Source organism: Gobio gobio (genome assembly GCF_949357685.1).
Source record: "Gobio gobio genome assembly, chromosome: 18".
Classification (NCBI taxonomy): Eukaryota; Metazoa; Chordata; class Actinopteri; order Cypriniformes; family Gobionidae; genus Gobio; species Gobio gobio.
The window spans coordinates 42,896,539-43,164,070 of record NC_137111.1 but is presented as its reverse complement, the minus strand read 5'-3'; the positions used below and the strand labels follow the sequence as shown (position 1 = coordinate 43,164,070).

Genomic DNA, 267,532 nt, shown 5'->3' with positions numbered 1-267,532 from the left:
TCTTCTCCCGGAAGGGCGCGCGCACGACCAGAGCGAGAGAGCAAACACACGCCCATTAACACGCTTTGCTCTGCTTTAGGGAAGCCGGCTGCGCTGCAGTCACAGGACTTCACGAAATCAACAATGTCACCAAAGAAGTGTGTTTTTGGTTGTCAGGGCAAGACAGCCTGTACAGCTTCCCAAAGAACCCAGCGTTAATGGGACAGTGGATGGAGTTTGTTTTTCCGGATCAGCAACAGAGTTGTGCAAGTGTTTTTGTTTGTTCCCTGAATTTCGGCAACGATCATTTAATAAACAAGGCCCGGTTCAACTCCGGATTTGTAGCTCGTCTAATGCTGAAAGATGGAGCGGTTCCAGCGATTAAGGTTCACAGTCGTATGTTGGAAGCAGGCGGGGAGTAAAACTGCTTCAAATGTCTTTGTGTTGTTAGCTATCGTTAGTGTATGTTAGTAAGTGCACCTCAAGTAAACAACATGACGTGCAAAACCGTTCCGCTTGCTACTACTAACTTTAAGTCCTTATAAACCTGGTTTATGTCCTCATAAACCACGAGTAAACACACACAAATGTTGTAAAACTCACGCATGACAAGCCGCTAAGCAAATATATACAGTTACAGGACATACCACATAGAGACGTCCTGCTGTAGTTGTTGCTGCTGCTGCTCCTGTTCAATTTCAGCCTCCGGATCAGATTCTGGATCATATATGTGTGGTTGAATCTGATTGATTGTCATTGTTTATTTAGGATAACGTTTTCTTTTCCACGTTTAAGGATGTCACAGCTGTCAGACGCTGTTTAGCTCCGCCCACACGACACGCCTCCAGCCACTCAGGGGTTTTTTTTCCGGTAAGACTCGGTACAGCCTATCTTTCTTTTATAAATATGATAAAACTAAAGATTTTTCGGAGATATGAAGGATGCAATACTACTCTATAGGTACTCAAGATTTACACGAGATTGACTGAAACTGAGTGTTTCATCCCCCCTTTAATGTTTCTAGGCAACCCCCGAATCAGCTGTGCTGTCAGTCTAATCAAGATAACCATCACCACAACGGAAAGCCCGTCTCTCCATTTATTCGATTGGACAATGGGGAAAAAACACAATGACGTCGGCCACTTTTCTGCTCAGAGTTAATTTTTCATTTTTTTATCAGGCGCTCAGAGCGTTCCTTCAAAAATGCGAGGCGCCCGGGGGGCACAAACAGCGCGCATAAGGCTCTCTGCCAACAGAAATCTATTCAAAAAAGGCGCCTCTCGCTGCAAAAACACGTTCTGGGTGATCGGGGCCTAACGCTGCATTCGTGCAGGAGTCAGCCAATCAGATCGCCTAGTGTGAATGCGGCATAACTTCTCTGATTTTCAGCTGCTAGAATATTTAAACGAACAATGTTTAGGCTACTTGTTCTCTGTGTTACCTGCACCGAGAAGTTCTTTAGTTGTCAGCAAAACGGACAGCTCCAGAGCTTTCATGAAAATGGCCATTTCTTTCTGTTTTGTCCCCTCCGTTTGGCCTAAAACACTGGTCATCATCATCCAGTTTGAAATGTTGACTACAAAGTTTTTCAGATTTTCCATCGCAGCGTTCTCTCCATATTTATGATTATTTGCAGCCTTTAGCCGCTGCCTACAACGCACTGGATCCTTCACTGGAAACCGAAAGCAACTCACTCCCGCCAAACATTTACTCTTTGAATTCGGGAACAGTACAAGTCGACACCATTATGACTAAAAGTTTGCTAAGAAGTATTTTCTACTACATGCCCAGTAGCCTGACAAGCCAGACCCACATCAAGGTTGTCTTTCAAATTCCTTCTGCACGCAATAGGATAGCACTACAACCAACCAGAGCAACGAAGAAGGTGAAGCGGAGCTAGTTGATAGATTAAAGCTGCACTATGTAACTTTTCTGTCCACTAGAGTTTGCCTATTCAAAACAAAGACGTAGTTTGATGATGCCAAGTTTGAGCGCAGAATCTTGGGACATGTGGTCTTCACCTCACAGCAAGAATCGGTGGAAAAGAATCGGGATAGGACTCGGGCAGAAATCATGTTCATGGATGTGATTATTAACATTACTGTAGTATGAAGCAGAAGCAGGAGCGATTGTTAATAAGATGAAGGCAACACAAACCTCGCAAGCAGCAGGACTGTTATTATGGCATAGTCGCCGGAGGGACTTTTATTATGACACTGTCACCGGCTCTGTTTATGTGCGTTCTCTCGTCAGCTGCTATGACACTTTTTCACACTGCAGTGAGAGTAAAGCGTTTCTGCAAAATAAAACCAGAAACTGAGGGTAACGCTGATATGACGCAATTGACAGGCGACTCCCTCACACGTCCCGGTTCCTTGGTTAAAATAGCAATTTTCTCATGATTTACAAATAGTAGGAAACATTTGGGATATTGTAAGTACTCAACGGAAAACAATTTATATATAACACTGGGGTAGTGGGTTTTGTATATTTTACAGAATTTTTTTTTACATAGTGCACCTTTAAAGTTTTGCCATATCCGAACACATCTTCCTTTTTTAAGAATGACTTCAGTGCCGTTCTTTGTTCTTTTCTCAAAGAAAAGCTTAACTCCAAGTCTTCCAGAGTTGCGGCCAAAGCCGATTCGAAAGACCGCTGTTCGCCAGCTTCTTTGTTTACGAGTAGCACGCAGAACCTCCGCAACTCTGCCGTCATTATGTTAAGCCCGCCCACCGACTCTATACACGATGTGATTGGCTTGACCAGAGTTTGTTTTTTCCAGCTCGCAAGCCAACGGAGAGTTGCTAGACGCCCTGACTGCCACTAGGGTGCGTCTAGATTTCTAGGCTACATGCCCAGTGCATTATGGGTGTTGAAGTTTTCCTACCTTTTTGGCAAAGGTAAAACAACAGCCTTTTTGCTCAGTTTTCTCTAGTCAAGAAATGTTTTCGCCTTTCTACTGTGTAGGCAGCCAAGTTTCATTGAAAGCCCATTTGCCAGCGGTGAAGTATCCCTTTAAGTTTAAAGGTTTACCATATTTTTAGCCCCTCAAAAACAGCTTTTAAAGTCCTCATGAAATCAAAATCGATCTTATTTACTTTGTTAGCCCACATTACAGATCTTAGGGTGAACAATTAATCTGTGCAAGTTAATACACATAAAAAAAATTGTTTGCCGTGGTAATCTTTAATCAAAATCTGAAAAGTAACTTCCGGTCTTGAATGGCGTACCCTTTCCGATGACGACTATGCGACGGCTTGGGTTTGAATATCCTTAACCACTCCCCTCCAACCGTTAGTCTGCTATGTGCGTGAGATGGAGAGGAGGAGCGCTGAAGTGAAACCCTGCCCTCTATTTAATATACCGTTTCACTTGGAAATACGTCACAGCACTGAAATAAAATCAGTTGCAACTTCCGGTTCACTGGGACTTTAACAATTGTTTAAAATAATGCACTCTAACATAGCCTAGGAAAACGTGTTTATTAGCATGCATAGTACTAGGACATTGGCTGTTTATTAGCACTTATAAAGCACGTATTAATGCCTTATTCTGCATGACCATCTACATCCCATAATCCTACCCAATACCTAAACTTAACAACCACCTTACTAACTATTAATAAGCAGTCATTAGGAGTTTATTGAGGCAAAAGTCAAAGATAATAGTGAGAATTGGACCAAAACTTTACGCAAAGGATTCCTAATACTTAAATAATAATTAAAAAAGATTAATTAAGTCATATACACTACCATTCAAAAGTTTGGGGTCGGAAAGAGTTTTTTAATGTGATTTTGATATGAGTCTCTCCTGCTCACCAAGGCTGCATTTATTTATTCAAAAATACAGTAAAAACAGTAACATTGTGAAATATTTGTAACATTTAAAATACCTGTTTTCTATTTGAATATATTTTAAAATGTAATTCATTTAATGGCATTTATTAGAAATAGAACATCTTTTGTAACATTATGTCTTTACTGTCACTTTTAATCAAGTTAATGCATCTTTGATGAATAAAACAAGTACAAAAATACTGACCAGCGTAATTGGCCTAGAAAAATCTGTTTTATAAATCATACATAATGTATGAAACCTGCTAAACGACTAAATGCATTATAAACATAGCAGAGGAAATACTCTTATTTAACTGTCAAGCTCAACATCTCATGCGTCTAACCTTCAAACGTGAAGGATTGTTTTCAAGCCAACATTCAAAGTTTGTCTTGACAAACCGTTTTCTAATTGAATCTGAGTCTGTTTATGTGTGGATGTGCTTGCTGTCGCTTCAGAGGAAGCTCGCACTAACATCTTCACACTTCACACAATCATAGCTGAGCTCAGTTTCACGCCTTCCACCGGACAAAAAGCAGCAGCTCTGTCTCTACACAGAACGTGAAAGATGTGTGAAGATTCACATGCCTGATAGTTCCACCGCCTCCGTTCATCAGATTGAACTGTCTTCTGCTGCTCAGACGGTGTTCAAATGTAATGCGAATGTAAACACGGCCGCTCTTCCAGACCTGGCATGCAGTCGACAGGCATTACTGTCAGTCCAGGTCATTATTTGAAAACACTTAATTGGATGCGGTGACTTGCATCAGCTCAGCGACTGTAAATACAGCCGGTGAATTCACCGAATGACTCGTGTTCAGTGAATGAGATGGGCTTGATGGGTGTGTGCTGTATTTCAACATAAAGACTCTACTGTCATGGTTTGGGCTCTTGAGGGAACATGCACAAGTGTGTTATTGTACAAACTTGAGTTTAGTAGTCATGGGCTTTTTTATTATTATTTTAATATAACACTTAGAGCTTCATCCACTAAACATGCATATCTATCTATCTATCTATCTATCTATCTATCTATCTATCTATCTATCTATCTATCTATCTATCTATCTATCTATCTATCTATCTATCTATCCATCCATCCATCCATCCATCCATCCATCCACCGATCGTTCTATCTATCTATCTATCTATCTATCTATCTATCTATCTATCTATCTATCTATCTATCTATCTATCTATCTATCTATCTATCTATCTATCTATCTATCTATCTATCTATCCATCTATCTATCCATCCATCCATCCATCCATCCATCCATCCATCCATCCATCCATCCATCCATCCATCCATCCATCCATCCACCGATCGTTCTATCTATCTATCTATCTATCTATCTATCTATCTATCTATCTATCTATCTATCTATCTATCTATCTATCTATCTATCTATCTATCTATCTATCCATCCATCCATCCATCCATCCATCCATCCATCCATCCATCCATCCATCCATCCATCCATCCATCCATCCATCCATCCATCCATCCATCCACCGATCGTTCTATCCATCCATCCATCCATCCATCCACCGATCGTTCTATCTATCTATCTATCTATCTATCTATCTATCTATCTATCTATCTATCTATCTATCTATCTATCTATCTATCTATCTATCTATCTATCTATCTATCTATCTATCTATCTATCTATCTATCTATCTATCTATCTATCTATCTATCTATCTATCTATCTATCTATCTATCTATCTATCTACACTCATAAAAATAATTTGTTGAATGTACTTAAAGGGTTAGTTCACCCAAAAATGAAAATTCTGTCATTAATTACTTACCCTCATGTCGTTCGACACCCGTAAGACCTCCGTTCATCTTCGGAACACAAAGGAAGATATTTTAGTTGAAATCTGATGGCTCTGAAAGGCCTCCATTGGCTCAATGGCACTTTACACTCTCAAGACCCTTAAAAGGTACTAAAGACGTCGTTACAAAGTCCATCTCACTACAGTGGTTCTACAATAACTTTATAAAGCGACGAGAATAGTTTTTGTGTGCAAAAAAAACCTAAATAACGACTTGCATAGTGATGACCGATTTCAAAATAATGCATCATGAAGCTTCGAAGCGTTATGAATCAGTGAGTCGAATCATGATTCGGATCGCGTATCAAACCGCCAAACTGCTGAAATCAGTTGACTTTGGCGATTCAAACCGCTGAATCGACTCACTGATTCATAACGCTTCGAAGCTTCATGATGCCGTGTTTTGAAATCGGTCATCATGATAAAAGTCGTTATTTAGGGTTTTTTTGCGCACAAAAACTATTCTCGTCACTTTATAAAGTTATTGTAGAACCACTGTAGTGAGATGGACTTTGTAACGACGTCTTTAGTACCTTTTATGGGTCTTGAGAGTGTAAAGTTTAAATTGTTGGTTACACCTTAGTGTATGTGTGAGTTTGATTGTAAGAGACTGGACAAGATTCACATTTACGCTTTTACTGTTTGTACTGTAATTTGTTGACAGACCATGTCATTGCGATATAGAGAGAAAAAGACGGCACTGCATAGCACAAAGGAAAAAAAAACTGAAAAACTAAATTAGAAATATGAACGTCAAATGGAAATGTATAGAAATATGCTTGACATATTATGACAACTTGTTCTACCATTTTGCATGTACAGACTTATGCTATGAACTAATGCCTAAATGTTGTGGGGGGTGAGACTATTCAACAGAGACCCAATATAATACATTTTGATCAACATGACATAAGCAACTGATAATGTAGGAAACAGCAGAAAATTGTACATAACCATTTGCATGAATGTACACAAGCATTTGCAACTTGTTCAAAGAAATGAGAAACTGCTTTTTTGATGTGCACAAGTGACACAATGATGTGAAGATTGAACAGGTAGTTTTGAGAATTTCAATTCTGATCTGAGAAATGTACCAAAGCGACTGAGAAAAACTGTAATTAACTAAAGCTCAAGGGAAAATTTGAGAACAACTGATGTGCAAGAAAGTTTCTTGCTTTCTTGCAAACTTTATTAATACGCGGGGTTATCGGAAAATCTTTTTCAAGCCTGGTCAGCGGTCAGAGCTTACACAGCAGAGAACGTCACAGGACAAGCCTCTTTCTCTGATAAACATCTGAAGTATAAGATGGAAACACAAGATGTTTCATCATGACATTTTAATAAAAGTTTGAGAAATTATTGCTGTAGTTTAAACTGCGTGGGTTCATTAAGATTTTTTGTCCTTTCATTTATTCAGCAAGGATGCCTTAAACTGATCAAAAGTGTCAGTAAAGACAAAAAAAATTATTTAAAATAATTTAATATTAGAATGATTTCTGAAGGATCGTGTGACGCTGAAAATTCAGCTTTGAATCACAGGAATAGATTACATTTTAAAATATATTAAAAAAGAAAACAGTTATTTTAAACTGTTTTAATATTTTACAATATTACTGTTGTTTTTGAGTATAAGGGACTTTCAAAAACAAACAAAAAACACAAATAAATCTTACTATCCCCTACCGACTCCCCTCTGAAAAACAACTTCATCTTTATGAACTGTGGACATGTGGACAAAGACAAACAAGAGCTGATGTATTTTGGAAAAACAGGGGACTGTCAAAAGAGGCTTTGGTTTCTCATGGAAACCACTTCCTGGGTCACGGGGGAGCCCTTTGGTACCTGCATCCATACGAAACCCATTAGAACAGTTCTGACCTCTCTTTTCCCAGCCTCCGTGAGAAGAGGGAGCAAGCGGGCTGGAACCGGTTTGCTTCGGGAGCCCGTGAGCGCAGGACTATTTTTTAACTGGACCGGAGAAAAACAGACTGGGATGGGAAAGAGAAACTGTGTCCAAAATCATGATTCCCACACAGAGACCGTGAAACAAGGACCACAGGGACCAAAAAAATAATGATTGTTTTCACATTCCCACTCACAAGGGGAGAGAGGAACCAAAATGACTTCTTAAGAAGATGTAATGGAGAATAATGATGACAATGGTTGATTAAAATCTCATCAAGTACACTCACCTTCAATATGTGAACAGCAGCACATATGAGAGAAAACTCACAAGTTTAGCTCAACTGTTGCTTCTAGACATGACACGGAGATCAACTAGAAAATGTTGCTTTAGTCTCCTTGTCAGATTTTTCTGGTGATCTCACATGTCATTTATGTCTCAAAATGTGCTCCGATTTGACCAGATATCAACGTCAACAAAACTCACAAGATCTCAACAACCTCAAATGCTTCCAAAACTAAAGCCGCGTTAATTTTATAGCAGTGCTGTATCTGACTGAAGATCATTCTTTCATCTGCTTGTGTGACAATCATCCAAACATCAATGTCCACCTTCAAGGCTAAAAGCACAAAAAAGAGGCCCAGTTCCCATCATGCATCATGAGAACTGATGCAACAGGCTGGTTTTCTCACATAAAAATGACATGCGATCAAACTCCAACAAGAATAGATATTGTTTCCTGCAGAACCCGGGAAATCAGGAGGAGGTGCACGAAGGGCTTGAGACAATATCTTATAAGGGATCTTGGCTCATTAGATGATTTTGGGAGAAACAGAGAATGGGGGGGTTAAACCCTCTCACACCATCTCCCTGTAGACACAGATCACGGGAACAGCACTCCTCGTGAAGATCTGGGAAATGATCTCCGCTTGTTATGACATTTTCATTGGTTCACTTCTAAAAGCACCAAGATTAAACACATGGATGGATAAATGGACAGATAGATAGATAGATAGATAGATAGATAGATAGATAGATAGATAGATAGATAGATAGATAGATAGATAGATAGATAGATAGATAGATAGATAGATGGATGGATGGATGGATGGATGGATGGATGGATGGATGGATGGATGGATGGATGGATGGATGGATGGATGGATGGATGGATGGATGGATGGATGGATGGATGGATGGATGGATGGATGGATGGATGGATGGATGGATAGATAGATAGATAGATAGATAGATAGATAGATAGATAGATAGATAGATAGATAGATAGATAGATAGATAGATAGATAGATAGATAGATAGATAGATAGATAGATAGATAGATAGATAGATAGATAGATGGGTGGATGGGTGGGCACAGATAGATGGATGGATAGAATGACAGACAGAAGGATGGATGGGTGGATGGATGGATGGATGGATGGATTTAGAAAGTAAACCGGGGCCCATTGTGATTTAACTTTAATCTGTGTTTAATAAAACAGCATCTTTAATCATGTTCCTCAGGCTGTCTTTGAAATGGTGTAGAGTTACAGTGAGCAACAGCAGCAGACTGTGTGTGTGTGTGTGTGTGCGTGCGTGCGTGCGTGCGTGTGTGTGTGTGTGTGTGTGTGTGTGTGTGTGTGTGTGTGGGTATGTGTGAGAGAGAGGGAGAGCAATTATGGTAATTATAACAGTAAAATAGGTCAGCAATGAAGCAGTCTGAGTCTGGCGATGATCAAGACAAACTCACTGGTCCGCTGGGGGTCCGATGATCGTCACTCTTCTGTTCTGGGACTCGTGATTCAGAGACTGTAATCCAGAGCATATTTATTTTGACACTCATCGAAAAATACACTGAAATACATTTATACCGTATGAGCAAGAGGGATTGAGCCATAGGGAGGCTAACCCTAATTCGGGGAAAATAAACAGATTGATCGCTAAATTGTAGTCCCATTTAGCTACTTGTTAGAAATCACCTTCTTCAAGACACGTAACAGCTTCAAAAAATCATGAGTAGGGTAATACAGATTTTATGTTGTAGAATAAAATATGAAAATGGCTTGAGCTTGTGTTCACCACAGACCTTATTTCAGGCATTTAACCAAAACCCCATTCAAAAATCCCATTGGCTGCGTCCGAAAACCTGGAAAATCTTGCCTTCGGAGGACACATTTCAAGGCAGGAAGGCACCAAGGCACGTCCAAAACTAATGTTAGCTTCACTTCCTGTCTCCTGAGAGACCTTCATCTGATCGATTTTTGAAGGCAGCATAGACGTATCCTTCGCTGCCTTTGATATCCCACAATCCTGTGCTTTCCATTCTGTGACAGTTGAGCTGGAAAAAAAAGATGGCGTCCGAAAGTTGCGTTTCCTGGTCAGTTTGTGTTTAAATGTACGTTTTGCGTACATTTTTGTACTCTGCCTGCAGAGTCATTGTCTGGTAAGGCAGCGAGGCAACAAGTCAGCTGCCTAGGTTTTCGGACACAGCCATTGACTTTGAGACGAGGGAACTGGAAGTGCTAATGGGTTTTTGTCGAGGGAACCAGGACAATGATGATGATGATAACTTCCAAGTTGGACTATTTCATTTGGAAAAATAAAAATAAATGCAAATGAGCTGTAAACATCCTATTGAAATCTCTTACTTTGATTGTAGACTTGGCATTGCTGAGATGTCTTCTAAAACCTCTCAAGGAGCTGCATGTGAAGTTAATGGGGTCTTTGTCCCTCAGATCTCCATTTAATCATATTGCAAAATCATTGCAATATTGAAGATTGTGATTTTATCTCCCACACGATTAGACTTCTCAACCAAACATCAGTGTGTGTTCATATTCTCAGAAATCGAACACCTTCACATCTGCTCCCCTGAGGCTGAAACAGAGCCATCTCTTCTCAATAGCTCCATCCGTCTGGAGGAATTCACATTTAGACATAATTACGGAGATAAAACACAAGGAACGAGAGGAGAAACAAAGCTCACACTCTTTTTTTAGGCCTGGAAAGAAAGAGTCATGTTGATGAGGGGGCTTTCCTCGGAGATGACAGAGCGGAGGTGGATCACACGGAGCGTTTCAAATGTGTTAATGCTCCAGATTACCTCACCAAACGGAGCGTGTGTGTGTGTGTCTATGTCTATTCTTTGATCGTCTCTGCTGCAGATCCTCCACAGTGCTTTGCTTTCATCCAGGACTCTCCTACAGGAAAACCCAAGACTAGATTCAGCCTTCCTGGCATCCCGTCTCATTTGCAGTGTGCGTGTGCGTGCTGTAATGGGGCATAGCGTAGTCTGTTGTTTCATATCAGGCTTCATTAGCCAAACTGCTTTTGAGCAGCACTGAAAACTAAGTGAAATTTTGGACAGGAATAAAACACTCTAAAAACAGACATTGGTCACGAATAAAAACATGATTAAAGCGCCACCGATTTTGAAACCTTTCTGTACTGCTAACATATGTTTTATGTGTTTTTTGGTAATGTGCATTATAAAACAGATCTTTTCAGGAAAATCGATTTAGTTTTTATTTTAAAGTTGCTGTGTGTAGTGTTTATGAGGATCTATTGACAGAAATGCAATATAATATACATAACTATGTTTTGAGGGGAGTATAAAGACCTTACATAATGAACCATTATGTTTTTATTGGCTTATAAAATGAGCCGTTTCTATCTCCATACACTGCGGGTCCTCTTACAGTGAAGTCACCATTTTGCGCCGCCATGTTTCTACAGGAGCCCTAAACGGACAAACTGCTGTACAGTGCGCTACCTACTCTCTTCTCTCTCCGCCAACGACATCTTTGTCCTGTGTCGGCCACCGTAGCTTCTCTATGTGCTTCAAAAGGGAGGGGTGAGCGGTTGCAATTCGCAACATCTCCACTCGATGCCGCCAAAATTTATTCACTTAACCTTTAAAGGGGTGGTTGCATGCGATTGCACTTTTTTAACTTTAGTTAGTGTGTAATGTTGCTGCTTGAGCATAAACAGTATCTGCAAAGTTACAGCGCTGAAAGTTCAATGCAAATGGAGATATTGTCTTTTAAAGTTATGGCAGTTTATTGCCTACAAAAACAGCCGGTTTGGACTACAACAAGCTTCTTCCCGGGTTGGTGACATCATAAACCCTTGCTATTAACATAAACACTGCCCCCGTGAACACGCAACAAAGTGGGCGAGGCCAGGTCGCAGTCATTACGAAAGAGAGAGAGCTGTTGCAGAACTACAAACTACATTTGGCCATCTAACCAATCTAAGACCCTTGCGTTTTTCGGAGGGATGGGCTTTACAGAAGCAGGAAGCAAACGAGCCATTCAAAGGACAGTGGAGACAGCGGTGTGGAATAAAGGTAAAATATAAGAAAAATATGGCGTTTTTAAAAAAAAGTATTTAGACATGTTATACTGCGCCCCATAAACACAACCAAGCCTAGAGAAAAACCCCTTTAAAGGGTTAGTTCACTTTGTTAAAATGTCCTGATAATTTACTCGCCCCCATCTCATCCAAGATGTCCGTGTCTTTCTTTCTTCAGTCGAAAAAGCAATTAAGTTTTATAGGAAAACATTACAGCATTTTTCATAATGTACTTCAATGGCAACCAACGGGTTGAAGGTCCAAATCAATGCAGTTTAAAAGGGATTCAAAGGGCTTCAGAAGCTCTGCACGATCCAAGATGAGGCGAAACCATCGGTCATTTTCAAGAAAAAAAAACATTTATATACTTTTTAACCTAAATTTCTCATCTTGCGCTGCTCTATGGCGCGCAACGGATTGCGCAATCCCGTCAGAAAGGTCGCGCTAGACGTAGGCGGAAGTACCGCTCCAAGCGAACGTGCGAAGACTAATACAAACGTCCTTTACAAAAAAAACTTCAAAATCGTCTGACATCGTTGTTTAACCATTTTTTGCTCAATTATGTTTATATTAGTCTTCGCATGAGCGCTTTGTAAACACGGGGGCGGTTCTTCCGCTTATGTCTATCGTGACCTTTCCGACGTGATTGCGCAATCTGTGTCGCAGAGCAGCGCAAGATCAGCAATTTAGGTTAAAAAGTATATAGATATTGGGTTTTTTTTAGAAAATGACAGAAGGTTTCGTAGATAAGACCCTTTTCCTCGGCTGGGATCGTGCAGAGCCTCTGAAGCCCTTCGAAGCCTTTGAAACTGCATTGATTTGGACCTTCAACATTTTGGTTGCCATTGAAGTCCATTATATTGAGAAAAATCCTGAAATGTTTTCCTCAAAAAACGCAATTTCTTTTTCACTGAAGAAAGAAAGACATGAACATCTTGGATGGCATGGGAATGAGTAAATTATCAGGACATTTTCATTTTGAAGTGAACTAATCCTTTAAGGCATAATTTTTGCCATATGCCTTTAGGTGGCAGATTTTAAAGCTGGTATGAAACGGAAGTTGCGATAGTCTTTTCTTCCCTGTTGTGACATACCTGAGTGAAACTTGATTTTGACTATGGGGAATTGATTGGATGGTTGTTGTTTGCTATTGGTGGATCTCATGTGAGTGACAGGTTGCCCCGCCCTCTCGTCAGTAAACGCATCATCAGAGATGTCGAAGTTACTTTGGTTAGGACACAATTAAAATAAATAATGATGTGAATAGATACATTAATTGTAATAAATACTTCAATATTCCATAAAAAATATTTTGATTTCATGATGACTTCAAGCAAAGTCCCATTGAGAATCATTTCAGTCGGCGGCCATCTTTGAAACACCTCTTGGGCATGCAAGTGCAGCTCCTATCACTTTAAATGGGGAAACATCCAATTCCCCAAAACTGTTCGCCAAGTTTCTCCCATTCACAAGTAATCAGAGAGCACCATCTTCCTATAAAGTCTTTGTTTTAAGGCAGCATCATATATATCCTTTATGGTGAAATTAGCACAATGGCTTAGATGGCTAACAAAACGAAAAGAAATATGTGGATTTGATTATAAATATCCTTATAATTAATTCAAAGTATCCCATTTAATGCTTAGCAGAGTATCATATTTTTAGCAACACTTTAACACCAGACTCTATTGAAATCACATGTGAGGGAATCTCTTGTGCTTCTTGTGATTCAGACACAGAAAATGGACAATAGTCACAGATGCTGTCAAATGGCATGTTCAACACAAATGGATCTTTTCCAGCATGTGTGTGAACCAGTGAGTGTTAAATCTAGCATGTATATGTATTTTTATATAAGTTTGTCTTTGGGGTCTACTTTTAATTTTATTTGCTTTTTTAACCAAAACTGTCATAATTTAGTTTTTATCCCCATTTTCACCCTCCATTTCTATTTTTGTTTTGTTTTTTGACATTAAAAAGAAAGAAAGAAAGAAAGAAAGAAAGAAAGAAAGAAAGAAAGAAAGAAAGAAAGCACTGTGAGTAAAGCGTGTGTGTGTGTTATTGATGGTTAAAGCAGTCAGCGCTGTTATGCTACTTAATGCCACTGGCTTGAGCTAATGGAGCTATTAGACTAAAGCCCTTAAACCCCACAGAGAAACACAGACAGAGATGCTGAGGGAAGATCAAGGGTCTGGTGTTCTTTACTTATGGCTTCTTTACTCAGTTAGATATGCATTCAGTGATGCTATATGACGATAAGGGTGAATTCAAAGAAAAAGATCCAGGTCACATTTCACCATAAAATCTAAAAAAGAGAAAACATTATATTTTTCTCTGCCTTTGCAATTTGGAGGCCCATTTCAGTCATGGCGCATAATGAATTCGGGGTAGGCAAGGCCGCAGAGGATCCATCTGTTGTATCCTTCATTTCACAGGAAAACGAAGGACGCATTAGGAGGAGCCTTCGAATTGGGACAGCCTTCGTTGTGCCCTTCGAAGGGTGCAGCCTCTGAATTGGGACGCAGCGGTAGAGTCATTCATTAGAATGATTCGTTCGAAAATGTGAATTCATTCGGTAACAAAACTGAAACTGTTTTGATCGAAGACATACAATGGCTCTGCTGTTTGGAACTATTTACATTGGTAAAAATAGAGGGAAAAAAGACAATATTGTGTCTAAAATATAAGTAACCTAATATTAACTGTTGTATAAAATTTGTAAAAGTGCTGATATTTGGGAAAACACCACTGCTCGTGTGTTATTGCTTATAAATATTAAAAACAAGAGCTTATACAAAGTATGTTTTTTTTGGAAGCATTTTTATTCATTTTGGTCCAAGCTACTGTTCATTTCCACCCCTGGGGCTGTTTTTTGAGCACAGTGCCCCATGTGGCCTCAATTGGAACTGGTGTGTATTGCAGAGGCCACAGGGTTAAACACGTTTTGTCCTAATTTGATAACACACCTCAACCATCCTAAGCTCCATAAAAAGTGTTTTATCAATTACGTTTAGCGTCTCAGAGACCCCAGGTGAACAAATGCATTGCATTTCCTTGTTTATTGATTTCTTTTATTGTATCAATCGTATTCTTATTTCTCAGTGCTCTGTGGAGATTCTCATTAAATTGATTTTTTTTTGTGTGTGTGTTTGGAAAAGATATAGACAAAAGACAGAAGGATAGAAATCAGCTTTACCACTTCAAAGTACTATACCTACTACGGTATATCCTCTTTTTCTGCAATGGCATCTGAGTCATTAATAATGATTAATGATTATTGCATTACTCCACTGCACAAATGACATTAGATCTCAGTTTTAACAGCACATCAGATGCCGTTAAATTCGGCTATTTCTGGATTTTGTAATATCGTCTGTCTTTAGCCCACACACACGGTTTAAACTTTAAAGCATTAATGCAATTGGTATCTTTGACATTGGCGTCCCCTAGTGACCAGAGAAAACAATAAAATCAATTGAATGAGTTACAGTAGTGTTTTACTGTTGATTAATTATTGATTAAGATTTGGCTTAATATTTGAAAGCTCTAATACAGAACATTCAATATTTTAATGTTCTTAATTGCCATCAATGTGTTATTTAACATTTGGATATGTCTTTTTATTTTTTATTTGCATGAGCCACTACAATGAAAACAGTTACATCTGTATAGCTTATTATGACAGAGAAGCACCCAGGAAAAAAATTAAATAGGCTCAATACAATTTAAAATCCAACAGGCTATGACTTAAATTATATGTGATTTACACTCACACACAATGTTTTTTTTAAATGCAAAGTTTGCACTGCAGTGTGTGTCTGTGTTAGTGTGTGTTAGTGTGTGTGTGTGTGTGTGTGTGTGTGTGTGTGTGTGTGTGTGTGTGTGTGTGTGTGTGTGTGTGTGTGTGTGTGTGTGTGTGTGTGTGTGTGTGTGTGTGTGTGTGTGTGTGTGTGGACTGGTAATCATCACGTTATGGGGACAAAATGTCCCCACAAAGATAGCAATATCCGAAATCCTCATCCTTGTGGGGACATTTTTAGGTCCCCATGAGGAAAACATCTTATAAATCAGACTAAGTGATGTTTTTTGAAAATGTAAAATTGCAGAATGTCTCCTGTGAGGGTTAGGTTTAGGGGCAGGGGCAGTGTAGGGGGATAGAATATACGGTATGTACGGTATAAAAACCATTACGCCTATGGAAAGTCCCCATAAAACATGAAAACCCAACATGTGTGTGTGTGTGTGTGTGTGTGTGTGTGTGTGTGTGTGTGTGTGTGTGTGTGTGTGTGTGTGTGTTTACTACTTACTTAACCATATTTTGGGAACAAAGTTGTACCGAGAAGTGAGTAAAACCTTGACAAAATCTCCAAAAACCTTCCTTTTGGGGACGTCCTCGTTTGTAAATCTGTAAATATAAAAATAAAGTAATTTAAGTTTTTTTCAAATGTAAAAATGCAGAAAGTGTTCTGTTCTGTGGTGTGTGTGTGTGTGTGTGTGTGTGTGTGTGTGTGTGTGTGTGTGTGTGTGTGTGTGTGTGTGTGTGTGTGTGTGTGTGTGTGTGTGTGTGTGTGTGTGTGCGTGCGTGCGTGCGTGCGTGCGTGCGTGTGTGTGTGTGTGTTGCTTCAATATATGTAGCTACATGTACATATTTTGCTGTCATTTTCCATGAAGTGCAAAGTGGAGTTTGTACTGCCAAGCTCGAAAAAGAGCACAAAAAAGCACAGTAAAAGTCTCAAATTTCATTCACGCTTGTGTTCAATTAAAACTTGAGACTTTAGCTGTGTTGTGCCTAATTTGACATCAATCATTGATTTGAAATGTCACGTGGCCATGAAATGAGATTCGAAAGAGAAGGGAAATCTATCCTAGCGTCAACTTTTATTTAGTGCTACAGTTATGGGCTACTTTTATTATATTTTATGGTGTTTTGGAGGCCTTACTGGTAACCATCCACATTAAATGTTTCTCTTGTATTTCACTGAATAAAATACCAATGTGTGGTTAGAAATGACGCGAAACGCAGGACAAGAATGTATCTATTGAAGCATTTGACTTTAACTGGAAATGACAGCAGCGTCTCTCTTCTTTATTACTACTCCTGTGTGCTTCAATAGTGCTCTTCAGAACTCTAGAAGTGTGTTTCCATCCATATTGACTGACTGTTTGTGAGGAGAAAGTATCATTTTGCAAATGTCTCTGTGTTCACACACAACTCCTGTTCTGTAAAAGTGCCATAATACATTCATACACAGAAGATATCCGCTTTCCTGAACCCACTGCGGGCTTCACGTCACTCCAAGGGCTCTTGGTTGGAGCGGAAGATCTCGCACAGATAAAGTTGCTGGAACCCATTAGAGCATCTGTAGGTTTGCAGGGCTGGAGAAACGCTCTTGCCCTCGAGACGTCCAAGAACAACAACCGCGTGGCCTGGCAGCGGTGCAGGCAGCGGGCGTTTCCCTGTCCCGCGTGAGTAGCTGCGTGCGAGAGTATGCCGGGTAGATTCAGGCTCCAGCCGAGGGTTGAATACGGTAAGCTTTGTATTACAAGTCATGCAACCACTCAACTCAGAATATTTCTTGGCAGGAGCAGACATTTGCTCTTTTATTGAGCCTGAGGTGCCCTACATGCCCTAAAATCTGTTTATTTTTAGGAATGGAAAGCCACCTGTCCCAATAAAAGTGTTGCGGGTTCATTATTTGGAATCATCTAAACTAAACCCTCGCTGAGCTTTTTGTATTCCTGGTTTAGGCTAATGCATTTGTTTAAGGCACAATATGTAGTTTTTCGCCACTAGAGGTCGGCTATTCAAAACAAATGCGTAGCTTGATGACGCCGAGATTGAGCTTGGATTCATGGGAGATGTCTTCCTCACAGCCGGTGGAAAAGAATCGGGACGGGACTCGGGCAGAAATAATATTCATGGATGAGATTATTAACGTTACTGTAGTAAGAAGCGGAGCAGGGCCGTGTGTTGTGGGAGCACAACGTAGTCGCTGGAGCGATTGCTAATTGGAGACGAGTGCGGCACGAGGCTCAAGAGCAGCGGAGCTTTAATTATGCCCGAATCCTGCTTCCGCTTCTTGCTGCCAAGCGAATGTGGGGTGAGGCAGTACTGTTTTATCAGATACATTTGAGCGTGTTGAAAATTACGTACTAACGTTACTCTGTGCATTCGCTCAGTGGCTATAAGACACTCCCTCATGAAAAAATACTATAGTATATTATAGTAAAATTACAGTAGAATTACTCTAGTAAATACTATAGTGTTTTTGAACCATACTATAGTAAAGATACTACAGTAAATATTATAGTATTTACTACACTTTGTTAATTTACTGTAGTATATTTACTATAGTACGGTTCAAAAACACTATAGTATTTACTAGAGTAATTTTACTCTAATATGCTATAGCATTTTTTCATGTGGGCTTGTTCACACTGCAGTGAGATAGATCAATATTAAGGCCCTTTCACACCGGACGCGTAACGAAAAAGCGAAGCGGAAAAAGCGAATATTTCGTGTGCGAATAGTTCGCGTCAAAACCATTCACACCAGCCGCGACGCGAGTTTGCGACGTTTCAGAACTCCAACATTCCAAAACATTTGCGCCGACAGCTGAGAAACACGGACACGTAATCATTCAGTGGAGACGAGCTTTTAATTTTCTTTAAAAGACAGAGAAGAAGGTTTTGGGTGCACCTAGTATTAAAGAACAGAGAGTCTGAAGGGGAGTTTGCTAACCTTCTACAGGAGCTAAAACTTTATCATGGCCGGTTCCGCACGCACTTTCAAATGTCCGTGGGACAATTTGAGGAGCTCCTCCAGACAGAGACGGTAGCAGCGCATCTGACGAGACACACACACACACACACACACACACACTCTAAAGGAACGGCTCGATCCGGAGCTGCTGTGTTTCCAGTTGAGTCACAATGTAAACATTTAAGTGCCACAGTCGTACTGACGGAAACACATTCACTTTCCATAGTCACGGACGCAATTAGATTAAAAAAAAAATCAATTTATTGATTATAATATCGTAATCTGTAGCCTATAGTGGGCAAACACAGCTGCATCTGTACAGCTGTAAACACAACTACAGCTGTAATCTCGTGAGAAATGCCATACCTGGCAAAGGTTAATGTTGATTGAATGGCTAGTGACATCAACTGGACATTTCGTCACCTTTGTTTCCTTGTATGTGATTGGTTTAAGCCTTTTCTGTCGCTGCGAGTGTTAAAAAAATCGACATCGAAACGAAAAAAATAAACATCGTTTTTTCGCCGCAGCACATTCGCATTCGGTGTGAAAGCACTCATTACACAAACAGCTGATCAAAAAATTATTCGCGTGTCAAAATCGCGTCCAGTGTGAAAGGACCTTTAGGCATGTTAAAACATGGTACTCGCTGTAAATCAAGAAAACCAGATTTAAACAATAAAACTTAACGTGTTGTGCTATATAACAATGATTCGTTTTCTGTCTATAAATGTATCCAAACAGTTCCCTTGTCTAATAAAACATATAATATATTAAAGTGTCTCTGGTGTTTCCATGGTTTCTACAAAATAAAACCTGAAACCGATGGTAACGCAGGTATGATGTATGACACAGTCCGTGTCCTGGTTTAAATTGCTAATTTCTCTGCATTTAAACATTCTTGGAAATATTTGGGATAAGTACACAAGTCAACAAAATATATAACACTGTTCTAGTGGTTTTTGGATATTTTAATCAAAAAATCTTACATATTGTGCCTTTAACCAGTGCCAGCGCTAGGCTACCTTATAAGCGGTTGCATAGGGCCCTCGTTGCCACCAGGGGGCCCCACGCCAGGCGTTAAGACAGTAATGCATGGTAATAAGTTTGATAAAGTTTGCTTGTGCCAGTTGTGTGCGTTAATGTTTGAAAATGAAGAGGCGGCGAAACTATCAACCTGGTGCAGAGAAGAGGAAAATAAGGAAAAAAGTGAACAAGAAAAGAGTGTTACATTTAAAAAAGATAAAATGGTGGTTGCTGCATCATGTCTAATTGGTTTAATTCGGCATTCACAAGCGCTTTGAAGACCTCAGTGTCGTACATGGCATTGTTATCATGGGCACTTCAAAATCAGTGACGTCCCCCATAGGATTCTGAAGAGCAGTTTTGAAGTGTAAAGTAGGGTCGAGCTGGCCGTTGCCATCTTGGCAGCACGTCATTGCGCGTCACTCCCGGATAATAGAAAATGGGCAAAGAGGCGGGACGTGGCTGGAAGTGAGGTGACGTGATGACTAACAGACAGCAGACAAATGGCAATCCACCTGTCAATCCAGTGGCCATGCCCTTAATTATGCAGAAATGCAAGGCTTTATAATGTAAACGAATGAGTTAAAAAAAAAGTCACCCCCCTCACAGTTGTGAAGGGCAAAATTAGATACATAGACCAAAACCACAATTTGTACCAGAACATTTTAACATTGAGCTCAATGAGATTCTGCTCTCTTCTGGAGCCTGTCTCTAGCGGCCAGTCAATGAATTGCAGTTTAAGTCACTTCTGTATCGGCTTCAAGAGAAACTGCGGGAGGTTGCCGCTTGAAGCAGAATAGGTGGTTACCATGGTTACCCCTGTACACAAAGCAGCGCTAACAGAGGAAAAGAAGGCAACCAGTTTTCAAACAGCCATTCAGATTTTTTTATTCGCTTTAGTGTTTATCAAACAACTGCAAATATTTAAAGGAACTGTATGTAAGAAATGTATTTCAATTAATCATAAAATGTCCCTGATATGTCACTAGACATTAAGAAATCATGTTAATTTCAAATACTTATATCACTGACAACAGTTGTCCGGCCAAGATATTGTCATTTTAAAAGTGAAGTTGCAGCCCTCAACTGATGTTGATGTTGACATGTTGTGTCATGCCTGAAGCGCCACCCTCCACCTATCTACCAATCACGAAGTCAGTAGTGTTTCTGCATTCGGGTTGCCAGCTCTGCTCTAGTTAACACAGCTGCAGCTATAAACTTTTTGGATAAACAATGTCTAACTTTACGAAACCTAAACGACCTCGTTATGAATAAGAAAAACGTTGTGACAGTGTCCGAAATAAAACAAGGATTTGTATAAGAGATGCCTTTGAAAGATGTAGACGGCTGAAAACGGAGAATAATTTGAAGACTGATGCCAACGTTGCTAATTTTCTCCTGGACAGGTAAGGTTCATATGTTTGGCTAACTTGTACTTAATGTAAATGGACATTTCAAATATTCATGACAGTCGAACAAAGTTATGCATGTTCGTGCAAGGTAACGTTAGGTTAGCGCAGATGGAGGAGGTGGGTCATTGAATTGAAAAGGTAACGTTAAGGAATTGTTTGGTAAATAAAAACGGCGAGTCGTCATTGCTAACATTAGTAATGCATTATCAGAGCCCGTTTCTCTGTCATTATGCTGGGACGCTGAGGAAAACAACATTAGCACGCCTATTATGGCAATGTGAAAACGTATTTGAGACAGTAGTCTAACGTTACCTCGGTAAAAATTATTCCTCATTCGTTCTTCGCATATGTAGTGGACAAAACATGCTGCAAGTTGACCTGTATGACCATTGCTAATGTTATTTAGCTTTGCTGTAATTTTACTATAATATACTATAGTATTTTTTCATGTGGGAATGTCACATACGAGCGTTCATATTTACGATTATATTTGCCTAATCGCCATTAGTAAATGTTTGCCATTCATAATTACTTCATAAAACATCGCTCTTGAAGCATAAACATAATTAACAGAAAGAAAAAAAACTAACTGTGTACGACTCGTCACTTGCCATTGAAAGCTCCGTGTAGCAGCCTACGTTCCTGCTGCATCCTGCAGCCTATCTGGCAGCCTCGAGTCAGGGGGAGGGGGAGAGGGGATACACCGCTCAACAGTAATTTGAAAGTGATTGCAGTACCAGTTTTGGCCACAGTCCTACATACAGCTCCTTTAAATAGGCCTGCTTAAATAATTTTCAAACATGTGTTTTTTTACACTTATAAAGTGTTTTGCATTTTAATCTGGACTAAACCATACCAGCTCAGAACAGTATTTATTCTCTATTATTATAATTTGTATTACAGTTTTTCTCAGTCGCTTTGGTACATTTCTCAGATCAGAATTGAAATTGTCAAAACTACCTGTTCAATTCTCACATCATTGTGTCACTTGTGCACATCAAAAAAGCAGTTTCTCATTTCTTTGAGCAAGTTGCAAATGCTTGTGTACATCCATGCAAATGATTATGTACAATTTTCTGCTGTTTCCTACATTATCAGTTGCTTATGTCATGTTGATCAAAATGTATTATATTGGGTCTCTGTTGAATAGTCTCACCCCCCACAACATTTAGGCATTAGTTCATAGCATAAGTCTGTACATGCAAAATGGTTGAACAAGTTGTCATAATATGTCAAGCATATTTCTATACATTTCCGTTAGACGCTCACATTTCTACTTTTGTTTTTCTGTTTTTTTTCTCTTTGTGCTATGCAGTGCTGTCTTTTTCTCTCTATATCGCAATGACATGGTCTGTCAACAAATTACAGTACAAACAGTAAAAGCGTAAATGTGAATCTTGTCCAGTCTCTTACAATCAAATTCCAACATACACTAAGGTATAACCAACAATTTACAATAATTGTCATCAAAACTTTAGCCATAGTTTACATCAGAACATCCGTCCAGAGTACAGTTATATTGACAACATGACTAAGCAATTTGACTGTCTTATCCGTACACAATGACACAAGGTCATTCTGATGGCACTGACATGTTCATTGACACAGATATTTACTTTTGAGAGACGAACTAAGGATTTTGAGCAAGAGACTGGCTTTTGCAGGTAATCCATGGTGTTTTGCTATTTGTACGAATTGTTTTGAGAAATGCACTTACTGTTTTGCAAATGTCGAGGATGATTCGAGAAATGTACCAAAGCGACTGAGAAAAACTGTAATATAGCCGACTATTCTCTATTGTCATGTAAAAATCCATTGTCAGGTGTTTTTTCTTTGTTAAAGCATTAATTCACTAAATGTTGATACATTTATCTAAAAGCAATCGTTAAAATCGTCAAGAAGTGTGCATAAGTAAAGATATCTTCATATCTTGAAAGATAAATATATTAAGTAGACAATTTGGTCAAACTTTACAGTAAGGTGTGAGTGTATGATGTGTACGTTGGAGTGGGCTGGGGGTGGTTAGGTGAAGTTTCTTTCTTCTGCTGAACACAAAATATGTTTTTTTTTTAAGAATCTTGATAACCAAACAGTTAATGGACTTTATTGAGTTGCATAGTATTTTTTCCATATGTAAGTCAATGGGGCCAATCAACTTTTTGGCTATCCATATTCTTCAAAATATCTACTTTTGTGTTCAGCACAAGAAAGAAATTCAGATGTGAGTAAATGATGACAGAATTTCATTTTTTGGGGTAAACTAATGTTGGTTAATTAAAAATTGTTCATGTTTGTTCACAGTGTATTAACCATAGTGTTAACAGATTTTAAATATTTAATTTGTATCAGGAATTAACATTAACTAAGATTAATACATGCAGTAAGTATTGTTTAACGCTAGTTCAACTGAGTTAACTATTGTATGAAGTGTTATGTAACTTCACAAACCAGGATATAAATATTCACTCTTAAAAATAAAGGCTCCAAAAGGTAGTTTGCATAGGGATGCCAAGAACAATTTTGAACCTTAAAGTCAACAATTCTTAAACTAACCTTTTTTTCTTATAGTGTGAAGAACATTTTAATATTTTTTCCACTTTACAAAACCTTTAGTGCAATGGAAAGATTGCATGTTGTAAGACACATTGTGCAGCTTATGTAAGTGGTTATGGTCCTCAAAACCAGGATTGTGATTGGCTACCTGAAATATAGAACGTGTATGAGAATTTATCCCTCACACACAAATAGTGCCAAGAACTCTTAAAGCTCTTAAATCTGCAGCATCCAGGGGGTCTTTCGTTGAGCTGGGAGTCCATGTGTGGGCAAGTAACCAGCGTCAATGTTTACCCAGCTGTATGAGACATGCAAAGAGTGTTTGGCAGACCCCGAAACTCAGGATCTCTGCCCATTTACTCTCAAATATTTGGAAATAATAATAATAACTCTTTCGTGCTAAATGTTCGGTGACCCCACCTCGAATAATAATAAGAATAATAATAATAGAGCTGCCACCATTATTATAACACATCACACCAAACCTCCAAATTGAAAATAGTAATAGTTTATATATAAACTATATATTATTTATTTAGTTTTTATATATAGGCCATGTTTTATGTTGTTGCAGTATGTTATCTTAAAGCTGACTGTTCAACACTTTGGTCTACATGTAGTTTAAAGTGCTGAATGAATGATGTAAAATAATAACAATAATGATAATAATAATAAAAATACAAGTTGCTTCTGATTTATATCTAATTTATTCCAGCTAAGTATTCCTGGTTTATATAGGGAAGTTTTCCTCATATACATAAATATTGCCAAAAGTTTGGGACGCCTGCCTTTACATGTACACAAACTTTAATGACATCCCATTCTTATATGTATTATTATTATTCTAACATTTACATTCAATCATTTAGTAGACACTTTTAGCGACTTACAAATGAGGAGAACAATAGAAGCAACAATAGAAGTAAGTGCTGTGACTCCCAGTCTAGCACAGTACACATAACAAGTTATATATATATATATGAAAAAAATAGAAATAGAAAGTGTTAGTAAGGGATGTTAGAGGCTCTTCTCTCTTCATGCAGTAGATGGCAGCATTGTCACGCAAACCTCTATTATTCCTCCAGTGGGCGCTGTTTTGCCGGATTGTTATTCTAAAAAAGTGTAATCGCTTAAATATGTTATTGCATTTACATTCAAATTTAAATCTGCCATAGAAATCTCCATTCATTACTTTATCATCTAATAATATTTCAGTATTCACACATGGCTGTGATTTGTCCGTCCTACAATCGTTGTGTAAGGTAACAAGTACCACGTGACCACCGTCTCATTTGATAACGATTTTTTAAGAGAATTTCCTCTGGTCACAAAGTAATCAATATTTACCCAGCTGTACAAAAGCGTGTATTATTCTAAACCCATTTATTCTCACATATTTAGTTATAATTATAACTCTATCGTGCTAAATCTTCAGTTATTTCACGTGTCCTCGAATACAATGATAATAATAGAGGTCGCACCAAAACATCACACCAAATCTTCAAAATACAAATAGTAATACATTTTATATCATTTATATATGTTATATATAAATATTTATACATTTTAGCCTATATAATTTTTTTAAAATAAATGATATAATGTATTACTTTTTTATTTTATCAGCACTTTGAACTAGGCCTACATGTAGCCTATTGGAAAGTGCTGAATGAATGAATAAATAAATGTAAAATAATAACAATAATAAAAGTATTTTCTGGTTTATATCTCATTTATTCCATCTTTTTATTTCTGGTTTATATATTCTTCTGGTTATAGGCTAGTTATTGCTCTCTGATATTTATTCACAGAAGTAAACAAACAAACAAAGCATTGCAATTAATTTCTTATTTCTAAGCCAAATTTATTTGTATGAGTTCAAAAAAAAAAAAATTGAATATAATTTTACTTTGGCTTGAGTGAATGTTGGGTGCTGCACTAACCATGAAATATTTGTATTATTTTTATTGTATTTGTATTTATTTTTACATGAAATAGCTTCAATCATACAGACCAAACAATTTGTAGGGGGGTATATGGCATATGGCAACGCTGTACCACAATGGAAAATGGTCAAACAAGTAGTTTTTCTATAAAATTATGATTTTGTTTTCTATTTAAATGCCAGGGGCGAACAGTAGTGAAGTATTTTTACTTTCCAAGTAATTTTATTTTTCAAGTATATGCACTTTATCAGTGTTCTTCTTTGGAAAACTTTTACTTCTCAACATTCCAAAACATAATATTTCTGCACTACGTTTCATATTGAATATCATGTAATACTTGATTACATTAAAAATGTAGTAATTTCTTACTTTTACTCGAGTAAAAGTAATTCAATGTTTTACTTACAAGTAAGAAAGTACTACATTTTTAATGTAATTAAGTATTAAAGGGAAAAAACCTTTAATTTACGAAATGGAGTGCAGTAAAAAGTACTATGGTATAAAAAGTATTATGCTTTGGAATGTTGTAAAGTGAAAGTTTTCTAAAGAAAAACACTGATAGAGTAGGCTGCATACTGTAAAAAAAAAAAAAGTTGAGAAAACTTAAAAGTTTAAGGCAACCAGCTACAGAACATTTTGAGTTTTCTCAACTTAGGGTCAGTTAGTTGTATAGACTTTTTTTCATGTTAAATAGTTGAATAAACTTTAAAAGCTTAATTTGTCATACAAAACATAAGTTGGATTTTTTACAGTGTACTTGAAATATGTACTTGAGTAGAAGGTAAGAATACTTCACTATACTTTCCGCCTCGGTTAAATGCAAGCACATTTCTTTTAGAAATTGTATATAATTGGGACTCATGGAAACCAAAAATAAGTAGATCCCTATCTTTTAATCCCTATCGTTCCCTATAATTTGGCTAACTCATCCTCACTCTCATCACATGGAAGAGCTAACTCTGCTCTCTTCCTATTGCCCTTTCCGTAAAATATTGCTTTATTTGTTTTCTGAAAAGAAGAAATAATTGTGTTACTTATACATAAACACAACTTTACTACAATAAACACTTTAAATAACTGCAAATATATTGTTGATGCTACTATGTATAAATAATCCCAATGGGGAAACACATGACTGCAATTCCAATGTGGTACAGCGTTGCCATATGGCAACATTGATATTTTCTCAATTTACAGTAAAACTATATTAGAAAAAGTTGATTTGTGATTAAAAATATCTAATTTACTTATCAAAGATGCTGCAAAAAAACAACAACCTTGAGACGAGATGTTTAGAAATTAGGTTAATCGAGCAATTTCTGGAGCACTTCAACAGGCGTCTTCCGTGTGGGGGTGACCATTCAAATGTCATTTGACTTAAAAACAGCACATCATTGCCTACCTTAAGGCCTGCCCTTTTAATTCCCATAGTGCAATTTATTGGGGTTTTTTTTGAATAATAAGGAAATGAGTAGAAATTAATTGTTAGCATACACTGTAAAAAATCCAACTCACAAAAATGTAGGCTACTAATTATGTTTGAGTTAACTGGACAATTAAATGCAAAAAAGTTGGCTTAACCAGTGAAAAGAAGTTGGTTCAACAATTGTTGGACCAACCTAGTATTAATTGTAAATTTGATTTGTAATTGCAAGTTAACATACAAGTTGCAACAAGTTAACAATGCATTCTGGGTGCATCATGCAAAACTCATCCATGGTTCCCAGCATGCATTGCGGCATGAAGCATGTCACCATTGTTGAGATTCATAGGCTGATTATGTCTGTGGGAGTAAATCTTACAGGAGGCCAAAGTGCAACAATTGGTTTTAAACCTTATTCAGCTTTTCCGATTAAAACCGTGCTGGATCTTTACTAGAATCACAATTAAACAAATTTAATAGTATATTGCTCATATTAAACTCATAAAAATCAGTGAAATCAAAGTCATAAAATCAGTGAAATAAACCACTACACAATTATATTCTTATTCAGATGTTAGAGAAACACTAACATTAAAAAGTCGTCAAACTGCCCAACTAAAGAAAACACTGATCACCATTATGGTGACATAAAAAATAAACAATTTTCAACACAAAAAGATAAAAACTCAATCAGCTGAACAAAAGATCTTAAATGTGACCTTACTCAGTTAATTGAGTTGAGTGAACTACTTTGTGTAAAAGTTGAGTAAACTCAAAAAGCTGTGCAGCAAGTTGCCTTACAATTTTAAGTTATGTCAACTTTTCTTTTTTTACAGTGTATGGCAACGCTGTACCATAAAGGGCACACTTAACATGAAGCATAATTGCTATTATGAAATATGTTTCTTTTGATTGGTGTTTAATCTGTTGGTCAGTCCTGTGATCTATATGTCCCATGTCCTCAACAGACTATCACTTTCCATCCTGTTAGTCCTTCCCTAAACGTCAGCTGACATCATCCTCGAGGAAGTGACATCATTTTTGTTGGGAAAACAACACCATAGTGCTAGTAGAACACACTGACTGGGAATTACCCATGATACAGTATTGCTCCAACAGGGGAAGGTGAAATACATATCCTTCACATTTTTCTGCACCATCATATTTTCGTCGTTTTCTTGTTGTTTTCTTATATTTGTAGGTTTGGTGTGAGGTATTTTAATGTAGTTTGTGTTATGTTTGATGTTGCATGAAGACAAAACATTTTTTTTTTCAATATTCTTTATGTTAAAGCTCATTGTTCAGCACTGCTGAATGAATAAATACATGTAAAAGAATAATAATAGCCTAATGACAATAAAAAGTTATCTGATTTATATCAAAATATTTTTATTTTTTTGGGTTTATGCAACAAATGTGGCCTGTATTATTAATTGCAAGCAAATGGACTGACTTTTCATCTGAGAGCTTTATAAAACTCTGTTTAGCGTTGAGTGAGTAAGCTCGAGCTTTTTGTGACAATGTGTATAAAATGTGTATCAGTATTTGTTACTATAAAGGGTTATACTTTATTTTAAGGTGACTGTGTTACTGTGTAATTATATATTTAAGTAATGAGTATTATATAAATAATATTATACATATAATATTAACAACATGTACTTACTATAGGGTTAGGGTTGGATTAGGCTTTGGTTGAAGGTTTTTGCGTGTATTATACACAATTTATTGATATTATAAGTATGTAACAAGGACACTGTAAAATAAAGTGTTTCCCAATAAAGTATAAAAACAGTGTAATGAACAAGCCTTGTAAGGCCTGAGCAATGAACTTTAACTCTGTTTCCATCATGTTCTTTCTTTGTTCTCTCAATAGTTAATAGTTTACGCATCTGAGCTTGACTAGAGCATTTCTGATGCCATTTAATAGGCTAGAAATGTTGTTACTTTATTTTATACTTTATTCAACATAGCCTGTACTACTGTAATAATATGAATACTTTATTTTATTGATTTTTACAACAAAAGCAAATTTATTTTAACCCACATACACTGTAAAAAAAAAAAGTTGCGCCCTTAAAATTTTACAAGTACAATCAACTTGGATGTTTAAGTTATTTCAACTTAAATCACATTAAACCGAATTAAAAAAAATATATAACTTGAAAAAAAGTTGAAAATTAAACTTTTTTTTGAAAATAGGCTCATTTTACAAGTCCCCTAGAGTTAAATAGTTGAGTTTTACCGTTTTTGAATCCATTCAGCCGATCTTTGTATCTGGCGGTAGCACTTTTAGCATGCTTTCAATATTTTTCCTATTTAAAACTTGACTCTTCTACAGTTACATCGTGTGCTAAGACCAACTGAAAATGAAAAGTTGCGATTTTCTACACCTATATGGCTAGGAACTACTTTCTCATTCCTGCGTAATAGTCGCGGATCTTCGCGGCCGTACCATGGCTGCAGCGGCGCAATGATTTGTTGGTATTCTGTGAAGCATGGTGGTAGTTTACACCTTCGACTTACTATCACAGCCCTTTACAACACACAGAGCCATGGCTAATCACACAGGTAAATCCACAACACAATTTGTCGGCTGCAAGCCTGTAACTCTCTCTGCAACTACACAAACTTTGATCACATTGAAAGTTACCTAGCTGGGGGCTACTTTCAGGCGCTGTAATATCATTGCGCTGCTGCAGCCATGGTACGCCCGCGAAGATCCGCGACTATTACGCAGGAATGAGAAAGTAGTTCCTAGCCATATAGGTGTAGAAAATCGCAACTTTTCATTTTCAGTTGGTCTTAGCACACGATGTGAAGAGTCACGTTTTAAATAGGAAAAATATTGAAAGTGTCTTTGGTCAGTTTTTGAATGAGATGCTAATGGACTGATCAGAATCAATGATGTATGCTAAGCTATGCTAAAAGTGCTACCGCCAGATACAAAGATCGGCTGAATGGATTAAAAAACGGTAAAACTCAACTATTTAACTCTAGGGGACTTGTAAAATGAGCCTATTTTCAAAAAAAGTGGAGAGTTCCTTTAGCTAATTTTTATGAGTTAAAGCAATGTAGAAACATATGTTGTCATAACTCACTGATCATATTTTTTTTTACAGTGTAGTTTTAAGGTATCAATTGTAATCGGAGAATGTTTTAGTCTTCATACGTATGGATTTGTCTTTTGAATAGGTTTCTATATAACTCTTCAGTTCTTTTGTGCTGATCTCATGTGGTGCATGCCGTATTTTCTGAAATGGCATTCCCATTTCATTGTCACTCTACCCGCTTTATTCTATTTCTAGGAATTATTTTGCACACGCCTGGCCCTTTAAATCCCGCCCACTTGACAGACAACCGCACCAGCCAATCATAGCGCGTTATTCTACAGGCGTGGCCACGACGCACACAAACACCGAATCGGCATTTGCTGACGTCACGGAGAGCCACTCCGACTCTGCCTTTAGCTTAGCCTCTTAAACTCTACCCCTTTTCTACTGGATTTGATTTGGATCGCGCCTGATCCCGTTGTAATTAAGAAGCAAGCGCGTAATTACGCCGGACAGAGAGTCGCGGAGGCTGACTGTTCACCGGACAGCTTTCTACAGCTCTGAGTTTAGTGATAAGGAGTGAATTTCATGTGCTAGCTCGAGCTGATCTTCAGTAGAAACAGCAGTCATGGGCTCCAGAGCTTCATCATTACTCAGAGAAGAGGACATTGAAGAAATCAAGAAAGAAACTGGATGTGAGTATTAGCTTTGTGTGTATTATCCGTGTTTATATAGACATGGCTGGAGAGTTCTGATGGTGAAGATGACACATGATTTGATGTAATAGGTCAATGGGTAACAGTTAGTTGACTTCTCATACTTTTGGGAAGTATTTAATGTCTTGTGGTGTAATATATAGCTATACCTTTTAGTTCTGCAGTATGCTAAATGTATTTTAAAACTAGAAAGTCTACAGGGGGACCTAATATTATAATTTTTACACAAAATATTTGTTTTGGTGAAGAAAACTGTCTCACAACATGTTATGCTTCAACTACCTGTATATCAAACCTAATTCAAGTCATCAGCCTAGTAGAGGTTTCATGAGCAGAAGCACTGAATTAAACTGACTGGGTGACCCCTGCTCTTCTATGGGCCAGATGATCTGGTGTGTGTGTCTGTCGTGATATGAGTGGGGTGTGTGTGTGCATATAGAGGGGCAACAGATGAATATCTCTCATTTTCAGAAGCTGCTGGTGTGTTTGTGTCAAATACTGCAGTACATGTATACACTACCTGGCCAAAAAAATCGCTGTTTGGATTTAAATAGGCAAATGCTTAAGAGACTGTGATTGGATCTTTATTGCCGTGATGGAAATAAATGTTGTGTTGTTATTTCCATTAAGAAATAACTTCAATGTTTGGTCAATATCTTGTATTGACAATGCAAGAGTCCAGCACTCTGTAAAGTTTCCAGCACATCCCCATTCTTCACTGCATAAATTATAAATTAAGTGTTGAATAATCCGGATAGTTCACCCAAAAATGAACATTAGCCCATTATTTACTCACCCTCAAGTCATCCTAGGTGCGCCGCTAAGGGGGGGGGAAAGTTAGGACGATTCTAAGGGCCCACACACTTTTGGGGCCCCCAGAGATCGGTTTTATTAGTAGTAACAGCACTAGTAGTAATGTATTATAAATGTATAATCTACCAAAGAGTTACAAATATAAAAAAATTATGGCATTTCCGGCAAAATCCAGCAAAACGCTCCACTCATGAACCGCTCACAACAAAACAACGTTCACTCAAATCCCACTCCGACATGAAAATTCTCTGTGCTATAATTGTTGCAGCCATTAATGTATTTATTTTTATATTTATGTTTAAATATAATGTTGTTTTTTTATGTCTATGTTGTCAATCTGTCAATCTATGTCGATTATGAAAAGTGAACAGCATGAGATGAATGGAGTTGATCAGACATGATTGTGACCACTTCATTAAGTCTTGTTTTGTATAAATTGTATCTTAATTTTAATCAATGTTTCATCAGCCAATTGGGGCATTCTGGGTTGAGCGAGCGGAGCTTAATTGGTCAGTATTATTAAATTGCAGACAAAAACATTGGATAGCTAGGTTGGTGTGGTAGAGGGCCCAACATCATATTCTTTCATAGGGCCCAAAATTGCTAGCGGCGCCCCTGTGTATATGACATTCTTCTTTCAGATGAATAAAATCAGAGTTATATTAAAAAAGTCCAGGCTAATCCAAGCTTTATAATGGCAGTAATTGTTGCTCTGTTTTTGAAGTCCATAAAAAATGCATCTGTCAGTCGAATAACGTGCTCCACGTGGCTCCGGGGGGGTTAATAAAGGCCTTCTGAAGCGAGTCGATGCGTTTGTGTAAGAAAAATATTCATATTTAAAACTTTATAAAGTAAAGTTTCGGCCGATCGCCTTCCGACTGCAGGGGCACTTTCAACACTTTTTCCATAAATTGAATACGGAAGGCGATCGGCCGAAACTTTACTTTATAAAGTTCTAATTTTCATTTTTGCCTAATGGAGAAAAATAAACCTTGGGAGAAAACAGGCTCAGTCATGGTGCCAGTTCCCTTCTGGAGACCAGACATCAGGAAGAAGTGACGTCTGGATCAGGGTTTAATCTGCACTGACCTGATGCAAATATTTAGATTTTACTAACACTGTTTACACCTGTGCAGCTGCAAAATGTTATGTGATCGTTGGTGTGATTTGCTTGGCCAGGAAAAGTAGCGTTTTCTGATCTCTGCCGTCTCGGTGCTTCGGCCTTCGGTACGGATGAACCACAGGGAGAGACGTCCACCCCCACAAGATCTAGAAATAGTCTGGGGATATGGTTTATACGTTAGTGGAGAGCTATATATGAGAGCTTTATGTTTATTTTGCAGACCACACAAACCAAACTCAAAGGGTCTGCAGGCTTTTTAAATGTTTCCAAAGGCCATTAAAACTATGAAATATTAACAGCCATTTGTATGTGTTTTTACTACATTCCTGTAAAGCCACATGAAGGACTCTCCTTGTTATTGTCTGTTTTCCCGCTCTCTTCCTCTGCTGTCAAAGCCTAAAGGGAAGAATCCAGCATTTCACACTGGTTCTCTTTATGTGATTGAGTTTTAACTCTTGGCTGAACTTGTGCTTCTGTATCCTGTGTGATTTCACTCATCATGTGGGGTTGTTCTGCATTCATTTACTTCATTGATCAAAGGGTTGTTGTGAAAGATGTTCCACTGATGTGGTCAGAAAGCGGCTTTACCGTCTTAACAACAGTTTATTTGTGTAGTGATTTCCAGCTACCAATCCAAAGCTGCTTTATTCTGGTGAACAGATGTCCAAGTTTATGTATGAATTGAATATCTTTACAAACTTTTTAGTTGTTGTTGCTAAATGTATTAGTTTTTAAGTGAAGGAAATACACCCAATAAGTGTCTAATATATAAAACCTCATGAAGTTGGTTGAGATAATGAACAGTATGTAGAGCTGGTATTTAAAGTAATTTTTACGGTCCCTTTTTTTGGATTAATTTACCAGTTTTGATGAATGAGATAAATTTTTAGTTGAAGAAAAAGTTCACTTCAGTACATCAAAAATCAAACTATATGCAAATTACAAAATCTGTAATATCCTGTAAACAAATTTATTTTATTTATTAGATTGCAAGACATTAGATATTTTGTCATTTTTATTTATATAAAAGGTTTCTGTGTGTTTTAAAGTCTTCCCTTACACAAATGAAATCAGAGCAAAAAGTCTTAAATCATAGTTTTGGCATTTAAATGTTGCATGCAAAAAAATGAAGGACGCCTTCAGTATTTTTGCCGTTTTTCGGTACAGATAGTCTATCTAAACATATTTGATGCATTTACTTAAGATGCAATTGGAAAATGGAAAATTAACAAAATGAGTTAATGCTCTGTCAATAAGTTAGGAAAACTTCCCTTTGAATTAACACAAAAATTGGCAATAATTTGTTCTTGTTTGAATCATAAACTCCCTTCATTTTCATCAATATCACTGAAAACAAGACTTCATATTTTATGTCATTTGTAACTCCAGTAAATGTATCTTGCTTAAGAATATTTAGACAATTACACTGGCAAACAAGGCAAATACTGAGAAAGAACGCGATTTGAAGATACAGTAAAGGTTATGTTAGTGGTTGAGAGCTGAGGTATTCAGTAAAATGCATTAAAAGTACTGGATATCTGTTGGAAGTTGTGTTTTCAAACTCTGAAGCATTGGTAATACAGCTTCTTATGTTTCTCTCTAGGCATTTCCATTTAGAGAATATATTGTGTGTTGGGTTCCCTTCAATATATTCCTTAAATTGAAGTCTTTAATTTTCCCCTGTGACCTGTCTAGATTGATCTCAAGTTGTTGATAACTTCCCTGAGATATAAGACGCTCATTATGTTGTCTAGTTTGATAAATCTCTAGTATGTTAGGCCATTCAGATAAGCCTTAAACCGTACTGTCAGTCTGATGATCACATCTGTGACTTGAATGTTCACTGTTCTTAACAGACTTCATTTGTGTGTTACAGTCTCCCACAGTCAGATCACTCGCCTCTACAGCCGCTTCCACAGTCTCGATAAAGGAGAGAACGGAGCGCTCAGGTACGAGACGCATGAATTACATGAGTAATACTGAACTTTAACCATGTGATGTTGCAACACCTTAGGCCCATGAGGAAACCGGTATTACACAAGCAGTTCTGATATATATGCTCACTCGCTTTTAATTTAACGTTCACTCCAGCCTCGGGCTCTGCAAGTTAATATGTTAAGGAATGTCTCTGTTTGAGTTTTGACTATGAGGAAAGACTTTTCCTATTACACTGCTAAAAATATGACTTTTCTTGTAAATATTCCTTGTTAAAGAGCGAGGTCAAGGACAGTAATGAAGCACACATTTCCTTGCGTGACATTGCCGTAGTCGTTTGCATAATGTCCTATGTGTCCGGAGTGACCTCTGTACACACTATGATTATTATCAGTGAAAGGTTATAAGGAAGATGAGACGGTATAGAAAGCAAGCTGTTGAGCTGGTTGTGTACTGGTAAATATAGCAGTAATAGTGCATTTATAGCACAAAGTATTGCAGTATGTTTTATTGTTATGTGTTTGACAAATGAACATTACTAAAAAATGAATTGGTACCATTTCTAATTAACCCTCTGGTGCTTTTCGGTCATTTTCGATACGTTTAGTTTTTTATTTTTATTTTTACTTCATCGGAATTTTACATAATTTGGTAAATGTTTGGGCACTTGCTATGTGATTGTGAATGCAAAAAAACAAGACATGGACATGGACATGATTTGAAAAGGTTAAATGGTCCTGGGAGAAAAAAGTCAAAAATGACCGCATTGAAAATGAATGGGAAGCGAATTTCATCTAGTTGAAGCACTGGGTACTGCGCCCAAACAAAATCTTACAGAAAAGCTCATTTTTTGACATATCATCCTCAAATTTGGGATACAACTTGTTTTGATTTTCTCACAGTTTTAGAGTAAAGCATGTTTTGGAATATATATATATATATATAATTCCAATTATTCATAATTGGCATTTATTCATATAATGCATTTATATTCATAATACATTTAAACTTCTAACTTTTTAAAATTTCAATTTTGATTAACAATTCCATAAATATAATATATCATGTAATATAAGTACCATAAAATCCCCTAAAATACAAAACAATTAATAAAACATCAAACTAAAATATAGTTCTGAATATAATTTATCAATTTTGACCGTCACCAGAGGGTTAAAGTGTAATATGTACAATTATATTCAAATTGACAAAATAACAAAATATGACCCTGGACCACAAAAACAGTTATAAGTCACACAGGTATATTTGTGGCAATAGCCAACAATACATTGTATACAATGTTCCCTCTAAGCCGCGCACTTGTGATGCCGCGCAGGAAGAATAAAATGCCGTGCAGACGACAGACACAGACGCGAAATGTGGGGAGAAATCCATTTGATTGTAGTTTCAAAGAGAAATAATTGCAAACTCTAAACACCAAAGTAACACACATCAGTTTAAATAGATGTGTGTGGTTTGGGTTTCAGTGATGTTTAGATAACTATAGAAGAGTTTACATGTTCCCTTGAACATATTTAGCTATTAGATCTATTTAATTACTTCAGTTAGTTTTTTTTAATAAATTGAAGCTTTTAAACTGATATAATATACTATAAATACTTCCATTAGTTTTTATATTATATTATAGGCTATTATAATTGTATTATAGTGCAAGTGTAATAAAGAATTGATCTCACAAGGGGATTGTTTAGGGATCCTTCCCATTAAAACGTTTGAAAACCCCTGATATAGAAAATCTTGGAAATTCATAAACAATGAACAAACATTTAATATAGATGGTTTAATGCTGCCTGGTGCCAATAAATGACTGTACAAAAACACATTAAGAACCATCTCAGTGCAACCGCTTAATTATTTTCATATTATATTATATTCTATTATAAAGAATTGAACTGTCCTGGGGGAGATTTTATTAGTATTTCTTGGTAAAGAAGACTACAGTTAACAGCACTGTAAAATGTGCTTAATTTAGTTACTTCTGAATTAACTTATTTTTTTATTTAATATATCACTAAGTTACATCAATGGTTAAATAAAATAGAAATAGCACATTCAAGTTAAAAGTTATAACTGCATCCATTTTTTTTGTGAGTTTACATATGCTGTACAGGTAAAGAATGTTTTTGCTCAGGTGACCAAAATGTCCGCCCAATAGAGAAAAGTTTTGCTCAGCGAGAAAAGAAATTAGAGGGAACATTGATTGTATGGGTCAAAATTATAATCAAAATTATTCTTTTATGCCAAAAATCATTAGGATATTAAGTAAAGATCATGTTCCATGAAGATATTTTGCAAAATTCCTACCGTAAATATATATAAAATGTATTATTAGTACTAGTAATGTGCATTGCTAAGAACTTCATTTGGACATCTTTTAAAGACGATTTTCTCAATATTTAGAATTTCTTTTGCACCCTCAGATTCCAGATTTTCAAATAGCTGCATCTCAGCCAAATATTGTCCTATCCTAACAGACATTGACCCTTATGACTGTTTTTGGGGTCACAAATAAAAACCAAAGTACACTACCGTTCAAACGTTTGGGGTCAGTAAGTTTTTTTTTTTTTTTAAAGAAATTCAGTAAGGAATGGATAAATACTTTAGAAGTGACAGTAAAGGCATTTATAATGTTCTTTCGAAACTTTCTATCTATCAAAGATTCCTGCACAACTGTTTTCAACATTGATAATAATAATGTTTCTTGAGCAGCAAATCCGCATATTAGAATGATTTCTGAAGGATCATGTGACACTGAAGACGGGAGTAAAATTCAGCTTTGTATCACAAGAATAAATTACAAATAGAAAATATACACACTATTACTGTTTTTACTGTATTTTTGATCAAATAAATGCAACTTTGGTGAACACGAAACTTCTTTCAGAAACATTAACACAATCATACTGGCCCCAAGCTTTTGAACGGTGTTGTATAATAAGCCAAATTCAACTTTTCCTTTGAAAACTGACACTTGTGACGCATTTGAATGATTTTGGTGACATGCCGTAAGAAACGAAACTCATTCTGTTGACCAAATATACTGAAGTCACAGGTTGTTCTTGTTAAAATTGTTTGTTTTAAATGGCAACATCCTCTGTGGTTTAAAACCTGCTGACATGATGGTTACTTCAACAAACATTAGTATAAAAAAAATCCCAAGAGCAGCACACAACCATGTTGATGACCTGCTGTATTTGTTGTCACCCCAAACATCCGTCAGACTGAGATTAGAGGAACGGACACTTGTGTTTGAACAATAAATAGCCTCTGAAATCAGGGCGGTGAGGTGTGTGTGTCCTGTGAGTGTGGAGGTCACCGCCGCGGCCACTTTCCTTATGCCCGAGAAGGTTACTCCCACAAATGATATGTTACTAAACTGTTTTTTCATAATTTGTAATGGGATTACGGTTTTAATTACGCTGACTGACTCTGCACAGTAATCGCATTATTATTACTCGTATCAGGTGAACAATAAAAGGGTAGACGTCAAAGTATCCTTTTAACGAGTCCCATTTTCACAGAATTAGGGTTGGGCTGTCCTGTGAAGTACAGCTTTATACACATTACTTGGTCCAATGTCAACCCAAGAGCACAGAGACATGTTCGTGCTGAATAATACTCACTGGCTCAAAATAACAAGCCTGAAAACAATCAAGCCATATCAAATGTTTCAGCAGATTTACTCTTCACCAGGAGAAAAAATGCTTAAAAACAGCCGTTGTTATAGCAAATCTGTTCAAGTAATGACATTTTCAGAAGAACTGTCATTTTATTATTAAAAAAAGGATGGTTTCTCATGTTATTTCATTACAGGAAAACTTCTGAATACAGTAACGTTACACCCGACTCGTTTCCATCAGTTTGTAAAACCTGAAACTCACCCGAAGCGCATTTACACGCTACAGTGGTGTAAAGCATTTGAGTAAATTTAATTAGTTGATGTATTTAAGTGTCTTTTTAAGTATATATAATGTACTCCAATACATTAGTAATAAGTAATGCAATTACTTTGCTGCATCCGAAAGCTACTTCTTTCGGAGGATACATTCCAAGGTGTCAGTGCACATCCGAAACCAATAGCTTCACTTCTTGTCTCCTGAGAGACCTTCATCTGATCGATTTTTAAAGGCAGCATATGTGCTGCCTTTGATATCTCACAATCCTGTGCTTTCAATTCTGTGACAGTTGAGCTAAAAAATACAGATGGCGTCTGAAAGTTTCCACTTCTGATGTCATTTCTAGTGGTAAATGTATTGTAGTATTTAAATTTTTGCTTGGTTATCACCAAAGCTCTCTCTGTTTTGCTGTAGATCATTAAATCAAGCTCAAACGCTGCCTACAAAGTCATTGCCTGATAAGGCAGTGAGGCAACGTTTTTGGACGCAGCCCTTGTTATATATTGTATAGCACACATAGCCTGTAAAAAAAGATGGAGGTAGTGTCCATGACAGCACCCGTAGGTTTCCGAAGAGCGGTGCCGGCTTTTGCCATTATGGCAGCACGTCACTCCTGGATAACTGAAAATGGGCAAAGAGGCGGGACATTGGTGGAGCTGAGGTGCCTGAAACCACGCCCGCCTAGCTCGACCATAGTGGCAATCTACCTGTCACTCAAGTGGCCACACCCTTAATTATGCAGAATTTTAAGGTTTAATATAATTTAAAAGGATGAGTTATAAATAAAAAAAATCACCCCCCTCACAGTTGTCATGAAGGACAAAATTAGCCGTATAGACTAAAACCACTTTTTGTACCAGGCTGTAAACATGTTTTTTTTCTGCTGTAAAGTTGGGAATTTTAACATGGGGGAGATACAAATTTGACTCCCTTTTGGAGCCTGTCTCTAGCGGCCAGTCGATGAATTGCAGTCACTTCCATGTTGGCTTCAAGACAGGTTGCCGCTTGATAGCATAGATATACATAATAAAGGCTAGATGTCTCGTCCGCGCTGCTGGCCAATGGAGTTCGACGTCCGCACCTGGCGGCCATTTTGTCACAGTCAGCTCGCTCACTCGTAACATTGTGTTTTAATGGCGCATGTACTTTTTAAATAACCATAACTTGCTCAATTTTCTATCGATTTTCAAACTGTTTTGTTTGTTATAAACATCTGAGATGTAGTTATGACACTGCATACTTATTAATAATTATTCATCATTTGTTCAAGCATCCAGAATTATAGCCACGTTAATAATGTTTGTAAGAAACTAAACCATTTGTAAGTTCGTCAAGATTTCAGCGAGATAAGAGTGTTCGTACAGGTCACTCACCTTACATCAGCTACCACAGAGCCCGCCAGAAAGCTTGCCTGTGCAAGGCCCGGCCCTGGCCCGAGACGCTGAGGCCCTAGCCCGGCCCTGGCCCGAGACACTGAGGCCCTAGCCCGGCCCTGGCCAGAGGCGCTGAGGCCCTAGCCCGGCCCTGGCCCGAGGCGCTGAGGCCCTAGCCCGGCCCTGGCCCGAGGCGCTGAGGCCCTAGCCCGGCCCTGGCCCGAGGCGCTGAGGCCCTAGCCCGGCCCTGGCCCGAGACGCTGAGGCCCTAGCCCGGCCCTGGCCCGAGACGCTGAGGCCCTAGCCTGGCCCGTGTCCGACAGCTCATCAAAATGATCAGCCCGAGTCCGACTGGAGCCTGTGGTTTTTTTTTTATTTTTATCCTCCCTCTTACACATTAGTTGCAGCCATTAAAATAGTTCAGTAAAGCTACACTGTGTGATATTTTCCCCCATCTAGCGGTTAAAAGGTATATGACCATCCAGAGAATATTAGTTTCTGTTCTTCTCAATTACGATTTGGTTTTAACTCCTACGGTGGCCGATTTAGTCCAAGATTAACATGGCTTCCAGTTCGACCTCGTCCACATTCGTGTCGACATCACCACACCACATTGGGTGCCATCGAGTGTTAAAACGCGAAAAGGTATGTCCCTCTTTGGCTAATGTACTTTCAAGATGGAGGGGCAACATGGCGACCCGCATTCGAACCCCTCACCCGTATGTATTTTCAATGGCATATTATAAACTTACGAGAATACTTTATTACTTAAAAGAAGTAAATATACATTAATGAGCACATATATTTTTGAAAGAACTGTGTTTTTAGCTAAGAATAAACTAAAAAAGTTACAGTGTAGCTTTAATGTCAAAGTAGTTCTATTTTGTTTTGTTTCTTTATTAAGTTAATTTAGAAATTTTTTTGAAGCATTTTTTTTTTTTGTTAAATTAAAGTTTTTGTTCTTTAAAGTGACGACCAAGCGGCCAGCGGCCGACAGTGAGTTAACCCAACGCTTTAGCCTCTCAAATCAACACTTTACTTGTCTTGCTTATAAAATCCATATAAAACACTTAAAGCATCGTTTAAACGTTTAGCCTACTATCACCACCATCACAGTAAAAAGGCATTTTTGACAAGATGAGGCAGGCAGATTGCAACGGCGTGAGCAAACGAAATGGGCTACACAATCTAAACAAATAAAAATGTAAAAAAAATTTAATGCTGGTTGTCTTACCTTACACCTCTCCGCCAAATGAATATAAATCCGATCTTCATTTCCCGCGCTATATGCACATTTAACAGAGTTCATGTCAACGAAAGCAACCGCTTTGAGCATTTTATTCATCAGCTCATTTCAACATCAAAGACCGCATTATGAGAACGAGCGACCTAAACACTGGTAAGAGTTTTAGTCTCATTAGTTTTAATGAAGATGGTTGTGTTTTTGAGCATCTAAGACTTAGCTTATTTTCAGTTTCACTTGTGGCAGTTTGCGTGTTGGCTTGCTTTTTTGGCGATGTGTGTTGCATAGCGCCGTCCTCTAAACACTGTGCGAGTCAGTCTTGACAGTTGCGGACTCGCGATATCATGGTCTCATGTTTTTTCCACCAGCGCAGCACATCTCATTGTTTCTTTCAATTATTGAATGTCTAAAATATAAAATGAAGGAGAAGCCTAAAAAGGCCCGAAGCCCAGCCCGCGTTTGAGGTATGACGGGAAAATATGCCGGGAGAAATGCAGGGCTCTATTAGAGACTCCGCCGTAAGACATCTAGCCTTTATTATGTATATCTATGCTTGATAGCACCTAACTTTTTCTGCAGCAGTTTCTTTTTGTTACAAAAGAAACAATATCGCCATCTGGTGGACATTGAAAGTAGTGCGTTTTGCCCTTACTCACCCAAACCTGTTGAAAAGGCTACTTTACACAAATGTGAGTGCATTAGCAGGTAGTTGCTGAATCCCAGGTGTTTCATATGAGATGAGGACGTGATGAGGCCGAAACCAGCATGTCCAGTGCAAGCAGACTTTCTATGACTATTTAATTTTATTTACCTGTTATTTTGAAGAGGCCTTTTTTAAGGGATACTGGTTTACTTATGCCCTTTTTGAGCATTTGAGCTTGATCCGATTGTCCAAAACGCATCTTAATACCATGTGTAAACAGGGCCTAAAAGTGTTGAGGACTATATACTTTATATATATATATATATATAGTGCATCTTTGAGCCTACATTCAGTACGAGTAAAATACTGTTAAAATCAGATACTTTAGACTTAACTCGAGTGATATTGGACCTGGTGACTTGTAACTTGTAATAGAATAATTTCCGCTTCAAGGTATCTATACTTTTACTTAAGCGTGGTTTTCAGATACTCTTTACACCTCTGACACACAATAACTCTCTCTCTCGCTCTCTCTCTCTCTCTCTCTCTCTCAGCCGAGAAGACTTCCAGAGGATTCCCGAGTTGGCCATAAATCCTCTTGGTGATAGGATAATTAATGCCTTCTTCCCAGAGGGGTAAGTAACATCTCAGAAGACATTTTGAAATATAAGATAGACCTGTTATTGCAATAGTATAGTATACTTTGTATTTGTTAATGCTTTTTCAAAGAACAACAAGGTATATAAGTCAAAGAAAACAACCAAATATAAGTAAATGGAAAAGAAAGATAATATGGGTAATATAAAAGTGAATAAAGGGTGTCCACATTTCACTTAAAGTGAAATGATTAATTGTTTAAATTATTTAAAAAAAAATTGCATTGATATTTTTATGACAAAGGAGTTTTAATTATATATGATATGTATGTGTATATATACATATATATGTAAATACATTTCATTCATTTGATCAAAAATACAGTAAAGACAGAAATACTGTGAAATATTATTACAATTTAAAATAACCGTTTTCTATTTGAATATATTTTAAAATGTAATTTATTCCTCTGATGCAAAGCTGAATTTTCAGCATCATTATTCCAGTCTTCAGTTGTACTACTTAATATTTTTGTGGAAACCTACGTTTTTAAGGATACTTTAAAGAACTGAAAGTTAAAAAGTATGATGTGTATATATATTTTCTAGTTTGGCTTTGAGGGTAAATTCTTGACCAGTTTCATCTCATTCATTTGGATTTCTCAGAGGATATAATTTCCATATTAGTTTATCAGTGTTTTTGTTAGATTATGTTACTGTGTGATACAACATGTTTAGTAAACTTCTTCAAACTATAGCTGCGTTTCCACCGAAATTACCCGGAACAATTTGTACCAGGGACTTTTTTTACAGGAACTTTTTTCCCCCAGATCTGCTACTGTCTGCGTTTCCACAGCGGTCTAATGTACTGGGAGGATTAGGCAAATTAGTCCGGTGATGTAGGACTGCGCGCGGCTGTTCCTCCCAGTCAGCAATGGACAGGAATCATTTTTGCGCGATACTGTCCTCAACAATAACAAGGAGCAGCGTTGCTTTTGGTAGTTATGTATTGGTTTAATAAAGAGGTAATTAACAAAACGGCGGAAAAGAGGAGAAGAGACGAGCACTGATACTAAAGCGTATTCTGAAAGCTCGTAAAGCTAGATTTAATGTTATTATCAGGTATGGACATTGACCGTGAGATTGCTGACACGAACGTGCGTCATCTGACAGAAAGAGCAAGACTGATATTTACTGAACGCCGAACGAACCTCGCAAGACTTTTAAAAATGCCGGTTGAAATAAAATGCTGCGTGAGCTCAACCGATCAGCATGTTCAGCGCCCAAGTCCCATCCTCGAAAGTTCCCGAACTTTGAAAAAGTACCACCTCGGGAGCAGGGCCGTTTGGAGGGGGAAATATTTACCCCGAACTTAATTTAGACCCTGGTTCCTGCGTTCGAAACACAAAGAGTACCACCCCAAAGTTCCTAGTTCCTGTGGTGGAAACACGGCTTATGTCATTGCTCTCTCAAAACACACAGCATGTGGGTGGTGTCCCATGGGTTGTTGGTTTCTTCATGGTTTATGTGGTTTCGAGTGTTTGATTCTTACCATGGACTCAAATTCCTTGAAGCATGAAGAAACTTTCTTGTGGGAATGTCTGTAAAAACCATTTTAAAGCACGAGTCTAAATTAGGACCACAGTTTTCATGGCATCAGGGAACTTGTCTGGAGCAACGTCTGGCCCTATAGAGATTCAGATATCAGTCGCCTAGAGTGGATCTTAGTAAACTAAATATAAGTTTTAATGTTGTGTGTGTGTGTCTCTCTCTCTCTCAGTGAGGATCAGGTGAACTTTAGAGGCTTCATGAGGACTCTGGCTCACTTCCGTCCCGTGGAGGACAACGAGAAGAACAAAGACCATACTGGAGAACCGCTCAACAGCAGGACCAACAAACTCCTCTGTAAGTTCAACCCAAACATCTCTCATATCTTGGAACGCTACTAGCTGGAAGGACCTTGTGAAGTAATCCCAGAAGGTGCTCTTTGGTTGGGTTTCAAGCATATACTTTAGAAAAGAGTCCAAGGCACTTCTTCCGGTACAAAAAAAGCCTTTATTTACATCATGGCTAATCACAACAGAACGTTAAAATTAGTTTAAAAACACTGCATACTGATGCATTTCAGCCTTCTGCTTTATTCAGAGTGTGTAAGGTACAAAATGAGTTGCAGGTGTAGATGTAATTACTTGCACTGTAGAGTTGGGAAAAACCCAGGCTGTATCTGAAATCGCCCCCTAAACCTTCATTCACTATTCCCTATGTTAGTCCACTATTACAGTTCACTTGAAGGAGTGAATGAAAATGAGTGGGTGAATTCGGCAGCCGTTGTGTGTACATCGGCTGTACACTCGTTATTGCGGTGCATTGTGGGATCAATAACGTCCACTATGATTTCAGACACCACTACGAATGGCTGTCCCTTCAAATAATTCCCTTATTTGGGGGCATTTCGGATTCAGCCCAAGGGTGCGTCTCAATTAGTTCACTAGCTCTCGAGCTTGTGAATCAGTATATCGTGTACACGAATTCGGGCACTGGTAAGGACAGTAAAAGACGCTGGCTCACTACACATTGGGACGCTGATGACTCGGTTTCTGGTGACGACAACGTCCTCATGGTACAACATCATTACTGGTATTTATGAATGACAGCAGAGCTGATATCTTTCTGACATTACTCCAGTTAATGTTATTTAAAGCACATTAATATAAATATTAGCTTTTTATATATACATGCAACATTTCAGCCTTAAATAAAATTATAAATGTTAGCTAGATTGTCTTCAATACCTGCCTAGCGATGGGTTTATGCTGAAATATAATAACATAATGCTTTCTATTTTTAAAAACATACATGGTTTGTAGTTATGTGTGGTGAGTTGGCTCACGTGATTTAAGTTTTACGCTTCAGAACTTCCATTAAGGGAACATAGTGAGCATTTATTCACCCTGGTTTTTGCGGTGCATTGTGGGACTTTTTAGGGAGCTAACGTTTCAGTGCACTGGAAGGATTCTGCGATTAAGACCTTAAAATGGCCGACTCCCTGATCAGTGCCCTGACTACTGAACCAGGGAGCTGAGCGAGACGCACCCCAAAAGAACCATTACAGGAGACCTATCATATTGTTTACCAGTAATAATCAGAAATGTTATTATCATAAATTTAAGAATGATTTATGAAGGATCATGTGACACTGAAGACTGGAATAATGATGCTGAAAATACAGCTTTGACCACAGGAATAAATTACATTTTAAAATATATTCAAATAGAAAAGTTATTTTAAATTGTAAAAATATTTCACAATATTTACCAATTGTACAGTATTTTTGATCAAATAAATGCAGCTTTCTTCTTTCTAATCCATTTTTTAAAAATCTCACAGACTCCAAACGTACGAGAAACGTTCGCAGGGCCTCCATTTACTTTTTTTAAAATGCTTTGAGTGATGTACTGTACACACACCGCTGAATCAGGTAGCAGAATAATTTAATTAAAATGATTCTCAAAAATAAGTTGAACTTACCATCTCAAATGCTGTTTTTGCTGTAAGGTTTAAAAAGTCACAACATAAGGAATGATTGCAAAACTTATCTAATTCCCTTTTGTGAAACATAATATAAAAGAAGCATTAAAATTCGTTTTTGAAAATACAAATTCAGACCGGAAAAATCCGTCCTACTTCTTCAGTATCTTCAAAGCATTTATAGGCAGGCAAAATGGCATTTCCCCCGAAAGAAAACAAAGGGCTTGAACTGATCCTGGTCTTAAACCTAATTACAGTTTTTAACGATGCTCTGAACCCGGTTTTAGTTCACAGCTACTCTTTATCTCTGCCACCTTCCCTTGCGTGTGTTCATGTAGACCATATTGTGTTGCAATTTTATTGCTTTTCATAATATTTCCATTTTTCTCTTATTTCTTCACAGTCGCTTTCCGGTTATACGACCTCGACAGAGACGACAAGATTTCTAGAGACGAGCTTCTACAGGTAAGAGAATCTTGCTTAATGACGTACAACAGAAAGCCTCTGCACTCGGCTCTGACATGGGAAACAAAAGAACGTTCTGTACCGTCTGAACAATGAAGCTCTGACTCACATGCCCTTGTCACCTGAAACCAGCTATTCATATTCTCGGAAGATGCTCTGTTTGACAGGGAAAACTCTTAGTCATTCCAGCTGGATTTCAAAGGGTCATTCGGGTGCGGTTCAGGGGGCTAAATTAATTTTTTTAACTTCTATTATCAAAGATGAAAAGTAGAACTTGAGAAAATAAAACTAACATAAATTAGTTTTTTCTACTCTTATATTTTAACCTGGATTTCGCCATGAAAATCTGAAAGAAACAAAAACCTGCGGGATGTGGTTTGTGATGTGTTCCAAAATGCAATGCTTAAAAATGCATAAAACTTTGTGCAAGCACTGAACACTTTAATGTTAATTTAGCTAAGAAATGCTTCTTAATTATTATTAGCATGTGTAATGCACAAGCACATGCATCCTATTCTATTGCTTTCTGTTTAAGGGAATATTTATTTATTTAAATAATTGGTAACACTTTACAATAAGGTTAATTAGTTATCATGAACTAATAATGAACTGCACTTATAAAGCATTTATTTATCTTTGTTAATGTTAATTTCAACATTTACTAATGTTTTATTAAAATCTTGTTAACATTAGTTAATGCACTGTGAACTAACATCAACAAACCATGAACAGTTGGATTTTTATGAACTAACGTTAACAAAGATGAACTAATGCTGAACAGCGGTGTTGTTCATGTTAACTAACGGATTAACTAATGTTAACTAATACAACCTTATTTTAAAGTGTTACCAAATAAAAAAAAATGTTAACCTTCACTCTATTTGACACTCTATTTTATCATAACTTTTTCCACTCTCAGACCAGTAGTCTTCACCCTATTGCGGACCAATCATAAAGCTAAATTTGCCATTTTGTCCATCAAACAAACCAGACAAGAGAGTTTTTATTAGATTAACATCAGTGGACTTGAACTTGAAAATGTTGTGTATCGACATTTTTCCACGGTTGAAACAACATGCCTTCTGATCTGTTCATTCATGTTTATTTTGTGCTATAACTAGTATGAAGAGATGATCTGTTCACGTACCACTACACATTAAAGAGCCACAAAACTGCATTCATTGTTTGAATTTCTTAAAAAATGACACCATTTAAAAGCTGAGACTTATTTCACACCAAACATAACCTGCTCTGTTGTGCATTGTCAGTGTCCTGCTCCGTGATGTAGAACTGGGGTTTGAACCAGGGGTCCCCAGAAAGTTCTAAGGGGTCCCCAGAAAATTTCAGAGAATTAAAAGACAAAGCAAAAATGGATAAAGTCTACCATTTTGTTACCACAGTTATCTGCGTGCTTCCTCAGCGATGAAGTTCCACATTTGCGTCTATCTTTTCTTAAACAGTTCTAAATGTTTCTCTCCTTTCTTGCTGTATACATACTTCCCAGAATTGTATATGTTTGCTTTGTATCTTTCTAGTGAGTTTTTCTCACTATATATACTGGAAAAAAAAAGGTTCTATATGGCACCAAAAATGGTTCTTGGCTCGTAATCATAGGGGAACCTTTTTTAGTGCTATATAGAACCAATTTTGGTGCTTCAGTGGTTCTTCAGCGGTTCTTCAGAGGTGCTATATAGCACCTTAGTCAAAGAACCGGTGAAGAACCGCTGAAGCACCAAAATTGGTTCTATATAGCACTAAAAAAGGTTCCCCTATGATTACGAGCCAAGAACCATTTTTGGTGCCATATAGAACCTTTTTTTTTTTTTTAGAGTGTAGTCCACTTTATCACTGGGGTTGTAATGTAGTATTCTCAATGCAGTACGTAAGCAGCTTGCATACATTTATGGTGAATACAAATTAGGGCTGCACATTTATATAGGAATTCTCAAAATATCGCAAATGTACATATCGCGATATGCATTATGCAACGGCACGCACTATCTGAATGATTTTAATAGGCTACTTAAAAAGTGTACGTTTTAGGTCGACGCATATAGTAGAGAGAATACACTGGGCACGACTGTTACTTATGTGACTTGCTTGACGTTAAAAAGAGTTATTAAACTCAATAACTTGCGAAAAAACAACTCCTTGCAGTCTCTGACACACAACGAAACGTGCGCACAAGCCCTTCAGTTCTGTGTTGTGTCTTGTTACACACTCAAACTGTCAAATACACACAGTTATGTCAAAAATGGCTGTCTTGATGAGTATTCATGTAAACACTGTTGGTTATGCTTTAAGTGAACAATATCAGTTGGGGAAAGAAACCTGCTAATACAGTTAATACAGTAAACCTGCTAATACAGTAAATACAGTAAACCTGCTAATACAGTAAATACAGTAAACCTGCTAATACAGTAAACCTGCTAATACAGTAAACCTGCTAATACAGTAAACCTGCTAATACAGTAAATACAGTAAACCTGCTAATACAGTAAACCTGCTAATACAGTAAACCTGCTAATACAGTAAATACAGTAAACCTCCTAATACAGTAAACCTGTTAATACAGTAAATACAGTAAACCTGCTAATACAGTAAATACAGTAAACCTGCTAATACAGTAAACCTGCCGCTGTCTGTCAAACAACAAAAGAAAAGAAAATCACTCAGTGCTCTTGGCTGAATAACCTTTGTAGCTTTCTTATGTATCAGTGTATATTTAATTAATGTGAAGACTACTGTTTTTAGTTCTTATTTTTAATAACAAAGATAAATTAAAATAACAAAAATAATCGTCCACCCCTAGTTCAGGTGTCTTTGTTTACCTGGAAGTTCTTGATGTTAAGTTTTAGGTTGATGTTACTATATATTACCAAGTCAAGCAAAGAGTTTTTGGTATTTAAATATTGGCATTAATTTTTTTGTTTGCTTACATTGATGTTAAAATAATATTTGTGACATACATTTTTGCCAAAACACTGCTGGTCACTTTCAGAAGTTGTAGCGATCCTTTCTTTTCCCAGAAAGAATGTGAAACGCATAAATGGTATAATTCTCAGTTTTTAAATATAATTTAAATAGATTTTACACACTTAAAGCAATATCGAATCGCATATAAAATATTGCATTATTTAACAAGGTATTGCATATCGCATTTTTCCTCAATATCGCACAGCCCTAATACAAATTATTTTTAATTGAAAATGTTCTTCTTCAGGTTTATACATCCAACATTAAGTATAGGCAATTTAAGTTTGGAAACAATATGTTGTATTTATAATGTCAACACTTCCTGTTTTTTCCATACATAAAAATATATAGATGGATTTTAGGAAGGGGGTCCCTCATAAAAGGTTCTTCATATTTGTGGTCCTTGGCACATATAGTTTGAAAACCCCTGATGTAGAGCATGATGTGTGGCGTAAGAGTGCCATGGCTTGTCGGACAGACCCACCCCCTTTAGTTAATGTTGCTATCAACAGTAACTAAGGGCAATGTTCCCTCTAATTTCTTTTCTCGCTGAGCAAAACTTTTCTCTATTGGGCGGACATTTTGGTCACCTGAGCAAAAACATTTACCTGTAACTCAAAAAAAGTGGTTTCATCATGCAGTTATAACTTTTAACTTTAATGTGCCATTTCTATTTTATTTAACCATTGATTTAACTTAGTGATATATTAAATAAAAAACGGTTAATTCAGAAGTAACTAAATTAAGCACATTTTACAGTGCTGTTAACTGTAGTCTTCTTTACCAAGAAATACTATTAAAATCTCCCCCAGGACAGTTCAATTCTTTATAATAGAATATAATATAATATGAAAATAATTAAGCGGTTGCACTGAGATGGTTCTTAATGTGTTTTTGTACAGTCAATTTTAATAGAATTATAATAGCCTATAATATAAAAACCACTGGAAGTATTTATAGTATATTATATCATTTTAAATGCTTCAATTTGTTAAAACTGAAGTAATTAAATAGATATAATAGCTAAATATGTTCAAGGGAACATGTGAACTTTTCTATAGTTATCTAAACATCACTGAAACCCAAACCACACACATCTATTTAAACCTATGTGTGTTAATTTGGTGTTTAGAGTTTGCACGCTACACTTGTGGTGGGTGTAACTGTAAATGTCTGTTTTGTTACCGTGCTGTGTCCATCATCTGTTATTTCCACCACTTAATCAAGCCACTCTTCTTTAAAACATGAGGTTATTCCACGTCTTTGCTTTTCTCGTTGCCTCTCATTATGAGCTATTTGGACCGCAAACACGACTCACTGCTGCGCTCACACGTGACATCTTTGTCTTTCTATGAAACCTGTAAACCGCATCCTCCGGTTCTAACACGATAGCGATACTAACTCTATAGCAGTGGAACAGAGCAGTGCAATTATTTCTCATTGAAACTACAATCAAATGGATTTCTCCCCACATTTTGCGTCTGTGTCTGTCGTCTGCACGGCATTTTATTCTTTATGCGCGGCCGCGCACGCGCGCAGCTTAGAGGGAACATTGCTTTCCACTCCCATTAGTGCTTTTTTGTTTTTGCTCTCTCTCATTAATTTGTCCTATTTAGTAAATCTGTCCCTAAATGTCATATCCTTCATTACAATGTGACAAAAACAAACCACACTAAAATGTGATGCACAAACAGTTAAGATCAAGCTAAAAATGCTGGAGATCTTCGTGACCAATTTAAAGGGGTCCTATAATGCCCCTTTTTAAATTTTTTTAAATATTTCTCTGTTGTCCCCAGATTGTTCATGTGAAGTTTTAGCTCAAAATACCCCACAGATCATTTTTTATAGTATGTTAAAATTTTTGAGGGTGAGCAAAAACGTGTCGTTTTGTGTGTCCCTTTAAATGCAAATGAGCTGCTGCTCCCGGCCCCCTTTCAAGAAGAGGGCGGAGCTCAGAGTCCTGCACGGGTGCGGGTACCCGACGGGTGACCCGCGAATATTGCTGAAACGGGTGAAAAACATCCTAGTATGTCGGATACGGGTGCGGGTCGGGTCGGAGAAGGGAGAAACACGGGTCTAAACAGGTTTTAAACAGTCACGTGCAAACGAATATAGGCCTATATATAAACAATATATGCATGTATATTGTAGATGTGTTCCTAAAAATATGCATATACAAAATTATGCCTTGCCTGTATTCCAAGTTGATAAAAATTTCAAATCCATATCAGTTTATCTGTGGCCGCGCGGCGCGCGCGTGCCCTCACAGAAGACACACAGAATGCAGTCGTCGAGATGGATCATGAGGAGTTTAAGAAAAGATAGACGCAAATGTGGAACTTCATCGCTGAGGAAGCACGCAGATAACTGTGGTAACAAACCAAGCACAAGCAGTTCTATCGAACAGTATTTGTGTTATGTTTCCAGAGTTTGGTCTCTTAATAACACTGTCTTAGTACATTAAGCCACGTTAAGTGTTTTTTTTATAATGGTTTTCTACGGTAGGAAAACGTTTAACGTGTAATTATACGCGTTGCGTTCATATTCTGGGCTCATCTGATTTTTTGTACATAGTATACGTTATTAGTATTATGTTTACTGAGTTTGGTCTCTTAATAACAGTACATTAAGCCACGTTAAGCTCCCGGCAGAAGTTGTCCTTGTGTTAATGGTCGTGTAATAACTTCTGTATGCTGGCAATAAACATTTTTGTAAGTGTGTCTATAATGTGACATGCTAAACTGATTTTATTGCGGGTGCGGGTCGGGTGTCGGTTCTATTTTAAGCGGGTCGGGTGCGATTTTAATTTAGTGCTGCTGTCGGAAAACGGGTCAGATGCGGGTTTAAGCACTGCGGGTACGGGCGGGTGCGGGTTTTTAAAATCGGACCCGTGCAGGACTCTGGCGGAGCTTCAAGAGCTCGTAGCAACTCCGATTACCTCACACAGACACACACTGATAATGTCCGAAACTGTTCAGCCTTTTATGTTCAAACTGGAGTCGGACAATGACGGAGAGACTTCAAAAAGAAGTGACAACATGTAGAATGCAACAGGACGTTTATGAATGTTAGTTGAGGAATTTATGTAGCTGATGTGGAGTTACTATCTTCAAGTCATTGATTAGCATATTCTGTCATGATAATCTATAAATCGCTCGTGTGGGAACTGTTGTAAGATATGTTGTCATCTTGCTTTTATGACATGCTATTGCATTTGTGCTACGTACTGTATTGGAATAAATGTGAAAAGACGGATGGGACTCCAATGTGCTCTTCTACAACTCTTCCTCTTCTCAACATAGCCTTTGTTGCGTGTTCACCGGGGCAGGGTTTATATACATTTTAGGGTTTGTGATGTCACGAAGCTCGTTGTAGTCCCTACCAGCCGTTTGTTGTAGTCCTTAAAAAGCTATTTGTGTCAAAGTAAATATCTCCTATTGCATTGCACTTTGAGCATTGTAAGTTTGCAGATATTGTTTATGCTCAAACAGCAACATTACACACTAACTACAGTTAAAAAAGTGAAATCATAATCAACCACCCCTTTAATATGTAGTATTCATCCTGCTTGTATTACTTTAATGTAACTGCCTATTCAACTCTGAATAGGCATGTAAATGTCATGATTTGTATTTGAATTATTCCGGTTTCTGACATTAGAAATCCAAGGGATTCAGTATGAACCTTTTTTTATTCCTTCCTTATTTTATAGCCATTTGGAAAATGAACTGCAGTCTGCTTTTCAGCCTCTAGAGGACGCCACATAACAAACCAAATAAGACTCAAACTTGTTTTTTCAGGTGCTGAGAATGATGGTGGGGGTGAATATTTCTGATGAGCAGCTGGGAAGCATTGCAGACAGAACCATCCAGGAGGCTGACACTAATGGAGACATGTGTATCTCATTCAATGAGTTCACGAAGGTAATTCCTGAAAAGGAAAAAGCATTCAAAGTATTTGTGCACCTTCTAAAGGGATAGTCCACCCTAGAGTTTTCCTTTTGTGTTCCACGGATGAAAGAAAACAATACAGAATCAGAATAGCACGATGAAGGTGATTTTTAAATGATGCCAAAATTTCTTTTGAACTGTTCCTTTTAAAAGGCCTCTTTTTGTTCCTCAGGTGTTGGAAAAAGTGGACGTCGAACAAAAGATGAGCATCCGCTTCCTTCACTAAAGACCAAATGCGCTCCGAACTCTTGAGTGGAGATGATACGTGTCAATATAGATAAGACATGCCCCCGATTTTTATTTATGTGGGCCGATTTGTGCTTGATAAACATGATTGCGTTACTTTTGTTCCAATCATCTGTGACTCTTGGGTTGCTGTTGCACTTGACGGACGGCGTGTCCTGGTGCCTTCACTGTTCTCAAAAGTCACTGTGGCTTTTCTCTCATGTAATAATTATATTTATTCCAGCTGTGGGAAGCAACTGTTTAAAACTTTCCAGATTGGGAATATTGATATTGACATTAATGGATGCTATTCATCACGATCTTCAAGGCCAAATCTGATGCTTCTGTAATAAAGAAATGAGTTTGAGATTTGACATGAGAAACTTCCCCCATGAAAATCACATTTAGCTCACTGGTTTTCATTTGCAGTCAGAAATACCTGGCTTTTTTTTTAGTAAGGGTGGATGTGAATAATTTCTTGTGGTGGATAATGATTGCAAGTCTGCACTTAATGGGGAGTGAGAGAGCCTCCTTTACCTTAGAAAATTTCTTTTCCAGTAAATTTTCTGTGGGTTTTTGAATAAGTTGAATCACAGTCACAGTTTATTATTTATAATAGTGAGTGATTCTGTGCTCCTATTTATTTTGAAATCGCATGCTTGTGTAGTTAGATCTCAAAGTTCAGGAAAAGTGTGTAATTTCTGTGCCGCTTCAGTACACTGCCAAAAATGCTTTTTGCTTGATTCCAGTCCAGATATCTAAAAATTCTTAAATCAAGATTAAAAATGAAAAAAAAAAAAAATGGAGTTGAAGTAAGAAAAATAATTTAAAAAAAAAAAAAGACAAAACAAGGTAAAAAAATGTTTACCCCAATTGGCGGATAATTCAGCTTGTTTTAAGCAAAAACTCACTTCATTTTGAAAAACAAGAAAAAAACTATCTTGTCATTTTACTTATCTAGTAAAAGCATTGATTTTACGATTTTAAAAAATACTAAATAAGAAAAGCATTTGTTTGAAGTGTACCAAATGAAACCGAGATCTTTTTGTTTTTGGCCACCAAAATTTAACATGACAACATTTTCCAAAATTCTAACCCTAAGCAAGGCCGTAACCATGCCTTGTACATTATGGGGGCGGGACAATTTTAATAATTATCCATCAAATAATTAAAGTATTAAAATATATTTAAGGGATTATATAAGTTCTAGGTCTAATTGTAGGCATGAACCAATCAATTTTAACCATTTGCAAATGATATTTTATTTAAAAATATGCACAAATGCAATCTTATTCGTATCACTAATCTCGTCACTTTCAGTTATACACAAATAATGTCCATGATACCATGTTTTAGTTCAAAACGACAAAACTTGATAAAGTTCAGTAGTTTGCATCACTGGATATTACTGTGGGTTGTTTAACATTACAATCATGAAACAGTTGTCAAATATTAAATGTGTAGCTACTTACATCTTACCATAGCATGACAAGCCATCAAGATGTTGGGTCTGGGAACACACCATTGGCAGGGCTCAATCCGAGGGGCGGGATAAACGGTTGTCTTTTAAATTCCCTCTGCACGCAATAGGATAGCGCTACAACCAGCCAGAGCAGCGAAGAAGGTGAAGCGGAGCTAGTTGTTAGATTAAACTTTTGCCGTATCCGGTCGGCAAAACTCCGAACACATCTTCCTTTCTTAGAGAATGACTTCAGTGCCGTTCTTTGTTCTTTCCTCAAAGAAAAGCTTAACTCCAAGTCTTCCAGAGTAACGGCCAAATCCGATTCGAAAGACCGTTGTTTGCCAGCTCCTTTGTTTTCAAGTAGTACGTGGAAACGCCGCAACTCTGCCGTCATTATGTTAAGCCCGCCCACCGACTTTAAACACGATGTGATTGGCTTGACCAGAGTTTTGTTTTTCCAGCTCGCAAGCCAACGGAGAGTTGCTAGACTACCCTGGCTGCATATTAGATTTGGGTGGGTCTAGATTTCTAGGCTAATCTTACCACGCACTCTCCATTGGAACTAAAAGCATTGTGCATTCTGCACACGTCTTCAGTGAACAGTAAACCCCACCTTCTTTAATTTGATTGGCCATCTCAATCATTCTCACAGTGATGTGCACTGTTAGACCGCTGAGGCAGATCAGACTAAGAATATAACTTCTATAACTTGTTGTCATCCCAACAATAAATACAGAGGTGTGTGATCAGAGCAGCAGCAAGAATATCAAATATTGGGGAGACAATTTGGCCATTTCCAATTATGGGGGCCTGTCCCCTTCAGGTCAGGTTAGATGCCATATTGAATCTAACACGGATGAAAACGAGGCTGTGAGGGATAGACTTATGTTGTGTCCCAATTTGCCTACATGTGTGTATATATGCCCTAAAGTACATACTTTTGAGTGTGTATCAGAAGCTTTGGGGCATACTACTTTGTCATAACCGTGTCAAAATGGACCGTTCTTTTGCTCGGTTACGTGCATCTGGTCACCGTTTAAATTGCCCGGTCAATTATCTTGTCACAGTAAAAATCCTCCACATTCAGTTTAATTTGATTTCCTATCATTTCAGAGAGAAATGCAGTAGCACTGCCAGTTGTTGTTCTTTCATTCTGAGACTCTCCCCATCTGTTTGCAATTTGAATAATGATGCATTTAAAAGTTGACCAAATATTTAAAAAACGAGTGATGGAAACAAAAAAAATCCCTTAATTCGCTAAAACGTTTTTACGCTCACTTGAGGTGGTTTTTGACTTGTGTGGAAAATAGTTCATGCGAATAATGGGAGATGGAAACGCATTTGCCCAATAAATTCTGACGTAGCGAACATTAAACCTACGTGACTAATCGTCTGTTTCCCCTGATGGGGACATTCTAAAACACTTATTGTATTAAGAAAGTGATATTTAAAGACCAAATTCAGAAAACAATACTAATAAAGCATACTATGTGCAGAAAAGCAGATGAGGCCAGAATATGACAAAAGAATGCAAATGTGTGTTCTCCCTCTGTGTTTATGACAATATAAGTGTGAGTACAGATTTGGTTTTTGAAAATCACTAAGCCTGCCTGTGTTTTATTAATAATGTATAATGTCTTTTTTTTAACTGTTGGTCCATTTAAGCCTCATTATAAGCATTTACTTGGTTTTAAATGTGGGAGTTAAATGCATAACGTGTAATTAAAAGCGTTACGTTCATATTCTGGGCTCATCTGCTTTTCTGTTCGTATATGCTTTATTAGTTTGGTGTTTACAGAGTTTGGTCTTTTTTAATAGCACTTTCTTAAGCCACATTAAGGTAAAGCTGAGGGAGTTTTATTCACTGTTGGTTACTAGGTTACCAATACCACCATCATTCGCTCAAACAACTTGATGGAAACGCACCTAATTCGCATTTGTTTGTTTTTTTCTTTTTTGCGAACTTTGAAAAGATTCGCTTCACGTTTGGATGGAAACCCCTTTATCTAAACCTCACTTCCTAACCGTCGCACATCCGCCATGTTTGTAGTTTTTTTTAACACTTTTTGTTCACATGCGTAGTTCTAATCAAATCCTCATCCAATGCACAATGGGTTGTGGGCAATATAAGCCGTTAGAGTGTGCACGGATCTGCACTTCAGATTCAGGTACTTTTGGAATACTCATTTCAACATACTACGATTTGGGGGACACTAATTCTAATTTAAAATACTATTTAGGACGGATAATATGCAAATTGAGACGCAGCATTAGTCTTTACAATGACATGCAACTTGCAACAGTTGAAAGTGGGTTTTGTTTTAATGTTTTGTCAGCTAAACAATCGATATGTTATTAAACTACAGTACAATCCATTGTGGTGCACCAAAGTTTGTTAGAAAGTGAATTGTGCAACTTGAGCAAAGTAGGTTTTACTTTTCTTAGTGATCAATTCGATTTCGAATTACAATTGTTCACCTTCCCAAAAAAATATGCTATATTTGCGTTTGAAGAATGGACTTGAATTATAGAGGGACCATACTATAAAAGAGATGTGCATGGGCTCTTTTAATTTAGACCATCTAGAATGCCTTGGCAACATTGGGAACATACGCTTAGAACTCATTAGCAACCCCATAATAACACCATGGCACCCGCCAACAATGCCTTATCAGTTTTGCACAGTCAAACTCCACTCACTTTCTTCTGAAAATGTTAAAATCTACTTTTTTACAGTGCTGTTTAGTCATGCAGAATATACTCCCTTCACCTTCAAGCTCACGTTCATTTGGTCCAGTCAATTTCATGAAACTAAACGGTGGTTTTAGTGTTATGTGTGTGATTTGTCCAATTTATTTGTCTTTTATCATTGTGTATAAGACTTCTACTCTGAGCTAAAGCATCGCTCCCCGACTACATCACCTCGCTGTTAACTCTCAATTATTTAAACTGCTGAGCGAACACTTAAGTTGATCATGGTGGGAACAACAGCCATTAAACATTTTAATGCTTGTTGTCTTTGCTTCAAAATACAAACACTGATTATTTGATTATCAATGCTACGATTAAATCCATGTATCACTCACAGGTACTTGAAGTTCTGCAGCGCGTCTTGCAGATTCTTGCTTTATGTAAAGATAAATAAGTTTGAGTTGGACTTTGAAATGTTTTCCAGAGCCTTTCAAGAGAACAAAAAATGAAATTAACTCATTCAATGTAGTGTAATAATTATGATGTACATTTAAGATGTGGACTCTAAATAAAAGTGCCATGATTCCCTGGTGTTTTATGATTTAACGGTCCGGTCTGCAGTGCTTCAGACTTTAGATATGCAAAGAAGTTTTTTTTTTTTTTTACAATCGACAAGACACATTTTGTAATACTTAGGTCACTAAGTGAGCTCAACATCAGTCTATGTGAGCTGGATTTGCTTTTGGCACTAAATGCATTCAATGACTACATTGTTTAAATTACGTAAATGCATTTATCACTTCGACACAAATTCCAACCAAACTATATACCTACAGGCCAATTTTATGATTTATATTCATAAAATGTGTAATTATAGATATTTAATGTTATATTAAAATGCTGACATAATTAATAATACAAACAGACAATTATAATACAATATCCTATTGATCAGAGAGCAGATGACATTGTATATTGTGGGTTTGCTGGATTATGGTTAATATTAAGCTAAATTAAACAGATTAAGCTAACAATATGCAATATATTTGGTCACATATATATACAATAAATTTGTTGTGGGTTCATATATTATTATAATCAGTACACTCAAAAATAGCCTTTTTTAAGAAAATTAAGAAATGTACAAATTGATTGGATGAATGGGCCATGCATATAGTTTATGTGATTCAGATTCATACATGTAACAAAAAAAAGAAAGAAAATAAAATGTTTAAATTCATGAATACAAATCACATAAACTAAATGGTCCATTCCATTTCTTTTCCTTTTTTTTTCTTATTTAAAAAAAAGGGACAATGTACAATATTTGGTAACAAATATACAATACATTTGTTGTGGGTTCATATATTATTGTTAGTACACTCACATTTTTTGTGCCTTTTTTAAGATTTACAAATTGATGGGAGGAATGGGCCATTTAGAGGGAAAAAAGTATGTTTAAATTTATGAATATAAATCACATCAACCAAATGGTCAATTTCCTTTTTATTAAAATGTATACAAAATGTTTTAAGCTTTTTTTTTTTTACTCATTAAAAAGTGTTAATTCATAATATGAATGTGTACAATTATTCAATTAAATTTGATGGAATTTTACTATTCAATCGAAATTCGTAAAATCTTTTTTAAAGGCTTTTTGGAGTGTAATAGTTGTTTTAACTGGTTTTAAAACAATTAAAATGAGCAGAAAGTCTAAAATTCATAAAGCCATGGCATTAAAAATATTGCAAAAGTGTAAGTTTTGTGTCCTGTTTTCCAATACAGATATCTAAAACATATTTAAATCAAGACACATTTACTTGGGATGCAAATGTAAAATTAAGGCTTGAAAAAAATGAACAAAATGAAGCGAGTTTATCCTTAAAATAAAATCAAATATCTGTCAACGAGTTATGAAAACTTCCTTTTGATTTCTGAGCCCATTGGCAGATATTTGTTTTTGTTTTAATCATAAACTCACTTTATTTTCACAGAAAACAAGACGTATGTCATTTGTATCTCCAGTACATGCATCTTACTTAAGAATCTTTAGACAATTTCACAGGAAAACAGGAAGGACGCGGTCAGAAGATACAGTAAAGGTTATGTTCGTATTGAAAGCAGTGATTCAAACTACTTTTTTTGGGGTAAAATTAATGAAACATCTGTTGGAAGTTTTCAAACTTGCTAATACAACTCCTTGTGATTCTCCCTAGGCATTTACAGTTAGAGAATATATTGTGTTCCCTTCAACTTATTCCTTAAATTTGCTTTACTAGGTCTTGAAAAGGTCTACATTTACCTTCATAAAAACTGCAGAAACACATTTTCTAATTGTAATTAATATTTTCATTTTAAATAAACTCTGAATATACTAAATACAGTAATTGCAACTATTTACTAGAATGTAACCTTTGGAAACAAAGTCTAATACATATTGGCTTTCAAGCAAAAAGGAAGTTCACAGGTCATACTCAGTTCTGGTATGAATTTCTCTCATTTCCTGACTATATTCATGAGACAAAGCAGACTCCTGCAGCTCTACGCCCAGTCCCACGCACCCATTCACCCATTGTCCTATATGCTAGACATGCTGCAAACGGCACCATTTATGTTTCTTTGTCCTCGCCCTGCTCACATTCACACTCTTACCCTGTGTGAAACACAGCAATATGACCTAATCAATATTCCTTTGTCTCCTGTCTTCACATTTACATGTTAAAAACAATCTGCCCCATCAACATCAACCTCCATTCTACATCTACTCCTCTTTGCCCTTGTAATGTCAATCTATAAACATCACAAAGAGTATTTTTTTCACCCAGTCTTTTGTGAATTCTCTTTATAGAATGAAACTGATTATAAAATATTTAGGACTTAATGTGGTTATTATGGGTCACTGACTCACTTTGCTTAAATACTAAATAGGGGAGACCGGGGGTGGTTGTAATACGTTTTTTGAGCTTCAGTAACTCAGTGGTTTGATCTCTAATTTTGATACATTGCATATTTGTCTGCTATAAACATTACACACTTGGATATGTACTACAAACATTATGAGAGTTAATGTCAAATACAAAGAGTTGTTTTGTTAAAACCTACCCTACTGGGTCGTAACACTGAGAAGTAATTTGTTGAAATAACACCCACACTATCCAATTTGCCATAAACATCACTGAAGCTTTGAACAACGTGAACAATTTAAACTGCAAAAAAACATACTGTATTTTTTTAGATCATTAAATGTAGTGCTAAAAAATTACTGTGCATGTTTGTGTAAGTGTACTGTATTCCTGTCACATAAGGGTTCAGTCACTGGCTATGTTTCCAAGATCCATCTGTTTATATGTGAATTTTGAGATAGTGCATACAAAAACAATTTTAATTCTAATAATCAGAATCAGAAAGAGCTTTATTGCCAAGTGTGCTTGCACACACAAGGATTTTTTCTTGGTGCTGTACCATTCCAGTGCACATATACAATACAAATACAACAAGAACATAGTAATACAAATTCTATGAATACAAATATGAAAAATAGTAGACAAAATATAAGGTCACAGTTATGTTTAGTCAGAATAAACATTTACAGATTATGAACATATTTACAGTATTTGAGTAGTATGAATAAATACAAATAATCTCCTGAGTTAAGAAGATACCTTTTACCTAGTAGGCCTACACTCTAAAATATGCTGAGTTAAAAATAACCCAAGTTGGGTTGAAAATGGACTAACCCAGCATTTGGGTTGTTTTAACCTTGCGGTTGGGTTAAATGTTTGCTTAAAACAACCCAATTGCTGGGTTAAAACAACCCAATCGCTGGGTTGAAACAACCCAATTGCTGGGTTAGTCCATTTTCAACCCAACTTGGGTTATTTTTAACCCAGCATTTTTTAGAGTGTAAGAAAACATGCACACATAAACTATGATGGAGACATATTTACTGAATAAATCCCTCAATACGCAACAAAAAACCTCATGTGACTGTCTCAACAGAGGATGTGATTGATAACTGGTCTCATTGGAATCATCAGGGGTTGGTTGTAACGTTTTTACTTAACTGTTAAGTACCACACCGTACCCTAACACAAACAGCCATAACTAGGCTAACTGTTTTAGCATGTGGTTTTGAAGTTAACATAAGCATCAAATTAAACTAGAGAAATAGCTCCTTCGGGTCTAAATAATTGTACAAAATCAATGATTATAGGCAAAAAATTTTACTTTCTTACCTGAAAATCAGTTATTTGGTCATAAAATCTACACATTTGCTCACAGTCACATGCAATTTCTCATGTGAGCTCAAAAAGAAGATGTGAGTGTATGATATTGGTTACCACAGCTCTTTTCTGACCTGTCAAACATGCAGTGTACAACACTCCCTGGTCTCCCCTATTCTGAATTATAAGTCATGGTAAAAATATTTATTTTCTCCACATCTTTGAATTAGATTATCTCATTTCTATTTTATGTTAAGCTCAACATCCAGATTAGGTTTTGGTGACAGGATTTCTAATTCAGTGGTCAAAATATCATTGAAATCTCACTTGTTATTATCCATGAAAAAAAACGATTGATTTTTGAATGTTTGTTTGTTTTTATTTGTTGTGTCCAATCCATATGATCTGCAATCATTATTATAACTAGTAATTATTATGTTTTTTTCCCGGTCAAACTTACTCTAACTGGTTTTAATACAACAAAAAAATTGTAAATATTAGGGGAGAGTGGGGTAAAGTGAGACCTTTTTTACATTTGCTCCCCTCTAAGTGAGCTAAAATGATATATCAGTAAAATTGACACATTTCCCATTAATTCAGGATGTTTCCTAGCAATGGAAATGATAAGAATGTATTCAGGACGAAGGTCGGTGAAAATATGATTGTTTTAAAAACAGTCGTCTTGTGTTTCACTTTACCCCAGCTTAGGGGTAAACTGAGACAGACCAGAGAAATCAAGAGGGTAAAGTGAACTACTTACTTTTTCCACTCTGAAACTACCATAACAACACATGTTGTAACAGTCAGAATTAGTCCAGAACAGTCCAGAACTAATGTCGGACTAGTAACAGAATCATGTGGATTGGTCAATTAAGCAAAACAAAATTTCTAAACACTTGAAAGTAACTCTGAACAAAATCAAATAACATAATATAATATATGGGAAAGATGAGGAGTTGCTCTCTCCGTGTGGTTCCTCCAGGGCCCGTATTCATAAAGATTCTAACCCCCGGTTTCACAGACAATGCTTAAGCTAGTCCTAGACTAAAATGCATGTTTGAGCTGTTTTAACTGAAAGAATCTTGCACTGACAAATCTTAAAATATGTCAGTGGCATTGTTTTGTCTCAAGATGCACACCAGTAATGTTTTTTTCTTGGGCACGTTTATAAAAGTTACTTAAATGTCCTAATTGAACTAAGGCCTAATCCTGGCTTAGTCTAAGCCCTGTCTGTGAAACCGGGCCTAAGAGTCCTCTCAGAAAACTCCTAATTTAGCTTAAAAACTTTTACGTAGGAGTCTTAGCTTAAGAGCTATTCGGGACCGATCTGATTGCAACTCTGAGCAAGGAAAATACAAAAACTTTTGAAGACTGTGTTTGGTTGGTTGTCCAAAAAGGGGAAAAAAGGAGTGCTTTTAAGTATAGGGTCTATTCTAAGCCTTCACTTTGAATTTACAAGCACAAATTGTCCTATTTTACCGTTCTCTCTCACTCACACACACACACACACACACACACACACACACACACACACACACACACACACACACACACACACATTATGTACACTGAAAAATTAAATTAAGCATAATTAATTTGTGCTCGTTTAAATAATTTAAATTTAGTTTTTTGATTTTAATTTTAAAAAATGAATTGGTTTTATGGGAATTGCATGTGTTTTTGTTTAAATTGAGATCAAATAAATTGATTGCGACCACTTACGATACATTTTTTTAGTAAACTCAACAAATCATTTTTTTCAGTGTATATAAATCCTTTTATTATTTACCATGCTGTTAATTTCCTATAAGGTATTTGATTGGCTTAGAATTATAAACATTGTTCCACTCTTTTCATTTACACTGATTGCTGGCATGTCTATTTAATTGGTGGTTTGAAAGTTGGGTTTAATGCAACAAGCATGATCCCTGCACGATCTAATCTATAGCGTCTTATTAAGTCACTGTCATCCATTGTCTGCAACATATTTCTTCTTTCTCTTTCTGCCATTTTCTCCACTGCTAAAGAAACTCTTTAAAGTCTCTTAAAAGTCCTCTTCCGTGCTCCTAACAAATTTGACCTTAAGACCACTTTTAAAGTCCTCATGAAATCAAAATCGATCTTATTTACTTTGTTAGCCCAAATTACAGATCTTAGGGTGAACAATTAATCTGTGCAAGTTAATACACATAAAAAAATTGTTTGCCGTGGTAATCTTTAATCAAAATCTGAAGAGTAACTTCGGTCTTGAATGGCGTACCCTTTCCGATGACGACTATGCGACGGCTTGGGTTTGAATATCCTTAACCACTCCCCTCCAACCGTTAGTCTGCTATGAGCGTGAGATGGAGAGGAGGAGCGCTGAAGTGAAACCCTGCCCTCTATTTAATATACTGTTTCACTTGGAAATACGTCACAGCACTGAAATAAAATCAGTTGCAACTTCTGGTTCACTGGGACTTTAAGGGTTATGATGCTTTCTGAAGTACTTTTTTCTTTACTAGGATTTTTTTAGCTAATTTTAAGAGTAAAGAATTCAAAGAATTTTCTTAGAATTTTGTCACTAGGAGCTACTCTTTGCATTAAGATTCTTTATGAATACGGGCCCAGGTGTATTGCCTTGGCATGATGGCTTTTCTACAATGTTTATGACTTTAAAAATAAAACGTATGTAATGTAAATTACATTAAAATATGTCTAAGACTAAACTTAACTTGTGCCTCATGTCTCACTTTACCCCACCGCCACATTTTAAGAAAAAACAATCTCTCTTAGCAATTCAGGCTAATCTTCAGCTAGCATCATCACATGGTGTTATATGTTGGTAGTTCATCAACATGTGTGATATACGTTTTTCTACCTGAATCAATTTGATTTGGCATAACAGTTGATGAAGTTGACAGCAAGAAAATGCACTTTTACCAAAAAAAAAACATGCTTGCCACAGCACCATGTGGTCCTCTCCTTCATGGCCAAGGGGAAATTGGAAGGGCTTGAAAACATAATGGTCATATGACCCACAAATGTGTTCAGTTGACTAGAAACAGGGGGTGTCTCACATTACCCCGTTCTCAGTTCTCCCCTAAACATTGTACACAGCAAACAGATCAAAACAGCATTGAGATCATATGATAAAACTGTATTTATTTACATTTTCTAATTCAATTTCACAAACTCTAGGTAGGCCATACACTAATACACCTTTTTACAAATATAATCTTTAAAAGTGCTCAATCATAGTTTTAACTCAGAGCCGATCAGTGTATAGTGATTGGTTTTCTTGTATTTTACACCTCTAAAAAGGCATAATCAAGTTGTAATTATTACAAGTTAGGCTCGCGAATGGGCCTAAGCTAATTTCTAAACGTGACATCTGTTACGTTTCACAGCGCTGAAAGGACAGTCCAATCACAGTCGGTTGTTTTCAGAGGTCGTCCCGCCCCCTGGCTCATCCGACGCTTAAAATGGAAGCAGAGTTCGCCTCCTGACATCACTTCCTTCCGCGCCATTAGCCGCAGCAGCTTCCTTTGTCTGGAGCGGTAGAAGAGCCAGCACGCGCTTTCGCCATCAGCATTGACTTGAATTATCATCTGAAGCCACGATGGACGCGAACAACAAGAGAAAGAGCAGCACCGGCGACAGCAAATATCTGCCGGAGTTATTGGCAGAAAAGGACAGCCTGGACTCGTCTTTTACGCACGCCATGAAACTCCTGAGTGCAGGTCAGTACGCCTTGATGTTCATTATTAAACAATTCACGCAGAAATCCTAAATGCGACTTATGTAGTTATTAAATAATGTACTCGGGATGTTAAAGAGTGGAAAAGTGTATGTCGGCCTGAGTAAATTTCACGTGCATCGATGAAATGCGTGTTTGTAGGCCCGAGGCGGGATTTGCTCCGGTAGGCCGCACCGCGTTTTTCAACACCTCCAAAATTACACGACGCTGCACGTTGCGTTTTATGATATTGAGTTATATTGCGCTTTTTAATGTTGGGAATATGTGAAAAGTAACAGTTTCTGCTGAGGTTTTTGCTATTAAATCATAATTTCTTTGTTACCTGTTATATGAATATATTCAGTACAGTGCACGTTATACGTAACGTTAGGTGGTTGCGTTTTATCCTGCACAATTTGATTAATTTAGTTTTACCTTGAGAATTAGGTCAAATTTGAACCACGTTGAAAACTATGAATTCTTAATTCGGCCACCAGTGATAATTTATTCGAAGGATAAAATTGAGAAACGCGTTTAAAATGTGCATGCAACTTCAGTTAAATCTGTATTCGCTACAATTGGCCTAAAAATGTACTTTGTGTTCGTTGAAACACTGAATTTGGTTCAGTGAATCTAATCTCAAAGCAGCATCACGTGCTTTTCCTTTGTGGGGAAGGACCCCATTAATTCCCATAGGAACCCTGAGATTGCAGACAAAAGAGAAATGGATATTTAAACTAGTTATTTTTATAACACTTAATGCATTTTAGACTATTAAAGTGCGCCGTTGAAGTTATTTTGCAAACATATTTTCGTCTCTAGTTGCGTTTATCTGAGTGAAACCGCTTCTCGGTCACTACGAAAGTAGGGCGGGACTTTAGTTAATGGAGGACTGAATGAATCCGTGTCGATTGCTGTGATTGACGGGGTTTCCCGCCCTCGCGGGAATTTCACAATACAAAGAATACAACGTGAGGAAAGATCTAAACCTAGACTTTGCATTTGCTTAATAAAATGTAAGTTTTGTTGTGCGATACCACTTTGAAATTGAGTTAAATTTGTCCCCACCACTGCACATTTTGAATGTCTCCCTCATCAGACACTCACTTCGGGTCTTGCAGTCTCTACTAATGAGCTGATTTGGATCAGGTTTGTCTGAGGGAAACATGGTAAATGTGCAGTGGTGGGGGTCCCAAGGACAGGGTTGAGAACCACTGGTTTATGTACTTTTCTAGTGATCCTGAAGACCTTGATTGGCTTGTTCAGGTGTTTGATTGGGTTTAGTGCAAAACTCTGCAGGAAAGGGGATATTTAGGCCCAGAGCTGAGTTTAATGAGACGTGCTTTTGAAAACATGCTCTAATTAGCCCTGAACTCTGGGGAAAGTTATGGTATCAATTTAACTTTAATTTTAACTTCAACTCTTTAGTAATTATACCCGTTTAAGTCACAGTACATGCAACAAGTTAACAGTTGGTGTTTTTGTATATTTGCAACTTCCTGAATTGATTTGGCAATGCAAAATTAAAATATTTCGTCTTTTGCAGAGATTGAGAGGGTCCAGAAAGGAGAACCAAAAAAGGAGGCCGAGACGTACCTGGATCTCTTCACCGCAAAGAACGTGCGTGTTAAGGAGAGGGTTTTGATTCCAGTTAAGCAGTATCCCCGGGTAAGTCATCAGTCATTACACACTGAGTTTTGTCTCCCCAATGCAAGGACTTTTTGTTGAACTTAATTTCTCATTTCTTTTGTCAGTTTAACTTCGTGGGCAAGATCCTTGGGCCACAGGGCAGCACAATTAAACGTCTCCAAGAGGACACCGGTGCTAAAATATCAGTTTTGGGTAAAGGATCCATGAGGGATAAGAACAAGGTAATGAACCCTTCTTCGCACTGCTAATGAGTTTACTGTTAAATGACCTGGTTACTAAAGCTTAAATTGTGAAACCTTCAGGAAGAAGAGCTGAGGAAAGGTGGGGATCCCAAGTATGCGCACTTGGCAATGGAGTTGCACGTCCACATTGAGGTCTTCGCACCAATTCCAGATTGTTACCTGCGTATGGCGCATGCCATGGATGAGGTGAAAAAGTTCCTGATGCCTGTAAGTGCAAACTTTTTGACTTTCTCTTATTTGGTATTTTTCATCACTCATGTTTGAATCTAGGGGTGGGTTTGGGCAATAATGATCACAGAACAAAAATTCATGATAAATAGAAGGCTTGAAATTGACACGTGGCTTGTTAGCTATTCTTAATGTGTTTAACATCTAAAGAGCTGAGAAAATATAATGAATTTAACCCTTTATTTATTGGCAAGCAACCTGTGCAACATTCTGTTCCCTCGATTAGGGACCGCTGGGAGCTTAACACAAATAGCATTCCTGTGAAATAAACAAAAATATCAACAAAGCAAATGTAAAACCACTGCATTCCTTCTAAAGAGCAGGTTTTTTAAATTTACATTGAAACAGATGGCAGCATGTTATTGGACTGTCACTTTAAGACACTGCTCAGATCCAAAATACTGTTGCACATGCAACTCATTTCCCAACTGTTTGTTCCTTATGTAACTCAGACAAACATCTAAGTGAAAGCTCGCCAAGTCAGACTTTTTGGCAGTTCTGTGTGGATTTAGGCGTGAGCCAAGTATACTTTTTCCACTTCATTCCTTGGTTGGTTTTTTTCCCCCCCATGTCCTGCCGCATTGTAAGAATCTTTTTATTTTATTGGGAAATCCCTGATTTGGATGCCAAGTTTTGGCTTCTAGGGAGGAAAGACTTTATGAAGCAATTTTAGCTGCACATGAAAATTGACAACTGACCACTGGGCAAACTCTATAAAGCCGTTATTGGCCAATCATGATCGGCGCACCCCCCTCAATCAGAGCACCCTTAATATTCAATTAATAAAACATTTGAACATGAATGCTCATTCCTGTTTTTACATGGAGCTTTACACAAAAAATCAGTATTTTTTAACTTCAATTTATTAACCCTTAATTCTTTAGTAAATATAAATGTGTACATTAATTTGAAATATTAATAACAGTAGTCTTTTAAAATTGGGTATTGGCCTTTTTTTCATATCCTCCATAATTTAATCGTGCATCCCTGTTTTGTTGTATAATGGAATTGTGAGAATTTAAATTGCAACATTTTTAAAACTCCAACAATTGTATCTTGATCAGTCTGACTTATCCTTTTTCTCATGTGTCAGGTGGAGGGCCTTGATGAGATGCATCCGGATGCATTCATGGATCCAGGTTTTTTGAACGGCTCCCAGGACATGTCTGGCCTTGGAAGAGGGCATGGCCCTCCTGGCAGAGGCCGTGGTGGCCCACCACCCCCTAGGTGAGAACTTCTAATAGATGCATATCGCAAAACATGGGTTTTTTGCATGTAGAATATAAGTTATCTGAACAATTGGAGTGGGTGTATATATAATGTTTATTATCATAGGGGTCGTGGGATGCCCCCTCGCGGTGCACCAAGAGGAGGAGCTCCAAGAGGAGGACCTGGCCGTGGAGCCTCAGCACGTGGAGCCCCCAGCGGACGTGGTGGTCCTCCACCCTCCACACCAACCAGAGGAGGAGGTGCCTCTCGTTCAAGACCACCAGCGCAGGCTCAAAGGATGGCACCAGCATCTGCTCTCTCTCACCAACAGCACTCAGCCAAACCTGAAGCGTACGGCGAATATGTAAGTCAATATCCACAACACCAGCAACTCCGGTTTTAACATTGAAAAGTTTGGGGGCAAATGAGATTTAGTTGACAGAAGTGAATGCTTTCATTCAGCAAGAATGCATTTATATTACAATATATGTATAATGTTCAAATAAATGCTTTTCTTTTGACCATTTTAATCAAAGACTCTTGGGGGGGGTCATGGTTTTGCACAAATATTAAACAGCAAAAAGGTCTAGAATTATTTCTGAAGGATGAAAATGTCTCTATGATGCTATATTTAGATTTACCAGCACAGGATTATACATCTAAAAATGTTATTGATCTCCTAAATGCATCCTTGGTGAATAAAAGATTGTTCCAAGACTCTTTGAAGATGTTTTTAAAATGTTTTTTATTGCAATACTAGTTTGTGAAATGCATATCCTTCATTTGAGAACGCATACTTATTCAGTCACAAGTAACCATTCTGTTGGATTGTGCCAGTATTGTTACTTAAAAGGCTTTGCAAGTCTTTATAAATGTTTAGCGTGGCCCATCTTCACTGTCTCCTGTGTTTTCTCAGGCATACGAAGAACCATACGCAGAGGCTTCATATGAAGGATACGAGAGCTACTATAGCCAACCTGCTCCACAGCCGTGAGTGCCTTTTTTTTCTTTTTTCCCTTTGGTTTAGTGGAGACTTTCTCCTTTTAATTCCCCAAAAAGTCAGACTCAATGTAATTCTGTAACTTACTGGCAAGTCCTGCCATGATTTAAAAATGGTCTTTTAAAAACTTTTTTCTTTTCTTTCTACAGAGACACAGAGTATTATGACTACGGTCACGGTGAGGCACAGGAGACTTACGAGTCTTACAGTAAGACATGCTCTCGACTATGCAATGCATGGAATAGTTAAATGCTCTGTTAGATGTTCCTTGCATTAGGCACGTGTCTGTAGCATGCTAAACATTTATGTATGATGCAGTGTTATCCTTCAACGAATTGTTATGTTTAATGTGCATTTGTGTGTTTAGCAGAAGACGACTGGGAAGCCGCTGCTTGGGGTGGCGCTGGGGGGAAAGCACCAACTGCCCGTCCGGGCAAGTCATTCAGAGAACACCCATATGGCAGATACTAAGAGCTTTCCGTCACTGCCGTTGTTTGGGCAACCGCATCCCCCTCGTAACCTCTTGTAACCACCTAAAGTAATTCTAGCCGTTTTTGTATCTGTTTGGTTAACACTCCTTTTTAATATGAATCTACTCTTTACGTAGGCCGATGACCATTGACCATTCATAAGTTCATGACACGTTTTAGATTTGAGTATATGCTGTGCTTATATTCTCTTTGCATTTTGTTTTACAAATTGTTTTCTTTGTTTTATTTTAATGGTTAAGTGTTTCTTCTGAGAAAATGATACCTGAATGCTAGATAATTAGCTGATGTCCATGTGTAAAGTGACTTGATAAAAAAAGAGAAAATTGCCTGTTAATATCACTTAGATTTATTCCAAACGCGCTTTTGTAAGGCATAACAAAAAAATTGAGGGACGCTCAAAAAAAGTTCCTGTACAAACCAACTTGTTACTTATTTTTCAAAGAACAAATTCCATTTTGGTTTGAGGCTATTTATTGTTTGTAAGTCTCGTGAAATCCAAAATTCGCATTGCTGATTCGTTGTTAAATGAGCAAAACAAATATCGCAAAGGTTCGAGTTTACTTCTAGACAGGTAAAAGTACAGCCCTCTCAAACCTTTGTACATACAATACTCAAATATTAGACTTGTTCTTTGGTGTTTGTTTTTCTTTTCTTTTTAGTTGCCGAAATATTAGCGAACTTGTGTGCATTGCCTAACTAGGGAACTAAATATGTCCAAAATGTGTCCCTATCAGTTTGTCAATAAAGCATAGTTTTCTTTTACAGCCTTCAAAAAGTTTGTTTTTGACTTATTAAAGTTGTAATAGTCATCCCATATAAAACTGTCAACTGTTGCACACTGTCAAAATTCTGCATGCATTTTATAATATCACAATATTTAGTTAGACTTGTTTTGCTGTTCAAAATATATTGTGTATAAACCGTTGATAAATAGTCTGCAATTAGCGTGGAGTTATTTGTATCAAGTAGATCGTGAAAAAGCTGCACATTATGTCTTGTACAGGAACAATTGACCTCAATAACATTAAAGACAAATTTCCAAAATCTGTTACTTTTGTCCCCAACAAGCTTTTGTATTTATGAAATTAAAGAGGTCATATCTTAAATCAATTATACTTTTTGATTTGTCGTTGTACTACGAAAACATGCTATAACATTCGGAACTCAAACCTTTCAAATAATGCATTAACTAAAGCTACAACACCTATTCGGTAAGTCAACTGGGACAAACAACAATGAAGTGTCTGCCTGTTTTTGGTGCAAAAACAAGTGGATTGATATGACCTCTTTAACCAGATAATAGACAATCTATTCAACATTAACAATGATTTATACACAATAAGGAAATCCTGGAATTTTAATGTGTTTATACCTGTTTTAAAAGCCATAACCCTGTTGCAACCTTGCATCAGAGTCACTAAATCCCTCTGATGTCACAGACTCTACATGTTTGTCTTCTATTGAAAAGGATCTTGAGGTAAGACCTGCAGAGTCACCTCTAAAAGCACAGATAGATTCCCTTTTTTAAAAGGTAAAGTATACATGCACAAAACAATTTAGATGTTTGGTGCTCCTATGGTAATTTTGCGTGCAAAACAACAAAAAAGCAAAAGAACGGCATGAGATGTATTGTCCAACCAGATCACTCAACACAAAGGCTTTTGTAGCCCAGGGTGAAAGTTTTGACCGTGAAGATGATTCAAATGTTCAGTCTTACCTGACTTTCGCCGGCTTAAACGACAAAATTGGGAAAGATGGCGTAAAGTGTAATGCAAGCTTCAAAAAGGTAATATCAACCCTAAACTTCTCTCTTAGCACAACTGTTCATTCACTCATTTGTACACAATCATTGCAAATTCAAATTCCGTTGTTTGCCAATTCAAAAGTCAATATTCCTAAACCTGGCTAACACATCATAAAACATTCAACTTTCTAAAAACAAGCTTAGTCTGTCATTTTTATATGCAACTCTTGTGTTAAAAACAAATAGATTATAGTTTTGTCAAAAATTACACTGTTATTAAAAAGTTTTCTTGTAGCTGTACAAAATAGACAAAAATATCCTCAAATTTTACAAGCATTAGATATTTGTGTAGAGCTAAACTTGTCTTTGTGAAATTGTCGATTTGTGAGGTCTTGTGTACTAACTCCTCTCTTGTGTTGCTCAGTGACTGATGGCGAGAGCTTCTCTCCAGACTGGCTTTACCAGGCAGCTGCTACAGGTGAAGTGTGTAAATATTTAATGAACTGTCAGTATTAGTTAAATGTGCAAAAATTGTGCACATTGTTTTTATGAAACTAGTCAATTGAATCTGGTGGATCCACTTTATATCAGGTTTTTAACTGTACTATTAATCATTTGATTAACCCTTAATCGCCCCTCAAGTAGGGTTTACGTTTGAGTCCCTTGGGGTCAGATAGACCCCAAGCTTTTACAAAGCGATTGCATAAGGAAATATAATTTTTTTACATGGAAAACTATATATCATTTTTTTTATTTACTTCTCAACTATACATTTATGTGTTTTTGTGGGTATTTGGTAGTTTTTTACCTATTTACTGCACAAATACTTAACTATGTCATAAATTGGCTCATTAAAAATCATTTTTTTATGAAAAAATCACTTGAATGATGATCTTAAATAAATATAAATAGTTTTTGGACATTGCTCTATGTGTTAGGGATAGAATACCGCCATCTGTAGGTTTGTGGAAAAACATTAGGAATTATAGTTAAAGAGAGAGTGCAATGACCACATTATCCACTAGAGGTCCATAGGGAAGTTATGCAAAAGTTAAGCTGCCGTTCATCTTTCTTTTATTTGCCCTTTTCCCTCTCTCTCATGATTGTTCCATGTTGCATTTGTGCTCTAGTATTTGTCCTTCATTTATGTATGGAATTTTTTTAGATTTATGCCAGTTTTGTTGATTTTATTTGCCAGTTTCTATAAAAATGCTCTCTGTTGCAGTCACACATGTGTGTGTTTGTGTGCGTGTGTGTATGAGACAAAGTTCGTTCCACTTTGTGATTATGCTCTAGGACCAGATCTTGATATAAATGTAGACATTTTCAGATTTATACTGGATTTAGTTGATTTTTTTTTACAAACAAAGTGAAAAAAAAGCATTTTTTACATTTTCCCATTCATTGCCAAAATCCAAAAAAATGCTCCAGACACCGGTGTTTGTGTTTGTTTGTGTGTGCGTGTCAGTGAACATGCTTGTTCCATATTGCATTTGTGCTCTAGTATTAGTACTTCATTTATGTATGAAAATATTTCAGATTTATGCCAGTTTTGTTGATTTTATTTGCCAGTTTCTATAAAAATGCTCTCTGTTGCAGTCACACACGTGTGTGTTTGTGTGTGTATGTGCGTGTGTGTATGAGACAGAAAGTTCGTTCCACTTTGTGTTTATGCTCTAGGACCAGACCTTGATATAAATGTGGAAATTTTCAGATTTATATTGGATTTAGTAAAAAAAAAATTGAATGGGAAAGTGTAAAAAATACATTTCTCACTTTTTTTGTCATTTTCAATGTGGGGTCAATCTGACCCCGAGGGACTTAAACGGTAAATTTTTTTTACACACCTTTAGAACAACCAAATCAAGCCCAGATTTTTTGTGCATGTTTAGATAGATTATGTAGGAAAAGTCACCGAGTCTCATGGCCCTGAGATGAAGGGAACACTTTTAAAAAATGGAGGAAAAGTCCAGTGGGGTCAGCTGGACCCCAAGGGACGATTAAGGGTTAAAGTGCTCTAATTTTGTACTTGTTTTAAAGGCGCCTGCATCTTAATTTGATTCAGTGACATTTTTAGTTTTAGTTATTAAATTGATAGGGTTGTTTTTGTCGAAAGTTAGTAACTTTATATATCCAGTTAAATTTTAGTGCTTTTAATTTATACTTGAGTTTATTGCCAAGTAACATTTTAGGGTTAGGAAAAATGTGTATGCTATTTGGATCCTTTACACACCTGCAGCGTCAAATGCAACCCTTTTAAAACTGGTTTCAAAGTGCAAGTTTATGAAATTAGTTTTGTGTCAAGTACAAAAACGTGAATTTGTGATAACCGTAATGTCATGTGTATTGCATGTAGGGCTGCAACAACTAGATTAAAATCGATAATGATAATTGACACTTCTCATCAATTAGTCGGGTCTGCACAAAGCTTCGTCGCACCAAATTACGGTACTGAATATCACTTTTCTATGGACAAAATGCTTCTAGAATGGAGTGAAACCGAGTGAGCTGATGTAGGAAAGTATTTGATCATAACCCAAAACAATACTTTTTTTCAAGCTAATGCATTAGCGTTTAACATGCCGTCATGCACATTGACAGATGCGTGTGCGTCCCCAGCACAAAGCATTCATTTTGCAGGTTATATCATTCTCTGTGAATGTCACTAATTCACGCAAGTATTTCCGTTTTTGCATGAGCACCTCCTTACAGTCTGAATTCAAAACTTCACTGAACGAGCAATGTGCATGTCGTACAGACAGAACGCAGTTAAGAGAGGGAGACTATTAATATTGAGCACAAATTCATTTAGCCGAAGGATCTGCTTATTGACTTTAAATTTCAACATGTCAACACTTTAAAAAGTCAACATGTAATTCAAGTATTTTGTGTAGTAACTGTAAGGGGATAGCAGTGTGTAATAGGTTATATGAAGAGTCTTGCATTTGTTCAATTTACAGGATGAATAAAATAAGGTTACTTTGTCCATAGTCAATGTGTTCCTGCAGAACATTCCTCTTACCTGGTAAAAAAAAAAAAAATTGAATGTATGGATTTGCACAGTTAAGTACAGATACCTCTTTTGAAAAATTAACCCATGTTATAGTAAACTTGTTTTTAACATGGAATAACTCCAATAACCCTGTTTTATTTATTTTGTTATAAAACAATGTTAATTTTGAATGTGTAGATATTCATATGTAGGACCGCATTGGGCGTGATGTGGAATGATGTTAATTTTATTTTTTTTTCTGATTTAATCTATGCTAAAAATCGGCCAACAAATAATTTGTTAGTTGAAGCCCTAATTATGTTCAGTCTATTGTTTCTTTACAAAGTGACCATTGCCGACGCATTTAGTTTTCACGTATCCAGGATTTTGACAATGTTCTTGTCTGTATGGGACTTCTCAATCACAAAGCTTGTCAGTTTTTAGTACCGTTTTGTGTAAACGTACCCCTAGTTAATGATAACCCTGCTGTAACATCTATAATTATACTGTTAACGTTCCCTTACACCTTAACCCCTTCTAAAACTTTACCATACCGCCTAAACTTGCCTGCATCCCTGTTCTAGCCATAAGTACATGATAAAGACACCTGATTAAAGTGGACAGATGTTTTAATTTGTTTTCTATTGAACTTGTACATCCATTGGCATAATCAAATGCATTCAGTGGTTTTGAACCCCAATTTCACGAAGTTCCTTTTGAGGTTTGATCTTGGTACTGAAATTAAAAGCAATATAGAAAGGCAGTGTTTATCAGGATTCAGACCATAAGCAAACTAATTTAAAGAATCCTGAGACATGGACATTTCAATAGTGTACAACCTAGCAATACTTCTGCCTTAACCCTTAATCCTCCCTTGGGGTCCAGCTGACCCCACTGGACTTTCCTCCATTTTTAAAAAGTGTTCCCTTCATCTCAGGGCCATGAGACTTATATTATTTGGGAAAAGTCACAATCTAAACATGCACAAAAAATCTGGGCTTGATTTGGTTGTTCTAAAGGTGTGTAAAAAAAAAGATTGACCCCACATTGAAAATGAATGGGAAAGTAAAAAATACAAAAAAAAAATTCCCTTTTTTGTCAAAAAATTAACTAAATCCAGTATAAATCTGAATTTCCACATTTATATCATGGTCTGGTCCTAGAGCATAAACACAAAGTGGAACGAACTTTCTGTCTCATACACACACGTGTGTGTGTGACTGCAACAGAGCATTTTTATAGAAACTGGCAAATAAAATCAACAAAACTGGCATAAATCTGATTCCATACATAAATGAAGGACAAATACTAGAGCACAAATGCAACATGGAACAATAATGAGAGAGGGAGGGAAAAGGGCAAATAAAAGAGATGAAAGGCAGCTTAACTTTTGCATAACTTCCCTATGGACCTCTAGTGGATAATGTGGTAATTGCACTCTCTAACTAATTCCTAAAAATTTTCCACAAACCTACAGATGGCAGTATTCTATTCCTAACACATAGAGCAATGTCCAAAAACTATTTATATTTATTTAAGATCATCATTCAAGTGATTTTTATTTTTATTTTTTTAAAACAGCCAATTTATGACTAGTTAAGTATTTGTGCAGTAAATTGGTAAAAAAAAAACTACCAAATACCCACAAAAACACAGCATAAATGTATAGTTGAGAAGTAAATAAAAAAAATGATATAGTTTTCCACGTAAATTTTTTTTAATTTCCTTACACAATCGCTCTGTAAAAGTTTGGGGTCTATCTGACCCCAAGGGACTCAAACGTAAACCCTACTTGAGGGACGATTAAGGGTTAAATGGGTTATCCAAATTTGTCTTATGTAAAGCGCTGACCTGCATCTGCGTGTCTAAAGCTTGATGGCATGACATTTGATGAGGTAGTTGCATACCAGTCCTATTGCACCAAGTTTTGTCATGTTTTCTTGACTGGATGGCTATGGGAAAGTTTAAACTCACTGAACCAAAAAGTATTGCTTCTCTGAAAGTGAATGTATTTCGGTTATGTTATGACTCTTTGTCAAAAGCGGTGAACTTGTGCGACACACTGTTGGCTTGTTGGTACAGATCCTTGGCTTTTAAATGGAGAAGGAACTGGCATGCAAGACTTTGAAAATGTGGTTCTAGTTTGACTCACTCTATGCTATGTTTCTCTGTTGCAGGCTTTTGGTGCAGAAGAGGAAGTTTTATTGTACTTTTTTTAGTGTTTTAAGATGTCTTGTTACTTTTTATACATGGGTTTTTTGCATCCCAATAAATGGTTTTATACAGTTTTTGTCTGTCATCTTTACCTGCCAGTAGGTTAAGCCAAGTTTTGGGGTTCATGTCAACAAATTTAACTCAGTTTTAGCTTTTAAATTTCAAAGAGTTTATTACAAATGATCATGGCAATTCATTTAGGGAGGGGATACAAGCCATTAGAAAATTATATTTACCCATTGTTGTGGTGAACTGCTTTTCCTGGTCATTTAGAAAATGTTTGACCACTTAATGCTGCGTCTGACTAGTCAGAATGATAGATTATTCTGTGTAGTTGCAAGAGCGTTATTGGTCATTACAATGGCTGCCATCGACTGGAAGCTCAACTCCAGTGGAACTGTTTTCATGTAGGGAAACTTGACCCCCCCAATAAATTGAAAATGACTTTCATGTCTCATCTGATTATACCATTGTGTATGACATTGCCCTATATCTCCCTTTCCATGGAGATTACTGGTGATAAATGGACAATATAGCCATTATGGGAGCTTTTTTTTTATAAAGCCTTTTTACTTTTCTAACCTAATTAGGTTTCATGTCAAATTGCATTTAATCAAATTATATTAGGACTAGGGCTGTTAATAAAACTATCAACATAAATCATCTTTGCAATGGAGCGTAAATACAAGCTGCATCTGAAGTGGCATTTGGGTTTTTACAGTCTGTTTAATGTAGCTCAAGAGGTGATGAATGAATAACCTGCTTTTGAAAATGCATATGGTTTTAAACCTGAAACATTGAATATTGATATTTGAAATTATTTAAAACATGAAAAGATACTTTAAATGTGAAATTAAAACGGCTAGTAAGTGGTAGCAAATCACTCTTGAGTCATTAAATCATGTTTGCTTAGAGATGCACAACAGCGCTGTGGCTTTGTTTGGAACTCTTCTCTAGCGAAACGGCAAATACAGGCAATATTGTTTAAAATGTAATAACTTTAACTTGTTTATCAAACTTTAATCAAAACCATATCACGTTGCATTGCTGATATCTAGAGGTCAAAAAAAGCACTAACTTCAATTATATATAATACAGGAGCATTTTTGCAGTCTAAAGTGTGCACTAAATGTGTATGCGCACTAGTCTAAACTACACGTAGTGTACTCTTAGGGTGTGAGGGACGTACTCGATAATGTCAGATTGCACATTGTAAAAACAATTACGACATGTATTGCATCACTGACAAAGATTATTTAACTGGTGATGTGGATTTGAGCACTGTAATGTCTGGAGCGGATGTCATAAATGTCAGTAGACTTTAAACAAACGGTTCATTCATAAATCTGTAAGATCTTACCTTCATACTGTGGAAATACAAACCAGAAAACAATGAGGGCAGCTGAAAAGGGGCAGGGCTTCATTAGGATAAAATAAATAACGTCTCTAACCAGTAGATGGCGGAAGAGGTCACGTCCTAATATTTTTTCTCATTTTGCTTTTTAATTTATTCTTATAGATTACGATTAACATTTTAAATATCTATTTTGGTCACTTTTCACTGAAGTGTTAAGTATAATTGTAGGGAAAATCAAAGTCTAATGAAAAACAACTTCGGACTAAACTTAAATCTTTAAATGGTATATGATTTGCTATAATGAGAGGATTTGTAGATGATTAGATTCGGGTAAAACGTGCACTTGTGCTTGAAAACCATTCATAAAAACCGAGCGGGATCACATTTCTAGTAAATTAAACATATCTGATTGGTCATTATTTTCAACAGAGATATCCATGATTGGCTACACTACTCGCCGTTGATCTCATGTGACACAAATATAACAACCAGATCACTCAAGAAAGAAAAAAAAATTAACGTTGTCTCTTTATCTCTCCCCAGACTAAAATAATGCTGTAAAGCCCAGTCGATGCACAAATTGTGTTAATATTTACCAGAAATTGCTGCAGTTACAGTGTCTGTCCGGCTTAATCCTATTCAAACATTGATAGGGCGGAGTTGTTTGGGACCAGAGCCAGAAAAACAACAGCTCTGATTGGAACTAATGAGTGCGGCGTGATCAAAGCGCGTCCCAACTCTGTTTTGCTATGGCTCTGGGATGACTATAATTAAAAAGTAAGCAAACAAGCCATTTCACTGCTTTGTCACGTCAAAATAGACCCTTTTCAACGACTGTGATGACGCGTTTTAACGGTCATCAATATCTTAAATCCTGCAATGTTTTTTGCATTTTCTTTTTATATATATATATATATATATATATATATGCAGATTTATAACACTAATACTTTGTATTTTGTTACTTCTGCATCAAATTACAATAAACAAGTTACCTCTGCTGTGAGGGTGTTTCTAATACAGCGTCTATGGGAGTGATGGTAAAAATAAACATATTTCTCTCTTTTGACTGCCGTTATCAATCTCACTCTATTTTTTCCCTCTTTTTGAAAGTTGTGAAATCACTATTGTGGCGTTTTTCTTTTGCTATTTGAGCAAATGGGCACACAAAAAAAATATTTAATCTAGTCTCTCATTCACACAATATTTAACCCAACTATGACGACTTCCGCTCTGAGAAACCCGGAAATGTGAAAAGGGTCTATGAAAGTTGAAGTGGCCTAAAAACATGATGACTGTAGGTTGCCCCTCCTGCCTATGTCCAAAGAATTGATTTACACACATTTGTTAGCCCCATTCATTTTCCCCCCACTACCACGCCCATGCGCATTCGTCTCGCGGCGCCAACCAAAGAGTTGTAGATTTTGAATTTAGCAGCTGTCATGACTAGGGTTGGCAAAATAAGGGACACCCATTCACGACTACCCCCCAAAAAACAATTGCATAAAGGACAGAAATAAAGAATACATCATGAAATGATTATTTCAACATTGACAACTTGACAGCTCAACAATAAACCATAAGAAAACATGAGATCAAGTATGTGAACTATGTGAATTCGGTCATCATTTACTCGCCCTCATGTTGTTCCAAACCTCTATGAGTTTCTTTGTTCTGCTGAACACAAAAGAAGATATTTTGAAGAAAGTTTGTAAGCAGGCTGCTTTGGGGGCACCATTGACTTCCATAGTAATCTTCATATGTGTTCAACATAAAGAAATGTATGTTTGGAACAACTTGAGGGTGAGTAAATGATGACAGAATGTTCCTTTTTGGGTGAACTATCCCTTTAAGCAGTCATTCTGAAACAGTAATCACTTTTTTGAATTTCAAAAATGTTTTTTTATTTGATTAATTTACTTAAATTATGACTTTATTCTCATGTAATTGTCCCATTTTAATCTAAATATTTTTTTAAAATGTCAAACTTTATATGACAGGATTATGTATGATTAATATAGCCTAGCTAAATTATAAATTAATAATAACATTTGTAAGGCTGTAATCTATTAATTAACCTGTCTAAAAAATAATAATTATGTCTGCCAAGATCTGATAATGTATGGAATATTATATTAATATATTATCCATTAAAAAAAACTAGGCCTATTGAGAATGAGGAGATACGTCATGGTCGCTTGCTGTCACGTGACAAATTGGGCGGAGTTTGAGCCCGTCCACCATTTTGGGATCCCACTATCGGTTGCCAGGGGCAACATTGTAAGAGCCATACAGAGATCAGAGCAGGAAAGACGGCTCGAGGAATTATCATCGCGGCGTTTAAGCGCAGAAGTTATGAGAAAACTTAGAAGAAATGGAGAAGAAGTTTCTTACAAAAGACCTTTATAAGCACGGATGTGTCTGTCACATAGACATAGTTGCCAAGTCCGCGTATAACACGCGACTTTGGGCTTCTTTTTTTGGCAAGTCGCATTAAAAAAAATCACAAGTCGCGGGTTGCGGTTTTTTGGGCTTATTTTAAAAAATGTGGTTTCTTGTTAGGAAAATATAATAAGCAACTTCGTTTCTTTACATTTATGGTCGCTGTTTTGTCCAATAGGGCTTGGGCGTCGTAACGTCATTACATTGACTGACACCGTCTTCTCACAGATAATAGCCATTCGGTGCAACGATACAAGTGCTGTAGTAATCCGTCCTCATATATCCTGCCTCCTTCTCCCCTTCATTGAATAAAAATCACGTTCCACGTGCAGGTATGTGACATCATAAATGCACGTAATGATAGTTAGTAAAAATACTTAAATAGACGCATACATTTTTACAAACAATGCCATCAACAGAGATGGAGAGGAAACAGGGAGGAGAGGCACCTAATTTAATTTAAAACATATTTTTGTAATGTATTTAGAATTACAGGCTATTATAAAAAAAAGAAGTCTACTAATAATAACTAGGGATGGGCGGATCGATCCACTTCCGATACTGGCATTGTATCGAAAGTATCGATTCTCACATTGAAATAACGATTCTACCTGGGATTTATTTTAAACAAGTGATTTTAGAATATGTTTATAATAGTAGTAGGCCGTATATTATATAAATGTACTTGTATATGAACGTCAATGGGAACTATTTCTTCCGCTGTGCCTGTGCTTGTATTCATGTCAGTGGCACAGCGGTAAGCTAGCCTGGGAAAACCCAGACAACTTCCGGCAAATTTAGATTTGCTCTGCAAAGTTTACTACTGAGAATAGTCTGGTTTTAACCAGGCTAGCTAGCCTGACGTCGTCATACTCAATTCTAGTCAGAATATGAGTCTGATACTGCTCCGTTGGGCTGTGATTATGGGGCGTGTTTCAACCGAACCAGGAAAGACCTCAAATGGATAGACCTACAACCAATCAGAGCAACGGAGCGACGCATAACGTTAGTTGTCAAATGTCAACAGAACTCAACTGCACAGTGTTGCCATGTCCACGGGTTGAAGCGACCCCAATTATGTGATATACAGACCCAGGAATGCGATTTTTAGCTGCCAGCCCTGCCAAAATAACACATATTTTACCCCCGAAAAATGCCTTTTTTTCCCCGGAGAACCCCCCTGGAAAGCTATTGGGCTTGTTTTTGGCTAGTTTTGAGGAACGTTAGCAATTGGGCTGGTTTTGTTGTAAAAACTTGGCAACCCTGTCTGCACGCAAGCGGGAATAAGTTACGTTAGCAGAAAAAGATGAGTGTAAACGATCTTTGCCGGTGTTGTAAAAAAAGAATTTAAGGATACACAGAGTACTTACCAACACGATCATAATTTCTGAGAGAAATAGTAAAGGTGAATGCATATACAACAAGTTCTCCGTTTAGGATTAGAACAAATTGAACCCAAACGCTCTGGCTTGAGGCAGAGTTCTTTAGCAGAATCCTTTCAGAGGCAGGCATTATCTAGGTACCAAGTTAGATTAGATTAGATTAGATTCAACTTTATTGTCATTACACAAGTACAAGTACAAGGCAACGAAATGCAGTTTAGGTCTAACCAGAAGTGCAATAGCAGCAAGTGCAGGATATACAATGGATGCGTAAGTGCAGGACATGGATATGTACTGAATATGTATAAATATGTATAAATAGAGAGACGTTATTACTATAAACAGAACTGAATTTACAGGTGAATATGTACAGTGAATAAATATACAGATGGCTATTACTATAAAAATAATTTACAGGTGAATATGTACTATGAATACAATATACAGATGGCTATTACTATAATCAGAATTTTACAGATAGAGGTATACAATAATATGTTAGGCTAATATGAGGAATAGCAGTGGATTAGGGTAGTGCAATAAATTATGGACAGAGCTATCCGGAAAAAAAAGTGTAAAGTGCAGTGGAAAGTGGTTGCATATTACATTTAGAAGTACAGTGCAAAAATGCAAATGTAAACATTGGTACTATAAATACAGTCAGCAGTGCAAATGAGCATAATCCAGTTAAGATATGGCAGTGTAAGATGCATATGTAAACAGTTGTTACTGTGATAAACAGTCGGTAGTGCAAATAACAAAGTGAAGGTGGATGTGAGGTAGGAGAGTTATCAGTATATGAGGGAAGTGGATCAGCGGGGGTTGGAGTTCAGTAAGGAGACAGCTCTGGGGAAAAAACTGTTCTTTAAATTTAAAATCCTACTGTTTAAATTAAAGTTATTATAATCAGTATATTCTTTATGAAATACTTTATTTAATCTTCATATCTGAAACAATCTGTATTGTTTAGGTCTAAAGCATATATAAATAAATGTGACTAGACTATTTTATTCAAATAATTTAACTTATGTAATCATCACTTGGTGTTTACAAAAAACTAATTTCTTCATGGATTTAGTCACTTAATTTTGCACCCCCTGGCCTAGAGGGACCAATGTCTACCCAGCATAGTCTCACAAAATCCTGTGGGCAACAAAAATAATATATTTATAATGTAATATAAAAATGAATAAACACTGCTACAGGTTCTTGTTGAGCTCAAAAGCCTTTCTACTGTTGTCAATTATGTTGGTGTATCTTGTTTAAAACTTTATACAACTATGATGGAAAAAATCTTGCTTGCATTGCATGTACCACAGCCCATGTGCTTCTACTACTGTAGAGTTATTTGTTATTTCAAATCACATTTGAAGTTGCTCATTTTGAATTCCTTTTCACTCATTATAATACGTTTTGTTATCAATAATATACAGTATTATTACCTCCAGTGTAGGGCTATTTATACTGGTTCACTGTTTACATGTATTTAAATGTTCCACCCCTCTCTGAGTCTGTGCCCCAGCCTGTCTAATTCAGACACCAAGTGTGTATACTAGAGAAAGTATTAGAGCGTACAAATCCCTCGATGCATACAACTACGTGCGGTCATGTGCAGCTTGTTAAATACTTTGATGCTGCACCGGATTTTTGTGTGTTGAGGTCAGGTGTGCTCCCTAGTCAAAGGCAAGGGATTAAAGCCAAGCCTTATGATGCCTGGGTGTATGTCCACAAGGCCCTTGGGTACATCCTCACGGCTAACTGCAAATGCATTAGGGTACGTCTACCTATCAAAATGTACCTGCAATAACAAAAATAATTTTTTGGCAAACGCATGCTTCCCCCTAGGTATGTTAAACATCAGGCACCCAGCACTGGCTCTGTTGGTACAATTAACCACGCAGCAACTCCTTGGCATTTTGACTTACAGACACGCCGCTACCAACCTACAACACGAGAGGTTTCTTCTTTCTGCCTCTCGGGTGCGTGCGCAAGCAGTGATGACGTCGCCGAGCCATCATAGACGGTTCCCATTATTAGCCTTCATGTCACTTTTACTCTTTTTCCATCTCCAAATGATGTTTTACAAACAAAGTTCGGGAGGAGTACGTTCAGATAATTGACACAGGTGGAGAGCAATCAGCTAATCATAAATAAGAGGTATATATACACGCAACAGTCTTACCTCTGTTCATTGACTGTTTGCCAGCATCCCTCCACCACCCCTTCTCCACACTTTTATTCATCAACCACTTACATTCACGGGGGGGGGGGGGGGGGGGGGGGGGGGTACTTTGGGTTCGGGCCAAAATTCCGAGCTCGAAGCCCTCCCCCCCCGGACAGCACGCCAAATACGCATTTAAACTACTCTCCATAAATTATATGTAAGTGTGAACTCGTGAAACCTCTTCTGTTCGCAGCTGATCGGAGGGCGTGTCCTTTAATGCAATTTGATCCGTATGTGTTTATTGAATTATGTGTGGACCTATGTAAAATACGGGACAAATCGCGTCCCGTATTGGTTTGATACGGCACGCGTCATTTTGCTTGTAAACACGGGACGATTCCGTATTTTACGGGACGGGTGGCTGACGGGAAGCACTGATTATTCTTATAACACCGGTGAACACTTCAGATGGAAGGAAAAAGTGTGTTTTTTTTTGTCTTCAACCCACGGACTAGAAAAAACAGCTCATCAAATGGATACGCAGGACAGGTTCCTCCCACTGTTGAAAAGGTCTTTTTGCACTGTCTTCATCACCATTAAACCAGACCTGTTTACATGGATTCCACTCACATGGATTCTTTGCTGCGTTTTGTTCTGTTCTGGATCGCACTGCATTGTGCAGGTTGGTACAAAGATTTGCTCTGCGTTTTTTACTGTAGGCTACAGCCCAGGCTGAAACTAGGGGATGTTTTAAACACTGCAATATACCGCAATAGAAACCACTGTAAAAACTTAGACGTCCTAATAAAATGTTCATGTTAGTTCACTGTGCATTAGCTAATATTAACAGATACAACTTTTGATCTTACATATGTATTAGTAAATGTTGAGATTAACATTACCTAAGATTAATAAAACAGCCTACGTAGTTAACCAAACATTATTAAGTGTTACCCTTTATTCTTTAAGGACATAGTAGCCTAGTAAAGTATCTTTTAATGACACATATTTACACTTAACCTTTTATATGTTCAGTTTAATGTATTTTTGAGTCTGTTGGAAGTATATGGATGGTATTTATATGGTGTGAGGACATGGTTTTTATTGAAAATCTGATCTTTTTTTAATGTTCAAGATTTTATTTATCATGTACACAATACGGAATACAGTTTTCTGTGAAAGACTGCTCGTTAAATAAGTAAACAGTGAGTAAATAATTTCAAAACTTGAGTGAACTATCTTTTAAACAGCCTGGAAATGAAAGTATTTGTTCATTTTAATGTAAATTTCAGTTGAGGAAAAGACCACGAGGTTCATGACTTTGATCATCTGTCTGGCACAAACATCCTGGGCACGCTCGCTCTGATTTTTCGCAAGACATGTCCCTGGATCATAATTTATTTCTGAAAACAGTCTTAGCCCTATCCCTACCCCTATCCGTAAGTTATCCCTAAAATTAAAATAAAAGGTGAATAACACTGATGTAGAAGCACCTAGCCACAGTTGTAAACTTGACATAAACTTTAAACATGTCATTCAAATCTGATTGGTTGATTGGAATGTTCTTCCAGGACATTAGATGTTTATCCAGGAACATTTTGCTTCCATAGATGGAGACAGAAACACTCCTGATAGGTTTTTTTTTTTCTGGTCAGTTTTGATGCAGACTCAAATGTTGTCAGAATTTACTTGTAACATAAGAGACACATATCCTGTTTGTGTGGTATAGAGGGCTCAGGGTTCCCTTGCCATTCTGCATATGCACTTCACACCAAGGCTAAACTTTAGTCAGTTGTTTATATCGCTCATTCCGTTCTAACATTGCATGTAGATGCAATTTATTCCACATGCTGGATGCTTGAGCCATGTGTGACAGCAGCATCTGTATCCTGCAGTTCTTTGCAGATGGCCTGCTGTGTTGTTTTTGTTACCTTCTTTTGTGTTTTCGCCACCTGCCCTTTCATACGTCATGCCTGTTAAGAAAGAAAACCAGCTACTGTTCAAAACCATTCATTTGAATCTAGACTGCTCTCTAATGATAGTCCTTATTAGCACTAGTTTGATGCCTGTATTTTTGCCGTTTGATGCTATAATTAAAATAGGAGTGGACTAGCTATTCCACACAAAGAAAAATAAATACAAACTTTGTCTTTAGTCAACTGTGTGCCAATTGTACAGCGTATCTTGATGTAAACTACTGTTCAGTTTGGGGTCAGTAAGTGTTCTTTTTGTTTTTAAGAAAGAAAGAAATTATTTTATTCAGCAAGAATGCATTTCATTGATCAAAAGATAAAAAATGTTACAAAAAAATTCCAATCCTTTCTTTTCTGTTGAACTGTATATTCATCAGAACATTCTGAAAATACTATCATGGTTTCCACGAAAAGCAGCTCATCTGTTTTCAATATTGATCATAATCCTTAACATTTCTTCAGCATCTTAGTGTTTTCTTTAGGATCATGTGACACTAAAGACTGGAGTAATGATGCTGAAAAATCAGCTCTGACAGGAATAAATTACATGTTAAGATATATTCAGATTGAAATTATAATATTTCTGTTTGTATTGTATTTTTGATCAAATAAATGTAATGCAACCTTGGTGAGAATGTTGGGGTGACAGATTAGGACCCAGGACCAGTAGTGAAGAATAAAGACCAAGAGTCAGGAGTGCAATTAATTAAAGAAATAATTACAGAAGAATAGTTTGCAGTTTCGTAGGCCGAGCTCCCTCTACCCGGTTTCCGTACATACAATTTCTCAACAGTTATAAGTTTTCAAGGTCTAGCCATGTCATTACTGCAAGTTGAATTATTCTGATTGGCTAAGAGAAAATAGACAGTCATGGTAAATTTCCACACATTGGCCCTCATTTATTAATCTTGCGTAGAAACGGGCGTATATGTTGGCATAAGATTATGCTTACACTCCTCTCACCGGCTGATTTATGACCTCTGAAATCCAGGCGTACGCAAAACCTGCCCTTGATAAATGCCGCGGCTGAAAACGATCGTCATTAGTTTAAAGAGTGGGATTAAAGGCGCCCACAAAAACAAAATATGGACCCAAATTACGAGTATTGTTAATAGTGTGGGGGTTGAGAAGCGCACTCCAGCAGAGGTAATAATGTTTTATTGCTTAATATAGACCAATAGTGATCAAGTTAAGTAGGAGTTTTCTTGTTTATTGGTTTATTAGGTGAAAAAAAAGTGGTCAGATATAAAGATCGCCACAAAGAGGCGCATCTCGGCACTGTACGGTGGAAATCCAGTTTAAATAGCTGTTTGGATGAGAAATTACCTATCACAATGCATTATTTTACAGCACGTGTTTTGAAACAATTAGCATTTAATTTCGTATCACGTATGTACAATGTATTGGGGTGTACAATAGTGATGATGATGTGATGTGGAGTACCATTCATTCACATTAATAAAATAAACACTGAAGTTTATAATTACTATGTTGTTGTTGTTTTTTTACAGTGGGTCATAATATAGCATATCTTTGTCAGTGCGTTTTGTGGTGTTAGGAATTGTTTTTCTGCGCATTTTCGCACTAACTCAAAACGTGCGTACACCACCTCCTGAGCTGGGGTAGGATTTGAGCGTGCCGTACGCCAACGTCCATATTGATAAATCTCAAAGTCACCGTTGTTTTGGGTGTACGCCAGGTGTACGCTGGAAATTTGGTTTACGCACTTTTGATAAATGAGGGCCATTGTCAGTTAATCAGATTCATGTGTCCATAGAGCACTTGTTGACGCTTTCACCCAGGAATTAGGCCCGTAGTGACCTTCCAGAACTGGAGCAAGTGTCAGCTTGCCCAGAACAAGAAGTCCACCCACCTCTTAGGATGCCCGTAATCCTGTAACACAGAACACTGCGCACGCACACACAAATTCAGTCTCTCCAAGGTTGGAGTTGGTTGAGTTCCAGTTCTAACCAGAAATTTTCCCAAAACATACTGATAACATGTGCTTTCTCTCAGTGAGAGGTACAGTACAGGCAATATTCATACTATTCTTTTGGGTTTCAGTAAAAGGAAATATAAAATGAATAAATGATAATATAAAATGAAAGGCAAATCCATATTTCATATCTGGAAGCCGGGTTAAGTGAGCAAGCACTGTTACTGCTCTCCTGGCATGGGCCAGACCCTCAGTCACTCCTCAGAGACCAAATACAAACTTTAGAAAACACATATGAAAAAGTACTACCTCGCGAGCAGGGCCGTTTTTAGGGGGAAATCTTTACCCGGAACTTTATTTAGACCTCGGTTCCCGTGGTCGAAACACACCGAGTACCACCACAAAGTCCCTAGTTCCTGGGGAAAGTTCCTGCAGTGGAAACCAATACCAATCCTCTAACCAATACCAATCATATCCATAGTCCATTACTATCAGTTCGTGCTGCCATTAACACTTTCTCCGACAAGCGGATGCAAAAATACCTTTTTTTTCTGTTTGTTCATGTGACGTTCCGACATAAAGCCTTTTCTGGTGACCTCAAACTGTCAAAAGCCGCGTTTCCACCGAAATCACCCAGAACTATTTGTACCAGGAACTTTTTTCCCAGGAACTTTTTCTCCCCCAGACCTGCTACTATCTGCGTTTCCACCGCGGTCTAAAGTACCGGGAAGATTAGGCAAATTAGTCCGGTGAGGTGGGAATACGCGCGACTGCTCCTCCCAGTCACCGACGGACATGAATCACTTTTGCGCGATACTGTCTGCAACAATAACAAGTGGAGGAGATGCAAGCAGCGCTGCTTTTGCTGGTTATGTATACACATTACCAACACTGCTTATTTAAACGTGCACTTTCACCTGGTTTGACCATTTTAATGCAAAATGGGATGATGGGCAATCCAAAATCTGAATGTGTTGTAATAGCTCAATTCCAAAACAAAATATTTTCTATAAAAGAATAATGAGGTTTCAGTCATTCATGACAGATGTGTGAAAAGTTAATTGAATGAAAACAATAGACTGAATTAAGCGGTTGAAAGATTAGGTACTAGACTGCAAGTATTTATTATTTATCACAATAACATCTCTTAGCATTCACAAAAAAAAAAATGAAGCAGGACCACACTTATGGCTTCACTTAAGTTGTGGTTATAAGTTATTATACTACATTCACATAGTTATACATTTAAATATATAATATTTGGGTTTTCTAGATATGTTTATGTGCATATTCAGAAAGACTTGCGAGCAGCAGCCCTTTTATTTGCTTCCTTCACTATATGAATACAATTAGATTGTGGTTATATAGTTAGAATGTGTAAATTAAAGACACAGTGACATTTTACACATTTGACTTTATTTTAGACAGATAGTTCTTACAAAATTAAAATAAAAGTGTGCAAAGACAAATAAATTACTAGAACAATAAAATGAAAATATAAAATGTGAAAACAAGTGTAAGAAAAAGTGTATTTTTCAGTAACCTGTCCAAGAGCTGTGCCAACACGTACAATATATAAAGTACAAATGTGGTAGTGCAAATGCTTCATTCAAGCGGCTGGTCATTGTGGCTACTTCTTGAACGACTGGACAAACTGTCCAAGAACAGACAGAAACCCAAGGTGTTTCTCAATGTCAAGGATCCTTCCTCTGTAGGACTGGTCCTTCCAAGTCACTTCCTTCAGAGGCTAGGCGAGGCTCCTCTTAAAGGGGCTATATGCGTTTTTCTGAAATTTAAACTCGCGACTGACACCTGTGGCCAAAAAACAGAACTGCTCTCATTTTCTGCTCGCTCTCGCAGCGGAGGTGACGTCACATCCGCAGACAGCGCGGGAAAAGACGACCCGTCAGAAAATAGGAAAAATAGGATACAGGCTTTATAGGTGCACCCACTGTGAGCGGACAAGGTGTCAGTATGCTCATCAGGAGATGTTTGAGTCATAAATGGTAAAATAAAAAGGCTATTGTTACGTTTATTTTGGGGAAAAAGTTGCATATAGCCCCTTTAAGCATTCGGAGAACAAGTAAATGGAACAGGCTAGCAAGTGCACGTCATTGCGTCATTACATCAGTGAAAAGGTCCGTTAGCCATCAATAACGTCATTTGTATAATATCAGTACGGTAGTAATTTGTACTGGCATTTAAACATTAAACTTTACTTATGTTTACTATGGTTATAACAAATGTTTGGTAATGTAAATACTTACACTTGAAAGCATATTGCCCCGTTAACGCTCCGACTCCGATATTTTGTATTTTTTGAATAAGATAGCAAAGCTGCGCGCATAGGATTGTGGGTGATTTGAGAACGCTAAGTGCGCGAAGTCTACTCGTAAGCATCCTTTCCTGTATATGGCATATTTTTCGAACGAAGGACTCAGACCTTGGTTGAAATTCCGAGGATCCTTGACATTGGAACAGCCCTTCGACGGCTGTCGATGACATAGCATCCTCAGAATTCTGGCTTCCGAGGATCCTTCCTTGACATTGAGAAACGAATAATTACCTCGATACGATTATTTAGCTTTTTTTTTTTTTTTGCCCTCATAAGGTTTTTGAGTAAGTTCACTGATAAGGTTTGTTCTGTAAATATTTTCTACTATTAAAGGTGGATTTTTTTTTTCTAATGAAAAAGTGCATTTCTTTATGATTTTAAAGTAGGCTACTTGAAGGAAACGGTTGACTTTCAGCAGTTATTGTCTATGGGGCAGATTTCTGTTTGTTGTACTTCAGATACAGATAAATTAACACAGTAGGCCTACATTACATTTATTTGAATGCATTAATGAGAGAGTGATTGTGTGTGTGAATTACTCATACCGTCTCAATTCATTATGAAGCTGTGGTTTGTACTTCAAAGGTCTTAAAATATATGCCTATAACGGTTGAGTTTCTAAGCTACTTTAGTGACTTTACTTTAGTCACAGGACAGCGTTGACACTGCGTTTCTGCGCTGCTCTCTGCGCGTGATCTTCACGTGATGTGCGAGCTTCTGTCTGAGTGCTCGTTTGTCAGAATATATCAGGCATTAGTTCAACATAATAATACACATCTTATGGTCGAAACTCGCTTTAATGTTCAAACTGGCAGGGCTTTAAACGCATGTACTTCACAAACTTTATGAGCACGAAAGTGAAAGCGATCTGGCTTCGGGGCTTGCGCGCGCCTTCTCTCTGTGTGTGTGTGTGTGTGTGTCAGCGCGTAGGCTATAAGAACACCAATTAACTGACCTGTATATAAACTGTGTAAAACATGCAGTTACTATAGTGATTCTGGGCATCTATAAACACAGATAACCGTCCTGCATCTCTCTGTGTGCCTGCAAACTGCACTTGATGTGACTGACGGGGCACGTGAAAACCGAAATAACCGACATGGGAAAAATATGTCAGTTAGAGGTTCTGAATGTCGGTTTTGGTGGATTTGGTCGATTAATCGTACAGCCCTACTGTGAATGTTACCAATTCATGCAAGTATTTCCATTTTGCATAAGCACGTCCTTACAGTCTGCATTCAAACTTCACTGAAGGAGCTCCGGCACGTCAAACAGACAGAACGCAGTCGATAGAGAGACAATTAAAGGGGTCATGAACTGGCTTTTTTTTAAAAATGTATACTGTTGTCTGAGGTCAACTTATGACATTTGCATGGTTTTTACATTCAGAAACATCATAATGAATAAGTAATAGGCTATTTTCTGCCTTGGTTTTGAGGTGCTCTGAAAAACGCTTTGTTTTGATGGACGTGCTGCACTGAAGACTTGGAAGTAAACGCCCACGGCTAGGATTGGATAAGATTTGCATATTTAATGAGCTTCAGCTCCCCTCAGTACATGTGGGAATTGTTTTGAAAGCGTCTGGGGAAACGCTCACAGGGCTCGAAAAATATCTTTATCAAACAAACAATGATTCATCTCTCATCCACCTGCGATTGATTTGAATGTTATTTCTGTATTACTTGGCCGGTCCGATTATCAGTGAATATTACCGCGAACCGTACACACACACACACACACACACAAGAAAGGAATGTTATTTCACTATACCCCATCTGAAAAACACACAGCCCGGTACGTTGGGCTTTGCGAGCACTGGCGTTACAAGTCCGAGTCTGATCACGAATGAACCAATAACACCTTCTCTAGCCTGTGACAGCACGCTAAGGCAGTGTTTCCCAACCTTTTTTCAGGCATGGCACCCTTTGAAAATGTTCTCCATTTTGTGGCATCCGGCTCGCATACGTTATGCTAGGGGTGTAACGGTACAGATTGCTCACGGTTCGGTTTGTATCACGGTTTTAGGTTCACGGTTTCTGTACGGTTCAGTATTTGCTATGTTCAGGGAAAAAAGGACTACTGTCAAATAAAAATAAAGAAAATAATAAGAACAAATAATTTAAATACAAGCAGCAGCACAAATAAATACTATTGAGAAAAGAATAAATAAAATAAACTATGCTTTTCAGGTACGTCTAACTTTAGTTTTCAGGTACAAAAATTGATCAAATGTAAAATAACATTGCATATTTGACGGTATAAATTAAAGATTAATCCTATTAAACTTACAAAAACTATTCAATCAAGAGCAGTGAGTGATGTCCTTGTCTTTTGTTGTTTGACATTAAACAGACAGCAGTAAAGGCTACTGCCCCTTTAAGACCTAATGCTACTGCCCCTTTAAGACCTAATGCTCGGATATGCGTCGTCTTTCTCGACTATATAAAGTTTACTTAAGGCATATACAGACTATGTCTGCTAGAATACTCATCAAGATGGACATGTTGACATACGTTTTGTGTGAGTTTGTCCGTTCAAGAGCAAGACTTGAAAGAGAACTCAATATTTGCGCGCTGTGAGATGTGTGCGCGCTCTCGGATGAGTGCACAGAGGCACATTTTCTCACAGCGCACGCCACTTCTCATTCGCGTCTTCTGGCACTAAACCCGGGTGATGATGGCGGACTGGTCATATTCAAGAATCCATGCAATCGCATGCATTGAACAAAGTTTACAAAGAGAGAATTATTGGAAAAATTTGAAGTTTTTTTTTTTAACCTTTTTGAAGGACTTTTACACGGCACCTCTGCTCTCGTTTAGACGGCGCCCTGGTTGGGAAACACTGTGCTAAGGTATGTAATCAATAGATATCAAATGATCTGTAACAATGTAATACTAACACATATTAAAAAAAATATGTTTTACTTACATAAGTGTGTTGCACCGTTCCTGTCGGATCCAATATAGAAGGCACAGCATTGTGTTTTAATCTCAATATGTCTGCAAATCCAGTCTTGACCTGTATCTTGTTTACAATCGATTTCGCGGTGAAATGAAGCGAAACAAACGCAATGTCTTACGCACGTGAGCTGGAACCGGCATGTTTATTGCTCGGTAGGGTTACATAGATATGGATATTACCCGATTACCCGTTTAGCTCCACGAGTCGGTGGGCGGTGCTTCTGCGTCCTATTACGTCAGTGGTCGACATATTCTGAGAGATCTCATTTTCTGGGCCAAAAAGCTTTTCTTTGACTAGCAAGGACGTTTTCAGCTCTGAAACGTACAGGATATTCTTATATCACGATGAACTTTTATATATCAACGACTCAAAGGAGCCTTTCATTTAGCAGAAATATCTGCTGTTGGATGCTAAATTTAGGTTTAAAAGTCAACATGTAATTCAAGTATTTTATGTGAGTAGTTACTGTAAAGGGATAACAGCGTGCAATTGAATATAAATGCAAGACTTTTCTTTAAACTATTTAGGCTACAGGATAAAGAAATGACAGTAACAGGTCACTGTGTCCATAGGGAATGTGTTGTGTGTTTCTGCAGAACATCGATAACACTGAGTTTGTGTTTTTTTTTTGTGTGTTTTTGTTTTTCTTTAATATCATTTTTATGTTGGGATTTAAACTGACCTTTTGCTTAGTAACGTTTTTTGCACACAATGTATAGCACAGATAGACCCTTACGAAAAATGAACCATGGTTTTACTATAGTAAAGCCATGTTTGTTGACGTATTGATTACCATTTTTATAACTACACAAATACCATATAGTTAAACTATGGATTTGAAGCAAAGCATGGTTAATTTTTGGTTACCATGGAATAATGACAATATTTATTTTAGTTTTATTCGTTGTAAAACTGATACATTTTTGTATATATTCACTATGTATGTTTTCATAGCACTCATCAGACATTTGTTTGAAGGACAGCATTGGGCAGGATGTGGAATAGTGTTAGTTGCGTTAACGTTAGTTGCAGCCATAGCTGCATTGTTCTTCAATATATCAAATTTTGTGTTCGGCAGAAGAAAGAAATTCATACAAGTTTGGAACAACATCAGTGTGATTAAATGATGGCATAATTTTTATTTTGGGTGAACTAGCCTATCCCTTTAATGATTTCTTGAGGACGTCACAACAGCAAACTAATTAAATGACGCTTTCAGCTGCATCTGGGAATCTTCAGGAGGTTTAATTACGTCTTAAAATGAACAACGACTTGCTGTGTTGGTGTGGTTACAGTACACAGAGGAGGCTTTAAAGTGCCAGACAGGTAAACAAGGCTATTAGGCTTCCGTGAAATGACTGTGTGTGTGTGTGTGTGTGTGTGTGTGTGTGTGTGTTGTGTGTGGACTGGTAATCAAAATGTCCCCACAAAGATGGCAATATCCGAAATCCTCATCCTTGTGGGGACATTTTTAGGTCCCCATGAGGAAAACATCTTATAAATCAGACGAAGTGATGTTTTTTGAAAATGTAAAAATGCAGAATGTCTCCTGTGATGGGTTAGGTTTAGGGGCAGGGGCAGTGTAGGGGGATAGAATATACGGTATGTACGGTATAAAAACCATTACGCCTATGGAAAGTCCCCATAAAACATGAAAACCCAACGTGTGTGTGTGTAGTGTTTTTGGGAGTGCTCTTAAATTAGATACTGCAGGGCGTATGGGTGTAAACAAACATTTAATAAGATTAAATGTTCAGAAATTTACTCAATTTCAGAGTACATTTGTACTAAAAAATGGCTAGATATGACATATGCTACGGATGGCAATAGTACAGTTTCTTTCAAATGTTGAGTTAAAATGAGTCAGATTGAATGAATGATCCGATTTTTAGCCCCTCATATTGTGTATGTATGCATGTTTGTGTATACACTACCCACACACACAAACCAGTGACAGGGTGTTGGACGCCCAAGGCTCATCGATGCACAAGGGCAACGAAGGCTATTCTGTGGTCCGAGCCAACAGAAGAAGTCACACACATTTTTAATGGAGGAATCCCAATGTCATGTGGTGTTTAGCTCTAACTAGCCTCAACACACCCACCTGGAAGTTTCTAGTATGCCTACATACAGATGAAAAGGGAGCCAAAATAATACCTTTAGGGATACAACAGCTTGTCACTGTGGCAGTACCCTTAAAAGGACATCTTTGTACATATTTTTTTACCACAAAAAGGTTCATGGTAGTACCTTAAGGTACGTATTTGTACACTAAGGTACTCATATGCACCTTTTAGGAGAAAAAAAAGTACAAAGATGTCCTTTTAAGGGTACTGCCACAGTGACAAGCTGTTGTATCTCTAAAAGGTATAATTTTGGCTCCCTTTATCTCTGTGTGTAGTAAGACCTTGATTAGCTGATTCTGGTATGTTTAACTGTGGTTGGAGTTAAACTTTGCAGGACAGTGGCCCTCCAGAAGCAGGATTGGACATTAAATTAACATTAAGATTTTTGCATTTGGCAGACGATTTTATCCAAAGCGACTTACATTGCATTCAAGGTACACATTTTTACATTTTGTTAGTTCTTGCTTTCCCTGGGAATCGAACCCATGACCTTGGCGTTGCTAGCGCCATGCTCTACTGTTTGAGCTACAGGAAAGTCCCTGATCTAAAGGGTAGTATGGCTACCCTGAAATATGATAGGGCAGTATTTGTGACAAAAGGTGGAGAGAATAATGGATTTTGCCTATAGGGTGTCAAAATGGCTATAAATAGCCCTGGCGGTAGTTCCCCTGTCTAGTTGGTGGCGAGTGCGAAAATTAAGTCCAAAATTAAAACTGCCACAAGAAGTCATCTGTCTAGTGTAGAACTAGAATATCCCTTACGAAAAAAAGAAGTATACTTCAAGTTAATTTTATGAAGTATACTTAAAGCTGCAGTCCGTCACTTTTTGTGCTCTAGCGGTTAATAAACAGAACTGCATGCGTCTTGTGGAAAAACATTGCAGCCGGAGCTACTTCTCTCTGTTTATGTCTATGGCGAGTCACGACCGGTCTGAACTAGTCCCAATATAAACACTTATTATAAGTGTACCATAATGATTCAGGGTGAGACAAAATGGATTCATGTTGTACATTCTCATTATATAATGTTTGTAAGTGTTTGTAAATGTTAAGTAATGTTCAAGTGTATTTTTCTTTATGTAGTAAGTATACTAATATGCAGTCTTGGGGAAAGTTACTTTGAAAAGTAATGCATTACAATATTGTGTGACTCCCTTAAAAAGTACTTAGTTACTTTTTAAGAAAAGTAATGCGTTACGTTACTTTTGCGTTACTTTTTCTCACCTGGGCTGGGCTTGTTTTTTTTTTTTTTTTTTTTTTTTTTAAAAAGTTATTTTTTTGTGCAAATGTAAAGACCTCTTCATACCAAAATTGAAATAATAAGCCTCAGGCAGAGGTAAAAATGCAAATTCACGCATGAACAGTAGAGGGCGCAGCTCTGCTGTGCTGCCATTCTGGATAATAGAAGAATAGGACGCAGGAGAAAAAGGTCAAAGGTCAGCAGCAAGACATCGTCAATAAAGATAGCATAAAAATATTTGTTTTATTTAACATTTAATTATTGGAGGTTTGCATAGTATTCTGATTTTGCATTTGACTGATTTTATTCATTTTGAGGAGTACAGAATTTTATTGTGCAAGGGAGATGAATAAATGCTCACATTTAGTCTAGAACTACAATAACCATCATGTTTACACACAACGCCTCTGCACTTACTCTCGATTTTTCTCAACATGGGCACAGGAGAGCTGTCAGTCAAATAAATGTGAAAAAGTAACTTGCATTACTTTTTTGAAGAAGGAACTCCGATATTTTGTTGTGAATTCTAAAAAAATAATAATGTGTTACTTTACTAGTTATTTGAAAAAGTAATCTGATTACGTAACTCAAGTTACTTGTAATGTGTTACCAGCAACACTGCTAATATCAATGAACACTATCCACCTTATTCCTGACAAGCCTACTGTGTTTTGAATTATGGGTGGCACTTTTTTTGGGGAAGTTCCATTCAAATAGACTGGAAAGAGTAATTTCCAAGTTATTTCCAGACATCATAACATAATGCTTGCTATTTTAACATGATGTGTTATAATAAGATCATCTATGACAAGAGCTCTTTTCAGTCACTGCATTCTTTTCCTCATGATTATTGTCTTTTTTCCTCTTTGCATTCCTCTGTAATAGTATGAAAAAGGACAACATATACTGCACATATGTGGTCTGTTCTCCTGATTTCATTTACAATATATCCCATTAATATTTCACTGGAACGCACAAAAAAATCTTGTTTTTCTCCTTAAGTCCTCACGTTTCTTTCCTGGGGCCAGTTGCATAAACTTAGCCATTATGTTTAGACTGTGTCTTAAAAACTAATTTGACACACTAGTAATTAGTCAAGAGGTAATCAGTCTTACTTTTCTGATTAAAATTAGACCAATCTAACTTTTTATGTAACTGACTTTAAAAAGTTAGGAACAGTCTTGAAGAAAAAAATTGACGACTAACTTTTAAGACTAGTCTAAGCAGTTTGCAACCGGCCCCTGGTTTGTTGTTACAGGTGAATACAATTTATTATCTGTCAAAATTACGGAAAACTCTATGAAATAGTATCACGCAATGCTGAAGTTAAAGGGGTGGTAAACAACGATTTCACTATTCTAACTTTAGCTAGCGTGTAATGTTGCTGCTTGAGCATAAACAACATCTGCAAAGTTACAACGTTCAAAGTTTAAAGCAAAGGGAGATATTTGCTTTTAAAGAAATCAGTTTCTAAGAACTACAGCAAACGGCCAGTATGCGACTACACACATTCCTCCAGGGTTGGTGACATCAACAGGCTCAATATTTACATAAACCCCTCCTCCGAGAATATTAAATAAGGGGGGGTGAGGCCATTTTGTATCGCGGCGCTGTTGTGGTTAGTAGGCTGGAGTGTTGTTGCCGCGATGCAGAGGAAACGCTGTTATTTTCATCCGGATTGCAGGTCTGGGGTACTTGCTCTGTTCAGCCTTCCTTGGGATGGGGGTGCGTTGCAGAGTGTTTAACATACAACATGTTATATGCACGTGTGTTTGAGTCAGCGGGGAATCAGGCGCGCGCGGGGCTCCCTGCAGCACATCTAACAGAGGAAAACATCCACCGTCTTCGCGATTTCAATGCCGGATTTGCACAACGTCAGCTGCGTGAAAAAACACTGCCGGTGCGTGGATGCACGACGCGCGCGCTGCACATTTCACGGAGGACAACACAAACTTCCACAAACTTCGCGAGTTCAATACAGGATATGCACAACGGCTTGTCCTGAAAGCTGGATTTACAAACAGAAGCTGTTTACGGGCCACAACCTGTAAGTCTGATTTATTTTTCATCGATGTGTTTTCCTGTAATAGGTTGTAGCAAGGAAGTAAACAGATGACAAAGCTGTTCTGCAAACCAGTCTGTTAAATGCTCATTCATACTTAACGTTATCCGACGAACACCTAACGTTACAAACATTAACGTTAAAATCTCAACAGCGAACCTGGCATTAGTGTAAATGATTCTTTGATTAGAGCTTTTATGTATTGTTTATCTACAGGCATGCTAAACATGCTTCTGTGTGTGATTTGGCTAACTTACTAGTTAAAGCCAGTGCTTAGTGTTCGTTTTGGGTTAGTTCTTGCGACAGATATTTGGCTATAATCGTTCTAAAAATACAAAAGTTAAAGTGCCATTCAGTAGCGATCATTATAGACCCGCTGTCTTTACTCTTGAGGACTGAACAGGTTCTGCTCGATCATCTTCACTCAAATGTTCTGGGTCTGATTCGAGCTCATATGGTTTTATTGACGCCGTTGTTTCTAATACTGAACAGCCTAAGGTAAGGGGCGTGACGTTTCCGACGTGCACTGCGGTTAGCGAATCACAACACACTGGGCCAGCTAACCAATCTGAGCCCACTGCGTATTTTTGAGGGACTGGCTTCATACAACCCGGAAAGCATCAGACCGTTTTACAAGGAGGGACAGAGCAGTGTAGAATAAAGGTCAAATATATGAAAAATAAGGCAAATTTTTTTTAAACGAAGCATGAACACATGTTACAGTGCACTCCACAAACACAGCCAAGCCTTCAAAAGAATGTGTTTTACCACCCCTTTAATAAACATTTTGAATTAAGGCAATGTATGTTACATAATGCAGATATATTACTCTTATCTGTCATTGCTGTGGAAAGAATTGCGCTTATTCATGGTCTGTTGGAAGTACCTTGATGCTTTTACACTTTTAAATGTCGTATTAATGTTTGATGGTCAAGGGTGAGTAGAATAATGTCATCTCATTGTACCCAGTTTAAACATAAAAACATATTATTGTGTTCATAAAGCGAGCCTTTCACTGATTGTTTACAGCTTAATAGAAGTATAATTTGTGCAAAGCATCATGGGGTGTAGGAATAAGGTGGATACTGTTTAGGACTAAATTGGCCTACATTTAGTATATAAAAAGTATACTATAAGTTTAACAATAGTAAACATGAAGTGCATAACTAGTTCACAACTGATTTGTACTACAAGTGAACTTATAAGTATACAAGTAGTTTACTATTTGAATACTAGTTGTAGTTTTTTTTGTTTTTTTGTTTATGACAGTACACTTTGAAATACACTCTCATTAAACTACCAGTTTAGTAGTTTATACTGCAAGTATACTTGTAAGTTTTCTTTAGGTGAACATATCACACTTATAGTTTACTATTTAGGGCACGAGCACCGATGGTGAGAGGACCTTCTCAGAATTGCTCGATCTTCTTCTTTTTCTCCAAAATGAATCACAAGGACCTAAGCATGGTCATAATCTCATGAAACTTTGCACATGCGTCAGAAGTGGTGAAAATGTACGTCTGATATGGGTTTCAGAATTAGGTGTGGCAAAATCTACACATTAGGTGTGGCAAAATCAGACATCTACATGCCAAAATGTAGTTACAGTGTAGTTACAAGTATTTGATACACAGTCGATTTTGCAGGTTTGCCCACTCACAAAGCATGTAGAAGTCTGTAATTTTTATCATAGGTACAACCGTGAGTGACGGAATCTAAAACCTAAAATCTAAAATCAGAACTTAATATTTGGTACAGCAACCTTTGTTTGCAAATACAGAGATCATACATTTCCTGTCATTCTTGGTTTTCACACACTGCAGCAGGGATTTTGGCCCACTCATCCTATAAACAGATATATCCTGGATATATTCCATTGGGCCGGCCAAGTAATACAGAAATAACATTCCAATCAATCGTGAGTGGATGAGAGATAAATCATTGTGTTTGTTTGATAAAGTTTTCAGTCAGCGTTTTCCCAGACACTTTCCAAACAATTCCCACATGTACTGAGGGGAGCTGAAGCTCATTAAATATGCGAATCTTATCCAATCCTAGCTCCAGATCTTGCATGGTGTTCTAGACCGAGGGAGATTGACCGTCATCTTGAACTTCTTCCATTTTCTAATAATTGTACCAACAGTTGTGGCCTTCTCACCAAGCTGCTTGCCTATTGTCCTGTAGCCCATCCCAGCCTTGTGCAGGTCTACAATTTTATTATATTTAATGAGTGGAGAACAGGAGGGCTTCTTAAAGAAAAACTAACAGGTCTGTGAGAGCCGGAATTCTTACTGGTTGGTAGGTGATCAAATACTTATGTCATGCAATAAAAAGCTAAATAATTATTTAAAAATCATACAATGTGATTTTCTGGATTTTTGTTTTAGATTCTGTCCCTCACAGTTGAAGTGTACCTATGATAAAAATGACAGACCTCTACATGCTTTGTAAGTAGGAAAACCTGCAAAAGTTGCAGTGTATGAAATACTTGTTCTCCCCACTGTATAGTCAAAGCACCACCAGCTGGTAGTATATACTGTATTATAGCAGGAAGTGTAGCAAAAACAAATGACTGGAGTAGTCCTTTTTTTTTCTTCTATAATTGCATGCATATTGCCCATATGCGTGCTCTGTTTTCCTGAGACCTGGTGGAGGTGTCACAAGTGCGAGGACCCTTTCATTGCTGCTTGCAGTTTTAATTATATATTATTTTTGTACTTTAAGTATACTACTATGTTCCTATTTAAGTGGGTTGTTGACGTGACATGGCATTTTCACAGTCACGCAAGATAAAAATGAATATAGTTAGTATTGTCATCATTTAAAATGCAGTAAATGGTTAAACATTTCTTTGTCTTACATGGACCTGGTGATATAAAGATTTTTCTTTTTTTTTAATTGAGCCAAATCTCAAAATTGTCCTATGGTGTGACTGTCACAGGCATGGTTCAATAAATTACAACTTCTTTTATAAATTAAAAAGAAAAGCATAAAAAGGCATAATTTGTGTCTATTTTAGTAAATATGCCTATCATACATACAATTTCTCAACAGTTATACTGTTTTCAAGGTCTAACCACGTCATTACTGCCAGATGGATGATTCTGACTTGCTCAGAGAAAATGAACAGCCATGGTAAATTTCCACAGATTGGTCCCAACCAGAGAAAGTTTTCCAAAATATACTGATAACGTGTGCTTTTTCTCAGTGAGAGGTACAATAGTACAGGCCATATTCATACAATTCTTTAGGGTTTCAGTTAAAGGAAATATAAAATGAAATAAAAATGAAAGACCGATCCATAGTTCAAATATTTAACTTTTTTGGAACCACTATAAAAGTGTTCATTTCTGTTGTCCTATATTCTTAGTTCTTTCTGTCACACCATAGGACACATTTCAGAAAAAGAAAAGAAAAAGGGAAAGAATTTACAAAGTTTATTTCTGTAACATTAGGCAGTTTTGATTTATATGCTGTTTAATGTTTGATGATCACGCTATTTTTTTTAAATATTTGTATATTTGCGTGGGCAATTTTCTATCATTCATTGATCCCATATGACCACAGGGGGACTAGCCTACACAAGAATGCAGATACTCAGAATTAGGAACTGTTCTGTTTTCTGTTACTTTCAAACAATGTAAGTTTATGAGACTATTTGTAAAACTATGTGAAAAAAGTATATTTAATAGGCTAGTCCATCCAAAGATTACACTCAACTGCAAGCCAAGTATACTTAGAATACTTAATTAGACTTTTAAAGGGTTAGTTCACCCAAAAATGAAAATTCTGTCATTAATTACTTACCCTCATGTCGTTCGACACCCGTAAGACCTCCGTTCATCTTCGGAACAGAAATGAAGATATTTTAGTTGAAATCTGATGGCTCTGAAAGGCCTCCATTGGCACAATGGCACGGTTCACTCTCAAGACCCTTAAAAGGTACTAAAGACGTCGTTACAAAGTCCATCTCACTACAGTGGTTCTAAAATAACTTTATGAATCGGCGAGAATAGTTTTTGTGCGCAAAAAAACACTAAATAACGACTTACATAGTGATGACGATTTCAAAACAAGGTATCATGAAGCTTCGAAGCGTTATGAATCAGTGAGTCGAATCAGCGGTTTGAATCGCAGAATTTCAGCAGTTTGGCGGTTTGACACGCGATCCGAATCATGATTCGACTCACTGATTCATAACGCTTCGAAGCTCCATGATGCCTTGTTTTGAAATCGGTCATCACTATGTAAGTCGTTATTTAGGGTTTTTTTGCGCACAAAAACTATTCTCGCCGATTCATAAAGTTATTTTAGAACCACTGTAGTGAGATGGACTTTGTAACGACGTCTTTAGTACCTTTTAAGGGTCTTGAGAGTGTAAAGTGCCATTGTGCCAATGGAGGCCTTTCAGAGCCATCAGATTTCAACTAATATATCTTCATTTCTGTTCCGAAGATGAACGGAGGTCTTACGGGTGTTGAACGACATGAGGGTAAGTAATTCATGACAGAAATTTCATTTTTGGGTGAACTAACCCTTTAAGTATATCTAGATCAAAAGATTGAGTACAAATATAGGCCAGATATACTTAGACCTTTCAGTCAGTATACATTAAGTATACTTGACAATTTTAAGTATATTTCTGAGAAGTACATAAAGTATATTTCCGAGAAGTATATAAAAAGTATACTGATACTAATAGCACACCTGAATAAGCTTCTTTTCCATAAGGAATCCTAGAGGTTAGATTCTTTTGGAACAGGAGGCATACAATTAGTAACTCCCAAGCAACCCCGTCAGAACACCATATTCATTTTCCAATAAATGTACCACATCAGCAAAAAAGTGGTTAAAAACATAGTGACCTCTATTTGGAAAGTCCTGTATGTAAACAGCACTGGGCCAACTGTAACACCACGGCGGGGAATTTTGCACAGGTATACTGTTTTTTTTAACTTTGACCTTCTCCAGAGCATTTACAGGACTCGCTTTGTACAGGGTACTATGTCTGGTAGTTTACAACTTGTGAATACCGGTATGTCTGTAAAAAGATGATATGGCCACATCACATTTGTAAATGTTAATGTGAATGCTGATTGTGTCCTGATTCAACCTCATTTAGTCTTTGTTGTGTTATTTGAGGCAAACAGCCCATCTGGAATTAATTAGGCCTTCCTGGAGTTTGTAATCTGGATTGTGAAGTTGAAATCATGGGCATTCCAGATAGGATTATATAGTTTTGTTTGTACCGTCACAGATTTAGGACTAATAAGCTATGTCTGATTGTTTTTCTTGTAAGATACTTAAAGAGTTAGTTCACCCAAAAATGTAAATTCTGTCATTAATTACTCACCCTCATGTCGCTCCAAACCTGTACGATTGTCATTCATCTTTGAAACACAAATTAAGATATGTTTGATCAAATCTGAGCGATTTCTGTCCCTCCATTGACAGCTACGCAACTACCACTTTGACGCTCCACGAATTTCATAAAGAGATTGTAAAACTAATCCATATGAATTGAGCGATTAAGTCCAAATTTCCTGAAAAGACTCGATCGCTTTATATGATGAACACATTGAATTGAATTGTCAACAGAGAGTATGGAACTGGTTCAGATTTTATAAAAAAAAATCTTAATTTAAATGAATGAAAGTCTATTTGGAACGTCATTGATCTGTTTATCGAAAGTCAGAACGGAATCAAAAGTAACACCTACGTTTCTAGCATGTGTGAAGTCGTCAATTCAAAATGTATTTCTATAGCACATTTAAAGGTTCCATGGTATGAAATTTTCATTTTATGAGGTTTTTCAACATTAATATGAGTTCCCCTAGCCTGAATATTGTCCCCAATTGGCTAGAAATTTTGATCGGTGTAAAACCGAGTTCTGGGTGTCTTTCTCTGCCTTTGAGAAAATGAGAGCCCAGACCAGCTGATCTGGAATTTTCCTGTTATGAAGTCATAACAGGAACGGTTACCTCCCTTTCCTCCGCCCAGAGAATTTGACACGCCCATGCAAGCGCCATATTTGTTTGTCCTCGAGAGATCATGGCTTGCGAACGAGTGAATGCTGGCAGTTTCTCAATGTTTGGATGTATAAATGAAAACATAAGTCTTTTTTCAGTTGCTTCTGATCTGTGATCAGTGATTTCTGATGTGTAGTTCACACAGAACTTTATTATTCGTGCACACGCTGCGGCTTCTCTCTCTCCCGACAGAACTGTGTTTTCGTGTTTTCTATCTTGTGAGTCAGTGTTTTTGTACGTCCTCATTGCGTCTATCTGTTCTAAAATGTGCATAGTTGTGAGTTTCTGCTCAACATCGGCAGACTCACATCTCTTTAGAGATAAACCTCACACACGCCGAGGCTCAGGCTGCACTGGCCGGTCGGCCTTCAACATCCCCGACCCCCAGTACTGCATCTGGCCCACAGCGGAGGCGACTTACGTGGCGCGAGATTAAGCAGAAGGGGGCAGTGATGGGAATAACGGCGTTACAGATAAACGCCGTTACTAACGGCATTATTGTTCTCAGTAACGAGTAATCAAACAAATTACTGTTTCTCCCGTTACAACGCCGTAAGCGTGACTGAGGAAAATAAATGCGGCGTTAGTCGCGTTACTATAATTGAGCTCACTGAAGCGCTTTTCATCCGAACAGGCTCTCTGTCAGTCGGACTCGGACCTGCAACACGTGTGTGTGTGTGTGTGTGTGTGTGTGTGTGTGTGTGTGTGTGTGTGTGTGTGTGTGTGTGTGTGTGTGTGTGTGTGTGTGTGTGTGTGCGCGCGCACCAGCCATGCGTGTTAGGGGTGGGTGCGGTGGTACACATAACTGATGATGATTGGTGGGTGGGAGACAAGGTTGAAGTTGATAGGTTGAGTTCACACCTATTTTTTTCACGGTCTATGGTTCACACACACACACACACACACACACACACACAACTGCACACGCTTATGCACATTCAGCGATGGTCCAACGACTTCAAAGGTAGCTTTCGCAAACTGGAAGTATAAGCGCTACTTTTCCCTCGTTGAGGTGAAAGGTAAGAATATTTATGTAACGTGCAACTTATGCCCAGGAAGAAAGAGTCTCTCCACGCCGGTGGCAAGTGATTCTGAAGCGCCTCACATCATCATATGCCACAAAATTAGTGGCTAAAAACCCAGGTGATAACGTGAGCTCCACTACCAAAGGAAAGTATAGTACTGATAATATTTACACAATATTTACACTATAGTAGGCCTACTGATAATATTTACAATAATGTACTGAATTTGATAGGTGTCTCTCACATTGTCCCACAGCAACATTACAATAGTGTACATTAATGTACAATGTTTTATAATAATAATTTATTCTATTTAGTGTCCAATTCATTCATTTAACATATCTATTATTGGGGGCATCCAAGTTATGACATATTTGAACATTTTGAAGAAAAAAAAAAAAAGTAATGCAGTAATTATTTTCCCTGGTAATTAGTTACTTTTATAATGATGTAACTCAGTTACTATTTGTAAGAAGTAACTAGTAACTATAACTAATTACTTTTTTAAAGTAACGTGCCCAACACTGGAAGGGGGGTAAGCGTGAGCATATCCGGGCTAGCCAGCTTTCCCCACAATAAACTGGATTACATTCGATTACTGTTGTTGTGTCTTTGTTTGTTGCTGTGTACTCAATGCGCCATATCCTATCACTGACGCTTTTCATATGATTGGAACATATCTAAAAATAATGCTATAATCAACACTTACTCGTAACTCGTTCATCTCCTGTAATAGTACATTGCATGTGTTACAAAGTCGGTAGAATAATGATGAAGACGGACTCGGTGTGACTGGAGGTGTTTCTCAATGTCAAGGATACTTCCTCTGTAGGACTGGTCCTTCCAAGTCACTTCCTTCAGAGGCTAGGCGAGGCTCCTCTTTAGCATTCGGAGAACAGGTAAATGGAACAGGCTAGCAAGTGCACGTCATTGCGTCATTACATCAGTGAAAAGGTCCGTTAGCCATCAATAACGTAATTTGTATAATATCAATACGGTAGTCATTTGTACTGGCATTTAAACGTTAAACTTTACTTATATTTACTATGGTTATAACAAATGTTTGGTGACGTAAATATTGCCCCGTTAACGCTCCGACTCCGCCAACGTCCGATATTTTGTATTTTTTTAACAAGATAGCAAAGCTGCGCGCATAGGATTGTGGGTGATTTGAGAGCGCGAAGTGCGCGAAGTCTACTCGTATGCATCCTTTCCTGTATATGGCATATTTTTCGAACGAAGGACTCAGACCTTGGTTGAAATTCCGAGGATCCTCGACATTGGAACAGCCCTTCGACGGCTGTCGATGACGTAGCATCCTCGGAATTCTGGCTTCCGAGGATCCTTCCTTGACATTGAGAAACGCCTTGGGACTCGTGTTTATTCAGAACTCTCAGATACAAACAAAATAAACTTGCGCTAACAGTGCTCTCATAACTCTGTAGGCGTTTCTCAATGTCAAGGAAGGATCCTCGGAAGCCAGAATTTCGAGGATGCTACGTCATCCACATCCGTCGAAGGACTGTTCCAATGTCGAGGATCCTCAGAATTCGAAGGAAAAGAGTCCTTTGTTCGAAAAATATGCCATATACAGGAAAGGATGCATACGAGTAGCCTTCGCGCTCCCAATCACCCACAACCCTATGCGCGCAGCTTTGCTATCTTGTTCAAAAAATACGGACTTTGGCAGAGTTGGAGCGTTAACGGGGCAATATGCTTTCAAGTGTAAGTATTTACGTTACCAAACATTTGTTATAACCGTAGTAAATATAAGTAAAGTTTAACGTTTAAATGCCAGTACAAATTACTACCGTATTGATATTATAAATTATACCAATATATACAAATTACGTTATTGATAACGGACCTTTTCAATGCATAATGACGCAATAACGTGCACTTGCTAGCCTGTTCCATTTACGTGTTCTCCAAATGCTAAAGAGGAGTCTCACCTAGCCTCTGAAAGAAGTGACTTGGAAGGACTAGTCCTGCCAAGCAAGTATCCTTGACATTGAGAAACACCTAGTAGTTACTATAAATAACTTTGTTAGCAATCGCTCCGTCTCTGGTCCGTGATATCCGGTTCGCGAACGAATCTTTTTTTTGAACCTGTTCTTTTTAGTGAACCGAACCAGTTCACCAAATCGGACTGAATCGTTCTAAATGGTTCGCGTCTCCAGTCAGCGCTGATCCATAATTTACTAGAGTTACTAACTTTCTGACATGAGTGACAGTCCCTCCAACTAGAAATAAACGAATAACTTGTAGTATATGCTATTAACTACAACAGTTCACTGAACTGAGACTGACAGAACTGATTAGAAGTGAACTCAGGTCCATCCGTCTCTCTGGTAGACTCGTGCCTGCTCGTGCTTCGTAGACCTCGTTAAACCACGCCCCCTCCACTACAAGATCTGATACTCATTTCAAATGAGTGATGTCAGCCAATCCCAACAGTGGGCGTTTTTACTGAAGTCTCACAGCAGACACGCCTCTTGAAACAGGGCATTCAGCCAGAGGGCAAACATCAGTATAGAAAAAATGCCTTTTATTTCTAAATTATGACATTTTATGATGTAAAAATCATACTAACAATATAAGTACACCTCAGGAAAAATAATAAAATAATAGAAAAATGCCATGCCATGGGACCTTTAAAAGCAACAGAGTTGCACTAAAGTGCTGTACAGTAAAACAATGAGCATATTAAAGAAAGCATAAAAAGAAACAAGGCAGGATAACAAAATATAAATGCATTAAACCCAATACGGGTTTATCCGAGTAAAGTGCAGAGGAAAGTGATTGCATATTACAATTAAAGTATGGTATTGAAAACAGTTGGTGTAAACATTTGGTACAAAAATAGACAGTCGGCAGTGCAAATGAGCATATTCCAGTTAAGGTATTGTAGTGCAAGATGCATACACTGTAAAAAAAATTCAGGTCTCCAATTGAAAATTTTCTAGTGACTGATCACATCTACATTTTTCAGTTAACTAAAAAAAATAGATGTGATCAGTCACTAGAACATTTTCAATTGGAGAATGGAGACCTGACCTTTTTTTTTTAAACAGTTTTTACTGTAATAAACAGTCGGCAGTGCAAATGAACATTCCAGTAGTGCAATTAACAAAGTGAAGGCAGATGTGAGGGGGGAGAGTAGAGTTGGCATTATATGAGAGGGAGTGGGATCAACGAGGGTTAGAGTTCAATAAAGAGACAGCTCTGGGAAAAAAAAAACCTTTCTTTTTTCTGCTAGTCCTGGTCCGGAGGCACCTGAAACGCCTACCGGAGGGCAGGAGAGAAAACAGTCTGTGGGCTGGGTGTGCCCTCTGGATGTGCTCGATGGTGTCACGATCGTCTGAAGGAAACTGAGGTGAGGACTCAAATGCAGGGAACAAGATGAATTTATTATAAAAATAAACATAAACACAAACCAAAAAACCCACAAGGGGGAAAACATAACATAATTGGAACAAACAACATACCAAAATATCAGGGAGCGGCTCACCGGGAAGGGAGACAAAGACCAGACATTACAACGTAACCACAAAGACTATGAGCACATGGGAACTATATAAAGGGGAAGAAATCAGGAGGGAACAGGTGGAAGAAATCAAACACTAATCAGATAACAAGGGGGAGGGATCAGACAAAGACACACCACATGTGCTTCACAAGACAGGACAGAAATGTGACAGATGGCAGGTAGTAGTGGAGTTTTTCACCACCCGCTGCAGTGCCTTTGGCTCTGGACCCAGAATTGAGCTCTGTGGGACCCTTGTTTTGAACAAGAGTGAAGAATGGAGTTGGAGTGTTTTGGTAGTATTTTGGGTGTTGGGTCATATCGCTATACACCATACAACTATATACAATTTGCAGAAAGAGAAAGCTGAAAACAAAAAGATTTCTAAATCACACAAGGTCCCCAGATAAATGCTAATCCCGTGCGAATAGGGCTACCTTTGCTGTGTTTGTACTACATTAGGGGACTTTTCCATTAAAGGGTGTTTTACAGTATAGGGTTGTTTTGGAGTTGTCTCTCTGAGACTTTGGTGCTGTCGCCATTGGGCAGTCGTTTCTCACCGTAACATGACCCGACCCCTATCCTTTTCAGTGAAGAAGATTCATTTATCTAGAAAAATGCACACCATTGTCTTTGTACCACACTGTGCTGTGATTTCTTTACACTTTTATTTTTCTGTTTTTATGTCTCAGTGATGGCTGAGTTTGATACTTTCTGCTTTTTTATTGCTGACAGGAGAATTGAAGACTGTATTTACAGTTGGTAACTTTTTTTGTGTGTGGTTTATTGTGTGACTAAAACAATAAGGCGCTTCTTTAGTGATAATTGCTTCTCAAGAAACTGTCCTTCACTCTTATCAAAGTGCCAGCAGTCCCATGCCCATGGAAAACATCTGGGAATTGAATGGACTTGAATGAGCTCATTGTTTCAGTCTTAAATAAATGCATTGTTAGATTACTGCAGGATTTGAATGTACATTTCTGAAATGCATTACACAGTCACTGCGGCGGTGTTGTGGGCGGGGCTTTCCTCCCAGCCCTCGAACTCCACAATAACGCCCTCCGCGATGTACAGCGTTGCCGGCTCACGCACCTGGTCAGACCTTGTTGGTGGTCCGGGCTCCGCGGCGATGACATACTCCGTCCTTGTCCTCGGTATGGGCTCGTCACTTGCGGGTGGCCGGTCCCCAGGGTCTGCGGGGGGCTCGTGCAACTTCTCTGTTGCATCACTCGCTGGTGGTGGTTGGCTGATCTCTGGCAGTGGTGGAGTGAGACTGGTACCGCTGTCCTCCTCAGCGGGGCCGATGGTGAATGGCGAGCTGTTGGATACCAGGACCCACTCCACGAATGCGGCGAAATCCTCCTTGGGACCGCCCGCTGGAACGCAAGCCTTCGACCGCTCGCTTAGGCCGGCATGGTAAAAAACAGAGCGAGCGGTCTGGGAAGTGCGTCTGCCACGCAAGGTCCAAGAAGTCCCGTGTATGCGCTTCCAGCGGACGGTCTCCCTGCTCCAGGCAGAGCAGACGAACAGTGGGAAGGGCCATGGGAAACGGGAAAAAACTCAAAGAAAAGAGAAAAACGCCACAAACAAAAAACGGTTTTGGTCGGTTCTTCTGTTACAGTTCACGTGCAGGCAATGAGCTCACAGAGACGAGGGTAGCCAGGAGAACAGGAACTTTTAACAACAAACTCAGGAACACAACGGACACGTACAACATAAACGAGAACCGACAAACACTGAGGGCAAACTGAGGGTTTACATACACAGAGCAAATGAGGATAACGAGGTGCAGGTGATGGACGAGACACAGGTGACAGACATGACTAATTAACCAAACTGGGGAGAAACAGAATCTTAATCAAAACACAAGACAGGGCATACAGTACATGTAACAATAGCTTTATTTCTTTAGTTAAAAGAATGATTAAAGGGTTAGTTCACCCAAAAAATATGTCATTAATTACTCACCCTCATGTCGTTCGACACCCGTAAGACCTCCATTCATCTTCGGAAAACACAAATAAAGATATTTTTGTTGAAAGCTGATGGCTGATAAAGGCCTTCGATAGGCCTGGCATTCAGTACATTTACACTCCCAAGACCCATAAAAGGCACTAAAAATGTCATTACAAAGTCCATCTCACCACAGTGACTCTGCAATAATTTTACGATGTGACGACAATAGTTTTTGTGCACAAAAAAAAATTAAAATAACGCCTTTATCCAACTTGTTCTTGTCTTCCGTATAGGCCTCCACGACGCATGCGCAAGAATATTAACCAGATCCGGCGTTCGGACACATGACCCAGAAGCGATTTGTTTACAAGCAGAGGAAGACGTGCGTATCTCAGCTGTTGAATTCTACATTGATCGTGCTTTAGGTCTCGGTGTAGTTCTCAAAATGGGGCTTAAGTGTGCATTTCATGGATTCCCGAACGCCGGCGTTACGTCATATTCTTGCGCATGCGTCGTGGAGGCACACACGGAAACAAGAAGAGTTTGAATAAAGTCGTTATTTTGATTTTTTTTTAGCACAAAAACTATTGTCGTCGCTTCGTAAAATTATTGTAGAGCCACTGTGGTGAGATGGATTTTGTAACAATGTTTTAAGTGCCTTTTATGGGTCTTGGGAGTGTAAATGTACTGAATGCCAATGGAGGCCTATCTGAGTTCTTTCTCAGCCATCAGCTTTCAACAAAAATATCTTAATTTGTGTTCCGAAGATGAACGGAGGTCTTACGGGTGTCGAACAACATGAGGGTGAGTAATTAATGACATAATTTTCATTTTTGGGTGAACTAACCCTTTAAATGCAGTTTTCAATAGTCAATCGCAGGGGGTTTCGTAGTTTCCTCTCTCCCTATAGGTGCATTTCACACGCTTGTCAAAGTGATTTGTTTGATTTGTTAGTCCCGCCCAGGATGTAATGGTAAGATTTGAGCATTTGTGGAATTGTGAAGCAAATCAGTCAATACTTTAAAAGCGTGATTTAGGTTTGGAAATGTACTGCTGCAAGAAACCAACCAATTAAACCGTGCAATTCCCACAACACACAATAACAGAGACAATTGATTGAGATCACCCCAGTGTTCTCAGAGTAATATTGCAGAAGGACATGCAAAGGTAAGCACAAACAATTATAGTGTGTATAGTTATAGTTCAAAGATTTTAAACATATTGCTGTTACTGTCTTGCAGAAACGTTTCAATTTTTTTCATAAGTCATTACTGTTGGTCACCCTTTACGTCTCTCTGTGGGTTTTGAAATATTAAACCAATGAAAGAGAGCTTGTGCCTAAACCTCGTAGCTCCATTGGCTCGTCAAACCTCATAACTCCGCCCCGCCTCTGTCGTGAATGAAGTGCCGCTGCCGCACGCTGATGGAGGTAGATTGCTGCTTATTTACAGTATTAGGGTAAATAAAGAACTGCTTTTTTGAATAAGTACAGCATTTCCTTTACTCAAGAAACACTATATATAAAGGCTAATGTTTTATGTGTTTGACGAGCAGAGAATAGTTTCTTAGGCCACATCCACACGAAGCCAGAGCTTTCCCCTTTCCGATCTTTTTTTTCCCCCTCGTCTCAAGAAATATCTGCGTACACACGAAACCACTCAAACTGACTCAAAATGATGTAATATACATGCCAGGCCAGTATGTGGCGCTGTAATTCGGCCACAGAAATGCACTAAAAATGGAGAAAAACAGTTGTGGATAGAAGGGGTAAAGCAATGGTAGGAAGTGAGGCAAAATCTCACGATAAAATTACAATAAATAAATTTGCTACTTTCCAGATTGTGTTTTATTAACGCCTACACCTACCCCAACCCTAAACCTACCCTTACAATAATGCAAATACAGTAATGAAAAGACGCAATATTGGTGTGCGAATGCCCAGTGGCCATAGTTGTATCCCTCTCTAGTCTTTCCCGTGCGGGGCGTGGTGTGTGATGACATCACCGTTTCACAAAATATACGTACTGGCTGTACACACGAAAACGCAAGGGTGTCGGTTTCCCATAAACAGCCTTGGTCAGGATCACCAATGACCTCCTGATGGCAGCAGATGCTGGTTCCCTACCTCTACTCGTTCTACTAGACCTAACAGCTGCGTTTGATATACAGTAGACCACAATATTCAATAATCAATATTCATAAAAAATATTCATGGCTGGTTTATTTCATACTTGACTGGCAGAACTGAGTACGTTGCCCTGGGCAAAGCCAAATCACTCATCCATAATGTCACCTGCGGTGTTCCTCAGGGCTCTGTGCTGGGTCCCACACTTTTCTCTATTTACATGCTCCCCCTTGGCAAAATCATTAGCAGACATGGTATATCGTTCCGTTGTTATGCTGATGACACACAGCTGTATCTCAAGACAACCCCACTTCTTCTGCTCCCTTGCCAACATACACACTGACCACCTGCATGGAGGAGATAGAGAAGTGGATGAAGCTCAATTTCCTTCAGTTAAACAGTTCCAAAACAGATGCAGAGAAGCTCGTCCATGCCTTTGTCTCCTCCAGGCTGGACTACTGTAATGCACTCTTTATCGGGATCTCTGGCAAAAGCATACAGCGACTACAATACATCCAAAACAGCGCTGCCAGGATCCTGATGAGGGTGCGCAAGCATGAACACATCACCCCCATCCTTAAATATAAAGTTTCCCTCCTCACCCACCAGTATATTCACGGACATGCCCCCCTTTACCTACAGGAACTTCTCACCCACCCAACCTCCATACAGACCCATCGTTCTGCTAACACAAACAGCCTCCAAGTTCCCAGAACAAAGTTTTGCAGCATGGGTTTTAGGGCCTTTTCATCGGCTGCTCCGAGGCTGTGGAATTCCCCTTCTGGACTACCCGAGGGACCCACAGACTACTGATGTTTTTAAACGAAACCTAAAAACATATCTTTTTACTAAAGCTTTGCACTGAATGTGTTTTAAATAGGTTTTATTATTTTTACTATTAAATTAACTGTGATTTTTTTTAATTGTACTTCTAGATGCTCTGTAGCACTTTGAGATTGCTGAAATATAAAGTGCAATACAAATAAAATTCATTATTATTATTATTATTAAGGGTGTCGGTTTCAGATCTATCCACTGTGGGACCCGGTTAAAAAAAAAATATCGGATTTAGGCTCCCAAAACACCGGATCTGTGTGGACAAAGCGCTGATACAGTACAATAAAGACGGGGCCTTCGTGTAGCATTTGTCATTGAGTCATAGCTACGGTTGGGTACCGTTCACATTTTAATCGGTATCAGTACCGGTACCCAACGTTACCTTTTTTCGGTACTTTAGGGATGTTTACATCAATAACTGTAAAGAACCTGTAAGTCATTCATAGAAGTGTTATTGACATTATGCTAGAGCTGCCCTGGTCTCTGTCTGCCATTGTCTGTGATGTTTGTATACTGTAATATTTACCAGTAATAGTAGGCTATTAGGTACTTAATTTAATTAATAAAAACAACCATATTATTATTATTTTCTTTTATATGAAATGATTTCCCACAAATGATGGGTTGTGTATTTTCTGGTAATCAAATGAAGACAAAATACATTAATTTAATCTATATTTTAATTTAATTAAACTTTTTTTTTGCTTTATATGGTTCAAATTAAAACAGGAAGAAAAATTGTAACTTATTACTTAAAAATAAGGTTTGGATCATTTATTACTATTACATTAGTGTTTGTATTATTATTACATTGAGACGTATCTAAAATCTACTGTACAACAATGTATTTGTAAGTTAGCCAAACTTTTATTTTAACGGGTTGCCGTGAAGACCTTTAAGTTTCTGTGTTTATGATATGACGGTAGTTTTTCTCAAATAAGACGGTAAAATGCTGATGAAGTGACTCTCAGTGGCTCTGGAGATGACGTTCGTGCGTTCATGTCCTCATATGAGACGGCAGAGATGGAAACATGCGACCGCCACGTGTGTGTGTGTGTGTGTGTGTGTGTGCATGTTTTTGTGAAATATCAGGACACAAATGTGTATAATGACATGGGTATGACATAAGTATTACAAAGAGAGGGGGAAATATGAGGACGTTACCCATGTCCTCACTTTTCATTGTCAATTAGTTGTTGTTTTTTTCAAACAAATACAAATACAATTGTACGGTATAAAAACCATTACACATATGGATTGTCCCCACATTTCACAAAACCCCCTGTGTGTGTGTGTGTGTGTGTGTGTTTTAGAGGTGAACCGCGCGTATACGGCATTCAATCGCACAGAGACACGCAGGATTCGTATTTAAATAGTCTTTTTGTGGTTTAATGTTCACAGACATTAGTCTATATCACCAGATGCGTTCTCAGGTACCGAGATTTGGTACTGATTGATTTAATGTGAATCGGTACTCGGTAGTACCGACGTAATTCGGACGGTGCCCTTAAAAGTACAGAGCTCGGTACCCAACCCTAGTCATAGCCAATACTCTCCTAAATAGCCTGTGTGTAGCACCTCATCTTTAATAACTTATTAATTCATTCATTCATGTATGTTATTTCTTATTAGCTATTTTTTAACTTTGAATTTGAAACTGTGCTGCGTTTATTTCTGATAATTTGGCATGCCGTTTTCATACTCGATACGATTTGTCCACCCTGTTTTATGAAGGCCCAACTGTCTGAACATTTCTGGCCTCGCCCCTGCTTTGAAACCATATATATTGAGAAAAGCGCTATGCAAATATATGTGAACTGAATTCAATTGATTTATATTTTTTCAGGCCTGAAAAAGCGTGGGAATGAATACATTTTGTATTTAGAGAAGTTATTTTGCAGTTATGGTTGGCTTCGAAATACGGTCTGGATATTCTCATAAGTTGTCATATGAATTTGAGTTTGAGTTTTACATGTTTTTAAAAAAAAACGTTTTTTGCTTCAATCGCTTGCCTTGCCTTTGTGGAAACACCTCAGAGGGTTTTTTATGCTGACCTAGTTTGTGTAATCATGCAAACGTAACACAGTCCAAATACAATAGGCCAGACAGTCATGGATTCAACAACTACTCATCTCACACACACACACACACACACACACACACACACACACACACACACACACACACACACACACACACACACACACACACACACACACACACACACACACACACACAATGCAGTAATCTTTGTGTTGACAATGACATCCAGCTTCATTTTCTGGCTCAAGGCCGTTGAGTTAGCCTGATAATCTACTCTTGTTACCAAAACTGCATCTGTTGTGTAGGTGTACACCGAGCAGACAGTTCTAGCAGCATTTCACAAGCGACATTTTGGACAATTATTGAATGCATGATGGTAAAAGGATTCACAAAAGGCATTATTACAATTTCAGCGAAAACAAACATCTGTTGAAATTGGCAGAGAAATGTTGATATCATTCAGTATTTATTACAAGTTCTTTTTTATTTGAAATCTTTCTCTAAAATGTGTCACTGTGTTTTTCAGTGACACTGCATGGGTTGTAATATTTGGGTAGTTGACAAATAAGCAGTAAGGTGTTTTTTTTTTTTTGTTGTTGTTGTAAAACACCACTTTTGAAGAAAAATGCATATTCTTATGTAGTGTGAAGTCTGATGTTTGAGAAAATATAAGGGGTCACAAACTTTGTCAATTATTTCACTGTTTTTTTTTTTTTTTCCTGAAATGTGTCCTATGGTGTGACAGAAAGAATTAAGAATATAGGACAATAGAAATAAACACTTTTATAGTTGTTTCAAAAAGTTAAATATTTTGAACCATTCTGAGACAAAATCTTACCATGTGCTTCACAGTAACATGACCTTGAATGGGGTCCTTCAATAAATTAAACTTGTCAGTGGAATTGCCTGATTTAAAATCGATACGGTGTCACACCGGAGGAAATGTTTTTTTTCAGTGACAAATTGTATCAAGTTCCTACGCTTTTAGAAATATATTTATGAATGAAAAAAATGATTATCATTTACTAAAATAGACACTTATAAAATTATGCCTGAGGTATTTCACGTGTTTGTGTGCCCATATAATCTTAGTGAAAGTGGTAAACAGATTTGGCTTGCTGTCTGCTATAGAGGGGCTCGGAGAGGATATTCTACCCGAGCTCCGATTGCCCCCCATAACAGGCAAAATTGTACAAAAGGAGGAGCGGGGGAGGAGGAGGGATGCTACAGGAACTAAAAATGGGAAGAGGTAAGCTTCTGGGGCCGGTTGCATAAACCGTTAAGACTAGTCTTACAAGTTAGACATACATTTTTTTTCTTTAAGACTGTTCATAATTTTTTTTAATCAGTTACATAAAAACATAGACTGGCCTAATTTGATACGAAAAGTAAGACTGAATGCCACTTGCCTAACTGCTGGTGGCTCATACTAGATCTTAAGACACTGTCTTAACAAAATGGCTTAGTTTATGCAACTGGCCCCTTGTTTTATAACTTGGTATTAATTGGAAGATTAGATGGGCGTACTCCTCCCGAAATTACGTTTAATAACTTCACTTATTAAAATAGTTATGCTTTTCTTTTTAATTTATAAAAGCTGTAATTTATTGAACCATGAGACAGTCACACCATAGGACAATTTTGAGGTTTGGCTCAAAAATGTAAAAATCTAAAGACAAAGCAGTTTTTATATCAACAGGTTTAACCATTTACTGAAAAATTACCATTTTAAATGATGATAATACTGAATTATATTCATTTTTATCTTGTGTGACTGTGAAAATGGATGGGGGACTGTGTACCTGGATGGGAGACCTCCTGAGAAAACTGGGTTGCTGCTGGTAGAGGTGTTAGTGAGGCCAGCAGGGGGAGCTCACCCTTACCCCTTTTCCACCAAGGCAGTGCTGGTGCTAGTTCGGAGCCAGAGCCTAGTTTCAAATCGGTTCTTTGTGTTTCCACACCCAAAGCACCAGCTCCGAGCCAGGAAAAGTGTTTCTTAAGTAGCACCAAAACATTGCTGGGCTTGAAGTAAGAACCGATTACGTCAGGCGCTGGGGGCGGGGTCAACAAGACGAACACAAACTTGAGATCCGCCATTTTTGAAATAGCAGCTAATGGAGCTAACAGCTGCTGCTCGTTTGTAATCTCCGTCTATACAAATTACGGCGAACTGCATGAATGCGTTGGATTCGCTGTGTTTTGATTCCGATGTTGGATCGTAAAGCCATGTGAAGCAATAATAACGCAACGTTTGCATTGTTGATGGAAGGCTTGTTCGCAGCGGTGCTGTGCAGACCGATCGCCTTATGACAACGAGTCCAGCGAGAGCATACGACTCCTTATGCTTTTGATTCACTCATGCGTTTTTTTATATCATACGTGGATCGGTCTGCGCAGCGTCGATGCATCTCGAACAAGCCTGGTGTGTTTGTGTTTCCCGCTGCCACGCTAGCATTGCTGAGAAAGATGAGACGTATACAGTGACGTAAGACCTGGCTCTGTTGTGGCTCTCAGCATGTGGAAAAGCAAACGGTTCTTAGAAGGCTCCTCAGTCGAACCAACTATGAACTGGGACTAGCACTGGCTCTGAACTAGCACCCGGTTCATGATGGTGGAAAAGGGGTAACTGTGGTCTGTGTGGGTCCTAACACCCCAGTATAGTGATGGGGACACTATACTGTCAAAGAGCATTGTCCTTCGGATGAGACATTAAAAATCCCATGGTACTGAAAAATCCCATGAAAATGGGTCGGATGCGGTTTTAAGCACTGCGGGTATGGGCAGGAGCCGATTTACAAAACTGGACCCGTTCAGGACTCAGAAAGATGTGGTATGGGAGTGACCAGAGACTCAGAAACAAGCCTTTGAAAATATCAAGGAAGTCCTCTCACTTATAACCAGCTTGTTTTGCAATGTGATGCCTCAGAGAGTGGATTTGGGGGCAGCACTGATGCGAAAGGGACAACCCACTGCATATGCCAGAAGAGCTTTAACAAAAACCAAGAAAGGCTATGCACAAATAGAAAAGGAACTGTTGGCGGTTGTGTATCGAAAGGAACGGTTTCATTACTTCACATACGGTCGTTTGGTGAAAGTTCAATCAGATTACAATCCGCTGGACACCATAATGAGGAAACCACTTTTGAGTCCACCGAAGAGATTATGCTTATGCGTCTGGTACCAAGTGAGACTCCTATACTGTCCAGGAAAACATCTGCTTCTTGCTGATACTTTGAGCAGAGCCTAGTTTAGTCAGAAGTCTATAAATATGGTGTCTTATCTGTCTGTGTCCAATGGAAAGACTGCAGATAACATAAAGAGCCACAGAATTAGACACACAACTCCGGTCTTTGAAAAAAGTGATACTCCAGGGTTGGCCTGAAGGGAAGGAACACATGTCCAATTGACCTATCGGTAAGCCCCGCCCCCCTTTAGTTACTGTTGCTAACTCTGACAAACAAACTATATCTTACAATGACAGCTGTCAGTGTGAAAACCTTATCCCAAGATGTTTTTGGACACATAATGTAGCGTATACCCCGTCCAAATGATGGCCAAACTTTACTGATGGTTTATCAAGTTTATTATGTCCTTTTTCACTCCAAAAAAATCATCGTAAGAGCTAAACAAACAAAGCATAAGAAGTGCGCATTAACGTCTCATTCATAAACTCTCTATCTCCGTTGCATTACCATTAACATACACAGCAAAGTACAAAAAAAACACTCATACAACTAACAGTAAACAAACATATACACAGGTCAATGGTGGCCACAGGCAACAGTGATAAGATTGGAGGAAATTAAGATGGAAACTGGACAAGTTCAGGAAACATCTGAGAGTGAGCTTTACAGAATTGGAAAAGATTAAGTAAATACAGATGCTGCTGGACCCACTGACCAAGGAGAATCTGAGAAGGAAATTGGAACAACCTGCCCCACCCATGAACCAGACTTCCTGTTCAAGAAGTTGTTGACCTATAAGAAGACCTACCTTTTTGGGAGGTGAATCACTTAATAAAACACACAGTCACAAAACAGTCAAACGTTAACTAAAGGCACATTTCGCAAGATGTGGAATTCCAGATATAGCATTTTCTAGTGTTGTAGTTGTTACATGTAGACAGGAGGCAGACACAGGTGTTAACAGGAATGGTAGTTTATTGACCACAGTAGAGCATGGGAAGTGGAGCAGGTGAGTTAAGCGGTTGATGGTAGTTAGGAAGGTGATATGAGTGAGAGAGTTACTGTCTTTTGCATAGAAGGTAGAATGACGCTGAAGCCTGGAGATTGCTGGAGACTGGAGATCGCTGGAGGTCAGAGAGACGGACAGGAACACACCCACACAGCAGACAGGAAACACGGAAGGAGGGATACACGCTGGAAACAGGTAGTATCGCTAGGAGAGTCCTTGAGGTAAGCATAGGTTGCAGTATATGCGAACGAGACCGGACGTGGAGTGCTCTGTGCGTGTGCTTCTTATGGTGCTGGTGATGAGTGCCATGATGAGGTGCAGGTGATAGTGATCAGTACTCTGGGGATGGAGTGCGCTGTGATTGGTGAAGGGTGGAACCTGACGTGTCTGTGACAGTAGTACTCGAGATCGGTCTTGGTCATGAAAAACTTTGTATTAACTTTGAACCTCACCTGAAATAAATTTGTCATACTGTTGGTAAGATTTTTCAAGAACCATTTATGCTGTTGCGTTTTCTTTCCTCTAGAATTTGCACAAAAAACTCACAATTCTTGAGAACTTAAAAGGTAGCTGACTACAAAAATGCACGTAAAACCCGGAGCGGATCGATGCATCTGTTAGATATTATGTATGTGGCGCAACTGTGGCCGCAGTGAAAGGAGACTTGTTGAATTGTGTCAATTGGGTTTCCTGCATTAATAATTCTTAAATGATTTAATAATTGAATAATTCATTGTTTCTTCATGAGAGACGCATCGCCCTGTTCTACTGCGATTCTGTGTAATATTAATGGTTTCTATAGCCGTGGCGTCATGATGATTTTATTAAGAGGTGAATTAATTCAGGTAGGATACCACTGAAGGCCTAGTTGTGAAATGCACGGCCAGGGTGACCAGACGTCCTGAAAAATTTGGGACAGTCCCGAAATCTAAACTGTTGTCCCAAATCCCGAATCTGGCCCTAATTGTCCCGAAAATTATACTAAAGCAAAACCTTGAGTAGTTATTTTCTGATTGAGTCGTCCTGCAACCAGCCCCCGCCGGCTGCTGATTGGCTGCAGCATTTTTTTTCTAAGTTCAAATACCGTTGGCGGCTAGGCTCAAATTTAGATATTCATTGATAAGCTAATTTTCATTAATTCCGTTGGCCTGGCTGGTGTACCCCAACAAAGAACCCCAACACGCTGCTAAAAAGCAAAAACGCCTCTGCAGGTGCCGGGAGGAGTGGGTGGGGAAATATCCATGGATTGCCACAGCCTTAAGTGATGAAAGTAAAGTGTTCTGCAAAGTGTGTAGGAAAGAGTTTGGTGTTTCTCACGGAAGGGAGGCAGATGTTAGGCTGCATTCTAGCAGCAAACTACACTGTACCAACACCGCGATAGTACAGACCAGGGGTCACCAACCTTTTTGCATCTGAGGGCTACTTCTTGGGTACCGATAAATGCGAAGGGCTACCAGTTTTATATACACATTTCTGAAATGGCAAATTTGCTCAATTTACCTTTAATTACATGTCATTATTAATAATTAATGATTTTCATCTACACTGATCAAGTTAATGATTTCTCAGAATATTTATCAACAATGATTTAACAAGAAACAGATAAATATCAATATGCAACACTTTATTTCTATAAATCTCTGCAAGTATTTACATTTTCAAATGATCACTTCTACAACCTTTTCACTAGCCACTAACAATTTTATAACAAATCATGCACTACGTTGCACCATGTTTGTACAGATTATCAATTACATGTTACATACATTCAAATAACATACAAAAATCAACTTTCAGATTTCCCTGAACTTATCACCAAATCTTCAGCATTTTTAACGATTTTTCAATATCTGAATTCAACTGCCATGTTGCCACTGAGAACATCTGTTATCAGTTTCTTTGTCTGTTAGTGGGAAGCCTGGCATTGCATGCTGTTCACCAGTGTATTGTAATCTGGGGTGTAACTTACTGCAACTCTGAGTGAGTCTTGCAGATGTGCATCAGTAAGGCGTGTTCTGAAAATGCCGTCTGAAAATGCCTTCTTTTTCTTAATCAAGAAATGTGTAGCTCTAAATGAGGCTTCGGTTACTTTGTGGGAGTTTTTCACCGGTCTCGTGAAAAAAGACTGCTGTTTGCACAAACCTGCCTTTAACTCGCAGGCTTTTTCCACTCGTAGTGCGCTGCCCGGCGGGTAGTTAGCATGGTAGTTTGCGTGACACGTTCGGAAATGTCTCTCCACATTGTGCCGCTTTGCCGTCGCCACAGTCGCCCCGCAAATGAGACACACGCAGGAATCTTTCACCGTGGTAAAAAAGAACTCTTCCTCCCATTCACTGTGAAAACTATATGTTTTCTTTCTTTTTTCTGCCATTTATTCGGGGGTAAATCATCTCACCTGCAATGCGCCCGCTAGCTAGTCTCCACGCCATGGCAACGGTTGCCGTGGAGACCAGCTTGCTCTAATCTAATGAAACAATATTTAAAGTTTTTTTATTTTTATTTTATATTGTCATTTTCAAATTTAGACCAATGCAAGTGTGATTTAAAAAAGATTAGCAAAAAAAAAAAAAACATTGATGCAGCTCACTGGTAAGTGGGGCCATGGTGAGCTATTTTTAGAACAGGGCCGCGGGCGACTCATGTGGGCCTCGCGGGCGACCTGGTGCCCGCGGGCACCATGTTGGTGACCCCTTGGTACAGACCAACATGTTGGTCTCGTCCTTCTTTAAGAAGCAGGATGATTCCATGTATAATAAAATAGCTGCTGCTGAGCTGACCTCCGTGTTCCACTGTGTGGCCCAACAACAATCATACAGATCGCTTGACTGTGCGATGAAGTTAACACCAAAACTGTACTCTGATTCGGCTATAGCTAAACCAGTGGCGGCTTGTCAATAGAGGGCGCTGGGGTGCCGCCCCCATCAAAATTCCAGAAATATACATGTATACAAAAATGATATAAAAATGAAATAAAAATAAAATAGTTTACTCATACAACGTGCCGGCTGTTAGTAAGAGCCTCAGCATAAAAACTGTCTTTGATCGGTTAACTAATATGTTCTTTAATATGTTTCATGCGGTTTCATGCACGAGGGACGCCGGACAATTGGACGTCTATCTGAGTCCAAAAATCTACGGGCAGCATGTGACCTGAAGCTGGTCTCTAATTGGTTTTTAAAGATCTTCCTCCGGACACAGGTCGCTGCGTCTCTGGCGAATCAGAATTGGATGCGTGTTATTTTATCCAATCTGATTGGTTCTCGTCACCTGTCATTCAACTTTCCCTCTTGGCCACTAAAGCGGAAGTGCGCGGGCGACACAGTCACTCCGACTCCGCCAAAACCTTGTTATGATGATCAGTTTCGTAGAGATGGCAGCAGTTAAACCAAATTCTTTCACAAGGCGTTCGTTGGAAGATCCCGAACCGGACCATCGCGATTTACAAATCCAGCAGCAGGCCAGTGACAGGACGCAGCTGCACTCTGAGCTTCACGCGCTTGTTATGAGAAGCGTAGGTGGCTGGCTGGATGTGTTGTTAGCAATGCTCTTTATTGCTTTCCCTGTCTTTTATTTCAAAGTGTCGGTACTGAAGTTTTGTGAACAACAACAGGGGTAAGAGAACTCAAATATCTAACTGAACAATGCAAACGTCATGACACTACTGAGTCATTGAGAAATTTGCCGGCCAGAAAGAAAGGAGAGCTAAATTTATGTTCAAATAGTCAACATGCTAGTCTGTTATTGCTGGGGTTTTTTTTTTTTTTTTTTTTCTCATTCAATTTTATGTGGGAAATGAATGTGTAAAAAGATAAAAGTGAAGACACTGTCAGTACTGTTCTTGATTTCTTTGAACAGGCAGCCTAGAGCACATATGCTGTCACTGACACCTTACTGAATAAATTAAAGGAACACAAACTCAGCATCCATAACATCTCAGCATACTCGGCTGACAATGCGGCAGTGAATTACGGCAGAAAACACTCCATTTACCAAAATCTATAAAAGATCAACAGCAAGATCTTGCCCGCGAACTGCCCTGCCGCTGCTCACATTATACACAATGCCGTTAAACGTGCCAGCAAGGCACTGGAAACAGATGTGGAGACTATTTTAATAAAATCATTAAACCATTTCAGCTGTTCTGCCAAGAGAGTTTCCACCATCAAAGAAATGTTGGAATTTGTTGACATGGAGTACCATACATTGCTGCGCCACGTCCCGACACGATGGTCGAGCCTGCTCCATGCAATTGACAGACTTATCAACACCTGGCCAGCTGTGCGGAGCTACTTCTTGTCGCTGGGAGAGGAGGAGTGCCCCCGTGTCCTCTGGGATGAGCTCCGGGGTAACGAGCATGGAGAGGAAGATGAATGCAGCGAGTTGGAGGTCACTCTCTTCTTCTTGCAAAATACTTTAAAGATGTTCACTGGTGCTGTGCTGAGTCTTGAGAGTGACAGTCTCACCTGTGTTGAAGTGTATGCGCTGATGAACGGCCTCCGAACCAAACTGCAGCAGCGCAAAAAATATGCTTTTTCCGGAGCAAAAGTTGACCGTGTCCTCCTCTCCTCTGTTGATCTTAGGGTTGATAGGCTCAAGAGATAATTCATGAGTTTCTATGAGCAATACCTTGAGAAATGGTTCGATTTCTCCAAAACTGGGCACCTGTTGAACATCCAGTGTTTTTTGTCCCCTTTTTGCTTTAAGCCTTGATGAAGAGAGCGCAAGTTGCTGCAGCCGCGAGGAGGCATAAAGGAGTGATTGAGTGTTCGCGGCACTGTGTAGCCTACTAAAAAAATTGTTTTTCTTTTCACAATGACATTTGAGTTCATGATTTTAATGTTGTTTTTTTGTTGCAAACTAAAGAAGACTAATGACAGACTGTTGATCTTTGAATAAAAATATGTTTGGTTCAGGATTGAAATTCATTGTCTTTTATTATAGGCTACGTGGTCTAATATCATAGAAGCTCCCCTTCCTGTCACCCCAGACAACAAATCCTAGTCCTTGTCTAGTTAAATAAATATATTTTGTTCTATAGTTATGCGCGGTATGTTTTCTTACGACTCTATGGCCAGCTTCGACTGATCACTCTTTATCACTGCAAAGCTGCTGAAAACCATCTGTATTGTATAAAGCGCTATACAAATAAAGGGGACTTGACTTAAGCCGATTACAGTATTGCATCATACGGCAAAATAATATTTTTTTATCAATGTGCTGTGTTAATATGGAAGAATTTTCCATATTGATTTTTCACAGGTGTTTTACCCTTATTTTGATTTACGCATTGCATTTGTGTTTTAGGGTTAAATTAAATGTCTGTAAATTAAACTTAACAGATAATGTTCTGGCAGAAATTTACCAGTGCCTTTACTGTTTTTCTACTTGTTTTTTTTTTTCTTCTTAAATATAAATATGAGATCATTTACTTGAGAAGCAACGTTGCATAAGATTTTAAGACTTTTCAAGATTGTATCTTTTCAAGATTATATCTACAAGTGTTTTAAAGATTGGCCATCATATTAAAGATGAAATCTATGAAAACAAGTCTTATGCAATGTTGCTTCTCGTGTAAATTTATCTTGAATTTCTAGATCTTTTAACTGGAAAGTTTAGAAATCATTTTCTCTTGCAAAGTATAAGTAAACATGCTTTGAGGTAAATATACTAGGTTATCTAAACATCCTCTCTGAATATAATCTTTCTCATTGCTAGACTCCTTTACCGTCTCAGTGCCATCTGGTCCAGTCCTCGCAGTCCGTGGAGAAACGGCTTTTCTTCCCTGTGAATTCGAGCCGGACTTAAACATCAATGATCTGGTGATCACTTGGCAACGGGGCGATGATGCACGAGTGGTTCACAGCTTCTACTACCAGAAGGACCAGCTCGATCGACAAAGCTCCGATTATTTCAACCGTACAAAGATAAACCCGGAGGAACTTGCTAAAGGAAATGCATCTCTGACTATAGCAAATTTTGGACTGAAGGATGCAGGGAAATACCTGTGCACAGTGAGCAACAACAAGGGAAATGGCAAAGGAGTGCTACAGCTGGTCTACGCAGGTATGCCAAACGGCAGTGTTATTTTAGTGTCTTTTAATATTTTCAATTCGTTTTTATTTTTTATATTTTGTTTTCATTTTAAGTGTGGTTAAAGTTTTAGTGATTTTAGTTGTGCATTTTTGTAGTTCGTTATTAATTCTATCAAAGTCCCTTTAAGACGAGTCATTTCACTCGGTGGCCATCTTTGAAACGCCTCTCAGGCATGCAAATGCAGCTCCTATCTCTTTGAATGGGGAAACATCAAATTCTCAAACTATTCAGCAAGATTGTAGTTAAAGAGCACCTATCATGGAATTTTGAAATTTACCTTTCATGTAGTGTGTAACATAGATCTAAGTGAACAAAAACATCCTGTGATAGCTTGAAATATGACAGTGCACCGTATATATAGTTATTTTCTTTCAAAAGTAAGAGTCGACTCGGAGTCATTTTTAAGAATCGTTAGAAGACCGAAGCTTTTTCTCTGACTAGATGACGTCAACTTGTCAAGTTATTTGAATACGATACGCCCACTTATTGCGCTCCAAGACGCCAGTGAAAACTAGAAAACATCATGGCGACGAAACCCTGTGTTCTGAAGTGCCACTCAAAAGCAAACTTCTTTCATCTGCCCAAGGATGAGCATTTGAAGACTAAGTGGCTTGAAGACAAACCATACATCGTCGCGATTGTGTGTTTATTAGTCGTCAAATGTATGTTTCGCGATCTCAGGAAGCTTTTATTATGGACTATTATGGCACATGGTTCTTCTTCGTCTGTCTGTACCATATATGGACTACATGTGCACAGAGCGCCCTCCGGCTGCCAGTATGAATTGAAAACAACACATAAGAGACTCAATCGCTCATGATTAGGCTATAACTGCCCATTTTGAGGAAGTATTGAATAAAAAATACTCCTCTGTTTAGAAATTTGACACAGACATATGAAAATCTATCAATATGTCTCCTCATCTGCACACTTTTGAACTAAAAGCCCTGAGGGATGTTGATTTGTCGCGAGTCTTCGTGAGGAGAATAGAGGAGTTTTTTTATGAATGAGATCAGCTGAGGCTCATATTACAATCAAACAGTACAGACGCGGTTTTCATATTCATAACTCCTGACACATATTAACAAATTACTGTCACTATAAGACTTTGATGGGCGTTCAGTTTCCGAGAATATCTGCACAGACTATACCAATCACAACTGACTGGGTCATCGGACCAATCACCGCAGATTAGCGTCACGTAAAGGCGGGGTTTTGAAAAGTGAATCACTAAAGGAATCATTTGAGAATCGCTGTCAAAACAGGTAAAAATAAATGCATATTATAAGAAAACTAAAGTCTTTTTTGTCATTGCATGCATGCAAAACTGTTGTTGGGGACTTCTAAAACAATATTTGGAACATTTTAAATGCCATGATAGGTGCTCTTTAAATTTCATATTTGAAATCACCAATGAACAACTGTTTCATAAATTTGTTTCTAAACACTCAAATCATGACAAAAAACCTGAATTTTTCAGCCTGGACAAAGCTAGTGTGCATGCGCAATCCTAAACGCAGAACACTGCCTGTTTCTATAGCAACCAGAGCTTCCAACGGCAGCTGCAGTGACGACTATTGACTTAATCAAATTGTGTTAATTTTGAACAAAAAAGGTTACATAGTGCACCGTTTAACTAATATCTCTGCCAAACACTAGTCACCGTTCAAATTAAAGCAATAGTTCTGTAATTATTTACTCATCCTCATGTCGTTCCAAACCCTTATGCTGTAATGTTTTAGGTGCAACACAGAATAAGAAATTGGAACTGATGAGGGTGAATAATGTAAATAATGACAGGAGTTTCTTTTTCAGTGTGAGCATGTAATATTTCAATTTGCATTGAAATTCTGTATTCTGTACTAATGCATGTATCAAGTCAAATTGATTTTGACTTCTAATACTAAGATGTGAGTGAATGTATTTGATTTGGTAAATCGCTGTGTGTTTGTTTTGTGTCTTCAAGCCTTCTATTCCGAGCCGAGGTTAAGCATCCATCTCAAATCCTCCGATGTGACGGTCCAGTATGAGATAGAGGGCTACCCGAGGCCGGAGATGATGTGGCTGGGGTCGGCGGGTCAGAATCTCACTGACCACCAGGAGGTCTCGTCTGCATCAGATGGAGGGCTGTACTACATAAAAAGCAGCTACGTAACCCAGAATCCAGCGGTCAATGTCACGTTTACTCTAAAAACCCCAGATGCGCAGGAGCTTCAGAGGCATGTTATCCTCAGCTATGGTAAGATATTTTTATTGCATGACTCTCTGGGATATTAGTTTCTATTTGATCAATCATTTGATTTGATCGTGTTCCCAACCGCTGTTACGAAAATAGGATATGATATGGATCTTTAGAAAATGTTTGGGGTCGGTATGATTGTGAAATATTATTACAATTTTAAAATAACTTTTCTGTTTGAATATATTTTAAATTGTAATTAATTCCTGTGATCAAAGCTGAATTTTCAGCATCATTACTCCAGTCTTCAGTGTCACATGATCCTTCAGAAATCATTCTAATATGCTGATTTGCTCAAGAAACATTTCTTGTTATCAATGTTAAATCAGACAAGTGTCAGCTGTGATTCAGAAACAGCATGTCTTGATTCTGTGAAACATAGCAAAACCAATGTTACTTGCATATCCGAGCAGAAACAACACAACTTCGGCGACTGTTCTCAGGCCTTCCCGTTCTTTAACGTCTCTCCAGCAGTTGAAAGCTTCTCCAATATTGGTGTTAATTCTAAAGCTCTTGCCTGATCGTAACCCTTCTTTTTCCAATTATATTCCACTGACCCTTTCCTCTGATAATATCTCAGCCATCTCTCTTTCTACAGTCTTTCTTCAAATCTCTATCTCCTCGCCCATCATGAGTGGACACGCCCCCTACTGCTGATTGGCTACAATTGAGTACGATCCACTTTGTTTTTTCTCCTATTTACACACACAGAACAGAGATCTAGCAAATATTAAAGGGATAGTTCACCCAAAAATGAAAATTAGCATGTCCTTTGTGTCATCCTAGGTGTATATGACATATACAGTATATATATGAGCGAAAGTGATGCGTATTTAAATACTTTAATTAAAACTTTAAAACTGTAATCTCTCACTTCCGCTAACTGTCTTTAACTGTTGTTCCAGCGTATGAGAGGACGCAGGCGTAGTGTAAGTTTTAGTGACGAACGCGGAAGCGCAGAGGATAGAGCAAAACAAAACTTGGTTCTCGCAAGAACTAGCATATTCTCACCGGAGCGTCCTACGTCATACGCTGGAACGCCAGTCTCTCGTGAACGCACCTACGACAGTTGGCGGAAGTTCTTACACAAACACATCGCTTCGCTTCAGAAGGCCTTTATTAACCCCCCGGAGCCGTGTGGGGCAGTTATATGATGGATAGATGCACTTTTATGGACTGAACAGAACAGAAATATCCTTTCACTGCCATTATAAAACTTGGAAGAGCCAGGACTTTTTTTAATATGACCGATTGTATTCGTCTGAAAGAAGAATGTCATATAGAGCTAGGATGACTTGAGGGTGAGTAAATCATGGGCTAATTTTAATTTTTGGGTGAACTATCCCTTTAACTAAATTGTTTGTTTGGGTGTTTTTTAACAGCGGTTCTCAGAAACCGCTTGCTGCACCATTACAGTTTTTGTGGTACATTTTTTTTGATTAATAGAAAGTTGAAAAGTACATTTATTTGGAATAGAAATCTTTTTTAACATTATAAATGTCTTTTACTGTAAAGGCCAATTCACACCAAGAACGATAGCTATAAAGATTACTATATTAGCGTCCACACCAGCGGACGTTATCGTTCTGTTTATTCCAAGCGCCGCTTTAAATGCTCAAGCTTGTTACAGAAGAACATTTTTTAAAACTCAATGTGGAATAAACATCATTGCTGTGCTGTGGTCTGCCAAGAAGATGATTAATGGTTTTAGGTCTACTTCAAAATATTCCCACTGGACTATATATATCTCTATAACTATTTATAACTTGTTTTTGACAAGCTGACAGTTCACCCAAAAATGTATTGTCGTATCATTCAGAAACCCCCATGGCATTGTTAATTCAGGGAGATGTTGTTTTCCAGAATAATTCAATGTGGTCTGGGTTTGTGTCATGTATCATAAAAGTTGTAAGGGGGCGTCTAATGCTATTTCATGCATTCTAACTTATTTACACTGTTAAAGAATTGGATTTTCATGCTAAACATGGCCAAAAAAAAGTATGACTGAGTATGTCTTTGCCAAATACACTTTTTTTCCAAGTATGGTCCTGTATGACTTAATAAATTGCGGAATTCCTTGTATGGGCACTTCTCCCAGATGAGTATTAAGGAAACAGTGGATGCAGTTTGTTTTTCCGGAGCAGCAACAGAGTTCTGCAAGTGCAAGTTCAGTTTGTTCCCGGTTAAAAGTCAAAACCGCAGGCGGTGAGTGAAACTGTATCAAATGTCTGCTTTTTTTTTGGCTATCGGCACGTAAGTGCATATAATGTGCATTAGAGGATTAATCAGCACCGATAGTTGATTGGTGGAACAATCAGTTATCGGCAAAAATCCTCACCGATAGTTTTCCTGTGTTGCGTCCGTTGCTGGAGCGGCTGAGACGGATGCGCTGTTATTACACAGTACAAGAGCTCTGAGAAGGGTCTGTTGGCATGATATAGCACGAGAGCGGCCTCTAGAGGCGAGAAAAAAAACTCACGTGTGTTGTTTACATTACCACGTGAGGCTGCGCGCTGAACGGACTCGGAGAGCACACACTGCACAGATAGCGCTGATAACATCAGATGTTTAAAACACGCCAGCGAAACGGTATGAATACAGAACACTACAGTACTTGTTGCCAAATCATTATAAAGTAATTCATTTCTTGACTAGATCCTGCATTAACAGGTAAAGAACAGCCGTGTGTATGTTTGTCGACGAGGCTGAGAGGACGCTAATAGCAGTACCTCAAGCAGTTAAAACAATGTGATAAAAACACGCAAGTTCGACCCAAATGTTGCATATATAAAATTAGTGATGTGAGAAAGTAAATTGTATCATCATGCTGCCGACAGAAACATAAACAAAGCAGAAACGCATTCGTTTTTTATTAGATAATCGCCTTTAAAAAAGCAGACTCTTTGGATTTGTATGAAATGGTGACACTACAATAAGATTCCATTTGTAACATTGACTAAGGTTAATAAATGCTGTGGAAGTATTGTTCATCGTTAGTATGTTAATTTTAACATTAAATTGTTTTAACATAATTTTTTTTATCTGGTAACCTTGGTTAATGCACTATCACTATGCACATGAATGATCAAGGTACAATATTGCTCATATTAATACATGCTGTAAAAATGTATGCAAAAAGCTTATAGTTCATGTAAGCTAATACATCCTTGTTGCATAGGGACTTGCATAGTGTTACCTATGATATGTGCATGCATGTTTCTAGGTTAAGAAACAAATTTGACCTTTAATATTTTAATGTTTAAATTATTTTCTGAAGAATTTATGTTAGAACTTCTCATTTTAATATTCATATTTATATGTTTTTAATTTAGCACATTTTCAAAGTTCAGCACTGTTTTAATTATGTTTTTTTTAATCCAGTATCCATTTTAAAAACTATTGGTCGATTAAAAGTGAATGAGTGTGTGTGTGTGTGCGTGTGTGCGTGTGTGCTTGTCTCTTTAGCTCCGCCCACTGTTTTCGGAAAGAATTGGTACAACGTATCTGTCTTTTACAAATCTGATAAAACTCAAGACTCTTGGGAGATATGAAGGATGCAATACTACTCTATAGGGGCGGACTGGCCATCTGGCACACCGGGCGTTTTCCCGGTGGGCCGCTGGACAATGTGGGCTGGCCCGTTGCTACGTAAATATAGGCTTTATGAAGACTAAATATAGTAAAATTACGCAGCCTATATCCTTCCGTCAGCCCAGACCAATGGCCCGCGCAGCCCACCTGAGGCATAACTCTAATCTATTTACCGTAGCCTGATCAGTCTCAGTGGTGCAAAAGCGCTCGTCAATGTCAAGTCAAGTCAACTTTATTTATATAGCGCTTTTAACAATGTAGATTGTTTCAAAGCAGCGTTACAGTGTTAAACAGGAAAATAATACAGCATAATTTTATTCAGCTGTATAGCCATTCTGGAAAAAACGCTGATGTCATCAACTCATTTCAATTATCATACAGTGACAGTGTGGGCTTTAGATCAATAATTAGATCAGTAATTTAGTTTAAATGGTTAATTTAGTTTATTAATTAGATTTATTTCGATGTTTAGTTGAAAAATTTAGTGTCCCCAACTGAGCACGCCAAGCCAGAGGCAACAGTGGCAAGGAAACCAAAACCCCATTAGGTGACCTAATGGAGAAAAATAGACCTTGGGAGAAACCAGGCTCAGTCGGCGTGCCAGTTCTCCTCTGGCCAATTAACAAACAGCGTATTATTATTATTATTATTATTATTATTATTATTATTATTGTTATTATTATTCTGGCAGCTTTACAGCTCAGAGGTCATAATAGATCGGAATATTTGAGGGACCGGGGGCAACATGCTGGAGACGGGTTTATTGAGGATGATGTTGATTAAAATAATTATTAAAGTGCAATATTTGAATGATCGGAGGCAACACGCTGGAGACGGGTTTATTGAGGATGACATATCGATTTAAGTATTATTTAATTGTAATAATCGAACAATCTGAGTCAACACGCCGGAGACGGGTTTATTGAGATGCCGTGTCGACGAGGCAGTTGCAGGGGGAGTCTAATCACAGTCTCTGCAGACACTTCAGGGTCCTGTGTTGGTCTTCTCTGGGCGCAGGTCCACCATCTGATCTGGATCCGGCCCGGATCCGGCTGACTGCAGTAAACCTCGGGATAAAACAGAGAGACTATCATTAGCGTAGATGCCATTCTTCTGATGATGTAACGAGTACATCAGGTGTTATGGGAAGTGTTCCCAGTTCCGGCTGACCTAGTTAATGCAGCCTAACAATCATTTCATTGAAAAAGTGTTTTATGTGTATGCCACAGTAAAGAGATGTGTTTTTAGTCTAGATTTAAACTGACAAGAGTGTGTCTGCTTCCCGAACAATGTTAGGAAGACTGTTCCAGAGTTTCGGAGCTAAATAGGAAAAGGATCGACCGCCTGCAGTTGATTTGGATATTCTTGGTATTATCAACTGGACAGAATTTTGAGACCGCAGTAGACGTGATGGAGTATAATATGTTAAGAGCTCGCTCAAGTAAACCATTTAGTGCTTTGTAAGTAATAAGCAAGATTTTAAAATGTATGCGATGTTTAATAGGCAGCCAGTGCAGTGTTGACAGAACTGGGCTAATATGGTCATACTTCCTGGTTCTAGTAAGAACTCGAGCTGCTGCGTTTTGGACCAGCTGGAGTTTATTTATTAAGCGAGCAGGGCAACCACTCAGTAGAGCATTACAATAATCTAGCCTTGAGGTCATGAACGCATGAACTAACTGTTCAGCATTTTGCATTGAGAGCATGTGCCGTAATTTAGATATATTTTTAAGATGGTAGAATGCAGTTTTACAGATGCTAGAAACGTGGCTTTCAAACGAAAGATTGGTATCAAAGAGCACACCCAGGTTCCTCACTGACGACGAGGACTTGACAGAGCAGCCATCAAGTGTTAGACAGTATTCTAGGTTACTACTTGTGGAGCTTTTTTGTCCAATAATTAAAAATTAAGTTTTTTCTGAATTGAGTTGCAGGAAATTACCGGTCATCCAATGTTTTATATCAGCTATGCATTCCGTTAATCTTGTGAATTGGTAAGTTTCTTCAGGGCGTGAAGAAATATAGAGCTGAGTATCGTCAGCATAATGAAAACTAACGCCATGCTTCCTAATGATATCTCCCAGTGGTAGCATGTACAGGGTGAAGAGTAGCGGTCCTAGCACTGAGCCTTGTGGTACTCCATACTGAACTTGCGATCGGTGTGACATCTCTTCATTTACTGCTACAAACTGATAACGGTCGCATAGGTATGATTTAAACCATGATAAAGCAATTCCACTAATACCTACATAATTTTCGAGTCTATTCAAAAGAATGTTGTGTTCGATAGTATCAAATGCAGTGCTAAGATCGAGTAACACTAATAGAGAGATACAGCCACGATCGGTGATAAGAGTAAATAATTTGTAACTCTGATGAGAGCAGTCTCAGTGCTATGATACGGTCTAAATCCTGACTGGAAATCCTCACAGACACCATTTCTTTCTAAAAAGGAACATAATTGTGAAGACACTGCCTTTTCAAGTATTTTTGACAGAAAGGGTAGATTTGAGATTGGTCTATAATTGACTAATTCTGTAGGATTCAAGTTGCGTTTTTTTAATAAGTGGTTTAATAATAGCCAACTTAAAAGTTTTCGGTACATATCCTAATGACAAAGATGAATTAATGATATTAAGAAGAGGATCAATGACCTCTGGTAGCATCTCTTTTAATAGCCTAGTCGGTATAGGGTCGAACATACATGTTGTTGATTTTGATGATTTAACGAGTTTAGCCAATTCTTCTTCTCCTATAGCAGTGAATGAGTGTAATTTTTCCTCAGTGACACTACAATACTCTGTCTGATGTGATACTGTAATAGACGGCTGCATGGTTAAACATTTTTTCCTAATATTATCAATCTTACATGTGAAGAAGTTCATAAAGTCATTACTGCTGTGCTGTTTACAATCATCAGAAGTTGAAGCTTTATTTTTGGTTAATTTAGCCACTGTATCGAATAAATACCTTGGGTTGTGTTTGTTTTCTTCCAAGAGAGTTGAGAAATAAGCAGATCTAGCCGTTTTTACGGCCTTTCTGTATGTGATCATGTGCTCTTTCCACGAATTACGAAATACCTCTAATTTTGTTTTCTTCCAGCTGCTCTCCATTTTTCTGGCTGCTGTTTTAAGGGCACGGGTGTGCTCGTTGTACCACGGCGTTGGACTATTTTCTTTAATCTTCTTTAAGCGCAGAGGAGCAACTGTGTCTAAAGTACTGGAAAAGAGAGAGTCAATAGTTTCTTTTGCAACATCGAGTTCTTCTATACTATCTGGGATGTTGAGGAGATGATACTGATGAGGAAGATTATTTAAAAAGCAATCTTTTGTAGCGGCAGTGATTGTCCTGCAATTTTTGAAGCGAGGGGGCGGCTTTGCAACCTTAGCTAAATTAAGTATACATGATACTAAGTAATGATCTGAGATGTCATCGCTCTGCTGCAGAATTTCAACGGTTTCAACATTTATTCCATGTGACAATATTAGGTCTAAAGTATGATTATGGCGATGAGTGGCTCCTGATACGTGTTGACTAACTCCAATATAGTTTAGTGTGTCTTTAAATGCTAATCCCAATACGTCTTTTCCGTTGTCTACATGGATATTAAAATCACCAACAATTAGTACTTTATCTACGGCCAGTACTAACTCTGATAGAAAATCAGCAAATTCTTTGATAAAGTCTGTATTATTGTTACGGTTGGCTCATATACAGCAACATAAAAGAGGCAAACAACAAATGGTTTAAACAATAAACCAATTTATTTACAAAACAAGAAAACAATTATTAAACAATCAAAAGAAAACCAACGTCTAGGGGAAAAAACACTTGCGTGTGGTAACTAAATATTCTCTGACACAAACAATCAATCAAGGAAAATAATATTAAGGAAATATATAAACAGGAGAGACATATAGAGAGAGAGCTACTCTAGAGCATGCAGATCTTATATCCCCAAACGCCATGATAAATGGGTTGATTACTAATAGAATACACCTGTAGCCCAACTAACATCTGCACTGTCTAGCAGAGCCAGCAGGGGGCAACTAGCCTGGATGCCAGCCGAATTTAGCCCCGCCCACAAACTTTTTTGCTCGGCAATTCAGTCTGGACTCGCTCCATAGAGGAGTAATTATGCCCAAACAGAAACTGTTCGGACCAATGAAATTGTCAGGGCGGGCTTTAGACGATGATGGACAGATGATCAACAGTAACATAATCATCCACATCATCGAAGGCTCTTGGGTTGAATTTGCTCTTATCCTAAACGGAGAACTTGTTCGTATATGCATTCACCTTCACTATTTCTCTCAGAAACGATGATCGTGTTGGTATGTACTCTGTGTATCCTTAAATTATTTTTTTACTGGCAAAGATCGTTTACACTCATCTTTTTCTTGTAACGTTACTTAATCCAGCGTGCGTGCAGACAGGGTTTCCAAGTGTTTTTGCAATGTCACCCACAATTGCTACTCAAAACTATAGCCCAAAACAATAACTTTCCGGGGGGTTCTCCGGAAAAAAATGGCGTTTGGTTGGCAAAATATGTTATTTTGGCAAGGTTGCCTGCTAAAATTCGCATTCCTGGGTTTATATAATCACATAATTGGGGTCGCTTCAACCCGCGGACATGGAGAAAAACACGGACTTGGCAACACAGTGCAGTTGAGTTCCGTTGACATTTGACAACTAACGTTACGCGTCGCTCCGTTGCTCTGATTGGTTGTGGGTCTATCCAATTGAGGTCTTTCCTGGCTCGGTTGAAACACGCCCCATAATCAAAGCTCAATGGAGCGGTACCAGACTCATATTCTGACTAGAATTGAGTATGGCCACGCCAGGCTAGGGGGCAACAGGCAGGCGTAACAATTATGCCCTGGTGGCCTGTATACAGTAGCTAACACAAATGTTGAACGGGTTTTATCATGTACACTACATAGCGTTACATAAAGCACCAAAACTTCGAAGGAATTATATTTGAAACTAGACTTCTGAGTAATACTGAAGATATTATTATAAATTACAGCAACCCCTCCCCCTTTACCTTTCAGACGCGGCTCATGTTTATAACAATAATCTTGGGGGGTGGACTCATTTAAGGTAATGTAGTCGTCAGGTTTTAGCCATGTTTCTGTCAAACAGAGCACATCTAGATTATTATCTGTAATAATATCATTAACAATAAGCGCTTTTGGGGAAAGGGATCTAATATTCAGCAACCCAAGCTTTATCAATTGTTCATCTGTATTATATATTTTCTTTATTTGTTGGACATCAATTAAAGGTCCTGTTCCTCGTGATCCCATTTTTCAAACTTTAGTTAGTGTGTAATGTTGCTGTTAGAGCATAAATAATACCTGTAAAATTATAAAGCTCAAAGTTCAATGCCAAGCGAGATATTTTATTTAACAGAAGTTCCCTTTCAAAGCCTACAGCGAACGGCCGGTTTGGACTACATCCTGGTACATCCTGCTTTAATGACGTCAGTAGAACAGTTTGTTGACTAACCTCCGCCCACAAGAATACGCAAAAAAGGGGGCGTGGTCTTGTTGCTCCCTCGTGGAGAAGAGGAAGTGTTGCGTTCGGTTAGGTTCGGTTGCGTTTGTCGCCATGTCGTTCAGACGCTGTTATTTTCATCCCGGAGTCAAATCACCTTTGTTTGGCCTTCAGGGGCTGTAGTTTGAGCGCGTTCATCTCCCCGTTATGGTAAGAGGCGTGACCTTCCCGGGCAACGTGCCCTAAGCTGCTGTCGAATCACAACACGGGAACCGCTGGCACAATCAGAACTCGTTACGTATTTCTGAAGGCGGGACTTCATAGAACGAGGAAATTCTCAGGCCGTTTTGAGGACAGTGAAAACAGCGGTATACAGATAAGAAAATTGTGTGAAAAATACTGTTTTTTTACACATGAAACATGAACACATGTTATATTGCACACTGTAAACACAATCAAAGCTTCAAAAAAACACGAAAAACGGGACCTTTACATTTTTACTGTTGAATGGTTTTGATGTTTTTTTGTATTTACTAATTCGGGGAACAGACACAGTCTCTATATGATAATATCTAGATGAAAGAGTCTCTATGTGCTGGGATTTATCTGACTCCGGTAACGTGAGACAGCTAGCAGACGGTCGGTTTAGCCAGTTTGTCTGCTTCCTGACCTGGGCCCTAGTGAGTCAAGGTTTAGCTCTAAGACTATGTGCCAAATTACTAGAGAGAAGAGCGGCACCACCCCAAGAGGGATGGATGCCATCCTTCTTCAACAGGTCAGGTCTGCCCCAAAAACTTTTCCAATTGTCTATGAACCCTATGTTATTTTGCAGACACCACTTAGACAAATGCCATTGAGTGATGATAGTCTGCTAACTATCTCATCACTCCTTTTTACAGGGAGCGGTCCAGAACAATAAACAGCCTCTGACATCGTACTAGCGAGTTCACACACCTCTTTAATGTTTAAATGTCAAAATATTTGCGATATCCAATCAAATTGAAGGAGGTGGGATTTACTGTTCACAGCAGCTGAGCAGCGTGGCAATTGAATGCAATTTGAGGTAAGATAAACAGCTGAATATGACGAGTCAATAGGCTACAGCAATATTTCCAGACTGTTAACGATTTTAAACGATGGACATTAATTTCCAGGGATGTAAACTACTGCTGACCTCTTAGAATTTCTCAGATTTTAATGCCTTTTACGTTATTCGTCACACAATGCACAAAGAAACATTCATGTAGGTGTCGCAGTTTTCAGCATAGGCTATCAGAGGGAATGTTTGTCTTTCTGTTTCCAGGCTTTTTTCAGTAATTTCCCTATAATTTTCAAATGATTCATAGGCTTAGCCTACACATACATGGTAAAACTAGCAACTTTCATATTCAAGTAGCCTATGTGCCGTGTAGAAAAGTGTCATATATTAAAATAAATATATAATTTGCTAGTTAGTTCACGTGCATTATTTTACACACTGGTAATCAAAAGTTTGAAATAATTAAAATGTTTTTTTTTTTAAATAATTAAACAATGTTTAAAAATGTTTTTGAAAGAAGGCTGCATTTATTTGATCAAAAATACAGTTAAACCACAAATATTAAGAAATATGAATACAATTTCCGATAGGCCTAGTTGTTTTCTATTGTAAAATGTAATTTATTCCTGTAAAAGCTGACTTTTCAGCATCATTATTCCACACTTCAGTCAGTGTCATATGATCCTTCTCAATTCATTTTAATATGCTGTATTTTTCATATAATTTTTCAACTCTTTTCCACTATTTGAGATCTATTCCATAAAATTACAGATATCTAGATACTATAACCACTAGAAAGGCACCCTAAAACAGTCCACACTCTTCTAGACCATAGCATTGTATATGGTCTGATTTTATGGTAGGTATTGAACTTAGTGATATTAAACTTAATTGTATGGAAAAGAGAATTAAAAATGTGTATAAAAAAAAATACTATTTGCCATGTGCATTTCCATGTGTGTAAAGACAAATTATAACCTAAAGAAGTATCATTCAGTATGATAAGCATTTCAATAAAACAATTAATATAATTAATATTTTTGTATAAATAGCTTTGGTTTAAAATTGCTCTGTGTATACACAAGTTAACGCGCCAAATCGTGGGCGGCGCCATTACTCTACACAAATGCATTTCATTTCCGCCGGAAGTGGTTTGCGCAGCGTCTGCCGGTGTAAACACAGCGAACACAAAATTGGAACTATTAACGGTTTGGATTCATATGAAATTTGCAGTTCACAAATGGATGGGTTCAGGAGCTGCAGATCATGAAGCCTATGTAACGTTAACCTTTTACCTTGAAGCATTCTGCACCGTTCTGTGTTCTCGGGTTGCACTACTTGCAAATAAACACTGAAAAATATCTGATTGTGTGACACTTCTTGCTTTTGCACATTATACGGTTATTGCGATTGCGTGACACTCCTTGCTTTTGCACATCATACGGTTATTGCGATTGTGTGACACTTCTTGCTTTTGCACATTATACTGATTTAAGTATATTTATTGTGAAGATTGTGGGTATGGATGCAACAGACACTTATGGCTGTATTTAATGCACATTTATTTCAGCACAACGCTAGGGCTCATGTTTGTCAGAGCACAACATACAGACACAATCTTATAGAGGAATGTCATGTCTTCGTCCTTGCTTGGCAACACCATGTGAATCGTTACTTTATCTGACAAAATAGTGTACTTGTTGCGGACGGTTCCAATCACCCTTTCCACGTGAATTCGGAGGTGGGCATTTTTTCTTGTGCTCCCCACATCTCTTGCATCCAGCTGACAGCGTCCTTTTGTGAAAGCAGGGATCTTTACCTCGGCACACATAAGTCCCACACACTGTCCTTTATGTCAAAGCCGCGATCAGCCAACACCATATCCCCAGGTAACAGTTTGTCTTACAGCCGCGATCCAAGCGAGCCGACGACTCTTTGTTACCTCGGATACTTGGTCTCCGTGGTTGCGTCTCCAAGCAGGAAAGCGGTGGAAAGTTAATCCATTTTCGACCTTTTTCCCATGGCGATTATGTGATGCAGTGTTACACCCCACAATGCAGCAACAGTTTACCATGGTTTCCAATAATAACGCCAAATTAAGACACACGACTGAGAGGGAGCACGTCTACTACCGCACACGTCGTTCCCGAGCCACTTTTCTTCATGTTGTAATTGTTTAACGTTATATCCTCTTTGTAACTGCGATATCAGTGTTTTGTCGGCACAACGGATCCAGCTAGCGAAACAAACCCAGCCCGCCAGAACGGAAGTGGATTGCATCGATGGGAGGAGTTTACGATGTTGAGCGGAAACGGCTCAAAAACTTGTGTATAATGAGCTGGTGGATTTATGGTGAGGTGTGTTGCAGAGCGGGTGTGATGGCCCGCTTTGTGCCAGAAAGTCCAGGGCCACTTTTTTGTCCCAGTCCACCCCTGGGTACTCAAGATTATCATGAGACTGGCAGAAACGGCGTGTGTGTGTGTGTTATGTAGCCTTTAATTTGGCTGTCAGGCAATGTCAGCTTGTGATATTTTCAAGGATCCATGGAAATGGAATACGCATGCGCATGACACCTAGCCTAGAAATCTAGACGCACCTTGGCGGCAGAAAATGTATTTTGCAGCGAGTGTAGTCTAGCAACTCTCAGAAGACCTGAGAGCTGTAAAAACCAAACTCTGGTCAGGCAAATCACAGCGTGTGTAGAGTCAGTGGGCGGGCTTAACATAATGACGGCACGTCACGGCAGAGTTGCGGAGGTTCTGCGTGCTACTCGTAAACAAAGAAGCTGACAAACTTTGGTCTTTTGAATCAGCTTTGGCCGCGACTCTGGAAGACTTGGAGTTAAGCTTTTCTTTGAGAAAAGAACAAAGAACGGCACTGAAGTCATTCTTAAGAAAAGAAGATATGTTCAAAGTTTTGCCGACCAGATACGGCGAAAGTCTATCTTCTAACGTTAGCTCGGCTTCACCTTCTTCTTTGCTCTGGTTGGTTGTGGCGCTCATGGCGCTATCCAATTGCGTGCAGAGGGAATTTGAAAGACAACCGTTTATCCCGCCCCTCGGATTGAGCCCTGTCAATGGTGAGTTTCCAGACCCAACATCTTGATGTGGGTCTGGCTTGTCAGGCTACATGACATCACCATTTTCACAAATTTGTGTTTTTGTAGTTTAAACGTAGACAAAAACTTGCACTTTGAATCCCATTATCAAAAGTTTGCGTTGTCAAGCCCCCAAAACGCTGTTGTCATGTACATGAACAGCCAAACGCATATAAAGTTTTTCCGTTTTTATTTTGAAAATGGTGCCTAAGGGTTTAAATACACAGAGTAATCAACAGAACTAAGAACAGGCAAGAAACTGAGGAAATATGGAAACTAATAGCGACCAGGAACTGTCACATGTCTGTCCTGTCTCGTTGAGCACATGTGGTGTTTTGTTATTTTGGGCCATGTGCTCCTGTCTGCAGTCTTGACCCCACCCTTCTTGTCATCTAATTAGTGATTAATTTGCCCCACCTGTTTTCCTCGTTACCTGCCTTGTTTGTCTCCTATTTAATCTCCTTCCATTTTCTGTCCTGTGCTGGTACGTTGTTAATGTTACGTTGTCTCCCGTCTCCCCGTGATCCCTTTGGTATGTGTTCTAGTTAGGGGCCAAGCACTGAACCGTTATCGTTCCTATTCTCCTTCTCCTTCTCCTTCTCCTTCTCCTTCTCCTTCTCCTTCTCCTTCTCCTTCTCCTTCTCCTTCTCCTTCTCCTTCTCCTTCTCCTTCTCCTTCTCCTTCTCCTTCTCCTCCTCCTCCTCCTCCTCCTTCTCCTTCTCCTTCTCCTTCTCCTTCTCCTTCTCCTTCTCCTTCTCCTTCTCCTTCTCCTTCTCCTTCTCCTTCTCCTTCTCCTTCTCCTTCTCCTTCTCCTTCTCCTTCTCCTTCTCCTTCTCCTTCTCCAGCCCATAATTTGCGGTAAAGTTACTCATGTTTATGCTAATAACTTTTGAACCATAAGGGCCAGAAACAAAATTATTTTTTCCTCTGATTCCTTGGCTCAATATGATTCGAATGCTATTCCTGCCATTTTGAATTTTCCAAAAACTTACTTTTGCGAACTCGTCCTAGAGGGTTCATCCGATTTGCAAGAAAATGTAATCAGATCATCTTCAGACCATGCTGACAAAAAAAACATGGAATTCAAGTTGATTCGTCAAATCGTTTTCGATAAACGCGCAAACAAATTTTACGTAGCGGTTGCTAAAACACACTTAAGGCAATATCTCCGCAACGCTTTATCGTATTTCAAACCAAACTTGGTACATGTCATCACAAGCATGACATGAGGTAACATGCAGCGTTTCGGCACGGCGCCACCTAATGGTCCGGATATACAAAAAATGGCTGTTTTTGCTTATAACTTTTGAAAGTTAGTTTGTCCAAAAATCATAAAAGTGGTCTTGTTAGATTCATGACGGCATGCCGAGTCGTCTGATATTCAATTTTACCATATCGGCCATTTTGTCTGTCGGCCATTTTGAATTATGTGCTAAAATGCTGAATTTTATGAACACATGAACGGATTGTTACCAAACTTGGTTTGGGTCATCAACACGATGCCCTGAATGAGCCCAAGAAGTTTTGAAACAGCACCACCTAGTGGAGAATTTCTTTTTTCAAATGCTTATAACTTTGGGTGAACTTGACTTAATTTCATGGGAGTAAGTTTTTTTGTTTCCTGAATCCTCGCCGAGTCCAGCGATACCAGACTTGCTAGGTTTCGGCATATGGTTTGTGCATCGTTGTAATTTAGCGCTTTAAAAACGTTAGCTGATATCTTTGAAACCGCTAGTCTGATCGAGACGAAACCAGCGGCAGAAAATCGGAAACATAGGTCGATAGCAATATGATTATGCTCAAATGTCAAAATATTGATAGTAAGGGGTAGTAAAATCCAATCAAAGTCAGGTGTCAGTAATTTTTTTACATGTTTTTTCATATAAATGTCTATAACTCCAAAACAAAATGAGATATTTTCACCAAAATTGACACACACATGTATGGGCTCAGTCCGAAGACACATTAAAAAAACTGTAGGATTGTGCCTCTTGGTGGCGCTATAATTAAACAAAATATGACATTGGCTCTATACAGCTCAATGTTTTAATGTGGGGTTTTAACATTTTTGCTTCAAATGTCTTCACTCATTTTTTCAGTTGGTCTGCTGCTAGCTTCCTTGTTTGCTTTTGTTGCGCTTGGCCCCGTTAATGGCTGCTTGCAGCTATATTTGGTTTTGTTATTCTTGTTTATATGTTTTCCCCCTCGTGGGTTTTTGTTTTTGTATTATGTTTAATTATCCTTAAATTCCATCTACCCGCATGTGAGTCCTCCCTTCAGTTTCCTTCCCTGACATACCCAAAATAACAAAACACCACATGCTCAACGAGACAGGACAGACATGTGACAGGAACACCAGGGAAAATGAAACCGAAACACAATGAAACTAAACAGACGTGAACATAACAGATATTGAGGTTGTAGGAAGTAGCATTTTAACATTAAAAATATAATTTAACTGCAGCAAATTTTATTTCAAATAACAATTTGAGTGAAAAACTAACATGTTGCAGGCAGTCTCTATATTCTTGGCCCCACTGTTATTCCCTCCATCTTATGTGGATTCTGCATATCGTGTTTGGGAGAAGAACGGAATCAGGCTCTTGAAAGATCTATTCTTAAATAACACTTTTTTCTCATTTCACCTCTGCCTAGATCTAATTGTTTCATATTTCTGCAAATCAGAAGCTTTATTAAGAAAGTATTGCACTTCTTTCCAGGATGACCACCTTCCTCACCTACTGAAACGTTGCTTGATTTAAATCCAAACAGCAAGGGACTTATGTTGCCTTCAAATGCTATTGGAATTATTGTAAATCCAGAGTGGCTCTGGGCATATCCAATAGTTTTAAACTTCAACAGAGTACCCGCCTTCAAGGAAGTAAACGCTTGTCAATGGAGAGTGGCCAGACTCTCTGTACAAATGAAATGTACGAGAGTCTGGCAATACCAGTCTAAGCAGAATGTGGGTTATGTGCAGATTGTGCAAATCTTAGGCTATTGAATGTAAAACATGTATTTTTCTTGCCCACATCCGTGGATTTTTGGAAAGTCTCCAAAGAGGCTTAAAAGATTAGTTCACTTTCAAATGAAAATTACCCCATGATTCACTCGCGCTCTAGACAATCCTAGGTGTGTATATGACTTTCTTCTTTCAGATGAACACAATCAGTTATATTAATAAATATCTTGATGTTTCCAAGCTTTATAAAGGCAGTGAATGGGGCCAACGAGTTTGAAGCTCAAAAAGGTGCCTCCTCCATTAATAAAGGCCTTCTGAAGCAGATTAACAGAGACAAAACCTATCTGGAACACAAACATGTCTACACAGAGAGAGAGAGAGAGAGAGAGAGAGAGCGAGCGAGAGAGAGCGAGAGAGAGCGAGAGAGAGAGAGAGAGAGAGAGAGAGAGAGAGAGAGAGAGAGAGAGAGAGAGAGAGAGAGAGAGAGCAATAGCATACACACAAAGACAGTTGATAAACAAAATCTCTCAGGGTCCTAACAAAAGTGAACTAATCCTTTAACAACTAGACTGGTTTGTATCCAGAGTGAAGCACGGGTGGGTCAGTGATGGTTTGGGTTGTAATATCATGGCATTCCCTACTGTGCTTGATGGGCTAAGGACTACCGAACCATTCTGGAGGACCATGTGCACCTAATGTTTCAAATATTGTACCCTGAAGGGGGTGCCGTGTATCAGCATGATAATGCACCAATACACACTTGGGCAAGACTTGTGACAGAATGGTTTGAACATGAAAGTGAAGTTGAACGTCTCCCACGGCCTGCACAGTCACCAGATCTAAATATTTTTTAGCCATTTCATTGTATTTTGGAGGAGCAAGTCAGAAAACGTTTTCCTCCACCAGCCTCACATAGTGACCTGGCCACTGTTCGGGAAGAGGAATGGCTCAAAAACCCTTCTGGCCACTGTGAAGGAGTTGTATCTGTCATTCTCAAGACAATTTGATGCTGTATTGGCAGTGTTGGGGTAGTTACTCAAAAAAAGTAATTAGTTACTAGTTCTGTAAATTGTAATGAGATTACTTAACTAGTTACTGCATTTGAAAAGTATCTTCACTACTTATTACTTTACTTTCCCGTTTCTTATTTTACCGTGTAGATACAAACATCATAGCCCTATCATCACTTAGTCTGTCCACATAGTGTTTATTGTATAAATGTATACAAAATGGCATGTAAAACCATGCAAAAGAACAATATCCCTGTCTGCACAAAGAAATATGCCTCACTGTATAATCCACAAACAACAGGATAAAGGAGATCATGGTGAGGTAATTTTAAAATGCGGTCAACACCCAAGTTTCAAAACATATGTTTTGGTAAACATGAGAAAAAAACTCTTCTCCTGAGAACAAAACTAGCTTTTTATTCATGGCAACAAAAAAAATTAATTGGTCAATGAAAAATATAAAAATAAAGGACACTTTATCCCATAAAATTAAAACAAAAATGCACTTAAGCCCATACAGAGGAAATAGAAAATGCAATTAATTATATAAACAGGAAATTTACGTCATCCCAAAAACAGTATTTTCCCCTTAGCTCACTCTCCTCTGCCTCCTGGAGATGTGGCAGCCAGAGGCGGTAAGTTAACATACCAAGTCACAAACTCGAACCAGGGACTCGAAAGTTCATTTGAGCTTTGATTCCATGTCGAAATAACACTTGTCCAGGTAATAGGAAAATGTTGTCAATGGTCGACAGGGGAAGCATGTCTTCTACAATGAACCCAACAACTAGCCTGTTCATTTCTTTTTGTGTTACCTGCTGCGCTCCAAGAGTTGAGAAAAGCTTAGTGGTCGACTGCTGAGTGACTCAAATGACCTTTGGATCAGGATCTTTCGCCACAGGTTTTGTATTGCCATGACTCACCTCAGGGTGACACCTCAGGTATTACTCACCTCAGGGTGAGGGAATCATAGAGTCATTTTCATTACTCAATGGCACAAAGCACAAAGTCAACGAGGGCAGAGGATGAGTGTTTGGGGCGGTCCTTATATCAGGGTCAGGTGCTTGGCAGGACCAATCACAGTCTTCGACAGATTAACAGAGGAAACACTCATCTGGAACACAAACATGTCTATACAGAGAGAGCATACACACAAAGACAGTTGATAAACAAAATCTCTCGGGGTCCTAACAAAAGTGAACTAATCCTTTAACAACCAGACTGTTTTGTATCCAGAGAAAGAAGAAAGTTTTTTTTAATTAATTTTTTTATGAGGTTAAGTGGTCACGGAAGAGCTGAGTTTTTAGTTGACTTTTGAATGTTGTCAATGATTCTGCATTTCGGATGTCAGTGGGAAGATCGTTCCACCAGCTGGGAACGTGAGAATGTTCTGGAAAGGGATTTTTTGCCTCTCTGTGATGTAGGGTGACCACCATCAAACAAACCAAATGTGGGACAATTACTAAGTTTGTGTGGGACAATGTGGGACATGTTACCGACACTAAAACATAACCTGAAACTGTTACACAATATCTATCTAACTTAATAAAAACATATGTATTCTGCCTTTCAGATGATAAAAATACTTTGTTCTTTAGTCCCTTCCAGAAAACACCATTACATCACAATGTAACATTGTACATGTCATTTAAATTCAACATCACTGAGCCCAAAGGCAGCAGGCAGCAGATCTGACCAAGTCCAATAATGAACAAATAAATTATAAAGCAACATGAAATTAGTTCATTGACAGTCTTATATATTATATTATATATTAAGAATATAACCAATTTACCGAATTATCCATTTGTACATGGAACGAATCCGCTCCACATTTTGATTGACAGCCGTCACAACCTATAGCGACCGTGTTTAGGCCTACTCCTTTCTTTTCAACCATTGGATAGGATTTTAAAAACGGCTGTTGTTGTATTTGTGAAAGGCGGGATGTTACGTCTGACGAAGCGCTGTTAAATATGTCTTGGTGAAAAACGATGCCGCAAAAAGAATAAATGAAACGCTTTCTTAAAAAGGCAAAAGAACGCATGCGTTATATGATAATAAATTAAAAACCAACAGACTGATGAAAATGCGGGACATTTTCTCAATATGCGGCGTGCGGAACAAGGGGTGAAAATGCTGTGCGGTACAACGCAAAGCGGGACGGGTGGTCACCCTACTGTGATGGTATGTATATGATGATATGTAGGAGTATCTCACCAAGGCCCCCTAGTTTGGTCACATAACTGCGTTTCTGGTCGCCAGCTTGTCGTGAAAAATAAGTCATTCCATCTTCCTAGGGTGCCAGTTGTTCATCTCACCAATACCGATCTGTAACAAAGAATACTAGCGCACATACATACACAGCTTCTTCCAGGTTGGAGCTGGTCGAGTTCTCGCTCCGACCAGAAACTTCCCCAAAACATACTGATAGCATGTTCTTTCTCTCAGTAAGAGGTACAGACATCCTTGGAACTGAACAATATTTACCATTATTTGTATAATTATATAACTACGTAAATCTTATAAGCTTCAAAAAGTCATTTAAAGGGTTACTTCAGCGATTAGCATTAAGCTTTGTATCAGTAGAAACCCGGTAGTACCGTAAAACTTCAAATAATAGCCCGGGCTTCTATTTACCCAAATCGCCGAACTGCACCGGCTTGTATTTGAAACAGGCGTCTATAAGAGACAGGCCTTTAATTTAGTGTGGATATGTTCAAGCGTGACGGTAGGAGGTTACCACATTATATTACGTTTTATTTATAATTAATTCGAATGTGTTTAACAAATCATTTAATGTAAGAAATGTCTTAGATTATTGGCAGCACAAAAAACGAAACGATGTGACAGCAATGGGCAGAAGTAGAACAATATAAGTTACCGCTAAAATCCATTGAGCGTATGAACTTGTTGCCCGAAACACATCAAGAAAGAATGAAGGCTGCCCTGTAAAACAACTGCAATCATGTGATAGGAAATTACTCTATTCATCACTATCATCATCCCCGCGATTCTCAATTACAAGTTCATGGGCGAATTCCTCCTCCACTTCTCCCTCTCCAGCCTCCGCTAACTCTGCCTGCCTTGCTCGCACTAACAGATCCCGCCCAGATGCGCACGGCTCTCCCTCTTTGAAACAATTCCATCAGAAGCTACTGTCAGGCCCATACCTGTCAAGTTTTGGATTTGAAAATAAGGGACATTTTTCGGCGCCCACCGCAAGCAGTCCCACCACCCCAACCAGGCTCCAGTATCCCTTACATTTTAAGACAGGTGTTATAGCCCAAATGAAAACACAAAAGGTTATATATGATGAGCATTTATTTAAAGGCTTATTTGCATATTTTCTGTTCATTAAACATTGCTTGTTACATTTTATTTTCATTCCACACATTCTTTTCATTTCATATTGCTTTTCTTTTACAGTTTTTCTTTTCATTTCACATAACTTTTCTTTACTCTTTTAGTGAGTTATTGTACAAATTTGTTGCAGACTTTGCATTCTTTAAGACTGTTTTGGAAGGAGTGTATTTGTGGGCTGGGCCAGAGTGGTTCATTTTACATGAGAGTAGACCACAAACAGTTCTGTTGTCTAATGTCATCCTATTCTCTGTAACAATCTTTCGTACCATAAATACCCTTTCTGAACTTGCATTGCTATGGGCAGGGCTCGACATGAACGCTTGTTGAGTGAAAAATTATTTTACTTGCCCAACGGACAAGTATCCTGAGTAAAATGTAAAAACAAAAAATAACTAGGGAATCACCAAAGTGCAATAATGATTCTCCATTCAGTTAGTGTAAGTGGCGATCGGTAGTGGATAATATAAAACGAACTGACATGGTTGTGCTGTTGAGGCTCGCGCAGCCTCTCGACGAGAAAATCGAAAACAAATGAGCGCCACTCATACAAAGAAACTCAGTTAACATACACGGTTAAAATGGTGTAGTTATTATATTTATAACATTATACAGTTAAGCAACATCACACTAACAAGAGTGTTGTTTTCCTGAATACCATCACTACTGGAAATGACACTGATTTCATATGCCAGTTCCATAAACAATTAATTAACATTAAGTCACTTACATTTTATAATTAAATCCGCTGTCCCATTGATCACGGTATTGACAATAGGTTTTTTTTGTTGTTGTTGTTGGCAGGAGTGCCTTAATCCGTCTCTATCGTTATGTCCATCATCCGTCTCTGTTTTGTTTTTTCCCCGCGTTGTCACTCGTCATCTGACCTCACACACTAACCTCGCGACAACTGACACCTATACTGTAGGCTACTGCAGATGGGAGTTATCGCGAGGCTAGTTACAGAGCTCAGATTGGAAATGTTTTAGTTTTTTTATTATTGTTTTTTAATAACGCAGGTTAAAATACGGGAGAGCTTCCGGTTTGAGCGATGACGGCGTAGGTCGCAAACTGGGAGAGCTCTGTCGAAATCCTTCCTAAATTCGACTATTATACACTTTATTATTACAATTAACTTGAGCAAGCCTGTGTGAAAGCGCATTTAAGATGGGGAAGCCGACCAAAAAGCAAAACCAACCCACAGAAGGCTCTTCAGAGGATAGCCACGATGCCGGAATGCAAGCTAATCAAAATGAGCCGCATGCTCCTAACAACGCGCCGCTAACCCTGGCAGACATGGAGAAACTCCTCAACTCAATGGAGGACCGAATTATAGCCAAATTGTCTGTTCAACTCTCTGCTGACCGTGCAACGATTGATAGGCACGACCAGACCATCCAACACATGGAAACGTCACTTAACGACATGGAATCCAGGCTACCTACCCTTGAAGCTACCTGCAGGACCCTGTCTAGAGAAAACGAGGTCCTCAAACTCAAGACGGACGATTTGGAAAATAGATCGAGGCGCAACAATATCCGTGTTACTGGCTTACCTGAAAAAGTTGAGGGATCGCACCCAACGACTTTCATGGAGGTATTCCTGGCTGAGATCTTTGGCGCAGAGGCTTTTTCTTCACCTCCATCCGTTGACAGAGCGCATAGAGTAGCCATCTCGCGCAGGAAACAGGATGACCCGCCGCGCCCGTTCATTGCACGGATCCACCGTTACCAGGACAAAGAGCGGAAACTTGCCAGAGAGTCTGGACCTCTCTCCTTTCGCGGCTCTGAGATACACATTTTCCCCGACTACAGCGCGGAAGTTTCCAAGAAAAGAGCAGCGTACTACACAGTGAAGTCGCAGCTGAGAAACGCTGGATTTGGATATCGGATGTTTTTTCCTGCCAAACTTCAAGTCACAGACAAAAACGGACAGAAATTAACTTTTTCCTCCCCTGAAGAAGTTTCAGCTTTTCTTCTAAACAACCGGTCAGGTATTCCTCCTACTCCCACAACTTCATGAGACATTATTCTTGACGCTGATACAACTAACGTTACTCCGAGTCAACAGCGGATGTCTTTTTGCGGGAGCGCTTTGTGTTTTCATCGCCCCGTGTTGTTCGAGTCTGAAGTCAGCTATTCTCCGTTTTAAACGTTAATCTACTGAGTTAGACACGCTTCCTTGCGGCCTTCCTCCGTTCTCGTTCGAGTGTGCCCCAGTACATGTGCGCTCGCGCACGGCGCGCATTCACGCAGGTGCAAACGCTAGCCCGGAGAGTGCTGGCGGATGGACATGATGATGGTTCCTGTTCGATACTCTACTCCTGTAATATTTCTTTCCATTTGCTATAGCTGCTCTGTCTATTACACATAAATATTCACTAATTTTGAGGGCTGCAGCAGTTGTTCCAATTTCTTTTTTTTGACACACAGTGTCTTTGCACAAGTAACATATTATAATATGTAATAGTCTTAATTGTTTTTGTTTCTTTTGTACAACAGAGTTCTAGTGTAAGTTTGGTGTTCTCTAAGCTGGTAGCTTTGAGTTCTTTTCGTGATCCCTGTCCCCATCCAGATGCCTTTTTCTCCGTGTTTTATTTATTTTTTTTAATTTTTTTTCTCCATTCCCTTCCTATGCCGCTGCATTCTATTTACACCCCCATAATTTAGTGAATGATGGCATCTAAAACTAATTACAACCAAAATCGGCCCATTCACTTTGTCTCTCTAAATACCAAGGGGATGAATACCGGGTTGAAAAGGCAAAAAATAACATCCTATCTACAACAATTAAAATACATAGACATAGCCTTTCTGCAGGAAACCCATCTTAAGAATGACCATGTAAATTATCTTAAAAGAGGCTGGGTTGGACAAGTGTTCCACTCCAAGTTCAACTTTAAGGCAAGAGGGACAGCAATCCTTGTGCATAAAGACATTCCTTTTCAAGCTGAAGAAGTGATTGCTGATAAAAATGGGAGATTTGTTATTGTAGCAGGTCGGCTTTTCACCAGTCTGGTCATTTTGATCAACGTGTATGCTCCAAACTATGATGATTACAACTTTTTTAATAAACTATTCTCCGCTATCCCCTGTGACAATAACTATAATTTAATAATAGGGGGAGACTTTAACTGTGTACTCAACACAGTGCTAGACAGATCATCAAACAAGGTCCTTCCCCTCACTAAATCTGCGAAAGTTATCAATGATTTTATGTCTCATAATGGTGTCTCGGACATCTGGAGATTTAAATTTAATAATCAAAAAGTATTCTCCTTCTTCTCTAATGTCCATCACACCTACACTCGCATCGACTACTTTCTTTTAGATGATAGACTACTGGGATGTGTTAGCTCTTGCTCCTATCATAGCATTACAATCTCAGATCATGGTGCGGTCTCATTCCACATAGCACTACCTAACGGTCTGAGGCCATCCCGCAACTGGAGGCTTAATCCCCTCCTCATTTCCGATGAACAATTTGTAAATCATGTTTCCTCCCAAATTAACTTTTTTATTGAAACTAACACCTCCCCAGAAGTTTCCCAGTCAACCTTTTGGGAAACTCTCAAGGCTTATCTACGTGGGCAAATAATTGAATATTCTTCCAGGTCAAAAAAGGCAAGAGACTCCAAATTTAAGGATATCTCGCGAGCTATTGCAGAGATTGATAATCAATATTCCTCCTCTCCAACCCCAGCACTTTTCAAAGAGAGACTCCGACTACAGACAGAATATGATTTACTTTCCACAGACAAAGCCACTTATTTACTCACTAAGGTGAGTTCAAAATTTTACGAATCAGGAGACAAGGCTGGCAGGATACTCGCCCAACAAGCTCGCCAAGCCCAATCATCTCGCCTTATTCCCAAGATTTATAGTCAAACAGGGGAGATTGTAACAGACTACCTGGAAATTAACAACAACTTCAAACAATACTACAGTAAACTATACAGCTCTGAATGTGATGGTAACCCCTCACAGCCCAATCAATTCCTTGATAACCTTCACCTTCCCTCTATTCAAACTGAACAAAAAACATCTCTGGAAGGTGAGATCTCCAAGACAGAGATTCTAAAAGCGATCAATTCTTTGAAAGGCAACAAGACACCTGGTCCTGATGGGTATTCTTCCGAATTTTACAAAAAATTTGCACCTATGTTATGCCCTCTGCTCCAAGCCATGTTCAATGAATCTCTGTCTTCTGGACGGCTCCCTCCTACTCTGCGACAAGCCGCTATAATTCTACTACCAAAAGGGGGAAAAGATCCTCTTCAGTGCTCCTCCTATCGCCCTATCTCTCTGCTGAATGTGGATTATAAAATTCTATCCAAGATTCTGGCGGCTAGATTGGAGACAGTTATCCCACAAATTATCGCAACAGACCAAACAGGCTTCATCTTAAATAGGCACTCCAGTTCAAATTTTAGAAGACTCTTTAATATTGTTTATTCTCCCTCATCCCGCTCCCTGGAAATGGTTATATCCCTTGACGCTGAAAAAGCGTTCGATCGGGTAGAATGGCAATATCTGTTTGCAACCTTAAGGAAATTCGGCTTTGGAGACTTCTTCATCTCCTGGATAAAACTCCTCTATTCCCACCCTACTGCCACAGTAATTTCTAATGGATAGCAATCAGAGTACTTCTCTCTAGGCAGAGGCACTCGTCAAGGCTGCAGTCTGTCTCCTTTACTCTTCGCCATTGCCATTGAGCCACTGGCCATTGCTCTTAGACAATCTGGGGATTTCCGGGGCATAGAACGTTGGGGCCTCACACACAAATTATCCCTTTATGCAGACGACATTCTTTTATATGTCTCAGACCCACTGAGCTCTGTTCCGTCCATTCTCAATATTCTGACTCAATTTGGAAACCTCTCGGGCTATAAAATAAATTTCGAAAAAAGCGAGATGTTTCCTCTTAATCAGGCAGCCACTTTAATACCGGCATCACATTTCCCATTTAGAATTGTCAATAAAGGCTTCAGATATCTCGGGGTAGAGATTACTCCTGCTTTCTCCTCCCTCTTTACTAAGAATTTTAACATCTTGTTTGAAAAATGTAAAAAAGACATGGCTAGATGGATGAATCTCCCGCTGTCCCTAGCAGGGCGAATTAACCTTATCAAAATGATTATGTTACCAAAATTTCTGTACCTCTTCCAAAATATTCCCATCCTGATTAAAAAATCATTCTTCAATTCATTGGAGAGTAATATATCCTCTTTTATCTGGAATGGTAAACCGCCCAGAATCAAAAGAAGCGCCCTCCAAAGACCTAAAAAGTTGGCTGGTCTAGCTCTACCCAATTTTATTTATTTTTATTGGGCTTGTAATATAAAGACAATGCTACATTGGTTGGGAGGGGAGAGCCCTATTGGGAATGAAGCCTGGCTACAGATGGAGTATGCCTCCAGCTCATTTGATCTAGGCGCCATACTTTGTGCCCCATCTCCCCCCCCTCGAAGCCAATTCTGTGCTAACCCGGTGGTCTGTCACTCTATTAGAATTTGGTCTCAATTCAGAAGACACTTTAAGTTGCAAACAATGTCGGTGCACTCTCCCATAAAGAATAATTATAATTTTCCCCCTTCTCTCACAGACTCTACCTTTGGAACTTGGGTTTCTAAGGGTATTAATTCTATCTCCAGTCTCTATGTTGATGGCAAGTTTGGATCATTCTCCCAACTCTCTCAACTATTTGATTTACCCACGTCCCACTTCTTTCGATTTCTCCAAATTAAACACTTTGTCCAGAAAAATATAACTTCCTTTCCAGACTATCCAGCGAGCAACACAGTCGACCATATTCTTTCGTTACCCCCTTCACGTAAAGGCCTAATCTCGACTCTCTATAACTGTATAAGCAATATCTCCCCACATTCTCTGAATGATATTAGGAGTCTGTGGGAGAATGATCTCGGAAAGGAACTTACAGATGATTATTGGAAGGCTGTGCTTGACTCAATATATGTTTCCTCCCCTTGTGCCAGGCACAACTTGATACAACTTAAAATAGTTTTAAGAGTACACTTAACTAAGACCAGGCTGGTGAAAATCTTTCCTAATGTCGACCCCTCATGCCCTCGCTGTAAAGGCCAACCAGCAGACTGTATACACATGTTCTGGTCATGCCCTAGACTTAACACGTTTTGGGCCAACATTTTTGGTGCCTACAATATTATGCTTCAAAAAAACATGACCCCCAACCCTGTAAGTGCCCTCTTTGGTTTTATCCCTGAAATTCACCCCATAAAATGTCCCCTTATAGCATTCACTTCCTTGATTGCCAGGCGTCTCATCCTGCTCTCATGGAAGGAACAAGCACCCCCTAGTTTCACAAGATGGATTAGAGATGTAATGCATTTTCTAAAACTTGAAAAGATCAGATATACCCTTAGAGGCTCTATCCAATCATTTAGGAAGGTCTGGTCCCCCTTTTTAGAGTACTACGAGAGCTTGCAAACTCCTTTAAATAAGGATGACTAAGATGTTATCATCAGAGTTAAGCGGCAGTTCCTCCCCCCTCCCCCCCCCCTTTTTTTTTATTTTTATTTATTTTTTTATTTATTTATTTATTTATTATTATTTTTATTTTATTCTTCTTCCTAATTTGATTTGATTTACTGTTTATTTCTTTAGTTATTTCTTTTTAAATGTCGATGTCTATATTTATTTAGATAGCTCATTTTCAGTATTATTATTAGTATAAGTTATGTATTCCACTCATTCCATTACTGGTCTGGTAATCACTTATTTTGTAAGGATATGCTATACTGTAAACGCTCTTTCTTCAATCCTATGGCTGCGTTCACACTGCAGGCTGAAACGACCCAATTCCGATTTTTTTGCCCTTATGCGACCTGTATCTGATCTTTTCATGACAGTCTGAACGACACAGATCCGATCTTTTCAAATGCGACCCAGGCCACTTGGGTATGTGGTCCAAATCCGATACATATCCGATCTTTTGAAATGCGTCTTCAGTCTGAACTGCCAGGTCACATGTATCCGACCCGCACGTCGTTGATACGCGACAAACGTCATCATTGTACGTTGAAGTAGGCGGGATTGAGAAGATAAACAACTATGGTGGACGATGCGGAGACCAGTCAGTGGAAGGGAAGCGAGATTTCGGAGTTAATTAATATTTGGGGGGACAGCTCTATTCAGGCCAAACTCGAGGGCTCTTATCGGAACCGGGCGGTTTTTGAAAACATTTCCAGCGAAATGGCCGAGCGTGGTTACAGACGATCCTGGCTCCAATGCCAGCGAAAAATAAAAAGCCTTTAAACAAAAACCTTGCTCTCCTCCTCTTTTTTAATTTTCTTCTTAACATGAGAAGGTTGTAATGGTGCTGGCTCCGTTGCGAAAATAACTTTAATAAAGCTAAACGAACTCCAATGCTGACACCCATATTTGGCTACTTCCGTAAACAACAAGTGACGTCGTTGACCGTTGAGTACTCTTCTGCGCATGCGGGTCACTTCTGGGTCATTTCACGTTCACACAGGAGATCACAAAAGGTCGCATTTAATTGGAAATGTGAACGGCCTTGCAAAAAAATCACATTTTTTCAAAAAATCGGAATTGAGCATTAAGCCCTGCAGTGTGAACGCAGCCTTAGTTGGACAAGATCTTCAATGGACAATCATTCTTGGGATAATCTGGATTTTAAGGGACTACTGGGATGGTTGGTTGGGTGGGTGGGGTGGGTTGGGTTGGTGGGGTATCTTTTATATTTGTTAACATTTGTATTATACAGCCATAAAATTTTTGTATGCTTACGATTCACTATGTGCTGTTGAAAATTCTACATTCAAGGAAAAATCCAATAAAAACTGTTAAACAGAAAATACGGGAGATTTACAGGAAAATACTAATACGGGAGGACGGCGGGAAAGAAGGGTAAAATACGGGACTTTCCCGGCCAAAACGGGATACTTGACAGGTATGAGTCAGGCCACATACCAAAGGATAACATCCCGAAGTTAATGAAATATATCTCCTCCTTCTCCCTCGCACACACAAACACACACGCACGTCTGCGCGCAAGAATTAAAGGAATTTTCAGCCGCTCCTGTTGTGGAAATAATTCTATTCGAAAAATGAGGAGGAAGGAATACAAATCCAAACCTTTGAAAATTCAAAGTATCAAACATGATTTTATTTCTTGCAAGAAATAGGCAGTTCACATACAGAGAATGTCTGTCATGAGAAGGGCAAAGTTAGCTCTCCTCGACATCATTATATACCTCTCACACATCATGGGTCGGTTACACCCAATCTTTGTTTGCCTTAAAAGGAAACATCTTTATTCAAGACCCCTTGTCTGTTGTAAATTCTAACGTGTCAGCACAATATCCACCTCTGCAGAAGTTCCTGTTTTTAAGCTACATCATTTTCACACATTCTGTCTATTCCTAGTCTAATTGCAGCTATGCACATACTTGTCACACTTAAAGTACGATATGTCATCTTGACCTCTTGCACTACCCAGCTTCCTTGCAACTGAGCACTCTATCACTCAGAACAATATGTTCCCGCCAGCTAGTTTCCATTTATCACCCAGAACAATGAGTTCCTGCACTTAACGTATGCATTTCTAAAAGCTTGGTTACATTTCTTTAATAATGATTAGTACAAATACATGTTCAATGTTAAATGTTCAATGTTAATGTTAACAAGTGATACACATCTAGGAGTAAAAGGTTAAGGTTCACATCTTAAGTAAAAACACCTCTAAGTAAAATGAACACTTCTAAGAGTTAAAACCACATCTAGAAGAAATAAAAACACATCTAATAGTAAAACACATCTAAATGTAAAATTTCCTTCACACTCCGTATCCAGCTTTTCCCACGCTTGAAATTTGACAACTGTCAGCTTAAATGTCAAATTATACTTTTCTCCATGGTGGTATTGAGAGAATTAAGAAAAACTGAAGACTGAAAGTTCGTTAACCTCTTTGTTATGTTGCCATAGTGATGAGTCGTTCATGAACGGTTCCGTCTGTCACGTGAAATCTAATCAAAACATAGAACAGACGATCTGACGGGTTTGAGAAGATCAAATACAGCCCGATACTAAAAAACAGACCCGGCGTCTATTTGAGACCGGCCTTTATTTACCCAAACCTGTCGTCGCACCAGGCGTTTAAAAGAGACAGGCGTCTATTTGGGACTCGGCTATTATTTGAAGTTTTACGGTATATACAAATGATCGTACTTTCTCCCCTCATGTCCCCCTGAGACGAGAGAATTTTTGAGACTACAGCCAGTAGAAGGAGCTAGTTCTGCATGTTATCAACCCGCCCACAGGGGTGGAATCTCACTCACAGAATGTAAATGCGCACAGCCGCTCGGCTCGGGCATTCATAACGGAGCAGTGTGGAGCAAAGTGAGTGTTTCAACTAGGGCTGTCAAAAGATTAATCGCATCCAAAATAAAAGTTTGTGTTTACATAATATATGTGTGTGTACTCTGTTAATTATTATTTATATATATAAATTTACACACATTCATGTATATATTTAAGAAATATTTGCATGTATATACTGTATATACATTTATATAATCTATAATATATATAAATATAAATGTTTTATATATAAAAATATTATTTTTTTCTTAAATATATACATGCTTGTGTGTGTATTTATATATAAATAATAATTAACAGAGTACACACACATATATTATGTAAACACAAACTTTTATTTTGGATGCGATTAATCGCGATTAATCTTTTGACAGCCCTAGTTTCAACTTTTCAATTAATTCCTATGAAAGTTTAGCTTCCATAGGCATGATCTGAAAACGCGCCAGACTGGACACGCGTCTTGAATGACTGCCGCGCTTACCTCAGCTCTGCTCAGCTCTTCACTCTCGTGATGAATGAAATCTGACTCCTGCTGCGTCTGTGTCGTGACTTTCGTTTGCCTCACTCACACTTTATTGAAAAGACACATTCAGAGTTTAATTGTAGTGTCTATTCACTAACTGAACGAAATTATTTTATTACTATGAAAATCAAAATGACGGTGGGGGCGGTGCTGCGGTGGGCAAGTGATAACCAATAGCCGTGGCTAGGGCAGCGAAGCAAGTGCATTCTGGGAGTTGTTGTCTTTCATCCACATGAGACAAAAATACGGTACATTTTCCGTCTTTTCTCAGTCTAGAAGGCACCAAATTCAAAAATAATTTCACATTTCTACTACATAAATGACCCAGTTTAAATACACATTCATCTTCCCAGCACTGAAGTACCCCTTTAAATCATTTCATATGGGATAAATAGTGATTAATACCCTGATCCTTTTACAGACTGTTAACATGGCGGCGGGTGTGGCGGTACATGCGAAAGGCTTGCCCTAAAACAAAATCTGAGAATTTTATTTATAAAGCAGGGAATGGGATAGTAATAGTGGAGGTAAGACTTCATTGTAAACGCCCACTGCTGTGATTGGCTGACATCTTTGCATTTGAAATGCGTATTACACGTGGAACTCCTCTCGAATACTTTTACTACGTTTTTTTACTATTACAGCCGTCGAGATGAACGTATCGTGAAAGTGTTGATTATAGCATTATTTTTATACCTTTTCCCATCACATGAAAAGCTGCAGTGAAGAGCATTGAGTACACAGACAGTCTGTTGATCGCGTAAATGCGGTGATCTCGTCATTGCAGCGCGTTTTCTCTCACAAAATGCTTTCACCACAACTAACAGCAAACACGACATCGACATGAATACAGTAAGAGCTTCGTTGTGCAGCATAACAGCGTCATTCATTATAACAGCAGTTTGGGCAAGTGTGCAGATACACTCGCGACGTGTGATTGACAGCTACGAACATTATAAAGAGAGTGTTCTTTGATCGCTAATCTAGCATCTAATCACAATTTAAATAACAGATTTGTTTCATGCTACTAAGAGAAACAATGTGAAGTTGATTGTTTAGTCACTGCACTGGCTTGATTCACTGATGCATAAACAGTATCAGAAATCACTGATCACAGATCAGGCATTAATGAACACTGTTACTCACTGTTTGTGGCGGTGCTGTTAAATCCATATCGTAAAAGTCTGTTTGTAAAGCCTGTGCTGACATTGCGACTGAATTAAATGTAAAAAATTCTCTGGGCGGGCAAAGCAGAGAAAGGGGAGGTAACCTTTCCCTGTATGATGACATCTAGGGAAGATTCCAGATCGGCTCATCTGAGCTTACATTTTCTCAAGGGCAGAGCAGGACACCCAGGGCTTGGTTTACGCCTATCTCCATTTCTAGCCACTTGGGGACCATATACAGGCTAGGGGAACTCGTATTAATGTTAAAACACCCCATCAATTCACCCCAGCATGCTGTGATATTAACTGTAAGGTATGGTATTGAGTTGTGTTCCTTTTATAATAATATTGTGGACTCTGTGGAGTTCATTCTTGACTCAAGCAGGCCTCGGTAAAAGACATACAAAACCAAGCCAGGCTGGAATGAATATGTTATGCTGAGGCTAGAATGGTTTTTAAAACTTGCTGCGTCAGGACAAATTGCCACAATGGGAAGAATGAGGTCTGAATCACTTGCAAGGAAACAGCAAAATAATAATCCAAATGATTTCTGGAATTAAATCAAAAGAATGAATAACACTAAATATCTGGCAATGAATATTGATGGTGTAAGTGGTTCAGAGGAAATTACTCAGTTGTGGCAAGAACATTATTACGAGCTGTTTAATTGTGTTAAAAGTAACTCCTTTGCTGTAGGCAACATTGATAATAATGAAGATGTGACTGTCTCCCCACAAGTAGTCTATGATGCGGTTATGATGTTAAAAGATAATTAAGCTGTCTCATCTGTTATGTTATTAAAGACAAAGCAGGCAAGATAAATAGCATGGATAATTTATGAGGGTTTTCAACATTAATATGAGTTCCCCTAGCCTGAATATTGTCCCCATGTGGATAGAAATGTTGATCGGTGTAAAACCGAGTTCTGGCTGTCAGAAAATGAGAGCCCAGACTAGCCAATCCTGACGTCTCCTGTTTTGACGTCAAAACAGGAACATTTACCTCCCTTTCCTCCACCCAGAGAATCTGGCACGCCCATGCAAGCGCACGAGAGATCATGGCTTGTGAACGAGTGAACGCTGGCCGTTTCTCAGTGTTTGGATGTACAAATGAAAACATAAGTCTTTTTTCAGTTCCTTCTGATCTGTGATCAGTGATTTCTTATGTGTAGCTAATTATTTATTATTCGTGCACACACTGCGGCTTCTCTCTCTCCTGACAGAACGTTGTTTTCGTGTTTTCTATCTTGCGAGTCAGTGTTTTTGTACGTCCTCGTCGCGTCTATCTGTTCTAAAATATGCATACAGTCGTTTCTGCTCAACATCAGCAGAGTCACATCTTTAGAGATAAACCTCACGCAGGGCGAAGCTCGGGCTGCACTGACCGGTCGGCCTTCAACATCCCCGACCCCCAGTACTGCATCTGGCCCACAGCGGAGGCGCCTTACGCGGCGCGAGATTAAGCAGACGGGGGGTAAGCGTGAGGGTCTCCGGGCTAGGCTAGCCAGCTATCCCCACAATAAACTGGATTACATTCGATTACTGCTGTTGTGTCTTTGTTTGCGCTGTGTACTCAATACTGACGCTTTTCATATGATTGGAACATATCTAAAAATAATGCTATAATCAACACCTACTCGTAACTCGTTCATCTCGACAGCTGTAATGGTACATTGCATGTGTTACAAAGTTGGTAGAATAATGATGAAGACGGACTCGGCATGACTGGGACTCGTGTTTATTCAGAACTCTCAGATACAAACAAAATAAACTTGCACTGACAGCTCTCTCATAACTCAGTAGTTACTATAAATAACTTTGTTAGCAATCACTCAGTTTCTGGTACATTAGTGATGTCCGGTTCGCAAACTAATCATTCTTTTGAACTGGTTCTTTTTAGTGAACCGAATTAGTTCACCAAATCGGACTGAATCGTTCTAAAGGGTTTGCGTCTCGAGTCAGCGCTGATCCATAATTTACTAAAGTTACTAACTTTCTGACATGAGTGACAGTCCCTCCGACTAGAAATAAACTAATAACCTGAAGTATATTCTAGTAACTACAACAGTTCACTGAACTGAGACATGCTGAGAACTGATGTGAAGTGAACTCAGGTCCATTCGTCTCTCTGGCAGCAGCTCGTGCCTGCTCGTGACTCGTAAAGATGTCAGCCAATCACAACAGTGGGCGTTTTTACTGAAGTCTCACAGCAGACACGCCTCTTGAAACAGGGCATTCAGCCAGAGGACAAACATCAGTATTGAAAAAATGCCTTTTATTTCTAAATTATGACATTTTATGATGTAAAAATCATACTAACAATATAAGTACACCTCAGGAAACATTATAAAATAATAGAAAAATGCTATGCCATGGGACCTTTAAAACTAAACATGGCACAGATATGTGTATGTTTGCTTTAAAGGGATAGTTCACCCAAAAATGAAAATTTCCTGATCATTTACTCACCCCCATCTCATTCAAGATGTTTATGTCTTTCTTTCTTCAGTAGAAAAGAAATTACGTTTGTCGAGGAAAACATTCCAGGATTTTTCTCCACATAATGGACTTTGATGGCAACAGGTTGAAGGTCCAAATCAATGCAGTTTCAAAGGAATGGCTTCAGAGGCTCTGCACGATCCCAGTCGAGGAATAGGGGCTATGCCAAACATTTATATACTTTTTAACCTAAATTGCTCATCTTGCGTTGCGCTCCGACACACATCAGATTGCGTAATCATTTTGGAAAGATCACGATAGATGTAGGCGGAAGTAGAGTCAGGTGTATCTTTTGAATGAGACATGACATGAGTGTGTACGTTCACTGAGCGGTGGGACTTCAGAAGACTTGGACAATGTCTTCTGAACATGAGTTAACACTTTTATACTGTTTTGGTCAGTTTTTGCAATAAATACCTGTGACTGTACTTTTATTCGCCTGTTAACGTTACATGTTTTATATTGTTTAGAGGTGTGGGTAGGTTTAGGGTAGAAGTGGAGTTAGTTGCTCCAAAATATAAATATAAAAGTAGCCTATAAATATTTATAAAATCACGCGCAAATGAGCCACTGTACTACTTATTGTGAAATTTATTTCTTTATATTTGCTATTAATATTCTCCACCCTGCAAAATCCTAATGTGTTTATTGAACTATGTGTGGACCTATGTAAAATACGGGAAACATCATTTTGCCTGTAAATATGGGACGATTCTTGTTTGGCTATCACCAGACCAAGCTCAATTTAAGATTGAACATTGGTCTGGGGAGTCTGCTATGTATTTTCTACTGCACAAGAGGCGTGATCAACGAGCATAATTCAAATGACTCTGTATGCAATCGATTAGTCCTTCAACCAATCAGACCACAAGAGGCATGATCAACGAGCATAATTCGAATGATTCTGTACGCAATTGACCTATCTGTAAGCCCCTCCCCTCGAACGGAGATGAGCCAATAGCAGTTGAGTATCAGTTGAGCTGGGACCGGAACTCTGACATCTTTAGGTTTCAGCGCCATAGAGATGCATTGGAAAATCCGAAGCTCTCATCGGTTTGATGGTGTTTATGCTACAAAAATGCTAAAACGTCGTGCCAGAGGTACTGTAACACTGATTCCAGGGATCCTGAGAGGATTTTCTGTTTGTCATACTCTCGTTAAGTTACGATTAAAGTCCCTGCTAACATACAAACCTACTAACTAACTGTTCTCACGTCATGTAACACTGTAGGTCAAAAACACGAAGGTCTACATTTCAGTGCCTCTCCATATTAAACTGGTTATATGTAAATTAATTTCATTTTAGATATGTTTAAGGTCTACATTATCTGTCCTACTAAGGAGGACTCCTATTTTGATGGGTATTATAGTCTCCGGGTAACGAAAGGAAGAGCACGCTCGGAGTTGTTTTGCAGATACAAAGTTTACCGGTTATTAACTGCACCCTCAAAAAGGCATACGGTCTGTGTATATGTTTGTTTACTGTTAGTTGTTGAGTGTTTTTGTGTAATTTGCTGTGTATGTTAATGGTAATGCAACGGAGAGAGAGAGAGTTGTGAATGAGACGTTAATGCGCTCTTCTTATGCTTTGTTTGTTCAGCTCTTACGATGATTTTTTGTACATTGTAAGATATAGCAACTCCGTTTGTTTGTCCAAGTTAGCAACAGTAACTAAGGGGGGCGGGGCTTACCGATAGGTCAATTGGATAGTCCTTCAACCAATCAGACCACAAGAGGCATGATCAACGAGCATAATTCGAATGATTCTGTACGCAATTGGATAGTCCTTCAACCAATCAGACCACAAGAGGCATGATCAACGAGCATAATTCGAATTATTCTGTACGCAATTGGATAGTCCTTCAACCATTCAGACCACAAGAAACGTGATAAACGAGCATAATTCAAATGACTCTGTACGCAATCGGATAGTCCTTCAACCATTCAGACCACAAGAGGTGTGATCAACGAGCATAATTCAAATGACTCTGTACGCAATTGGATAGTCCTTCACCAATCAGACCACAAGAAATATGATAAACGAGCATAATTCAAATGACTCTGTACGCAATCGGATAGTCCTTCAACCATTCAGAACACAAGAGGTGTGATCAACGAGCATAATTCAAATGACTCTGTACGCAATTGGATAGTCCTTCAACCAATCAGACCACAAGAGGTGTGATCAACGAGCATAATTCAAATGACTCTGTACGCAATCGGATAGTCCTTCAACCATTCAGACCACAAGAGGTGTGATCAACGAGCATAATTCAAATGACTCTGTACGCAATTGGATAGTCCTTCAACCAATCAGACCACAAGAGGTGTGATCAACGGGCATCGATCCATCCCTTCTCTATCCGTCATCGTATTAAACCCGCCAATAGTGCACCAGGTGGATAAGCCAGTCTGTGATTGGTTCCCGTAAAAGTGTAACAGACGCAGGATAAATTAATGTACAGGTTTCCAGACTGAGCTGCAGGGCGAAATCAAATCACCGGCAGATCAGGCTGGGTTTTCCCAGTCTAGGACGATTCCGTATTTCACGGGATGGGTGGCAACCCTAGGAACATTTGACAGGAAAAAAACAACTACAAAACAGACACATGAAGCCTGAAACTAATCTCTTATCTACAGCAATAACATCATTATTGGCAGATGGTGTGCTGATGGGAAGTTGGAAAATAAAGCTCACTGTTTTGGCCTGTAGCTCTGGGAAATGTTGCTGGTGTCAGGCTGTGATGCAAGTGTGTTCGGAGGAACTATAATTTGAAACGAAGTGACCTGATGTGACTAGGACTGGTCCAAATACCATTTTTGAGCTTCGAAGCATTCGGAGGGAGAGGGCTGAACATATTCTTCTCTCTAATAAAGTCAGGAATCTGGAGAAGCGGCACGTCTCACGCGGGCAGGGCTTATATGCTCCGAGAATGGACACTGCACTATTGATACAAAACACACAGGTCTGTTACGTCCCAGTGACAAGCTCCTATATTTCGCAGTAGATTAATTTATATCACATTCATAGATAACAACGGGTAATAGGTAGGGATGCACCGAATCCAGATTTTTGGGGTTCGGCCGAATACCTAATCCACTGGTTAAGATTCGGCCGAATCCGAATACCGAATCCTTCTCCCATCCTCAGTCCATTATCACAGTAAACACATTAACGAAGTAAACAATGTCCACAGCAGTGTAGGGATGCTATTGACCATTTAGGCGTTAACCGAAAGTAAGAACTTTGACCATTAATACTACCAGTTAAATGGTTTAAATGTTTTTAACACTTTTTTGTTTGTTTGTTTTTTGGTGCATGGTTAAGAAAAATATGCTGTATAGCGTTATTTGTTCACTCACGGAGCGCGTCGACATGTGCAACCACAAACCAGATATATCTCGCAAAATTCGGGACCATAATAGTACAGCAGTAGTACAAAAATACAGCAGTAATACAAACTCCTGACTGGTGGAAAGAAAATGAACAGCACTTCCCGAGGCTGGCCACTCTAGCGAGGCGTTATCTCTATATTCCCGGGACACCAGTGCATCTGAAGCCTTGTTTAAGGCTTCTAATTGTGTGGTTTTGGTCAAGTTTACTAAAGTAAACATTGTCGCGTATGTTCTTCTTCTGTTCGCCGCTGTTTCCTGATGGTTTATAGAAAAATTACCCCGAGTCGTCCTCTGTTGTTTCAAAGAACAGCACAACGGAGAGCGCAGGAGGTGCGCTTGCGCGCTGTCAGCCAAGGTTAGCGCGCTGCGGAGACAGAAGGATTGAGGGTGTTTCTGCTGCGGGTTTAACTGTCAACAGGCTGCGCTCCAGACTAACCCACATCACTTAGACATGTTACTTAAAAAACAAACAAACAAAAAACATACAAGGTGTGGATTGAGGTAGCCTAGGCCTTCTATTTTTATTTGACAAAAAAAACCAAAAACAATTCCGGTTCTTCAAAGCTTACGGATTCAGTGTATTTTTGTTTTGTCATCTTAATTTGGTAATTATTTAAGTGAAAAATATTTAGTGTAGGCCTATGTATTTTATTGTTTTTATTTATATTTTATCTGATCTATATGCGGCTGTTTGCACTGTAAAATAAAGTACATTTTGGCTGCTGTCTGTAGATTCCCTCATGCACAACTCCTATTCTCTCGGATGTTTCATAAATGTTTTAAACAGCGGCTGTTGTTTAGGGTCCTTGTCATCACGAGACAAATCAGCATTGCAAATTGAACATGTAGCTCGACTTGAATCGCCTTCTTTTGACTTAAAGTAGCTACTGCCACGTTTTCTGTTGATGAGTTCCATTTTCACTTTCAACAGCGGCGTCATTATGTTCGACCAGCGGAGCACGCATAGTGCAAGCCTAGGGTTCGGTGTAAAAAAATGTGGAGGTTCGGCAGAAACCGAACCCCGTCAAAAAGCCCAATATTCGGCCGAAACCGAGCCCGAATCCTGGATTCGGTGCATCCCTAGTAATAGGCTTGCTGTGATGGTCGGTGTTACCGGTGTTCAGGCATAACACTGGTTACATCACTTGCCCACCGCGGCACCGCCCCCACCGTCGTTTTGATATTTTATAGCAGTTGGAATTAAAAACGTGCAGCGTGAGCCGAACGAGAGTCAGATTTCATTCATCACGAGAGTGAGGAGCTGAATGACAAGATGATCGCAGAAGATTTGGTTTCAAATCGAAATGTAAAAGTGCCTATTTAATGGAGTTTGTCATTTGTACATTTTTGTTTTTGTGTTTTTCATTTAATAATAATAGGCTAATGAACCCAACATTTCAAGCAACCCACAGCCGAATTGGCACTAATTCAAAATTTTAACTAAAATGTTCATGGCCGCACTTTCATTCCTTCAAGGCTGCACAATGCGCACACACTGTAATGTGACGGTGAGGGAAAATGTTCTCACCGTCACATCCCTAACGGGTAAAAAGGCGAATACATTTTTATTGTATTATTCTATATTCCCCAATGTCAAACCAACGCAGCTTAACCCAAAATGCAAGCTTAGGCACGCTACTTATAAGCTCATGCAGTTGAGACAGAGAATAAGAAGCAAATATATTTATTGAGTATAACTAGGTTGGATTCCTATTCAACTGTTGGCTAGACTATAAGATAATTGTAAAAAATTGTATTTTATTGAGTAATAATTGAGTAATACAGTGGGCTGCCTTTTTTTTCTACTGTGGCGCCTGGGGAGCCATTGAGGGTCTTTGAGTCTTGCTCAAGGGCAGTGAGAGTGGAAGAGAGCGATGTTCATTCACTCCCCCCCACCTACATTTCCTGTTTGTGTGTCCGCTTTCTGAGAAAAGATGCTGTTCATCTTTGGCGGGACATATCTGTGGTGTGGCGATGTGTGTTGTAATAGTAGCACAACACTAAGGAGCCATGATAACACGCTCTCACATGCATATTTTTTTACCATTTTAGGAGGAGAAAAATGTGTGGCTTCATTTATACTTGCCCATTTTTGTTTGGAATGTGTCTTAAAAGCGTTTCAGAGGGAATTTACATCAGAGGGAATTTACACCAGCACCACATCCTCTAGTACCACTGTTTGAAGAATTCATCTTCCAGAATCTGGCAGTACGTTTTGAGAGTTCATTTTTAGTCCATCTCTGCAAAACGGACTTCAGGATGGACTAAAATGAACTCCCAAAACGTACTGCCAGATTCTGGAAGATGAATTCTTCAAACAGTGGTACTAGAGGATGTGGTGCTGGTCCTTCAAGAGTCACTCTCAACCTATCTGTCCATAAAGCCTATAAAAAAACCTTCTTCATGTATTTTACAACACTTCAGCTTGTGATTCTTATCTAGTGGGGGTCATTTTTTAGGATTCTTTACCTAACTGAAGTCTCTGAGATCCTGACACCTTGCACTTCTGGAGACTCCAGGTAGGTTGCAGCTCTGGAAAATGGTGGCGCTGGAGACTAAAGGGTTCCTGATGGTTTCACCCTTAATTCTTCACCTTAATTCTTAATTCTTTTGCCGTTAATATGTGTCTTTTCTTCACCACCTGTTTTTGTCAGATCGTGGCTGACCCAACGAGCATTTCACTGTCCAATGGTCATGCCTTAACTGCAATGTCTAGTATTGCATTAGTATTGCATCCTTCTCATGGGCATTTAATACTTTTTGACTTTTCAGTCTGAGTTAAATCTCTTTTTTGTCTCAATTTATCTGTAAAAGAAAACATGCCTAATAATTCTGCACATCTGAATATAAGGTGATTTTCATTTCCAGCCTTCATGAACAATTATATATCACTTATACATTATTAAATACTAAATCAATAGTAGTTATTAGGATTACTGTGGTTTGGAAATGGTCAAATGTGCCTGGAAAAAAAATATGATCAGAAAATCAACGTGCCTAATAATTCTGCACTCCCTGTATACATACATACATATATACATACATATATATATATATATATATATATATATATATATATATATATATATATATATATATATATATATATATATATATATATATATATATATATATATATATATATATATATATATATATATATATATATATATATATATATATATATATATATATATATAATGTGTGTGTGTGTGTGTGTGTGTGTGAGTGAGAGAGAGAGAACGGTAAAATAGGACAATTTGCGCTTGTAATTTCAAAGTGAAGGCTTAGAATAGACCCTATACTTAAAAGCGCTCCTTTTCGGACAACCAACCAATCACAGTCTTCAAAAGACTGTGTCATACATAGGAACGGGGTCAGCCCCGCCTCTTCACTAAGATAAAAGTTTTTGTATTTTCCTTGCTCAGAGTTGCTCTCAGATCGGTCCCGACTCCCGAATAGCTCTTAAGCTAAGACTCCTACGTAAAAGTTTTTAAGCTAAATTAGGAGTTTTCTGAGAGGACTCTTAGAATCTTTATGAATACGGGCCCTGGTCTTTCCACGACCGGATCAAGTGACCAAGTGTAAATATAAGGCCATTGTTGTGTGTGTCCTGGAAAACCCTACATTATGGGGATAAAATGTCCCTGCAAAGAATGCAATATCCGAAATCCATTTTTTTGGTCCCCTTGAGGAAAACAGCTAAGTGATGTTTTTTTGAAAATATAAAAATGCTGATTTTTTTCTGTGATGTTTTAAGGGTAAAGGACAGAATATCAAGTTCAAGTTCACTTTATTTATAACACATTTACTACAGCCACTAGGCTGACCAAAGTGCTTTACAGAACAGCCAGATAAAAAACAGGAACTGCAGAGCAACACAGCAATAAGTAGCTCATAGCAAAACTATGTTCAACCTTAAAATCGGGAATAGCACACAAACAGTGGCACAAACAGTGCCAGACTCAAAGATAAAATAGTAGAAATGGCAGAGCAGTAACAGACTCAATATAGAATGGAAAAACGGGAATGGCAAAGCAGTATCAGACTCAAAAGTGAAAAGAAAAATCAACCTAGGGATAGAGAGCAGAATGATAGAGAAAACAGGTTTTTAACAGAGACTTGAAGACAAACAGCCGTTCTAATCTCTAGAGATTAGAGGGTTTTCCAGAGTTGAGGCCCTGCCACTGCAAATGCACGATCCCCTCTACACTTGAGTCTAACACAAGGGAACAGCAGCAGAGCCTGGTCATTGGATCTTAGGCTTCTGGATGGAGTGCAGGCAAGGCAAGGCAAGGCGAGTTTTTACAAAAAAAAAAAATTATATATATATATATATATATATATATATATATAAACACTGTATATAGTATAAACTGAATCACTCCTATCTGGAGTGGAAGAAAATGGAGAGTCAGGTTTACGATTTTACTATTTATATTTGTCAGGTAACTGTGCATTTAAACAGTACCCTTGCAGACAAATCTTCTTGGAATCACCAGGGCTATACATATTTATCCGTCAGATTAGATCTAAACGGATCGTCCTCACACAGGGGGATTTTAGAATAAAATATTTGTCAGGTAACTGTGCGTTTAAACAGTACCCTTGCAGATAAATCTTCCTGGCCTAACCACCAAGGCTATACTATTCGTCAGAGCAGATCTAAATGGATCGTCCTCGCGCCAGAGGGATTTTGGTTTTATCGCTCTCCCGTCTCTCAACCTCTTCCACCCAGTCAGCCTTAACAAAACAAAAAAATAGGATGAGATGTAAGGATGAACAAGTCCAGAGAGATAGGCAGGAGCCAAGTTATGTAAAGATTTCACAACAAAGAGTAGAATTTTAAAATCTATTCTCTGTGGAACTGGCAGCTAGTGTAGAAATTTTAGAAAATCGTCGAAATGTGGTCAAGTCTAGCCGCAGCATTTTGGACTAACTGAAGACGGGCAATTTGAGAACTTGATATACCGCAATATAAGGAATTGCAGTAGTCTAGCCAAGACGTTATAAATACATGAACAGCCATTTCCAGAGTTTTCAGTGTGAGAAAGCCTTTGATTTTAGACAGTAAACGGAGTTGGTAGAAACTTGAACTGATTACGGATGAAATGTGTTTGTCAAAATGTAAATGCTGGTCAACTAGAACACCTAGGTTCTGCGCTCCTGGGGATTTAAAAGCCGATAGACTCTTTAAATAGGGGCTTATACACTGAGAATTTTCACTAGGGCCAAATACAATGGCCTCAGTCTTGTCTTCATTTAGAAAGAGTAAGTTTTGGGCTAGCCATGCTTTTACCTCCTCTAAGCATAGTAGAGGAGAATTTATCGCCACAGGGTTGTTTCTCTTAATAGGAATTATAGAAATATACAGTTTGTACAGATTAAAAATCATTATGTCAATGGAAAGTGTTCCTTTAAGAGACGGTGGGTGGGTTCTGGAGAGTAGAATCAGTCCTTCATTGTCTGATGGATTAGGTTTGGATCTCCATTGCACATTCTTTTCCCCTTAGAACAATTTTGAATAAGTTTCCCCCTAGTTTAAAACATTTTGTGTTCTATATATATAAACACAGTCTACTCACCTACATTCTCTAACAGTTTTTAATTTTTCCTCCTCACTCTTGGCTGGTTCCTACCACAGCCAGAGAAGTTCATTGTTCGGGCCAAAATACTGCTGTCAAATGGTGCTATGTAGGACCATAGGACCACCCCATTCTCCTCCCTTGTGTTTGAAAGCTCTTAAACAAACAAGCTGATTTGTTTCAGTAAACACAGAATAATAATCACTTGAATAGCAGATTATACAATCCTCCCATAGGCATCCAGTCATTGCAAGGGAAGAGTTGCACAAAGCTTGAGAATTTGCCATGCTTTGAACTCCTATTATAATAGGAGATATGCATATGAATAGGGATATGAAGTTTGGGGTATAGTATTTTTCAGCAAAGATTATTTATGCCAATAAAAACTTTTACATTTGTAACAAAATCATTTTATTTGAAATACTAAGTTTATTTGAAAACTTTCTGTTCATCCAAGAATTCTGAAACAGATCAATCGATAAATCCGGTTTCCACAAAAATTCAAAGCAGCACAACATTGATGTTTTCTACATTGATAATAATCAGAAATGTTTCTTGAGCAGCAAATCATCATATTAGAATGATTTCTGAAGGATCATGTGACACTGAAGACTGGAGTAATGATGCTGAAAATTCAGCTTTGATCACAGGAATAAAATATATTTTACAATATATCCACATAGAAAAGTTATTTTAAATTGTAATAATATTTTACAATATTACTGTTTTACTGTATTTTGGATCAAATAAATGCAGCCTTTATGAGCATTAGACACTTGAAAAAACATTACAAACTCAACTGATCCAATTTACTGAATATTCTGTTTCTAAAACATCATTATAGAAGTAAAATTGCTTGCAGATATTTGGAAATGGAGTCATGTCAGTGACGTGTTCCTTTTGTCTTTTATTGCAGATGGCAACATAAACTCCAGAACGTCTGTGGTGGTTCTGTCAATATTGTGTACTTTCCTCCTGTGTTCAACAGGCCTTCTGTTGTGGCTATACTGCCGTGACAAGTAGAGATGACTTCACGTTACTGGACTCCTCATTCCTATGAATAGCTTGAAATTTACATACACGCTTTTTTCTTAAACTAATTAATCTAATCTCCAGTGTATTAACACAAATTTTAAGGAAACTAGGTAAATTATTTAAGTTAAGGCAAAAATATTTTTTTATAACTACTTATAGTTGGCTTTTATTGTATTTAAAGTTATGCTGCTCAAATAGACTTTATGTAAATCAGATTTGGTAGCGAAGAAACCGTAAAAGTTGAAGTGTGTGATTTTTGTTGCAATTGCAATCCATTTGTTTCAATTTGTTCCAAATCCTGTGCAACTTGAAAAAAGTACATTCCATGATTTTTAGCCTTTATAAAAGGAATCAAAAATAGTATAAGTAATTTTACAAAAAATATATTTTGCAGAATTCACGGCTACTTTTGAATGGCCGTCAATGGAAAAAGATATGCCTAAAGTGATGTCATTACAATAGCAATAACTGAACACTAGCTCAACCCCTGGCATAAAAGATGTCCCTAAAGTGATGTCATTACAATAGCAATAACTGATCTCTAGCTCAACTCCTGGCATAAAAGATATGCCTAAAGCGATGTCATTACAATAGCAATAACTGAACACTAGCTCAACCCCTGGCATAAAAGATATGCCTAAAGTGATGTCATTACAATAGCAATAACTGAACACTAGCTCAACCCCTGGCATAAAAGATGTCCCTAAAGTGATGTCATTACAATAGCAATAACTGAACTCTAGCTCAACTCCTGGCATAAAAGATATGCCTAAAGCGATGTCATTACAATAGCAATAACTGAACACTAGCTCAACCCCTGGCATAAAAGATGTCCCTAAAGTGATGTCATTACAATAGCAATAACTGATCTCTAGCTCAACTCCTGGCATAAAAGATATGCCTAAAGCGATGTCATTACAATAGCAATAACTGAACACTAGCTCAACCCCTGGCATAAAAGATGTCCCTAAAGTGATGTCATTACAATAGCAATAACTGAACTCTAGCTCAACTCCTGGCATAAAAGATATGCCTAAAGCGATGTCATTACAATAGCAATAACTGAACACTAGCTCAACCCAGTGCATGAGTTTGTGGCAGGACTATCCACCTTTGGAGCCACAGAAATGACACACTTCAGCTTTAAAACTGACAGATTATTGAAGACGTATATATTTAAAAACACTGACTATTCAAATGTTTGTTTCTGTATAAATATGGCACTGAAAGTCATTGTAGCTGCTGATGTCAGAGGGTTTCACACACAATCATCACTGGAGGGATTTACTTTCAATGTAGCGTTAAAATGAACAGGATATACTAAGATTGATGAGATGTATTTTATTTTTTCATAAACTTTAGTACAAAAATAATCTTGATTATGCACGGCCTTGACCAAACATTACTAATGTTTTTCTTTTTTTAAGTTTAGGACAGTATTTAGGTCAAAAGTATTTCTTGGAGTTGTGTGTGTATTTCTAGTGTTTCACAAAATAAAAGCATTTTTTATATCATAATTAATCATGAAAATCAGTCAAAAATATGTAGCCTTTTAGCCACGTAATCCACATAGCACTCCATCGTTTACAGAAATGACAACTCTCACATGTCCATTCCAACTAGAAGGTACAATCTTTTAAAATCAAGTCAGTTAAAAAGGAGGTAGTTGTGAATTTAAATATCAATGATGACGAAGATCTCTGGCTTTTCTGTGTCGTGTACCTGCATAGCAGAATATGTGATTGCTTTCACTTCTGTACCCTGCAAAACAAGAGCATAAAAGCATTAAAATCTTTGGAATTTGATGTCTGTTTAAATGCAAGTGTAATTTATGCACCACACGGAATTCAAATGTTTGTGTTACCCATATCAGACATAACAGTGTTTGACTCAACCAATGATGTGACTGTTTGCTTGTACATTCATCTCGGTTTCTTAAGACTTGTTTAGTTTGGTCAAAGTAAAAGGATCTGCCCAAATGAATAAATGTAGTACATGTTCACAAACACTTTCACAGATTAAGTAATGTAGAACACCCGTATGACTCATATGAGCTTTATGTTTGAAAACAAGTGGACTGAAAAAGATTCATGTTCCACCCCCCAAAAAAACAAGTGTTTAAAGGGATAGTTCATCCAAAAATTATAATTAGCCCATGATTTACAAGTCATCCTAGGTGTATATGACATTCTTTTTTCAAACAAACACAATCAAGAGTTATATTAAAAAAAGTCCTGGCTCTTCCCAGCTTTATAATGGCAGTGACAGTCCATAAAAGTGCATCTATCCATCATATAACTGCTCCACACGACTCCAGGGGGTTAATAAAGGCCTTCTGAAGCGAAGTGGCACGTTTGTGTAAGAAAAATATCCATATTTAAAACTTTATAGACTAAAATAACTAGCTTGTAACTAACTAGCTTGTAACTAATAACTAGCGCCACTTCACTTCAAAAGGCCTTTATTAACTCCCCGGAGCCGTGGAGTGCAGTTATATTATGGATAGATGCACTTTTATGGACCAACAAGTTACTGCCATTATAAAGCTTAGAAGAGCCAGGACTTGAATATAACTCCGATTGTATTCGTCTGAAAGAAGAATGTCATATACACCTAGGATGACTTGAGGGCGAGTAAATCATGGTCTACTTTTCATTTTGGTTGAACTATCCCTTTAACCCTTAATCGCCCCTCAAGTAGGGTTTACGTTTGAGTCCCTTGGGGTCAGATAGACCCCAAGCTTTTACAGAGCGATTGCATAAGGAAATATAATTTTTTTACATGGAAAACTATATATCATTTTTTTATTTACTTCTCAACTATACATTTATGCTGTGTTTTTGTGGGTATTTGGTAGTTTTTTACCTATTTACTGCACAAATACTTAACTATGTCATAAATTGGCTCATTAAAAATCATTTTTTTATGAAAAAATCACTTGAATGATGATCTTAAATAAATATAAATAGTTTTTGGACATTGCTCTATGTGTTAGGGATAGAATACTGCCATCTGTAGGTTTGTGGAAAAACTTTAGGAATTATAGTTAAAGAGAGAGAGAGAGCAATGACCACATTATCCAATAGAGGTCCATAGGGAAGTTATGCAAAAGTTAAGCTGCCGTTCATCTTTCTTTTATTTGCCCTTTTCCCTCTCTTTCTCATGATTGTTCCATGTTGCATTTGTGCTCTAGTATTTGTCCTTCATTTATGTATGGAATTTTTTTAGATTTATGCCAGTTTTGTTGATTTTATTTGCCAGTTTCTATAAAAATGCTCTCTGTTGCAGTCACACATGTGCGTGTTTGTGTGCGTGTGTGTGCGTGTGTGTATGAGACAGAAAGTTCGTTCCACTTTGTGTTTATGCGCTAGGACCAGATCTTGATATAAATGTAGACATTTTCAGATTTATACTGGATTTAGTTGATTTTTTTTTACAAACAAAGTGAAAAAAAAAGCATTTTTTACATTTTCCCATTCATTGCCAAAATCCAAAAAAATGCTCCAGACACCTGTGTTTGTGTTTGTGTGTGTGTGCGTGTCAGTGAACATGCTTGTTCCATATTGCATTTGTGCTCTAGTATTAGTACTTCATTTATGTATGAAAATATTTCAGATTTATGCCAGTTTTGTTGATTTTATTTGCCAGTTTCTATAAAAATGCTCTCTGTTGCAGTCACACACATGTGTGTGTTTGTGTGTGTGTATGTGCGTGTGTGTATGAGACAGAAAGTTCGTTCCACTTTGTGTTTATGCTCTAGGACCAGACCTTGATATAAATGTGGAAATTTTCAGATTTATACTGGATTTAGTAAAAAAAAATTGACAAAAAAAGTGAAAAAAATGTATTTTTTACACTTTCCCATTCATTTTCAATGTGGGGTCAATCTGACCCCGAGGGACTTAAACGGTAATTTTTTTTTTACACACCTTTAGAACAACCAAATCAAGCCCAGATTTTTTGTGCATGTTTAGATAGATTATGTAGGAAAAGTCACCGAGTCTCATGGCCCTGAGATGAAGGGAACACTTTTAAAAAATGGAGGAAAAGTCCAGTGGGGTCAGCTGGACCCCAAGGGACGATTAAGGGTTAAACGCTCGTTTTTTGGGGTCAACAGCTTATAAAAACGTAGTTCTGTTTTTTAGCTTGTTTGCTGCACACCCCGTCACATAGCAGCTTTAGACATTGTTCTGTTTTTTTGTCTTTTTTGTTATAAATCAGAAATGACAAGGAGGCAGCTTCACACAATAGATAATACAATAAGTCAATGGAGAGGGTTGGATTGTAGATTATGACACGTTTCAAATCAGTATATCGGTAACATTTTCAGACTGGTCCAGCTATCATACTGTCAATTCTAGTACTCCAGTTTTGTGCTGCTGAAATGCAAGCAATACAAATAAAAAAGTCCAATCATGCACTGTGGTTGTGATCACCTAGATAAGAGTCTAGTTAGATGTTATGCATGCATTTGTGGTCATTCTAATTCTTGCAAAAGGCTATAATTAGGGAATCCCCATAAGTGGATTATCAGCAAATCAATCAATTAAAGGCCTCTGGGGGGTTCTATTTATAGGATTGGCAAAGAAAAATCATAATGACAACATGAGCTACTGTTAGAATGCGTAATAAACCACAGCTGTGGCCACACAGACCGAAAGGAAAAGTACCTGTGGGTGCTTATTTATGCTGAATTCTTCGCCCCATCTACAAACAAAAAAAGTGATAAAGAATTTAAATTAGTTTTATGTTAACATGATTCACATCTGTTCTCAGAAAGCCGGCTTTGTGAGATTGCCAATTCCAGGTACTGGCAGTGAAAGCCACTACTGGAATAGTCCGACTCTTTTCAGGAAATGTGGGGCCACTTTCAGGGCTAGAGGAAATCAAGCTTGGTCAAATGGGTCAACTATTCATGAAAGCTGACCCATTTGTCAGCGAGTCACAATGAAACTTTATTTCACATGACTGTCTCTTTCCTCACCCATTTTTTCTTTTTTCTTTTTTTAAGCACAGAACTGAAAGTTGAACTTGAATGTGAAGATGGTCATTTCATTTGAGCAATTTCTCATTCTCTGGAATATGCAAGGCATAATGCAACTGGTTGCATAGGATTTTATGGTCAAAAGTGATGTCTAGAGGGGATATATATTTTTAATGACCCTACAAGTTCAATTAAATCATCAAAATATGAGGAACATTTTATAATTTTGATTAGAAAATATACATATTATAGATGAGTGAAGAACAAAACACTAAACTTGGTTAAAGAATTCATCTGACAAAATTATTATGGGGAAAATAGCAAACTACAGCTACAGGTTTTATTTTACTATGCACATTTTTTTTCCCACTATTATCATTGCACCGCTGCTCTCATGGTACGGCAGCAAAGTTCCTTGATTATTACGCAGGAATGAGAGTATAGTTCCTAGCCATAATCGGCCTAGAAAATCACAACTTTTCATTTTCCGTCGGTCTTAGTACACGATGTAACTACAGAAGAGTCACGTTTTAAATAGGAAAAATATTGAAACTTTTGAGCGAGATGCAAACGGTCTTATCCGATTCAATGATCAATGCTAAAAGTGCAACCGCCAGATCCGGAGAGCGGCTGAATGGATTTGAAAACGGTACAACTCAGCTGTTTAACTCTAGGGGAGTTGGAAAATGAGCCTAGTGTTCCTTTCAAATGCAAAGCAGTCGTGCCATCAACGCATTACTGATTAAGATGAATTAAATGTTTACCATTGTTACATTTCTTTAAGGCAGTTACCTCACATTCATAATTTTTTTTTAAAAACATTGATATTGTAGTTTACCCTTGGTATTCGTAGTAAAACTGTGGCTTCCGGAAATAGGGAGTGTGATAAAGGTCTATTCTGACTTTATAACTTACAATTGTGAGGTAATATCTCACCATTTTGAGAAAAGAAGTCAGAATTGCGAGATACCTTTTTTATTTTTTATTCTGTGGCAGAAACAAGCTTCTGTAGTATTGTGAAAAGCGATATATAAATAAATTTGACTCGACTTGAGCGACTAATTTCATTTTGTAAACAGAATATAAAAATCTAATATTTAATTAAATTATAGCAGGTTTATTGCCAGTGTGTTTGTTTTCCCATGGGAAACATTTGAGAGACAGATGTGTCTAACTCAGAGAGAGCGAGCTTTAAACAACGTGAACATTGTCTCTCAGTTAGAGACCATCTGTGTTCAGGGCTTAGTCGCACTCTGATGAAATATTCACAACAGTCACCATTTCCAGTAAAAATCTCACTTTCACTATAAATCCGATTCAATCAATAAAGCATGTAATATGACGACATGGTTCTTTCTGAATCATTCCAAAGCTTTCCGTCTCGCTTTGTAGACCTAACCCAAATGAATTGAACTCATTTGGTTCAGGAAACAATAGATTAGTGTTCTGCTGAATATAGTAGCTCAGTGGACCGTGAGGTGACATTTGGTGAAGGAGGCTCTTAGTATTCCTAGTAGTTTTATTTCCAGGGTTTTATTTTCAGTCAGGTCTTACCCAATAGAGCGAATTTTGTACTGCATTCGATCTATATGAAGCACCTTGACTTCCTGCAAAACATGAAGAGGGCAAGATTGTTGGAAAACAGAGAAGACTGAGATTATAGGAAAATCAAACAATGAGTGCATGTGTTACCCTTGGAACGAAGAAGAGATCAGCACTAAATTTAAAGAGCCAGTCATCCAAAAAATGGAAAAGGAGTGACTCCAAATCGTCTCCTGAAACAAAAACAAGATCAAGTAACCACTTCAATAGAAAACATATTATTAGAAATTAGATAAGATTATTAGATAAGAAAAGCATAGAATTAAAAAATTCTTTTTTATTAATAATCTGTTGGTTCTCTCTTGTTTTTTGCATGTGTTCATAATTTCTTTGCATGATAGACTGTCCAAAAATTATGTCCACCCAATTTGGCATTTATCACAACTAGGCAATAATCTTACAAAATCTTTAACAATTTTTAAGTAATATTTGAATAAAGGGTGATGTCAATTTTTGAAGGCCGGACACACGTTTTGGCTGATGAAAAATTATGTTTATTCAATTGCTTTTATTTAAATAGTTTGTACAAGAATATATTCAAAGGCTCTCACATCTAAGCTGAACTGAACTAAAAATAAATAAACTCAAAAATATGATGTCAGTTTATATTATTAGCCGGGTTGAAAGCCACTGGTCTTGCAAAGTAGCAATTCACAAACAAGCAATTCATGAGGCCGTCAATAATATTATCAGTGCAAAAAATAGCATTTTCTTTCAGTTTAATGGCTTTTTTGTCTGTTGAATAGCGAAAAATAGTTTGTTTTGCAGCATAAAAGTTTAATAGAATAATTAAGCACTATAAATGTGGTTGTCTCGTGAAATGTTTTGGTCATTTGAAGCTTTAAATGTCAATTCTGCCTCTGCACACTTTGAGAACCACTAGACTAAACTATTTAATATCATCCTCCGCAGTAAAAATTGTTTATTATGCTGAGAGAATTTAATTAATTTCTGTAATTATATTACTTTTAGACTGTGCCGTCACCAATTAGGTCTGGCCACAAAGTTATAAAGAGAAAACCTCTCCTCTGACTCTGGCTGGAGGATTCACACAATTCCAGTAAAGCTTCGCCTCACTGTAGGGCTGGGTGCCGCCATGCACCTCATGATACGATACACATCGCCAGAAATATTAATATTTCACTAAATCATGAGTGAATCTTGACTGAAGCTGCCAAACGAGAGAAAGAGATAAATTATTATCCAAACACTGCAAGCCCGATTAAACAAGAAAAGTGCACACATTCTTTCTAAACCAGCACTATTTCTCCACTGTGGCTCTGTGATAGCATGTCGAATAGAGCGTGTCAAGAAACAATGCGCACACACACACACAAACATACTGGTTTCTGTGTTTTATGGGGACTTCCCATAGACGTAATGGGTTTTTTTATACAGTGCAAACTGAATATTCTCTCCCCTTACACTAACCCTGCTGCTAAACCTATCCATCACACAAAACTTTCTGCATTTTTACATTTTCAAAACATTTCAGTTAGTATGATTTAAGCCGTTTTCCAAATAAATGTCCCCATTAAAATGCCTGCACTTCTCCCACACACACACACCCACACACATAGTGGCATGATTTAAAGAGACAGGTGAGTCAAAATGGGCCCTCTTTTAATCATTTATTCACTCCTACCAGTCAAAAGTTTGTTTTTTAAGGGAAGTTTCTTATGCCAAGGCTGTATTTATTTGATCAAAATACAGTAAAAACTGTAATATTGTGAAATATTATTATAATTTAAAATAACTGCTTTCTATGTGAATATATTGTAAAATGTAATTTATTTCTGTGATCAGAGCTGTATTTTCAGCATCATTACTCCAGTCTTCAGTGTCACATGATCCTTCAGAAATCATTCTAATATCCCGATTTGCTGCTCAAGAAACATATCATCGATGTTGAAAACAGTTGCTGCTTAATATTTGTATATGCTTCATATAAACCGTGATACACTATCATTCAAAAGGTTTGCAGTATGATTTTTTTTAAATAATAAAAAAAATACATTTATATTTTATTTTTCTTCAGCAAAGGTGTAACAAAAGATTCTATTTTTTTTTTTTTAAACTGTTCTTTTGAAATTTATATTCAAAGAATCCTGAAAAAAAGTATCACGATTTCCACAAAAACATTAAGCAGCAAAAATTGTTTAATGACACTGATAATAATAATAATAATAATAATAAGCTCCATTGTTAATAATAGAGAATTGATAATTGAGCAGCAAATCTGCATATTAGAATGATTTCTGATGCCTTTCTGTTGCTCAAATAGGTAATGGGTTTGATTCCTAGGAAATGAACCGATCAAACATGTATCCAAAGTCGCTTTGGATAAAAGCATCTGCCAAATTAATTCATGTAAATGTCCTGAAGGATCACGTGAGTAATAATGCTGAAAATTCATCTTTGATCACAGGAATGAATTACTCTTTAAAATATATTCTAATAGAAAACATTATTATTATTATTTTAAATTGTAATATTTCACAATATTACAGTATTTTTGATCAAACAAATGCAGCCTTGGTGAGCATGAGAGGCATACCGGTAAGTATTTAGTGGTGAAAAGCACCATAAACGAAGCCTTTCTTTTTACTGAAAAAAATCCCAAATCTCCCTTATGGTTTTCAATCAGTCACAAAAACCGATGGCATTTGGAGTAAATCCCATTTACATAAGCGCAAATGTGATTTGACATAATACAGGTTTAGTTTTCCATTATTTGTGTTATTTATTTAAGGTTTACTATCTTGTAATTCCAGGTGTTCTGAAAAGAAAAGGTTGAATATTGTGTCCCACCTTCTGATTCTACTTCTAGAGTGTCAGTGGGTTCCACCGTTTCTGTATCCGTCATGTAGCCAAACATTCCCATTGCACACTGCTCAAAGGCCTCTTCCAGAGAATCGCCCCACGAATGAATCCTACAGTAAAAGAAGTTCAAAGTTATACAGTGAATACACATGGGAATGTCACTATGACTTTTTTTTTTAAATCTAGCTAAAAACAGCACTGAGCCAAAGTTGAACAACCCATCACATTACTAGTGATGCAGGAATGACGCCCTTTCCCTTTAAAACCATGGGTAATTTATCTTTTCCTTCCGATGTTTACCATTAGACGAGCTTCTGACATTCCAGCTCTCTTTGCAATATTTAATTAAAGTAAGAGTACAGCCAAATACTTACTGGACATCTGCAGTATGATCAAGATCTGAAACAGAAGATCAAATATTGCTTTGATGATGACATGACTTTGGTTCACACTCAACAAAAAAAAAGCTACACTCTTAAAAATAAAGGTTTTTACAGCGAATGCCATAGAGGAACCATTTAGTAAAACATTCCATGTTTTCTTATTGTAAAAAAACAGTTGAATATTCTAAAGAACCTTTTTTTCCCACTATCCGTATAAGTTCTTCATGGAGCCATAAATGCCACTAAAGAACCTTTATTGTTAAGAGCATGGGCGTCGGAACCATTGTATGTGGGTGGGACAAGACCCACCCACTTTTATCGTCTCTAATTCAGCACATGACTGTTCACATACCCCTAACTGATAAACACTTATTATTAAACACGTTAGACGCTTTTTTTTCTTCACTTTTCTAATATTTTCTTACTTTTTATTGAAAATAAATGCCTTTCCGATCTGATATGTGATTGGAAAATGGAGTAGAGCGAGTTCGGCAAAAGGCGGATTCGAACCTCGGGTCGATTTGCGTCAAAACGTAATGCCATGCATCTTACCCATACTCTATTGCTGCTGTCAAAGATACGATGGTGATTTCCGTAATTTTGTCTAGCCCAACCAGACATTTAGCAAATAAGACGATATATTTTTACTTAATGTAAATGGCATCTACTCCAGTAAAAAAATTCTGGGAGAGGACCCACCCACATTTTTTTTGCTCCGATGCCCATGGTTAAGAGTATATAAATATGTGATTAAACTAACAATTTGCAAACATTGAACAATCACAGAATTGCAATATTTTACTTCCAACATTTTCTCTTTTTTTAATAAGAGCTGAAAACACAAAATATTATATTTTAAAGAATACGGGTAAGCAAACAGTTGATGGGCCCCATTGACTTCCATAGAAATAAATTATATGGAAGTCAATCGGGCCCATCAACTGTTTGCTTACTGACCATCTTTTGTGTTCAGCAGAAGAAAGAAATCATACAGGTTTGGAACAACTTGACGGTGAGTAAATGAAGACAGAATTTTCATTTTTGGGTGAACTGTCCCTTTAAGATTGAGGCATTAGAACATTATCTATAATACTATATGAAGCAAGCCTGCCGCACAAGTCCTGTAAGCTGAAGCCAAAACGTGTCTATCGCCCCCAGGTGGTTGGTCCCAGTATAGCTCATAACTCCCGCCCCTTCATCTTTTCTCACGGACGCGAGACAAACTAAACAATCAAATTATACTTAATTTTTCCCCAAAGATGGTTTATGTGATTGTAGGCAGTTTTTATCTCGCTAATTTCATTTCAAGTGTTCGTTTTTTACATTAGTTTAGTTTTAGATAGTTATTTGATGCTATAAAAACGGGATTGACAGCTGTGATTGACGGCCTCCCTGGGTGAAGTTGTCACTGAAGCACCAACTGATTTTTTCGGGATTTTCGGGAGGAGATTGGAGCTTTAGCTTTAATTTCTACATTTCCATACCTGTTTATTTCACACCGACATAATGAGTTATTCTGCATCTGCGAGAGTGTGGGCGGGCTTTTGATATCTCTACTTCCTGCTCTCTACTGCGCAGACTCTGTCCAAAATTTGCGCAAGATGTCAGCGCCATATTCGGACGTTGGCGGCTTCACTTGACATTTCTTCATTGGAAGGTAGTGAAGATGCGTTGTCCGGTAGTACATGCACAGATTATACAGACCCTTAACATTTAATTAGAGTTATTATATGTAAATTAAGCTTTAATAGATTATACTTTTCGAGGACAAAATTATATACGTATATTTTATTAACATATCATGTCTGGGCAGTTTTCGTAGCGTTACACCGTTTTGACCTGCAGGTGTCAATCATTTTGTGAAGCAATTGAGTTTCTTTTTTCCCCCTCTTATCGCTACTTCACACGCGTCTTACCATTACTAATCTTAAAATGAGGCGTATATAATAAAAATGTAATAATATGTTTTGTAATTTACTATAATTACGTACATTGTGCGTGGTTACGTAAACCTCTGGTATCAAGTCACGTGACCCAATTTATTTTCATGAGCGTCACAATCATAGTTGCCAAGTCCGCGTTTAACACTTTTTTTTTGGCTTCTTTTTTTGGCAAGTCGCGTTAAAAAATCACGAGTCGCGGGTTGCGTTTTTTTGGGCTTATTTTAAAAAATGTGGTTGCTTTTTAGGAAAATATAATAAGCAACTTTTCTTTAACGTTTCTTTACACTTATAGTCACTGTTTTGTCCAATACATTGACTGACACTGTCTTCTCGCAGCCATTCAGTGCAACGATACAAGTGCTGTAGTAATCCGTCCTTTTATATCCCGCCTCGAAGAAAAATCGCATTCAACGTGCAGGTATGTGACGTTATAAATGCACGTAATGATAGTTAGTAGACTTAAATAGACGTATACATTTTTTACAAACAATGCCACCAGCAGAGATGTACAGAGATGAGAGGAAACAGGGAGGAGAGGCACCTAATTTAATTAAAAATATATTTTTGTAATGTATTTAAAATTACAGGCTATTATAAAAAAACAAGTAGGCTATAATAATAATAATAACAGTAGGTATGGTTCGAATTTATTTTATTATAAATATGTGGCTATATTGCAGCGCTTCCATATAGTGCTTGCCTGTGTCCCAATGTGCATACTATATCCATCCTAAATAGTATGTGACATTAGTACTTCTCAATACTATTTAGGGCAGATAGTGTGCACATTGAGATGTAGGGATTATCTTTTTCACGGTTTGCAGTGTGTGTTCACTACTTACTGCCCCTAATATGTGAGCACTAACTTCGACTATGGGTTCCCATAATTGGCCTTCATGTCACTTTTTCTCTTTTTCCATCTCCAAACCTCTTCTGTTCACAGCTGATCGGAGGATATTGCGTGTCCTTTATTGCAATTTGATGATTTTTGTAAAATCACATCTGTTTTTGCTTTTCAAACTCCGAGAGGTTTCAGTTTAATATGTTGCAGGCTCATTTATTGATACAAATTTTGGGCTTGTTTTGGAAGCTGTGGTTGCTTATTTGTCTCGCGAGAGTTGGCAACACTGGTCACAATACATTTGCCTGTTAATATTGCGTTTGTGTAAAGTTCCTGTCAAGTAACGTCCATACATTTACTTATATGTGACTCTTATGTATGAATGACATACGTTTCAGGACATATACTTTACGTTTAAGTGCGTTTTTGATTGTGTTCGTCACTGGATCTGCATGACGCAAGCGGAATACAGTGAATTTGATTCTACTTACACTCATATTTTCTGGTGATTGGAGGGTATTTTAACTTTGTTGCTTCTTGCGCATCTGTGAGATCAAGTTCGCGTTCATTCATGGCTCTGCTCTGAGTGAGTTTTATTCCTCTGTAAGGGTTATTTCCGTGATAACATGCTAGACATGTGAAGACAGACACAGTGAGCTATGTAGGCTAGTCATTTTCAAAATAAAAGTCCCGTTAGTACTTAAAAAACTTGATACATATCTTATAAGTGTCATCGCTGTGGTAATGATAGTTGTTGGTAATTATTTACTTCAGCTGTAAATCCAGCAGTGAAGCCCCTTTTAATATGCTAACTTTATACACAGCTATAAAAGGAGATTTTTTCATTCACGCACTGGTAAGTTACCTCTTCCAATATAGATGGTAAAGGAGGAGTAGACAGAGAGTTAATATGTGCTATTAAATGCCCTAATGATTAATTCTCCACTTTGATATTCCAGTAGGCTAATTGATAGGGGAGAGCGGGGCACAACCTAACGCCTTTTGCCTTTCTCAGTTTGTGTAAATCCACTTGGGGTTCAAAGTATTTATTTTTTCCCACATTAATTGCACACATGTCTAGTACAATTATGTGGTTTTGTTTCATTAATACAGTGTATACTTTTTTCTTGATTTACCCCGAAAGAATGGAAGTGAAATGTGACCAAATGACAGCTTAAAATGTTACCTGATATAATAAAAAAAAATATACAAGACAAACTAAAATATTTTGTCAACAAAATACAATTATTAACTTTTTAAAATAAAATAGTGGCATTTTTTAATCATTAAAAATATAAACATTTTTGAATTTGACTACAAACACATCGCTAAATACAGCTATACAGCATAGTTCAAAACATAATAATAATTAATCATTTCTGAACATTAACTCTGTCATTATTCACCCTTTTCTCATGGTTTCTCAAAAGAATTAATAAAAGTATAGAATATAATATCATATTTCTAATAGGGGCTCATTGTAACGCACCCCATCTGCACAACTGGGATTTAAATCGCGGTTCGTGTCTTCTGCTGTTAGATCAGCATTAAAGAAGGATCTCAACTATTAAATAACAGATATAAGATTCAAATAATATTGGATTTGTCTTATTTTAAATAAACACAAAAAAAACAGAGATGAAAACTAAACTTAAGTAAGAAATGTACTTTTGCTATGGTTAAATAAATGTTCAGTAATATCTTTTGGCGCTATTTTTTCTCTAAATAATGTTGATATGGCAACTAGTAAATAAACTAAGTTTAGTCATTCTGGCATGTGTGGAAAGTGTTAAACCATGTGTGTTCCTTTGCATGCATTGCACAGGATTTGCAAGATGCAGCCATTTTTCAAGTTATCATTCTGCAGTCATAGGCTACATCAGTGATAAACTGTTTAAAGGGACACGTAATCTCTGTATAAATCATGGCAAGGAATGTAAATTGGATGGATTGGAGATAGAAAGACTTTCAAAGTTTTTGGGAGTTGGCCAGAGAGAAAACAAACATGAGATGAAAAAGACACACACCACAAGGCAGAGCTTATTCACATGGATAGATGCAGCACACACACTCTCCACATTTAAGAGGATGAGTGGGGGGAAAGTACACAAATGAGCAGTCTACTTTGTCACAAAAGTAAATCAAATTCAGCTGCAAGCAGCAATTATTGGGGCCAAGCACAAAGATCACAAGTCATGCCAACTTGGCTGGGAGCATCAGACCAAGTGCAACAACGAGCAAGAAAAGACATTTTAAGATGATTTTAAGCAAGATGGCTGAAAAATCATAAATATAGTCACTGGTAAAATTAAGATTATTTAATGGTTTATGACTTTTAACCAATAGGTGGCGCTGTGACCTGGTGTGGTCAGAGTAAGGTGACAATGGTGACAATGCAAAGTTTGGTGTCAATTTGCCAAAGCATTGCAGAGATACAGCCTCAAGAGTCATTTTGGCATCATGCCTAAAATTTGTTGCGGTGGTATACGAAACCGTTTCGTCTATCAACAAGAAATCTATCTTTTTTTTTTGTCGGCACAGTCTGAAGATGATAGGATTCAATATTTGGTAAAAAGCGGACAAATGGTCAAGGAGGTGTTCGAAAAAAAAGGTTTTTGAAAGAAAATCAAAATGGCAGACAGCAGGGCCGGCCCAAGCCCTTATGGGGCCCTAAGCAGAATTTTATTTGGGGGCCCCTCGGTGACTATTGTCAATTCTTGATAATTCGCACACCCAGTATCAATGTTAGTTGTAGCTGTGTTCATCATATCTGGCTGTAATAGTTTTACCCTTACACGGTTTTTAATTGTAACAGTAGCAAACCCACAAGAGTGGTCAGATGTTAATATTCAAAGCCTTACTGTACTACAGTTCAGACTGGGATATGTACTTAAAAAAAAAAAAAGTAAGTAGTCTCTTATGCTGAATATGCTCACTTTTCCCCAGGATTCTTTGATGAATAGGAAGTTCAAAAGAACAGCATTTCTCTGAAATAGAAAGCTTTCAAAAAATCCAAAAAATATTGTACAGAACTGTTTTCACCATTGATAATAATCATAAATGACATATAAAACAGATGTTTTACATTATAATAATATTTCACAATATTACCGTTTTTACTTTATTTTTGCTCAAATAAATGCAGCCTTGATGAGCAGAAGAGACTTCTTTTAAAAACAAGAAATGTTGATTTCTTTCAAACATTAAACAGAGCTTTTATTTTGGCGGAAATAACATTTTATTTTTTGCACTCCATTCGACTGTGTAGAAAGACCCTTTTAATTTTCTAAATAAAAACTTCCAAAATATAGGCTGCACAACTTATAATTCCAAGGGGACGATATTGCAGAAAAACATTTATTGAGAAACTGGAAGTTATGCTGTACTCTGTACGAAATGCGCAGCACGTCAGACAAGATATTCGCACTAAACCATAGCGCATTCTCAAATCCATCCATTCATTAAAAAGGTTACCGGGCAACTGACAAGTAACATTACGTTTTAGCACAGATTTTTCTCGCACTTGGACTTTTAACCCTGGCTAACAAGCGAATAGTGTCTGGCCGATGGCGCCGCAAGCTCGTGCAGCGCTGTCAGAATCAATCCGTGCATATATTAGAAAACGTAATATTTTACAGTTTATTTAGTAATTGTTTAAGGCCATTTCGCGATTTCAATCATCATGAAATAACATACTGCAAAAAGTAATTTTATGTGCTCTTGGGGGCCCCCTGGTGGCAAAGGTGGCCCTAAGCAGCCGCTTAGTTCGCTTATGCCTTGGGCCGGCTCTGGCGGACAGGAAGTTTCGCCGACTATGGCAAAATTGGTAACTATGTTCTTGTATGACCCAAGGAATCTATGAAGGGAACACGCCGACTTTTTGGGACTTTAGCTTATTCACTGTATCCCCCAGAGTTAGATAAGTCCATACATACCATTCTCATCTCTGTGCGCGCCATAACTCTTTCTGACGCACACACCGCTAGCCTAGCTTAGCACAAAGCATGCGTCTCAATCAGCTCCCTGGTTCAGTAGTCAGGGCACTGATCAGGACATAAGTCAGTGGGTTGACTCCCTGATCATTGCCCTGACTACTGAACTAGGGAGCTGATTGAGACGCACCAGGAGACTGGAGGTAAATGGCTCCAGCTAGACTACTGCTCAATAATTGACAAAATAACAGCAACATTTTCCTATTTACATGTTGTGATGTGTATAGTTACATCGTGTAGCTACTAAGACCAGCGGAAAATGAAAAGTTGTGATTTTCTAGACCGATATGTCTAGGAACTATTCTCTCATTTCTGCGTAATAATCAGGGAACTTTGTGCCGTACCATGGGTGTAGCGGCGCAATGATATTACGCAGCGCCTGAAATAGTCCCAGGCACGCTTCCTATGCAAGCAGGTTGTCACATTGGTTATGCACTCTAAAAAAAAAAAGGTTCTATATGGCACATACCAAGTTTCGTAATGATAAGCCAATGCGTTCGTAAAATATAGCATTTTATGAAAAAATTCAAAATGGCTGATATGGGAAAATTTGGTATTGATCGACTCGGCATGCTGCGCCGAATCTAAAGAGACCAGTTTTATGATTTTTGGGCAAACTGTTCAGAAGTTATGAACAAAAAGAGCCATTTGACCACTAGGTGGCACTGCACCAAAACAGTGCAAGTAGCCTCAGGTCATGGTTGTCATAACACACACCAAGTTTGGTCAGAATACGCTAAAGCACTGCAGAGATATAGCCTCGCGTTCATTTTCACGTCCACTGTCTGATTCGTTCGCAGGTTATTCAAGAACGATTTGCCGAATCAACTTAAATTCCATACGTTTTTGTCGGCATGGTCTGAAGATGATTTGGTAAGATTTTTGGGAAATTCACAGAAACAGCCTAGGAGAAGTACGAAAAAGTCGTTTCTTTAGAAAAGTCACAAAAAAAAAATCATGATGGAAAATGACAATCAATCGAATGGTCTTGAGAATCAAGACCATTCCTGCGGAGGAAACACGGCTAAAGTGACTGTTAAAGTGTGTTGGCGCTTTGCTATTTTGAGGCAATTATTTTTTGTGTTATTTAAAGGGTGCGTTAGTAATATACACTCTGATTGTTACACACACAGGGATGCGCAGCAGCAAATAAAAGGATTCCTCTCCGGAGAAGCCTCTCCTTTCCGCTCGCAAATTCCGCCATGTAAATAGTGAGACCGCCATGGTGCAAAACGGGATTCAAAGTGCAGGTTTTTGTAAACATTACCGTTATTGTCTCAGTGTAAACTACAAAAACCATAGACTGTAAAAAAATATGGACGTAGTGTCCGTGACGTCACCCATAGGATTCTGATGAGCCGTTCTGAAGCGCAAAGTAGAGACGAGCTGGCCGTTGCCATCTTGGCAGCGCGTCATCGCGCATCACTCCTGGATAACAGAAAATGGGCAAAAAGGCGGGACGTGGGCGGAGCTTAAGTGACGCGATGACTAACAGACAGCAGATAAATGGCTATCCACTTGTCACTCGAAGTGGCCACGCCCTTAATTATGCAGAACTTTAAGGCTTTATATAATGTAAACGAATGAGTTATAAAAAAATTCACCCCCCTCACAGTTGTCATGAAGGGCAAAATGAGCCATATAGACTAAAAGCACAATTTGTACCAGGCTCTAAACATGTTTTATTCTGCTCTAAAGTTGTGCATTTTAACATGGGGCTCAATGAGATTCTGCTCCCTTCTGGAGCCTGTCCCTAGCGGCCAGTCGAAGAATTGCAGTTTGAGGCACTTCCGTATTGGCTTCAAGAGAAACTGCGGGAGGTTGCCGCTTGACAAAAACACAAATTTGTGAAACAATGACATCATGCGTATTACCACTATTATTGGGAGATACGAGGGTCTGTGGCTCTACCATTGGAGAAAGCGTAACACTAACTTGAATCAGGTGTGCCTTGAAAATCACATTATAGCCTTGACGTCGTTGAATTTTGAGTTTCAGAGATCAGAGTTGTGTGACAGTCAATCACTGAGTGTGCATTAAAACGTGTGTGAGGATTACATGTCAGAGACATGAAGATTAGTTATTTTTACTACATAGGAATGTATGCAATGTTGCATATGTTCTCTATAAGGAAGGAGGACTGTGTTAGCATGATGTATACATCTATTTTAAACGTAACATGAGTTCCTTTGGTCAGCATATAAACGCCCAAGCTTTGTGAAAGCTGGGCATGAAGACACCATCTCTCCAGTAAATTGTATTTCTCTCCATGTCTTGACAATTAATAATGAATTTGACATCTCTTGGCAAAATAACTGGTGTTTGGTCCCATGTGTGATGGAAAGTCGTTTTTGTCATACATAAGTGAGGTGAGAAGTGAGGTGAAACTATAGAGTGAAATATGTAGTTGCACCCTCCCCGCTAGTTATCTGTGATAAATTTATTTGGTCTTTAGCCTTGAACAGTTTCTCTGCAGCCATTTTTGTTGCCACAGCTGCAGATAACTGAATACCACACAAGTATTTGTGTTATCTTATTAACGGGAAGCCGTCACACATCGACTGAGGGGATGTGAGGCCTATAAATGTTTGAGTGTGACTTCCCTCTCTGAGCTTAATTTAAATTCAAGTCAATGTGGGTGGGGGGGTCGGGGGGGGGGCATCACTTTACCTAATGTCCAATAATTTGTTGAACTTACTTAAAACTATTTAGTAATTTTTAAATAGACTTTTCACTCATTTCCTCCACTTCCTCTCGCCATTATTGTGATTAGTGTTCCCTTTGGTTGGGCACTTGGAACTTCTTTCATATTATTGTAATTCTCTTCCTGTGCAGCAATGCAATAAGACATCACAGTTACCTGATTTCAAGGAAGGAAAGTGTGTGTGTGTGCGTGTGCGTGTGCGTGTGCGCGCGCGCGTGTGTGTGTGTGTGTGTGTGTGTGTGTGTGTGTGTGTGTGTGTGTGTGTGTGTGTGTGTGTGTGTGTGTGTGTGTGTGTGTGTGTGTGTGTGTGTGTGTGTGTGTGTGTGTGTGTGTGTGTGTGTGTGTGTGTGTGTGTGTGTGTGTGTGTGTGTGTGTGTGTGTGTGTGTGTGTGTGTGTGTGTGTGTGTGTGTGTGTGTGTGTGTGTGTGTGTGTGAGATAATGATCCTTTAACATTTTTTTGCTAACACTTCTGACATGACACTTTTTAATGTTTTGTACATCTATAACCTCACACATTCAAGTATAACTTTATTGATGTTGGCCAACACTTATGTTGCCATTACAAGTAAATTACTTAGAATACGGTGGTACTGTGCATTTTAAATTGTTAATGGGGAACATGTATTCTTAAAATGCATTCTAAAAATCAAAGTAATTCGTAATAAATAATTATTCCCGATATTTTGATTCATTTTCATGTTATATTGTATTACAGATACTGGCACATGTCTAATTTAAAACATTTACACCAATAAATTACTATATGGTGATATTAGTTATCAATACACTGTAAAAAAAAAAAAAACTAAGGTCTCCAATTGAACATTTTCTAGTGACTGATCACATCAAATTTTTTTAGTTGGCCAAATTGAATTTCTATTGCATAAATTCACAGAAATTCAATTTGGCCAACTGAAAAATTTAGATGTGATCAGTCACTAGAAATTTTTTTATTTGGAGACCTGAATTTTTTTTTACAGTGTAGTTATAGTAATTAGCTATTGAAAAGAGATTCATTTTTCAATAGATAGCTTCAATAGCCTTTTTCAAGATGATATTTTGAAAAAAGTTGGTAATCAGACAGTTGGCAGCACCCATTGAGTTCCATAGTCTATATTTTTTCCTACTGTGGAAGTCAACTGTCCGATTACCAACATTTTTCAAAATATCATCTTTTGTGTTAAGCAGAAGAAAGAAACTCAGTTTTGGAACAACTTGAGGGTGAGGATATTACAACACAATTTAAATGTTTGGGTGAACTACCTTTAAGAATGATTGTACTATATGAATATACCTGGAGCACCGGTTTTATCAGCTGACTGTCCTTTGTCCCTTATAATAAATTGGAATGTTGGATGGGTGCGTATGAGGCTGGGAGGGAAAAAAAAATCACAGTATACTCACTACAAAAAACTAGACTACACCACTGATATAATTCCTCTATATTTGTGACAATATCTTGCAATTGACCATGCTTGAGTCACACACAGACTTCAACATTCAGCATGCAAAACACAACAATGGTAACAAGGTTTTTTCTTATTATTTATTTTTTATTAATAATAAGACCATTACCATTTTATTTGCTGTCGTTATTGGGATTATACTGACAAAAGACAAATGGTAAAATAAAGCCAAAAATAGTAAAACAAAGCAATGAATTTATTCATGCCGCAATGCATGATGGCCAAACACATGGCCAAACAGATTTAATGACCAAAACTAACTGCTGTATAGCTAAATGTTGTTATTCTGATAAGTACAACAAAAAGCTATGGTCCCTGGAAAATGAATGTAGCGTTCCTTCTATATAGCAGAACTGACAGAAGGGGGCAGTACTGTGTATCTTCAGGCATGCAGTGAAATAAAGAAGAAGCAGCATGCACGACAAAGTTGTAAATGGACTTAAGAGTATTCTACTCATTGGAACCATGATAAATATTGCTGATTTGTAAGTAAGTCCTTTGTTATTAAGATTTAAAATCGTTTACTAGCAGGTTTCTGACTGAGTCTAACTTTTGTGAGTTGACTAACAATTACAAACTCATAAACGTAGGGTCTCTCTCTCTCTCTCTCTCTCTCTCTCTCTCTCTCTCTCTCTCTCTCTCTCTCTCTCTCTCTCTCTCTAAGTATGGGTAGCTGTAAGCAGTAAAAATGCTTCTTTTTTTGTAAAGCACCACTTTTTAAGAAAAAACTCAATGCATATTATTTAGTGTGAAGTCAATTCTTTCATTGTTTTTTGAACACTTTTACTGAAATGTGTCCTATGGTGTGACAGAAAGAATTAAGAATATAGGGGTGTCAAACCAAAGGACAACAGAAATGAACACCTTTTTATAGTGGTTCTAAGTTTTTAAAAACAATTCTGAGTAAAAATCTTACCATGTGCTCATGTCATGCTTCACAGTAATGATCTTAAAATGAGGTCCTTGTCCTTCAACTAATTAAACGGGTAATCAACAGGTTCTGGATTTTAAATCTAGACAATACTAATAATATATATATATATATATATATATATATATATATATATATATATATATATATATATATATATATATATATATATATAATGAATATATATATAATGTATATATATATATATATATATATATATATATATATATATATATATATATATATATATTCATTTTTATCTTGTGTGACAGTGAAAATGCCATGTCACGTCAGCAACACAAATATTCCATGTCGTCTCTGTCACTCAACAAAATCAAGCAATTGTCATGTAAATGCTACAAGACCTGGGGGGTATTCCAGAAAGCAGGTTATGTAACATACCCAGGTATGTTTAAGGGTAAGTAAGCGGATAACCTCAACTTTCTGTTACAAAGACAGAGGTAACTTTCAGGGCCCGTATTCATAAAGAGTCTAAAGCCGCGTTTCCACCGCAGGAACTTTACCCCGGAAACAGGAACTTTGGGGGGGAACTCGGTGTGTTTCGACCGCAGGAACTAGGGTCTAAATGAAGTTCCGGGTAAATATTTCCCCCTCCAAACGGCCCTGCTTGAAAATCTTAAAAGAAGAAGAACAAAGCTTTTTCTTAGCGTCTGTTTTCATGGGGAATCATAGATTCGTCGCTCTGTTGAGAATGTCTTGTGTGTTAACCGGGAACATACTCTGAGTTGGCTGAACTTACTCCCGGACTCGGTTTTGGAACCAGCATACCTTGAGTAAGCAAGGTTTGGGTTAATCAACCGAGAGTTCAAGGTATATGTGACGGTAAGTTAACCTTGCTTTCTGGAATACCCCCCTGTTTTTCAGTTCTTTTAATTGGTGATTTGTTAATGAAAAATGTAGCATCTTCTGAGTCTTTTGTCTCAATGAAGGCTCATGCATTACAAAGTTTTCCTTTCCTCGGTTTATTTAAAGTAGTCGGGTGATCTCTTAGCCGAAAACTCCATTGCTGAACACACACACACACACACAAACTTTATATTCTTACATCTTGAAACAAGTACTCTCATTGGTTCACTGACTTCCACCTGTTGACTCTTTCCTGTTGTTACCCTGTTAGTGCCTAATAACTTCCTTCTACACTCATGCTCAATTCCTCTTTCTTTCTTTCCTCTTTCTGTTTGTTCTAATGCAACAACCTGCATACTTTAAAGTACACTAACTTTTTTACATCATCAATCCTTCTTCCAAAATGTGTTTTTGTCTTTCACAGAATCGCTATGGTAAGCCTACGCTGTAAAAAAAAAAAAAGTACAATGCAATGTGTAATTCAAAATACAGGTAAAACACATGAAGGAATTTTCCGTATAGTTTTTTTACATGTGTTTTACCTGTATTTTGAATTACACATTGCATTAGTTTGTGTTTTAAGGGTCAACGGAAATTTGCATAAAATTACTGGATAATGTACTGGCAGAAAATTACCAGTACATTTTCCGTTTTTTTTTTTTTTTTTTTTTTTTTTACAGTGTATTATTAGGGCTGCCCTCAATTAAAGATTTTTCTAGTCGACTATTAGTCGTTCATTTAAGTGATTAGTTCTAATCGCACGTGTATATTAGTAAGCCAAATCATAATAATGAGCCTTTAACTGCCTATAGCCCAATCAGCGCTCAAACGCACAGATAAAGCTTGCAGCGGTGCATAAAACTCTTGATGTAAGACCAAAAATGACGGAGTATTTTAAGTTAAATGCAAGTGAACGTCTGCATGTCATGCAGTACGCGCGCTAATACTTCAGCTTCCACACAACTTTCACTCCGCAAAAACACTTGGATATGCTCCTTATAATAGGCTAGCGCACATTAATCTAGGCTAACATGAGAGTGAATGGCCATGTAAAGTTCCTACTACTTGCATGTTTAAGCCATATTTAAGGTCGATGGATAATAGGTGAGAACGTTTGGATTTCCTGTCCGATTATTATGATGTTATTTTATACCTAGTGGGATAGTTTTTGTGGGAAATTGCATACACTTTTGTAAGCTGCTGCTCAAATGGTATCTTGGTAAATGTGTTGGCGATTAAACATTCAGTTTCTCTTGGCCTACTCTCCATAATTAAAGTAGTTGGTGCGTAATCAGCCTGAGCATGATTAATATCAGGTAATTTACGTCTCTGCTATGGTTGGTTAATACACCAGGGAAGGACGGGCTTCTCTGCTACTTATTTTTTTTCTTTCTCAACACTCAAACCACTGTGAAACCATGGTGGTCAAGTCTTCGGCTGTGGATTTGCCTCCCCCTAGAGAGGCAGAAACTGAGAAAAACAGGATGTGGTCTAGCCTAAAGAAATCAAGCACAACAATGCACAAGGACTACATGTGGTGTCACATGCTTCTCTGTTTAATAGAACAAAGAACAGTTATTGATCTTTAAGATGCATGTGGAAGAAAAGAGCTCACTCAATGTATAGAAAGTGGTAAACATGTTCCTAATATGTTAAGGAAAACAGCAGTTGGACAGAGGCTTCGGCCCTGTTAGAGAGATATAAATGTGGGAGGGAGCCAGACCCATCGCAAGGGGGGTGCGAGGCCCAGTGCAAACTTGATGTGCGAGGTGGGGGGCTTTGCTTCATATATTCAGTTTAACAGCTGGGTAACTGAACTGCACACACATTTTTGACGAATAAATAATGTTCTAAATTATGAATTGGTCAGACGCGTTTGCAAAACGTTCTGAATTCACTCGCGTTCGTTTGGACTGCTCTCACACTGAATCATCTGAAGCAATTTCTCAATCAGTAAAACAAACAGACATTATCGAGAGAACAACCAGCCCTGTTTTTCAGTTGTTTTCGTCTGAACAAGATGTCTAATGTGACGCTAAATGAATGTCACGAATTAGCCTGTGTGGCTACGAATTACACTCGTTCTGCAGTACTGTTGCTCTCTCACTGATGGTAATAAGCCCCGTTTCCACCGAAATTACCCGGAACAATTTGTACCAGGAACTTTTTTTACGGGAAGACCTGTTACTGTCTCCATTTCCACTGCGGTCTAAAGTACCGTGAAGATTAGGCAAATTAGCTCAGAGACGTGGGACTGCACCCGACTGTTCCTCCCAGTCAGGAACGATGGACAGTAATCATTTTTGTGCGATACTGTCTGCAACAATAACAAGTGTGGAGGAGATACAAGCAGCGTTGCTTTTGCTATTTATGTATTGGTTTACTAAAGAGGTAATTAACTAAATGGCGGAAAAGAGACGAGCACTGATACTAAAGCGTATTCTGAAAGCTTGTAAAGCTAGATTTAAAATAAGACAACGTATGTTATTATCAGCTATTACGGACATTGACCGTGAGATTGCTGAGACGAACGCGCGCCATCGGACAGAAAGAGCAAGACTGATATTTACTGAACGCAGAACGAACCTCACAAAAGACTTTTAAAAATGCTGGTTGAAATAAAATGCTGTGTGACCCCCGAAAGTTCCTGAACTTTGAAAAAGTACTACCTCGCGAGCAGGGCCGTTTGGAGGGGGAAATATTTACCCGGAACTTCATTTAGACCCTGGTTCCTGCGGTCGAAACTCACCGAGTACCACCCCAAAGATCCTAGTTCCTGGGGAAAGTTCCTGCGGTGGAAACGCGGCTATACATAGGCTATAAATGCTTGTTTAGATGCACTATGTAACTTTTCCGTCCACTAGAGGTCTCCTGTTCAAAACAAAGGCGTAGTTTGATGATGGCAAGTTTGAGCACAGAATCTTGGGACATCTGGGGCCCGTTCTTCGTACCTCGCTTAATACATCTAAGATGATTTGACAGATCCCAGATCTTTTAATCGTGATAACTGATCTCTGGCTAATTTGGTTCTTCAAACGAATTTGCGGATTGGATTAAAATATCTGGATTAAATGATCTGAGATTACTGAGCGTTCTTTTTTTTCCCTGAAGAGGGCAGATGCATCGATACTCGAAACCACGATCAGCAATGCAGCGATTGGCTGGCGTCAAGACAGCAACGTAATGACATCATATAATTAAAAAGCCACCTGGCAAAAATTTGACAAATTACACAAAAAACCCCCACAAATTTCTGAACCTTTATAAGGAAACAGCCAAACCACCAAACCAACATAAAAGTTATAATAGATAAATGATAAATGTTTTTTTTTTTAAACATGATTACCAATTATTTATATTCACGATTTTATACATTATTTGTACACCCTTTACATTTTTATTTCAATGTTGTAATTTAATTTTTAATTTAATTTGAAGCAGATTTGTAACGTGACAGTTTCTTATGGGTCAAGATAAAATTATCCTCTCTTGCGCTGCATCAAGCCACTCCCATAATATCCGTGATCACTTAATGCACGGCTCAGATTAACTGTACAACGTGTGTAAACCAATAAAAACAAAATTATATAAATTAATTATTCCATCACAAATAAATTGCTCAATCAAGTGGCTGTGTCTATAGTATTATACACAACATTATACATTCTCATATACAATATATTTTTATACAAAACATTTTTATATTATTATTTAAAATTATTATTATTGCCCCTGGTTCAGTAATGCACACTTGTAATAAAGTAGCAGTGGCTGGGACAGATTTTAAGTATCACCTCAAGATGCAATCTAATCCTGTTTACATGAAATAAGCCTGCTCCCGAGCAGGTTTAAGCTTACGGACCTGTTACTATGAAAGCAAGTCCAGGATGAGCTTCGAAGAACCAAACAATCCAAGATCATGCCAAATCGTCAACAATCAAATCCAGCTAACTGAGTTAGCGAGGTACGAAGAACGGGCCCTTGGTCTTCACCTCGTGTTGGAGAATTTCACAAAAACATGTTGACATTGAGAGCTTGTGAATGTTAACATTGGGAGCATGAGAAATGCAGGGTCATCAGATAGGGAAGGCCCTTAATGTATGGGAACCACCTGTAAATTCAAAATACATCCTTGTGGTGATGATTTAATGCTGATTAATGATGTTTTTTTTTTAAAAATGGAAAGCAAGGGACTTTCCACCATTAGAAACAAATTGTATAGATTGATTATAATGGTGGCGAAAGCCAAGGTGGAGCTAGAAAGAAAAGATAATCGGGAAAGTACCCATTGGACATATAAAGATAAGAAAAGAGTATATAAGATGATGTTTTACCCTAAGAACTTCAGATGATCAGCTGGCATCTCACTTTGTTGTTCTGGCAATACAGTTTACCTTCTGAGACCTGGAACTTTGCTTCTGAGAGATTTTCTTCTTCACTGACTGAACTGAAAGGACACTTGCGACTTCGAAATTTTCCACGACACTCACAGCCGGTGGAAAATAATTGGGATAGGACTCGGGCAGAAATCATGTTCATGGATGTGATTATTAACGTTACTGTAGTATGAAGCAGAGCAGGACCGAGGGCAGTGGGAGCTGAGCAAGGCCGCAGGAGCAATTGTTAATAAGATGAACGCAACACACTCCTCGCGAGCAGTGGGAATTTTATAACAGTCGGCGGCGCAACTTCTGTTTTTCCGGTCTTGAGTATGAGGTAACGGAGCTCTGTTTATCATATTAGATACATCTGAGTGTGTTGAAAATGAAGTTATGATGTTACTCTGTGCATTCTCTCAGCGGCTGCTATGACACTTGTTGCACACTACAGTGAGAGTAAAGCGTTTCTGCAAAATAAAACCGGAAACCGAAGGTAACGCAGATATGATGCAATCAACAGGCGACTTCCTCACACGTCTCGGTTCTTTGGTTAAAATAGTGTAACCCCTGATCGAACCCAGGTCCGCCGGAATGAGAGTCGTTCGCTCTAACAAGGCGGCTAAAGGATGCAAACTCTAGCATCAGTCGCTAGAGCATCTCTTAAGATCAGAGGAGTGAGGTTTACTCGCACAGCAACTACTAGCTGGCCTCACGATTTACAAATAGTTGGAAACATTTGGGATATTGTAAGTACTCAACTGAACAAAATATATAACTCTGGCCTAGTGGTTTTCGGATATTTTACTGACATTTTTACATAGTGCATCTTTAACCTTTTAGTGTTAAAAAAAACCCTTTGTGTGTGCCGTCAGATGAAATCCTGCAGGCATCCATGCTTTCTCTATCCATGCAATAAATGCACATCCTTGAATGAGAGTGGATTTCTCTCAGAACTTCTCAGGTAATATATGGTTGGAACCATTCAGAGGCGGCCAAAATCAGAATTTAAAATGGACTGGAAAAAGCTGTCTCTATGTACTTGACGTGCAATGTCGTGCTGACTGACATGTATACGCATGAATCACTGTCACATGCACACGCTCAGAGCAATATTGTAAGTTACTGCATAATGGGCTACATTTTTAACAAGCAGAATAATACAGCACAAAGATACACATAGTCTCACTTTTAGCTGTCTTTTAACTATTATATTATTTCGAAGGCCAAAATATGAACTTAAAGTCAGCTGTAACTTTTATTTATTAACTTTTTTTTGCGCGAGGCCCTGTGCGGTCTCACACTTGGCACAGCCCTTGCGACGGTTGCTTCCTTGTCACACTCTGCAGCAACTCTGAATGTCTGTTACCCCTTTTCCACCAGAATGAACCGGGTGCTAGTTCAGAGCTAGTGCTAGTGCCAGTTCGACTGAGGAGCCTTCTAAGAACCGGTTTGCCTTTCCACAGGCTAGAGAGCCACCACAGAGCCAGGTCTTACGTCACTGTATACGTCTCATCTTTCTCAGCAATGCTAGCGAGACAGCGGGAAACACAAACACACCAGGCTTGTTTAGATGCATCGGCGCTGCGCAGACGATCAGCGTGTGATATCAAAACACTGCATTAGTGAATCAAAAGCATAAGGAGTCGTGTGCTCTCGTTGGACTCGTCATACGGCGATCGGTCTCTGCACAGCACCGCTGTATCTCGAACAAGCCTTCCATCAACAATGGCGAACGTTGCATTACTATTGATGCACATGGCTTTACGATCCTACATCGGCATCAAAACAAAGCGAATCCAACACATTCGTGCAGCTCGCCGTAATTTGTATAGACGGAGATTACAAACGAGCAGCAGCTATTAGCTCCATTAGCGGCTATTTCAAAAATGGCGGATCTCAAGTTTATGTTCGTCTTGTTGGTCATGGTAACCCCACCTCCAGCCCCTGACACAAGCGGTTCTTACTTCTAGACCAGCAATGTTTTGGTGCTACTTAAGAACCACTTTTCCTGGTTAGGAGCTGGTGCTTTGGGTGTGGAAAGACAGAACCGATTTGAAAACTAGGCTCCAGCACCAGCACTGCCTTCGTGGAAAAGGGGTATGTATGACTGCTGACCTTTTCTTTCAAGAAAAAAAACCTCGTCAAAGACAATTTGTATATTTGTCTCTTATTCAGAATTGTTATTGTTTATTTGCCACAACACTCACATCAGACGAGCCTTAGCAAAGTTTTTTGAAAGGCACATTCGGTGGAGGAGCAGCGACAGTTCCGACTTCAGTAATATTTTAACGGTGAAATTACAAACAAGAAATTCCTGAGACATGAAATTAAATGCATTACTATTGATTTTATTGACGTCATTCTACTAGCCTAGAAATCTAGACGCACCTTAGCGGCAGAAAATGTATTTTGCCGCGAGTGTAGTCTAACAACTCTCGGTAGACCTGAGAGCTGGAAAAACCAAACTCTGGTCAGGCCAATCACAGCGTGTGTAGAGTCGGTGGGCGGGCTTAACATAATGGCGGCACGTCACGGCAGAGTTACGGAGGTTCTGCGTGCTACTCGTAAACAAAGAAGCTGACAAACTTTGGTCTTTTGAATATGCTTTGGCCGCGACTCTGGAAGACTTGGAGTTAAGCTTTTCTTTGAGAAAATAACAAAGAACAGCACTGAAGTCATTCTTAAGAAAAGAAGATATGTTCGGAGTTTTGCCGACCGGATACGGCGAAAGTCTATCAACTAACGTTAGCTCGGCTTCACCTTCTTCTTTGCTCTGGTTGGTTGTGGCGCGTTAATGGCGCTATCCAATTGCGTGCAGAGGGAATTTGAAAGACAACCGTTTATCCCGCCCCCTTGTCAATGGTGAGTTTCCAGACCCAACATCTTGATGTGGGTCTGGCTTGTCAGGCTATCATTCTCCCAATTTTTTCACCACAAAATTTCGGGTAGGCTGGGCCTCCCCTGATGAGCCGCCACTATCTGTGAATTGAGAAAAGTTGCCTTTACATGTGTCTGTGGGAGTGGCAGAGGTTAGTTGTCACAATGAGTGAGAAAGGTTGGCATTGAGCAGCTAAAGCTCAAACCTCCAGGGAATCACCCTTTAAAAAAAAAAACGCTGAACAGAGGAGAGGCTGCAAAAAAAAAGAGAACACAAAATATCTCGTAATAAAACAATAATCAACATTGGCTTGGCTTTTCTGGCGAGAACGGAAGGATTTGAACTGTTGTAAAAGCAACGCAGAGATGGTGTTTTTATTATTTAACAGGTAAGTAAGGTATTTTATTGAACAGATAAATTTCCATGTGTCGCTTGCTAACAGAGTTCATTGTAAAGCATTATCTATTGTGAAGGGTTGTTTAATAATGGTTGTTGTAGCGCTGTGTTGAAAGGAATTACAGTGTCTGTTAATGGGTAAAGCTACAGTAACGTCTTCAGCTAGTCAGCTTGAGATGTTTTCCATTTAAACTGGTTATATCTCTTAAAGGATTAGTTCACCAAAAAATGACAATTAGCCCCTCAAGCCATCCTGGGTGTATATGACAATCTTCTTTCAGACGAACACAGTTATATTAAAAAATGTCCCGGCTCTTCCAAGCTTTATAATGGCAGTGAATGTTGGTTCGTTTTGAAGTCCATAAAAGTGCATCTATCCATCATATAACTGTTCCACACGGCTCTGGGCGTAATAAAGACCATCTGAAGTGAAGCGATGCTTTTGTGTAAGGAAAATATCCATATTTAAAACTTTATAAAGAAAAATGTTATATAACGTTAAAAAGTAAAAAACTTCCGGCATACCGCCTTCTGTATTCAATTTACGTAAAAAGTGTAGCGCCCGCGCCTCTCGCAGTTCAAAATGCTTACGACATTGCACACCAGTTACGCTCGTCAGACGTAGCGTAAGCATTTTGAACGGCGAGAGGCGTTACACTTTTTCTGTAAGTTGAATACGGAAGGCAATCGACTGGAAGCTAGATAATTTACTTCATAAAGTTTTAAATATGGATATTTTTCTTACACAAACGCATCGATTCGCTTCAGAAGACCTTTATTAACCACCACCACCACTAAATATTGAATAATAGGCTATTTGAGAAATAAATCTGAATGTTTATATCTCTATTCAATCTTTTCTCTAGTTGACATGAAGCCTTCTGAGAATTCTCATGGAGTTTCGAGGTCCGAGTCAACTAAGGAGGGCATGGAAACTTTGGTGCTGAGCAAAATGGAGGGATCAGCTGTGCTTTTTTGCCAACGCCTGCAGTATACAGTGAAAAGTATTGAGGTGCCAGATGGAAGTCCTTCAGATATTAAAACAGAAGCCGAACCATCCATCTTCCACTTTTCAAATGGCATAAAGACTCCTGATAAAAAATTCATCTGTAAGCTGTGTGGCATGGAGTATCAACGGAGTTTAAACCTGGTGCGTCACATGAGAATACACACGGGAGAGGCTCCATACACCTGTGAACTCTGTGGGAAGGGCTTCCGTCGTCCAGACTGGCTTAAAATTCACATCGCCATCCATACGGGTGAAAAACAGAAACGCATGAAGCGATTCAGTTGTGATCAGTGTGGGAAGAAGTTTGATTGCTCCACCGCACTCCAAAGTCATTTGTATAAACACAAAGGCGAGAGGCCGTTCGCCTGTCCGCACTGCGACAAGATGTTCTTCAGTCAGACCGATCTTAAACGCCATCACACTGATTGTCATTCTGAAAAAGAGTTTTATTGCCCCATGTGTGGAATCGGATTCTCACGCCGCTCGACGCTGCAGAAACACATGCGGATTCACACGGGAGAGAGGCCTTTCTCCTGTCCAGACTGTGGAAAGACTTTCCCTTATCAATACTCATTAGATATGCATCGTAAACTGCATTCAGCCAAAAGTTGATGTGATGCACATTCATGCATGTTACATGTATTTATAATTTACTCTGTTTATTCTAATATGCTCCATTATTTATTTATTACTCTTTGTTTTCTGCATGATGCCAATAAAGAGCATTTACATGGTTTCTTTATAACAATAAATCATGTTAACATTTTTCTAAAAGTCTGTTCATTTCAAATCCAACCGACCCAGTGGAACAGCTCATTTGCTCAATATAGAGCTATATGGCCATCTAGTGGCAAGGGTTATGAAATATCATGTTTTATTATTTGTTTGTTATCCACAAGAGGTCGGCAGAGACACCCAGATTGACCCAATGTGAGAGATTTTGAGCTGATTTGAGCAGTTATGCCGGTTTTGGAGAGTTACTTTGAATTTAAGTTGAAAGAACAACTGGACAAAAAACAGTATAAATTTAGGGCTTCGGGTCAACCATGTTGGTTACAGGTTGCGAGGGCAGGATGAGGGTTAAAGCAATAAGCTACTAAAAGTCATTTAAGCATTGCTATGAAAGGTTGATTTAAAGGCACAATATATAAGATTTTGGATTAACAAATCCAAAAACCAGAACAATATTATATATTTTGTTGACTTACATTACAATGTTTAAATCCAGAAAAATTAGCAAATTTAACCAGGAAATGGACCGTGTGTGTCGCCTATCAATGATTTTGTAGAAGCCATGGAAACAGTGGAGCAACTGTTTATTAGAAAAAGAAAACTTGTTTATTAGAAAAGTGAGCACTACAGTAAAGTAAGGATGCACCGAATCCAGATTTTTGGGGTTCGGCCAAATACGGAATCCACTGGTTAAGATTCTGCTGAAACCGAATACCGAATCCTATTCCCATCCTCAGTCCATTATCCCAATAAACACATTAATGAAGTAAACAACGTCCACAGCAGTGTAATGATGCTCATAATGCAAAATATGCAATGCAGTATTAAAATACAGCAGCAGTACAAGCTCCTGACTGGTGGAAAGCAAAGGAAAGGCGCTTCCCGAGGCTGGCCACTCTAGCGAGGCGTTATCTCTGTATTCCTGGGGCATCAGTGCCATCTGAAGCCCTGTTTAAGGCTTTTCGTAGTGTGGTTTTGGTCAAGTTTACTAAAGTAAACATTGTCTCACATGTTCTTCTCGCCGCTGTTTCCTGATGGTTTATAGAACAATTACCTCGAGTCACCCTTTGTCATTTCAAAGAACAACACAACGGAGAGCGCAGGAGGCGCGCGCGCAGTCATTGGAGGCTCGTGCTACAGAGACAGACGAAAGTATAAACGGCATGAGAGGGTGTTTTCAGGCTGTGCTCCAGACTAACCCACATCACTTAGACATGTTACCATTAAAAAAACAAACATGCAAGGTGTGGATTGAGGTAGGTCTGCTATTTTTATTTGACTAAAAAACTATTCCGGTTCTTCAAAGCTTCAAACAGATTCAGTGTATTTTCGTTTTGTCATCTTAATTTGGTAATTATTTAAGTGAAAAATACTTAGTGTAGGCCTAGCGCCTATTTATTTTATTCTTTTTATTTATATTTTATCTGATCTGTATGCTGCTGTTTGCACGGTAAAATAAACCCATGAAAAAAGTGTCTTTTTAACGGGTCACAGACACTCGTCAATCGTATTTTTATTTAATGCCAATTGAAAATTATAATCTTATCAGTTAACGGTTAATAATCGGATAATGAGCAGCGGTTGTCGGTTGGGAAAATTAACCCGAAATGAGCACCTCTACAGCAGTGTATTTTTAATTCAATTAAATTTTGATTAAGAATAGGCAACATCATGCCAGGATGACTGTGCTTCCTTTGTCGTACCTGAAGTTGCTGCATTTTGGCTGCTGTCTGTAGATTCCCTCATGCACAACTCTTATTTTTTCGGATGTTTCATACGCAAATGTTTTAACAGCGGCTGTTGTTTAGGGTGCATGCCACCACGAGACAAATCGGCATTGCAAATTGAACATGTAGCTTGACTTGAAGTGCCTTCTTTTGACTGAAAGTACTGCCAAACACGTTTTCTGATCACAAGTTCCATTTTCACTTTCTCACTGCCTTCTGCATTAGAACGGTCCAGCTAGTAAACACCTTCCCATAATCAATGGCGGCGTCATTACGTTCGACCAGCGGAGGCGCATAGTGCAAGCCTAGGGTTCGGTGGAAAAAAATTCTAAGGTTCGGCAGAAACCGAACCCCGTCAAAAAGCCCAATATTCAGCCGAATCCGAAAACACGAATCCTGGATTCGGTGTATCCCTACAGTAAAGTTAATACATTTTTAATACATTAGCTCATCCATGACTATGATTTCTGCCCAAGTCCTGTTGGATTCTTTTCCACCGGCTGTAGAGTTGACTGAGGACAACAACTCCCATGATTCCGTGAAATCAAGGCGTCATCAAGCTACGCCTTTGTTTTGAATAAGTGACCTCTAGGGGCGAAAATTACATATTGTGCCTTTAATCGAGAGTTAATGGAGAATAAATGCTATTTTTTTTAAATGTAAGCATTTGTGTTGCTGTATTTTAATCCTGAAATTTAGCGTTCCATAACTTTTAATAAACTTTACTTCTACACTTCTTATAATTTACCTTATTTAGTTGTTGCAGATTAACCTTCATTTCTCCTTACCATATAGACTAATTTCAATACATTTATGTAAAACCATATTTATTGTGCAACATGATAAACTCTCGGGATCTATTGTGTAAATCACAGCAGGAATGTGTGGAAGCTGTCAATTTGCTCACAGGGGTTGAATGTGAGATGGACACGTTCAAGGTGTAGGTAGGTATATTCGGGAGTTGCCCAGAGAAAAAAAGAAGATGTGGGATGGAAAAGGGAAGCAGCGTATTTCCCCACCTGGGTTTAATGAAATATAGATGCAACCACTCTTCCCACATACAGGAGGATGAGTGGGGAAAAGTACAACATTGAACATTTTACTTCATCAGTTAGTGACAAGTACAGTACGTGACTGTTACAAAGCCACCACAACCTCATTTTTATTCAATATATCCATTACATTAAATTTACATTAATTACTTTCAATGGCTTTATGAATTTCGACTAACTTCAAAAAACACAGTGTTGTGGAACACGTTTTTGACCGCATAACATGTTGTTAGGTTTATGCGAATGTGGTTATTTAAGGACAATTATAGATACATTAAGTTCTCATTCGTAAGCAGATATCATAGGCTGTTGAGACTGTTCCTTTGGCAAGGTCACATGCCTAACAACAACTGCTAACACAACATTAGATAAAACATATGCAATACGTTTCCCTTCAAGGTCGAATCACAGCACCAATATCACCAATACATCCACACAGAGCAAACGTGAGCTGACATAACTTCTACTAATAATTCATTGTCCCATTTTAACATATTTTGATCAATGGTGCTGTAAACCCTAAAGAGTAAAAAAATGGCAAGTTTGCATATGTGTTGGTGCTACATGGTATTCTGACAACAAAAAACACGGACCTTCCGAGTCAAGGTCCCTGTCAAATGAATGTGGTATTCCTCCTAATAGCCGAAGGGGGCAGTACTGTGTATGTTTAGGATTTAGGACTTTTGAATAAAGAAGAAGCAGCATGCACGAGAAAGTTGTAAATAGACCACAGAACGTTCTATTCATTGGAACTACAATATTGACGATTTGCAAGTAAGTGCTTTGTTATTAAGATTTAAAATTGTTTAAAATTTGAAGACTAACTTTTGTGAGTTGAAAAATAACGACAAACAAAAATGACAAACACATTTTAAACATTTAGGGTCTCCCTATTTTATGACCAAATGTCCCCTTACAAGGATAGTTATGCCACTAACATGCGTTGGTTCATGTGAGGAAAACAGCTTTTAAATTATACGAAATAGTTTTTTGTTTTTTTTAAATGTTAAAATGCAGAAAGATATGTAATGGTATGTAGGTAGGTTATGTCTATGGAAAGTACCCATAAAACATAGAAACCCAACGTGTGTGTGTGTATATATATATATATATATATATATATATATATATATATATATATATATATATATATATATATATATATATATATATATATTACACATATATTCTTTTTTTTCTGATTGTATATATTCAAAATTTTAAAACATAAAATTGCTGAGTAAAAAAAATTGAATCTTTTGTATAAAAAATAAATATATATATATATATATATATATATATATATATATATATATATATATATATATATATATATATATACACACGACCGTTCAAAAGTTTGGGGTCAGTACTTTTTTCTTTAAGAAAAATAAATGAATACTTTTATTCAGCAAGGATGTTAAACTGATAAAAAGTGATAGTAAAAATGTATATTGTATTGTTAGAAAATATTTCTATTTTTAATAAGTGCTTTTCTTTTTAACTTTTTATTCATCAATAAATCCTGAAAAAAATATCACAGGTTCCAAAAATAAATAAATAAATTAAGGAGCACAACTGTTTCCATAATAAATCAGTATATTAGAATGATTTCTGAAGGATCATGTGACACTGAAGACTGGAGTAATGATGCTGAAAATACAGCTTTGATCACAGAAATAAATTATATTTTAAAGTATATTAAAATAGAAACCAGTATTTTAAATAGTAATAATATTTCAAAATATTACAGTTTTTTCTGTATTTTTTATCAAATAAATGCAGGCTTGATGAGCATAAGAGACTTCTTTCAAAAACAAAGTTTTTCTTTCCTCACTTTAGATTAAGTTGTCGGGTGATCTCTTAGCTGAAAACTTTATTCTTACATCTTGAAACAAGTACTCTCATTGGTTCACTGACTTCCACCTGTTGACTCTTTCCTGTTGTTAACCTGTTAGTGCCTAAAAACTTCCTTCTACACTCACACATATGCTCAATTCCTCTTATTATTATTGAAGACTACATTTCTTCTTATGCAACGACCTTCATATTTTAAGTGTGTGGTAATTGTCCAAATAACTTATGAGGTTATTGTATCATTCATTTATGGGAAATTTGGGGTTAATGAGTACAGTTGAGGAATATATCAGAATATTTACATCTTTATTCAATTTATTTCCCTAGGTGATGGCTGGGGTCCTGAATGCATCGACATGAAGCCTTCTCAGAATCTTTTAGGAGTTTCGAGGTCCGAGTCAACTAAGGAGGGCATGGAAACTTTGGTGCTGAGCAAAATGGAGGGATCAGCTGTGCTTTTTTGCCAACGCCTGCAGTATACAGTGAAAAGTATTGAGGAGCCAGATGGAAGTCCTTCAGATATTAAAACAGAAGCCAAACCATCCATCTCCCACTTTTCAAATGGCATAAAGACTCCTTGTAAAAAATTCATCTGTAAGCTGTGTGGCATGGAGTATCGCCAGAGCATAAGCCTGGTGCGTCACATGCGAATACACACGGGAGAGGCTCCATACACCTGTGAACTCTGTGGGAGAGGCTTCCGACGTAAAGACTGGCTTAAACTGCACAGCAGCGTCCACACGGGTAACAAACGAAAGAGCGTGAAGCGCTTCAGTTGTGATCAGTGTGGGAAGAAGTTTACTGGCTCCACCGCACTCCAAAGTCATTTGTATAAACACAGAGGCGAGAGGCCGTTTGCCTGTCCGCACTGCGATAAGACGTTCTTCAGTCAGACCAACCTTAAACGCCATCAGGTCGATTATCATTCTGACAGCAAACAGTTTTGTTGCCCCGTGTGTGGAAGTGGATTCTCACGCCTTTTTTCACTGGAGAAACACATGCGGATTCACACGGGAGAGAGGCCTTTCTCCTGTCCGGACTGTGGAAAGACTTTCCCTTATCAATACTCCTTAGATATGCATCATAAATGTCACTCAGCCAAAAGTTGACGTAATGCACATTCATGTATGTCATGATTTTTTTATTCTATATATTCGTATTTGTTTTATTCGTATTTGAATTATATTTTTTCTTTCTGAATCTACTTATACCTGTTCACTGCCAATAAAGAGCTTGACTACACTTGATATTCCTTTTTAGTTTTGTTTTTCTCCATCGTTTACATTTTTCAAGTTATACATAGGGCTGTGCAATTAATCGAATTTCGATTTCGATTTCGATTTTGCCTCCCAACGATCACCAAAATAGTACAATCGAGAAAAAACGATTATTTTGCCTTGCGTTCTGAATGAAACGCGCATGCGCTCATCCGCCCCTCCCGAAGCCACAAACTTTCTCAGATCGGGAGTCTCGTGTGCATATCATCCGCTGGAATTTAAAAACTCGGCGCGAGTAAAGATGGCAGAAGGAGGGCAGTTACAGCAGCGTTTGGTGAGCAAAAAAGGCAAAACCAACTCCGTTGTCTGGGAACAGTTTGGCTTTGAGGAATCAGACGACGAGCAGAAACATGCTACGTGCAAGATTTGCTACATGGTAGTGACTGCAACGCAAGGGAACATCACGAATTTGTTTAACCACTTGAAAATTAAACAGAGTGACCTATGACAATCTAATGAAGAAACAAAAATTGACGAGAGCAGGGGTGCCGTGTAAACGTCCTTTTTTCCCCTCATATTTTTCAAATAATTCTCTCTTTGTAAACTTTGTTCAATGCATGCGAGTGCTGCCGTATGTTTGAATATGACCAGTCGTTTTGCCCGTCATCACCCGGGTTTAGTGCCAGAAGACGCGAATGAGAAGCCGCGCGCGCTGTGAGGAATTGTATCTCTGTGCGTTCATCCGGGAGCGCGCACACGTCTCACAGCGCGCAAATACTGAGTTCTCTTTCAAGTCTTGCTCTTGAACGGACAAACTCACACAAAACGTATGTCAACATGTCCATCTTGATGAGTATCCTAGCAGACATAGTCTGTATATGCCTTAAGTAAACTTTATACAGTCGATAAAGACGACGCATATCCGATCCGGATTGAATGGCTTTTGTAAGTTTAATAGGATTCATCTTTAATTTATGCACTCAAATATGCAATGTTATTTTACATTTGAGACATTTCTGTACCTGAAAACTAAGGTTAGACGTACCTGAAAAGCATATCTAGCCGAACCATATTGTTGATCTTATTTATTTGTGATTATCATTTTTACATGAATACTTTTATACTTTGATTTGAATATATGTTATATTATTTATTTTAATAGTTCAAAAAGTACAACAAATGTTACAATTTCAATTGAATTGTTGAAAGGTGTATTTTTAATAAATACAACACATTCCCAAAGTCATGTGAAATAATCGTGTTACATAATCGTGATTTCAATATTGACCAAAATAATCGTGATTATGATTTTTTCCATAATCGAGCAGCCCTAATACATACACTATATTGCCAAAAGTTTTGCGACGCCTGCCTTTACATGAACTTTAATGACATCCCATTCTTAATCTGTAGGGTTTAATATGGAGTTGACCCACCCTTTGCAGCTCTAACAGCTTCAACTCTTCTGGGAAGGCTTTCCACAAGGTTTAGGAGTGTGTTTATGGGGATTTTTGACCATTCTTCTAGATGCTCATTTGTGAGGTCAGGCACTGATGTTGGACGAGAAGGCCTGGCTTGCAGTCTCTGCTCTAATTCATCCCAAAGGTGTTCTATCGGGTTGAGGTCATGACTTTGTACAGGCCAGTCAAGTTCCTCCACACCAAACTCGCTCATCCATGTCTTTATTGATTTGCGCAGAGCGCAGTCATGTTGGAACAGGAAGGGGCCATCCCCAAACTGTTCCCACAAAATTGGGAGCATGAAATTGTCCAAAATGCCTTGGTGGGCTGAAGCATTAAGAGTTCTTTTCACTGGAACTAAGGGGCCAAACCCAACCCCTGAAAAACAACCATGGAAGTGATTGGAACACCTGAATTCAATGATTTGGAGGAGTGTCCCAATACTTTTGGCAATATAGAGATCGCTAAGACATGTGACCAAATGGGCGGCAACGTCATCAGAATGCAAAGAATTATGGGTACGTTTGGCCCGTTTACATGGCCTGGCATAGCAGGCTAGTGTTCTGGCATGAATATAATTAAACATTAGAGAGAAAAACAGAATATAATCCTAGAAAATGCAGCGGGCTAAAGAAAACATTGTCGGACCATATTGCCTAAAACTAAATCCTAATGCAAAGATGAGATCTGATGAGAAAAAGGGAATCAAATGACTGGATCCTTACGAGCTGAGCGACTGGTCAAGGGACGTCAAACTGTTGCCCAACTTCCAGCACCCATATATATACAAATACATGATATTAAGTGTTGTTAGTGCGTACACACACACACACGCAAAGTTTTCAGAATTCAAGTCGCTGCAGTCTTTTTTACAGATGGATGGGTCTAGGACCTGGAGATTGTAAAAGTGTGGCAGAAAACTGTCATCCGTTCAAAGTTATGCTAATGTTTTAAGCACCACACTCCTCGCTCTCTCTCATCTATCTGCATGCAGTCCGAATTGAACAAACCTCTGTGTGTGTGTGTGTGTGTGTGTGTGTGTGTGTGTGTGTGTGTGTGAGTGAGGGCGGCTACACACTGCAAGGCTGGCGTGTCCGTTTTTATTTCGGCTCCCATGTTAACAGGTTAGAGCGTACACACTGCCTGCGTGAGACGCGGAAAACGCGTGCATGCTGGAAATAGAACAGACGCCTATCTTTCACGCGACACGCACGCGTGTTGGAAGCGTTTAACATGAAGTATAGGCCTTCCACTTCGTCACCTAGCAGCAGCATCGCCGCGTCAGACACGCTTCTGGTGTGCAGACACAGAAAACGCCACGCTTGCAGTGTGTAGCCGGCCTGAGAGAGGGGGGAGCGGGCGCAATCCAACAGTGGACACTAAAAATATACTCCGTCATTTTGTTCATACAGGACATACTTATATTTGTATATCCCGTTCTTAAGCTTTATGCCACTTCTATCGTGAGAACGACTATTGCAGTTTATAACACAGCAGGTAGACGGCATCTTGAACACTGCTTTCTTCCCTCCATGCAAAGAAGTCTGGCGACCGGCGCCCGTTGTGCCGCAGATTCCCAAAATGCTTTGCGTTTACCACTGGGAATACGTCATGATGACGACACATTAGCAATCTCTATTGCACCGCGAGGATCGAAGGAAACGAGGAAAAGGTGAGGAAACAACTTTTGTGTCAAAAGTTGGAGCTGCTCATTTGTGGTTCAGATACAGAAGAACATTGCAAGTAAGTGCTTTATGATTAAGATTTAAGATCATTGACCAATGTTTTTCAGATCGAGCTTGTGAATTTTAAAGTGAAAATGATTTCAAATGATATAGGCATTTAAGTTAAAATCGAAATGCATGTATAAGGCAAAATAGGGCTGGGTGGACAATATCAAATAATCAAATCTTCAGTTGATTAAATCGATCTTGTCCATCCTTGTTTCTGTTGATTTGTGAGCAAACTTCATTAAACATTTATTTGTAGCAAGCCTGCCAGCCAATGATTGCAATACGCTGTTACTTTTGATGTGAAACAAAGTCTTAGCTTTCATATTTTGTCACTTTTATCACAAAATTCAAGCAACAAATGCCATTTTGACGCAACAGATTCACCTGCCGCTTGAACTAAAAGAAACTATATTCTACAAAAATTACAGGTTGTTTCCCAAATAATATGAGATTATGAAAGCTGCAACAAACCGTTAGACAGAAAGCCTTGCTTTTCCTTTGTAAACATGCACTAGACTGAGGCGTTTTCCATTGCGCTTGCAGCATTTGTTTTTTGCAGCTTTCTAAAAATGCAGGGGCAGATAGACCTGCATCTTCCAGTCATCTTTTTCCTGACTAATATTGTGGAATATTTCTAATAATCAAAATATGAGTTAAACAAGTAATCCATGAGAATTGTATCTTTTTACTTTAACAAGTTATTCTTCTATTATAGTCAACTGTGTGTGCTCACATATGACGAGTAGGCCTAGCCATATAATAGCCATATAATAATCTGTCGTGATGAACTGAAAACTCTTGAGAAAGCATCGGATGAACTGAGATCTCTTGTTTTACTTAATTTAGTTTCTGATATAGTGGTAGGCTATATGAACTGCATTGACTCTACCTTGGAGTATGTGGAAAAGGGTATTTAAAGGCGTAGGTGATTTGTTCCAAGGGGGTAATCCTACACCCGGAAAGCGTACCTTCCATAGGGGCAGCCATTGCTAACCAAGCCATCACCTGCTGTTAGCATCCCATTGACTCCCATTCATTTTGTTGTCACTTTGACAGCGAATAACTTTACATCTGAGGCGTTTAAAGACTCCATTCGTCCATTGTTTATTTCTAAAGAAACACGACAATGTATAAAAGGCTCCATTACCTTGTATCTTACACTATTGCCCGGTAGAAGCCGTTTTTGTAAAAATAGGCTAACGTTGTGTCATAGCCACGCGACTCCCTGTCGCAGCATAGTAGAGAAATTACCGTATAGACAGGAGGAGAAGCTTGCAGGCAATCTTTTGCTGTCTATGAGGCAATCGGGGGGACGTGGAGGCATAAAGTCCGATAAAGTCAAGGGAGAAGCATGGGGAGAAGCCCATAGAAAGCCAACAGCAACGGGACAAAATATTTAAACAATGTGATTCAGGGGAGACATCCTGTCAGATCAACGGAAATACTTTTTTTTATAAAGAGTTCAACAATTCTTCAATAATTATTTTAAATGATTTATTTTGTCATGCATTTGAACTCTATTCTAACATTATTAAAAATATGCTAATTCGTCTCTTTAGTTACGTCATGCCAGTAGTAATATTATGTTCTTCTTCACGCCAATATCCGGATTCGATTCCAACTAGCAGCATGCTTTTGTCATTCAAAAAATGGCTAAACTGCCATTTATGACACATTTAAGAAAGAAACACGTCTTGACAAAGATGACAGGACGCCAAACACTTTTGTCGTTTGAAAGTGAACTAACAGAATATGGTGATCTTATCAACATCTTCAATTCAAATCCCAGCCAACTCCGATTTGTTTAGAACAGACATCAGCCATACAAGGTAAGCTATGGGTAGGTTTTTAGTCTGGCCCACCGTGGCATGGCAATGCAATATTTGCATGTAATATTTGTGAGCAAGTGGTTTTCTGAAATGTACATAAGCCACATGCACTGTATTAGCAATGGCATGTTGTTGATACAGGACTCAGACATTGTGATTTCTCTTCGTGATATAGTTCAGGACTCGGGTTGGATCTCTCTCCTGCTTTGTTTTTGTTTTCAATTTTTTCGGTTGTGATCAGTGTGGGAAGAATTTTTCCATCAGAACACAGGATGTGAGTTTACAGGATGTGTGTGTAAATCTACATGACATTCATTCAGAGGCCCCTCTTAGTTCATTAACCCTTTCCTTTCTGTGTTTTTTCCTCCTACATGTATTATATTTTAGACATTTATTTAGTTGATGGGAAGAAAACCCTTAATGTCTCTTCACAATATATATAGCTATACAGTGGTGAGAACAAGTATTTGATACACTGCCGATTTTGCAGGTTTGCCCACTTACAAAGCATGTAGAAGTCTGTAATTTGTATCATAGGTACAACTGTGAGTGACGGAATCTAAAACAAAAATCCAGAAAATCACATTGTATGATTTTTAAGTAATTAATTTGCATTTTATATCATGACATAAGTATTTAATACATCAGAAAAGCAGAACTTAATATTTGGAACAGAAATCTTTGTTTGCAATTACAGAGATCATACGTGTCCTGTAGTTCTTGACCAGGTTTGCACACACTGCAGCAGGGATTTTGGCCCAATCCTCCATACAGACCAGATGCTTCTTACAGAGCCACTCCTTAGTCGCCCTGGCTGTGTGTTTCGGGTCGTTGTCATGCTGGAAGACCCAGCCACGACCCATCTTCAATGCTCTTACTGAGGGAAGGAGGTTGTTGGCCAAGATCTCGCGATACATGGCCACATCCATCCTCCCCTCAATACGGTGCAGTCGTCCTGTCCCCTTTGCAGAAAAGCATCCCCAAAGAAAATGTTTCCACCTCCATGCTTCACGGTTGGGATGGTGTTCTTGGGATTGTACTCATCCTTCTTCTTCCTCCAAACACGGCGAGTGGAGTTTAGACCAAAAAGCTCTATTTTTGTCTCATCAGACCACATGACCTTCTCCCGTTCCTCCTCTGGATCATCCAGATGGTCATTGGCAAACTTCAGACGGGCCTGGACATGCGCTGGCTTGAGCAGGGGGACCTTGCGTGCGCTGCAGGATTTTAATCCATGACGGCGTAGTGTGTTACTAATGGTTTTCTGTGAGACTGGGGTCCCAGCTCTCTTCAGGTCATTGACCAGGTCCTGCCGTGTAGTTCTGGGCTGATCCCTCGCCTTCCTCATGATCATTGATGCCCCACGAGGTGAGATCTTGCAGGTGCCCCAGACCGAGGGAGATTGATCGTCATCTTGAACTTCTTCCATTTTCTAATAATTGCGCCAACAGTTGTGGCCTTCTCACCAAGCTGCTTGCCTATTGTCCTGTTGCCCATCCCAGCCTTGTGCAGGTCTACAATTTTATCCCTGATGTCCATACACAGCTCTCTGGTCTTGGCCATTGTGGAGAGGTTGGAGTCTGTTTGATTGAGTGTATTTTATACAGGTAACGAGTTCAAACAGGTGCAGTTAATACAGGTAATGGGTGGAGAACAGGAGGGCTTCTTAAAGAAAAACTAACAGGTCTGTGAGAGCCGGAATTCTTACTGGTTGGTAGGTGATCAAATATTTATGTCATGCAATGAAATGCAAATTAATTATTTAAAAATCATATGTGATTTTCTGGATTTTTGTTTTAGATTCTGTCACTCACAGTTGAAGTGTACCTAAAAATTACAGACTTCTACATGCTTTATAAGTGGGCAAAACCGCAAAATCGGCAGTGTATCAAATACTTGTTCTCCCCACTGTATATTAGTGCTGTCAAATCGATTCATCGTGATTAATCACACCAAAATAAAAGCTTGTGTTTACATAATATATGACTTTTGCTGAAGTGTTTTTCTTAAATTGCTAATGCAACCTTTTACACCACAGACCAAGCATTGCTTGGTCATTAGTTGACCTAAATTGGTATTAACTAATAGTGTATTTAAATGTAACAGCTGACAGCTGATTGGTTGATTGTAATCCATTATATACCTTTCTATCAAAGTTATCCGACACTATCAAGATGAATTTGTTCTGACACAGTTAGCTCTGAATTATTTTCATATTTTATTACCATTTTCCAAACTATAGCAAATAAACTGTGATAATGTGAGAAAAGGTTGAAGGTTTTGGACATTTTGAACATTTTGGTTTAACTATAGGTGAATGAAAAATTGATTATCTTCTCTCAATTCTCTTACTGAACATGCACACACAATATTTATATTCTTGCAACTTTTGAGTTAGCCTATACACCTAAGGAATAAATATTAGTGTTTAATTTCTCAATTCTGTTTCTCCAGTAGTTGCTGTTTCTCTTGGTGTCTTGACTGCATCGATATGAAGCCTGTGATCAAAATGGGGGAGTCTAATACCGAACGGGATTGTGCATCAGAGATCCCTGGTACAAAATTCATCTGTAAGCTGTGTGGCAAGGAGTTCAGCCGCAGCACACATCTGGCACGTCACATGCGAATACACACGGGAGAGGCTCCATACACCTGTGAACTCTGTGGGAGAGGGTTTCGTTGTGCAGAATGGCTTAAAATGCACAACACCATCCACACGGGTAACAAACGAAAGAGCGTAAAGAGCTTCGGTTGTGATCAGTGTGGGAAGAAGTTTACTGGCTCCACCGCACTCCAAAGTCATTTGTATAAACACAGAGGCGAGAGGCCGTTCGCCTGTCCGCACTGCGACAAGACGTTCTTCAGTCAGACCAATCTTAATCGCCACCACACTGATTGTCATTCTGGAAAACGGTTCTGTTGCCCCGTGTGTGGCATCGGATTCTCACGCCGCTCGACGCTGCAGAAACACATGCGGATTCACACGGGAGAGAAGCCTTTCTCCTGTCCAGACTGTGGAAAGACTTTCCCTTATCAATACACCATGAATATGCATCGTAAACTGCATTCAGCCAAAAGCTGACGTGATGCACATTCATGTATGTCACATGAATTTATCATTTAGCCTACTGTTTATTCTTATTTGTTTTCAGCTATACATCCTACTTATTGACAATTTACCTTCACAAGGCCAATAAAGTGCTTCACATGGTTTCTTATTATACGTTTTTCTTAATTGCTTGCATACCTACTAAAGTTATAGTAAATCACATTAACAGTTTTCAAAAAAAAAGGTTATACATACAAGTTATGAATCTGTTAAAAACATGCAACATTTGATGTCTTGTTTTTTCACATTATTTTCCCCAATAACAAAGTTGCTTTTCTTTAGATAAGGTCTGTAAACTCCTTTCAATCTCACATTTCAAGAAAAACAAAGGTAAAATTGTGTACGAAGGTTATAACTTTTTGACAGTTAAAAAAAAGAAAAAAAAATCCTGTATAAAAACAATTAAAAATTAATTTTAAAAAAAAAAGTCACCTCAGATAAAAAAAATTCGAACAACCATATACAAACATTACTGCTTATAAGTAACACTTTCAACTTTCAAAATGTCTTGGTATGCTGAAGCATTAACAGTTCCTTTCACTGGAACTAAGGGGCCAAACCCAACCCCTCACCATAATCCCCCATCCACCAAACATTACACTTGGCACAATGCTGTCAGGCAAGTACAGTTCGCCTGGCAACCGCCAAACCCAGACTCATCCATCGGATTGCCAGAGAGAGAAGCGTGATTGGTCACTCCAGAGAACACGTCTCTACTGCTCTAGAGTCCAGTGGCGGCGTGCTTGACACCACTATATCCCACTTGCTGATGTAAGGCAAGGCAAGGCAAGGTATCTGTAGCTATTGACTGCAGAAAGTTGGCGACTACTGTGCACCTCAGCATGCGCTGACCCCGCTCTGTGTGGCTGAGTTGCTGTTGTTCCCAGTTGCTTCCACTTTGTTATAATACCACTAACAGTTGACAGTGGAATATTTAGTAGTGAGGAAATTTCACGAATGGGCTTATTGCACAGGTGGCAACCTATCACGGTACCATGCTTGAGTTCACTGAGATCCTCCTAGTGCTTGATTTTATACACCTGTGGCCATGGAAGTGATTAGAACACCTGAATACACTGATTTACTTACTTTTTGGCAATGTAATGTATATACACAAAGATTTGAATTGTTCTAGAAAAACAGAAATTCCAGAAAGTTCTTGACAGTCCTAGCTACTTACACTCACCTAAAGGATTATTAGGAACACCATACAAAGACTGTGTTTGACCCCCTTTCACCTTCAGAACTGCCTTAATTCTACGTGGCATTGATTCAACAAGGTGCTGAAAGCATTCTTTAGAAATGTTGGTCCATATTGATAGGATAGCATCTTGCAGTTGATGGAGATTTGTGGGATGCACATCCAGGGCACGAAGCTCCCGTTCCACCACATCCCAAAGATGCTCTATTGGGTTGAGATCTGGTGACTGTGGGGGCCATTTTAGTTCAGTGAACTCATTGTCATGTTCAAGAAACCAATTTGAAATGATTCGAGCTTTGTGACATGGTGCATTATCCTGCTGGAAGAAGCCATCAGAGGATGGGTACATGGTGGCCATAAAGGGATGGACATGGTCAGAAACAATGCTCAGGTAGGCCGTGGCATTTAAACGATGCCCAATTGGCACTAAGGGGCCTAAAGTGTGCCAAGAAAACATCCCCCACACCATTACACCACCACCAGCAGCCTGCACAGTGGTAACAAGGCATGATGGATCCATGTTCTCATTCTGTTTACGCCAAATTCTGACTCTACCATCTGAATGTCTCAACAGAAATCGAGACTCATCAGACCAGGCAACATTTTTCCAGTCTTCAACTCTCCAATTTTGGTGAGCTTGTGCAAATTGTAGCTTCTTTTTCCTATTTGTAGTGGAGATGAGTGGTACCCGGTGGGGTCTTCTGCTGTTGTAGCCATCCGCCTCAAGGTTGTGTGTGTTGTGGCTTCACAAATGCTTTGCTGCATACCTCGGTTGTAACGAGTGGTTATTTCAGTCACAGTTGCTCTTCTATCAGCTTGAATCAGTCGGCCCATTCTCCTCTGACCTCTAGCATCAACAAGGCATTTTCGTCCACAGGACTGCCGCATACTGGATGTTTTTCCCTTTTCACACCATTCTTTATAAACCCTAGAAATGGTTGTGCGTGAAAATCCCAGTAACTGAGCAGATTGTGAAATACTCAGACCGGCTCGTCTGGCACCAACAACCATGCCACGCTCAAAATTGCTTAAATCCCCTTTCTTTCCCATTCTGACATTCAGTTTGGAGTTCAGGAGATTGTCTTGACCAGGACCACACCCCTAAATGCATTGAAGCAACTGCCATGTGATTGGTTGATTAGATAATTGCATTAATGAGAAATTGAACAGGTGTTCCTAATAATCTTTTAGGTGAGTGTATAAGCAGTAACGTTTGTTATTGTTCCAGTTTTTTTTTCTTCTTTTTTTTCTGGGGTGACCTTTTTAAAAACTTTTTCATTGTTTTTAAGAAAAAGTTAATCGATTTATGATACAGGAAATCTTTTATTTGAAAAATAATAAAAAAAAATTACAGCCCTATTATGTAAACGTGCATGTGCAAAACACTCAATTGTTTAATCATACAGTGTGCAAGACAAGGTTAATCTCTACAAGAAATCCAATTTTGTGCCGCAAATTTTGTTTTTCCCTCGTCATCTGCTGTTTATTAAAGCAATAAGCCACTCAACACCATTAAGCCTATTTATCGCCAGTGTTGGGGAAAGTAACTTTGAAAAGTAATGCATTACAATATTGCGTTACTCCCTTAAAAAGTAACTAATTGAGTTACGTAGTTACTTTTTAAGAAAAGGAATGTGTTACGTTACTTTTGCGTTACTTTTTCTCACCTGGGCTGGGCTTGTTTTTGGGTTTTTTTATAACAAAGTTATAATTTTGTGCAACGGTAAATTCCTCTTCATACCAAAATTGAAATAATAAGCCCCAGGCAGAGGTAAAAATGCAAATTCACGCATGAACAGTAGAGGGCGCAGCTCCATTCTGGATAATGGTAGAATAGGATGCAGGAGAACAAAGTTTTACCAATAAAAACAAAAAATCTAGTAATTTTCATCATCAAAGGTCAGCAGCAAGACATTGGTAAATTAAACATAAAGGTACATTATGCATAAAAATTGTTGTTTTATTTAACATTTAATTATTGGAGGTTTGCATTTTCTGATTTTGCATTTGACTGATTTTATTCATTTTTAGGAGTACTGAATCTTTATTGTGCAAGTGCGATAAATAAATGCTCACATTTAGTCTAGAACTACAATAACCATCATGTTTACACACAACACCTCTGCACTTATTTTTCTCAACATGGGCAAAAAGTAATGCGTTACTTTACTAGTTACTTGGAAAAAGTAATATTATTACGTAACTCAAGTTACTTGTAATACGTAACCCCCAACACTGTTTATCGCCATGGAAGTTTAATGTCATTAAGAGTAAATTGAAAATAGATGTACTTTTTTAAAACAGACACACACACACATACATACGTACACAAACATATACCTTATATTTATGCATATTCTACCTGTGTCAAAGAGGTGGCAACACATTTTATCAGATTTTTGGAATATATAATTCCTAACTCTACATATTTTCAGTTTACACACAGAACTGAAGGTTCCCTCAGACCACAGGATGTGAGCTTACAGGATGTGTGTGTAAATGTGTAAATCTATATGACATTCATTCAGAGGCCCCTCTGAGTTCATTAACCCTTTCCTTTCTGTGTTTTTTCCTCCTACATTTATTGTATTTTAGACATTTATTTAGTTGATGGGAAGAAAACAGTCAATGTCTCTTCACAATATATGTAGCTATATATTAGTGTTGTCAAATCGATTCATTGTAATTAATCATGTATATTTTTAAGAAATATTTGCAATAATTTATATATAAATATTTTAAAAATCTTAAATATATACATGCATATGTGTGTGTATTTATATATACACATATACAATAATTATACAACAGTACTCACACATATATTATGTAAACACGATATTTTATTTTGGATGCGATTAATCGATTTGACAGCGCCAGTATATATTCAATACATTTATGTAAACACACTTTTGCTGAGAATTGTTTCGCCCCCTGCAGGATGGAAAGGGAAACTACAGCATCTCGGTTATTTCATCGCCCCGCCCCTCACGTCGCCGACGTTGTGCGTAATGCCACGCCCCCTGCGCGGGATCCTTCCGCCGGACTGTCAGCTGTAGTGTCTAGTCACCAACCAAGCCGAGGAACACCTAAAAATGACCGACAAAGGGCTGACGAACGAAGCAGCCACCGCTGCTTGTAAAGAAGGAAACCCCATCACTAAAGTAAGATGCTGCATTTAAGTCCAGAGCTAGAGACCTTTCAATCAAACATGAAGATCTTCGCTCATTTCCCTGTTCTTTTCTATAACGCAAAGCACTGCAGGCAAAAAGTGCGATTCATTACTTATCTTTGAAGTTGTTTAATAGTGATGTATCCGTCTGTATGTTAGTTACTACTCTGTGTTTGATTAGGTTTGTATCCGTAAGTGCTTTATCGCTTAGTCACGTGGAAATAAAATTAAAATAGACTTGATTTTGTATGTAATGCAGATTGATATGTTACATTTACATACAGAACCAAGTCTATTGTAATTAACTTACTATGTTGCTATAGTAAGTTGCTATGATGACCTTTGACATTTTACACCGATAAAATGTTGACCTGTGGTTCCCACAGAGACGAATATTACCATAAACCATACTCAAACTTATCAGGGAACCGGTCTATCGGGGAATTGTATTGTAACACTTTGACTTTTCATTCTTTGAAAAGTCATGTCATCATCTTAACCAAAGGGATGCTATAAAATAACACCTACATCTGATAGATGAGTCATATAATCACAGCACATCCATAGTGCAAACATTTACCAGAGATTTGATGTTGTACTTGTTTTATGCATTTGCAATACTACTCTTCTTTTTTGAGCAGAGATGCTAGATATTACAGAATGACCAGATATGGATTTCTAAAAGCATCATGCTCACAGCTAGACAAGCTCACAGCCTGAAACTGCATTGAAATTGTCAGCTGATTATTTCCAACTCCAGAAATCACCACTGAATAATTTGAATGGACCCTTTTCACATTTCTGGCTTTCTCAGAAGCGGAAGTCGTCATAGTTGGGTAAACTTCTATAGTGGTGAATGAGAGACTAGGTTAAATATATTTTTTGTGTGCTTCCATTTGCTCAAATAGCAAGATGATAACTCTACATTAGTCTTTTCACAACTTTCAAAAAAAGGATAAAAATAGGGAGCGATTGATATCGGCAGTCAGAGGAGAGAAAGATGTCCATCACTCACAGCCACTGTAATAGAAACACCCTCATGGCAGCGTTAACTGTTTTGTTTAATTATAAAGGTAAAATAATACAAAGTATAATGCTAAATATGTTCATACATTAAAAAAAAAAAAATGTAAATATTAAAAACTAAGGTTTTACGATGCGGATGACCGTTAAAACGCGTCATCACAAGATGTGAAAAAGCGAGGCTGCATGACATAAATGTATTTTCTAAATAATTGTTTTATTATAATTGTTGATACAGTGTTACTCAAATGTCTGAGAACACTAATAAATTGCTTTCCCCCCAATGTGGTCTTTTAAATTATGTTCTGACCGAAAGTTATTCCTGCAACTTCTGTAGGACTTCATGATGCAGCAGACAATGCTGCGGGTTAAGGATCCAGTTAAATCCCTGGATTTCTACACGCGCATCCTGGGAATGACGTGAGTGTACTAGTGTAAAAGATTGCATCTCTCAGCACTGGACATTTTTTTTGCCTGGTTTCACAGACAAGACTTAAATGGTTAGTTCACCCAAAAATAAAATTTGAATCATCTTTTACTCACCCTCATGTCGTTACAAACCTGTAAGACTTTGTTCATCTCCGGAACACAAAGGGAAATCTTTTTGATGAAATCTGAGAGCTCTCTGACCCTCCAAGAGTTTGAAAAACGAATCCATATGAATTGAGCGGTTTAGTACAAATCTTCTGAAGAGGCTTGATCGCTTTATATGATGAACAGATTGAATTTAGGCTTTTATTCACATTTAAACATTCATCAACTCACACATCAGCTCAAGTTAATGGAAGCTCTAGCAAGTTCGCTTGACGTGTTAGAACCATAATCTCTTTATGAACGTTTTGAAGCGTCAAAGTAGTAGTTGCGTAGTTGTCATTGGAGGGAGAGGAAGCTCTCAGATTTCATCAAAAAGATCTTCATGTGTGTTTCGAAGATGAACGAAAGTCTTTGGAATGACATGAGGGTGATTTAATTAAAGGGGTAGTTCACCCAAAAATGAAAATTAGCCCATGATTTATGACATTCTTCTTTCAGACGATGTCTTGGCTCTTCCAAGCTTTATAATAGAAGTGAATGGCTGTTTCAGTTTTGAAGTCCATAAAAGTGCATCTATCCATCATAAAACTGCTCCACACGGCTCCTGGGGTTAATAAAGGCCTTCTGAAGCGAAGCGATGCGTTTGTGTAAGAAAAAAATTTTTTTTCTAAACTTTACGAACTGTAATCTCTAACTTCTGCTAACTGTCCACGAGAGACTGTTTTTCAAGCGTATGCCGTTGGACACTCCGGTGAGAATATGCTTGTTCTTGTAAGAACCCAGTTTTGTTTTGCTCTATCCCTTGCGCTACTCCTGCGTCATACACTGGAACGCCAGTCTCTCATGAACGTGCGTACGTCAGCTAGTGGAAGTTAGAGACTACAGTTTGTAAAGTTTTAAATATGGATATTTTTCTTACGCAAACTCATCGCTTCGATTCAGAAGGTTTTTATTTGTAACTGCTCCCCCCCAGAGCCGTGTGGAGCAGTTTTATGATGTATAGAGGCATTTTTATGGACTTCAAAACAGAAACAGCATTTTCATTTTTGGGTGAACTATCCCTTTAAGCCTAGTCCCAGACAGAAATGCATGTTTGAGCTGTCTCAACTGAAAGCAACTTGCACTGACATATCTTAAAATATGCACACCATTAATGTTTTTTTTCTTCTGAATCACATTTATAAAAGCTGTTTAAATGTCCAGGGCTGTTCCTGATTTAATCCAAGCCCTGGTTGTGAAACCAGGCCATTACTTTATAAGATCCAAATATGTTATGCATGTAGAAATTATTTGCATTTTGGCTCATAATCAAAACTGCATATTAAAATGTGTTGCAAATAATAATGTGAATGGGCTTTAATTGCTGACCTTTGCAATGAAGTATTTTTAATGTGAATGTTTTGTTATAGGCTGTTACAGAAGTTTGATTTCCCCTCCATGCGATTCACCCTCTACTTTCTGGGTTATGAGGATAAGAAAGAGATCCCTGCCGATGTGAAGGAGAGGACAGCCTGGACGTTCTCCCGCCGAGGCACTATAGAGCTCACCCAGTAAGTACAGATTAAAACCTTTAGATATCAGCATCAGCCATATCCATAAATGTTGACCAATAAACTGCCGCATAGAATAGAAAAAGCCTTCTACCATCCTTACCGTGATATATGGCAGGTTCTGTTAAGGCAAATTCACACTGCGCCATCAGATGCGGACCAGTCACCAGATTACAGTGCGTCACTTTTTAGACATTCCAAGACCGACAAACACAGATTCCACATGTTCAGTCGGCAAAAAAGAGAGCCGACGGGTAACACACTGATCCGACAAAACAGACAAAGTCTGTTGCCGTCTGTCTGTGTCTGTCGGTGCAGTGTGAATTGGCCTTTACAGTAAGTGATGTAAGACCTGAATAATGTCATTATAGTCCCTCAAACTTGCATATAGACATACATTTCGAGGTAATTATCCCTTATAAATACTATTAAAGTGTGAGATTTTAACTTGCACTAGCACGCAGATCCGACAAACCATTCACATGGCCGAGTTGCGCACTTCTGTGATTACCCCTCCGTGTGCCATAAGGTTGCCGACCGCTGTTCAAAAGCCTGTAATCAAAAGGTATGGATCTGTTTTCATGTGCCATTCTGTATTTCTCTTCTTCAGTAACTGGGGTTCAGAGACAGATGATAGCCAGTCTTACCACAACGGCAACTCAGACCCAAGAGGCTTTGGTAAATATAACATGCATAACACACAATTTCTCCCTGTCATAGGATTGACTGTGATCAAAGTCGGGCTGGACTATATAACTTAATTTATACACCTCTCATTATCTGAGCCTTTTGACTATACTCAAGATATATCTTGATGTCAATGCTCTGAATCAGCTTAAAATGGTGCTTTATTATTTATTTATAGAAACGTAATTTTGATTTTGCATGTGTAACAGACGTAGGCCAGTAAGAGCTGTGTATCTAAACCTCACTCCCCTGGCCTCAAGAACTAACGTTAGCGGCTGTGATCTTTAGCGTCTTTGTTAGCACGCCCACCTCCCACACCGGAGACGACGGTTCAAATCCCGCTCGGAGTGGGTCGAGTAGGACCGGTTACATTTTTTGCTGTGACCCGGATGGGAGTGAGGTTTAGGGGGGTTAGTGTAACAGATGTAGGCCAGTAAGAGCTGTGCATGTAAACCTCACTCCCCTCGCCTCAAGAGACACGCTAAGGACTGAATTTAGTGGCTGCGGTCTTTAGCGTCTTTGTTAGCATGCGCCTCCCACGCCAGGGACCAAATCCCACTCCAAGCTGGTCGAGTAGGAAAACACTTCATAGCTGCTGATGCCATATTTTCTGACGGTTCCATAGATGTCACAGAGAATTTCATTGAGTTCCATCTTGGTGATTTGTTTAAAATCAATTCTGCGACCCTTTTCATCAGCATTTCACTGCCCATTGGGATTGCTGCATGGTATTTTTTTTTCATTACGAGTATTCTCGAATGTATCAAGGTTATTTTCAGCATTGGAGCATGCCGGTTAATTTTTTTCAAAAGTCTCTAAAAAAAAATTCTAACCACTCCTAATAGGCCTAATAGGTCAAAAGTTACTTCAAACTTGTTGGCCTTTCAGTTCTTCCAATGTTTATGTTGCCAAGAGTGTTTGCTTTAGGTGTTGTGCAGTGATACACAGTTGGCTGTTGGGTGTAGCGGTCATAACTGTGCTTTATCGTGAACAAAACCAAATTCCTTTTAGGGCAAGTCATTTCACTCGGCCGCCATCATTGAAACGCCTCTTGGGCAGCAATTTTTCAGTTTACCAGCTTGGAAATAACAAGAGAAAGTGAAAGTAAAACTCGGAAATAAACAACTTAACCAAAATGTGTCTTTATCATTTGTATTTATATATTTATTATTTATAACATTTATATATAGATTAATATTTTCTGAACCGCTTGTATGTGCTCACACCATAAATAATGTATTAAAAACCCGTCTGGAAATGCTTTATTGTTCAGCTTCTCTCAGTAGAAGGAGTATTGTACTTGTTCCATTAAAGTCCAGTAAAACATTTTAGTACCGTAGGCTAAAGCGCTTTCAAATACAAATCATTTCAAAGCTGCATTACGAGCCATAATCTTATGTTAACCCTTAATGCTTTAACGTTAAGGAAATGGGGCGATATGATATATGTTGATTGAATAAATGATACACTGGCTGAGATCAAGCTATATGTATTTATTATTTTATATATCAGATACAGACTTTTTAGTTAAGCTATTCAAAAATAAACTGCAAAAGACAAACCAATGTGTGGTGCGATAAAAGGCGGCCGTATGATTTCTCTGATTGTATGAAATGTGATGAATACGTCCATGTGTCCTGGCCGCACGACTGGGCGCTCATGTATGTAAGAGATTTAAAATATTAGTGCATTCATTCGAAGTGAGTGCAAGCAGTTCTTAAAAAATATTAACGTAAATACAGTCGTTTTTTTCTCTGGTGACACGCTCCTGAGCGTGTTCTAAAACATGGCGGCGACTACCCATAATGCAGTGCGCAATGACGTAGTTTCCCAGAATCCATTGCGCATTGCACTTTCTCCCATTCATAGTAACATGAGTGCACTATATTTGTATATCTAAAGTCTTTGATAAAACACAACTATTTACCAATTAGCATCAAGGACTGGAACTAGCCGTTTAATAAATAAAAGTAAATTAAAATAATTGTGACATTCATGATTTTACTTTATTTAATATTGCCAGAATCATCTCAAATATGTGCAAAAGTAGTCCTAGATAAAAGATCTCTCATTAAATTACATTATTAACCTAAAAATGTAAAATATTTATCTTAGGCCATATTGGAATTGCTGTGCCGGATGTCTATGCTGCCTGCAAGCTGTTTGAAGAGAATGCAGTAACCTTTGTAAAAAAGCCTGATGATGGTAAGTTCTTTTATATTATCCTATACAATTATTTGAGTTACATAGTGTTTCTCCACCAATAACAAGCTAGCTAATCTTTAATTTCTAAATATCTCATGAAATGTACAAATATTTATGTTTACTGTGTTCTCAATAGCATACTCTCACTATGTATGCAGTATATTATACGTGCACAGTATGCAAATTTAATGTTTGGATACATACAGAAATACTTTTGTTTATTTTTTTGTATAATTATTTCCATTCGGTCTGTCCTGCAGGTAAAATGAAGGGCCTGGCCTTTATTCAGGATCCTGACGGTTACTGGATTGAGATTCTCAGCCCCAACAACATGGTGTCCATCACTTCTTAAAGACTGTTGTCATGCTGTGACCTGATCAGAAAACACTAATTATGAAAATCACGGACAGTTGGGGGTAAATAATGGGTGATTGCTCTGTGCACAGTGAAGACAGACAATCTTTATGTATGACAGCGGCAGTGTGTTAGACATCTGGTGAGCTGAATGTAACAGTAGAATTTGACACCTTTTGATGCAGTCCTCCATAAAGTCCATAGAGTTATTAAAAAAAGTATTTTTTTTTATTGATGCAGTCCTAACCCTAGAACCCTACCTTTTATTTGTTCAAATAAAGCAAAGAAAGTATTTTTGTTGTGTCACTCTTCTGTTGGATTTGAACAAAGTACAGTAATGTTATTGGTATGTAGCCTTATAAGGAACGCTGAGATTTGTATGTGTAAAACACAGCCTTAAACATGCCGGGACATGTGGTTAACACTGAACCGAGTTTAAGAAGATCTATTGCTCAAACAGTTGACAAGCATTAAATGAGACTTCGAGCAGAGTTGGCTGACAACGAAAGCTTAAAAACTTGTGTGGTTATAAAATGGGGTTGGCCAAAGTAAAGAATCTTGCTTGGGAAGGATCCAACCAGTTTCTAGATTCAAGTTATGATAAGGAATGCAGTTGGTGTCATCGGAATGCATCCTTTTGAGAATCTGTATAAGTAACTTTTCGTTTGGTTTAGATTGGTGTCTTCCCACTAAAGCTGTTCAGTTCTTAAGTCCATTTTGAACCCTCTCCATTTTAATGCGGGAGAACAATGAAAAGTTGAGCTGAACATTAGCTTCTTAAAATTGGTTCAAAGGGATAGTTCACCTATAAATGAAACTGTTGATGGTTTACTCACTGTCATGTTGTTCCAAACCTGCATGGGTTTCTTTCTTATTCTGAACACATAGACATATTTGAAAGATTGTTGGTAACCAGACAGTTGACAGCCCCCATTGACTTCCATAGTATTTTTTTTCCTACTATGGAAGTCGATGGCTACCGTCAACTGTTTGGTTGCCAACATTCTTTAAAATCTTTTCTTTTGTGTTCAACAGAAGAAAGAAACTCATACAGGTTTGGAACAACATGACGGTGAGTAAATGATGACAACACTTTCATTTTGGGGTGAACTAACCCTTTAAAGGTCCCGTTTTTCCTGTGGTTTTGAAGCTTTGATTGTGTTTACAGTGTGCAATATAACATGTTCATGTTTTGCGTGTAAAAAAAACATAGTATTTTTCACACAATTTACAATCTGTATACCGCTGTTTTCACTGTCCTAAAAACGGCCTGATGATTTCCTTGTTCTATGAAGTCCCTCCATCAGGAATATGTAACGAGTTCTGATTGTGCCAGCGGTTCCCGTGTTGTGATTCGACAGCAGCTTAGCGCACGTTGCCCAGAAAGGTCACGCCTCTTACCATAACGGGGAGATGCATGCGCTCAATGTTATTGTAAACATGTCTATATTACCGTATCAATTTGAGCCGGAATCAGACCCGGGATGAAAATAACAGCGTCTCGAGGACATGGCGACAAACACACTCTACAAACCCAACACTTCCTCTTCTCCACGTGGGAGAGCAACAAGACCACGCCCCCTTTTTCGCGTATTCTTGTGGGCGGAGGTTAGTCAACAAACTGTTCAATTGACGTCATTAAAGCAGGAAGTACAGGGATGTAGTACAAACCGGCCGTTCGCTGTAGACTTTGAAAGGGAACTTCTGTTAAATAAAATATCTCGCTTGGCATTGAACTTTGAGCTTTATAATTTTACAGGTATTATTTATGCTCTAACAGCAACATTACACACTAACTAAAGTTTGAAAAATGGGATCACGAAGAACAGGACCTTTAAGTTAGCTTAATATTGTTTTGTTTAATGCAAATGTAAATATTTTCCATACACACAAAAATCTATGAAATTATTTCACAGTGCTTATCACATTTCTTTGTGATTAATAACCAAACAGTTGACGTCGTCAAAAATGCTATGGACTTGACGACACCCATTGACTTCCATAGTATTTTTGATGACAAATCACTAAATTGTAATGTAGACGCATGTGCATTTGAAACGATATGCATTGTGAAAAGCGCTATACAAATACATGTGAATTGCACAGTTGGCAAATTTTCTGTTTCTGTCAGGACCACTATCGTCAAATATGATTAGCACATAACATATACTATTCAGAGGTGGACAGTAACTAAGTACATTTATTTGAGTACTGTACTTAAGTACACATTTTGAGTTTCTGTACTTTCCTTGAGTAGTATTTTTTTCTGGAAACTTATGACTTTTACTTTTACTACATTTGAAAGACAAATATCGTACTTTTTACTCCACTACATTTCTATCAAGGCCCTCGAAGTAGAAAGTCGTAGCCGCTTTGAAAGTCAGTGGATGATTTGTTTTCTTCTTTAAAACGTGATTCGTTTTTTGTGCAGACAGCCTATCAGTAATCACTCTTGTAGGATCACATGTAGTTCAATGATTTCCAAGTATTTTTTGGACACTAATTAATTGATTGCAAAATAGAAGGCGGTAGTTCCCAGACGCAGTGCGCGCAACCATGGTCATACTTAAAAGTTAAAATTCAGAAGAGCAGACGAGGATACGTCTGAAAAAGTGCGACGACGCGAAAGTGCACACAGAAAGCTGACTCTCAGACGCCAGACCACCAGTACTGAATTTTAGTCTATTGAATCTACTAAAATCTTATTATAGTCAATTAAAACTAGACTAAAACTAAAATGATTCAGATGCCTAAAATATTATAGTCAAAAAACTATGACTAAAACTAAATCAAAATTTGCTGTCAAAATTAACATTGGCATGAAATATGGTTGGTCAAATTAGATTTACCCGCAAAGTTGCCATAGCCTTGTGGATACAGCGCTAACACATAGGTAATATTCGACAATGATGTTAGTTAGCATGCAAAAACGTAGTTGGGCTAATAATGTTAACTGAAGTCCTTTCAGAAATGTTTTTTACATAATCCTGTCAAATAAACACAATGCAGAAACCTTTCTTTTCTAGTATGATTTTGACTTTGATAAGAGCTTTGTAACTTTTAAACCACCATGATGGAACAGCGTGCATTCATACAACAATGCAACAATAAAAAAATAATGCGTTTACTTTTACTTTTGATACTTAAGTACTTTTAAAAGCAAGTACTTCTGTACTTTTACTTAAGTAAAAATCTATCTTTATGACTTTCACTTGTAATGGAGTAATATTTAACCAATAGTACTTTTACTTTTACTCAAGTAATGGAGTTGTGTACTTTGTCCACCTCTGCTATTTAGCATATAGTTTGGATTGGCGGTATGGTTCTGTTCTGGGCAAGAACTCCCTACTCATCCATATAAGCCTAGCATGGATAAGAGCAGGGAGAGCAGCAATAACCCCTCTTAGGGTAAACAGAATGGAACCGACATAATGTATTTGTAGATATCATTAATGTCTAAATGTACAAAGTATTCAGGAATTTAGTCTGATTCAAGGGAAATCAGAATACCAAATCCTGACTGACAAGAGGAGGAGCTGGGGTTGGAGGAGGGTAAATGAGCTCTGGAGAAACGCGATAGCAGCTGATAGTATACTGAGGAGCTATATACTGTATGTGTATCTGGTGATAGACGTGGTATCCCTATAGGTAGACACAGAGGCGAACCAACATTGAGTGGGGGCCCCAGGCAAAATTAATCAATGAGGCCCTATTAAATGTTTTTGTTTTATGTTAATATATCTTCGTTATCTAACTTTACAACATACAAAAAGTAGTCAAAATACATCTAACAAAAAAAATATATATATATATTTTTTAAGTGTTTTAATTTTTAAAACATTAAAGTGCTTTTTGTTTAATTAACAAAATGTCAATCTTTATCTTCGTAATGTAAGATACAATACAATATCTTCAAAATACAGAAAGCTATATTGATAACCAGTTGTCACCTTAAAAACGGTGCTTTGTGTGGTGGTGACAGGAAAATTCCATTCTCCGCATATAGAAATATATGGTTATCATTATAATGTAATCTTTATTTTATTAGTTTATCAAGTAGCCGATTACATAAGCAGAGAGTTTTTGTTTTTGATTTGAATTTGTTTGTTTAAAAGTACACATTTCAAGCTTTCTATAGGCTAGATATGTTTCTCATATATAGCCTATGTGAGGCAAGAAGCCTGTTACGCTTAGTTTCGGTCCATTTATGAGATGCGCTGCAGACTATAGAACGAAAGAAAGCGCGCGTCCTGTTTGTTCTGTATGACCATAAATTATGGAGTATTTTAAGTTGTTTTCTCTGTCAGGAAAAAAAATGCCAGTGACCGCGCCGGCGCCTTCATGTCATGCAAGCGCGCTATACTTCAGCTTCCACACTCCACACAAACACTTGGATATGTGCCGAATAATAACGCATATTTATCTAGGTTAACATTAGAGCAAACGGACAAACCAGACGGATAAGTTCTCTCCATGCTTATTTGTTAAGCATGAAGAGAACTTATCTATGAGGCGCCGTATATGACAAAAGCGAAGCGAACGCCGCGAGAGAGGCCGACAGTCTGCGAGAGATGCCGAGCGTGTCCGCGAGAGAGACCGACAGTGCGCGAGAGATGCTGAACCAGACTGAAGCTCTGACCATGTAAACGGAAGTGTTGAGGTAAACGAGACTGTAATCATGATGTAGTCGGCTATGGAGTTGCCGTGGTCCAGACCTCAGTATTTTTCAGAGGTGCATATAATAAATGTTGTAAAATAATTTCCCCATATTAGGCATATGGTGTGTAGGCCTACTTGTGAATTAATTTATTAAATGTATTTAGCTAGCGTTTGTAACCTTCCCTAAATTAACTTGTCTAAGAAAATGCTTAATAAAACATAAGCTAAACATCAGTTGACCATATGTTTACTTTCTTCGCTGACCCAGACAAAAATGAAAAGACTATAAGTCAAAGCTCAGGTGTGGGGAAGAGCCAGGGCAAGAGACTGAGAGAAACAGAAAGAGAAAATGGAAATGAGAGTGTGATGAAATGAGGAGAGAGCAGGTATGACAGATAATCTGCTTCATTATAAAAAAAATTAGCATTCACCTGTCTTAAAATGCACAAATGTAGACTATGCCCCCCGAACCCCACTAAATAGTTCAAATTTGGGACCTTACTGGTTTTAAAACTCCTTAAGGCACTTGTATATGCTACAAGTTACAAAAAAAAAGTTCCCATTTTTATGTTTGAATTTACATTGTAAATATGTTCATATTGTGGTGCTTAGCAATTTATCATCATCATCATCATCATCATATCAGTGTAGATGACGGACCAAAATAAAACCATAAAACATTTAATAAATAAACATATCAAATAAATAAGTATTGTGATACTTGGTGGTGCCACAGTGACACTCTTATCCCAAAAAATATTGCTATATCACAATACTCAATATGTTGTCCCACGGTGAGTCATTTTTCTCTGTTACACCTACACAAAATGTGAGGGTTCCCCCACCTGCCAAATCCCACTTTAACCACTGGTTAGTAGCCTAATGTATAGTATGTAACCTACCCTAACTAAACCTGAAGGAAACTAGCAGTATAAGTTTTGTTACCCATATTTAAAATGTCTGTATCTACAACAAAGTTTGTGTGTGTGTGTTATTGTTTAAGCCTCTCTCGCAGCTATAGACGTGTAGAAACTGCAAATAAACAAATGAATAAAATGTATTTATTTATTTGTTTATCTATCTAATGCTATGTCAATGTAAACATATGTAAACATATCTCTAATAATAATTATAAATAATTGCAATTATATACATTCAATAATATGTGAAGTAGGCCTACAGCAAACGAATATAATGGGTTAACCATTATATAGTTAACATATATATAGATTCAGTATCAGACTGATTGAGGTGATGCCAGAATTTAACAGGACTCTCTCTCGCGGACACGCTCGGCATCTCTCGCGCACTGTCGGTGTCTCGCGCCGTTCGCTTCACTTTTGTCATATACGGCGCATCATAGTTATCCGTCTGGTTCGCTCAAATCCTGCATTTTCTAAAGTTTGAAGAAGGCGGCCGATGCGAGGTAACGAAAGCATTACCAACGTAACGAGAGAGGGGGCCCCACTAAGGGGGATGCAGAGATGTCGCTGCATGTTTATATGACTATTTCTAATTGTTTAAATGATCAGCCCTCAGGGGCCCCCTCAAAATGCGGGGCGTCAGGCAAGTGCCTGCCTTGCCTGCCCGCGACGCCTCTGGGTAGACATGATCAGGTGATGTACAGCTGATGCGAGTTGACTAACGTGAACTGCCAGAACTGACGCTTTGCTTGATTTGCATGGCATACACAGATAACTTTATTAAAGAAGAAAGAAACTCATACAGGTTTGAAACAACTTGACGGTGAGTAAGTAATGACAACATTTTCATTTTTGGGTGAACTATCCCTTTAAGTAGCTTTTTTTCATGCATATGTAAATTATTTTCCCACACACAAAAATCTTTTTTTTTTGTTTTGCTTATCACATTTCTTTGTGATTAATGAAACCAAACAATAGACGACACCCATTGATTTCCATATTATTTTTTTTCCTACTATGGAAGTCAATGGGGCCCATAACCTTTTGGTTACTCATATTCTTACAAATACCGTCTTTTGTGTTCAGCAAAAGAAAGAAACTCATACAGGTTTGGAACAACATGAGGGTGAGTAAATGATGACAGCATTTTCATTTTCACTACAATGGGATCAAATTCCCGCCTAATATATAGCGGTAACGTATCAAAAAATAATAAGCGTGAATCAAAATTGTATTGTTATTGTTAATTATATTGCTCAAAACTGAAAAATGAATTCAAAATTATCTGAATCGTACACAAAATCATGTTTTCTGTTCTTATTTTCATTTTTTGTATGCCTGTGCTATTTTCTCCTTTGCTCTTGTTTCCACATTCTCGTTTCGAAAAGTTCTAATGTTTCATGTAAATAAGGGGCGGGTCTAAGCATCACCATTGGTCCACTAGATTGACAGCTCATCCTCTAGCCAATCAATCGAAGAGGGAAGTTGACGTCACTCCAATGGTTCTCATGCCGCTCAGTTCAACCAGCCGCTGTTGAGCTACGAGTATAACGCGTTCTCTAATCACTATATCTGCTAGGAAATACATTATTTTATTGTTATGAATATAATCTTAGGAATCTATTATTTTGTATGATAGACGTTTTAAGGGGGTTTATCACAATTAAAGCAGTCAAATGAACATGATCACGATCACGACTGATGCTTGACTGGCCGCTCAGTTCAACCAGCAGCTGCTACGAGTATAACGCGTTCTGAATCTCAGTAGCCTACATAAGTAAAAGTAAAAGTACAAATAACCAGAGACATATTTACTTTAGTAAAAGTAGAAGTACCAGAAAGACAACCCTAAAGTAGTAAGTACTACCTGATTTTAAATGTAGGGGAGAGCGGGGCACAACCCAATGCTTTTTGACCTTTGAGTTTGTGTAAATCCACTTGGATTTGTTTTTTCCCCACATTAATTTTACACGTCTAGTACAGTTATGTGGTTTTGTTTCATTAATACAGTGTATACTTTTTGCTTGATTTACCCCGAAAGAATGGAAGTGAAATGTGACAAATAAAATAATGGCATTTTTAATCATTAAAAATAAACACATTTTTTGAGTTTGACAACAAACACATCGCTAAACACAGCTATACAGCCTAGTTAAAAACATAATAATAATTAATAATTTCTGAACATTGACTCTTTGATTCTCATGGTTTATCAATAGAATTTATAAAAGTATAGAATATAATGTCATAGTTCTAATAGGGGCTCATTGTAACACAGTGTTACAACACGCACCTGCACAAATGGGATTTAACCCCGGCTCGTGTCTTCTGCTGTTAGATCAGCATTAAAGAACCATCTCAACTGTTAAATAACAGATATAAGATTACAATAATATCAGATTTGTCTTTTTTTTTAATAAACACAAAAACAGAGATGAAAAATAATCTTAAGTAAGAAATTAACTTTTGCTATGGTTAAATAAATGTTCAATGATATCTTCCAAAGATTTTGTAATTTTGGTGCAATTTGTTCTTTAAATAATGTTTATATGGCAACTAGTAAATACAGATTTGTCATTCTGGCATGTGTGGAAAGTGTTAAACCATGTGTGTTACAACTAACCCCATGTTAGGTTGTGCCCCGCGCTCCCCTATACTTTAAGTACCAAAAGTAAAAGTAGCCTACTTGCATAACAATTTATTCTCTAATAAAAAAAAAAAAAAAAAAAACAGTATGGGTTGTGGCATTTTAATTAGGTTTTGCTTACCATCTGTGGCCCAGTTTGCTAGAAAGAGCGGTAATATTTCCTCTAGAGTGGAGAGCGCCTTTCTGAAGAGTCAGTTCATTTCTGAAGCTCATTCTGCTCAACCCAGAATGCCCTTTGTGACATGTGCTGGTTCGAATAGGTCTATCTGAAGTAGGGCTGCCCCCGACTAAAGCTTTTTTCTAATAGTTGTTCATTTAAAGCTGCACTATGTAACTTTTCCGTCCACTAGAGGTCGCCTGTTCAAAACAAAGGTGTAGTTTGATGACGCCACGTTTGAGCGCAGAATCTCGGGACATGTGGTCTTCACCTCACAGGTGCGATGGAAAAGAATCAGGATAGGACTAAGCGTTATGAATCAGTGAGTCGATTCAGCGGTTTGGATCACCAAAGTCACGTGATTTCAGCAGTTTGCCGGTTTGACACGCGATCCGAATCATGATTCGACTCGCTGATTCATAACGCTTCGAAGCTTCATGATGCTTCATGATGCCGTGTTTTGAAATCGGTCATCACTATACTATAAGTCGTTACTTAGGGGTTTTTTTGCGCACAAAAACTATTCTCATCGCTTCATAAAGTTATTGTAGAACCACTGTAGTGAGATGGACTTTGTAACAACGTCTTTAGTAGCTTTTATGGATCTTGAGAGTGTACAGTGCATTGTGCCAATGGAGGCCTTTCTGAGCCATCTGATTTCAACTTAAATATCTTCATTTGTGTTCCCAAGATGAACGGAGGTCTTACGGGTGTCGAATGGCATGAGGGTAAGTAATTAATGACAGAATTTAAATTTTTGGGTGAACTAACCCTTTAATGAGAAGAGCGCCGGGACTTTTATTATGACACAGTCTCTGGCATGACTTTTATTATGACACAGTCGCCAGCACCACTTCCTCTTTTCCGGTCATGAGTGTGAGGTAACTCAGCTCTGTTTATCATATTAGATACATCTGAGTGTGTTGAAAATTGTTATGACGGTACTCTGTGCGTTCCTTCGGCGGCTGCTATGACACTTGTTGCACACTGCAGTGAAAGTAAAGCGTTTCTGAAACCGAGGGGAATGCAGATATGACGCAATCGACAGGCGACTCCCTCACACATCCCGGTTCCTTGGTTAAAATAGCAATTTCTCATGATTTACAAATAGTTGGAAACATTTGGGATATTGTAAGTACTCAACTGAACAAAATATATGACACTGGCCTAGTGGTTTTTGGATATTTACTCAAAACATTTTACATAGTGCACCTTTAAGCCATTGTTCATGTGACGCTGGCACCTCCATGTCATTTTCTGCTATATTTGCTTATTATTGATTAAATCCAGGCAATTGGTTGATAAAACATAGATTAAAATTAAGATACAATTTTTACAAAACGAAATTCACTGTAAAGCTACACTGTGTAACTTTTTTAGTTTATTCCTAGCTAAAAACACTTAGTTCTTTCAAAAATATATGTGCTCATTAATGTATATTTACTTCTTTCAAGTAATAAAGTATTCTCGTAAGTTTATAATATGCCATTGAAAATACATACGGGTAAGGGGTTCGAATGCGGGTCGCCATGTTGCCCCTCCATCTTGAAAGTACATTAGCCAAAGAGGGACATACCCGTAAATTCAAGCTTCGCCTTTCGCGTTTTAACCAACCCAGTATCACGCCAAAGTGATACTGGGTTGGTTTTAACACTCAAAGGCACCGTGTCGAATGTGGACGAGGTCGAACTGGAAGCCATGTTAATGTTGGACTAAATCGGCCACCGTAGGAGTTAAAACGAAATCGGAATTGAGAGGAACAGAAACTAATATTCACTGGATGGTCATATACCTTTTCACCACTAGATGGGGGAAAATATCACACAGTGTAGCACATATATTTTTGAAAGAACTAAGTGTTTTTAGCTAAGAATAAACTAAAAAAGTTACACAGTGTAGCTTTAAAGAAAGGCTTTCAACAAAACAAAACTTAATGAAGTGGTTAAAATAATTTCTGTCCCCCATGTCTTCTGACACACTTTTCATAATCAACGTAGATACAAAATAAAAAAAAAAACTATAATATTTAAACATATGAAACTAAATATGTGTTTAATGGCTACAAGTAGCCTATAGTAGGCTACAGTACAGAGAAATGTCATCTTGGAGCCGGATTTGAGGGCACGTTCATGAGTGCAGCTCGGCTCCTTTTCGCTAAATTAGGCAGTTTTTTTTTTTTCGCGTTCAGTTTTATTTCCTGTCGCTATGCAGGCTCTTTTATTGTATATAACCGTGTAAAGCACTCAATAATCCTTTTATTTAAAGGTTTAATGCGGCCCTAGTCCATTGCGATTGCAAGAAGGATCAATAATGTAAAAAATGTGATGTGCAGTCAAATGTCCCAGTGTTGTTTAAACGAATGTTCTCATCAATATGCTTGTTGTGCTCCGTGGAGTTTTGACGTGTTTTATAGACTCGATTTTGTTTCTTATTCAAATCGTTAAATTCCACCATTGGCTGCGAAAATGTTTTTCTTTGGAATGAGAGTGGCAATAACCAACTAGTTGGGATCATGACCATTTGACCTATTTATTTCTGATTAACCTCTCTAAAATGTTGATTGTGTAAATTAATATATTTAATAATATATTCATGTTTGTAAACTAAAAAAAATATATTTCCTTGCAGACACCACGTGGTTCGCTTGCAGTCGAGCGTAAGTAAGCACCCAGTCGTGATCACGTTCATTTGACTGCTTTAATTGTGATAAACCCCCTTAAAACGTCTATCACACAAAATAATAGATTACTAAGATTATATTCATAACAATAAAATAATGTATTTCCTAGCAGATATAGTGATTAGAGAACGCGTTATACTCGTAGCTCAACAGCGGCTGGTTGAACTGAGCGGCATGAGAACCATTGGAGTGACGTCAACTTCCCTCTTCGATTGATTGGCTAGAGGATGAGCTGTCAATCTAGAACCAGTGGACCAACACTCTTAAATATAAAGGTTCTTGAATGGTTCTTTGGCGGGATGTATTGTTCCATGAAGAACCTTTAATATCCAAAGAACCTTTCCATTGCAAAAAAGGTTCCTTGTAGCGCAGAAAGGTTCTTTAGACTATAAAATGGTTAGAAAAAATGGTTCTTTAAAGAACCTTTCACAAAACGGTTCTTCAGGGAACCAAAAATGGTTCTTCTATGGCATCACTGTGAAAACCCCTTTTTGATTCTTCCTGGCACCTTTATTTTTAAGGGTGAATGGTGATGTTAAGACCCGCCCCTGATTTACATGAAACTCGAACTGCAACTTTTGGAAACAAGAATGTGGAAACGAGCAAAGAGCACAGGCATACAAAAAATGAAAACAAGAGCAGAAAACATGATTTTGTGTGCGATTCAGATAATTTTGAAATCATTTTTCAGTTTTGAGCAATACAATTTTAAACTTGTTTAAATATTTGATTCACGCTTATAATTTTTTATTTCTGTGACCGCGTTGTTTGTGATTCTGGTTACCTTTGCATTGATTTTTACATTTTCACATGTGTTTTTAAAATTTTGATTCACGCTTATTCTTTTTTGATACATGACCACTATTAGGCGGGAATTTGATCCCATAAAAACTACCCCTTTAAAAAAACCTAAAAACAAGAAGATTAAAATTAAAACGGAAAATAGAAACATATAAACTATAATAGTATCTCAATGATACTAAAACAACACTGGTATAAATAACTCGAAAGTGTCCTTCTCCGGAGAAAGGAAGACATTATACCCACTGATCTATATAAATGACCAGTGCGCTATACGCCTCCGTCCACTAGAGGCGCTGTAACATTAACGCGTAACGGTCGGGCGCCTTAAAAACATCCGGTAAGCTAGGTGTTTTGCTGTGGAACGAATGGATTTGTGGCTCGTAACATATTTACTTAATAATTGATATATATTTAACATATATTTACTGGAGTCAAGAAAGCTTTGTCGCCTTCTCGGTCTGCTTTAGGCGAAGACAAACTAACGTTAAATCTGAATCGGTGTTGGTGAGTGAAAGCTGACAGACGATGGTGATAACGTCACATTTGCTCTAATGTAACCTTGATATATTTCATTGTTTTTACCGCAACACTAGCATGTATTATTGTATCGTTGAGTAATGTTTGTGTTTTTATTGTTTATGCGATTGACACCGAATTTTCTGTTAGGTTTATAACTGCGGAGAAATAGCAATTTAGTGACATATTAAACATTTGTTACTGCTGAGACATATAGTCATAATTTTACTGGATATTCCTATCCTATATTACATAATTACTTACTATATTGATGGTCAGACCCTTTATACATTGTTATTTATTCCTCTCACAGAGGTTTTATTCAAGGCCAAAAGAGTGTCAACTTGTTTTTAATCGAATTGTTTATTAAGCTATATTTTAACATTTTGATCATTTGGAATTGTAGAAATTCATGGTAGAGTGTTTTAAAATAAGAAACACCAACTAATACATTTAGACCTGGTTTCACAAGCAGGGCTTAGGTTAAGCTAGGATTAGGCCTTAGTTCAATTAGGACATTTAAGTAACTTTTAAAAATGTTCCTTAGAAAAAAAAACATTACTGATGTGCATAACAATGGCACTGACTTATTTTAAGATATGTCAGTACAAGTTTCTTTCAGTTAAAACATCTCAAACATGCATATTTGTCTGGGACTAGATGAACAGTATGGGAAAAGTGACAGAGGACAGGGAGAAAAACGGATGTATTAAAGGGATAGTTCACCCAAAAATGAAAATTAGCCCATGATTTACTCACCCTCAAGTCATCCTAGGTGTATATGACATTCTTCTTTCAGATGAATGCAATTGGAGTTATATTATTAAAATCCTGGCTCTTCCAAGCTTTATAATGGCAGTGAATGTTGCTCTGTTTTTGAAGTACACAAAAGTGCATCTATTCATCATATAACTGCTCCACACGGCTCCGGGGGGTTAATAAAGGCCTTCTGAAGCGAAGCCATGTGTTTATGTGAGAAAAAATATTATAGAGTTATACAGAGTTATTATAAACTAAAATAAATAGCTTCCAGCAGATGGTGGTACGCATCGATTTACGGCAAAAGAGTAACCCCTGATCTGACGCATGCATATTGACGAATGCGGAAGCGCAGAGAATAGAGCAAAACAAAACACCACTTCGTTTCAGAAGGCCTTTTTAAACGCCCTGGAGCCGTGTGGAGTACTTTTATAATGGATAGATGCACTTTTATGGACTTCAAATCAGAAACAGCCATTCACTGCCATTATAAAGCTTGGAAGAGCCAGGAAATTTTTTTATATTAATTCTGGATTTTATTAGTCTGAAAGAAGGATGTCATATACACTTAGGGTGACTTGAGGGTGAGTAAATCATGGGCTAATTTTCATTTTTGGGTGAACTATCCCTTTAAGACATATATGCTGTCTGCACAGTAGGAATGATCCAATGAATGTATACTGTTTTCATTGACAAACTCAAATATTTATGTTGTTTATGATTCAGATGTGAAGGTGTTCCCCAGCAGTGGTCATGAGTGACAGTCATCCTCTGCGGCCGATGAGCTCTGCGTCTGAGATCGACCACCTCCATCTCCTGTCAGAGCAGCTCGGCGCTTTAGTTCCCGGTGAAGAGTACAGCGATGTCACCTTTGTGGTGGAGGAGAAGCGCTTTCCTGCACACAGAGTCATTCTAGCGGCCCGCTGCCAGTATTTCAGGTGACTTTTTAAGAGAAGTTGCTTGTCTATTGGGGCATTTCTTGAGTGCAATTATTTATGATAAGAGAATCCATTTTGTGTAAACAAATACATTTAGGTTTACAGTAAGGCTCATTTGTTAGCATTAGTTAACTAGATTAGTTTACCTGAACTAACAAGGAAAAATACTTCTAAAGCATGTATTAATCTTAGTTAAAGCTGCTGTTCGTAACTTATTTTGTGTTTAAGATTTACAAAAATTATATAATGAGAATGTACAACATGAATCCATTTTCCAAACCGTGTTTTTGTCTTACCCTGAATCATTATGGTACACTTATAATAAGTGTTTATATTGGGACAATTTCAGACCGGTCTGGTAGGAACCGCTGCGGAAGAGCACAGTCCCTGCGTGACTCGCCATAGACATAAACAGAGAGAAGTAGCTCCGGCTGCAATGTTCTTCCGCAAGACGCATGCAGTTCTGTTTATTAACCGCTAGAGCGCAAAAAGTTACGGACTGCAGCTTTAATGTTAATTCAACATTTACGAGTACATTATTAAAATCGAAAGTTACCTGATAATATTATTTAAAGGGATAGTTCATCCGTAAATGTAAATTCTGTCATTAATTACCCATGTCATTAAGGGAGACATGTACCCGTAAGACTTTCGTTCATCTTCGGAACACAAATGAAGATCTTTTCAGTGAAATCTGAGAGCTTTCCCTCTGTTGACAGCTACGCAACTACCACTTTAATGCTTCAAAAAGTTCTTAAAGTGATCGTAAAACTAATCCATATGAATTAAGTGTTAATTTGCGTGTGTTACGCAGCACGTTTGAGCTTCAGAGGTTCGTTCTCACGTGCCAAACGCGTTCGGTTGAACTTCTGTTTATGTCCGCTGATCAGCCTAAATTTAATCTGTTCATCATATTAAGTGATCGGGTCTCGTCAGAAAATCTGGACTAAACCGCTCCATTCATAAGGATTAGTTTTAAGATCTCTTTATGAACTTTTTGAGACGTCAAAGTGGTAGTTGCGTAGCTGTCAATGGAGAGTACAAAACTGGTTCAGATTTTATTAAAAATATCTTCATTTCTCAGAAGGGTTTGCAACGACATGAGGGAGAGTATTTGATGACAGAATTTTCATCTTTGGTGAACTATCCTTTTAATGGACCTGAGCTAACATGAACGAACAATGAACAGTATTTGTATTAACTAACATTAACCCAGATTAATAATGTGTTAGGATATAATTATCAATTCAGAAAGGTAAGAGGGTTAATTTAACTTTACAAACCGTTTAACTGATGCTGTTATTTTTACACTTATTTGTTTTCTGCACAAAATGTAACAATTATAAAACAACTTCAGCTATAAAGCAGCTCTACAGAAGACGGTAGTATCATTATACAGCTCAGTTTAGATTCAGTGTTGAGTCAGTTCAGTACAATAACAGTGTCAATGCTACAAAGAAGTACCCATTTCTCGTTAATAAAATAGGGTTTGTAACCTAACCTTGGTAAAAATTTTCTTTCAACTCAGCCTTTTTTCTTCTTCTTTGTCTTGCTTTTCAACTCCTCAGGGCATTGCTGTATGGCGGGCTGAGAGAATCCCAGGCCCAGGCGGAGGTTCGGCTGGAGGAAACACGTGCCGAGGCTTTTTCTATGTTATTGCGGTATCTATACACAGGCCGAGCCACCCTGAGTGAAGCCAAGGAAGAGACATTGTTAGATTTCCTGGGACTGGCGCACCGCTATGGCCTCCAACCATTAGAGGGCTCCATATGCGAATTCCTCCGCACTTTATTGAGCACGCGAAACGTCTGTCTGGTGTTTGATGTGGCTAGTCTGTACTGTCTGAACGGGCTGGCTGAGGCCTGCATGGCCTACATGGACCGCAACGCCACCGAAGTCTTGAAGTCAGACGGCTTTCTCACCCTTTCAAAGGTGAGTGATGGACGATATTACAATTTTAAGCAGGTCATGAATTGAGAAATCAACTTTCCTTTGAGCTTTTGATATATAAAAGGTCATGGTAATAAAAGAATATCCTGTAAGTTTCAAACCTGAAAACTTTTATAGACACCAGGCCCAGCAAACGATCGATCTCAGAATGTACCCGGCTATGACGTCAGAGTGTAGTGAAACACCGCCTCAACAGAAAAAGAACAACGCCTGATTCTCTAGCCCCACCCTCCGACTCGTGCCACTAACATAACACAGGCCTACATAGAGCTAAACCGGATAGAATTTCTAAACATACCGCATAAGCTTCATTCGGATTCCAATATAATGAATGCGTGGATTAACTTTATTTTTAATGAATATCCAGCTCACGTGGGGAAGGCACGTCTGTTCCTTCATTTAACCACAGATTCGTTTGTAAACAAGATACTGGATTTGCAGACAGGATGAGATTACATGAATGAATGAAGCAACACACTAATGTGAGTAAAATGTTTTTTATATGTGATAGTATTGCATTGTTACAGATCGTATTGATTATGTGTACATGTCTAACTGAACATTAGCACGCTGTCAAAGGCTGGAGAATCCTTTATTTAAAGCCCAACGTCCCGGGGTTATGTGTTTTTCAGACGGGCTACCAAAATGTAACCACATCTTAGATAGTGAAATAACGTTACTTTCTTGATGTGCGTTCACTCTCTTGACTTGATATTTGAAGGAAAAATACAATTGCGGAAGTTTTGATCATGCAGTCTGCAATGTACTTGACACGCGTTTGTGTGTGTGTGTGTGATGCACGGTTCACGCTTATATCCACCGAACGGGCGGGCGAAGTAATACAAAAATAACATTCCAATCAATCGTGGGTGGATGCCGGTTGCCGTTTCTCCACACGCTTTCAAAACAATTCCTCGTGTACTCACCGGGGAGCTGAAGCTCATTAAATATGCAAAACTGTTATCCAATCCTAGCCGTGGGTGTTTACTTCCAAGTCTTCAGTGCGGCACGCCCATCCGAGTGTTTCTTTAGAGAGCCTCAAAACCAGGGTAGAATATAGCCTATTACTTATTCATTATGATGTTTTTGAATGTGAAAACCATGCGAACGTCATAAGTTGACCTCAGACAACAATATAAAAAAATGTAAAAAGCCAGTTCATGACACCTTTAATACATGATAATTAAGATTAGTATGTAATATGGCCGTTTCTTATGTTGTCTCTCTGCAGTCTGCACTGTTGACCGTTGTGAGGAGAGATTCCTTTGCTGCTAGCGAAAGGGAGATCTTTCAGGCCCTCTGCCGCTGGTGTCACCACAACGGCGATGGCCCAGAGGCAAAGGAAGTGATGTCATCAGTCCGACTGCCCCTGATGACCCTCTCTGAAATGCTGAATGTGGTTCGTCCCTCGGGCCTCCTCAGCCCAGATGACCTACTAGATGCCATACAGACCCGCTCAGAGAGCAGAGACATGGACCTCAACTACCGTGGCATGCTCAGTCCGTTTACTTCTATCTGCTTATCTGTCTGTAGATACATGAACACTTAAGCTGCTTTTCCATTGCTGGGCCAAACCATTCTCGTTGCTTAACCGCTCCATTCCGTGCCGATCCGGCCCAGCCTGTACGGATAACGTTTCATTAACGGAGCTGATAACGGAGCTCTTTGGAATGTAATACAAATGCGTCAGTTGTTGTCTTGGTAATGCAAGAGTTTACAGCTTACAGGTCTTAGACCTGTTGAGCCCGACTGTGGAAAAGCAGCTTTAGATTATTAAAGGAAATAGGTCACATAATGACAAATCAAGATTTTCTTGACTTTTTTATATATATTACGGTCTAATTTTAAAACACTCTGTCTTTTATACGTTATTATTATTGTTGTATTATAATATAATTAAAGTGTCAACTTGTTGACAAGTTAATTTGTAATATTTATTAAACTATTTTTTTAAATGTATCATTTATATTTGTGTGTAATTGTATTTACCATGACGTGTTTTAAAATAAGACAAGCCAACTAATACCACAAAACCTTACAGAATTAATCAAATTCATTGCTAATACTTGCATTTGTGGTGTTCCCAGCAAAATTATGTTACTTTCTTAAGGATGATGTCATTAAGAACCTGCTGGCTTTTATTAGTTAAAGAGATTTCACGAAGGACTAACACTACCAGTATGGAAAGTGACAGAGGACAGGAAATAAACCCAAATATTGTATATTAAGACAAATATGATAGAGAAAATTTGATGGTCCTGTGAAACTAAATTACTATCATGTTTGGTGCAGAATGTATTATATGTTCCAATTAATCAGTAGCTAACAGTTTCTGGTGCTAATGCTTGAGATTTAAAGTTATTTGTGTATTTTTCTTAATGCAAAGTATAATTGAAAACGTAATTTTCTGGAAATTTAAGTTGTGTGCCCACCTTTTACATCACTGGCATGTAAAGTAAAGATCCGTAGAGTACAGAAAATGTTTCCGTTTGACTAAAGTGTGTCTTCTGCTTTGTTTGGTGTTGTAGTCCCAGAGGAGAACATTGCCACTATGAAGCACGGCGCTGTGGTGGTGAAGGGTGAGCTGAAGTCTGCTCTTCTGGATGGAGACACGCAGAATTATGATCTGGACCACGGCTTCTCGAGACACCCCATAGAAGAAGAGGGACGAGCCGCTGGCATTCAGGTCCGCTTGGGTCAACCCTCCATCGTCAACCACATACGTCTACTGCTGTGGGACAAGGACAGCAGGTAATGCAACATTAAAGGGACGGTTCACGCAAAAATGTAAATTCTGCACTTTTATTTATATAGCGCTTTATACAATACAGATTGTTTCAAAGCAGCTTTACAGTGATAACCAGGAAGATAATGATTCAAAGCTGTAAAGCAGCTTTAAAAAGACAATGGTAAACAGTCATTATCAGGGTTCCCACTCTTCCTGGAAAACCTTGAAAACCTGGAAAATTGATGACAAATTTTCCAGTCCTGGAAAACACATGGAAAATGAGAGAAAATGTAAAATTTGCAATTGCAAGAAAGTCAGAATAGCAAGATAAAAAGTCACAATTACCTTTTCTTTCTATTCTGTGGTGTAAACAAGCTTCCATAGTCATAATGTATGATTAAGAGCTCATATTGAAAAATGCTGGATTGTTAAGTAATGGTAATAAACAGTACGGCTTTTAAAGACTTAGAAAGCAATATTTGGTATGATCCTTGTCTTTTATTCTTGCCGTAGTAAAATTGAAAATGTCCTGGAAAAGTACTGGAAATTGGTTGCTGAAAAAGAGTGGGAACCCTGATTATTCAGTTGAAATCTGTTCAGTGTTGATTCATTTCAATAACTGTAAAGTACATAAATTATGAAATGAATTAAATTCAGCTATAAAGCAGCTCTGCAAAAATGTCATCAGTGATGTAACTTGACAGTGATGTCGTCATCCAGCTAAGTTGAGTTCTCATCCAATAGTGTCAGTGCAGTCAAATCAGTAATATTGCTTAATATAAAGTGTCCCCAACGAAGCAAGCCAGAGGCAACAGTGGCAAGGAACCCAGACTCATCAGGTGAAAAAAACCTTGGGAGAAACCAGGCTCAGTCGGGGGGCCATTTCTCCTCTGGCCAACGAACTAACACGGTGCGATTATGATTCAGGCTGCATCAGAAGTCAGATTGTGGGTCGATAGCATTTAAAATATTTCATTTAGTTCCTTCTGCTTGAAGAGCAGATTCATCACGCTGGTATGGAGACGAAGCTGGCCATAGGGGTCTTGTCTGGTTCTTATGGGCTTTGCTGAGGATCTGTGCCGATGGCTGTCGTGTCGACGAGGTCTTCACAGGGGTTGACATGGTCTCTGCTGACATTCAGGGCTGCGTTGAGGTCGTGTCTAGGTGCAGGTCCACCATCTAATCTGGATAAGACCCGGATGCGACTGACTACGGTAACCTCGAGATAAGGATCAGACAGACTACTATTAGCATAGATGCCATTCTTCTTGTGTTGTAACAAGTTTATAGGGTGTTACAAGTCAAGTCAAGTCAACTTTATTTATATAGCGCTTTTAACAATGTAGATTGTTTCAAAGCAGCTTTACAGTGTTAAACAGGAAAATAATGCAGCATAATTTTATTCAGCTGTATAGCCATTCTGGAAAAATTTCAAGTATCATACAGTGACAGTGTGGGCTTTAGATCAATAATTTGATCAGTAATTTAGTTTAAATGGTTAATTTAGTTTATTATTTAGATGTATTTCGATGTTTAGTTGAAAAATTTAGTGTCCCCAACTGAGCACGCCAAGCCAGAGGCAACAGTGGCAAGGAAACCAAAACCCCATTAGGTGACCTAATGGAGAAAAATAAACCTTGGGAGAAACCAGGCTCAGTCGGGGTGCCAGTTCTCCTCTGGCCAATTAACAAACAGCGTATTATTATTATTATTCTGGCAGTTTTACAGCTCGGAGGTCATAATAGATCAGAATATTCGAGGGACCGGGGGCAACATGCTGGAGACGGGTTTATTGAGGATGATGTTGATTAAATAATTATTAAAGTGCAATATTCGAATGATCGGAGGCAACACGCAGGAGACGGGTTTATTGAGATGCCGTGTCGATGAGGCAGTTTCAGGGGGAGTCTAATCACGGTCTCCCAGACACTTCGGGGTCCTGTGTTGGTCTTCTCTGGGCGCAGGTCCACCATCTGATCTGGATACGGCCCGGATCCAGCTGACTGCAGTAAACCTCGGGATAAAACAGAGAGACTAACATTAGCGTAGATGCCATTCTTCTGATGATGTAACGAGTACATCAGGTGTTATGGGAAGTGTTCCCGGTTCCGGCTGACCTAGTTAATGCAGCCTAACAATCATTTCATTGAAAAAGTGTTTTATGTGTATGCCACAGTAAAGAGATGTGTTTTTAGTCTAGATTTAAACTGACAGAGTGTGTCTGCTTCCCGAACAATGTTAGGAAGACTGTTCCAGAGTTTAGGTGCTAAATAGGAAAACGATCGACCGCCTGCAGTTGATTTGGATATTCTCGGTATGATCAACTGGCCAGAATTTTGAGACCGCAGTAGACGTGATGGAGTATAATATGTTAAGAGCTCGCTCAAGTATTGGGGAGCTAAACCATTTAGTGCTTTGTAAGTAATAAGTAAGATTTTAAAATTTATGCGATGTTTAATAGGCAGCCAGTGCAGTGTTGACAGAACTGGGCTAATATGGTCATACTTCCTGGTTCTAGTAAGAACTCGAGCTGCTGCGTTTTGGACCAGCTGGAGTTTATTTATTAAGCGAGCAGGGCAACCACCCAGTAGAGCATTACAATAATCTAACCTTGAGGTCATGAACGCATGAACTAACTGTTCAGCATTTTGCATTGAGAGCATGTGCCGTAATTTAGATATATTTTTAAGATGGTAGAAAGCAGTTTTACAGATGCTAGAAACGTGGCTTTCAAACGAAAGATTGGTATCAAAGAGCACACCCAGGTTCCTCACTGACGACGAGGACTTGACAGAACAGCCATCAAGTGTTAGACAGTATTCTAGGTTACTACTTGTGGAGCTTTTTTGTCCAATAATTAAAAATTCAGTTTTTTCTGAATTGAGTTGCAGGAAATTACCAGTCATCCAATGTTTTATATCAGCTATGCATTCCGTTAATCTTGTGAATTGGTAAGTTTCTTTAGGGCGTGAAGAAATATAGAGCTGAGTATCGTCAGCATAACAATGAAAACTAACGCCATGCTTCCTAATGATATCTCCCAGTGGTAGCATGTACAGGGTGAAGAGTAGCGGTCCTAGCACTGAGCCTTGCGGTACTCCATACTGAACTTGCGATCGGTGTGACATATCTTCATTTACTACTACAAACTGATAACGGTCGCATAGGTATGATTTAAACCATGATAATGCAATTCCACTAATACCTACATAATTTTCGAGTCTATTCAAAAGAATGTTGTGGTCGATAGTATCAAATGCAGCACTAAGATCGAGTAACACTAATAGAGAGATACAGCCACGATCGGATGATAAGAGCAAATCATTTGTAACTCTGACGAGAGCAGTCTCAGTGCTATGATACGGTCTAAATCCTGACTGGAAATCCTCACAGATACCATTTCTTTCTAAAAAGGAACATAATTGTGAAGACACTGCCTTTTCAAGTATTTTTGACAGAAAGGGTAGATTTGAGATTGGTCTGTTACAGGAAGTGTTCTGGTTGACCTAATTCATGCAGCCTAACAATCCTTTAGCGAATTTGAATTATAGAAATGTGATAATGTGTTATGTGTATGTCAGGTTAAAAAGACGTTTTAAGTCTAGATTTAAACTGACAAAGTGTGTCTGCTTCCCGAACAAGGCTTGGAAGGCTGTTCCAGAGTTTGGGTGCTAAATAGGAAAAGTTTAATAGGGAGCCAAATGCATTGTTGACCGAACCAGGCTAATATGGCCATATTTCCTGTTTCCTGGTTCTAGTAAGAACTCTAGTTGCTGCTTTTTGGATCAGCTTAAGTTTGTTTATTAAGCATGCAGGGCAGCCACCCAGGAGAGCATTACAATAATCTAGCCTTGAGGTCATGAACGCATTAACTAACTTTTCATTTGTCATTGAGAGCATATGTTGTAAATATGAGGTTTTACAGATGTTAGAAATGTGCCTTTGCAATGAAAGATTGGTATCAAAGAGCTTACCCAGGTTCCTTGACAGAGCAGCCGCCAAGTGTAACAGTATTCTAGATTATTACGTTTGGAGGTGTTTGGTCCAATAATTAAAACCTCTGTTTTTTGTTTTTTTTAGAATTAAGTATTAGGAAATTACCAGTCATCCCATTTTTTAATGCATTGCGCTAATTTTGTGAATTGGTATGTTTCGTCAGGGCACGAAGAAATATAAAATATCATCACCGTAACAGTGAAAAACGCCATGCTTCCTAATGATATCTCCCAAGAGTAGCATATACTGGGTGAAAAGCAACGGTTCTGGCACTGAGCCTTGCAATACTCCATACTGAACTTGTGATCGATATGACACCTTTTCATTTACTGTTACAAATTGATAATAGTCAGATAAGTATGAGTTTTCAACCATGCCAATGCAATTCCCTTAATGACAGCATCCTTTTCAAGTCTATTCAAAAGAATGCTGTGGTCGATAGTATCAAATGCAGCACTAAGATCCAGGAACACTAAAAGAGAGATATCACGATCGGATGATAAGAGCAAATCATTTGCAGCTCAGTCAGTTTAGGGTCTAACCAAGCAGCAACCTCCTGCATTTTCTCTTGAAGCCAATACGTAAGTGACTTAAACTGCAATTCATCGACTGGCCGCTAGAGACAGGGCAGAATCTCATTGAGCCCCATGTTAAAATGCCCAACTTTAGAGCAGAAAAACACATGTTTACAGTCTGGTACAAATTATGGTTTTGGTCTATATGGCTAATTTTCCCCTTCATGACAACTGTGAGGGGGATGCATTTTTTAAAACTCATTTGTTTACATTATATAAAGCCTTAAAGTTCCGCATAATTAAGGGTGTGGCCACTTTGAGTGACAGGTGGATAGCCATTTATCTGCTGTCTGTTAGTCATCGCATCACCTCAGCTCCTCTCGCCTCTTTGCCCATTTTCTATTATCCAGGAAAGGAAGCACTTCAGTTGGAAATGACAGAATGTAAAATACCAGCATCTGACGTAAAAGCCATATTGAACCTGTACATTTACAAGAAATGGCAAATGGAATGGAACGAATGTGTAAATAACAAATTATATGAGGTGAATCCAGTTTTAAATCAAGGAGTTATTAGTTATTATTTTGAAAATAGATATGACCAGGTTGTATATACGAGATGCAGAATTGGACATTCAAGACTCACTCATTCCTATTTATTGAACGGGGAAGAGAAACCGGTTTGTGATCTGTGTAAGAATTTCATGAGTGTGAAACATATTTTAATAGAATGTCCTTTTTTACATAATATTAGAGAACGGTTTTATTCAGAAAACACATTAATGGACATTTTTAAAAAGGTTTCTCCTGGAGTAATTTTAGAATTTCTGTCAAATATTAAATTGAAAGATTCTATGTAAATGGTGTAATTATTACTGTTGTTGTTATTGGTATATATGCCTGATTTTGTATAGTGATTGTTTTTAGGACAAAATGGTTAAATTATTGTAAACAATGTATTAAAGTTATACTGCTGATTGCCATGAATATAGCCATTGTTGCTGATATGGCATTAAATCATAAATAAATAAATAAACAAACTATAATCCGGGCCGGGAGTGACGCTCTGCCAAGATGGCAACGGCCAGCTCGTTCATACTTTACGCTTCAAAACTGCTCATCAGAATCCTATGGGTGATGTCACGGACACTACGTCCATATTTTTTTTTACAGTCTATGGGTCTAACATACACGTTGATTTTGATGATTTATCAAGTTTAGACAATTCTTCCTCTCCTGTAGCAAAGAATGAATGGAATTGTTCCTCGGGGGGTCTATAGTGCGACGTCTGATGTGATGTCGTTCCAAACTCAAAAGGAGATTATCCGCCATTCTCTTATTCATATAGGCTACATTCACACTGCCAGTGTTTGGGATTGACAACCGCATTACTTACAGGTTTGAGTATCAAAATGTTCATTCACACAGCAATTTGCAGTAGCGTCTTGAATACTGTCTGTACGAGCATGCGATGGTATTCTCCATCTCCACTCTTAACAGTAACCATAGCGACAGTGACAAAGATCACACATTTGTGCATTGCAGAGTGGCTCTGTATGACTGACAGACAGCTAGTTATCCAGTCCAGTTAATTATAATATGCGCTATGTGCAGCATTTTGATGGCTCTCTCGTGTCTTTAGGTCTTACTCGTACTATGTCGAGGTGTCGATGGATGAGCTGGACTGGGTGCGTGTGGTGGATCATTCCAAGTTCCTGTGCCGCTCCTGGCAGCATCTCTATTTCCCAGCACGAGTTTGCAGGTAGAACTCATTACACAACAACAGCTGGACTCTGTTTTTCAAAATTAGATTTTGAAACATTTTGTTGTACTGCTTACTCTCAGTAGAAGACATCAAAACTGAAATGAAAATTAAGGTTAGGCAAAAAAGTGATGTTGCATATAAAAAATGTTTTTTTTCATTAATGTGATGCAAAGCTGAGTTTTCAGCATCATTACTCCAGTATTCAGCCACATGATACTTCAGAAATCATAATACTAATATGCTTATTGCCACCCGAATCCAGAATGTCAGTGTTTTTCTCCCACCACCCGCGTAAAAATCCCCGGTCGAATTACCTACTGTTTTTAGACAAACACCAAGGACGTGTCGTCATTTAATTGCCATCTGTATCCACATATCTGAGTTTTCAAGATGAGATCACTTCAAAATTCACTGTTTATATCCTTTTTGACCCCTGCAGAGCACCGTACGGTTGCGCTTCGCTGTAATTTGCATGCATTTTAAAGATCTAGGCTTTTATTACTGAAACGCTGGCAAGTATTTACAAGAGCAATATATTTCATCACCGCTCAAAAAATAAAAAGAACAAAACCACGTATACATTTGAAATGGGCCGTTATTACGGCAGCAATTATATCTGTTAAATATAATATATGTGCAGGTCTTAAAAGCCTTCAAATTTATTTTAAAAAAAAGTACATATACAGGTGATTTAATAAATATTTTTGCATATTTTAAATGCCTAACAATTAACTTGTCCATATCTTTTCATTTAATTGGAAAATTCATGTTTACAATATTATCTCTATATTTTGATGTTTTAATTAAGTAATGATTTATAAAAAAGAACGCTCTTGTACACCAGCCTCTTTCCTCGTTAGATTTTGTAAAATTTGGACATTTTTATTGTAGTTGTCAGTATATGCCTTAGCGTTACTGCAGTAATGATAGACACAGGTACAGTAGGTGTTTGATATATTGGCAGTAACACACCCACCTTTATCGTATTTATTGTGCTTGATTTAAAATAAAAGGTGCTTTAAAAAGTCCTTGAAAGTCCTTGAATCTGGTGTTCATGAAAGAGTGGGAACCCTGAGTTTGTTTGAAGATTCAGTCTCTCTAAACTTCTCCTTTCTGTGAGCCTACTCTGCTCTGATTGGTCAGATGGCCCAAATTATACGAATAGTATCGATCGCATCGGTTTTACCGTATCAATTCAAGTGCGAGTCCTCATCGTTTTGAAGTACATGCAAAATTGATTTGCTGCCTAGAAAACGAACCAAACTCTTCCAGTCTCAGCAAAGTAGACGTTGTTCCCGGGCAGCCAGCGAAGACCATAGGTGGGCAATAAGCAAATTTGTTACATTTTTACATGGGTATGTAACAGGAAGTGAGATTTGCTGATGACTCTTTTAGGCCGTTCAGAGTCAATTCATTACTTTAGGAGCGAAATTACTTCATTTGTTGTGCACTTTGCAGACTATTTACATTCACAAACAGCTGCATTACACACTCCATGAAAGGTAATATTAAAAAAGCATAATAGGGGCACTTTAATTTATTTAAACAGTAGGTTTATGTTATGAACAATATATTCCAGAATGAGTTTATTATATCAATCTTACATGCTAAACAAACTGTATACATGTTGTACAATGTATTCTATTAATGTTTTTAGGGTATTTTGTAGCAAGTCAATCAAAAACAAAAGTTTTTTCCATTAAATTTGCTCAATTGTGACATTGGATATTTGCTAACTGACTGTCTGTGAACACTGCTTTTATTTGTGAATTCAGGTTTATTCGTGTTGTGGGGACACATAACACTGTCAACAAAGTGTTTCACTTGGTGGCTCTGGAGTGCATGTACACACAGCGACCTTTCACCCTGGAGAGAGGCCTAATAGGTAATGTAGGTTTTTTAATTTCAGTGGTTATTCAGGAAGTTACACACATATCAGCTCGGTTACTAAAACTCATCCCACATCTCCTCTTCTGTGCCTCCCTGCAGTTCCCACAGAGAACGTGGCGACCGTGCAGGCATGTGCTAGTGTGGTAGAGGGTGTGAGTCGCAGCAGAAACGCCCTGCTGAACGGGGACACCAGCCACTATGACTGGGACTCGGGATACACCTGTCACCAGCTGGGCTCTGGAGCCATTGTTATCCAGCTCGCTCAGCCTTACATGCTGGGCTCAATCCGGTACGAGAGCTTATGTTACAGGTTAAAAAGGCCATATTATGCCCTTTTAAAGGATTAGTTCACTTTAAAATGAAAATTACCCCATGATTTACTCACCCTCAAGACATCCCAGGTTTATATGACTTTCTTCTTTCTGATGAACACAATCAGAGATATATCATGTTTCCAAGCTTTATAATGGCAGTGAACGGGGCTCACGAGTTTGAAGCTCAAAAAAGTGCATCCATCCCTCATAAACGTACTCCACGTGGCCTTCTAAAGCGAAGCCATGCATTTGTGTAAGAAAAATATCCATATTTAACATGTTATTAAGTAAAATATCTAGCTTCTGCCAGATCGTCTTCTGTATTCAACTTACAGAAAATGCATAACTGGCCGTTATTATGATCAGACAGTGAGTAGACACGAAGCAAAGTGGGATGAGATCGGGGAAGTCCCGAAGCACAACAGCGCTGTATGTCGGCACGCTGCCCATGAGGCTATCGGCACTGACCACTTCAAGTTTGGGAAATGTCACAGCCCATACAATAATTGCGAATTTCAACACACTACTAACGCAACTTGTGACCAGAAGAAACTCAAGACTACAATCGAGACGTTTCAGGGACATTGCAGACCTTTTTCATGCTCAAACAGCAACTTTACATACTAAAGAAAGTTGAACATGTAATAAAAGCATAGGTCAATATGTCCTCTTTAAAGGTTGTAATTCTGTCATGATTTAGGATGGGTTTTCTCTGTGGAAAGTAGTTTAGTAGTATGTTTAGATGAAAGTGAAAGTAGGGTAACCCATACTCAGAAATTGTCCTCTGCTTTTAACCCATCCAAGTTAGTGCACACACATAAGGAGAAGTGATTAGTGAACACACACATTGCAAACCGTGGACACACACACCCAGAGCAGTAGGCAGCCATTTTTTTGCTGTGGCACCTGGGGAACGAATTGGGGTTTGGTGCCTTGCTCAAGGGCACCTCAGTCATTTCCTGCCCGTATTGAGATTCAAACCCGCAACCTTCAGGTTACCAATCCGACTCTCTAACCATCAGGCCACGACTAGATGATAATTAAACTCCACTCAAAAAAATGACATAAAAGTATCATAAAAGTAGTCCATATGGCTACTTTTTGACAAATGACAAGTTTTCTGAACCCATACAATAGCATTGTGCAAGGAATAAAATGAAATTGAATGAGTTATTTGCTGAAAACCTTTTCCGCCACAGAGCTCAAATCTAATAACAGTGGATACAATAAAGTAAATGAAAGAAAACAGGACAAGGTAATCAGTTATATGATACACACTGTTTCGAAAGTGTAGCCACAAGACTTAAACATTATACATTCTAACACAAGACTAGAGTGATGGTTGCTCGCTGTGTGACAAAAACCCATGTGTAAGGATATAAGAAAATGACCTTTCTTAAGTAGAAAGATTAAAACAAGAATTTAGCAGTGCTAAAAGGATTTATACAACATTTAGAAAAATGTTAATGAAGAAAAGTAAACAAATTAAAAATTTTAACATAGCATAGTTAGGCTAAATAGGAAATTGAGTGTTTTATAAAGGCATATCAGCAGAAGTGTGTCTTTATAATGATTTTCTAAACGTCCCTTAATGGTTTAATGATGCCAATCATTTTGAAGTGCATGGCTTCCATTTAGTCTCTTGCATCGCAAGTGCCTTACTATAACTATAGCTTTAGCTTAAAAAATTATGACTTGAAATAATCTTGTGTTTCTGAACCAGAGACATTCCTTCAAGTTGTATTTAACCCTCAATCGTTAATCTTTGTCTCAGTCTTTAATTTAGACTTACTGACTCTGTAAAATCTGTGTCTGTAGGTTGCTGTTGTGGGACTGTGATGAGAGGAGCTATAGCTATTACGTTGAGCTGTCCACAAACCAGCAACATTGGGTGAGGGTCATAGACAACACAAAAGTGGCATGCAGGTCAGTGAATGCTGTTTTTCTTTTTATTATTACCTCTTTATTTGCTTGTATTATAATTACGTCTATAACAACCTCAGAGTTTACATTAGTTGCTTTTAATTCTTACAGGTCGTGGCAGACTATGACATTCGACACACAGCCTGCATCCTTTATTCGTATTGTGGGAACTCACAACACCGCTAATGAGGTGAGCGATCTCTGCAGTGTTTCTGTGACTCCTTCCAGCATCACATTAATGCTGCATTCATCACATTACATTGAGATAATATGATGTCAGTTTTTCATCATATTGCATCATATTGCAGAACAAATTAGACATGCAGTATTTGTCAAAAGAATCATATTTTTTATGAAATTCTACAGGCCTAATGATCTTTTTTTCTCATGCTGTCTCCACTAGGTTTTTCACTGCGTTCACTTCGAGTGCCCTGCACAGGTGGATACCGTTGTCAAAGAAGGAAGTCCTGGACCAGACCAGCCCAAACCAGAATCCAGCTCCCAGAACTCCCATTCACAGGGCCTGACGCCCCAAAAACCATCCACGTCTCTACACACATAGACTGTGGATGTTTATGAAGAGACACACTTGAGATGCTGAGGTTGTGTTTTCAAGGTTACGCGCTGCTAAACAAAGAATTCTTTATATTTATATTGAGAAAATACTTGAGCTGATTATAACATGATGGTGAGTATAACAATTACTGTCAAATGCACTTATTTTATGATGTTCGGATTACTACAAAAACCATAATAATAAGTATTACTGGTTTTTGCAATACTGTCTCATTTATTAGATATCTTAAAATTGTTTATCGTAGAAAAGTAAACAAATATCCTGTTTAAAATCACAAATTAAAATCACCATGAAACGGAAGTTGTGATAGTCTTTCCTTCTCTATTGTGACGTATATTAATCAGCTTCAAGAAAAACAAGAGAAAAATTAGGGCGTGGCTTGATTTTGTCCATGGGGAATTGATTGGATGGTTGTGGTTTGCTATTGGTCGATCTCTTGTGAGTGACAGGGTTTCCCCACCCTCCCGCCAGTAAACGTGTCATTAGGGAAGAGATGTTTCTGCAAGTGGAAAGGGAAGGGCATGGTTTTTGTTTATTATTTTACAGTATGTGCACTGTCAATGTAGCTATAGTGTACTGACTACTGTAAGGTAACTACATGGGCTAAGTTAAGGTAGGGGTTAGTACCTAGTTTGTGCCAAGTATGTGAAACAGGACTGCATAAAGTGCTACCTTGTTTTTTTTTTTTATTCCTGGCTATCTGTGACCCCCATTAGTACAGACTAGCTTTGAGACCCACCAAATAAGAACCACTTTTAGGATGTTCACAACTGAAAATTGTGTTGATTTTTATTGTAATGCAAGCTCTACCGTTAGAATTTGGGCTGATTTATTGTCTGGTGATGGTGAGAAACAGAGAAACAGATGGAGAGCGTGAACGAGACTGTTTAGTCAGATCACACATATTAACATGCTTCATTCTCTGGGGAGATTTAATAAATACTGAGTTTCAATCAGACATGGAAGGGTGAGTGACACCATAATACCACCTTCATTAAGCTACCAGGAACAGACGCACATTATCAAACTTCCTCGCTGCAATCAAGAGACTTCCCCAAGGGCTGGAGGATGATGGAGACTGACAGACCGACAGCGTGATGTTAAGTTGAAATAATAACTAGGATGCCAGTACCCTGTTGAAAAGACCAGGTTAACCCTATACAACCCACAATATCTAAATGATCAACATGATCAAAACTTTGCTAAATAAGCTGTTGGCAAGCATTCTTCTACATGCCTTCTGTCATCGGATTGATAGTTTAATTCTAAATACGTCCACTTTCAGGTTGTTTTTACTATGAAGTCTTTATTTTATAAAGTAAACGTAAAAATAGCTTTTATATTGTTACGAATATTTCAAGATTAACATTCACTGGACTGAAGCAACTTTACTTTATTATCCATCTTTTTTTAAATGTATCAAATATGTAACAACAAGCTTTTGAGCAACGTTTATTTGTTCATGTATCAATCATCATTGTATTGCATTATATGTTTTACCCCCACAATACAAACCACAGAGCTTGGGTCATAAAACTAAGATATCATCTTACGATATATTCCCCTGGTTTCACACTTCACAGACAAGGCTTTAGCCTAGACCCAGACTAAAATGCACATTTGAGCTGTTTTAATTGAAAGTAACTTGCATATCTTAAGTATCTTAAAATATGTCAGTGCCATTGTTTTGTCTCAAGAGGCACACCAGTAATGTTTTTTTTTTCCTAAGGCACATTTAAAAAAAAAAAAAAGCTACTTTAATGTCCTAATTGAACTAAGGCCTAATCCTGGTTTAGTCTAAGCCCTGGCGGTCTGTCTCTCTGTGTATATGCAGTTTATGTTAGTGATGTGCTATTATGTTAAAAAAGATCTAATATAGGCCATTCATTAGAATCATATCATGATGTTGTATTTGGGCATATAAATAGCACCATATTGAAATAGCACCATCATGTTTGCTTAGTTTGGGCCTCTGAATAAATTTTATGTTTTTTTGAGTGTGAGCATATTCTCCTATATCATAGGCTACTGTATGAGCCATTTGCCTGTTGTATCTAATTATTATCATGGCTTGATTCAAATATGATACAAAAACATAAAACACAAATGCAAACTTTTATTTATTAAATATTTGATATAGTCATATTTTTTTTTCAAACAATGTTTATATTTTAATATATGTTACTTGCATTGTATTTCAAATCCGTCGCTTAAAAACAAGTAGAAAAACGAATAAATAAATGCGTCAGCGCAGAACGAATCGTTCGCTCTCCGTCAAAAACACCGACTGATTCATTTACGAACGATTCGCGAAATTGAAACATCCCGGATGTCGAGATGATGGACGGGTCGTACTTGCCCTCACCGTCTAAAAGCCATGAACAAATTTACACAAGGTAAAAGGTAATATGACACACACTAAATATATGTATTCACTTGCAGGATAAAAATGGTTTGTGTCGAATAACCGTCGATCGTGCGTCGAATGACATTAAACCGCCAAATATCGAAGAGGCTTCGTTCACACAGCATTGCCAGTCCTGTTTTGAGTGCTGATTAAATACGGTCATGTTCATACAAAATTCGCTTATGGAAGATTGAAAAGCACACTCTATAATCAGTAACTTAAATTTGAGATCGAGTTCAGTTGGTTTTTGCTGTGTGTGTAACCGTAATAGTCGACAAGCGCGCGCTTCGCAGGTCATTATTTGCTGTCATTTCGAAACACCTGGTAAGTTTTTTTTGACACCGACCATTTTAATTATTGCTTCAATTCGGTATTTTCATTTCACGGACATATTTTCAAATGCTTAAATCAGGGGCAGAATATCTTCTTAAATTAGAAAATTTCAGAAAAGATGTAACTTAGTTCGTAAGAACGTGTGTGTGCTGGGGAATTTGGGTATTAGCAGATTACCGTAATGTTACACATATTTAAAATAGTCCAATAGTTAGCCTACTAACTATTAGTAGTTAGTCTGTCAATGGATGGAGCGGTTTTTGCATTTATTTGCACTCTCTAGAGCAGTGATTCTGAACAAGGGTGCCGGAGCCCACTAGGGGGTGCTCAACAAACTTACAAGGGGGCCTTAAGATGATTTAAAATAAGATAAAGCGACAAACAATCAAGCTATTTAGTATTTGGTTGTATTATCTTTCTGGTTATACCAAGCTCTAAATATTTTAAATATATATAGTAAGACACTGTGCAAAATGCCACATACATGCAAGTACATATTCATGTTTCATGAACGTATTCACATAATCAGATATAAAATATACAAATACAGCCACTTTATATTGGTCATAGAATAGTTTCTGGTTAAATCATTATTGCATCATGCGGGCAAATTCATGACATGTAAGTTTCCGTAGTGTAGTGGTTATCACGTTCGCCTAACACGCGAAAGGTCCCCGGTTCGAAACCGGGCGGAAACAATTATTGTTATTATTACATTTATTAGATTTTGGCTACAGACTTAGCATACACAAAGTTGGTCACTGAGTCCATGATGCACATTTTTTTAATTGATTTATCTTTCAAACAAACAGCCTATTATACTGTGTTTGTATCAATGTAAAGACAATGATAATTATCATAAAGTAAAGACAATGATTCTTTATTTCTTGCCTCAGACTCATGAAAGAAGTATTGTTGAATTTTGTTTTCACAAATTGGAGACAATGTGTTTATTCTTATTCTTATTGAGTATTTTTAATCTTTTTCAGCAGAAGAAAGCCTTTTGAAAAGTGATGGGAACAGAATCGTCCATGGTGAAAAGTGCTACACGACTCCTATTAGTTGTAAGTTGCAGATGAATAGCCTCATAAATGAATTTTTACTAATAGAACAAAAAAATAAGAAAATACAGTTTTCATTTCAAAATTGTATATCAAATTATATTTAAAACAATTTGGCCATCTATTCAGATTGAATCAACATGTAGGTTTCCGTAGTGTAGTGGTTATCACGTTCGCCTCACACGCGAAAGGTCCCCGGTTCGAAACCGGGCGGAAACAATGTTTTGGAACTTTAACTTTATTTTACAACCCTAAATTATTCTGTCCTCCCTCATCTACTCATACAACAGTCTTGAAAAAACATTTTGATTTTCACATGCCTGTAAACTAATTTAAAGGATTTTTGTGGGTTTAGAATGATTGTTAATCCTCCACAAGATGGCGCAATAGAATCAGTAATTTTACCCAGTCGTGCACTCATCAGCTGTCTGGTTCTTACACCCTCTTGATCTTTCCAAGACAAAACGGTGATTCTTGAATACATAGTGGACTTGACCTTCCTAACCTCTGTCTCACGCTCTCACTCTTTATTATCCCTGCACTCCTGTTTTAAAATCTCTCATTCTTTCTTTCCATTCCATTTGCTGAAATTTTCCCTCAATATTCCCTTTGATCTTTCTTCATCCTCTTCCCATGCCCTTTAGAAGCTCTAGTAAGACTCCTAAGGCTGGATGACCGGTCAGACGCAGACGTGTTCTGTCCATCTCCATTTGCTTTTTCCTCTTCTTGGTATTTGGTGGATGAGAGAACCAGCCTCTCTCTTGTTTGCCTTCTGTAGTTTCTGGCAGTTTAGAGCTGCTTTGATCAGTGGATGTTAAAGCGGCCCACCCTGATGGTAGCTGGGTCGTCTTCGCTGGTTCACTGTGCCATGGAGGCTGAAGCCTGTTTATTCGCACCAATGGAGCAGAGTAGCTCAGTGTGCCAGCAAAACCCAATATATCTCATTTGGGGCCAAATAGTGTAGGTTTGATACATTTACACATTGGAATGTAATGAATTTGATGGCAAGGATGCCACATGGAAAATGAGGCAATGCTTAGATGCTTTGACATTAAATTTGTCAAACGGCTTCTCAAAACAAAAACAAAAAAAGTTGGGCGGAGCCGCGGGACTTAATTTTGTCCATCAGGATTTTAAAAAAATAAATTACTATGTTAATAAATGCTGTTCTTTTGAGCTTTCATGGTTTCCACAAAACTATTAAGCAGCACAACTGTTTTCAACATTGATAATAATAATAAGAAATGTTTCTTGAGCAAGAAATCAGCTAGGGCTATCTCAGACTAACAATTTTCCTAGTAGACTCCAAGGACCCTGATAAGGGTCTGTGGAGGAGCTCTGACCTCATATGTGGTGCCATTTGAAAGCTTAGAATGTCTTCTTTCTGGAGATATGCATCACTTTGGGATTTGTTTTACACAAAGTAACTTATTTACACTAAATTACTCTGGGAACATTTGGCCTACCCAAATTTAAACGCTCCCCCTAAACACATACTGTGGTCTAAATACACAAATTTGCTTTCATTTTACAGGAAAACCTTTGAAGTTACATAAAACACTGCAAAAAGTGAAAAACTTTTAAGTATAATAAAACTGTAATAGAGTGCCGAAGTAATGACGTCACTTTGTAGGCCAACCCGGAAGTTAGCGGCGCATGGGTTCCCTCGATCAAAAAGCCATTCATTTTCCCCATAGACTTTTGGAAAATCGCAAAAAATAAGATCTGTGTTCAACAAAGAGTAATGACCCTTACACGTTTTGTCTACCAAGATAATCTTTACAAGTTAATCCAAAATGTATACATTTTGAAGCCCAAATAAAGCCGTCAGATATAAAATGCTAACGGTAGGCTATAAACGGACTACAGCACACCATGGTCGCGGATCAACGTCATCATCAAGCTTCCTCAAACTTTATTTAAAAGTACGCTCGCTCATTATGATCTGCGCTGTGTATGAACACTTATCCACTTTTTCATGAGAAATATAGCCCATTAGTTTTTTCCAAAAATGTTAGAAACTAATTTTGTTTATGCGTGCCTCTCTGAGATTTATCTTTTGTTAATGTTTTTTCAGACAATATGATTATCACTGTGATAACATTAAATAACATGAAACACAACCCAGTCTCTTTTTGTTAAATGCAAGTTTATGTATGATCAATAATACAAAACGTATAATAAGCTACACATGAAATAAAACAAACAATTCAGTCAAACATTCAAAGTCAGTGCTAGTCGGCTAACTTACAACGGTAACGTACAGTTATAGCCTAAAAATAAACAAGTAATGAAACTTATCTTTGCACTCAGCCTAAACGATTTGCCAGGGAACAAATTATAGATCCATGAGAGCAAATATGGGCCGTTAAATCTCCACAAGACGAATTATAGCTGGAGACGCCACAGAGACATCAGAGCCAACGGCAGACGTCAGAAGGACTAGCCGAGGAAAGTCAACTCTCGCCGGCTAAACAAGCGCTGACCGCCGCTGACTCACTGGAGCTCACAACTCCGATAACACCAGATAAAATGTTTAAATAGGCACTCTTCTTATAAATAAACCACAGATTTGAGCTTTAAACAACTACATTATCGACTGAAAAAGTCTTAAAACTAAGTTTTGTCACACATTAACAGTAGATTTTAACACAAAAAGACGTGTAAACACAGCCCGTGTCAGCCATTTCTCAACGAGACAAACATGTGAAGAGAGTAAACTCCAAATGTTCAAGCATCCAACTTTGCGCGAATAGTGCGATTTATTCACGCCACATAAGTTCTTCATTCTTAGGCTGAAACGCGGGCTAGTGAGAGATTGCCTGTTTGTCACGATGACGTCTAAAGTCCCCGCCAAAGGATGTAGTCCCTTTTAGCAACTTGTTAGCAACCATCGTTTTTAAGACACAATAAAGTCTTAAAAAATCACAAGCAGGTTATAACTAGTGTGTTTTATGTCATAGATTAAAACGTGAAAATATATAGAGGCTTTGTTAACCACAGACCTTATTTCAGGCGATTTAGCAAAAACCCATTCAAAAAACCCATAGACTTTAGGGCGAGGGAACCCATAGGGCTAAAATGCTAACTCACTTCCGCGTTTTGGCCTACAAAGTGACGTCATTACTTCGGCACTCTATAAGCTGTAATAACCCCGCCTGTAATATTCAGGATGGTTTAGTATGCAGGTTTCCGTAGTGTAGTGGTTATCACGTTCGCCTCACACGCGAAAGGTCCCCGGTTCGAAACCGGGCGGAAACAATGTTTTGAAACTGTAACTTTATTTTACAACCCTAAATTATTCTGTCCTTTCTCATCTACTCATACAACAGTCTTGATTTTTTATTTTATTTTTATTTTCGCATGGCTGTAAACTAATTAATAGCAATGCTTAGATGTTTTTACATTACATTTGTCTTTTCTTCCCTATTGTGAAACGGCTTCTCAAATCAAAAACAAAAAAAGTTGGGAAGGGACTTAATTTTCTCCATCAGGATTTTTTTGGAAAGAAATTACTATGTTAAATTACTACGTTAATAAATGCTGTTCTTTTGAGCTTTCATGGTTTCCACAAAACTATTAAGCAGCACAACTGTTTTCAACATTGATAATAATAAGAAATGTTTCTTGAGCAATAAGTCAGCTAGGGCTATCTCAGACTAACAATTTTCCTAGTAGACTCCAAGGACCCTGATAAGGGTCTGT

General features: G+C 38.2%; 7 protein-coding genes across 20 annotated transcripts; 6 read left to right on the top strand and 1 right to left on the bottom strand.

Moving 5' to 3' along the window:
• The first annotated feature begins 30,454 nt into the window (after positions 1–30,454).
• On the top strand, positions 30,455–56,792 carry chp1 (calcineurin-like EF-hand protein 1). Its single transcript, XM_079843327.1, has 7 exons — positions 30,455–30,782; positions 34,616–34,688; positions 42,405–42,485; positions 44,227–44,351; positions 46,378–46,439; positions 53,216–53,338; positions 53,538–56,792. Exons 1-7 carry the CDS (start codon positions 30,716–30,718, stop codon positions 53,589–53,591), a joined length of 585 nt encoding a protein of 194 aa, XP_079699453.1. The 5' UTR covers positions 30,455–30,715; the 3' UTR covers positions 53,592–56,792.
• Positions 56,793–65,423: 8,631 nt separating this feature from the next.
• On the top strand, positions 65,424–77,528 carry khdrbs1a (KH domain containing, RNA binding, signal transduction associated 1a). 8 transcript variants are annotated; one of them, XR_013818381.1, is made up of 11 exons: positions 65,453–65,688; positions 67,231–67,352; positions 67,439–67,555; positions 67,637–67,783; positions 68,898–69,031; positions 69,140–69,377; positions 69,930–70,003; positions 70,163–70,191; positions 70,384–70,551; positions 72,673–72,726; positions 77,418–77,528. XR_013818381.1 is itself a non-coding variant. In XM_079842143.1 (9 exons), exons 1-9 carry the CDS (start codon positions 65,568–65,570, stop codon positions 70,482–70,484), a joined length of 1,083 nt encoding a protein of 360 aa, XP_079698269.1. In that variant the 5' UTR covers positions 65,424–65,567; the 3' UTR covers positions 70,485–72,096. The 8 variants fall into 8 exon arrangements, 4 of the variants coding, with proteins under 4 accessions (XP_079698269.1, XP_079698267.1, XP_079698266.1 ...); XR_013818382.1 differs by having other exon boundaries at positions 70,381–70,551; XR_013818383.1 differs by having other exon boundaries at positions 70,163–70,221.
• A 7,571-nt stretch (positions 77,529–85,099) lies between these two features.
• LOC307142444 (uncharacterized protein) lies at positions 85,100–205,612 on the top strand. The gene is made up of 4 exons (XM_079843322.1): positions 85,100–85,481; positions 126,882–127,229; positions 129,226–129,498; positions 204,702–205,612. The coding sequence occupies exons 1-4, from the start codon at positions 85,415–85,417 to the stop codon at positions 205,454–205,456; spliced, it is 1,443 nt and encodes a 480-aa protein (XP_079699448.1). The 5' UTR covers positions 85,100–85,414; the 3' UTR covers positions 205,457–205,612.
• On the bottom strand, positions 173,002–186,919 carry zbtb8os (zinc finger and BTB domain containing 8 opposite strand). Of its 2 annotated transcripts, XR_013818472.1 has the most exons (8): positions 186,713–186,919; positions 183,429–183,453; positions 183,043–183,164; positions 180,322–180,404; positions 180,184–180,236; positions 178,316–178,352; positions 174,648–175,406; positions 173,008–174,318 (listed from the first exon to the last, which is right to left on the bottom strand). XR_013818472.1 is itself a non-coding variant. In XM_079843328.1 (7 exons), the coding sequence occupies exons 1-7, from the start codon at positions 186,792–186,794 to the stop codon at positions 175,320–175,322; spliced, it is 489 nt and encodes a 162-aa protein (XP_079699454.1). In that variant the 5' UTR covers positions 186,795–186,919; the 3' UTR covers positions 173,002–175,319. The 2 variants fall into 2 exon arrangements, 1 of the variants encoding a protein (XP_079699454.1); XM_079843328.1 differs by having other exon boundaries at positions 173,002–175,406.
• Positions 205,613–210,568: 4,956 nt separating the features above from the next.
• On the top strand, positions 210,569–211,321 carry LOC307141827 (uncharacterized protein; the record flags this gene model as incomplete). Its single annotated transcript, XM_079842279.1, has 1 exon — positions 210,569–211,321. The coding sequence occupies one exon, from the start codon at positions 210,569–210,571 to the stop codon at positions 211,319–211,321; it is 753 nt and encodes a 250-aa protein (XP_079698405.1).
• A 12,465-nt stretch (positions 211,322–223,786) lies between these two features.
• glo1 (glyoxalase 1) lies at positions 223,787–230,578 on the top strand. Its single transcript, XM_079843406.1, has 6 exons — positions 223,787–223,925; positions 225,294–225,376; positions 226,900–227,040; positions 227,651–227,718; positions 229,843–229,932; positions 230,193–230,578. The coding sequence occupies exons 1-6, from the start codon at positions 223,857–223,859 to the stop codon at positions 230,282–230,284; spliced, it is 543 nt and encodes a 180-aa protein (XP_079699532.1). The 5' UTR covers positions 223,787–223,856; the 3' UTR covers positions 230,285–230,578.
• Positions 230,579–242,451: 11,873 nt separating this feature from the next.
• On the top strand, positions 242,452–262,238 carry btbd9 (BTB (POZ) domain containing 9). Of its 6 annotated transcripts, none has more exons than XM_079843234.1 (11): positions 242,452–242,493; positions 244,158–244,369; positions 245,938–246,301; positions 247,551–247,809; positions 248,848–249,070; positions 255,200–255,319; positions 257,098–257,207; positions 257,312–257,501; positions 259,345–259,452; positions 259,561–259,639; positions 259,853–262,238. In XM_079843234.1, the coding sequence occupies exons 2-11, from the start codon at positions 244,185–244,187 to the stop codon at positions 260,009–260,011; spliced, it is 1,797 nt and encodes a 598-aa protein (XP_079699360.1). In that variant the 5' UTR covers positions 242,452–242,493; positions 244,158–244,184; the 3' UTR covers positions 260,012–262,238. The 6 variants fall into 6 exon arrangements, with proteins under 6 accessions (XP_079699360.1, XP_079699358.1, XP_079699362.1 ...); XM_079843232.1 differs by having other exon boundaries at positions 242,461–242,493; positions 247,551–247,818; XM_079843236.1 differs by having other exon boundaries at positions 242,463–242,493; positions 247,551–247,806.
• The last annotated feature ends 5,294 nt before the right edge of the window (positions 262,239–267,532 follow it).

Coding starts and splice junctions, on each gene's coding strand:
- chp1 (XM_079843327.1), top strand. CDS start 30,716: ATGGGCTCCAGAGCTTCATCATTACTCAGAGAAGAGGACATTGAAGAA. Junction 30,783..34,615: donor AATCAAGAAAGAAACTGGAT/GTGAGTATTAGC, acceptor TGTGTGTTACAG/TCTCCCACAGTCAGATCACT. Junction 42,486..44,226: donor AATGCCTTCTTCCCAGAGGG/GTAAGTAACATC, acceptor TCTCTCTCTCAG/TGAGGATCAGGTGAACTTTA.
- khdrbs1a (XM_079842140.1), top strand. CDS start 65,568: ATGGACGCGAACAACAAGAGAAAGAGCAGCACCGGCGACAGCAAATAT. Junction 67,556..67,636: donor CCATGAGGGATAAGAACAAG/GTAATGAACCCT, acceptor TGAAACCTTCAG/GAAGAAGAGCTGAGGAAAGG. Junction 69,378..69,929: donor CTGAAGCGTACGGCGAATAT/GTAAGTCAATAT, acceptor GTGTTTTCTCAG/GCATACGAAGAACCATACGC.
- LOC307142444 (XM_079843322.1), top strand. CDS start 85,415: ATGGATTCCACTCACATGGATTCTTTGCTGCGTTTTGTTCTGTTCTGG. Junction 85,482..126,881: donor GATCGCACTGCATTGTGCAG/GTTGGTACAAAG, acceptor TCTCATTGCTAG/ACTCCTTTACCGTCTCAGTG. Junction 127,230..129,225: donor GCTACAGCTGGTCTACGCAG/GTATGCCAAACG, acceptor TGTGTCTTCAAG/CCTTCTATTCCGAGCCGAGG.
- zbtb8os (XM_079843328.1), bottom strand. CDS start 186,794: ATGAATGAACGCGAACTTGATCTCACAGATGCGCAAGAAGCAACAAAG. Junction 183,454..186,712: donor AATCACCAGAAAATATGAGT/GTAAGTAGAATC, acceptor CTTCTGTTTCAG/ATCTTGATCATACTGCAGAT. Junction 183,165..183,428: donor GATCATACTGCAGATGTCCA/GTAAGTATTTGG, acceptor CTTTTACTGTAG/GATTCATTCGTGGGGCGATT.
- glo1 (XM_079843406.1), top strand. CDS start 223,857: ATGACCGACAAAGGGCTGACGAACGAAGCAGCCACCGCTGCTTGTAAA. Junction 223,926..225,293: donor AAGGAAACCCCATCACTAAA/GTAAGATGCTGC, acceptor CAACTTCTGTAG/GACTTCATGATGCAGCAGAC. Junction 229,933..230,192: donor TGTAAAAAAGCCTGATGATG/GTAAGTTCTTTT, acceptor TCTGTCCTGCAG/GTAAAATGAAGGGCCTGGCC.
- btbd9 (XM_079843232.1), top strand. CDS start 244,185: ATGAGTGACAGTCATCCTCTGCGGCCGATGAGCTCTGCGTCTGAGATC. Junction 259,453..259,560: donor AACACAAAAGTGGCATGCAG/GTCAGTGAATGC, acceptor TAATTCTTACAG/GTCGTGGCAGACTATGACAT. Junction 259,640..259,852: donor CTCACAACACCGCTAATGAG/GTGAGCGATCTC, acceptor TGTCTCCACTAG/GTTTTTCACTGCGTTCACTT.